The sequence below is a fragment of the Monodelphis domestica genome, chromosome 5 (genome assembly GCF_027887165.1).
Source record: "Monodelphis domestica isolate mMonDom1 chromosome 5, mMonDom1.pri, whole genome shotgun sequence".
Lineage (NCBI taxonomy): Eukaryota > Metazoa > Chordata > Mammalia > Didelphimorphia > Didelphidae > Monodelphis > Monodelphis domestica.
The window spans coordinates 117,382,791-117,585,500 of record NC_077231.1 but is presented as its reverse complement, the minus strand read 5'-3'; the positions used below and the strand labels follow the sequence as shown (position 1 = coordinate 117,585,500).

Genomic DNA, 202,710 nt, shown 5'->3' with positions numbered 1-202,710 from the left:
GAAAAGATAAAAAATAACCTGACAGCTATCAGAGGATATATGAGAATGCATTTTACCCACCTTCTGAATGAGTAGTATTCAATCCAATCTCTAAAAAAAAAGCCATATACTTAATTTTTTTTCCCCATGGTTACATGATTCTTGTTATCTCCCTCCTTTCTTCCCTCCCCCCTCCCAGAGTTGACAAGCAATTTTACTTGGTTATACATATATTATCGCTATTTATATATTATTCATGAGCCATATACTTTTAAACATAGCCACCTTATGGATTTATTTTGTTTGTCAATGCTTATTTGATTCAATGGGTCCCCCACCACCACCCTTTTTAATTGGCCAGGAAGGACTTTAGGGGAAGGAATCTAACCATCCTAGTGTCAAAAATAAAAAAGAACCACCAAAACATTTCAAAAACCAAACAGAAAAGAATGGAAGAAATTTCAGAGAAGCACAGACAAACAGGTCAGTTTTGAAAATAACATGAAATGCTGAATTTATTCATATTTTTTAAAAGCAAGCTATATTGAATAGTTAGTTAGTAGTAGTCTCTCGGTGACCGAGAATGACTATTGTCTTTGTGCAGTTTCATCTACAGTGTACCTTCCTGTGGCTTTGGAGTCCAAAGGCTGAGGCGCAGAGTTTGTGGCATGTGGGGCATGGGACGCCAGTTGTTACAGGAGGTGCAGTTGTGGCCTGGTGTCGGCGTTCACGCGCAGCGGCAAGACGTTGACGTCGTTCATCTTCAAAGGTGGCGGCGGCATGGTGAATGTGGGTTTGTAGAACAGTAAGTAGCTTGAACTTATAATAATAAATAAATCAAGTAAGTAGCAGAACCTGAGTCTATACATTGTCTTCATAGACCTGACAAAGGCATTAGACACAGTGAACAGGGACGCATTGTGGGTGATCCTTAGCAAGCTCGGTTGCCCAGCAAAATTTGTCAAACTGATCCAGCTCTTTCATGTAGACATGACAGGGGAAGTCCTATGTGGTGGAGAGACTTCCGATCGCTTCAACATCTCCAATATATTGAATAGAGATTTGTGATTTCACATGTAATCCTCATATTCTAATATATATATATATATATATATATATATATATATAATATGTATATATATGTTTTTAAAAAAGAAATGGGTTTGTAGAACAGTAAGTAGCTTGGGAACATCAGTCTCTTTCTTGTGTCCTTTTATCTTTTTACCCTCTTTCTTTCAGGATTCTCAACTTGCTTCTAGAGATTTACTTATTATCCCTATGCAGATAATACCCCAATCTACATATCTAGATCTCATCTCTCTCTTAACTCCAGGTTCACACTTCCAACTGTCTGCTTTCCATTTTCACATGGATGTTTCATCAGCATCTCAATATTCAGAATTCATCATCTTTCTCCTTAATACTGTCCCCTCTCTAAATGTACTTATTTCTATTGATGGCTCCAATATAATCCATCTTTCTCACCCACATATTCATTCAGTTGCTCTGCCCTTTCAGTTCTATTTCCACAATTCTTACTTCTGCTTCCTTTTCAGTCATACAGATAAATATAAAGAAAAAAAAACCCCACATATGAATACTAGATCAGGCCCACACCACCTCTCACCTAGATGCAGTAGTAACTTCTAAACCGGTCTCTCCTCTCCTCTCTTCATTCCATACTCCACAAACCTGCCAAAATATTCTTCTTTAGGAACAGGATTAATCAAGTCATTTCCTGCTCAAAAATCTTAAGGAACTCCCTATTGATACTAAGATTAAAACAACAACAACAACAAAAACTCCTCGGCTTATATTTTAAGGCCTTCCACAACCTGACTTGTATCTGTTGTTCCAGTCTTATGTCATACTTCTCACTGTCTGGCTCACTGTATTTGCTATATTCTGGTCTTGAGCCCCAAGAGTCTGGTTAGGCTACATGTAATTAGTGATTTAAAACACAAGTATACTCCTGAGTCTTGGATACCTGAACTGGGATAGGCTAAATGCACAAACCCACTTAGGGCAATGGTAGGGATGAAGATCTTATATTAAAAACTCTTTGAACTTGACAATTTTTATTTTTCATAAAATTTATTGTTGTTATTGACTTGGGTTCATCTGGATAGGAGAGAGATCTGAAAATCCAAACCTATATATTCTTGCTGGATGTATGTTTATGTATCTTTGTTGGGTGTTTATTTCTACATTTAGCAAAAGGTTGCTGTTTTTTATTTTGTTTTTTTTATTTGCCTCCTTGATTCAAATGCTTCAGGTTGAGAACTTATATTTGAGATCAACCTGTACCTATCCCAAGATATTCTCCTTCATGCAAGTACAAGATCTAATATTGTTGGCATTCTTTCATGGACATTTGCTTCTCTTATATGAATTTTTTAAACATCATCAATTTGGAAAATTTGAGTTTTGCTAATAGTACATCTTGGCAGATTTTCTCCAATAACTTACTCTAATAATTCTCATTTATTAAATGTCTACTATGTACTAGGAACTATGTAACATGTTGGAGATAAAAGCATATATCTTGAAACAATCTCTATTTGCAAGAAGCTTACATTCTAAAAGGAAAGACAACAAATACCCACATGATTATCTATAGATTAAATATGAAGAGAAAAAACACAAATAAATACAAAATAGTTAGATACAAGGAAATGTAGGAGAGAGGATATTAGCTGTTGAGGTTGTCAGGAAAGGCTTCATTCATGGAGAAAGTAGTGCTTGAGCTGGGTCTTGAAGGACAAGAAGAATTCACTGAGGTCAGGAGGGAACACAAAGGTCCAGAGACAGGAGTAGAAGTGTCTCCAATCACCATCAGCAACAACAATCATTTATTAAGTGCTTTCTCTGTTGATTATTTACTGTTTATATTGTATGTAGCATATTTGTACATAATTACTTGAATTTTCTCTACCTTGTTAGATTGAGTACTTTGAAATCAGAGACTTTTACCTCTCTTTGTGTCCCCAGTGCTTAGCACAGTGCATGACACATAGTAGGTGCTTAATAAATGTCTTTTGAGACCTTCATGAACTGATGCAGAGTGAAATTGCAGAACCAGAAAAACATTGCACACAGTAACAACAATATTGTGGGATGATCAACTGTGAAAGACTTAGCTACTCTCAGCAATACAACGATCCAAGACAATTCTGAGGGACTTATGACAAAGAATGCTATCCACGTCCAGAGAAAGAACTGTTAGAGTCGGAATGCAGATGAAAACTACAATTTTTCAATGATTTATTTCGGTTTATGTTTTGTGGTTTTAGTTTTATAAGATTACTCTTTTACAAAAATGAAAAATATGGAAATATGTTTTGCACAATTATACATATATAACCCAGAGCAAATCACCTGCTAACACTGGGAGGGGGAATGGAAGGGAAGGAGGGACACGAGTTCAATCCTATAATTTGGGAAAATTTATGTGGACATTTGTTATTACATGTAGTTGATAAAAAATTTTAATTAAAAAAAATTTTAATAAATGTTGATACTTGCTTACTGTCTATAATACCTGTAAAACTGGCTTGTGAGTACCCATTCTCATGAGGATGAAGTAAAAGAGCCTTTGTCACATTAATGCCAAGTTTAATATTCTTTTGAGTTGTTCCTTGCAGTGTAAGTTCTAACATGAGTTTATTAGATTTACCAGTACTTTATCTATTTTGTTTGTTTTTTCAAAGTACAAACTCCTGTTCTTATTTATTAGTTCAATAGTTCTTTTACTTTCAATTTTATTGATTTCTCCTTTAACTTTTAGGATTTCCAATTTAGTTTTTATCTGTGGATTTTTAGTTTGTTGTTTTTTTCTAATTTTTTAAGTTGCAAGACCAATTCATTGATCTCCTCCCTCTCAATTTTGTTGATATAGACATTCAGAGATATACATTTTCTCCAGAGTACTGCTTTGGCTGTATCCCATGGATTTTGATATGTTGCCCTCATTGTCATTCTCTTCAATGAAGTCAGTAATTGTTTCTATGATATCTATCCAATCTATATTTTTCTTTTGGACTTTGCATGTGCTTGCTTTGCTTTCACTGTCCCCTTCTCTGTCTGTACCTTGCTCTTTGTCTCCATAAAAATTCTTTAGAATTAGGTGCTTTTTTGGTCATCTGTTCATTTTTCCTACATAATTATAGGTAGGCTCTGTTTTCTGGAAGGTACCCTCTTAAACTTCAGTCCTTCCTTAATGCTATTCTCAGTTTATTTTCTAGATTTTTGTTGGTTTCAGTTCTTTGAAGATGGTGTGATGGCCTAAGGGTTGAGAGCTCTAAGAGTTCCCTCCCCCTGATGATTCAATGAACTCTTGAGATCCTGATAGCTCAAAGACTTCCCTTGGACTTAGTTGTAAGCTTTTGGTCTTACTTTCATCTTGATCAGGTCAGGAACTACTTAAATTGTAGTCTGAGGCTTAGGTGTAAGTTTTTGGTCTTACTGTATGCTTGTTCTAATTAGGCACACCCTTGATTGCCCTGTCCTAGAACTCTGTCCTGAGCTTTAGGCAAAAAGATCCAGGGCTCCCCTTAGTACTATCAGCTACTCCAAAGTATGATCTATGTCCTCATCCTAAGCTAAAACTGGGACTCCTGGCTTCTCTCTGGGACCACAGAGATCACAATTTGGAGATCAGCCCATTTTTGCACAGACAGCCCTGGGCTGGGACTCTGGACTTCTCCACAGGTTTTAAATGTCAAAGGGTATGAGTTGGCTTGCAGGATCTCAGGATCTGAATGTTGGCTTGATCTTAGGTTCAGAACCTGAGACAGCAGATGTGGGGTGGAGATGTATGGTTTGCTCTTCACTCCTTGCTATAGTCTTGATGACTCTACTCCCCTCTCACCCCAGTGCCCCAGATGTTCTCTGCCTACCTTTTGGGTTTTTCTTTTCTTGAAAGTTGTTTTACTCTGTCTCCTTGTTGGTTCTTTCACTCCTGTATTTGTATTGATTGGAGAGGATTCTCATGGTGACTCAGAGATTCTCTGTTCTGCTCCACCAACTTTAACATGAGTATGATTAAAAAGAAGAGAAGAAAACTAAATGAAATCTCTTGAATGCAGTAGAAACATCTATGAAATCTCTACAAGTAAGTTGGAACCAAAGAAGCAATCTATTAGAAAGGAAACCTATCCTAAGATGGCCAAAGAGAAGAGGTTTTTTTTTTGTTTTGTTTTGTTTTCTTAAGATAATACAGTCAAATAGGACATTTGAGACCCAAAATTTCTGGATATTGAGAATGGGCTACTTAAATGCTAAAAGATTTGATGTTGGTTTGTGTTGATATTCATTTTTGTATTGCTTTGGTCTTTTGTTTTACTGTATTTTATGAGTTCTTTTTCTTAATTTTTTTAGACATTATGTCAAGAAACTCACTATGAATTGGGACCAAAAATTATGTCCCACTAAATTTTTTCTTCTTTTTTTGGCCATTGGGCAAATAGCCCTTTCAATGTTTCCTGAAGAGTCCATGGTTTCCCTTTGTCTGATCTGAGCCCCATCCTGATGTACATTCCAGAAGATTGAAAGTATATTCCTTGTGCTGGGTAGAAATTTCTCACATTAACTAATCCTAAAAGTTTCCCCTCTCCCTTTTCTTGAAACACTTTATAAGCCTGGACCTTCCTCCAATCTCTTTGGGAAAAGAGGTTGGGTCTATCTAACCCTCCCCACATATGTGTGTTTTTTAATTCTCTCGGTGAAAATAAATATCTGTTAAATTTTTTAAAATGTCTTTCTGTATTAACTGAAGATTCAATCAATAAACATTTATCAAGAACCTACTATGTGACAATCATTCTGCTACATGCTGGGGGAGCACAGCCACATAAATACTCTGCCCTCAAAGAGTTCACATTCTAATGGAAGAGACAGCATAAAAACACCTGTGTAAATAGTACAGATATAGTATAAATGGCAAACTTAGAGGAAAGGGCTCTTGCAATGGAAGGTTTGAACTGTCTTGAAGGGAATTAAGGAAAACAGGCTGTGGAGATGCAGAGGAAGAGCATTCCTGGGTTGGGGGGGCAACCATCAAAAAGGCACAGTAAGAAGGGTGGCATTGTCACTTTGTAAGATTAGTTTGGCAACTGAGTGGAGAGATGGAGTGGAATAGAGAAGACATTTGAGGCAGGAAGACCAAGCAGAAGCCTTTTGCAATAATACAGTCTTTGGATTATGCAGGTCTACACCAGAATGAAAGGAGAGAAGATGAATAGGGGAAATTTGAAGGTAAACTAGAGAAGAATTGGCAAATATGTGCAAGTGAAAGGGAAGAGTGAAGATGGCACTGAGGTTGCTAGCTTGGTTACCAGGAGGGTTGGAATGCCCTCAACAGTAATACTAAAGTTGAAAAAAGAAGAGAACTGGGGGAAAGGATGATCTGCATTGGAAGAAAATTTTTAATTAGATGAACTTTACAGCAGGAGATCTAATATTCTCTCTTCCAAATTCCCTGGTAACTATTTTGTATTTATTTGTGATTTTTTTCTTTTCACATTTATTCTATAGATAATTATATAGGTATTCATTGTCTTTCTTGTTAGAATGTAAGCAAAGTGATTGGGATAAAGGGAATGTGGCAGGAAGTAACAATATTCCCATTCCCTCTCCAGAACCAGTATGTCAGGGGAATGTGAGTGCTGAAGAGTATACCTATTGATGATGCAGTTTCATCAGGTGGGAAATGGGTCTTATTGAAAGCTAGTAGATGAAAGAACTATGAGAAAAAGAGGTTAAGGACTTTGTTTACTATGCAACAGGGTTTCCAGGCTATGGTAGGAGGAGTGGATTGGACTAAGATATTTTGCAGACGGATTAATAAGGAAGGGGATGAGAGAATAGGAGTAGGGGACTAAAAATAATTTGCTTTTACACATCTTTTTGTTGTTCAGTGGTTTCAGTCACATTTGTCTTCTTTGTGACCCCCATTTGTGGTTTTCTTGACAAAAAAAAAAACAACTTAGTTTGTCATTTCCTTCTCCTCCTCATTTTATACACAAGGAACTGAGACAAACAGAGGTAAATGACTTGCCCAGAGTCACAAAGTAAGGGTCTGAATCCAGAAGATAAGTCTTCCTTACTCCAAGCCTGATGTTCTATCCATCTCTACCTAGCTACCCCTCTTATGTGTCCAGCCAATAATACAGAATTGGGTTAGAAATAAGTAATGGAAATGTGTTTGCTATAAGGTAGAGAAGTAAGCAGCAGATGAATAATAAATCAAGTTCCTAAGAAATTAAAAAAAGGAGTCTAAGAGTAAGAGCTATGGTGAACCAAGTTGGAAAACATCCTTTCCAAGAGATCTCCAGAAAAATCTTGTCATTGCTCCAAGCCTTCCACATTCAATATTTAGTTATGCCACTCATAGTCATGATGAGATCTTTGCTGAGTCCTTCGGTAAGTAACCTGCTAGCAAAGTTCCAGGTGAACTAGCCTCTCCTCCAACTGAGCATTCTGCCTTCTATCTCTGCAATTGCCCAGACCTGGGATTTACTCTCCAGATGTTTCCAACATTCAGGATCTTTATTTTAATTGCAGTGCCACCTCCTGTCTGTGAAGAAGGGCAGAGAGAATTCTGGTCCTTTGGGGGCATATGAATGAGTGTGGAGCATTGTATATACTGTCAGTGGTTTGATGCGTTGTTTAGTTTTGCTAAACTGCTTTTCCTCCCTGTTTTGTTCTCTGTTACAAAGGATAGGTTGGCTGAGCAGAATTGGAGAGAGATATTCAGAAATAAGGATGATGTAAAAACAAATAAATAAATAAAACTAATTTTTTAAAATGAAATAGTTGGAGTACAAGATTTCTAAAATCTCTTCCATCTCTAAATCCTAAATCCATGATTGGGAGAGGGAAACTGGAGGAGTGGAATTATATAATCACATTAAAAAAAAAAAAGACTTTTCATTGCTTCCAGATTGGCTGGAAATCACTGGAACTCAAACCTTCAGCACCAGCTGGGAGGTGAAAGGGACAGAAGGGAAATTACACTTGCTGTCGCAGGAGCCTGAGGCTGAACAAAAGGGAAATCCGACATCCCGCCCATTCTCTGAATACCACCTTTCTGCCTCCATGATTCCAGGACGGTGATTAACAGCCCGCAGTCTCCGGGAGGGGGCGGGGGGGCGGTGGTGGTACCTAAACATCTGTCTTGGCTCTCGCCCAACATCTCCCCATCTTCTCCGGGCTCCCGAGTAACAGATGTAAGGCAAGTGACCCTTTTCGCGAGGACTCTAAGGGCTGAGTTCAGGCTGCCGGACCAAGTTCTAGAGTCAGCTTCGGGGCGGGTAGGTAGGAGGGGGCTAGATTTTGCAGAGAAGCAGCTCCGGGTTGCAGGGCTAATCTTCCAGTTTTCGCCCTTCCCCCATGCAAACTTTCGACGGTTGTGACGGAAGCAGGAACTTACTAACCGCAGAATCCTCCCAGAGCAATTACGTAGGATACAGGACCCCCCACCCTCTTCTCACCCCACTGACCCCAGACTTTGCAGACAATCTTCCGCAGGGAAATGCTTTGGGGACTTTGCCACTCTTCTCAGTGACCGTGGGTATCCCTGCAACTAAGTTCTTCCTGCCCCGGACTGCGGGCAGCACCAGCCTTTTCTCTGGAATCCTTGAGCAAAGGTAATCGCGTTTCCATTCCTCCGCTTTATAAAACCGCGCCTGCCCCCACCCTACCTTCCAATTCCCCATGACACCCCTGGGATCTGTGAAAGAAGAACCGCTCTCCTCTTATACTTCCTTCCTAGAACAGGTACTCTCATTTCCAGGGGATCTACCACCCCCCTCTGTTAATTATTGATATTCTCAAGTTTTCATGTGGGGTCAGATGAAGGTGTTGTAAGTGCTTGTGTGGAGGGGCAGATTGCGAGTTTGTTCTAGATGGGGTCTGTTTGCCCCCAGAGGGCAGAACTGGGAGTGGAAGTTGTTCAAAGGTTGATTCCTGCTCCATGTAAGGAAAAAAAAAAACTTCTAAAAATTAAATGTCAGATAGAGGCTTGGAAGATGTGAATTCCCAATCACTGGCAGGCTGCCAGCAGAAGTTGGAGATCACTTGTTGGGGATGTTGTAGGGAGGATTCTGGCTCCAATCTTGATTTGTACTAGAAAGTCTCTGATGTCCTTCCAATTCTGAGATGCTGGGATCTGCAGGCTACTCCAGTGAGCAACTTCAGGAGCAGCAGGAGGAGGGCCAGGATCAGGGGTCAAACCCTATTATCTGGAAGAGACACCTGATCCAATGTCCAGAATAGAATGGTTGTGACCTTCTTAAGGTCATACAGGTTGCAGCCTGTCAATGTGCATTTATTAAGCACCTGCTGTGTGCTAGTCTCTGTGCTATGCAATGGGGATGTAAAGAAAAGTAAAAGAGAGTTCCTACTCTCAAGGAGCCCCCCAGTCTCATGGGGGAAGCAACATGCAAATAAAGATAGCCAATTAAAATACACCTAGGATAGACTGGAGCTAAGTCAGGAGAAGGAAGGTAGAAGAATTAAGGGGGATAGGATATGTTTCTTGTAGAAGGTGGGCTTTAAAGAAGTGAGAAGATGGAGAGGAGAGAAAGAATTCCAGGTATGGGGATAATCATGAAAATTGGATGGAGTCTGGAAATAGGATGACTTGTTTGAGATCCAACAAAGAGGCCAGTGTCCCTGAACTGATCAGCATGGTTGGATGGGAGGAATAAGATCTAAGGAGACTGCAAAGGTAGGAGACTGTCAGCCTGTGAAGGACTTCAAATGCCACTTTTATATTTTACTCTATGGGTAATGGAGAAGCACTGGAATTTACTGATAGAGGGAAGGGTAACATGGTGAGACTCATGCTTTAGGAAGATCAGTTTGACAGCTAAGAGGAAGAATGATTAATGTGTAGAGAGGCAATGCCGGAGACCAACCAACAGGCTATTGCAGTAGTCTAGGCATGAGATGATGAGGGCCTGCCCCAGGACAGAAGGACATACATCAGAGGACAGAAGGAGACATACATCTAGCAAAGAAAATGGACCCACTTATAAAAAGAGTAAGGCCCATAGTGTGGCTAGAAGGGAGGAAAAATAGGCATCTCTAGCCTCTTCTTCCACTGCCTTTCTCCAAAGGAAACTTTCATTCTTTCCAGGAAGGGAAGCAGGAGGCTGAGACTGAAGGTCATTCCACACTCCTCAGAGCGAAGTGAATACCAGACAAAAATTATATCTATTTACTCCCTTAAATATTGTTTTTCTAGGGAATATAATCAGGTCCTATCTGCCTTCTGATCATGTTGTCATTTTGGGGAGAAGAAGGGCCCCAAGCTCTATATCCAAAGTTTGGTCCTTTTCCTACCTAATACTAGTTCCATAATGAACATTCACAGTGAATAGCATAGAAGCCCATTTATACAAATTGTAGTAAAACAAAATCAGAGACAGTGTACGTAGGAGAATATATACCAGGTGATGAGTAAAGGAATTCTTCCACTGGGAACAAGATAACTCAACTCAGTCAAGAGAAAGAATAATGGTTCTTCCTCAAGGGGAAAATTCCCTAAAGTCTCTAGTGTAGCAAGCTGGGAATAAGGATATAATGGAGACTGCTACCTCCTTTTACATCTTCCCAGAGTTCTTTTCCTTAAGCAACCTGAAGTGGGGTTGGTTTCTTCCATCTACTCTTTTAAGACCAGAAATGCCTGAAGTGACTGGACTCTCAAAGAAGGCTTGAAGCTTGACCAGTCGCCAAAGGGCCTGGCTACTTGAAGAGTCCTAAAGAGGGACTAGTAAAAGCTGAAGTTCTTTGCCTCTCATCAACTCTACTCTCCCTGCCCCCCCCCCCCTCCCACACATACAGGGCAGGGCATTCATTTCTATCAATAAGGGGAGTCCCATACATATGGACCTAGAGACAGAGGATACATTCAGAAGAGATGTTATGAAAAAAAATTCAACCATACTTGGCAACAGATTTGATATGGGAAAGTGGGGGAAGAATATGAGAGAGAATGAAGAATTGAGTATGACATTTGCCTAGGATTTAAACCCGGTTCCTCTAAATTCACTCCATTTTGCATTCCGCTTCCTTCCTTCAGGGATTTTTCTTAAACATTATAGTGTTTCATTGGTGCCTGTCTTTTCCCCAATAAGCTATACAAGGAGATACATAAAGAGACTTTCTGGCTCCTCTTGGTGCCTTGTCATCAAAGAGTAAAAAGGCTAAATGAGGGCCTGAGGTTAACAGGAAAATTTTAATAACCATGTTTTTTTTTCCTTATCTAATTTTTAGCCTACTCTATACATATAGAAGCTAATAACTGGGTTATTGTCTATAAAATGCTTATTAAAAACATTTTTATATACCATGAATTCTTATACTGTGGGTCCAGTCATACATCTCACACCCTATTATATTGTAGTGCATAATGCATTCAAACTTAAATAGCCAAACATTTATTAAGCACATTTTGCACAAGATCCCGTTTACAATCCAATGGGAAAGAGAACAAATACACCAATATCTATGAACTACTACAACCTTCCTTTTGGCTTGATTTTTTTTTAGACACCTACCTTCCCTCTTAGAATCAAAACTGTGTAATGGTTCCAAGAAAGAAGAGTGTTAAGGGCTAGGCAATGGGGGTTATGTGACTTTTGGCTTGAGTTTTAACCTGCTAGTAAAAGGCGAAGATTATTTGGAAGAAAAAATAACTAACCTATTCTAAGGTATAAATAAAGATTCTTAGACCTTTTGTGACTATAATTCTGATGGAGATATCAAAGAGGAAGATATTAAGGAAGACACTATGGTAGTCAGATTATCAATCTGATTTGAATCCTTATTCTGTTGCCTATATGACCTTGGACTAGTTACCTAACCTCTTAAGGTTTCAATTTCCTGAAATGGAAAATGGATCTCTAAGGTCCCATTCCAAGAGAAACTCTATGATCTGTGAAGAGGACATAGAAATCAGAGCTTGGGGCACCCAAAACTGGTGATTTTTCCCCTACCCCAAAGCTTTCTTCAGGTCAGTTCCTACCTCTTAGTTCACTAATGCTTGCTTTATGATAAAATAATAACCAAGTATTATCACTGGCAAAAAGGAAAGAAAGGAGACAAAAAAAAGGTTCAGACCCCTGTTAGAAAGAGGGGAATAAGTTAATATAATATTCTTATATCATAAGAAAAATTAATAATTTCCTCCAAGAAATTATCAACATACTAAAACTTTTGAGATGCAACCAAAGAATTCCTTAAGGAGAAAATCCATCTCCTGTTATAAGTTAGCACAAGGAATATGTAGCATAGTCTTGATAAAGGAGAATGGCCAAAATGAAAACTTTACCTCCTCATCTCTAGAATGCAATCATCATCATCATCATCGTCATCATCGTCATCATCATCATCTCTCTTATATAGCACTTGCTATATGCCAAGTAGTATGCTTTTTAGCACTTGAATAAAGACAGATATTCTAATCTTCTCTCTCCTCTGGTGAGGTGGTAGTAGACACCAGAAAGAAGAGCTCCCCAAAATCAGAGTAAATAAATATCTTTTCTAATGCCTTTCTGCAGTGTCTTTGTTTGGTTTAAGTATTAGTGAGATGTTACTATGTATTATGAGAGGCAGTATAGCATAAAGAATAGAAAGTCAACCTTGGCAGTCAAAAAGATATGCATTCAAGCTACCCAATCATAGAATAACATACTTATCTCTCAGTGCCCCCAGGCTACTTCCCTTACAGAAGTTATAGCAAGTTGCCAGTTTATAAGGGTAAAGGAAGTTTTCCCACTGGAAGTTCTCCCTCTCTTAAAAAAAAAAAATATATATATATATATATACATATATGTATATATATATTTACCAATTACATGTAATAACAATTTTCCACATAAGTTTTCTGAAGACATGTGATCCAAATTGTCTCCATCCTTCACTTCCCACCCCCTTCCTGGAGATGGTAAACAATTTGTTTTACATTATACATATTTCCATATTGTTCATCTTTGTAAGAGAATAATCATATAAAGCCAAATCCCCGAAATAAAAATCCAAATGAACTAAAGTAAAAAAAAATAGTATGCTTTAATCTGCATTCTGAATGCAATAGTTCTTATTTTGGATGTGGATGTGACAAAGATATTTCCCCTGCCCTCCCCCCTTTGGGAATTCCTTTGTGGTATATTCAATTTCTTTTTTGAGGTTGGGTTATTTAAATTCTTTCTCTTTTGTTTTATAAATCTAGGTATTTTACATTTAAAAAAATATTCATTCTTTTGCATTATTAGCTTTATTAGTATATTATTACAAAATAATTTCTAATAATTTTCTTTCTTTCCTTTTCACTTGTCATTTTTTTATTTTTAAACTGGTAACTTGGTTTTCTTCTTTTTAAAACTAAATCAGCTAGCAATTTATTGAAGCTTAGTAGCTTCTAGTTTGATTTGCTAATTCAATATTTTCACTTTCTTAATTTTATCTCTTCTTATAGTTTCAGAATTTATAGTTTTATATTTAATTGAGCTTCTTAATTTGTTGATTTGTTTAGTTTTTAAAGTTACAAACCCAATTCATTGATGAGATGGATTTTCTCCTTAAGGAATTCTTTGGTTGCATCTCAAAAGTTTTAGTATGTTGATAATTTCTTGGATGAAATTATTAATTTTTCTTATGATATATTATTTGACCTACCATCACATTTTAATCTTTTCTCCAAGTGCCCTTTATTATTATTTTCATTTTGGTCAGTAATGTAAAAATTAAATTAATTTCTCTACTAAAAGTATTATATTTTTAGAGGTTTATTAAAGATTATTAGAAATCAAGCATAAAGAAAATATAAAATAAGAAAGCACATGCCTAGGGCACATAGCCCATTCATAGCCTCTTACATCTCACCTGTGTGTGCTTAGAAGCAGAAGAAGAGAGAGAGAGAGACCAAGTAGGCAGTACAGTTGGTTTAAATACAAATTCTGATCTCGCACTCAGGTGAGGTCTCAGGTGAGATTATAGGGCATTCTGGGAAGTGCCAAGGACTTCTGAGGATTGAAGTTTGGGGTTCAAATCTCCATTTTTACAGTAAATGATTTATTCAATATCTTTGTTTTTCTGCATCTATTTATGAGGTTTTTATGCCCAAGGTTAGTTTTTTAAATGTGTCATATAGAACATGTATGTGTGTGTTCATATTACTTTGTTTTTAATTCCATAATCACTAGAGATCTATTTACCAAATCTATTTTTTTCTGAAATTCTATTCAAGTTCTTAATTCCTTTCATGTTTATCTTTTTGTTAGATTTGTTAAGGCATACTGAGATAGCCAACTATTTTAGTTTTGCTGTCTATTTCTCCCGGTAATGTAATTAATTATTTTCCTTTAAGTGTTCAGATGTTGTGCCATTCAGTGCACATATGGTATCATTGTTGTTCAGTTGTCCAGCTGTGTCAGAGTTGTTGTGACCTCATATAGGATATTCTTGACAAAGATGTTAGAATGGTTTGCCATTTTCTTCTCCAGTGGCTTAAGGTAAACAGAGGTTAGGTGACTTGCCCAGGGTCATACAGCTAGTGTCTGAGGCCAGCCAAGTTTGAATGCAGATCTTTCTGACTTTCTGATGCCATCACTTTATCCAGTGAGCCACCTACCTGGCTTCCTTCTGTGTGTGTAAAGTATTTATTTATATTATTTCATTATCTATGGTGCCTTCATGTATAATGTAGTTTTCTGGCTAATCTTTAAAAAAAAAAAAACCTTAGCAGCTTTTTACTACTACTTTGTCTGAGATCATGATGGTCACATCTGCTCTTTCGAATTTGCCTAAGGCATAAATTCTGTCCCTCATTTTAATTGTATGAATCTTTATATTTCCTGTATATGTCTTACTAACAACATCTCAGTGGAGTCAGTTTTCTAATCCATTCTCTTTCCCTCAGTTTTATGGGTGTGTTCATCTCATTCAAGTTCACATTTATAACTACTTATTACGAATATTTGCTGCCATCGCATTCTCTTTTACTTTACTCTCTTTGTTTCTCACTCCATTCTTTACAATGAAGAAGGTGGTAAAAGAAGAGGAATGCAATGGACACTAGTGATCTCTGATTGAAGTGGTCTGCTCCTACTCCTCTGACCTTCCTTTCTTCTTAGTCAAAACTATTGTGAAAGACTCTTGTACCTTTTCTAATTTTAATCCTCCCTTTGAAGTTGAAGTTTGTTTTCCTGTGACTCTTCCCTCCCTCCCTCCCTCTGCCTTCGCTCTCTTGTTGAGGGCAAGCCCTTTCTGGTTCTGTCCCCTCTATAGTCTGGTTGTCTCTGATGCTACGCTACCATAATTCCAGAGGAGGTGACTGTGATCAGATCTGGCTATCTGTTGCAATTCCTGTCTTTTGACAGCTCAATACAGATATTTGACCCAAGCCCTTCTCTATATCCTTCTCCTTGCATAATTTCCAATTGGAAGTTGTTTTCATCCTCAACAAGTCCTACTTGGATGTTGATCTCAGACCTCCTATGAGGCCCTGGACAGTATGCCTAGTTAAGTTGGCATTTTCTCCTAAAATACTCCTAAGGCTGAGGCTCTAACTCCTAGGGCAGTGACGTGTAAAGCCTGGATCTGCCTCACCCTGCATCTCCAACTTCCTAGGACTGAGGCCTCATTAGTTTTAAGCTCTAGTTACTGGAGCTCCCACTGACTTCCTTCTCTCTTGGAGTAGTGCCAGGATCAGGACATTTCAGGCCCTGTGAGATTGGGCTAGATAGATTCTGATCCCCTGAAAGTTTCTTACATAGAGTGCCTGCAGGTTTCCTGACACTTACCAAAACTGTCTTCTGCCTCTTTTATGCAACCTTTGGTCATCTTGTGAGGGTCCTGGACTGGATAGAGGGGTTTACTTTTTTTTCTTCCTAGTCTTTTTGATCATTGATATTTCTGGTGCCCTTTGTTGGAGTACATGTGGCTGGGCTCCTCTGTTACCATAGTAACCAAAAGTTCTCTTAATAATCATATGTTGCATCCTGCTCATTCCCACCATTGAATTGCCCTCTATGTGATATTAATGTCCTATCTTGAATTCATTGTTTCATAGCCTTGAAGCCATGAAGAAACACTGGTAGAATGTTGATATTCAAAAGATGGACCTTATAGACCAACATCTCATACCATATATCAGGATAAAGTCAAAATGGATATTTTATCTAGAAATCAAAGGTGACACCATAAACATATTAGGGGAAGATGAAAAAGTTTACCTTTTAGAATTGTGGAGATGGGAAGAATTTATGATTTCAATACAACATAGAGAGCATTACAAAAAATGAAATGGATAATTTTGATTACAATAAATTAATTATATGTACAAAACCAATACAATCAAGATTAGAAGGGAACAACAAATTGGGGGAGGGATTTTATAGCAGGTTTCTTTGAGAAAGGCCTAATATCTCAAATATATAGAGAACTGACTCAAATTTCAAAGAATACAGAATATTCCACATTTCAGTGGAAAAAATGGTCAAAGGATATGAAGAGAGCATTCTCATAGTAAAAAAAATTAAATGATCTGTAGTCATGTGAAAAAATGCTCTAAATCAAAGAACTCTGAGACATGACTGAAAATGGTTAGAGGGAATGTGGGAAAATTGGGACACTAATACACTGTTGACAGAACTGAGAATTGATATAACCAAATGGAACCATATTCGAAGAGCTATAAAATTATGTATACCTTTTGACTCAGCAATACCACTACTAGTCTGTATCCCAAAGAGATCAGAGATAAGGGAGAAGGATCTACCTGTACCAAAATATTGTTAGCTGCTCTTTTTATAGGGTCAAAGCTTAGAACCTGGGAGGATATCCCTCAATTGGGAAATGGCTGAACAAGATGTGGTATGTGGTTGTATTGGAACACTATAGTGCCATAAGAAATGATGGAGAGGATCAGTTCAGAAAAACCTGGAAAGACTTATGTGAGCTGATGCAAAGTGAAATGAGCAGAACCAGGAAAACAATATATAGACAAATAGAAATATATTGTACAATGACCATATGTGAAAGACTAAATTATTATCAGCAAAACATGTTTCCATTTTATCCACAAGGGAGCCATGTCAAAAAAAAAAATGCTATCCCCAGCTAAAAAAGAAACTGTTGGAGTCTGACTACAGATCAAAACATACCATCTTCCATTTTATTTTTTTGTGTATTTTTTATTATATGTGTGATATGTGTGTTCTGTCAAGGCATGAACAAGATGGAAATATATATTGCATGAAAGCACTGGTATCATGTATATCGGACTATTTACCATTACCACATTGGGGAGAAGAAGAAGGGATGGAGGGAGAAAATCTGAAATCGAAAATGTCAAAATTTGTTTCTACATGTAACTGACAACATAAAAAAAAAGACAAACCTGAATTTCCAGGAGAATCTTGGGGTCATTAAATTTCCAATTTTTTGAAGGTAATCCACCCCTTTCTTCTTTCTTAATTTGTGATTTTTACTGATTCCAAATATACATGAAACCAGAAGAAGAGGGGGTTTGCATGTCAGTAGGGTCAAACTCAAATAAGAAATGGATCCCTGTTACTCCATATTGACTTAGAAAATTACAAATTAACATTATTATATTATATCTTGAATTTATTTTGTTAAACATTTCTCAACTATGTTTTAATCTGATTAGGACAGCACTTGAGAGTTTTGTAGAGGCATGCAGCCTCAGCCAAGGGTTGGACCCTTCTACTTTACAATGATGAAATGCTAGATCTAAAACAAGAATAATATCATCTTCTTGTGGTAAACCTCTGTTAGGTTTTATGATTAGTTTTTTGTTTCAAATACATTTCTCACCAGCTAATAATCAAAATAGATGAACTTACTATTTTGTGTGTTTTATATTCTATATTTATATACTTTCTGTATCATATATTATTATGACCACTAATAAACTGATAATTTTATCAGGTCTTAATTAAATGGAATTTTTCTTAGCTATATAAGCTGAAGGAAGCCCTTTCTTATTCTTTTTTTTTACATTTATTCCAGAACAACAGAGTTTGATGAGTTCTATTGCATGGAAATTACTTCTGAAGCAATAAAAGAAATAGAGAGAATCACTTTTGAATTTTGAAAACTGAGCCCTTGTTAAAATCATAAATGTCCTTCAGAGTAAAGTTGGGCCTGACTTATGCTTTTGCAATGATTTGTGCTCTGATGCCAGCACAATCAATCAGTCTGAGTTGCCCTACTGAGAACCTGGAAGATGTGGTGATTGACATCCAGTCATCTCTTGCTAATGGAATTAGAGGCATCGAGCCCATACATACAAAAACTCAAGAAGACTGTATTAATTCTGGCTGTCTGACCAAAAACATAACAGGTAAAAAAGGTTTTCTTTGTTTTTGTTTCTTTTTTCCCCTTGGGTTTTGTCTCTACCATATATTGTTTGATATAAATAAATATTTGGAATGATGAGAACTAAATTCTCTATTACCCTGGATGGGCAATTTTCAATAGAGAATTTTTAAGCAGTTCATTGGATCACAAAGAAAAGTCTAATGTGATACAAAAAACAAAATTCAGAACAGTATCCTCAACTGGGGAAAAAATATCTCTGAGTTTCAAGTTTAAAAAGAAGAGGCATTATTTCTTAAGGAGGTACTTGATGAAGTAATAATACAAAGCAAAGTCAATAACACCTTTACTACAACTATTTAAATCAAAATAAAGCCAAAGGTTATGGAACTTTAGAGAGACTTAGAAGACAAAAGGAAAAAAAAAACATTTAAAAAATATCCTTGTGGTGTCCCAAGTTGTACAATGTGCACAATGTGGACTAGTGATCCTAGCAATTTAAGATTTGGAGAAGTCTCAATTTACTTACCAAAAACAGAAGAGATTTGCAGAATTTTCAATCTGTTGAGAAGGAAATAAGATTATTATCTTGCATTTGTTTGAATGAGGAATGGGGAGATGTAGAATCATGTGAAATAAGACAATAAACCTCATGTTTGTTAAGGGAGGGTTGAGCACTAAGCAATGACTGATAAGTGGAAACCTGACTGCCTATGTAATATCCCACATATTCGTTCTGTAAACATTTAGTCAATTCAAGATGTATTTATATATGTATACTTTGTAGAAAACACAGGTTAAAAAGTCTAAAATGTAGCAACCTCTACTATGGAGTTGCATTTTGCTGGGGTGTAAAGGAGGGGTATCCAAAGAGATAAAAAGCAACCTGAGGAAAAGAGGTAAATCCACTCCAGTACCACAGTAACAATTAGGGGTGTCACAGAAGGCTTTGCATAGAGGAGCTAGCTTAATGGTAGGGATGAGGTTGCGGTGCATTTAAGACACTGCGGACAGTTTAAACAAGGGCTTGGAGAATGGAGGTGGAATATTGAGTTTGGTGTAAAAAGCTGGCAGATTAGTTTGGCTGAACTCTAGGATACAAAAAACAGAGATATAAAGTTGGAAAGTTAAATGGTAGAAATGCAGGTGGAAGAGCTTCTATTTTATCTTAATGATGATAGGGAGTCACTAGAGTAGAGAAATAACATGGTCAGGGTAAGAACCGATGAACAAATTCTTGGTCTCTCCACCTTTTCCTCCAGTCTGGTTGGAAATATTACAGCAAAGCAAATGACCAGAAGATGGCAATGACCAGATTATCCCCACCTGTTCTTCCAGCCTTTGTAGATGGGACCAGAGTGAGTGGTATTATATTTAAGGTCCAGCCAGCACAGGGCACTTTATGGAATTCAGGAGGTGAGGAAGAGAAATGAGTGGAGAATGATTCAAAGTTACAGGTTTGAGTGGGGGTAGGACTTTTATTTCAATTGAGATAATTTCTCATTAAGGGGAAAGGGAGGCTTCCCTTGGCATTTGTTTGGTCCAGGAAACCTGAGTGTTAATTATTGGTTTGGCTTCTTTGCCCTTTTATGAAGCATAAAAACTCCAGCCTATGGATAATTGGGGCTCCAGAGATTTTAGTAGAATTACCAGTGATTGGGATGTTCTCAAAAGAAATAGGAAAGTTTTGACATGTTGGGTTTGAGAGGTTGATAGAACAAACAGGTGGAGATGTGCAGCAGGCAATAGGTGACACAATTTCACAAGCATGAAATTTAAGAGACAGATTAGGGAATAAAATTTTGGAATAATTTGTGTAGAAATAATAATGAATGAAATCCATGGGAGCTGATAAGACAGCTTAGAGAAGAAGAGAACTCTGGACAAAGCCTGGGGGAGGTCCTCTGTAGAACATTTATAGAATGCCATGAACAAGGTGAGAAAGTTTAAATGCAATATGAACTTCAGGGAGTGCCCATATGTACAAGATCCCAGATTCTCACTATGAGGAATGAGATGTTTTATTGTGTATTCCTTAGAACCATCAATGTTTGCTTTTTCAACCATTCAGGCTGGTTTCCATTCATAGATAATTAAATTTACATTATTTATAGTCATTGTATATATTCTTTGTTTGGTTGAATATATTTCAATTTGTTTCAGTTCTTGAAAAATCTTTCCATGTTACCTCCATATATAGTAACACAGTTTGTTCAGTCACTTGCCATTCATTAAGTACTCACTTTGTTTACAATTTTTTGTAGCCACAAGTGAATAAAGCATATTAGCATAATCCCATATCATAAATCAATTAAGATAGGTTAGTGTAAGAAGAATAACCAAATATAGAAGATCATTAAGAATCAGTACAAAGGGCGGCAGCTGGTGGCTCAGTGGTTTGAGAGTCAGGCCCAGAGACGGGACGTCCTAGATTCAAATCTGGCCTCAGACACTTCATAGGTATGTGACCCTGGGCAAGTCACTTAACCCCCATTTCCTAGCCCTTACCACTCTTCTGGCTTAGAACCAATACATAGTATTGATTCTAAGATAGAAGGTAAGGGTTTAAAAAAAAAAGAATCAGTACAAAGAAAAAATATTTCATAAGAACAGAGTACACACAAATTATAGCCATATAAAAGGACCGAGAGTGAATAGATGAGCAAAGTTGATGGAGATAGCGGAAATTACTTATGATTATGAACATTTTATGTGTTGAAATTAGTTACAAAGGTTAAGTTTTGAGGAGGCGGAGTCAAGATGGTGGCATAGAGGCAGAGAAAGTTCAGACCTCTGAAAACCCTTCCTTACCAATTACAAACTAAACACTCCTAGGGGACTGAAAATTAAACCTAACAACAAGACAGAGCCAAGGGACCCTCCTGCTGGACTCAACTTAAAAGATACGCCCCAGAAAAGCCTGAATTCAAGAAAACTCACATTTAAGGGGAGGAAGAAGGAAGGTCCCAGGACCCCTTCCCCACTTAGAGCTCTAAGCCTCCAATGGTAGCTGGAACCTCTGATCGGGCAAGGGTGCTGATCTGGAGGGAGTACCTTGTGGGCAAAGCTGTGCCAGGCTCAGAGCATCGAACACAGGTGATGGGGAAGCAGCTGGAGAAGAAGCTCAAAGCAGACACAGCCCTAGTTGCAGCAACTGAGACACTCTATATTGCCCCACCCCCCAGGTTTTGGCCTCAGGGCACATCCAGCTCAAAGGCACTGGACTTAATCCCATCAAAGCCTTCAGGGGGCAGGGAAGCTCAAGCTCCAACACCCTTTCCCCACAGACTGCACTGAGAGATTTGCTGACTAAGCTCCAAGGCTGAAGGCTGACAGAAAAGCCCAAAACCACAGATCCAACAAAAAAAAAATGAAAGGAGCAAAAGAGCAGGCAACTTCAGGGAGTAAAAAAGAGGGTAAATATACAGGCAATGAACAAAGAGCAAATGAAACAGAGAAGGATGAGGGAACACCAAGCAAAAAAACAGAAACCCTAGCAAATTGGATACAGGCTTTGGAAGAACTCAAAATAATTCAAAACACAATTAAGAGAGACTCAAGACAAGTGGGAGAAGAACTTAAAAAATAAGATAGGCCATCTGGAAACAGGAAACAATGTCTTGAAAGCGAAAATTAATCAGCTTGAAAATGAGGCAAAGGAGATGAAAGATGAGGCAGAAAAGATGAAAGATGATCTCCAAAGAAAATCAGACCAGAAGGAGAAGGATGACGAAAAAGCCAGGGATTAAATCCAGTCTTTAAAAACCAGAATACAACAACTTGAAGCAAGCGACTTCACAAGGCGGCAGGACACTATAAAACAAAAACAAAAGAATGAAAAAAATGAGGAAAATATGAAGCACCTCATTCACAAAACAGAAGATTTAGAATATTGTTCCAGGAGAGACAACTTAAGAATCATTTGTCTATCAGAAGACCATGACAAAAGAAAAAGCCTGGACATCATATTACAGAAAATTATCCAAGAAAACAGCCCTGATATTCTAGAACAAGAGGGAAAAGTGGAGATTAAAAGAATCCACAGATCACCTCCTGTACTTAATCCCCAACTGACAACACCCAGGAATGTTATAGCCAAATTCAAGAACTATTAGACCAAGGAAAAAATATTACAAGCTGCTAAGAAGTCATTCATATACCATGGAACCACAGTGAAGATAACACAGGATCTGGCTGTATCTACACCGAAGAACCGAAAGGCATGGAATATGATATTCTGGAAAGCAAGGAAACTAGGTCTACAACCAAGAATCAATTACCCAGCAAAACTGACCATATTATTACAGGGGAAAATATGGACATTTAACAAAATAGAAGAATTCCAAACATTTGTAAAGAAAAGACCAGACCTGAACAGAAAATGTGATGCCCAAACACAGAACTCAAGAGAATCATCAAAAGGTAATTGAGAAAGAGAAAAAAGAAAACCCAAACCAAAACACCTGTTTTCTTAAGAGACCCAATAAGTTAAAATGATATGTATCCCTATAAGAAAAGAGGTCATTGGTAACTCTTAAAAATTGTTATGTAACCGCCAAAACGTGGTTGCCAAAACTGTGAATGTTAAAAACTGTAAAATGCCAAACTCTAAAGGGTTTGGCCAAATTGGTAAAGATAATTTTTAGTGTTTTGACTTAAAATCTAAAATAAATGGTCACCATGGGAAATTCCTAAATATGAAAATACCCAAGTCATCTGGGGATTTATGGAGATTTTAATTAATATAAATGAAGGAATTAAGGGAAGGGGAGAGAGAGAGAGAGAGAGAGAGAGAGAGAGAGAGAGAGAGAGAGAGAGAGAGAGAGAGAGAGAGAGAGAGAGAGAGAGAGAAGAGAGAGAGAGAGAGAGAATAGGCAAGCAGTAGAAAAGGGCCTAGGCCATTTTGGCCTGAGCGAAAAGGAGAGCAAGTCAGTCTTTATCACTCACCACAAGATCATCTCCAAGCAAGCTCTTTCCCTCCAAACTGAAATCCTCTCCAAACTGAATTCAATTGCGAACTCAATTCAAAATGTCCCTTACTTCAACTCTGAACTCCAACCAACTCCAACTCCAACTCACTGACTTCCAATCAAAAAAACTCCAACTGACTCAAATTCGATAAGTCCCTTCCTTTTAAAGAAATTTTCTCTTATGTCACCTCCCCTAAATTTTCACGTCTACCAATCACAGTAGACGCTTTTTCCCAGGACTGCCCATTCTTAGTTCTCATCTTCTTTGGTTTTCACCTTCTCTGGTTAGATTAAAACCTCTGAGTACTTCATACCTCTTTTGTTAAGCTTGCCTTTTGTAAGTTGCTTGACCTTTTAGGTACTAATTTAACCTTTATAGGTACTTGGCACTCTTTTGTATTAGATCTAAAAATAGACCTAGCTTAAGTTTCTAGCTATACTGTAAGTATGAGGTAGGGATTTTTCATTGTTCAATCAGGAGTTTGCAACTTTATCTTCCCCTAAGGCACTGTCTGAGTACGGTGGAGTAATTTTAAAAGTTCTCAATACATTCCTGATCAAGTATCTCCATTGTTAAAAACGAGGAATATATAGACAAAATCTTCTAAGCTACAGTCTGAGTAGTTTTAAGATTCACAGTTATTATCACCTGGGCAGCTAGAAGAATTACACTTAGAGGGAACAGTGACAAACTGTATAGGATGAAATTCTAAGACATAAATATGTAAATAGATATATGTATGCATAAATACATACATATGTATGTATATATATACAACTAGAGCTAAAAAGAGGTTAATACTAAAAGAAATGGGAAAAGAAACAAAAGGGATACATTTGTATGTCACAAATAAGTATATGGTGGGAGCGGGGAGAACATCAAAATGCAGGAAGGGTAAAGAGGTTGGAGATAGGAAATACTCAATTCTTATGTTCATTGAAATTGACTCAAATACATTTGGGGAAGAGAATTGATTTGCACGCTATAGGGAAGTAGAAGGGTAACAAATGGACTGGAGGGGAGGGAAGCAATACAAGGGAGGAAGAGGGTGGGGGATAGTTTAAAAAGACTATAAAGAAAATAAGAGGGGAATAAGAAGAGAGTGGGGTAGAAAGGGAAGTAAAATAAGGGTGGGAATTAGGGGGACTGATTAAAAACAAACCATTGGTGTAGAAGGAAATAGTGAAGGAAGAAAAGGCAGGACTAGGAGTGGAAATCAAAATGCTGGGAAATACACAGCTGGTAATCATAACTTTGAATGTGAATGGAATGAATTCACCCATAAAACGCAAGCAAATAGAGTGGATTAGAAACCAAAACCCTACCATATGCTATCTACAAGAAACACACATGAGGAAGTTAGACACACATAGGGTAAAATTAAGAGGATGGAACAAAATCTATTGGACATCAACTGATAAAAAGAAGGCAGGAGTCACAATCATGATACGTGACAAAGCCAAGGTAAAAATAGGTCTTGTTTAAAGAGAAAGGGAAGGTAATTACATCCTGATAAAAGGCAGTATAGACAATGAGAAAATATCAAAACTCAACATGTATGCACCAAATGGCATAGCATCCAAATGTCTAAAGGAGAAACTAGTGGAGCTAAGGATGAAATAGATAGAAAAATTATACTAGTAAGGGACCTGAACCTTCCTCTATCAAAACTAGATAAATCAAACCAAAAAATAAATAAGAAAGAGGTAAGAGAAGTGAATTAAATCTTGGAAAAATTAGTTAGTAGATATGTGGAGAAAAATAAATAGGGATGAAAAGGAAAACACTTTCTTTTCAGCAACTCATGGTGTACTCACAAAGATTGACCTTGTACTAGGGCATAAAAACATTGTGAACAAGTGCAAAAAAGCATAAATGATGAACTCAACCTTCTCAGATCACAATGCAATGAAAATAATAATTAGTAAGGGTACATGGAGAGACAAAACAAAAATTAATTGGAAATTAAATAATACAATTCTCCAAAATTGGTTAGTTAAAGAACAAATCATAGAAACAATTAACAATTTCATTGAAGAAAATGACAATGATGAGACATCCTTTCAAATGCTATGGTTTACAGCCAAAGCAGTACTCAGGGGAAAATTTAAATCCTTGAGTTCATATATTAACAAATTAGAGAGGGCAGAGGTCAATGAATTGGGCATACAAATTAAAAAACTAGAAAGTGAACAAATTAAAAATCCTCAGATGAAGACTAAATTAGAGATCCTAAAAATTAAAGAAGTTAATAAAATTGAAAGTCAAAGAACTATTGATTTAATAAGACTAGAAGCTGGTATTTTGAAAAAACAAGTAAAATAGACAAAGTACTAGTCAATCTAATTTAAAAAAGGAAAGAAGCAAACCACATTGACAGTATCCAAGATGAAAAGGGAGACCTCATCTCTAATGAAGAGGAAATTAAGGCAATTATTTAAAACAATTATGTCCAATTATATGGCAATAAATATGGCAATATAGGTGATATGAATGAATATTTACAAAAATATAAATTGCCTAGACTAACAGAGGAAGAAATAGACTACCTAAACAATCCCATATCGGAAAAAGAAATTGAACAAATCCCCAGGTCCAGATGGATTCACAAATGAATTCTATCAAACATTTAAAGAACAACTAATCCCAATATTATACAAACTATTTGACAGAGTAAGCAAAGAAGGAGTCCTAACGAATTCATTTTATGACACAAATATGGTACTGATTCCAAAGCCAGGCAGGTCAAAAACAGAGAAAGAAAACTACAGACCAATCGCTTTAATGAATATAAATGCAAAAAAATTTTAAATAGAATACTAGCAAAAAACTCCAACAAATGATCACGAGGGTTATTCACTATGACCAGGTATGATTCATACTAGGAATGCAAGGATGGTTCAATATTAGGAAAACCATCCATATAATTTACCATATTAACAAGCAAACTGACAAAAATCACATGATTATCTCAATAGATGCAGAAAAAACCTTTAACAAAATACAACACTCATTCCTATTGAAAACACTAGACGGGCCTTTCCTAAAAATAATAAACAGTATATATCTAAAACCATCAGCAAACATCATCTGCAATGGGGATAAACTAGAAGCCTTCCCAATAAGATCAGGAGTGAAACAAGGATGCCCATTATCACCTCTATTATTTAACATTGTACTAGAAACACTAGCAGTAGCAATTAGAGAAGAAAAAGAAATTGGAGGTATTAAAATAGGCAAAGAGGAGACCAAGCTATCATTCTTTGCAGATGATATGATGGTCTACTTAAAGAATCCGAGAGAATCAACCAAAAAGCTAGTGGAAATAATCAACAACTTTAGCAAAGTTGCAGGATAGAAAATAAACCCACATAAGTCATCAGCATTTCTATATATTTCCAACACATCTCATCAGCAAGAATTAGAAAGAGAAATTCCATTTAAAATCACCCTAGACAATATAAAATACTTAGGAATCTATCTGCCCAGACAAACACAGGAACTATATAAACACATTTATAAAACACTTTCCACACAATTAAAACTAGATCTAAACAATTGGAAAAGCATTTATTTCTCATGGGTAGAACAAGCTAACATAATAAAAATGACAATCTTACCCAAATTAATTTACTTATTTTAGTGCCATACCCATTGAACTACCAAAAACTTTTTTACTGAATTAGAAAAAATCATAACAAAGTTATTTGGAAGAACAAAAGATCAAGGCAATCCAGGGAAATCATGATAAAAAAAAAAGCGAAGGAAGGAGGCCCTGCAGTCCCAGATCTCAAACTATACTATAAAGTAGTAGTCATCAAAACAATTTAGTACTGGCCAAGAGACAGAAAGGAGGATCAGTGGAATAGAATTGGGATAAGTGACCTCAGCAAGACAGTCTATGATAAGCCTAAAGATCCCAGCTTTGGGGACCAAAATCCACTATTTAGTAAAAACTGCTGGGAAAATTGGAAGACAGTATGGGAGAGATTAGGTTTGGATCAACATCTCACAACCTACACCAAGATAAACTCAGAATGGGTGAATGGCTTGAATATAAAGAAGGAAACTATAAGCAAATTAGGCAAACACAGAATAGTATACATGTCAGATCTTTGGGAAAGGAAAGACTTTAAAACCAAGGAAGAGCTAGAAAAAAATCACAAAATTTAAAATCAATAATTTTGATTACATCAAATTAAAAAGTTCTTGTACAAACAAAACCAATGCAACCAAAATTAGAAGGGAAACAACCAATTGGGAAACAATCTTCATAACAAAAACCTCTGACAAAGGTCTAATTACTCAAATTTATAAAGAGCTAAATCAATTGTACAAAAAATCAGGCCATTCTCCACTTGATAAATGGACAAGGGACATGAAGAGGCAATTTTCAGTTAAAGAAATGAAAACTATTAATAAGCACATGAAAAAGTGTTCTAAAATCTCTGAGATATCACCTCACACCTAGCTGATTAGCTAACATGACAACAAAGGAAATTAATGAATACTGGAGGAGATGTGGCAAAGTTGGGACATTAATGCACTGCTGGTGCAGTTGTGAATTGATCCAACCATGCTGGAGGGCAATTTAGAACTATACCCAAAGGGCCATAAAAGACTGTCTGCCATTTGATCCAGCCATAGCACTGCTGGGTTTGTACCCCAACGAGATAATAAGGAAAAAGACTTGTATAAGAATATTCATAGCTGTGCTCTTTGTGGTGGCAAAATTGGAAAATATGGGAATGCCCTTCAATTGGGGAATGGCTGAACAAATTGTGGTACATGTTGGTGATGGAATACTTTTGTGCTCAAAGGAATAATGTGAAATTCCATGTGAACTGGAACAACCTCCAGGAATTGATGCAGAGTGAGAGGAGCAGAACCAGGAAAACATTGTACACAGAGACTGATACACTGTAGTATAATCAAATGTAATGGACTTCTTCATTAGTGGCAATGCAGTGATCCTGAACAACCTGGAGGGATCTATGAGAAAAACCACTATCCACATCTAGAGGAAAAATTGTTGGAGTAAAAACACAGAAGAAACACAACTGCTTGATCACATGGGTCGAGGGGATATGGTTGGGGATGTAGACTCTAAATGAACATCCTAATGCAAACATCCACAACATGGAAATAGATTGTGATCAAGGACACGTGTAATACCCAGTGAAATTGCACGTCAGTTAGGGGAAGGGTGGGGGAGGGAAGGGAGGGAAATAATATGATTCTTGTAACCAAAGAATAATGTTCTAAATTGACTAAATAAATTAATAAAAAAGGTTAAGTTTTATGTATATTTAGTTATAAATTTACAATAAATAAACTATGATACAAATAAACAATAAAATTCACTTTACTTTTATAAAAGGAAAGGAAATGATTTAACTATTTTGTTTGCAAAGTTGTATATTGTAAACAAAGATGATTTTGTATGATGAAAAGATATAAAATACATTTGTTTCTTGGTGTTTAGACTGCCCTAGTAACACATAGGACATTGCATGGTTCTTTTGACTTTGTAAAATGTCTAATTTGAAGCATTTCTTTGTAGGGAGAAAAGAATGTAATTTAATCATCTTTGATACTCGGAAGGCAACAAAACAACCAAATTGCTACTTGTTCTATTGCCCCAGTGAAGAAGCTTGTCCTCTGAAACCAGCAAAGGGAGTTATGACTTTTAGGATACTGAAAGGTAATATAACTTTAAAAAAATGTAAATAATTAGTTCATGTCTATTATTTCTTTACTATTTACCTTTTTTATTTTACTTCCATATTTTGATGATAGAGTGTTTAAATTCCTACATGAATTTAACTGTCAAGTTACTTGATTCTTATAAGATGTGGTACATATTTATTGTTTATTTTTACCCATTTATCAGTATGAAGTATTCTCTTTCTCTTTCAATGTTTTCTAGTTTGAATTGTACTTTATAGGATACTATTAGTCACATTTGTCCTTTTTTTGAACTTGCATTTATATATTCTATTTTAGATCAAACTTCTAAGTTTCAATTTAGCTATATCCTTCCTATAAGTTTTTCTTTTAAAGGGATTATTCAGAACAGTCACATTTATTTCTATCAGCAATACCAGTTTGTCTTCTGGTATTATTTTATTGTTCTTGATATTTTATGTATATATTAAAATCTATCTTAATGGCCTATGTTTCAAATATTACTAATTAATGAAACATTTTATTTATTTAATTTAAAAATTCTTTAATTATTTATTTAATTAATTTCTAGTATTTTCTCTTAGTTAAATGATTCATGTTCTTTCCTTCCCCTCCTCCTTTTCTGCTCCCATAAAACTACTGGGTTTTACATGTATCATTGTATTTGATTTGTTTTGATAATTATTATAATTCCCTGAAATTTGACCTCCCCTTTTTATTATACATAGGAGTTCAGTCTTTGAGAGATTTAGCATTCTCTTTTTCCACTTCTTTTTTGTTATTTTTCTCATTTGTGTTAAGTTCCTTTTAGTAAATATAAATATATTTTAGTGTCCTTTACATTTTTGTGCTAATCATAATTCTTAATTTGATTATTTCCATTATAATTAAAAGTTTATTTTCCTTATTTTATATGTAGATGTAATTTATATGATATGCACATATAAAATATTAACTATCTGTAGAAAAATCTTAGATAATTTTATTATTTCATAGAAATATCTGGAACTCTTCATTTATAGCTTTTGAAGATAAGTTGTAGATTTTTGTTGGTAAATTCTTCTAAGTCTTATTTTTCTATAAAATATATTCTTTTTTTCACAAGATACCATAATACTTGTAGGCTATATATTTTAATGACTAAATCCTATTTTTAATATGATTTCAGTATATTTTACTCAAGATTAATAACTTTAATTATTTATTTTTAATAACACAGGTAAATTTTATGTATTTATTTAATTTTTGACTTCTAGATTAAATAATTAATTAACTATAAAATATATTTTCTTTTTTGATACTTGGTTTTTTTCGTTACTTTGTAATTCTGAAATCTAGCAATTATATATCATTATGTATATATATTCTAATTGTGGTGTTCTCTGGTCTTGTCTACCTTTCTCTAATTAATGATAGTATTTATATAGTCCTTTTTTAAAAAATTAAATTCAAATTTTTAAGCTCTTACCTTTTGTCTGAAAATCAATACAGTGTTGTTCCAAGTATTGGCTCCAAAGTAGAAGAGTGGCAGGAGTAGACAAATGGAGATAAGTGGTTTTCCCAGGGTCACACAGCTAGAAAATGTCTGAGGTCATATTTGAACTCAAGTCCTCTTGACTCCAGGCATGACACTCCATCCTCTAAACCATGTAATTGCTCCTTTTAATACTATTTTAAAATTTTCAATTCCTAAATCTCTATTTTTCCTCTTTCCCTTTCTCTACTCATTGGAAAATCAAGAATTGTGATATCAGTTATGCATATGAAGACATGCAGTATATATTTCCATATTAGTTAAGTTTTAAAAAAGGAAAAGAAATGAAAAAGAATGTCAGCCTTCAAAAGAATGTTCAATGTATACTTAATTTATTAGTTCTCTATCTGTAAGTGGAAAGCATTATGAATCCTCCAGAATTATGGAGGACCACTGTATTGTTCAAAGTTACTAAGTCTTTCACAGTTGACTATTATACTGTTACTATGTAAATTGTTCTCCTGGTTCTGATCACCTCACTCTGCATCAGTTCTTAGAGGTTCTCTCAGGTTTTCATCATTTCATATCATTCCCCTCAGTTTCAAATTCTTTGCTGCCACAAAAGGAGCTGCTGTACTTGTACTGAAACATTTCCCTTTCCCTTTGGTTTCTTTTGTGTACAGACCTAGAAGAGGTATGCACAGTTTTATGGCCCTTTGGGCATAGTTCCAAATTGTTCTCCAGAATGGTTAAACTAGCTCAGAGTTCTACCAATAGTTCATTTAATGTACCTATTTTTCCAGTTCTCTTCCATTGTTTGTCATCTTCCTTTTATGTCCTGTTAGTCCAAGTACTAATGTGAAGTGGCACTTCCAAGTTTGCATTTCTCTAAGTATTAGTCATTTGAAACATTTTTCATATGATTATTTATAGCTTTGGTTTTTTTCCTTTGAAAACTGCCTTTTCATATCTCTGACAATTTATAAATTGGAGCATCTATAACTCTATAAAGTTTGCCAAGCACTTTACATGTATTATCTCATTCAGTCTTCACAACAACCCTGAGAGGTAGGTGCTATTTTTATCATATAAGGAAACCAAGGCAGATGTTAAATACCTTGCCCATGATCACACAGCTAGTAAATGTCCGAGATTGCATTTGAACTCTGATCTTTTTGGTTCTAGGCCTACCTAGCTACCCATTAGATAAGAAATAGAATGTCTAGTTACTTTTTCTTTGTTATTGTATTTTGACTTTCCAACTAATTTGATATTTGCATTTTTCTCAAATCAATTATATTATTCTCCATATTGTAAAAGGGAATTCTTTGTTTTCTCTGATTTTACCCTTGTGAAAGGGAATCCTTTATTCCCTTTTGTCTATTTTGAGTTAAAGCTTGGTTAACAATAATTTAAGTATCCCTACTTAGTATCTCACCAGATTGTGAAGACAGGATTAACTCTCCTTTGTCTACTTTTCAATTGAATCAACAAAAGCTTGAACATCTTAATTTGCATTAGGTAGAGGAGCTCTCCACCTTTTCAACTCAATCAGTCAGGAAATGAGAATTCACACATCAATCAGCCAGGAATCTATGAACCCTTTTGATGAGTATTCACTTCTCCAGAAGGTGAGAAGTGGTTCCCACAAACACTGCCGTCAGGACAGTGCTGGGCAATCTGGTGCTGTGATTGGCCCTTGTGAAAAGGGGAAGGGACAAGAAGTCAATATAAAAGGTCTTGAATTTCTAGGGTGAAGGGAGTGAACTCCAAGAAGGAAGTAGGCTTAAAGAAGGAATTGGACTTCAAGAAGGAAGTCAGCTTCAAGAAGAAGGTCGGCTCAAGGAAGAAAGTGGTCCTCAGGAATCACCTTCAGCTCTTTTGAGTCTTAGTCTTGACCTGCCTCTTGGAGGGAATTTGGGTGAGTGGGTAGCTGGCATTCTCTTCCTGAAAAGGTGGAGAGCCCCTCCACCTAATGCAAATTAGAGTCAAGCTTTTGTTGATTCAATTCAAAAGTAGACAAAGGAGAGTTAATCCTGTCTTCACCATCTGGTGAGGTACTAAGTAGGGATACTCAAGTTACTGTTAACCAAGCCTTAACTCAAAATAGACAAAAGGAATAAAGGATTCCCTTTCACAAGTGTAAACTCAGAGAGAACAAAGAATTCCCTTTTACAATATCTATACTTAATTTTTTGGTATTATTACATCTAAATTTATTCTTAAGTTTATTTTTGTTACCTATTATTCTTTGCCTGGTTTTATTTATTCTGTTATTTTTCACATACATTGATGTTTTTTAGTTCTTAGATGTCATTTTATAGTTTCTTTTATTATTCTTTCATTTCTTTTACTGTTTTATTGAATTATAGTCCTCCTTTAATTTATTCTATACCTGTGATCCAGTTTGCTGAATTATATGGCATTTCTTCCATCTTTCCACCGAAGGTCTGGAAATTTTATCCCTAGGATCTTTTATTTCATAGAATATATTTGTTGTGTTGTGTGTGTTGCGATTTAAAATTTTACTATTAAATCTTTCTGTTCAGTCAAAAAGGGAAGAAGGGGTAGAATATGACTTAGGGTAGGGAGCAGGGAATCCTCTCATCATTAATAGTGTAGGATATACCTTATGTTTTACAATAGGATAGGAAAATTATAACAGGAAATCTACCATTGCCCCTTTCCCCCTGTTGGACAGGGAATCCTTTCAGCATTAGGAGAGGACAGAAATTGTCTTCAATTTATGGAGTGGCAACAAGATAAAGAGAAGGAAGTTGCATGCTGGGAGCCATGATGGTGGAGAAAAGAATGCTCCACTCCTCCATCCCTCCACACTCACACACACAAAGGAAATAAATCACCTCAAAACAAGGGAAAACTAGAGGAGCATATCTCATTGGGTTAAGAAGAGGATGGGTAAGGCAGCTAAGCATCTGTGAGAACCAGAAGAACTTGGAGCAACCCAATAAGCCACAACTCCATCAAAGGCAATGAAGCTACAGGACAGGTAGTTGCCCAGCCCCAGCCACCCTATATAGGTAGCGAAGGAAGAGAAGGCAGGAAACTCTACACTTCCAAATGGCAGCAAAACCCTAAGGCCACAAGGGAACAGAGAGAGAAACCAGCTGAACCACAGGAAACCTCTCATTCCCACTAAATTTCCCACTTCCACATGGCAATGGAGCTCTGAGGTCACAAGGAGCAGAGACAGGGTCAGAATAAATTGCAGAAAATCCAGACTCCCACATGGCAGCAGAGGGCCTGAGGCAGCAGAGCTCAAAGTAGGGTACCTGCCACTTCCAAGCCACTTGGTAAGGGAAGGGAAGCAGCATAGTGGGGGACCAGGGGAGCCCATGAACAAACAGCTAATACAGGGTGCTGAACATAGCTAGACAAAACAGCTACAAACCTCCTTGACAGATACACCATGGGATACAAAGGCAGTTGGATCTACCCCAATAAGCAGAGGAGAGTACTCTGTAAGCTTAGAGCAGTGCACCCTCTATACCAGGAACAGAGGAGTACCTCAATAGATAGAAAAGGTAACAGGAAAAAATAGAAAAATGAGCAAAAGACAATAAAAGATTAGAGAATTAGTCTGCTTGATTCATAAAGAGTGGAAGCATATTTGAACTGTGCAGGAGTATAATATAGTTCCAAAAGATGAAGCTATCTTCCAGAATCTAGGTGGCACAGTGTATAGAATATGGAACTCACAGTTAGAAAGACCTAAATTCAAATCTAACCCCAGACTCTTTATAGTTGGGTGAGCCTTAGTTTCTTTTTTCCTCCATTTTCCCATCTATAAAATGGGTATAAATATTACATCTATCCATCAGGGTTGTTTTGAGGGGAAAATGAAATAATATTTGTAAAGCATTTTAAAAACCATAAAACTATAAAAGAACTAGCTATTATAATTGGGATATTCCTCCTCTAGGCAATTTTTACTTTTTTTCTTTTTTACTTTCTCTTTTCTTCTCTATTTTTGTCTATATTCCTCCTTCCCTCTTTCTTCTCCCCTCTATATTATAGGGATGTAGTTAGTTGATACATCTATTCCCTTGATATGAATATATTTATCTTATTATTATCCAACCATCTTACAGGAATTTTTCTCAGGTTACTTTTTTGTATGCATTTAAAATATATTTTCATAAGATTAAGTTTTGTAAAGATTTCTATAAAATCCAGAAAAGTAGAGAATAGAATAATCCTGTTTGTTGAAATTCAAGTAAATTGAGAAGCCATAGAAAATAATTTTCTCTCATAAGTTCTTTGAATGATGTTTTATTTTAACTTTCCAAAAATGTGTATACAAATACACACACAGACACCTACTCCTTGTGGAAATTCTTTAATGTAAACATTTTTAAAAGTTCTTCTTAAAAAGTAGAATTTTATTTTTTCCTCAGTTACATGTAAAAATGTTTTTAACATTCTTTTTTTAAATTTTGATTCTCAAAATTTTTCTCTATTTCTCTTATTCCTTTCCCCTCCTTGAGATAATAAACAATCTGATATAGATTTTACAAGTATAATCGTATAAAACCTTTTGCAATCTTAGTCATTTTGTGCAAGAAAACAAAAAAATGAAGAAAGGGGAATATAGTGTGCTTTCGTCTGTATTCATACCCCATCAATTCTTTCTTTGAAGGTTAATGGCATTTTATTTTATCATGAGTCAGTCCTTTGGGATTATCTTGGGTCACTTTATTACTGAGAATAACTAAGTTATTCATGGTTGTTCATCATATAATATTGCTATTACTCTATACAATATTCTCCTGGTTCTGCTCACTTCACTGCATCAGTTCATGTAAGTCTTCCCAGATTTTTCTGAAATCATCCTGCTCATAATTTCTTATAACACATTAATATTCCATTATAATCATATGCCACAACTTGTTCAGCTATTCCTATTCCCCAGTTGATGAGTAGCCCCTCAACTTCCAATTCCAATTTCCAATTCTCAAATTTCAATTCCACCACAAAAAGAACTTCTGTAAATATTTTTGTACAAATAAGTCCTTTCTCCTTTTCTTTTCTCTTGTTGGTATAAAGGCCTAGTAGTAGAAGTAGTAGTAGTATTGGATCAATCATAATCATAATTTTAAAATCCTTTGGGCATGGAACTACTTTTTTTGAACAATAACATAATAATTGTAATTATTCTACACAAGGTAGAAGGATGGCAGGGAAGTCTTGCCTTTTTCAGAACATACCTTGATTACTGTATTCAGTTCTGGATGATACATTTTAGGAAGGAGAAAAGCTGGAGAGCACCCAGAGGAAGATGACTAAGATGGTAAAGGGCCTCAAGTACATGGGAATAATTTGAAGGAATATTTAACCTGAAGGACTGGAGACTTAGAGGGGTTATGAGATCTGCCTTTAGGACTATCTAGAACTGGAATATGCTGCTTTAAGTATAGTGACTTTTTCTTCAGTAATGGTCTTCAAAGAATTCTTGTTTACATATGGGTTGTACTAGCTGGCCTCTGATTCCCATTCTAATTCCAATATTTAACAGGAACTGTTTTTGCTTTCTCTTTGTATGTCTAGCACTTAGCAGTTTCCGGCATATGTTAAGCACTTAACAAATGATTGATTATTTGGTGAAAGAAATGTGCCACAAATTGGTTGTATCTACAGGCTATTTGCAAATCAATTATAAAAAGAATATTGGGAAATCATATCCCTGATTAAAGGAAGGGGGCCTGAATATGCATAACTTATTTAGGATTGATTACTCTTCTCTTCATGACCCATCCATATCTACCATACAAACATTCAATAACTTTTTTAAAATTTGAAACATTTTAAAAATAAATTTAATTAATTAATTAATTTAGAATATTTTCCCATGGTTACATGATTCATGTTCTTTCCCTCCCTTCCCCTCTCCCTCTTCCTGGAGACAATGAGCAGTTCCACTGGGTTCAACTTAAAACATTTTTTTTTAATTTTTATTTAGTTAATTTAAAACATTATTCCTTGGTTACAAGAATCATATTCTTTCCCTCCTTCCCTCCCCTCCCCCCACTCCTTCCTGTAGCTGATGCTCAATTCCTCTGGGTTTTACATGTGTCCTTGATGAGAACCTATTTCCATGTTGTTGATGTTTGCACTAGGATGATCATTTAGAGCAGTGGTTCTCAAACTTTCTAATGCCATGACCCTGCAATACGGTTCCTCATGTTGCAGTGACTCCAAACCAAAAAATTATTTTGGTGGCTACTTCAAAACTGTAATTTTGCTACAGTTATGATTCAGAATGTAAATACCTGATATGCATTATTTATTCTCATTGCTACAAATTGAGAGGTTGAGAACCGCTGATTTAGAGTCTACATCCCCAGCCATATCCCCTCAACCCATGTGATCAAGCAGTTGTTTTTCTTCTGTGTTTCTACTCCCACAGTTTTTCCTCTGAATGTGGATAGTGTTCTTTCTCATAGATCCCTCCAAGTTGTTCAGGATCACTGCATTGCCACTAATGAAGAAGTCCATTACATTTGATTATACTACAGTGTATCAGTCTCTATGTACATTGTTCTCCTGGTTCTGCTCCTCTCACTCTGCATCACTTTCTGGAGGTTGTTCCGTCTCCATGGAATTCCGCCACTTTATTATTCTTTTGAGCACAATAGTGTTCTATCACCAACATATACCACAATTTGTTCAGCCATTCCCCAATTGAAGGGCATCCCCTCATTTTCCAATTTTTGCCACCACAAAGAGCTCAGCTATGAATATTCTTGTACAAGTCTTTTTCCTTATTATCTCTTTGGAGTACAAACCCAGCAGTGCTATAGCTGGATCAAAGGGCAGACAGTCTTTTATCGCCCTTTGGGCATAGTTCCAAATTGCCCTCCAGAATGGTTGGATCAATTCACAACTGCACCAGCAATGAATTAATGTCCCTACTTTGCCACATCCCCTCCAGCATTCATTACTTTCCTTTGCTGTCATGTTAGCCAATCTGCTAGGTGTTGATTTGATTTACATCTCTGATTGTAAGAGATTTAGAACACTTTTTCATGTGCTTATTAATAGTTTTGATTTCTTTGGCTGAAAACTGCCTATTCATGTCCCTTGCCCATTTATCAATTGGAGAATGGCCTGAATTTTTGTACAATTGATTTAGCTCTTTATAAATTTGAGTAATTAGACCTTTGTCAGAGGTTTTTGTTATGAAGATTGTTTCCCAATTTGTTGTTTCCCTTCTAATTTTGGTTGCATTGGTTTTGTTTGTACAAAAACTTTTTAATTTGATGTAATCAAAATTATTGATTTTACATTTTGTGATTTTTTTCTAGCTCTTTCTTGGTTTTAAAGTCTTTCCTTTCCCAAAGATCTGACATGTATACTATTCTGGGTTTGCCTAATTTGCTTATAGTTTCCTTCTTTATATTCAAGCCATTTTTTATATTCAAACCATTCTGAGTTTATCTTGGTGTAGGTTGTGAGATGTTGATCCAAACCTAATCTCTCCCATACTGTCTTCCAATTTTCCCAGCAGTTTTTTTTTTTTTATCAAATAGTGGATTCTGGTCCCAAAAGCTGGGATCTTTGGGCTTATTATAGACTGCCTGGCTGAGGTCACTTACCCCAAGACTATTCCACTGATCCTCCTTTTTGTCTCTTAGCCAGTTTGTTTTGATTGTCTCTTAGCCAGATTGATTTGAACCAAATTGTTTTGATGACTACTGCTTTATAGTATAGTTTGAGATCTAATACTGCAAGGCCACCTTCCTTCACATTTTTTTTTCATGATTTCCCTGGATATCCTTGATCTTTTGTTCTTCCAAATGAACTTTGTTATGGTTTTTTTTCTAATTCAGTAAAAAAAGTTTTTTGGTAGTTCAATGGTTATGGCACTAAATAAGTAAATTAATTGGGGTAGGATTGTCATTTTTATTAGGTTAGCTCATCCTACCCATGAACAATTGATGTTTTTCCAATTGTTTAGATCTAGTTTTAATTGTGTGAAGAGTTTTTTGTAGTTGTTAAACTTAAAACATTTTGATGAAGTTAAAAAGTTGATTCATAGCCAAAGTGTCATCAAATTTTAAAGACTCTCCTGTCATTTAACAATGGATTTTAATCACATATTGGGTCACTAATTCCTCTTGCTGACATTAGTGAAACATTTCCTTATCCTTTCTTGCAGTACCTTAGCTACTCAGGCTTGCTCTACAGCACTGTAATTTACCACCTGTGAATGTCTCATAGACTGATAAATGGTTAACTTGTTAAACATTCTTAAATATTCTTTTATTTTCTGTATATTTTCAGGTTTTTCTCCTTTGAACAAAGCTGATTCACCACATCCAGATGCACCCCCAAAAAGTTACTACTTAACTGGAAAATCTTCACAAGCAGTCATGGACCCTGTACATCTGACAGCTCAATTGAACCAGACTAATGTTTTGCGGAAAGCTGCAGTAAATAAGAGTGATGAACTGAGTACCCAGCTTCCCGTGTACAAAAGTAATGGCCATCTTCAGAGCTCAGAGCTTCCCCTGAAACAGAAAGAAGCTGATGTGTTGTCTGAAAACATAATTGTATTTCAGTCTAAGGCAGAGGCTACATCTCAATCCACTGTCTCCACTACTCCTGTACCTGCTGCTTTGCAGTCTACAATCCCTCCTCTGATACAGCAATTAATTGTTCCTTTAAAAGTTACCACTGAGCCTCATCCTACAGTATTCACTATTTCTCAATCTATTTCTACTACTACTACTACTACTACTACCACCCCGCAGCCTCCCACTCCCACAATTTCTACAGCCTTTACAACTACTATAAACCAGCCTACCATAACTACAAAAACAGCTTCAGCTACAATGTCCAGTGCAACTACAAGTGTGGAAGTCACCTTAGAAACAGGGCAGTTTAAAGAAACTACCATTTCCCCAATTTCTAATAATGGTGATGTTAAGTATCCTTCAACATTTCCATCATCAACTGTGGATTCCTTTGCTATAAAGAAAATTGCTTCCCAAGAAATTGGGAGGCTTGGTTTAAGCAATTCCCCTCTTGATAATATTCCAAGAAATAGATTCCACCTTCAGTTTGAAAAGTGGACACTCATAGGCACATTGTTCTGTGGATTATTGTTTTTGGTAATAGGTCTAATACTGCTGGGCAGAAAGCTTTCTGAGTCCCTTCAGAGAAAAAAGTATTCCAGACTAGATTATTTGATTAATGGAATCTATGTTGATATTTAAAGAGAAAGAGAGATGCCTTTGATTCTTAGCAATTAGAAAACCCAAATTATTCCTTATTTATTAGCTTATAGGAAATTATATTGTAGAGACTAGTCCTTAGTTGTGCCATTAAAAAAATAGAAATTAAAACAAGTGACTCCAGAAATTTGACTAAAATATTAAATAGATATAAAGTTCCTCTAAAGTATCACAGAATAATTAGTACATTAAAAAAAACAAATGAGGTTATAGTAGAAAAAAGTTACTTTGGGGGTCCTAATTAAACTATATTTCTGATTCTAGATAAAATCAACTTTGTCCTGAAATGCTCTTTGAATATAATTTTTTGTATTAGCTTTTAAACACTATGTAAACATATTTAAACATTATACCACGTAGGTTTGTATCTAATCAGGAACTGAATAAATCTGTTGGCCCTGAGAAATGTAACATTGTTTACTGTCCTATAGCTTTAAAATTATCCCTATCAGTAAAGTTTTTAATTGATAAAAACTTGTATTATATTTTAATGACAAATATATCTAATTATACAGTGTGGTATACAGTTTGCAGGCTAGCTCAGCTTTATTACTTGCTAGAAGAACTTTTGGGGACACTTTAATGTATAATAGTCAATGGATTATATAAATTACTTCTATCCTATTTGGACATATTATTTCATTGGGAAAATAAATTTATTTCCACACTTGTATAAAATCTAAAATGAAATGTGTTCACTTTGATGTTAATTTTTTAATGTAATCTTCATTAGTTGTCATAAAATGATAGACTCTGACCTGAAAATGGCTTTATAAATCTGATCCAAACCCCTAAATTTATAGATGAGGAAGAAATAGATGTGGAGACCTTAACTGACTTGGCCAAAGTAACATAGCTAGTAAGTAGCAGAGCTATTATTAAAAGAGACCTGACTCCAAATCCATTTCTCTTTAACTTTTACCATTTCTCCTCCATGCTGACTCTCAATTTAAGCTTATAGAGAACTATTTATCAATAGTTAACTGTGTGATCTCAGAGATGTAACTTCATTTCTCTAGATCTCTTTTGTAGAGTAGGCCAGTTGGACTATACAAGGGGTTTCAAATTCACAATAGTAGTCCTCAATTCATATCATAGCTCTTTATTGAAAGAAAATTTGATCAACAAATCTTTGGAAAAACAAAGGTTTACATAAAAATACTTAAAATAGTCTGGTGAAATAAATATGAAGTAAACATGGAATTTGAGATTGGTAGACTAGACTAGATAACTTCCAAGTTCTTTTCTAGCTCTTATTTCAAATTAGAAATAATGCTTATTATTTGTTGGCTTGCTTTGATTCTTACAAATAAAATAGCATATATTGCTGAAATACTTTATCAAAAAGATTTTCCATGTATCTTAGTTAATTGTTTTGCCTGTTTTTAAAAAAAATGTAAATATAGATTTAAATTTTCAACTATGAACACTAGAGGACAGTAGTATAGTAAGTACCGTTAAGAACACAAGGAGGAAATCACTCAAATGATTCCTCTTCCTTTTCTTCTGTATATGGAACTCATACAGTCTCTTGGAAGGAAAGCTTGTTTATAGCTAGGACCCAATTTCTGTGAATAATGAATCCCATGAAGTGGTTACATTATTTGCATTCATACTATATTTTAAACAAAACTTTCAGACTATTTTTCAGCTTGAAGGCTTGACACAAATATTCACTGGCTTTTTTGTAAACTGAAAGCAATTTCATGAAATAAAAAGTTGAGTAAGAACAAAATAACATTAAAATTTTAAGTCTCTTTTGTGATTTGTTTCTGGATTTGAAGAATGTAATAAATACATAATAAGTCCTGGTGATGGCATGAATGAAAATTTTCCCCACTGTTTCTTGCAACATGCTGGCCATCCTGATCAGTTCTGTACCAGTGAAAGAAAGGGCAACATAATAGCTCTTATGATTTTCTCTCCTTGTCATCACCACTATAGAGGCTGAGGTAGTAGTTCTCACTATTCCTATGGGCAGGAGTTCCGGAGATTTTGTAAACTAGATAGGGGAAAAACACTTCTTTATTCAATTTGGTTGTTTTTCTTTGTAATTCTGTGTGGTTAGAGTGCTAGATCTGTAATCTGGGAAGACGGAATTTCAGATGCTGCCTCAGACATTTACTAGCTGTATGTCCTTGGGCAAGTCACTTAATCTCTCTTTTCCTCAACTATAAAATGGAGATATTATCTCCTAACTTCCAGGATTGTTGTAAGGATAAAATAAAATAATATTTATAGAGTACTTAACACAATGCCTGGCACATAGAAAATGCTATATATAAAAATGCTGGATATTATTAAAAATTATTCTGACAAATCCTGTTTCATCAGACTGCGTAAGGGGTCAATGATGCATTCAAAAATATTAAGAATTCCTGCTTTAGAGATTGGTGAAATAGGGAGTTGCTTGTACTTTAAAAAAATGCACTGGGACTACATCCCCTTATATTTTCAATGTGATTTGATTTATATAACAAAAAAATTTTACAGGATTGCAATTATTAAAACAAATGAAAACAAATTTTTCTGCAACTTTTATCTATACTGGAGAGCAGTGGAAAGGATTTGGAGACAAAAGACCTTGGGTTCACATGCTAACTCTGCTATTTATTACCTATGCAGACTATGTGAAATTGTTTCATTTTTCTAAGTGTCAATTTTCTTATATGTAAAATGAGAGGGTTTTAGGACTTCCAGTAAAAGGAAGAGGGAAGTTATGAGCATGACTCCCCAACATCTCCAAAATAGGAACAGAAAAAAAAAGATTAACAAAAAAAAAATCTTTCTAAGAAATTGTGTCACAGTAAACAAAATAGATTTCAAGGAAATGGATGAGCAAGATAAATACACAAATAAAAACTTTTTTCTGTATATTACATATTAAAGAAACCCAGGTGAAAACATCAAAGAAAAATAGTTGAACACCAATAAAAGCTCTAGAAATAAAACTGGATCTACCTCATGCCAATTCAACATAGATAAAACTTAGAAAAATTTGACATTGGCAAAGACAAAATTTTAATAGATGAGCAATTTAATAAATGTTTACTATATTCTAGATAGTGTGCTACATGCTGAGAATATAAATATAAGCAAAAAGGAATATAATCCCTGATTTCAAGGAGCTTACATTCTACAGGGGTATGACAACACATAAAAAGGGAGCCAAAAAGCAAAAAGCATAGTAGAAGATCTAGAAATAGTTTGGAGAGTCTTGGACTGAGGCAGGGCTAAAGAGATTCTAGAGGTCACCACCATGAGAAATCAAGAAAGAAGTAAGCAAAAATATAGTAATGAAACTTAATAACTTCAAAACATCAGTGGAGAGTATTAATTGAATTGTGAATCACTGAGAAATAGAGTCATTATGATAGAGGACAAAAGTACTCATGAGAAAGAATACTGTCCACATCCAGAGAAAGAACTGTGGGAATAGAAACAGAAGAAAAACATTTCCTTGATCACAAGGTTCAATGGGGATATGATTGGGGATGTAGACCCTAAATGATCACTCTATTGCAAATATTAAGAAGATGGAAATAGGTCTTGATCAAAGTCACATGTAAAACCCATTTGAATTGCTTGTTGGCTATGGGAGGGGGAAGGAAGGAGGAGAGGGAAAGAACATGAATCGTAACCACTGAAAAAATATCCTTAATTAATTAAATTTAAAAAAGAAAAGTGTAATTTGTGAAAAATTTTGACAAAAAAAGCAACAGAGTAAATAGCAAACCAAATTCAGCAATTAACATAACTAAAAAAATTGATAATTCTATGAGTAAAAGTAAAAGAATGATAGAGTAAAACTTGAAGAAATAACTTATGAGTTATTTGACTCCCTATCCTACCTCAATCCCTGCAAGAAGTGGAAAAAAAAGAGAAAAATAATTTCAGCATTTCAGGAAATACTTTAAGAAAATTTCCAGAATTTTTTAAATCAAAGACCATGGACTAGATTGACAAAAGCTACAGAACACCAGTAGATATGAATCTTAGTTTCAACTTATCCAGACATGTCATCAAACTCTAAAATTAAAGTAAAAGAAGAATGATTAAGCAAGCAAAGAGGAAAAGAAACATCACCTCAAAACAAACAACAACAAAAAACCCATTGATGGAAATTGCATAGCATCATTCAAAGTGAAAAACAACTGAAAGAGTTCAGGGAAATTGTATTTCTTTTTCAAATATCTTAACCTAGCAAAAAAAAAAAAAAGAGTATATATTTTTGACAGAAAAGGGTTTTTTTGACATCTCAATAAAAATAAGTTCCAGGGAGTTCTACCCAAGAAAGAGAGCCTATCTAGCAAATCAACCATGAAGTAAAATTGTAATAGGGTAAAACAATTTCACTAAAAATGTAATAAGAATTGACTGAAAGTCAATGTCATCCAAGTAAAATAGGAGTAATCAAGGGATCTCTCCCTATTTCCTGTCCTGGAGCATTTCCTATGGACCTCTCTGTGCCCAGACCTCTTTGGGTGAGGCTACATTTCAGTGGCATGTGTGCTTGCTTAAAAGATATGCACAAACAGAGGTTCTTGGTTTTTTGGTCCCCATGGATGCAAGGGGTGAGTTTGTGTTAAAGAGGATTACTGAGCCAGAAAGAATTGGTCAGTCAGTGAAATTTAAAAGGAGAAGCAACTTCTCTCACTCTCTTTTCCCATCTAGCCATGTGTTTCACCGGGATCCTGCCATTTCTCATTTAGTCTTCCAGTGAGGTGGGGGAGAAGGGTATCTTTTCCTCCTCCTCCCTAAAAGCATCGATGGTAGCGATAAGCACATATCAGTAAAGAACAGGTACATATCTAGATGAGCCTGAGACTGAAGCTCAAGTTCCTCTTTTCCTCTTCTGCTTTGTGTTTCTTTCCCTAACCAAACAGCAACTCTAAGATGAAAGCTCCCAGTTTGATAGCTACTTCTTGATCTCAAAAGTTGTGTGGTCGTTGAGAGGACCAAGTGTTGGTTGCTCAGTACTTCCTACAGCTAAACCCTTCTCAGAGGAGGTCACCCTGGTTAGGAAAATGATCCATGCATGTTGTTGCTAGATAAGGAGATATGGACACTGGGTGAACTATTGCTCAGATAGGGCAGACTGAAACAAAAGAGAAATCTGTCCAGCAGTCACAATCATTACTTCTCAGGAAAGTATTACTGAAGCAGTATGCCTCTTTTCTTTTCTGACTCTCTTCATTAACCTTTACATTTCCTTTGTTATGGGGTCCTGATTCATGTTTTAAATAGCTATCAATGTGTACTTATTACTCCTTTGTGTTTTAAATATTTCTTTCGTAGTGTAATAAATAGCTGCCCTATGCTTGATATCTACTGCTTAGTGTATTAAGTAACTTTTCCAAAAGGGATTCTGTTAATATATCTTAGGGAAACCCTCAGTTAGCCAAACCCAAGTTGTGTCTAAAGAGCTTTTTCTAAAGTAATCCCAAGTGGGTTCAAAATGACCCAGAAAGTGTAAACACCTCACAGGGTAAGGGAAGGGGGACGTCATTCTCCTCCAGGACCAAAGTTGGCCTGTTTGAGTTGAAAGCTGGTAACAAAGAGATTAAAAAACCCAAAGCAGTGGAAATATAATTGACAGAATAAAGAAAAAAGTTGAACTGAATGAACGTATTCATATTTCAATCAACAAAAGTGCAACATAACGGTAACAGAAATTGGATTGTAGTTATTATCAGGAGATACTCCATCTACCAGGCATTTTCAATGATTATCCCTCATACCCCAATCCTGCCCTTTCTCATTTCTAGTCTTGGCTTCCCTGGCTTCCCAGCTAAAATTCAACTTTCTATAGGAAGCATTTCTTGACCTCTCTTAAGGTTAGTGCTTTTCTTTTGTTGATTATCATACATTTATGTTATGTTATGTTCATAACAAATATACATAGTCATTTCCATGTTGTCTCCCCCATTATTAGGATGTGACCTCCTTGAGGACAAAATGTTTTTATTTTCTTTTTATCCCCAATTCTTAGCACAGTGCCTAGAATAGTGATGGCAACCCTTTAAGAAATCATGTGCTATACTCCCACAAACACACACAGAGCCTATATATGACCCTTATCCCACATAGGGGAGGGAGAAAGTGTTCCCATTGGGCTTCTGAGTGGAGAAGTGGGTGAAGTAAGGAATGTTCTCAACCAGTGTAGAGAAGGGGAGGGGAATGGCCTGAGCACTCTGCTCCCCTCCAGCTCTGCCACCTGTGAGCCACCTACCTTACCCCCTGTGCACTCCCATTGGACTACTGGGCAGAGTGGGGAGGTGATGTGAAAAAAGATCATCAGGCATGGTGGAGAAGGGGGAAGGAAGTAGTTCCACCTGTCCTCCTGCCTTCCTAGTAATAAACTGGGGGGGGGGGGGAATGCATGTGCCCACAAAGAGTGCTCTGTATACCATCTTTGGCACCCATATCATAGGTACAAAATATGTGACCTTTCTTCAATCCTCTTTTACCTCAGTTTCAATCCCAGTAACAATCTTCTGGTCTGCTTTAAGAAAAACAAGTGCTAAGGGTTGGTAATACACACTTAAAATGTTAAATTACATTTTTAATTGGAAAAGAAAATGCCATCAAAATATTACTGCATTGTAAAGTTAATAGGGTCCATATGTTGTCTACTAAAACTTGCAAAACAGTCAAAACAATGCATTAGTGCCTGCCAGTCTGAAATGTGATCTATTCCTTAATATTCCCTCAGGAGATGAAAAAAATGCTTGAGAATGGTAACAAGTCTAAAATGCAGCTGGCTCACTGGATGAACCACAGATCCCCAACCCTGGGGACTTAATGATCTAATCCTAACTCCAGGCAAGTCACTTAACCTCTTCCTACTTTCTCAGATTTTCTTAGCTCTCTACAAAGTGCTTATGAGATATAACAAAAAAGATTGCATGCCTTCTGTACCCTCCCTTCCCAAAATGTAGCATGAGGTCCACCCAAGGGCAGTATGGGAGACCTGAGGTGAGGGGATTAAGGAAGAAGCTTGAAGCTGAAGTCCTGCCAGGTAATTTGCGCAAATGGGCAGAGACCTCACTGGTTTGGGACTGCCTGGGTATCTGGGTGTGGGTAACGTGGTGACCAGTTTATAGAACTCTTTCTTCTCTCATCCCACAGACAAGGGTTGGGGATGCTAACGTTTTTTTCAGTTTAAAGTGTCAGTCTGTCTCAACAGTGGCAGCACCAGTTTCCCAGCTCTCTCCCTGCATGAGGCTTATTCTCTCCTCAGTAATTTGCTAGGACAATGATTGATTGTGATTTGAATGCCCTCTTTGTTTCCTTAGGAAAAAAAAAGGCAGAAACTTTGACTAAGTCTCCTGCTCAGTTCTTGCCAAGGGGAGACAAAGGTTTCTGTTTCTTAAAGTGCAAAGAGCGCCTTAGCCCAAATCTTACTTGGCTGGCATCATTAATCATACCAGACAAGGATTTGGTGGCTGTTTGAATTTTCCATTTGTATTAAAGGGGAATGGATTTGTAAGTAACGACAATAATGCTAAGTAATTGAACAAATCATTTGTAAGGAAACAGGGAAAAAGCTGTGCAAGCTACACGTGATGAGGAATAGAATTGGCTCCTTCTCCAGGAGGAGAGAATAGGAATTGGATAGGTTTGACAGTTAATGGAGTTCTGCTTTCCAGCCAGGGAATGGAGGAGGGGAAAATGAAATTGTTAGGGGCTCAGCGCATGTGTCATTCTCACCAGCCCACATGCTGAGCTTTTTGCAAAACTTTTTGGCTCCCCAGTTAGCTCCAGTTGCCACCAACCTTTAGCATCAGCCCACAAAAATCCCAAGACAAGGGCCCCAAAATGTGCTTTCCAACTGAAAGATTGTTCAGACGACTTCCAGTCTATCCCTCCTTTATTTGCATGGGTTTGTAAGATGAAAGAAATTTCCTCTTTCCTTCCCAGAAGTCTCTTCCAAAACCGAAAAATATCAGAGTGAAGTCTGATATTTTTGAAGTGTTTAAAAGTAAGTTCCTTTTTTAAAAATCATTTTGGCTTAATAGTCTTTTTTTTAATTCAGGGGAAATTATGGCCTTTATGTCAGTGAAATATGCAAAAGGTCAAACCACCAGGAATCAATAAGATATCTACCTCTCAAAAGATATGAACAGATAGTTTTTAGAGGAAGACATAAAAACTATTATGTAACTATATCAAAACACTTTAAATCATTATTGATTAGAAAAATGCAAATCAAAACACTTTTGAGATATCATCTTCTACCCATCAGATAAAATGATAGAAGGGCAAAATGACAAATGTTGGAAGGGATGTGGAAAAGTGAGGACTCTTAATACATCGGTGGTGGAACTGTGAACTGATGCAACCATTTTGGAGAGCAATCTGAAATTATGTTCAAAGAGTTATAAAACTGTGTATTCCTTTTGACCCAACAATACTACTATTAGATTTATTTACTAAGGTGATCATGAAAAAGAAAATGAACCAATATGTTCTAAGATATTTATAGCAGCTTTCTTTGTGTTGGCAAAGAATTGGAAATTGAAGGGATACCTATCAGTTGGGATGGCTAAACAAGTTGTGGCATATAATTATGATGGAATACTACTTTGCCATAAGATATGAAAAACATGTTTATTTTCAAAAAATATGGAAAGACTTACATGAAATTATAAAGAGTGAAATGTACAGAACCAATAATGTTTTCATTATCTACAGCAACAGAAATATTATTTGAAGAATGATTAGTTTATGTTAATCTCCAGGAAAAGAACTGATATGTAGAAATGAGTAAGATGTAGTTTTATATAGACATACATCTTTTTTGTAAAATGATGCCTCCTCTAATGGAAAGAAGTGAGGGAATGAAGGAGTTAACTGGATATTTTATAGTAACAGACAAACAAATGAATAAATAATTAAAGATATATCTACCTACTGATCTATGAGGTAACTGAAACTTTTTCTTGTTCCTATTGGAGTCACAGATGGAAGGTAACTCAGTTAAGGAGACAGTAAAAGTATTCTTTTCCTTTAGGAACCCCAAGACCAAATTCTTCTCTAATATCTGGTCTGGACTTGCCAAGATGAGAGGAAAGGACAGAGTCAACCAATAGCTATTGACTGTACATGAAAGAAGAGATTGGATCAAGGTTAGCACCTATGCTGAGCCACTAGAAATTAGAAGCAAAAGCTAAGGGAGGGTCCTGATCCCAACCCTCCACCTCCCCAAATTAAAACTATAGCAAGGTAGCTAAAGTATTATCCAGACATGAGCACAGACAGAAGGGGAAGGATCAGGCAGTGTCTGCAAAACACATTTAAGAGTGTGGGAGGGATTAAAGTCTGGCCTAGGCATAAAATTCCAGTGCAGGAAAAAAGCCTAGAAACTTAAGTGAACAGATTAAAGCTCTGAACACAATGGAGAAATACTGTATATTTAAAGGAAACTCAAGAAATTAACCTAGTACTCCACAAGTACCAACAGAACCTCAGAAGAAAAATAAAAAGGATGGCTTGGCTATTAGGTTTCCAAGAGTGGATGGGAGCATGAAGCAAGAGATAAAAACTGAAATGAGAGCTCTTGAGTAAATAATTGGAAAGAAAACAAATAGTTTAAAACAGAAGTTGGACTACATATAATTTCACACTTTTTAACATGCTAACTAGTGTTGTGGCACTTTTTCTTCTTTTTTTCTTTTTTACTAGTAAGGGTGTCATTATAGGAGAAGCTCAATGAGAAATGCAGTAGGAAATGTAGATGTAAAAATAAAATCTATCAATAATATTTTATGTAAAAAATAAATATAAAAAAGAAAAGAAAACTCAAAAGTTCTCTTTGGTAGAGAACTTCCTGAAAAACAGAATGAAGCAAACATAACCTAATGATGCTGTAAGAGAATAAGAAATATTAGCATAAATTCAAAAGATTGAAAAAAATTATAACATTCATCCTATTCAAATAGAAATCAATTTGTCTGGAAAACAAATTAAGGAGAGATCACTTAAGATATATCAGATTTCTTGAAAATCATAACCAAAGTATCCAGGAATCATAGTTAAGATTATATGTAACTATGACATAGCTATGAAAGAAGATGAATTTCAGGATATAATATTTCAAATTCTGGAAACAAAAAGCTTAAAAGCAAGACTTATTTATCCTGAAACTGAATATAATCACATATGAGAAAAAAATTTAGTCTTTAATAAAATTTGGAGGGGAGAGGTCAAGGGAATAAGCATGATATAGTGTCTACTATGATGAGAAAAAAGGGAAGAGGGTATGATCAATTCCCTGTTCCCCCTCCTTAGGCATCACACTTTACAGAATGTTCTGGGTCTAGACCAGTTCAAGCTGCTTGACTGCCAACTATTGTCAGGATTGATTATGTAAGGCATGGCCAATTTTCAGCCCCATTTCTTCTTCTAAACAGTTTCTATGTTATTATCTTGTAGATTTTACCTTAGCCCTCTTTTTTTCTGTTCACTCTTAAAATATCACTTCCAAGAGAAAAGATAGTGATGGGAATTTCCCCATGTCCACAATTGTGCAGTTTATTGTTGACCTTTGCTTTTCTTGTGGACATTTTCCCTATTTTCCATGAAATTTCCCTGGCTCCGTGCCCTCCTATTGGCAGGGCACCCCCAAGAGTTCTGATTTCCCTTCTCTTGAGGCAACATTAATGGTAACTTTAAGCACCAACTGCTTGCAGATATATGTTATATTTTTATTATACTGATTTTAAGGTTTCCATCTCACCTTATATAATATCTCTGCTTTGCCATGGTAGAATTCTCATCACTATTAATCAGAGTGAAAATGAAAGGAGTACTGACTATAATTAGCAGATGGATTTGCTCAAGCTTCCATTATTTCTAGGGGTCTCTGATCCTCTGGAATTTTGCCATAAGAATGAACAATGATTTGATTAAGGTATATTACATATTTCCCTCTATCTTTTCCCTTTTGTATCTCCTTTGATTTACCCTTCCATGCTTTATTGTAATCTCACAATAATGATGCCCCTGTAGGGATGTTTTTTGAGATGTAGTCCATGACATTTAAGTCCTGTTTCTCCACTATTAGTTTTATTGAACTCTGCTTTCACGTTTGTGTCTTTGGGTGTATTTAGAAAGAAATCTCTTACTGGTCATTCCTTTGTTGTTTTGTTGGTGTTGTCCATGGTAACCATTTTTCTTTATGCTGCTTATACTTCCATTTTCTGAAGCATTGGAGAAGCAAATAATTTTTTCAGGTATGATTTTCTTTCTTAGAATGTTTCAAATGCCTCTTTTTAACTGAATATTCATTTTTTTCTTTTTTCCCCTTTTTTTAAGCCCTTGCTTTTTATCTTAGAATCCATACTAAGTATCACTTCCAATAATTTGGGTTAAGGGACTTGCTCAGGATCACCTGGTGACGAAGTACCTGAGGTCAAATTTGAATCCAGGACCTCCTATCCTCTTGCCTGGCTCTCTCTTCACTGAACCACCTAGTTTCCTTCATCCATCTTTTCTTCATTAATAGTTAGGTTATCTTGGGCAGCAGGAGTTTTCTCTTTGGAGCATTCTAGTCCTTCTAACAGTTTCTGGTAATAGTCTTAATTATTCAAATTTCTTTTTATCTATTTTTAAGGTCTTCCTCCTGATCACTTGCAGAATTTGTTTTTTGAGGGACTGCTAGGTGGCCCAGCGGATAGAGAACCAAGTCTGATAATGGGAGGTCCTGGGTTCAAATATGACCTCAGATACTTCCTAGATCTGTGACCCTGGGCAAACCCCAATTGTGTAGCCCTTACTGATCTTCTGTCTTTGAAATGATATTTAGTATCAATTTTAAAACTGTAAGTAAGGGTGCAAAAAAAAGGAAATTGTTATTTGTCATTGGTACATTAAATTTAACCACTATATATCTTGGAGTTTGCAGCATAGGGCATTTTTTCCTTAAGACAATCTGTGGATTCTTTTGATTGATACTGTTTTCTCTATTTAGAAGTTCTGAGCAGTTTTATTGCACTATGTCTTACAGTATGGTGTTTATGGTTTGTTTTTGTTTTTGCTACTGTTTTTTTTTCCTGAGAAAGAGGAAGGGAAGGAGGATGGGTTAAGTATTCATATAACATCTACTAATTTTCCAGGTACTGTGTTAAATGATTATTAATCCCTATGTTGCCTCCACACATCCTATCTTCAGATTAACATGTTTAGTGTCTGTCAAGATCATGCTTTCTTTTAATAGGTTTTTGCTTCTCTTCTTCCAGATTATCTTTTACTTCTTTGTTTTTGCATTTTTAGTTATTCCTTCTTTTGTCTTAGGTGAAATGCCATTGTGGATTAAATTTTTTCTATTCTGTCAATTATTTTGCTTTGTAGGCCACAAATTCTACTTTCACTTTTAAACTATTCAGGGGAATTCTATAGTACCATACTCTCTTGAGTATCCACAAGGTATTCAGCATCACCATGTAGCAATACATTCCTCTTTGTCTTTAAATATTTATTCATATATCCTTGGATTCTTTTACCTAATCTGAAAGGTCTTCTGTTAGTAATATCTTTCCCTTTGATTTAACTGGTTAGATTCAAGGTCTTTAATTTTATTTTTTTATTCCTGAGATCTCTGGTAATTTTAGTGGGGGGGAGGTTCTCTTCTTCTTAAATATCCCTTTTGCTCACTTTTTGACTCCTTACCCTTTGATGTTGGTTTTCCTGGAGGTTGAAATTCAAAGTCATCTTAGTCTCTTCCCACACTAGAAAAATTCATATTTCATAGGCCTTGTGGCCCAAGTAACTTCTAAGAGTACAGAACTGACTCCAGATAGACAGTTGGTTCTTCCTTCGGATTTAGTGATTCTGCCATATTATCTGCCAAACATATTCTGCCAAAGTTCCCTATGTTTGCAAATTCTCTGACTGATCTCTTGAATGACATAGAGAGTTGTGTGCTTCTGTCCCAGCCCAGGCAAGCTTCTGTCACTTGGATTTCCATAGCATTTTACCAGGAGTTGAATTTTGTTGTAAGCTTGTGGATCCATTTGTGCAGCACTGCTGGCGCATGTGGAGCAGTGAGAAAAGTAGTGTGTTGAGTATAGAGAATGGTGGATTATTAGGCTTTTGTGTTCTTAGTTCAGTTTTTTACTTTGTTTGGTTTCCTAGTAGTGTCCAGCACCACAGAGACAGAAGGAATTGCTTTATTTCTTGCACCTAATTCTTATTTTGAAGATGATTAACAGGTTATGAGGATTAGAAAAAAAAAGTCTAGCTTTAAATTATTTATCAATCAATATGTCTTATAAAACTTTCTTGGGAGAGCAGTCTTTTTTTTTGGAAGCAATAGAATAAAAGCTTCTTATTAATACCTAGGTGATCATAGACAAGTCACAACACTCCTGTGCCTCAGTTCTCTTGCCTATAAAATAAAGGATTTAGACTAGAGGGTCTTTAAAGTTATTTTTGGCTTTATGATTTGGCAATGGCTTTTTTCTTGTCCAACCACAATCTCTATTCCATTCCTCCTACCCAAGGTTTGTTCATCTGTATCCCCACTACTGACTCTTTTTTTAAATCCCTACCTTTTGCCTAAGTAACAATTTTAAGACATAAGGACAAGGATTAGGAAATGGGGTTGAGTGACTTCCAGAGTCACACAGCTAGGAAGCATCTGAAGTTGGATTTGAACCTAGATGCTTCCAATTCAAGGTCTTGTGCTCTCCCCACTGTGCCAACTAGCTGTACCCTCATCATCTATTCTCAAAACTCCTTTAATGGGATATAAAGCCTTTCATTTCACAATTATAAAATGTAAACAATCTTGGGAGATGAGAAAGAAGAGTACAGAAAAGATAAGTTAGGGTCAATATAAATATAATTTATCCTTATTTTATAATATTGCCTATGACCTACTCTCTTTAAAGCACTGAAAAATACCTAGGAATTCCAGTGGGTCATCCATCTGGGAATTCCAAGAAATATATTAAAATGGAGGCTGATATTGGCTCAATAGAAGGAAAAACTTCCTAAAAATAGAACTATTCGTGATTGAAATGATTTACCTCTGGGGATAGTAAGATTTCCATCACAGGAAGCTTTTCCTAAGAGTTTAAATAACCATTTGATGGTGGTATTTTAGATATGATTTATAATCTAGGTATGAGTTGAATTATATGATCTGTGAGGTCCCTTCCAATTTTTAAATTTAATGTTCTATAATATAGTATATATAGCTGGGACCCCCAAAGTCAGCTGTAGTAAAGATTTTGAGAGGGTTTGGGGAGCAAACTTTTTAAACTTATGACATCAGAGCACAGAAGAAAAAATCAGGTTTCTTATGACTGTCCAGTGATTACTCCCTAGTAGCTAAAGTTAACCTTTTTTCAACTCTACTAAATTTATTATATTTATATAAATCAAGTTTGATTATTAATGTAGATTGGAGAAGCTAGTTAGAAAAGTTGGAAATAAAATTAATTTCTTCCATCTATTCACCAACCAACATTTAGTTTTTCTTTTTAAAAAATTTAATTTTTACCAAATTGACAAACAATTCTCTCTCATACCTTTCCCCCTATTGAAAAAAGAAAAGAAAATCAGAATCCTCAAAACAAGCATGCCTTATATTGCATCTTGACTTTATTACCTCTCTGTCAGGAAGTGGGTTGCATGTTTCATTATCCATCTGTCCTCTGAAATAGGAAAAATAATGACAAATAATTAGTCATGGCATTGATCAGAGTTTCTATGTCTTTCATAGTTATTTCTAAAACATTGTTGTCATTGTATAAATTGTACACCTGATTTAGCTCTCTTTACTTTGCATCAGTTCAAACAATTCTTTCCAGATTTTTAAACCATTACTTTTATAATTTATCACATAAAAGAATTCCAGTACATTTATGTGCCATAATTTGTTCAACCATTCCTCATGTGATAGGCATTCCTTTAGTTTCCAGCTCCTTGCCACTACAAAAAGAGTTCCTATGAATATTTTTGTACATTTCTTTACCTCTTTCTTTGATCTCTTTGGGGTCAGTAAAGATAGCACTGGGCAAAAGAATATGCTCAAGTTAGCAACTTCCTGGACAGTTCTAAGTTGCTTTCTTGAACGATTGTACCAATTTGCAGATTCACCAATAGTAATTAATGTGCAAAACAGGCACTCAATGCTCCTCCAACAATTGTAATTTTTACTCTTTTTTTTTGCCAACTTTGCCAAACTAATGATGAGGTAAAGCCTCAGAGTTGCTTTCATTTGCATTTCTCCAATTAGTAGTATTTTTGAGAATGTTTTTGTGACCTACTATCTATGTGATGGTTGGTGTTACTAGAAAAGCTTGAAGAGGAAACATGCAGTTCTGAATTCTAGATTGATACTAGGAAGGAGAAAAAGGCAGACATGTAATAGAAGTCATCATTCATCAGTTAATAAACATTTACTAAGCTCTTACTATGTGTCAAGCATTGTGCTATATAAGGAAAGGCAAGACAGTCCTTACTCCCAAGGAACACATAGTCTTCAGATTACAATGGAGATAATCTCAGAGGGAAGGCACTAAGGAAGAATCAGGAGAGACTTACAAGATAGTATTGTAGCTAGGTCCTGAAGGATGTCAAGGAAGCAAGGAGGCAGAGATGGGGAGGAAGTGTTCCAGGCTAGGGGAAAAAAGTAGAAAAAGTGCTCTGGAGACTAGAGCTGGAGGATTCCTTGTTACAAGAATAGCAAGGAGGCTCCAGTGTCTCTGGATCACTGAGTATATGGGGAAATTACTCCTTGAGTAAAATTGCTGCTTTTCTCTTGGTTGAGAGAGATTTCAGCTTGTTGCTTTCTAATATATTCATTCACTCCTGTGTATTTTCTGGCATATTCTAATATGAAAACTCTAATATCTTCTTGATTTTTGATTGGACAAATGGACTATTTGCTATTCACTATTTTGGTGATCTGTCATATAACTGGTATTTTGTGGGAAGAAGTCAAGCCTGTGGGTATGTTTGGATTACTCTCCTTTAAGAGGTAATTGCCAGGGGGCAGCTGGGTGGCTCAATGGATTGAGAGCCAGGCCTAGAGACAGGAGGTCCTAGGTTCAAATGTGGCCTTCCCAGCTGTGTGACCCTGGGCAAGTCACTTGACCCTCATTGCCTAGCCCTTACCACTCTTCTGCCTTGGAGCCAATACACAGTATTGACTCCAAGATGGAAGGTAAGGTTTAAAAAAAAAAGAGGTAATTGCCAAGGAAGGAGCTTGAACCTAAAAATGGTTTCTCTAGACCATTAATATTTGGAGGAGCATGGAAGGCAATTTAGAACTATGTCCAAAGGGTGATAAAAGACTGCCTGCCCTTTGATCCAGCCATACCACTGCTGGGTTTATACCCCCAAAGAGATAATAAGGAAAAATACTTATACAAAAATGTTTATAGCCACACTCTTTGTGGTGGCAAAAAATTGGGAAATGAGGGGATGCTCTTCGATTGGAGAATGGCTGAACAAATTGTGGTATATGTTGGTGATGGAATACTATTGTGCTCAAAGGAATAATGAACTGTAATGACCTCCAGGAATTGATGCAGAGTGAAAGGAGCAGAACCAGGAGAACATTGTACACAGAGACTGATACACTGTGGCACAATCAAATGTAATGAACTTCTCTACAAGCAGCAATGCAATGATCCAGGACAATTCTGAGGGATGTATGAGAAAGAACACCATCCACATTCAGAGGAAGAACTGTGGGAGTAGAAACACAGAAGAAAAACATCTCCTTGATCATCTGGTTTGATGGGGATATGATTGGGGATGTAGACTCTAAATGATCACTATTGCAAGAAATAGGTCTTGATTAATGGTACATGTAAAACCCAGTTGAATTGCTCATTGGTTACAGGAGGGGGAAGGGAGAAGGAGAGTGAAAGAATATGAATTATGTAACCATGGAAAAACATTCTAAATAAATAAATTAAATAAATACATTTTTAAAAAGAAAAAAATTTGGAGGAGAAAATTATATAATTCTAAACTTTTTTCTCTCAAAGGTTAGAAGAATTGTGTGAAAATAGGATTAACTCTCACCTTGTCTATTTTTAGCTAATCAAATCTAGAACTTAAAGTACCCCTACTTACCATGAAATATGAGAGTTCACAAGTCACTTACTAGAATAAGCTCACACCTCCAAAAACCACTGCCCTTGCCTTAGGCAGTGCTAGGCAAATTGAAAGACTGCCCTTGGTTTCTATGAAGAAGGGGGAATGACAGGAAGTGACAGGAAGTGATGTGGAAAAGAGGAACATAAAAGAAGAGACCAGCGTGGTCTAGGGTGCATTCCTTTCCTTGCATTTGGAGCAATTGGTTCCAGAGATTCCTTCCTAGAGTTTGGAGTGAGTGGCTGAGATCCCTGCCTTGGCTTTGGAAAATGCTGCATTGGTGGAACTCTGGCTGAAAACACCTGGGGACTTCTGGCTGAGGATTACAGGGAAATCCACATGGAGACAAGGGACTTGAGGAAGCCCCTTCTGGGATTGAGTCTGACTTCACCAGAGAAGGGCTGGCAGGCTTATTAAAATTGTCTCTTTATCCACATTTTCTCACTTTCACTCTTTCTACCTCTTTGTAAGTAAAATTGCTAAAAGTCATTTTGACTTAAGCTATAGTATTTTAAAATTGGCGACCACAATGTTACTTTGTAACTCTCATATTTAGTATAAAGCCTAAATTTAAATCTTACAGTAGTTAGCCTTGTAGTCCCTTCACTTGCTTCCCTCTAGGTGGAAAACCAAGTATTCCTTGGAAGGAAATGGACAGGCTCTCAGAGACAATTTTTCTGTGATTCCTTTTGAGATATCTGTTTAGAAATCACAATTTAAATCAATTATATATCTTTGAAATAGGACCTTTCCCAATAAAACTTCCTATAAAGATATTTCCTCAGTTAACTATCACTTCTAATTTTAGTTAATTTGGCATTCAGCTAATCTTAGCATTGATTTTATTTCTGCAAAAACTTTCAAATTTTATATAAACAAAATTGTTACTTTTGTCTCCTGAGATCCTCTTCATCTTTTGTTTGGTGATAAAATATTTTCCTGCCCATAATCCAAAAAGAAATTTATCTTTCCCATAATTTGTTAATGATGTGACCTTTTATATCTGTCATGTTTTATTTGGAATTTATCTTTGTATATGGTATAATTTACTCATCTAAATCTAATTTCTGCCAAACTGCTTTTAAGTATTCACAACTGCTTTGGCCAAATATTGACTTTTACTTTACTTTTAAAAGTAGAGATTCTTTATTTTTTCAGTTGAATTTCATTCCTTTTTAAAAAAATTTCTATAAAGTAATCCTTTGGTAGTTTGGTTTGTATGGCACTAAATAAATAAATTAATTTGTGTAGCATGGTCATTTTTTCATACAGGCTTAGCTTACCCAGGAACACACCATTCCTTCTATTGTTTATGTCTGTTTTTATTTGTCTTAAGAAATATTTTGCAATTGTATTGATATAGATTATATATGTCTCTATCATCCACTAATGTTTAACAACAAATATTCTCCAAATGGGTAGTTATGTGTTAAGTATTATTCACTGTGCCATTAAAAGGTAAAAGAAAAACTCAAAGCATGACTTACATATGATAGAGAAGGATTTACTGAATAGTATACTACAGCACTCATGACATATTCTCTTGTTGTTGGACATCTCTATCTAGGAACTTCATAGTAGGAGCGCCTCCCTCAGGGTATGTAGCACTAACAGAGAAACTCCTGATCTTCCTGGGTAGCAAATTCCTTTCCCAGGTTTGCTATTTGGTCCTTGTGCTTATAGAGAGAAAAACAAAGCAGAGACCTTTAAAGCCAATCTTAGTCTCACATAGATGAACAAATACAGTTATTGTTTTGTGTGATCAGTTGCCATTTGATGCTGGAGGAGGAGAAGAGAATTCACCTCTCCATCCTTCCAAAAGAAGACTGTTGGAGTTCCAAGTTACATGTTTAGACAAGATTGGGAGTGGAAGTTGTCTTTCCCTTTAAAATCTACTGAATTGTCAGTTCTTGGTGCTTAGAAGCCTACCCTCTTTCATGTAGCATTCCAATATGATATAGGAAGATGTAGTGTAAGGGGACCAACAAGGACTCTCTTTTGTGCATTCCATTTATTAAAGGGCTTGTCTCCCAGAAGGGCTATGGTTCAGAACTATCCCCAGATTTTCTCCATAGGATGAGCACTATTAAAAAAAAAGAAAAGTAAAAGAAAATAATTAATGTTAATGTTTCATTTAGCATACACAGTAACATTTTATACCATTTTAACCAAATATTAATTTAGGTAACAGATGGTGATTCAGATTGTAGGACAGATAGCTTTCACTCCCAGTTTCTTGGTATTTTCATCTACAATTTACAATTATTCCTTTAGGAAATTGCATAGCAGGCAAGAAGAAATTGCCCCCCCCCCAAAAAAAAAAAGAGAGAGAGAGAGAGAGAGAGAGAGAGAGAGAGAGAGAGAGAGAGAGAAAGAGAAAGCTTTATAGCCAGAATCTTGCCTAGTCTTATAGTTCAGTACACTATGATAAGTTCCCAATGAATATGTAATCTACACATAAAAACTCAGATGAAAATAGTAGAGGCAGTTTGGTGGCACAGTGTATAGAGTGCTAGATCTGGAAGATCTAAGTTCAAATCTAGTCTCAGAAACTTCCTAGTTACATGACCCTGGGCAAGTCATAAATCATTCTCAGTCCCAGTTACCTCATTTGTAAAAGAGAGATAATAATAGCACTTACCCTCTGGGATTACTGTAGAAATAAAATGTGTGTATGTGCATATGTGCATATAGAAAGCGCTTTGTAAATCTTAAAGTGATTGTCCTTGTTTTTGTTGTCTAATAATCAGACATGTCTGACTTTGGGATTATATTTGGGGTTTTCTTGACAGAGATATTAATGTGGTATACCATTTCTTTCTCCAGTTCATTTTACAGATGAGGAAACTGAGGCAAACAGGGTTAAGTGACCTGCCCAGGGTCACATAGCTAGTAAGAATGTGGGACTGGATTTGAACTCAAGAAGATGAGTCTTCCTAACTCCAGACCTTTATCTACTGTACCACTTAGTTGTCTATATAAATGCCATCATTATCATCATCATGGAAGATGTAAGGAGGTACCTTAGCCTATAACTAAATCGAGGGGAGGAATTCTTAACTAAATATGGGAAAAGATCATAATAAATGATAAACCTGATTTTTTCAATTATACAAAATTGCCTAGCATTTGCCTGAATGTCAGTACTGCTATAATAAGAAGAGAAGCTTTGCCAGGTAAAAAAAAAATCTTCATATTTAATATCTCTGATTAATGTCTATTGTCCAAGAACATAGAGAACTGGCATAAATATATAGAACCAAGGGCCATTTTCCAATGGATAAAATTTTCTAAGGATATGAATAATTTTCAAAAGGGGAAATACAAATTATCAACTAAATTTAAAAAAACCAAATCATTAATAATAAGAAAACTACAAATTAAAATAATATTAATTAATATATACATATAAACATTCATACATACAGAGTCAATTCTGGAGGGCCCATAGGAAAACAGATATATTAATGTAGCTATCAACAGGTCCAATTTGGGAAACTATTTGATATTGTTTAAGAAAACTTATCAAATTATTCATTTTCTTTTATCTAGAAATGCCAATTGTCCATATGTACTAAAATATTAATAGAAGCTTTTTGTGATTAATTTTTTATTAGTATTACTTTGTGATAGCATAAAATATGTTTAAATTTATGCAATATTGTTTTCCCAAAGATTCCTATTACTTTGTTATTATATTTCATTATATATTCTCTAGAAATAAGTTTGGATAATACTTCAGTTATTTGGCTGTCTTTTGGTGTTGTTTTTATTTACATTTTGTAGTTACATATATTGTTCTCAATTTGCTTATTTTAATCTGCATCAGATCTTACAAGTCTTTCTATATATCCCTTAATTCCTATATTCATCATTTCTTATGGTGCGGTAGTATGTTATTAAATTCATATATCATATTTTGCTCAAATTCCTCAGTTGATGGATCATTATTAGGGGGAAAGTCCCAAGGTCTCTATCCAAGGCTTGACCCCTTTCCATTAAAAACCAGTTTCATACTTAGTGAATAACAAAGAAACCCATTTTTCCAAATCGCTGTAAAACAAAAATTAGAGAAGGTATATATATGAGGATTCATGCCAGGCAAGAGAGAGTGAAGAAGGTCTCTCATTGAGAGTGAGGTAATTCAGCCCAACTGTGATCTCATCCAAGAACAGCAATCCAGGGACAGGGACATGATGGAGACTTCTAACTCCCCTAATATATCCCCACAATCTTTTCCTTCAGTGATCTGAAATGGGGTTGGTCTCTTCCATCTTTCTTCTCAAAGCTGGAAGCCAGAAGCACTTGAAGTGCTTGAAATTTGAAGAGTCCTGAAGAGGAAACTCTTCAGGCTCACCAACTCTACTCCATTCCTCAAACAGATCAGAGTACGCAACTCTACAGATGAGGAGAGTCCCATACCAACCAATGGAAATGGGGACAAGGGTTATAGACAAGTTTAAAAAAGTCATCATTAAATCTTGAAAATAGAAGCAATAAATAAGAATATGGAGAAACATGAAAACAAGAAAAAAACAACAACTATGTACTAAAGCAAAGAAAGCAGAATCCCTAAATATTCTGAGCAGGCACTTGATCTATAGTAACAGCTATTTATTCTTGAGGAACACACAAAAGGTAGAGTGAGATTGTGGGATAAGGTAATGGGAAAGTGGGAAATGGGAAGTCCCCAAAGATCAACAATTGAACCCCTTCTCTCCAAATCCTGCAGGGTCAGTCTTTGCTGCCTGACCCTCTGGGTTCAATTGTGAGAGCTGTCCTGACTTCCAACTGTCCTAATTATAATATGAAGTTCAAGGACTACTTTAGAGGGTTCTGGGGATGGATAGCTTTATATCACAGTGCTATCCATTCCTGTTGTTTTCCACTGGATTCAGGAGGTCTGGCTTCACAGAAGGATGGTCAAGATTCAGAGGTTCTCTCAGACCAACCTCTCTGGAGGGCTCCCCAAAGAGAAGTGAGTTAACTGCTTGGATTCTCTCAGCTCTTCAGTTCCTTTACTGGAATTCTCCATCCTTCCTGCCTTCCCCCCCACCCCACCCCCATGTTGGTCTTCCAGCATGATGAATCCCCTTTTCTCTCTTACACTAATATGTGCCAGGCACTGTGCTAAGTTCTAGGTATATAAAAAGAGACAAAATATAGTTTCTGCTCTCAAGGAGAGCAGATATTGCCCTCCTTATATATATAAGGGAGAGATATATATATAATGGGAGAGACAACAAGCAAATATGTACAAATTAGTTATATGATATAAATAGGAAATAACTAAGTAAATGAAGATACTAGAAATAGGAGATTGGGAAAGGATTTTTTTTAACCCTTACCTTCTGTTTTAGAATCAATATTGATTCCAAGGCAGAAGAGTGGTAAGGCAAGGGGGGTTAAACGACTTGCCCAGGGTCACACAGCTGGGAAGTGTTGGGAAAGGTTTTTTGCAGCCTTTTTTTCCCTAGAAGATGGGATTTTAGTTGGGACTTGAAGAAAGTCAGAGAAGTCAAGTGGGTAGAGATGAGAAGGGAAAACATTCCAGGCATGAGGGAGAGCCAATGCTTAATTCAGTTTAGGATATTTAAATTTAAAATTTAATTCAGTTCAAGATATTTAAAAGTCAGTTGGAGATGTTAGATTGGAAATCAGCAGAAAGGCTAGGGCAGAATAGACAGTCTTGATAATCATAGAGATACTCATTAAATCTATGGGAGCTACTAAGATTATCAAGAGAATTGGTATAGAAGGAGAAGAAAAGAAGACCCAGGACAGAACCCTATAGGACACTTCCAGACTGTGATCTGGATGAAGACCTAGTAAAGGAGATTGGGAAGGAGCTGTGTGATAGGTTGGGGAAAACTAGGCGGAGTGGTGTTTCCAAAACTTAGAGAGGAGTGTCAAGAAAAATAAAGGACAATCAAGTGTAAAAGGCTACAGAGAGAGATTTTTTTAAAAAAGGGTATTGAGACCACCTCAGACTACCACTTCTACTTTGCCAAGACCTGAGATAGCGCTGCATTTAATTACTGGAAAGGATGGGAAGGACAACTCTCCTGTGGCTAGTAAACTCTTTTCTCAGAATTCTTGATACAGACCATCATCATCCATCTCCTAGACTATGGCAATAGACTCCTAATTGGTCTTTCTGACTCAAATCTCTTCCCACTCTAATCCATTCTCTACATAGAGCCAAAGAAGTAAGTCACAGAGGCAGCTGAGTGGCTCAGTGGATAGAGAGCCAGGACTAGAGATGGAAGGTCCTGTGTTAAAATTTGACCTCAGACCCTTCCTAACTGTGGGACCCTGGGCAAGTCACTTAACCCTCATTGTCCAGCCATTACCACTCTTCTGCCTTCAAACTGATACTTGGTATTCTAAATTAGAATTCGAAGATAAAATGTAAGACTTTTAAAAAACAAATGAAGGCACAGCAGTTGTCATAGAGCCCGAGAGAAGTCTTGGAAAGTATGAAAGAGTGCTCCCTCACACATGACAGAGGAGTTAGCATTTTCATCATAGCCATCTTTGTAATAACTTCTTTTAGACATACACAATAATCAGTTGTGTGCATCTGAATTGAACCTCTATATCCTTATCTTACCAGGAGAAGTCTCTAATGACTTCCATATATTATAACAATACATTTATATTTAAACCCTTACCTCTCTCTTAGAATCAGTACTATGCATTGGTTTCAAGGTAAAAAAACAGAAAAGGGGGTTAAGTGACTTGCCCAGGCTCACACAGCTAGGAAATGTCTGAAGCCGAATTTGAACCTAGGACCTCTCATCTTTAGACCTGGCTCTCAATCCACTGAATCACCTTGCTTTCCCCCTATATATTTTGATAAAGCAATTACAAATTTTAAATTCATACAGCATTTAAGTATCCAATCTTTTATCTAAGATAAAATATTCTTTATGTGTCATGATCAGGGTTCAAGCAAAAGCAGGATGACTAGACTGTTTAAGGATGAGATTGTCAATCTAGGGAGACCTGTTGAATCAGTCAGGGAAATCTATTCTAGACACAGATCTGTGGTCATTAGAATCTAGGGAGAGTCACACAAAAACATGAGGCCAGAAAATGTCACCTGGAGATCAGTCTGAGGGACAAGCACAAGTAGAGGATGTTAGGGAATTTCTCAACCCAGAGGTTAAAGAATTATTCCCAGGAGGAGGATTAATTCTCTCACCAGGGGAGTAATTCCTTTCACCTTGGTCAATAAAACTAAACAGGAGGCAAAGCTAAAAGATAATAGAAAGTTGTTTTTTTAATAATCATCAGCTGAATAGCAATAGCTTAAAAAAAAACAATTTTTAGATAGTTACATAGTCCAAATACAGACAGAGGTATAGGTAAAAGAGTACAAAAAAGGATAAGTTCAAATTAGCCTCTCACATGACTAAGTTCTGGCATTTCCCTTGGTTGGAAGATTGAGTAATAGGAACCAGACACAAGATGATTTTTTTTGGGGGGGGGAGAATATCTTGTCTTTGGAACAGCTTATTAGCCCTGTGGTCTCATGACTACAAGGTCCTACAGTTGTCTCATTACTACCCTAAACTTTTTTTTTTTCTGGTAGAAATGTTCTCTTTGTAGTTAATCACATCATACCATCTTGGTGAGACAGAAAATGTCTAGGTGGGACCAGCTTTTTTAAATAATGGAGGCTTCTCTTTGAGATGGAATCAGCATAGCTCTGTAGGCTCCCTACTGCTGTCCCACAAAGTTATTGTTAAGTGTTGCAAGTGGGGAGAAAATAATTTCCCAGTGGCATGGGCATTGTACCCCCAGAAACTCAGGCAAACTATTATCAAGGAAATTCCTCTGCTCCCTTAGGCCCTCATGACTCCCAATCAAAACACCTGACCTTGGAGATTACCCTCCTTTGATTGCCCTACGTTGGGTGCCAGATGTTGTGGGGTATAGAGGTGTACCGCTGGGGTTTGGGAAGGATACCTTTTTTAACTCATGCTGTCTTGCTGGCCAAAGATTTAACATTACTAATAAATCTCTCTCTTTACTTTTAAGCTAAGTTTCAGAATCTTGGAGTCTTGTGAAAGGTATCCTTCCAGAACCCCAGGGGTACACCTCTATACCCCACAACATAAGTATATAGGTTCATCTATTTCTTCTACAAAGGCAGATACTCTAAAGCAAAATTAAAACAGAATCCAAGATTGGGATATTAATTCAAGCTGGAATATGACAGGTGATCTCTGACATTTCAAACAAAAATGGTTATTACTTTCCAAAAGAAGGCAATTAGCTTTAAAGAAATTTGATATCCTATGTCTAAAATCCAAATCCAGTGAGCCAGGGTTCAAGGATAGGACTTCAGCCACTGGGAAATTGGTTGGGGGAAGTCACCAAGGTTATAATAATCAGTAATATGACTAATTTCTGAGGAAAAGAAATGCTACGTTAAGGCTAACTCTGGCCCCTGCCTAAGACCAGAATTGATTCAAATATTGAACAGGTCTGAGTTTTTAGGTATTAAGAAGAGAGGAATGCAGGGTTTGGCAGAAAAACAGTACATAATTAGTTGTGTGTGAGTGTATATATCTGTGAAGTGGAGAGAAAATAAAAGAGAAGAAATGTACTTCTTGATGGCAAAAATATAAAATTAAGAAAAGAAGAGAATATCTAGTAGTTATAATATTCCTATGCCTAATTTTCCTACTGGATTAGTTCCATTAAAGGGACACCAAACTGAATTAGAGCTGTTTCTTTAAGTTCTTAATTTTTTTTCTTAAAACGAAAAGAACTGCTCAAATTTTCCCATCTATTTTAATTTCTTCATTTGGCAGAAAATTCCTTTCTATATCAGTAATAATGTGGTAAACAACATCCAGATTAGGAAAGAAAAAACAAAACACACCCATAAAATTTACATATCCAAATGAGATTTTAAAAAAACTGTATACTATATAGACAAGAGACCTCAAGAGAGCAGAAATGTGTATATGTGTATGGGGGTGGGAGGTGTGCAATGTGATGCTGGGAATTCCCAAGTCTGTGCCATGTGCAATAAGTGTGAGTGACGATTGGGATCATGGGATGGTCACCCATGACCCCAATCAACTCCTGGAATGTGGGAGGTGAAGGCTAGACCAATATACACTAAAAGGAAGGGAGCAGCTCTAATGGGACTGTTAGAATTTCAAGGCAGGAGTCCCTAAGTTATGGAGCAGATAAAATTTCAATTTACCAGGGAAGCAAGGAATACTGCTAAAGAATAGGCTTTGCCCACAGGCAGCTAGAGAACAAACATTTCTTTCTTTGTATTGTTCATAGCACCTGGTAGTGTCCCAGACCTTTTAAAGCACCCACCTTGGTAGGGGTGGGGGGTGATGGAGAACTCTTAACCTCCTCCTAATTGATGGGATCCTCAGTTCACATGGGCTGCACTTGTCCCTGGGAAGGAGACAATGGCAGATCAGCAATCGCCAAGATTATTAGCAAGCATTCTATATCTACTATTATATACTTTGCCTCTCTCAGAGCAGTTATTTATTTATTGATATTTGCAGTTACGGTGGCTGGTGATAACCTCTCTCAACATTTTCATTATAGTAAACTCTTTAGTGAGAATGAATCCCTGATTTAAGCAAGGACTGATAGAAGGTAAGGACTTGGTTCCCCATCTTCTGGGATGGCCTGATAGTTGCCCATGGCATCTGATGCCACAAGAATGGTGGGAAATTTTGTAGAAATCCCACCAGTAGGAAATGATTGAACTTTCAATGAATGGTATAGTAGGTGGTGATGAAAAAAAAGGAGAAGGACTTCAGATCAACAAGCAGGATTTTCAGGATTGAGAAAAGCCTTTTAAGGCAAACTGAAACTTGACCCTTCAGCTTCACATTATTATTCAATTATTATTTTCTCTTTTATTATTATTATTATTAAATTTTATTCTCAGAGCAGCCTCAGAAGATAAAAGTGCTATTATTATCCTCATTTTATATATGAAGAAACTGAGGCAAATATAGTTTAACTGATTTGTCCAGGGTCACCAGAGATATGTGAGACAGAAGAGCTATTTTCTTCTATCTGTAGAGATTTATGGCATCAAAAATAAAAAAAAGTAATCTATAATCAGGACTCGAGATAAGTCAAGTAAAATTCCAACTTGTGATATAGTTAACTTAGAGATTTTGTTAAATTGCATCAAAAAGTCCTTGGATACTAAAAGAAGAGTATACAAACATGAAGGAAGAAATGATAGGAAGGAAGATGAATCTCTTATTTGATACAGGTAAGAAAGGTTTGAATTCACAAAGTTTAGTGCAGAAATATGTCCAATTCAACAGGGAAATGATTAGAGATACAGGGAGAGGGATAACATCAGAAAAGGAATAGTCACAAGCAAAACAAAATTTCCAAATTTGAATGGAGAATTAAAAAGGGAGGAAAAGCCCAAAAAACTAGAACTAGATCTTAACTATGTGCCCATTAATTGAGGAATGGCTAAAAAATATGTGGTATATGAATGTTGTGGAATATTGTTGCATAATAAGAAAAAACAAAGACAGTTTTAGAGTTTAATAGGTAGTATGAATTGGCATAGAATGAAGAGAACCTGGAGAACAAATTTCGGGCAACAATATTGGAAGGAAAGACAATTCTGAAATGCTTAAGAACTAATCAATGTAATGTTTCCCAACTCTCAATAGGTGTTAGACAAGAAGTCCAGAAGCAAATGGGTATTTTGGACATAGATATTTTATGTAGCTATTCTTATTTATTATGGATGTGTTTTTCTCTCTTTCTTTTTTTTTTCTTCCAGTTTTTAATGAATGGGGCAAGGAGGAAGAGAGTCAGTAATAGTGATAAGAAAAAAAAAAGAGCCAATGAAGTGCCTTTAAAAACATACACATGAGACTAGAGAAAAGTTTAGAAAGAAGCATAGAAGAACATGATGGTTTTGAAAGTAATATGAAGAATTATTATATATGTTTCTTCTTTCTTTTTACATTTAAATCCTTCCCTTCTGTCTTAGAATCCATACTAAGTATCCATTCTAAGGCAGAAGAGTAGTGATGGGGAGGCAATTGGGGTTTTAAGTGACTTGACCAGTGACACATAACTATGAAGTATCCATACTTCTCTGTCCATCTGTCACCTTAGTGCTCCTCTTCTTTCCCTTTCAAAGGTTTCAAGACCTTTTCAACAATTATTTCAACAATCAACAATTAAACTTCCATAGAAATATTTGTGAGTAACACTGACAACACTGGCATGTGGCTACATACCACTTGCTCATTAAATGCTAGTTCTAAGCCCAAATCATTGGGATGGCCTGAGGTAGGCCTGGCTAGAATAATTAGTGTTAGCAAATTTGGATTACAATGATTTACTAGTTCTGAAGGTTGAAGTAGGGGTAAAAATGCAAAAAATCTTAAGAATATATCATATCAGGATTGGCTGAAGAAGCTAGAAACATTCTTCATATTGAAGACTGGTGGGGAAGGGGGGATGTGATAGCTGCCTTCAAGTATTTCAGAGGCTATCTAGTGGAGGAGGGATTATACTTGTTTTCTTTGGTTTTAGGAGCAACAGGGAAAACAACACAACAAAAACACAACTCCACTTATTCATTATGGATTTGGGGCAAGCACCCAATGGTGCAAGTTTAAAATTTGGTCCCCTTAGCAAAAACTTCTCAAGGGATCTCATAAATTCTTTTATTGAATAAAAAAAAAAAACATTCCAGTATTGAAGCCCCTTTCCTTTATTAAATCTACTTTAAAGATATAAGGGCTATTTAGATAGCATTTGCAATTGTATCTGCATAATTTTGATACAGTAGTGTTTGGCTAGCCTTTGTATATCTGTGGAGTCACTGATTCTTTGCCAGAGATCAGGAAACAGAAGATAATAGGCATACTAAATTCCATATGGGTGAGAAAACATTTCGGTTTGTACTAACTTACATTTGGTCCATTTACAGTTTAACTAAGGTAGTTCAAGTCCACAACAAAGAAAATCTAGGGAATTCCCTTTGATGTTCCTATCCAAAGAAATTTTTGGGAAGGTTTGAGTCATCTTTTATCTTCCTGCCCCCAAAATTAGGGTAGCTAGGTGACACAGTGGATAGAGCACTGGACTTTGAATCAGGATTCATGAATTCAAATACATGCCTCAGACACTTATTAATTGTGTGACTCTGGGCAAATCACTTATCCTTTTTAGCCTTAATTTCTTTATTTCTAAAATGAATTGGAGAAGGAAATGGTAAATCACTCCAGTATCTTTTCAAGAAAACTCCAAATGAGGTAGACACACTTGAATAACAACGAACTGAAATTGTTATCATCTTATAATGGGGGAAAAGAGGTAATTGTATTTTCATGGTCAGTATATATTGCATGGGTCAATATATATTATTTTTATAGTGAAGGATTCCAGAATAAGTCAGTATATCAAAGCCAAGTGAACAGTCAGGAAAAGATATCAAGCACTGGGTTGAAGAGAGATGAATGGAGAAGTCAAACCAAAAACGGTAATAACCAGGATTGGAGCCAATAGTCAGAAAAGTAAGAGACAGTCAGAAGTGCATGACATTCAGGAAAGGATTATATAGGCTCATAGATTTAAATTTGAAAGGGATTGCAGAAACTATTTCATCTAATAATATAATTTTAAATATAAGGAAAATGAGGCACAGAGAAATTAAATTATTTGCTCAAGGTCATACAAACAGAAAATGGTAAAATCAGGTTTGAAACCTGTGTCCTCCTCTGACTTTGAATTATGTGCTCTTTCTACTGTACTCATGACTTTGCATACTAACTTTTTGATGTAAAGTTGGGGTATATAGTTTTCTGAGCGTAAAGAAAAAGACTGGGAGAACAAAACTTTTGAGTACATTGGCTTTAATATGAGTACAAATCATACAAAGTCAACGGGTTTGCAGGCATACCCAATTTGGTTTAAGAACCCAGCACAGGATCAAGAGATTTTAAGGGGGGAAAGAGAACAAGTGGGGGATTATATTAAAGAATGCAAAAACAAACAGAGGAATGGACATTAAGGAGAGTTTTCCAATACAGGCGATCTGTAATTTTTCATGTAGGAGCACATCAAGGTGTGTCTAAGGTAGGGTTATTGACAATTCTAACACTGGATTGGATTGGAGCACATGTCCATCATGTGGATATCTTGTTTTGAAAGGGCATTTTTAATCGTTCCATAGAATAGAAGATCTAAAGTCTTGGTGAAGCAGAGAATCTCCATTCCCTGGGTGGTTTGGGGTTGGTTTGTAAAGAAATCAGACAAGGAAGGTTATTTTGGAAAGGGATGGGGTTTGAAACTTCAAACAACAATTTGCAAGTTATTGACAGCAAGAGATTTTGACATACAGCCACTTTAATATCTAATTGATCAATCTTCTTACATTTGCATATTATACCTAAATGATTGGCTTACTATTAATCTCAAGTTTTAAAGTTGGCAACTCAGCTTTTAAGTCTATTAATAGCTGGGACCATTGCTTACTGTGAAATCAGATTAGTCAAAAACAGTATCATCTTAATAATTGTGCTTACTCAGCAAAAATTCCTAATCAATAATCAAACTTATCATGAGTCTGAGGACTTTTTTTTTTTTTATCCTGGTAAGATCTGTATCTAGACTCATATTTTTGGAATGATATATTTAGGATCTTGGTTTCATGCTAGGATATAGGAACATAGCTACTGATTGGTCTTCTGGACACATCCAATTAGGAACATGTTCTATTGGGTCAATGGGCTTTCTAGTTTAAGAGGCTTCTCCTAATTCCACCAGTGTAGATACCGACAGCTGGATGGAGGTCCATAAAGAAAGCAGCAGTTCAAAGATGGGAGTTTCCTTATCTATCAAAGAAATCTCAATTCCTCACTTGGGTTTTCTTCATGTTTTCATCCACCTGTATCCTTTCCATCATTTATACTAGAAGAGAGATATGGCATCTCTTGCCTCTATTCTGAAACTCTTGTTTTAGGATATTTAAGCATGAGGATTGATTGAAGGAACAAAGGAGAGAAATGAGAAAGAGATTGGAAATTTTGCTTACAATATGTCTGGTCTTGCAAATTTAACATTTTGCATATAGTGTTGGGAGCCTGTTTTCATAGCTTTGGTGTGGGGTTTGTGAGACATTTTTATCTGTATACTCCTAGAGTCAATGATAACAAGTAGGAAAAAAGAAAAAAAGAAGTAATTAAGTTTTGTTTTTTTTTAAATCTGAATACATGACAACTCTTAACTGCTTAGTTTGTTGCCAAAATTTAAAGCATGTTCTATTGGTGTAGTAAATAGGTTAATATTTATTCAGGGATTTTGTTTAGTACTTCATATATACTAGGTCTCATGTCTATTAAATTGAGTTGCAGGGAAATAGGAGATACTAGAAAATGTTTCCATTACTCTTGCTTAAAAGGAATTGGGGTTTAGGATTTGGAGTCTGAGCAAAGCCTAGTTTCTTTGGTACTCAAGGATTTCTCTCATCAAGGTAGAATATATATTGAGAAAATGAGGGATGTAGAAATGAGTCAAGTTGCCCCTTCTCTTTGAATTCTTTCACATTATAACTTTGTAAAAATAATACAGAATAAATTGATTTTGGGTTATAAACTGATTAGGTACTCTGCTTGTGCTTACAAAGTATCTTCAGTTTATATAAGTAAAGTGAAGCTCATAAATGAACTTCTCTTCAGGCCAGGTGCAAGGACACTAAGGAGACTCTTGTTATACAAAAATAAATTATTTATTGAGAATATAAGGATATAAAAGGATTTCTAACCCTAAGGGATTCTAACTCCACCCAAATAAAACTCCCTGGTTCCACAAGGAACTGCTTCTCCCATTTCCACAGGTTACACTGATCCTTCCTGATCTGACAAACCCAAATTTTACCTATTTTTCAATAAACTAACACTATTGTCCTTATAAGAAGTATGTAATTCTTAACTTTGTCCCCAAGTTATAAAAATAACAAAGGCTAACTGGCTGAGCCTCAGCAAGAACCAAGTTAGGACTCTGAGCCTTAGCAGATTCATAGTCCAAACCAAAGATGAGGTCTTTCTTTGGTCTTCTCAGAGATAAAACAATTTATGAAATAGCAATAGACTAGTGTTTTCCAACTTGGCAAAGGAAATCACTTAGCTCCTTCAGGTTTTTCCCTCCTTTCCTTCTACCTCAGACAGTGAGGAGAGAGGGAAAAGAAAATGTCCCCTGCTCCCAGTACTCCGAAAGAGAGCAACAACCACCCCTCAGAGCAACTGTCAACTCCCAGAGAAACTGCCACAGAAAAACCATTACACTGTCAATATTTGAAACTGACACTGTCTCAGATCTGTTTCAAACTCCAATTCTTTCTCAAGCCAGCTTCTCTACTTCTTATCTCTAAATGAATATAATAAGACTTTATTTCTAATATCATCCATATAACTTCCAAAGGAATTTGGTGCAGACAGAGAGGTTTTCTTGCTCCAATTTAAAAAGACAATTAGAGGTAGAGGTAGAGCTGGGGTTCAAATTCAGGTCCTATGACTCCAAGTTCATTGATCTTTCCATTTTACCACAATGCCTATCTTCTTCAGTCTCCTCTAGGCTAAACATGCCCAGTTCCTTCAAACTATCTTCATGTAAGGTGGTCTCAAAACTTTTTAGTTCTCTGGTTGACTTTGTATGGATATTCTTCAGTCCTTCATAAACTGTGGTGCACATAACTGAACACAATATTTAAGATGAGAACAGAGAACATTCGACTTATGGCCTCCTTATTCTTAGAAGCTATGCCCCAAATCACTCTAGTTCCTTTTTTTTTTGGACTGCTCTATTCTTGACTTAAATCAAGCTTGCAGTTCACTAATACCCCTATATCTCTTTCATAACAATGGCTATCTACATTTGCCAACCCCATTTTGTGCTCATAAAGGTGCTTTTTTTGTGCCCATGTAAGACAATTTTATTTATTCCTACTGAATTTCATTTTATTAGATTTAGCTCACTATCATCCAGTGTTAGCTGTCCTCATAGCCTTTGAACTGGCGTGCAATTGATACCTTTATCAAAGTCATTCATAAAAATATAAACATCACAGGGCCAAACATAGCTCTGATTGATTTCAATCAATGGCAAAAGCTCTATAATCCTAACATGTTGATTGAAGAGTTTCTTCAACTTGATACAGGACCAGCAATGGTTCATATTCTACTATGTAAGTAGGTACTTTAGGAAAACTCTTGAGTTTGATGGGTTTCCTTATCTATTTCCTTTACACCCTAATTCTGTAAAAGCACTTCTTGCTGATCATCTAAAAAAGTTGTCTCTCTGCCATTAAAGACCTTCAGAATTGTTAAATATAAATTAATGAATATGCATGAAGCATTATTGAGATCCTATAAGAACTTTCTGATTCCTTATAGACCTCTGGACATTAATCTATCAAACTATTAAAATTGTCAGGGGAGAGCTAAAGTCTAAGGTAAATTTAAACTTTAACTGGGCTCCATAAACTTTTTCCCCTCAATTTTTAAAATAACGATATCAATAAAATGTATTTCTTTTATAATCCTATGTATTTTATTTAATGTATTTAAAGACATTATTCTGAGGAATCCATAGACCTCATTAAGCAAAGGTCCTAGAGACTCCTTTCTCAGATTGTATTTTTCTACGGGGGTGGAACCAATAACCATATTTACAAAATTATAACTCCGAAGAGTGCAAATTCCAATATGAATTTGAATATATACGTTCTGAAGAGAAATCTCTCTTGAGAAAGTGCCAGTGAAAACCCCCATATTGGAAGGATGAAGTATCCTGTGGGAGGAACTGAGTCTAAGAGTAGATAGGAGGTAATGGAAAGAGCTAAGATCTAAAAAAGACTGGTATAAAGTAGCAGAAGGTCAGGTTATGAAGAGTTTTGAACACCAAACAGCAAGATAAACCTAAGTGGGTAAATAAAAAGGTTAAGGACTCAAGTTAAAGGAACTGAAAAAAAAAATTCTTGCTCTGCAGTTTACTCTCCTGGTGGCCTCCGGCAAGTCATTTGTTGTCTTGGCACCTTGATTTCCTCCTCTGTAAATGGAAGACTAGGTAGCCTCTAAGGTTCCCTTTCAACTTTGAGCCTATGATCATTTTCGATACCTTAGCAACTTTGTTCTTGGAATCCTTCTCAGGCAGTTCCCCTTTCTTTGGTGTGAAGTTGAACTTTAGGGGCATCATGAATTTCTGGGAGCCCGGGACAACAAAATCCAGTAATTTCCCTTGCCTCCGGTCCCAGGCTGGGCTTGAGTAGTTTCGATGAGACTAGTCTTTCAATCCTTCCTTCCTTTCGGAAAATGCTGAAGCTAGCTCTCAGCTGACCAGCCCCTCTGGAGTGGCTGTGGAAGCTTTTGGCATGGGCTGTTAGTTGAAGGCGGCGAAAGCAGGACTGGATACCCCAAGGGATGTCAGTTTATAAATATTTGTTGCACGACTACTTTGTGCCAGGCACTGAGATAAGTGTGCACCGGAGTGCAAGACCCTGCTCTCAAGGAGCACACAGTCTAAATGGGGGTGGGGGAACAACAAGCAAACCAATCATGTACAAAGAAGGGATAGGCTGGAGAAACTACATGTAATCTCAGAAAGCAGTCATTAGGTTGCGTCACCCGACGAGCTCCGTTTTTCTGTCCAGTCCAGATCCCGCACCCCATGCTGGCGCCCTGACCCCTCCGTTCCAGATGGTTCACCTGCAAGGAGACGCAGCAGCACAAAGGATCGCGGTGCTCACCCTCCGCCGGGCGCGGAGCCCGGAGAAAGTAGTCCCGACTACGCCAGCGCCAAGGTTGATCCGAGGGTCGCTTCACACTCTCTTTCCCAAGAGCGCCGAGCCCGAGAGGGAGCAAGAAAAAGAATCCCATCGGAATGCGACAATGGCTCGTCCTTAATTTTTTTTCCTCTTCTCTACCTACACCGTCTCCACCCCCACCCCCCATCTCCTCTGGAAGCAGAATTAAAAAATGAACGATAAAACAAAAGTCTCTCTTTTTCCACGAGGTGGGCTTTCTGCCTAGAGAGAGACCTGAAGAGATCTCTAGTGGTCCCAAACCTCGCCAGCTGATCCCTCCCGCCCCCTCGTTTGCATAGCTGCATAGGAATCGATGTCAGCAGAGGGGAGGCTCCCAGGGAGCTTGGGGAGAGGGGAGGAGAGGGAGACTGACTTGGGAGCGTGGGGAGAAAGGGAGGAGAGCCCAGAGGAGAGAAGGGAAAGGGGGAGGAGGCGGCTTGACTGGCAGAATTGAGAAAGAAGGAGGAGGAGGAGGCTGACTGGGAGAGTTGGAGAAGAGAGAGGAGGGGGGGGCGGGGCGAGAAAGAGAAAGGCCGAGGAGGGGGAGCGGAGGAGGAGCGCGAGGGTGCGTTGAGGAGAGAGAGAGCGCGGCCAGACCGGGCGCGGGGCTCGTTCTGCCTGTGTATCCTTGCGCCGCCTCCGCCGCCGCGCTGGGAGGAGGCGGAGGCTGAATGAGGAGCTGCGTGGAGCCCGCGGAGGAGCCGCCGCCACCGCCACCGCCACCGCAAAGGAGAATGGAACGAGGCGCTGGTCGCCGACGCCGCCAAGGCACCCCGGAGGGAGAAGTAGCTCTATAGTGCGGACAGCAAAGGCGGCGCCAGGGAGCGGGGTGGGAGAGAGAGAACTAAGAGAAAGAAGGAAGGAGGGAGGAGGGCCGGCCACCGATTCTTTCTTCTGTTTCTGCAAAGCCCGAGCAGCATGACCGTACGGGGCGGCCGCGGCGGCCCCGGCTCCTCTCCGCCTCCTCCCCCTCCTCTGGCTGCTTCGAGCCGGTGAGAGGAGAAAGAGAGAAAGCGAGGAGGAGGAGGAGGGGAAGATGGGGGCCGTCCTGAGGAGCCTCTTGGCCTGCAGCTTCTGCGTCCTCCTGAGAGGTGAGCAAACCGCGGAGGGGGAGGAAAGGGGGGAGGGAGAGGACCGCGACGCCCAAGTTAATGAGATTTATGGTTTTTTGTTTGTGTCTCTTGTGTGTTGGGGGCTGGAGGGAGGGGGAGGGGAGGGAAAGGGGAGGCGAAAAAGGGGGTGAGGAGGCGAGAGGCCGGGCCTGGCTTCGGGAGAAGGAGGAGAGAGAAGGGGCCCAGGAGAAGGGGCTGCGTTCTGTGCAGGAGTGACACAATGCAGGCTAACCCTTTGGGGGCTTTATCCACCCCCAGTCCACGGGTCGGGGTCCCTCATTTGGGGGAATCCCTGAGATCCTTGTCACTTTCTCCCTGCCCCTGATCTATTATTGCAGTTTGACCATCTGTGTTTGTGAACATGTGTACGTATGTATTGGGGCAAGAGGTCGAAGGGGAAATAATCATCAAAGAAAAAGATTTCTTTGTGCTCATGTGTTTACTTTTTGAAAGTTTGCATCCAAGGTGCAGGGACTTCAGAGCTTCCCTCACAGTCTCCCCCCGCCTTGTATTTTAGGGGAGCTTCTGCAAAGCTCCCATAACTATTTTTCACGACCTTTGTTACAATTGATGTCTGACTCCTGTTTGGGATATAGCAATCGTGTTTCTCAGGCCCTGGAAATTTTCTAATCTTTGGTTGGGAATCCATTGGATAGGTTTCCTATTTAGCCTTTGGCTAGTTCAGAGCATGCAAGTATACGAGTTGGCATGAAGTGGGAAAGTCGTCTTTATGGGAAGGGAGACTTGAGCTAAAATTTCATAGGCTCGGATTTGTTAAGCACCCATTGAGTGCTTGGTGTGTTGTTGGATGTCATGAACTGTCTTAGGTTCTTTGCCCTTAAAATAAATAATATTCCACGATTCTTTGGTATTTTTAACTGTTCTCTGAAGCTGACACATAACTTTGTGGTCTTTATCAGTCCTCAGACATCTTTTGTAAAATATTCACTCTCCTTTTTGAAAGTTAGCCATGAAACAGTGAGGATATAGCTGATGTCAGCTGCCATTTGTTGGCTGAAGAAGTAAAGTACTGATAGTTTGAATTTATCTTCAGTTTTTGTTATTATTCCTGTTTGCACGACTCATTTTTTTTTCAGGCTTGAGGCCTTTGATCCAATGCAAATTTGCAGAAGAAAAATGACAACATAAAGTTTAAATATAAGTGAAATAAGTTTACTCTAAGTTTATTGAATTTTCTGGGAACAAAGATAATGTGTTATGAATTTAACTGGGAATTTCTATTTGTAAAAATATTTTAGAAAGATAGTGATAATATTCTCTTGGGTAGATAAACATACTTTGTTTATCTTTGTGCAGTACTACTATTATTTAACTTAATAATTATGACTCATTAGACACATTTGCTTCTTCAAATGTAAGTTGTAGGAGGGCAGGGACCAATTAACAGGATGGACATAGTACTCGGTGAGGTGCTGAGTACAAGAAGATGTTTACTTAGGTAGACATTAAATTTTTTTTCTTTTATTAAAACAGAAGAATTTTGGTGCATCTGGGAGAAGTATTATCTTTTTTGGCTTCAGTCTCTATTCCATTTGAACAGAGGTTAATAGTTTAAGTCCCATTTGGGATTTCATTGGGTTTAGGGAACTTCTGGTTTGGAAACTTCACTAGTGCTGATTTGCAACTTCTGTCAAATGACTGTCCGTGGTCACCTGCTGTTATATTTTGGACATTACTTTTATGAAGACTTCCCTAATTCTATGGCCCTTTTAGAATTCCATGGTCCTCTATCTACTAGGCCAGGTTGTATCTCTGTGTGTTCACTTTAGGTTTAGTTTGATCAGTGTAGCATAATACTGATTTTTGATTTTTTTAATACCAAAATTGTGTTTTGATAAATCTATATCTCTCTCTCTATAAATCTATTTACTTATTTACTCATCCTTATTCTAGTGTTTAAACTCTCTTGTGCCAAGACTGATATCTTGATCTTCTCTGACATAGTAACTTTTTCACAGACTTGGACTCCAGTTGGAAAAAGTTTGATCAATTTGTTTACCTGTTTTTGTTTAAGGTGCTGTCATCCTAGTGACCCTGATTCTTAGTCAGGTTTTATTTGTAGCTCTCTTTGCTGAGAAGGAACTGGAGAGAAAATGTGAATGGATCTTTGCTGCCCCAAAACCATGTTATGGGAATTTTTTGGTGTGACATTTTTCATTGTAAGTGTTAATGCTTTCCTTCATGGGTGGAGAGAATTAGAGATGGAAGATGTTATTTTTTTCCCCAAAAACCTTGTTTTGCAACTGAGGAAACAGTCTTAGAGAGATTAAGTGCCTCTTAAAGGCCAATAGCTAGTAACTGGGCCCTTAATAGGACAGAAGTTTCTTGGTTCCCTGTCCAATGAATTATGACTGTAGCTGGAAGATTACTTTTAGTTCCTTATTAATGTCATATTTCATGAAGATTAGAGATGACCTTTATGCAAAAACATTTCTGATCAGAGTATTAAATCCTCTTTAATTTGGTTAATGTATACTTTTTATTAATGGCAGCTAACTAAAGCAAATTCTTTACTTATAATAAATAAGGTTGTTAAAAGTCAGCCAAGTAATCTATGCTTAAATAAGAATGATTTTTAGGTGGAAAGATAGTGATAAAATAAGACCAAGTTGATCTCAACAGAAGAAACTGCTAGTTTGGTTCATGAATTATAGAAGTGACTCAATTGTTCTTTAAAATTAAGTATTAATTTGAATTGGGAATAAAATTATGGACCAAGTGTTTCCTTTCACATTAGTATCCAGACAAGTTGTAAAACTAAGTTTATTTTTATCAAATTGCTTACCTTCTCAATGAGGGAGGGGAGAGAGAGAGAGAGAGAGAGAGAGAGAGAGAGAGAGAGAGAGAGAGAGAGAGAGAGAGAGAGAGAGAGAGAGAGAGAGAGAGAGAGAGAGAGAGAGAGAGAGAGAGAGAGAGAGAGAGAGAGAGAGAGAGAGAGAGAGAGAATATTTGGAACTCAACTTTTTTTAATGCTAAAAATTGTTTTTACATGTAATTTGAAAAAATAAAATATTTTTTAAACTATTAAAAAGTAAAAAACATCCTTTGTTTTTAGCCTGTTTTTTTCTTTTTTTTGAGGAGGGAGTGAGATAAAAAAGTTTTATTGAAGTTTTTTGTTTTTAGGTCAGTATGGAATGTAGTTGTTTTGCCACCATTGGGTCCTTTCTTGCAACCAAGAAAAACAGTTAAACCAAAAACTAGGGGGTGGATATGTTTTATCTGTTCTTTAGGACCAAGCTTGCTTATTAAGTTGATCCTAGCATCTTGTTAGTTTGAATATAACTGCAGATTGCTATTGGTCAAGTTTTCAAAGTTGATTCCCCCCTTAACCCCTATAGTTAGAGTAAAGAACTATGATTTACTGCCTAATTTTTTCAATTAACAAGCATTTATTTTCTTTTCCCCACCCCACCCCCAGTTAAAAAAAAGAAAAGAAAAAATCCTTGTAACAAATAGGGTTAGTTAAGCAAAATCAATTCCCTCCACCTTTTATTAGTGTTTGTATAAATTTGTTTTTGCAGGTGCCAAGGTGTAGACTGTATGCTATAAAAACATCAGTTATTTTCATGACAATAACCTTTCTTTGATACTATTGTATCAATGTTGAAAGTTATCTTTAAAAATATTTTGGAATAAACCCTCTGAAGGCAAGACCAAGAGAGTAAAATGAGAAGACTTTTAAGTTAGAAACTTAGAAGACAGTTATAATTTCAAAAACATTGATAAACTAATAAGTAGAGTATATAATTGAATTTGAACAGTGATTTTATTTAAGTTTTTTGAGGAAGTTGTGTTGCTTACAACCAGCTTGTATAGGTAGAAAGAAATGTTGACCTGAACCTTGCCTAATGATCACATTGTACACATACAAAAAGTTAATATAAATGTATTTGTCTTTGTGATTTCATCATGATAGGGAATGTCTAATAAGAAAATTTTTTTTTTACCCTTGATCTATAATTATTCAATAATTCAATCTTAGCAATTTGGCTAGGACATTGAGAGGTTAAGTTTGAGAGGTAGATCTGGAATCCTGACTGATGTTCTGGCACTATCTGCTATCTTAACCTCAACTCATATATATATCTGTGACCATTTTTTATCCTATGATATTTAGTGTGCTGCTATGATATTTAGTATAGGGTAGTATAAACAATTTTGAAGAGCTGTCATATCAGTGGAAGGAATGGGAATAGGGCATTTTCTTCCTTGCAAAATTAATACACCTTTAGAACTAACTACTTTGTGAGTTCTTTTTGAAATACTTAAAAAGAGAAAAACTTATTTTTAGCCTAGCATTCTTTTGTTTCTTGCTTGGCTTATTTTTTTGGAGGGGGCATGCTCTCAATCATCACCCCTCCCCCCAGTTACTTCAGTGTTTTCATTCCAATCAAAGGTATAAGGAATAAGAATGAAAAGTAATAGTAGGAACAGCTAGATGGTTCTGTGGATGGAGAGCCAGGCTTGGAAATAGGTCTGGAGTTCAGATGTGGCTTCAGATACTTCCTAGCTATGTGACCCTGGGCAAGTCACTTAACCCCAGTCATCTAGCCCATACTGATTTTATGCATTGGAACCTAGTGTCCACTAAGACAGTAGGTAATGGTTTAAGAAAAGCATCTTCATGAATTATTTTTGGTCTGAAGTAATAGTACTGGTAAAAGTAATATGATTCTCCTGGCTGTAGTGCAGTCTGCTTTTTTGATGAGTGCAATACATTGCTTATAAGGGTCATGAATGGTCATAGACATATCATATAATATATATCAAGTAATTATGATAGACTCATAAATCTAGCAATCAAGCAATTATTTATTAAGTGCTTACTACATACCAAGCACTGTGCTAAGCATTGGATATAAAAAAGATACAAAGGACAACCTCTGTCCTCAAGGAGCTTATAATCTAATGACTGGAAAGGACATGAAGTCTTCTTATAGATGAAGAGACTAAGTCTCAGAGAAGGGAAATGATTTTGCCCAAGGTTACACTAGTAAGTTAGTTGTGTAGATAGAACCCACTCCCCAGGTTCTCCTAAACCGCATCCCATTTTGCATCCCATTTTGTGTGCTTACCTTGTAGGTCAAGAGCTGAGTGCTCTCTCCTTTGGTGTTGGTGCTGGGGTGGAACACAGGCTTGAGCCAGAGCTCTGGTGCCTGCTATGCCCTTTGATTGAGGGCTTTTGCGAGCTTTGGTGGCTTGGTAGGCTGTGGATTTTGGCTTCCTGATTCAGCTTAGGGTATTTTAGCTAGGTGATATTTTGTCTCCTTCCTACATTTCCCTCTTTTTACTTTATCTCCATTTTGATTAAAACTTAATTGTTAAGAGCTACTAACAAATTTGTGACTTGAGAGTTAATTTTATAGGTGAGAATTAGAATCTTTTTAAAATTAATATTACATTTAATATTTTACTTTCATTATTACATTGTGCAGCTGGGATTTGAACTGTGATTATAAATTCAGTACTATATAGAATTAATTTTGGGAAGAGATTTGGATTGAGAGGAGAAGCTAATAGTCAAATGTTATCTTATAAACTGTAAAAGAGATGTGAATTCACATGACATGTTAACAAGAAATATGCAGCTTGGTGTTTTCGTGTTCTGGTAATGGTGCCATCACTGATAATAGGTGAATACGTCATTAATTTGTAAATTTTATTGAACATTTTCTTAATTTCTCAAATTAGGGTTTAGAAAATAGGGGGGCAACTGGGTGACTCAGTGGATTGAGAGCCAGGCCTAGAAACCAGAGGTCCTAGGTTCAAATGTGGCCTCAGATACTTACTAGTTGTTTGACCCTGAGCAAGTCACTTAACCCCCTTTGCCTAACCCTTATAATTCTTCTGCCTTAGAACCAACACAGTATTGGTTCTAAGGCAGAAGGTAAGGGTTTAAAAAAAAATAGGCCCATTTCAGTGATTTTATTACCTAATTGACAGATATTCTCTCAAATTGTAGTATAGCCTCTTCATATATTCTCTTCTTTTGCCATTCTTATCCAGGAATTCCCAGAGATTCTTCACAGGGAATCTGTCCAGTGTGCCTAGAGGTTTCATGGTAGGCTCTTGGTATTGGGTGGATCCCAGGGGACACTGCAGCTTTTTCCTTAGTGTTATTTCAAGACCTTCTTTTATGCTCATGTTATCTTTCTGGTGATAAACTTTTTTTGCTGCTGCTTCTGGGTAACTTTTCCTTATTGACATCTTGCTGCCGACTCATGCTCACCTCTCCATTGCCTTTTGGGCTACCTGCAACTTGGAAGACTGTAGTATTCCATGACCAGAAGAATGTTGATGTTAACAAAATGAACCTTTATTTTGGGTGAAATTTTAGGTGTAAAAGCCCTGTATAGTTTATAAAATGTTATCCAGTCTGATCTTTTCTTCCTCTTTAATTCTGGGTCCAGTTCATTACCCATTTACAATGACTGGTCAAGACATATATGTACTAGTAAAGTAACTTTATGGGTTGTCTGACTTTCTGGACAATAGGCATTCTTTATCCATTTATTTCTGTGCAGATGGGCAAAACTCCCATGGTGATAAATATTATTTAGGAGAGTTTGTAGTCTTCCAGGACTTGAGGAATGGTAATCCACAAACAGGAGTATTTGGAGAATATTACTTAATATCCAAAGAGAATCCTTTGTTTTGGATTTTGTGCTGGACCTTATTCAGAATAGTGACAGACACTTCAAGTAAGTATGCTTTTCTGTTTTATCCTCACTTAATATTAATCACAGGAAATAGAAAAACAAAGTTGCCATTATTTAAGGAATCCTAAAGCATAGTTTAAAACATGTATGGGAAGATATACTTAGATGGAGGAAAGCCCAAGGTGGTTTATCAGCTTTACTGAATCAAATGGTTTTTTGTAGTCAACAAATAATATACATGGTGGAATCTTGTATTCTGTGCCTCTTTAGTCAGTTATGATTGTAAAAATGTGGTTTGCTGTAGAATATTTTTCTAAAACCCAGCCTGTTCTATTCTTTTATCTTTGTCAGACAGCAAGCATTTTAGTACATCTATAGCACGCACTTAATAAATACTCTGTTGATGGACAGGAAGATAGGTATATAGGCTAGAAATGTTTTTATCAATTGGTCTTTTTTTTTTTGGTAATAAAGGAAGGTCTGATTTTTTTCTCAGCATCTTTATGTCCTCCCTTTTCAAATTTTTATTTTTATTTAATTTAACCCCTAAAGGAGACTATCCATACATAGCAGAAAAGCAAAAGAGGATGCTGCATTAAACTGTCAATCTTCCTTTCATACTACTTGCTTTTTTAAAAAGTATATAAAAATGGACAATGATTTAGTAAATTATGGTTTGCATTTCAGAGTTTCTACCGAGAAAGAGACTTTTCATCAGAAATGCTTGCAATTGCAAGCCTTTCATTTCATTAAAGGTCTACTTTTCCTCTAGAGGATCATGCTTAGCTTTGAAGACTAAGTTCTTAATTGTATTTCATGATTTTTTTAAAATAGAGGATTTTATGTGATCCTGACTAGTTTCTTGGGGCTTGAACCATTTCTTTCTGGATTTCTGAAGAATTTTTTTTTTTAACTGGAAGGTCTGGATTTTACTCTGACAATTCCTGTGGCCTCTCCTTTCGAGATTTTGTTCAGGAGATGATTACTGTTTTTATTGCCACAGTATTTTTGGATATTAGTTAATGTCTACTTATTTTTCCATCTTTAATTATTGAATTGGCTTTTTTGCCACACCTGGACCATCTATTCCTCTTGCTCAACTTTGGGTAGAGTGGCTGGCCCAGCTTGGTCTTGTTTTGGGTCCCTTAGGTACTGACCTTCCCCTCTTGGACTTAGGATATTTGAGGTCCAGAATGATGTTATCTTTAGGGTCCTTATTCATATCTAGAGATGGGGAGTGTTAGAAATTTCAGAGCCTGTGGGCCTGGGATGTCCCTATATGAATATTGAAGCACTTAGCTGGTCATTGTCCAATGCTGCTCACTGGGACTTCCACCCACTCTACTGCTTTTGGATCCCCCAGTCTTCATGCGCTCCTCTGTTCTTGCTGCTTCCAAATAGTACTGAGCTTGTAGGCAATAAGTGTCTCTGGTCTTCATGTAGGGAGGCTACCCTGTGCTGGCTTTGCTACTAACCCCTATAGCCCCCTTTCATCTTGTCCTACTGTTTCTGGCTGACCAGTGCAGTTTGAGGGTCTGAGAAGTCACTGTAGTTTCTCATTGCATTTCTTTTTAAATTTTATTTCTTTATTTTTATTAAAACCCTTACCTTCTGTCTTGGAATCAATACTGTGTATTGGCTCCAAGGCAGAAGAGTAGTAAGGGCTTGGCAATGGGGGTCAAGTGACTTGCCCAGGGTCACACAGCTAGGAAGTGTCTGAGGCCACATTTGAACCTAGGACCTCCCGTGTCTAGGCCTGGCTCTCAATCCACTGAGCCACCCAGCTGCCCCCTGACAATTACCTCTTAAAGAAGGAGAGTAATCCAAACATACCCATAGGCTTGACTTCTTCCCACAAAATGCCAGTTATATAACAGATCACCAAAATAGTGAATAGCAAATAGTCCATTTGTCCAATCAAAAATCAAGAAGATATTAGAGTTTTCATATTAGAATATGCCGTCATTGCATTTCTTAATTATTATTCAGTTTGAGAACTTCAGGGTTTTGCTAGAGTAGATATGTGAGAGATGGGCAGTCTGAGTCCTCTCCCAAAGTACCCTCAAAATTGTATTGTCCACTTTTATGCTCTCTTCCTGTGTACTAGGTCAACTGCCATAAGCTTCCTTAGTGTAGCATACCTATAGCAAGACTATAGTGCTGGAGTTCAAATGCAGTAGCTCCATTGCAATTAATGTAGAAAATATTTTATGGTAGAGATTCTGATGCATTTTTTCTTCTAGACAGCTTTGTAGTTTTATCCTTAAATAGGATGTTTTGGCTAAATTGATTTTCTTCCTAATAAGCTTATTGTCAATTTATTTTTCCCATTGTAGATTCTTGTTTTTATGAGGTGATATTACTCATAATCTTTGGAACATTTTACAAACGAGTTTATTTTCCAAACTGGTGTTTCCTTTGACAACAGTATCTTTCTGTTTGGCAAAAAGATAAAAAAAAATTTGTTAGCTATAGTGGCTTTTAATCCTTAAATTTAATTAATAATATTTTTCCATGGTTATATGATTCATATTTTTTCCTTCCCCTCCTCCCTTCCTCCCATAGCCAACAAGCAATTCAACTGGGTTTACATATTTCATTGATGAAGACGTATTCCCGTATTATTAATATTTGCAATAGAGTGATCATTTAGAGTCTAGATCCCCAATCATATTCCCATTAAACCATGTGATCAAGGAGATGTTTTTCTTCTGCATTTCTACTCCCACAATTCTTCCTCTGGATATGGATAGTTTTCTTATGAGTCCCTCAGAATTGTCCTGGGTCATTGCATTGCTGCTAGTAGAGAAGTCCATTACATTTGATTGTACCACAGTGTATCAGTCTCTGTGTACAATGTTCTCCTGGTTCTTCTCTTTTTGCTCTGCATCAATTCCTGGAGGTCTTTCCAGTTCACATGGAATTCCTCCAGTTCATTATTGCTTTCAGCACAATAAGTATTCCATCACCAACAGATACCACAGTTTGTTCAGTCAGTCCCCAATAGAAGGGTATCCCCTCATTTTCCATTTTTTTTTGCCACCATAAAGAACAAGTTTAGCTTCTTTTGATGACTTATTTACCATCATTAAATTTGCTTAGGAAATGGTGATACTGTGTTGATCTGTTTTGTTTCTTTCCTATTTTTTTCAATGTTAGCAGTTTAGTATTTAAATGATATTATATTTTTACTTTTCTAATTTAATATTTTGAGACAGTTTTCTTCACAAATTGAGAATCTGATTTCATTGAAGATGCATAAATAACTCACATAAGTAACCATTCATTCCCCAGCTTCAAAATTAAACTCTTACCTTCTGTCTTAGAATTGCTACTAAAGTATTAGATTCAAGGCAGCAGAGTGGTAAAAAAACTAGGCAGTTGGGGTTAAGTGACTTGCCCAGTGTCTGAGGCCACATTTGAACCCAGGACTTCTGGTTTCCAGGCCTGGTTCTCTATCCACTGAGATACCTTGCTGCCCCTGATTTTGTTTTTAATGAGGATAATTGGTACTTTTCATTTCAAATGTCTCATGAGTTTCTGAATGAAAATATTTATGATATAGGCATAGAGATTTCTTATAGTTTGTGAACCTTTGGCCTCTTGTTTTTTGTTTCTGTTAATTCTGCCTCCACTATGTCTTGTTATATTTATTCCATCATCTCTATTTCTGTTAGCATCACAATAGTATACAGCTTTATTACTACTTTTCTTGAACTATTTTGAGAACCTCTTAATAGGTCTTTTTCCATTTTAGTTAGCTTTCCTAACCATCTTTCACATCTTATTCTATTTAGGTGTGGTCATATCATACCCCTGGTTAAAATTTTTTAGTTTTTTCTGATTGCCTCCTGAGTAAACTTCAGGTGCCTTTGGACCATAGAATAATAAATATACCTACTGATAAAAAGGCCCTACTTTGCATCTGGTCCAATCCCCTTATGTTATGAATGACAAAACTGAGGCCCATGGAGGTGTGAGTTACTCACTACTTGGTCTGGGTAAGTGGCTGATGGCAGAGTCTTTGTTCTCCACTGTGCTGTGCTGCTTCTCTTTACATTTTTGCAGACATTCTTCTGAAATTTAGTGCTGTTTTATTTCCAACTTCATCATATTTTCCAGCCTTTCAGTACTCCTTTCATTAGTAAACGACACTCGGCTTCTTCCCATACATATCCTGTGCTTTCCTTTCTGATGCCTGGAGTGTCTACTTCTTTGTTCCTCCCTACCATTGGAATTCCTCTCCATCTTCAGATCCTACCTCCTCTATGTCTACTCTAAACTCTAATCCTCCTGGTGGTAATGAGCTTTTCACCTTCCAACCTCATTCAATCCTCTCCTTGTTGCCTCTTATACACTTCTCATGTGTTATTCTGAATCTCAATCATGAAAGTGCTGTATTTATGGACAGTTCTGCAGATTCCATGAGTGCAGAGAGTTCATAGCAAAGGTTCTTTGTGTCTCCCAATCCTAGCATAGAGCTTTTGTGTTCAGGAGGGTCTACTTCTTTTTAACCTAATGTGGAATGAGAAGTTAGCAGATCAGTAATGTTATTTCTAATCTTGATTAGTCAACTGCTTGATAATTTAGAAGAATAGATTGATTCATTTTCAATTAATTATAATAAAACATTGGAAATAACAGTAGTTTATTCTGCTATATTATGACAGTATTTTAAAATTGAATGATTACCAATATTTTTTGATTGCCATTCTGGATGTGTGGAGTAGATTATGAAGGGATTTGAATTCCAAACAGAGGTTTTATATTTCATATAAGTTTATTGAGTAGGAGTTGAGGATGTATGACATGCTCAGATGTGTACTTAAGGAAGTTTATTTGACAGCTTGCTGGGGAATAGACTGGAGTGGGAAAAGATAAGAAAAGACCAAAAATCCATAGGCTTTGATAACAGATATAGGGGGTGAGAGATGACATGCAGATTGTAAGTTGGGGTGACTGGGAGGTTGGTGGTACCCTCAACAGTAATGGAGAGGTTATAGGAAGAGAGAAGAATAGGAAGAGAGAAGAATTTTAGGGAAAAGATAAATTCAGTTTAAGATGTCTACTAGACATCCAATTAGAGATGCCTAATATTTGGAAATATAGTACTGGAAGTCAGCAAAGAAATTAAGACCAGACTTTTTATTTTTGGAATCATCAGCATAGAGAAGATAACTGAATCCACGGGAACCAATGATATCAAGTAAAATAATATAGGGACAGAAAAAAATAGGGCCCAGGACAAGTCCTAAGGAACATCCATGATTAGGTACAACTTGGATGAAGATATAGCTCAGGAGTTTGTGGAGGAGCAATTAGGTGGGAGAAAAGCCAGGAGAAAGAAAGGTGCTCCCAAAACCTAGAGAACATAGAGAGTGCCACAGGCCAGAAAAAGATCAAGAAGGATAAGGTTTGAGAAAAGACCATTAGATTTGGCTATGAAGAGAACATTGGCAATTTGGAGAGAGCTGTTTGGTTGAATGAGTTTGGAGGAGAAGACTATAAAGAGTTAAGAGAGTGAGAGCAAAGGAAGTGGAGATAATCTACTGGAGAAGACTGCAGGGTTTTTCTTGGCAAGAAGGGGCCACCTCATTATGAGGCAGCTAGTTAGTTGGCACAGTGGAGAGTGAATTGGCCCTGGAGTCAGGAAGACCTGAATTTAAGTCTGACTTCAGATACTTGTTCTCTATGTGACTCTGGGTAAGCACTTATAACTCTTTATGTCTGAGTTTCCTCAATTGTAAAATGGGGATAATAATAGAACCTACCTCCCAATGTTGTTGGGAAGATAAAATTGAAATAATATTTGTAAAGCACTTAGCTGCTTGATTCTGGTTCTGTTCACTCATTACCAATTTATAAAAGTATTATCTGATACATTGTCCTTTTTGTCATTTCTTATAGAATAATACTAATCTATTATAGTCATATGCTTTAATTTGTTCAATCTATTCCCAATTTATGATCAATCACTTTGTTTTCAGTTATTTTCTATAATAAAAATGTTGCCATAAATATTTTTGTGCTTATGGTTTCCTTCACTTTTCTTTTGACCTCTTTGGGATATGTGTATAGGAGAAATATTACTCAAAGGGTACAATGTTTTGACTTTTGGTATACTTGCAAATTGCTTTTCAGAATGATTAGAATTGATAACTCCTTTAACTAAATTGATAGATTCAGAATTGATAGCTCAACTGTACATTGATGGATCTCTTCTCCAGTACTGCTAGCAATTGCCATTTCTTTTTTTTTTGGTCATATTTGCTGGTCTGATTGCTAGAAGTTTAACCAGAGCTCTGATTTCCATCCATTCCACTCATTATTAGTGATTTAGGGTATTTTTCATATGGATATTGATAGCTTGAATTTCTTCCTGTGAGAACTTTCTGTTCACATTTTTTTGATTTTTGATACCTATTGGAGAATGCTTTCATTTTTATTTATAGCAATCCCTCTATCAGATATCAGATTTTTATTGGAGAACTTTTGAGGGGGAGGGCCCAGGATTTTTATTTTGCATATGCAAACACACTTTTCAGTATTAACCAGTCAATGTCCATTTTATTTCTTCTTTATCCTTTGTTTGATTAAGTGTTTTCTCTATTCATAGTTGAAAGATCTTTCATTTTTTCCTCAGGTCTGTTAGATATTTAATTTGAAGAAATAGATCAAATCCATGATTGACTTTTGTGAGTAATAAAAACCAGGAGAACAACTTTAGTAGTTACAGAAATATATTTATCTGACCTTATGATTATTAATATAAAGTAAAATCTAAGACAGAGAGATGTGTACTGACCAAAGCTGTTTACTTTTGTAATTGAATCTATGGAGTTGAAATTGAAGAAGTATTTACTGTAGAAGGTGAGAACCTTTGGATGATTGTGTGCCAAAATCTCTGAAGAAATTTTGTTCAGCTTCAGAACCTTGCAGATTCATAATTATTCAAAAGTTTGTCATAACTAAAAGTAAAAACAGTGTTAGTGAAAAAACAAACAAACATGTTTTAGTTGGTTAGGTGACCAGTAGAGCTGGGTCTATCAATACACATATCTTGGAATTCCACTGGAAATGGAGAGTTGTCTGGGTTCCAAATTGAACAATAAGAGGAAAGGAGGCAGAATTGCATTTAGTTCTTTTAATGTTGCCCTCAATTTTTTCCCTAAAACTTTGGCTCATATTGTCATACTTCAGTTGAGATGTTTCCCAGCCTTAAAATGCTACTCTGAAAGGAATTTAAATAGGTCATCCAAAGGGCAATGAAGAAGTGCACAATGGCTGTGAGCAGGCTGCAACATGCTACAAAAAAGGAATTATGTAGAAAAAATGGTGCAAAAGATAGGAATAAATGACCATATATTGAGAGTGAGAGAACTGATGGACAGCCTTCTTGTTCCATTAGTATCTATTCATTGTCATGAAAATGAGAAGTCGTCTTTCTAACACTTTGAGTGGATCCCCTGAAGCAGATTTCTGAGAGAACAGGGACAGATTTCACAAAGGATGAGCACACTTGAACAGGTTGTTATTTGTATTGTTTTGCATTGTTTTAAGGAACAGGGAAGCGAAGGGAATATTTATTAAGTGCCTGTGATTTAACTGGGCACTGTACTTAGAATTTTACAAACTATCTCATTTGATCTTCAAAACAGCCTTGTGAGGTAGGTGCTGTTGTTATCCCTATTTTACATTTGAAGAAACTGAGGCAGAAAGAAGTTAAGTGTTTTGTTCTAGGCGGATAGCTAGTAAATGTCCGAGTATCCACATACGCAGATAATTACCATCAGGCTTCAAACATGAAAGCTGTATTAAAAAATAAGGGTGTATTCCTACCTAGCCAGTTGAAAAACTTGTGTGCATGTATATTCAAGTATACATACTTTTGAACTTGTAAATACCCTTTCTCTTTGGCATATTCAAGATAGTAAACTAATTTCTACTCTAATAGCTATTCACATTTAATATTAGTTTGGGCTATTAGAAAACTTTAGTAATCTTGAGGTGGTAGAGTCTTCCCTTCAAGGATAAAGTTTTATGCTTTGATTTTGTAATAATCCTTTCAGCTAGTAGGAATGAAAATTTGATGGAGTTATTGCAACATAGTTTTGGTCTTATCTATAGTGTTGATACCCCTTAATTATATTCTCTAAGTTAATGTTCTTGCTAACCACAACTTTCAAATCAGTAAATGTCAGTGGTCTGGTAAGTAATATTTTTTTCAACCCAAAAAACGATTTAATGTACATTCTTTCAGTTTGATAAAGCATTTATGCAACTTAACATTTCTTTTTTTTTAGTTGCATCTTTTTTGAAGGATTTATTTTTTTTTTTCATTTTTTATTGTCATGAGAAACACAATTTCATATTGGCCAGTGTTGTAAGAGCAAACTCATACATAACAAAACCCCCAAAATAAAACCATAAATACACTGATGTGAAAGAGAATTCCCAACAGTTATTTTCTCTGGAGGTAGATAGCATTCACCATCATAAGTCTTTCAGGATTGTCCCAGATCATTGCATTGCTGAGAATAGCCAAGTTTTCACAGATAATAATTGTCCAATATTTCTGTTACTGTGTACATTATTCTCCCATTTCTGCTTATTTCTCTCTGCACTGGTTCCTGCAGATCTTTCCACTTTTTCCTAAAATCATCTGGCTTATCATTTCTTATAGCAAAATAGTATTCCTTTACTAACACATGCCACAATTTGTTTAGCCATTCCCCAGTTGATGGACATCCCTTTCGGTAGCCAATTTTTTGCCACCATAAAAAAGAGCAGCTATAAATATTTTTGTACAAGTAGATTCTTTCCCCTTTTTTATTATCTCTTTGGGATATAGACCCAGGACTGGATCAAAGGGCATACACAGTTTTATAGCGCCTTGGGTATATTTCCAAATTGTCCTCCAGAATGGTTGGATCAGTTCACAATTCCACCAGCAATGCATCATTGTCCCAATTTTGTCACATCCCTTCTAACATTTGCCACTTTTCTTTTCTACCATATTGGCCAAGCATTTGGTATTTGGTAGGTGTGAAGTGGTACTTCAGCATTGTTTGAATTTGCATTTCTCTGATCAAAATAGATTTAGAACATTTTTTTCATATGATTATTGATGGCTTTGATTTCTTCATCTGAAAATTTGCTTGTTCATATCTTTTGACCATTTGTCAATTGGGGAATGGAATGGCTTGTATCCTCGAAATTTGACTTAGTTCTTTATAAATTTGAGAAATTCGACCTTTATCAGAGACATTTGTTATAAAAAATTTCCCCCAGTTTTAACATTTCTTTTCAATACATTTTTATTTCTTTTTATTGGCTTTGATTACTTTTAGTAGACCCTGTGTAAAGGATAATGCAATAATAATATATGAGGTAGATAAAAAATGGAAAAATATGTGACCTTGTAGAAGAAATTTAATAGCAAAAGACAATCTTAGATGTATTCTCCCTCACATCAACTTCTGTACCTCTTCCTTTTCCTTCAAGTCTCTCATACACTGGAATGGTCCAAAATATATGCCTTGATATAGATTGTGAGTTTTTTTTAAGACTGGAGGTATATGTGCAAATAATGAAATAACCACTTTTTAGTGGCTTGGTTGTTGCAGACAAGATAGAGATTTCACTAGATAACCTCTAAGGTTGTGTGATTCACCACAATAAAATTTTAAAATTGCCAATTTCTGTTTTTAATCAGTGGGTTCTTAATAATATTAACTTATTATAGTGAATAAAAACTAAAAATATCTTAACTTTAGGTCTGAAATCTAATTCATCTAAGTTAAACTTTCTTATCTGTAAATTTCTTTTCTTTTATAGGGGCCCCCTTGTTGCTTTATGCAAATAGACGGGATTTACGACTGGTGGATGCCACCAATGGCAAAGAGAATGCTACAATTGTGGTTGGAGGTTTAGAGGATGCAGCTGCAGTGGACTTTGTTTTTGACCATGGCTTAATATACTGGAGTGATGTAAGTGAAGAAGCCATTAAACGAACAGAATTTAACAAAACCGAGAGTGTACAGAATGTAGTCGTTTCTGGATTATTATCCCCTGATGGACTGGCCTGTGATTGGTTGGGAGAAAAATTATACTGGACAGATTCTGAAACTAATCGGATTGAAGTTTCCAATTTAGATGGAACTTTAAGAAAAGTATTATTTTGGCAAGAGTTGGACCAGCCAAGAGCTATTGCTTTGGATCCTGCAAACGGGTAAGTTTTATTTACAAAATTAATTTAATCCCTTAAAAATATTTAATTTTAGTAACTTAGGAGTTCTTTGAATAGATTTGAACTAGCAAGTTAATAAATTCATAGGAAAAGCTTATTAATAAGAGTATTTCTGTAGTATGAAGAATGGAATATTTGGTTAGGACTATTTGTGTTTTGCTAGTTCTTTGTATGTGTATTATGTAAAGTGCTTCATGAGCCTGATGTCCAATGTAAATGCAGTCTAGTATAATTGATTTGTTTTTCTACCTTTTTTTAATAAAGAAGTTGATGGAGAAAGGGAAAGAATTAATAATTGGGAATATTTGAAGGCAGAGACTGTAAGAATAATCTTTGTATCCTATAAATTCGATTCTAGAACACATTGAATCTCTTTGCAATACTTGTGTATCTATTAGAAACTCTTAATGGCTATTTGATATGATAGAATCAGTATAGTAAATCAAAAGCCATTGTTTGAATAATTCTTTTTGAGTTACCTGCTAATATACTTAGAAACAAATTATGATCTTGGGATTTATTTCCTCTAGAATGTAATATGCCACTAATAATTAATTACTTGTTGATTGCTTTTCCTTTGAGTTTTGGTTATTACAAATGAGGGAATTTTATGTAGCTTTGGTTAGAGGACATCATGAAATTTGAAAGATACTCTCTTATACATGGGACTCTGTCTTCAGGTGCCTTAGCCAGTCCCTGGTAAACTTTTTTAAAATTGAGTTATTTAGTTCCCAGTCATGCTAAATCTTCTCAGGATGAAAGGAGGGAAATAAAGATAGACTTGAGGCTATTTGCTATTCCTGGGTTTGAATCTAGAGGTGTCTATCTGAATTCTGATTATTTGTTCTCTTTATTGGCTTTAATATATTTGAGAATTTTTGGAAGTCAGGGTTTACTAAGTTATAGACAAAATAAAAGTAACTTACATCTGTGAGTTGACTGTTTCCTTATATATGTTATTGAGATGGAATAATGGATCATCTGAAGAGTTTTTTTCAGGTAAACTGAAGCTGTTTAACATTTAAATAATAAGTGAGGGGGAAGTGGAGTAAGTTATAATCTATGTAATTTTTCTTTTGCACTGGAAACTTTTGAGAAAAGATTTAAGAAGGCCAAGAACATTGAGAGAATAGTTCTATTTTTTTCTGGGTAATGGTATTGAAGCTGGAAGAGATTTTGAAGTTAAAACCACAAATTTGTTGTGAAGAACACTTTGGAACCATTGAAGGACTATTAAAAAGTATCTTCATCCACTCAGTGAATTATTAATTGCTTACAAAGCATCTACTTGGTGCTGGGGACTTCTAGACATGTAGGTTACAAAGACAAACTAGAAACAATATTTAAACTAAAGGAACTTGTATTCTGTCAATGGAGAAAATAAACATACACAAGTGTATACAAAGTAAATGCAAAGTACAGTAAAATCTCAATTAGTGTGAATATTATATCCCTGGAAGTAGTTATGTTTATTGAATTTGCAGTATTTTAAAATGTAAATAATTTAAAATTTGATGTTCCTGCTCAAAGGAAAATATGCATGGCAAATTTGAATGATACAGCCATTTTAAGGAATTTATTATTTGTACCCATTGGGACCTAGGTAAAAAAATAGTATTGTTTTGAGGGAGATACATTAGAAGGTATTAGTAAAGGCCTCATGTAGGCCCTGGTGTTTGGGTAGTGTTGTGTTATGAACATAAGATTAGTTTGATTGAACCATAGAGTACATACAGTGGAGTATTGTGGCTGGAAGGATAGAATGGGGAAAGATTGTGAAGAGCTTTAAATGTTAAATAGAATAGTTTATCCAGCCCTAATGTCTAGTCTTGTAACTGCCTTTTAGACATCTTAAACTGGACATAGCCATGTCAAATTCAATTTATCCAAATCGGAACACATTCTTTTACCACAAACCTTTCCTTCTTCCCTATTACTGTCAAAGGTGATAGTTGTTGTCTTTCATACTCAAGGAGGACCAAAGTGACATCAATATGTTTGGGCAGTGTGTCTGATCAGGCCAATAACAAGCACTGGAAAGCTCTACCACAGGTTGGACAAATGACCTATATGAACTTTGGGGATGGAGATGTCTCTAAATTTGCAAACATCCTTTTGAGTTATTGTAGTTCTGCTTTGCTCACAGTGTGAAGATAATTTTAGGGTTTGACTTAAAATCTAGATTTAATTGGCCGCCAGGAGAAGTCCCAAATAAAATACCCAAGTCAGTCTGGAAATTTAATTAATATAGAGGGAAGGAATTTAAGGGGAAGGAGGGAAGAGGATATAGGATTTCTCCTGCCTGGCCTGTGCCAGGGGGAGTTTAAAATTCCCTCCTCTAGTTCTCTGAAGAAGATTAGAGGCTTCTAAGAGGATAAAGTTGGAAAAAGTAAAGGAGGGAAACTCAGCCAGAAACTTACCACTGAACCAGACAATAGCTTGTAGCCACCCTAAGATGCTGAAAGACCCAGCACACTGCTATCAGCCAACTCTGCCGTAAAAGGTACAGGAGAGAGGAAATGAGCCAATATATAGACCTTTCACTCTTGTGTCTCCTCCTCTAAATGCCCATTCTTTTTAGTTCTCATATTCTTTGATTAGATTATATCTTTAGAGTTACTTAATGCTTCTTTGTTAAGTTCACCTTTTGTGAGTTACTTAACCTTTTTGATTAATTTAACCTTTATAGTTACTTAACACCTTTTCGTATTAAAATCTTAAAATAGACTTAGCTTAAAGTTCTAGCTTCACTATAAGGTAAGAGTTAAGTACCTTCATTCTTCAATCAGGAGATTATAACTTTATCTTCCCCTAAAGTATGGTCTAAGTAGGGTGGAGTAATTTAGAGTTCCCAAGACATTCCTGATTTTGTTAAACTAAGTATCTTCATTGTTACAATCAGGAAATAGCTAAATCCAATCTTCACAAGAGGGCACAAGACTTGGGATACAGGTATGCCATGAGGGATGTCTGGTCCTGTGCCAGAATCTCTCATATCTTACAAACCATATCAGAGTTCTTTAGAGGGACCTTGAAAGTGTTCTTGTATTGCTTCTTCTGACTTCCCTGTGAGTGCTTTCCTTGTGTGAGTTCTCTGTACAATAGTCTTTTAGATAAGCATGCATTTGGAATTTGGGCTACTGTGGCCAGCCCATTGAAGTTGTACTCTGAAGTAGAGTTTGAATGTTTGGCAGTTCAGCTCAACAGAGGACCTGAGTATCTTGTAGTTATCTTGCCAGATGACCTTCATTATCTTCCTAAGAGAATTCAAATGGAAGCAATTCAGGTCCTTGTCATGGTGCTGATATACTGTCCAGGTTTGATACCCATACAACAGTGAAATCTGCACAATGCTCTGTAGACCTTCAGTTTCTTAGGCAGCCTGCTTAATACCTTTTTTCTCTCACACTTTCTTTTGGAGCCTCCCCAAAACTGGGGTAGTTCTGGCAATGCATTCATCAACTCGCAAGATAAGGTACCAGCCTGTTACCAAGTCCTGTTACTTTTACTTTCCCAACATCTCTTCAATACACTCCCTTCTCTATGTTGCCACTCTGGACAGGCTCTCATTATCTCATGCTTGGACTATGGCAGTAGGCTTCTGTTTGGTCTTCCTCAAGTTCTCTCCCTACTTCAACCCATCCTCCACACAGCTCCCAAAGTGATTTCCCTAAAGTGAAGATCTGATCATGTCTTCCCCCTCTACTAGAGTAAATTCTAATGGCTTTCTGGTACTTTCAAGATAGAATGTAAAAATTGTTTGGCTCTTAATCTCTTTCATAACTTGGCTTCCTTTTTCCTTTCCAATTTTCTTACAATTTATTCCCCTCAATATACACTGAGATCCAGCGTGGGACTTCCTTGTTTTTTTTTTAAACTGTCTTTTTACAGGCTGTACCTCATCCTGGAATGCTCTGTCTCTTGGCTTCCTTTAAGAATGGGATCAAATTACCCCTTCTGCAAGAAGCCTTTCTCCTCAAACTAAAGTGTGTCTATGACCTGGGAAAAGGAGTCTTTATCTTTTTCCTTTTACACTTTCCCTTGGTGATCCAAATTTGCCTGTGGTTTGATTTGTTTAGTTTATGACATTCCTTCCTGAATTTACCTTGCCTCTTTATCCTTACCTCCTTGCTCTCTAGTGAGTTAAATTTATTTCTGCACTCAACTCTGTTGTATTGATGTAATCTACCCTCCATCTTACCCCTGACCATTTCAGATGAAAGTAAAGTTCAGATGTTGTATGTTTCTCCCATTCCATCCTCTGTAAACTTGCAGACTCTCAATTATGTGAGATATTTTTTTCCTTTCCCAACCAGTTTACCTCCTGTTCCCTTTTCTTTTAAGAGAATCAAAATAGCAGGAAGCACTTCCAGGTACCCCTGGGAGTGTCTTATTTAATTCCCTCTATAATCCCTGATACCCTGATATTCCCTGGTCTTGTATCATTTTGTTTGGTCCCTTGTGATTACTTCTTTTTATATTTTTGTGTTTCTTTTGACTACTGTGGTTTGTTTTTTAGAGTTTATTCTTAGCTCTAGTTTTTTCTTTAGGAAAGTTTGGAAATACTATACTTTATTTCATTAAATGTCTATCCTTGAGGGGCAGCTGGGTAGCTCAGTGGATTGAGAGCCAGGCCTAGAGATGGGACTGGCCTCAGACACTTCCTAGCTGTGTCACCCTGAGCAAGTCACTTAACACCCATTGCCCCCTTACCACTCTTGTGCCTCAGAACCAAGATGGAATGTAAGGGTTTTTTAAAAAAATGTCTATCCCTGAAAGCTGGCTCTATCCCAATTATTCCTGGGTAAGTTATTCTTGGTTGTAAGTCTTCATTTTTTGCCTTTGGAACATCATAGTGTTCTTTTCATAGTGTTGGCTGCTAAATCTTGTGTAATTCTGACTATGGCACTTTTGTATTTTCTGGTTGTTTGCATTATTATTACTTTGACCTAGAAATTTGGATTTTTGTCTCTGATGTTCTCAGTTTTCATTTTGGATTTTCATTAAGGAGATGGCCAGTTGATTCTTATACATTTGTAGTATCCTGATATAACCTCTACTGCTACCATCAGAATTCTTTTTAACTGGTACATATAATTTACTTTTTATAGCATATTACTGAAAAATTATGTCGTTATGGTCAAAGGGTATGAACAAGCAATTTTCAAATGAAGAAATCAAAGTTATCCATAATCATGTGACAAAATGTTCTGAATCACTCTTGATTAGAGAAGTGCAAATTAAAACAATGCTGAGATGCCACCTCATATCTATCAGATTGGCTAATATAACAGTAAAGTGGTAAATGTTGGAGGGGATGTGGTAGAATTGGGACACTAATGCATTTTGGGTGGAGTTGTGAACTGATCCAACCATTCTGGAGGGCAATTTGGAACTATGCCCAAAGGGCTATAAAACTGTGCATGCCCTTTGATCCTGTAATACCATTACTGGGTCTGGATCCCAAAGAGATAATAAAAAAGGGGAAGAGCCTACTTGTACAAAAAAAATTATAGCAGCTCTGTTTTGTAGAAATTGAGGGGAAATCCATCAATTAGGGAATGGCTGAATAGATTTCATACATGTTGGTGATGGAATACTATTGTGCCATAAGAAATGATAAGCAAGATGATTTCAGAAGAAGCTGGAAAGATCTATCTGCAGGAACTGATGCAGAGCGAAGCAAGCAGATCTATCTCCAGAGAAAGGACTTGAAGGATGTGGATCAAAGCCCACCGTCTTTCACATCAGTGTATTTATGGTTTTATTTTTAGGTTTTGGTTTTGTATGTGTACTCTCATAGCAATGACCAATGTGGAAATGTGTTTTGCATGATAATAAAAATTAAATTTAAAAAAGTCATGTTGTCATTTGAAAGTAGGATTTAATTATTTGTAGGATTTTTAATAACTTTGGGTTAATTGCAAGAAAAATTTAGCTTGCCTGCAAAATTTATTTGTCCTTTATTTTACATGGCATTATTCCCCACTCCTCCCTTTACTTTAAGGTTAAATGAAGGGATGTTGGAGAGACTAAGGTAAAAAGTATTTGTTTAACAATTGAAAATCTGCTCTGTTTGGCCTTGAATAGAACAGGGATTTCTGTCTGTCTTTTGTACTTAGGGTTAAAATTTCAGAAATTACATTAATTTTTAATTTTGCACTCATTGTATGCATAAACTTTGTTACAAAGATTACCTATTGTATATTGAGTTTATTTTGAAACTCTTCCTTGACTGCAGTATCCTTGTATTCTGATAGCATTATAGTATTTAGAACTTGAGAATTTGAGTGATTTACCCAGTTTTAGATTAGCAGTGTCTCCTGAGATTCAAACTTAGGTACTTACCTCCAAGTCCTTTGTCCTCTCTTATACATTTTGCCCCTTCCTATCCATTTGACCATTTCTCTTCATTCGGCCTAACTATATCTTCTAAAGTTTTTTTCTTTAGCTTTTTGTTTTTCCCCCTATATATTTTCTTCCTTATAGATAATATCTTGAACTTTGAAACTTTATAGAAAACTTCTTTTTGCTCCCTGGATCATAGCATTTAGAATTGGAAGGGATCATGGAGATCATCCAGTCTCAGTTCTTCATTTTACAGTTGGAGAAACTAAAGCACATTAAAGGGAAAGAAAGCCCAAGAACAAAAAAAGACTTAGTCAGTAGAGATAACTAGGTAATACTATGGATAGGGTACTACATAAAGAATCAGGAAGACCTGAATTCAGATGTGACTTCAGGCATTAGCCATGTGACCCCAGGGGCAAGTCATGTCATCTACTTCTGCCTCAGTTTCCTCATTTTAAAAATTGAGGTAATAGTAGCATCTACTTCCAAGGATCAGATGAGAGAATAATTGTAAAATGTTCTGCAAACCTTACATTGCTAAGTCATAGCTGGTTATTATCTGAATTCAGATTTTGTAGATATAAATATTGGGCTCTTTCCACCAGCTGTTTCTTTTTTAATTTTAAACCCTTATCTTTTGCCCATTGGTTCCAAGCAGAAGAGCTGTAAGGACTAGGCAATGGGGATTAAGTGACTTGCTCAGGGTGACACAGCTAGGAAGTGTCTGAGGTCAAAATTTGAACCCAGGACCTCCCATCTCTGGACCTGGCTCTCAATCCACTGAGCCACCCAGCTGCTCTCTCCATCACCTGTTTCTATTTCCCCAGTAATCCATGCTCAAATCCAGGGAATTGTCTAGTTAGAGAGATAGGTTGATATGTAGGTCATTCTAATGAACTGATGATCAGCTAGACTGTGTGCTCTCTGTGCTGAAGAAGGAAGGAGGCAAGGAAAGAAATTGAATAGGGGAAGGCAACACATAGAGGAGCAGGAAAATGGGGAGAGGACAGGGCAGTTGAGGTAGAAAAGGCGCTGCTGATCAGAGAGAGCCAGCAATGAAGTAAGCTGGCAGCATGGCTGGGGGCTCCTGAAGGTAAGGCAGTCTTGTGCATGTGATCTCATGTATAACACTTACCCTTTGGTTGCCAGGACCTGTCAATTTGACATTTTGCCAAGGTGACTTTTTCTTTTCATTACCATTGCTATCATGTAGCCATATCATTGCATACTTGGGCTTCTCTTCTTGACTAACTAATCTCATTGTCCAACCTTTTTTGTTTCTGTCCTGTATTCTGCATATTTTCAAAACCAAATTAACTTTTCTAAAAAATTGTCTTCACTACATTCTTTAAAAAGTTTTACTAATTGGAAACTAAAAGGATGTCCATCAATTGGGGAATGACTGAACAAATTGTGGTATATGATAGTGATGGAATATTGTTGTGCTATAAGGAATGATGAACAGGATGATTTCAGAAAGAGCTGGAAGGACCTACATGAACTAATGTGGAGTGAAATAAGCAGAACCAGGAAAACACTATACATAATAATGGCAATGTTGGGGAATGATCAAATGTGATAGACTTCGCTATTAACAGCAGTACAGTGATCCAGAACAATTCTAAGGGACTTATGAAAAAGAATGCAATCTACCTCCAGAGAAAGAACTATTGGAATAGGAATGCAGATGAAAGCATAATTTATCACTTGTTTATTTGGGTATATGATTTAGGGTTTTGGTCTTATAAGATTATTCACTTCCAAAAATGAATAATATGAAAATGTTTTGCATGATAATACATGTATTAACCAGATTGAATTGCTTGCCAGCTCTGGGAATGGGGGAGGGGGAGGGAGGGAAGAATGGAGGGAGACAATTTGGATCATATAAGTTTGGAAAACTTACGTAGAAATTTGTTATTAAAATAAAAATAATTAAAAAAAAGTTTCACTAACCAGAGTATAAAGTCCAAAGCATGGTTTTCAAGGGCTAAATTTATTTTTTTAGTTTTGTTTCATGTCAGTCTCCTCCCGAAAACTCCAGATAAGTGAAATTGTCTCTTTCCTGAGGGTACTTTGAGTATTCCTTTCTCCTTGGATTTATTCATATCCTCTCCTTGAAATTTTCTCTTTGCATATTTGTGTTGTATGGAGACAACATGTTGTAAGGTTGTAGTTGGTAAACTTTTTTGTAAAAAGCTGGATGGTAAATCTTTTAGGCTTTGTGGGTTAAGAGGAAAAATCAAAGGATATTATATGGGTACTTAAGTTACAAGAAAGAAAGCAAATTCTCATAATTTTTATTGACAAAATGCAAAATATAATAGAATACAATTTTTTATAGTATAGGTCTATGCTAATGAGAAGAATTTTTTGGAGGGGTGTAGTGACTTAATAGCAATTCATAGTGTTCCCTATCATCAAAATTGATTGGAAATGTTTGTTAATGCTGAACTCTAGTGATGTTTTACATATTTAGTTTTTGAAAGTGGTTTTTCACACAGATAGATACTGCCAAATACTGTTGTCAGTCTATGAGCTTATGATTTTAATTGAGCATATATTAATTAGTTGGAAGGCATTTGTAGAATGGTTAGATTCTTCTCTTGATATGTCTTTAATGTGTTTATACATTGTAGATTAATGACTTCTTTTTCATTATTTGGTGAAAGCTCTTCAGTGACAGTTAAAGGGATTTTGAAATATGGAAATTTCTTTTGCAGTTTCATCAAGGTCTGAAAAATGCCACTGGTACTGTAGTTTGCTTGGAAACTATACTTGAAATTTGTGTGGGAATGGAGCCTTATTTTAACTTTCGATGGCACTGGAAATGTGTAAAGTAGCATCACATTATTTGTGATTCAAACATTGTTAGTTGAATTGACTTTGCTGCAGTATGGTGGTAGTAGTCTCTCGGTAACTGAGGAAGACGATTGTCTTTGTGCGTTTTTGTGCACAAAGACACTTGTGCATGAAGATTTAAGTGGAAAAGTCGATGCACAGAGACAATCCCACTCTCTCGGCGTTGGAAGCCTGGGTCCATTGGCACGAAAAGTTGTTACACCTGGAGACTTCCTCAGCTGCATTGGATGGCCGTGTTGTCTTTTGTGCTCCAACACGCCCTGAGCACTCCACAGTGCTTTGCTGCCTCGCCATCTCAGCCGTTGAACCTTCTTGTTGGTTTCTTCCGTCTGTTCCGCCAAAACAGTCTTCACATGTTGGGTGAGCAAAGCCCAGGTTCACCAGGAGTCCACGACGACCTGATGGCTACCCTCACAAGGTTTAGCCGGCCTGTCGAAGCCGTTGCCCGGGGTATGGCCGCTGCCGCATGCTAGCAGCTACTGGGAGCCACAAGTGAGAGCTGGGTGTCAGGTGAGGGTCAGAGGCTGGAGAGCTGCCCTAGGAGGGCTCGACAAGCCCTCCATACCAGAGATACTACTCCTCCCTGAGCACCCCAGTATATTTCATATATAAACACTCTTTTGCCTTGAAGTTTTGTACTGAGTTTAGAAACATTAACAAGTCTGCAGCAAAAATTAATTTCCAAAGCCATTTAGTACTTGCTGATTCTATTTGAGGGAACAGTTCAAATTCAGAAAGAATGTTTATTTCTGCTCTGATGTAAAAAAAAATTACAATAAAGCTTTTTAATTCCTCCTTTTTCCTAGTTTTGATATGATGGTGATTTTTAAAAATGTGATTGGCATTAATACAACTCATGGCACTCAGAACACTTTAGTTGTACCTCTATCTCTGTGATTTGTGGATAACAGCCATGTGAAAAAACACTATGGACAGCCTCTAATTACTCAACCCTGCAGTTGTAGGTGAAAGCAGCCATAGACAATATACAAATAACAATGTGACTGTGCCATTTATTTTAAAATATAAAAACCATTTTCAGCTTGCAGACCATACAAAAACAGGTGGCGGGTTGGATTTGACCTGTGGACTATAGTCTACCCACTTAAGGAAAGAGTCTTACTTTTAGAGTTTAAACTATGTGACTTTAAATCCTGGCTCTTGTCCCTTAAAACATCCCTGTGTAATCTTGGATAAGTCATTTAACCTCTTCTTTGTTTATCGTTCTCCAAAGGAGAGATGATTTGTACTGTTTACCTGAGAGTTGTTATGAAATTAAAAATATATGTAAAGGAATTTTGTTTATCTTAAAGCTTTGTGTAAATATAAACTTAATGTCTTAAATTCTAGCACTCTTAAGATCCAAGTAAAATTTAACCTCTTACATGAAGCCTTTCTGAGAATTTCAGTTAGATATATATATAATCTCTTCTTGATATAATGGGCAGTATTCTTATTATCTTATCTCTTCATAGGTTGTAAACTACTAATGGCACCTACTATATATATATATATATATATATATATATATATATATATATATATATATATATATATATATCTGGGTTATATCCTAGGACTGTGATGGCAAACCAATGGAATGCATGCCAAAAGGGCATGCAGAGGCCTCTCTGTGGGCACTCCTGCAATTATCTGCCAGAGTTTGTTACTGGAAAGCCAGAGGGACTTAGGGCAGAGCTGCTTCCCTCTCCCCTTTCCATGTGCCTGAGGGCATTACTCACTTCCCCAGCCTAGCAGCCCAATGGGAGCACTTCCTCCCTCCCTTGTCTGGGAGGGGGGCAGGGCATAGCACTTGGGGAGGCAGTGTAGGCGGGTCGGGCATTCCATCTCTAAAAGGTTCTCCATCACTGTCCTAGGATACAAAGACAAAATAAAACCTGTTCTTGTTTGTTCTACTGAGCTGGGGCTGGTACTGTGTGCCTTGTGAAGAGATAGGTATATTACTGTGTAATTAGTTAAGGAAACAATGAAGAAACTAAACATATTCTATGAATATTTGAGAAGGGAGAGAGACAAGTGATTCCTGAGGAATTGAAGAAGGCTTAATAGAAGGGATGCGTCTCTTCAACTGAGCCTTTTATTAGTATTAGAAATCAGAGTTGAGTACATTCCAGATACAGAGAATGGACACACAAGTGCTTAGAAACCAGAGATAAGATGTTGAATTCCACCAACATCTAGTGGTATTGTTGAGTAAAAACGTAGTGTCCATAAGGAGAGTGAAGAAGCTAGAAATAATACAGTCAGAAAACAATTTTGATTGTAGATAGCCTTAAATTCCAGGTTTGTAATTTGCATTTTATTTTAGAGACATGACAGCTACTAAAGTTTGTTATTTTTTTAAAACAGAGTTGTGATCTAGTCAGACTTGCATCATAACTTGAGTTGGAATGGAACTTAGAAATCAACTAATCTAGTCCCCTTTCTTTAAAGGTGAGGAAACTAAGGTTTTTGGGAAAATAACTTCCCATTGGTAGTACTGTATCAAGGGAAATTACAGGGTGCAAAGAGTTTGAGTGACAAGCCCTCAAGACTCAGAATTCTCCCAGGGCTGTCAGAGTTCTAAGGAACAGTTTTGCCAACTACCACACTGGAGCTGAAGGTGAAGCCTGGAAGGTGAAGATCTGATCTCTCCTGGACTCCCCTGGACAGTTAGCAAGCAGCCTCTTTTAATTCCACCATACAAGGTTGAGAGGACATATCCATACACTTTGGTGGACAGAGTGAAACTTGGAGAAACCCTCTTTTCCCTGGGACAATTGAGGACTCAACTGGATCCCTGTACCTGAACCACCAAGGACTCTCTGTGTGAGAAATCTGGTTCTCTGTTGGACAACCCTTAGGAAACTTACATAGTGGGTTTAATAACTGGGTTAATTGTCAGATGCTAACCTTTCCCCCTCATTCCCAAACCTTACTCTTATTTGCTAATAAATTCTATATTTATATGTTTATCCCTCTGTATTACTTTCCTTCCACCAGTCCAAATTATATTTACTTATAACAGTTTGGTGAGCCAGCTAGGAGTCGAACCTAGAATCTTTTTTTTTTCCTTTCCTTAATAAAATCCCTAGAATAGGATAGTATTAGATAGGTTAAGATAGTTGAGTACATATAGCAGAAATTTGAACCCAGGTTTTTTGACTACAAATTCTGCTCTTTCAACTTATGTCACAGTCTTGGATAGAGGCATTTATGGCATGCTTGTCAAATTTGTAGAAGCTGGTAGATACTGTAGACTTCATCATCAGTTCCCTAGAATTGTGGTTGATCTCTGCCAAAAGATGTCCAAAGTTATTGTGCTTTATTTTTTAACTCCAATTTAGTCAGTATCATTCCTAATTTATAGTCTATTTCTAATCATTCTATAATATATCCTTATTGACTCTATAAACTTAGCCATTCTTCTCTGCTGACATTTCTATTTAGAATAATTCCAAATGCCACGTCCTTAGCTACCTTGTTCCTTTTCATTTCCCTTTTTGACTTTCTATATTCCAAGATAAGCTTCTAACTTCAGCTTCATGTGACTAACAAGACAGAGGACTGAACATTTCTCTGATCCTTACGATATTTCAGAACCTCTCCAAAACAGGATTTTTGTGTAAGAGATAAAACAAAAGTATTCATAGGAGCTCTTTTTGTGAATTGAAAACTGAGGAGATGCCCATTAATTGGGGAATGCCTGAACAAATTGTGATATATTATTATAATGGAATACTATTGTTCTATAAGAAAGATGAACAGGAGGATTTCAGAAAAACCTAGAAGGTTCTCATGAATTGATGCAGAGTGAAGTGAGCGGAATACACAGCAACAGTAATACTGGACAATGAACAATTGTGAATGATTTAGCTTTTCTCAGTAAAATAGTGATCCAAGACAATCCCAAAGGATTTTCGATGAAAAATACTATCCACATCCAGAGAAAGAACTGATCGAGTCTGGATGCAGATTGAAGCAGAGCATTCTTTATTTTCTTCATATTTTTTTAAATGTGTTTTCCCCAACAGGATGAAAATGGAAATATATTTCATGTAATAGCACAAATATAATTAATATCAAATTGCTCACTGTCTTAGAGTGGGGAGAGGATAGAGGGAGGGAAAGGAATGTGGAATTCAAAATTTTAAAAATGAATGCCAAAAATGATTAATATGTAATTGAGGGTGGGAGGAAAGCATTACTGAAGGGAAAAAACTGACAAGAATATTCTGCAGCAGAAACTGCAGGAAGTAATAGAATAATGTTTTACAAAGAAGCTCAGTATGCTACCTAAGGTGATTTGTCCAGCAAAAATGACCTAATCAATAATAAACCTAATCCTTAATGAAAAAAGATGGACATTCAATAAGAAAGAGGTATTTAAAACATTGAGAAAGAAAACTGGACTTTTTGCTTTTAAAACACTCTAGGCAAAAGAAATACAAGAAATTAACCAAGGATAATGTAATTCAAATGGAATAACAATATAAAATATCTGAAGCTAGCTATCATGTTCTCTATGTGATATGATCTTAAACCTACTCAATATTTTGGTCTCACTCATATAATCATAGATTTAGAGTTGAACAGGACCTCATAGACAATTCAGTTAAATGCTTTTATTGATGAGAAAACTGAAGTCTAGGGATATTCAGTGATGATACAGGTGGAATTTGAACCCTAGTCCTTTCACACCTGAGACATTCTGATTAAATTTGGGAAATGCTGTTGTACATCCAACTTGAATAAAACAGGAAATTAAAAAAATACCATAGATTTTATGTATATTTACTTCTTTACATTTTTTTTTCCTTAAGAGAAGAACTCAATTTTTGTCTTTTTATCCCTACTCTTTAGCATTGTGCCTGACATATAGCTTAATAAATGATTGTTTATTGCTTTGTTGCTAGACTCTGAGAGGCTGAAACACTTTCCTTCTTTTCTAAGGGACTTCTCATTTACCTGAGGAAACAGGACCTGTAAAGAAGGGAGGCAGAATCTTTTGACTTGTATTTTTGGATTTTTATGCCTCCATCTAGAAGTCTTGGATAAAATTACTTAAAAACTTAAGTTTGGTTCATGTTTATAAGTTCATATAAGTTTAGTTCTTATATATATGTCTCCTTAAAAAGTGGGGGCCCCAGCATAGTAGAAAACTATTCAGTATACACTAGAAATCAGATATTTAAGACACACAAACCTATAATTTACTTCTTGACAGAAAAACTTTAGCAGTAACTTATAATAGTAAAAATAATAGCATTTATATAGTACTTTAAGGTTTGTAAAGTGCTTTTCAAATATTATCTCACTTTATCTAACTCATATAAACTTGAGCACATGAAGTTTTTCAGGACTGCTTAACTAGCATTTCACATTCTTCTTCAGCTCTGTACTATCCAGGTCCTTGTTGTCTGGCTAGCCATGTGAAGGATTCGGCTCATCCTCCTGTTGGTAGTCATCCTCTCCCTTGCCATAAAATCCTCTATCTCCCAGGGGCTAGAGAAACTGATTCTGAAAACCAATGGATTGAATTAACTATCATTCTCTTTCTCTGTTCCCTTTCATAACCAAACTCCTTGAGGTCATCTACAATTGATGCCTCTACTTCCTTTCCTCTCATTCTCTTAACTCTACAATCTAATTTCTACTTCTAGTCTAATTTCAACCTCATCCTTCCACAGAAACTGTTCTCTTCTAGTCCTGTATGACTCTTGGAAATGTACTTTCCATTTCTTAATTTTATTTACTTGTGCAACTGGCCACACAGTATTCTTTGTGGGTAAAAACACTCAATTAAACAAAAATTTATTAAGTTGCTTAACCTTACTTAGTTTTAGTATCTTAATTTGTAAAATGGGGATATAATACCATATTATGTTGTTGTAAGAATTAAATAGGATGCAATAGATGAAAGTGTTATGCCATCTTACAGGATCTTTTTCAACTATCTCTTCAATTTGTGGTCTGGAAATAACTGGAGCTTACTGAGCCAGGTTATAACAACAGAATGTTGTCTAGTAAGTAATTGTAGTCCTCTCTTCTACTTCCTCTATTTAAAAATTTGAGATCTATTTTAAAATTTGTGCAGTATCTGTTGCTATCTTTTTCCTCATCTGATGACTGCAGATCTAAAGATTTAAAAATTATTTTCTTAGTTGTCTTCTTCCTTCAGTTAGAGTGCATACAATTTTTATTAATTTTGGGAGAGACTAAATAGAAGCTCTCAAACCAAGATTCATTCATTCTTGCACCCCACTCCCACTCCTAGTAGGCCTATGTATAGATTTCAGGGGGTCTCTGAACTTGGATGGAACTCCATCTTTATTTTTACATACCTTGAATTGATATTTAATATTTTATTCAGCTATTAATGTACCAATAAACATTCTGAGAAAGAGTGTATAAACTTCAGTACACTACTTATGTGTTGCTATACTTTTTACACACACACAAAAAGGTAAAATCTGAGTAACAGATTACTTTAGAATAAATATCTGGGGGAGATGCAGTTTTAATCATTCAATCCAGTCCAACAAAAATTGTAGTTCCTCAGTCAAGAAACTCAACTACAGACATTTTCATTGGCTTTTCCCCATGCCTAGAATTATCTTCCTAATCTTGACCTTGTGGCTTCCTTTCAAGTCCCAAGTATAATTCCATCTTCAGGAAGCCTTTCCCTATTCTCCTTAATTCTGTTGCCTTCCTTTGTTGATTATTTAAAATTTATACTGTATATATCTTGTTTGTACATAGTAGTTTGCATTTTGTCTTCCCCATTAGCAAGGACTGTATTCCCTTTTTTGTTTCCAGTGCCTGGAAATGTTTATTGACTGATTTATTAAGCACTTTAGGAAGATAAAAGTAAAAACATTACCCACCTCCATCTTCTAAGACTAAATAAATCACTAAAGAGATAGATACAACATATAAATAGATAAGCATATGCCATATTTGAGGAGGGAGAGAACAATAGTAATAGTATGAGAAAGACAGGAATTTTAGTTGATTTCAATCGTATTGTGTTTTGGCAATTTGAAATAGCTGCACAAAAGTCTCATTTGACTGTAATTTACACTGGTATAAATGCATATGGTATACTGTAAGAAAGGGCACTAACAAACTTGGGTTGAAGTTTTAGCACAATTACTTTAGTAAGAGTAACTTTGGACAATAAATTGTTGTTTGTCTTCAAGGAAGACCAGTAACATCATGATGAGTGATGTCTTGGCTTGAGAGTGAATTGGATTTTAGTGAGACAGGATTTAGTGAGACAGTTACTTAAAATTGTCCACCTCATTTTTCTCTTTCAGAGTCATTAAAGTTCAGGGGTAAGACAAAAGTGAAAGACTGGTGACAGCTTGGAATGCAGTGTGGATGGCCTTGGAGTTTTTTGCTTTAAGCACTCTGCAATACTTCAGGCACCATCATGACTTTTGGAGCAAATTGTTCCCTCCACCCATTCTGCTAGGAGAATTCTTCCCATACTTGGGTAGATATCCCTCCAGATCACCAATAGGTTTAAAGCCTTCTTAGCTACGTTCAACTTGTGTTGTTCAGGAAGGACTAGCAACTTTGTTGAGAGGGCTTGCAGAGCCCTTTTCAGGATTGCTCACCCACCTTTGATGTCTGATGTCACCTAGCTCTTACCTGGGCTCCAAGAAGCTGTAACATGCATAAAGGTTACATATTTAATGAATTATAAGTCAAATGATTAGATTTTTTTCCTTTCTATTAAGCCTATATTTGCCTCTTTGTATCTTTCCCTTATGACTCCTAGTTCTGTCTTCTAAGACAAAATCAATCACGTTAGTTTTCTTGTTTTGGACATCCCCTGAAAATGGCTATCATATCTTCCAAGAATCTTCTTTTTCTCAGGTTAAACATTCTTCAAGTTATCCTTATATGATATAGAGTCAAACTCTTTTAACATTCTGTCTGAGAGTATCTGCTGGTTATTGGATTGGACTGTCCAGCTAGGATGCTGGATATTGTTAATATCCAAATGCCAAAATTATATTAGTTTTTTTGACTGCAGTATCACCGTATAGATTTATATTAAGCTGGCAGTGCACTAAAATCCCCAGATTTTGTTCAGATACACTATTGTCTATGCCTTCTCCAGTTTATACGTGTGAAGTTGTTTTTTGAGCCCAAGTGAAAGTACTTGCATTTGATCAATAAAAGTCTTTGATAAGAATGTTGAATAGCATAGATACTTCAAGATCTCCACTCTGACACCATTATGTCATTAATGTCTATTCTTTTGGTCTAGTCATTCAGTTTCTCTCTGGAGGTAGCATTTTTTCATCATGAATGCTTCAGAAATATCTTGGATCACTGAATTGATGACAGTGAACAAATCTTACATGATTAATCATCATTAAAGCATTGCTGTTATTATGCAGGATGATCTTCCATTTTTTCTCATTTTGCACCAGTTCATACAGGTCTTGCCATGTTTTTCTGAAATCACCTCTCATCATTTCCGATAGCACAGTAGTACTCCCATCACAATCACATGCCACACCTTGTTCAATCATTCCCTAATTGATGAGCACCCCTTGATTTCTGATTCTTTGCCATAACAAAAAGAATTGCTATAAATATTTTGTTACATATAGGGGGTCCTTTGCCTTTTTCTTTGATCTCTTTGGGATATAGACTAGTATGATATTTCTGGGTCAAAGGATATGTACAATTTTATAGCCATTTGGGCATAATTCCAAATTGTTCTTCAGAATGGTTGGACCAGTTTACTTCTTCACCAATAGTTCATTAGCATCCCTATTTTCCTCTCATCCTGCCAACCCTGCCAACATTTGTCATTTCTGATGGTTGTGAAGCAGTATCCAAGAGTTGTTTTAAATTGCATTTCTCTAATTAGTAATGATTTAGAGCATTTAAAAAAAAAATATGACTAGAAAGCTTTGATTTCTTCTTCTGAAAAGTGTTTATATCCTTTGACCATTTAGCAGTTGGGGAATGGTTCTTATTTTTTATAAATTTAACTTGGTTCTATATTGAGGCTTTTATCAGAAAAACTTTCTGTAAAATTTATTGATATTCATTGTCTATTGTACTTTTAAGCAAAATATAGTTTCCCTGATTTTCTCTTTTAATAAACTCATATTTGCCTTTGCTTTGTCTCTGAACATAACACCCGTTTTTTTTTTGTTTTTTTTGAGAAACAAATTTGATTCTGTTCTAGTTCTTTAACTGTATATCTTTTTGTTTAAAGTGTATCTTTAAAAAGACATTGTTGGCTTCTAGTTTCTAATACATTCTGCTCTCTGCTTCCATTTTATGGGTGAGCTCATTCCATTCATCTTCACAGTTATGATTATTAACTTTGTATTTCCCTCTATCTCATTTTCTTCTGTTTCTTCTCTTTTTTATCCTTCCCTTCCTCAAGTCTATTTTGCTTCTAACCACTGTCTCCCTTAATCTTTTCTCCTTTTTAACATCCCTCCCCTTTGATCCCCCTTTCTTCCTGTGAACCTATTGGGTAAGTTTTATTTCTATACTCAAGTAAATGTGTATATATTTTTCTCCTCTGAACCAATTCCAATGAGAATGAGGTTCAAACATTGTCTCCACCCTGACTTTCTCCTCCACTCTAAGAGCTCTTCTTTTCATGTGAGAAAAATTTCCCTATTTTACCTTTCCCTTTCTCCATCTTTCTCAGTGCATTCCTCTTTCCACATCCTTCATTATTTTTGAGATAATTTCAACATAATAAACTCATTCAGGCTATTAGTATATGTAGACTTTTAATTGCTCTAATAATGGTAAAGTTCTTATCAGTTATATGTATCATCTTCCCATATAGGAAAATAAGTAGTTTGAGTTTTTATAGAGAACATAGGTCCTTTGCCTTCCAGTATATCATATTCCAAACCTTCTGTTCCTGTAATGTAGAAATGTCAAATCTTGTGTGATTTTGACTGCGACTTCACAATATTTGGATTGTTTCTTTCTGGCTGTTTGAAGTATTTACTTTTTGATGTGGGAACTCTGGAATTTAGCTATAATATTCCTGAATATAGGTTGGAAAAAGCAGAATCACCAGAACAGAATACTTACTGACCATATAAAATGAAAAGTGAGCAAGTCTGGATGAATAAGGCCCAAAAGAATGTCTGAAAAGTTATCACATTTTTCATGTTAAATTTCATCTATTCAATTGTAAATAGTCACAAATAATTTAATTGACACTATTGATGTAGTAAGTTATTTGCCAATATTGAACTCATGCTTATTTTTCAAGAGAAAAAATTATATTAGAAACTTTGCTTGTTCATCTGAATTCCTCAATCATATTCATTGATGTTCCCTTGAACAGAGAGACCCATGGTATGTTTTGAGGGCCAGAATATATTGTTCTTAGCCTCCTATTCCCTAAAAATGAAAACTCATTATTTTATAGTTTCTAATAGGGTACACTTTTACTAAAACAATGGAGAAATGTTTATATGTAAATCGTGCCTGAATATTTCCAGTACTTCAGTTCTCCCATCTTTGACTGTGATGAAGCATTATTATGTTAGGTTAAATGAAAATTAACCTGACGTTTAAGATAACATTTAACATTCAAACTTGGGCTGTGTATCATATTTCATTTTAATTTAAAATGCATTTTCTGGTGGCAAGACTAAAAATTTTGATGAAAATTCTGGAAGCTCAGGTTTTATTTACTTTGTGAAATGTATACTTAGAGAATATAATGCTAGATAGAGTAGAACTTGTGGAAATATATGTATTGAACATTGAAATTGCTATTTGTCATCTCTCAGTGTTTTATTCTATATTTGATTTTAGGTTCATGTATTGGACTGACTGGGGAGAAGTTCCAAAGATAGAACGTGCTGGGATGGATGGATCGAGTCGTTACATTATAATAAACACAGACATTTACTGGCCAAATGGATTAACCTTGGATTATGAGGAAGAAAAACTTTATTGGGCAGATGCAAAACTTAATTTTATTCATAAATCAAATCTGGATGGAACTAATCGGTAAGAATGTTTTTTCAAACAGAATTATTTTTTAAAACTCTAAAATCAGTCACAGGAACAAGGATAGGAAATCTTGGTGGGGGTTGGGGTGGGGGTGGTGTATGCTTTCAGAAACCTTTAAAAAGAGGATTGACTTTTTGTTATTATTTGTTGGGTTGTGAAGGCCAGGGGTGGGAGATGTCTCCACAACAACAAAAACTAATAGTACTTGGAATCTCCAATGTATCTAGCTTTAGTTTCTGTGGCTTTAGTATCCTATTCTTCATCTATTTCTTTTTGTTACTTCATTTCCCCTTTGTCTTACACTTACATTGGTATTTGTAATAATTATATTTAAATAACATTGTAAAGTTTGTATTGCTTTGTACTTATTCTCTTATTTTAGCTCATAATAGCATTATGATAGGTACTGCAGAAATTATTTCCATTTTAAAGACAAGAAAACTAAAGTCATGGGAAATTAAGTTTCAGCTGTTATGTGTCAGAAGTGCTGGAGATAATGAAGGCTCACTATTGATAATAATTAACCTACAGACTTATAAATGGTTAGAAGTAGGGAACCAGAGGCTAATAACATTGAGGCAAGTATAGTGAATATACAAATTATGTTAAGTAGTAAGGTGGAGTGAAAAGACAGCTGGATTTGGAGTCAGAATACTTGTATTTAGTCACTTTAACCATTAGCCAAGTCATTTGACCTTTCAGGTCTTGATGGCCTCATCTGAAAATGAGAAGGATAGATTAAGTGATCTCTAAAGGCCCTTCTCTGGTCCTAAAATTTAGGACCCTGAGATTTTTGGTGATAATTATTTGCAGTGTTCTAGGCAATGTTTCAAGTATTCCTAATCTTATTTTTACCATATTGAAATACATAAAATTAAAAGAAATGTATAGATACAGAACAGAAACCTTAAATTTACTTCTCTTTTGACTGAGTTTATTGCCTGACTCTTTTCCCTACCCCAATCCTGCTCTTATACTACAGGACTTTAACATAAATATTGACATTCACTCAAATCCTTCAATCTTTTCAGCTTTCTGGATCTTATTGTTCTCTTCTACTTCAGTTACACTCAGGTGTGACTATACCCTTGATCATGCCACCATCTATAATTGGCAAGCATTTATTCAAGTTTAATTGTGTCATATACTGAGCCCTGGGAATACTAGGAAAAGCACAAACAAAAAGGACTAGTCCCTGCTCTCAAGGTGCTCACATTCTAATGGATAGTTTTATTAATAACTGCATAATGAGTAGATGGTGTAAGGGTTAAATTAAGGAGTTCAACAAAGTGAGAAGAGCAGTTTAACAGAAACTTTGTTTAATTTAAGAAAGAAGTACAGATAGAAAGATAGAAAAGAGGAAAGAGAGATTATTAATCTTATACCCAAATTTCCTAATAACTACCTAAAATTTCCTAAAAGTATCTCTTAACTGTCTTCTGCCTGGCACACCAGACCTATCTTAACCTACTCTTATCTATAAATTATTCACTAACTCCTTAGAATCCCTAAATAATAGTGTTAGATTTAAATTAGTTTTGAGCATTAAATAGTTGTAGACAAGAGAGTGGGAGCCATAAACTGTGATAATTAAAATGTTTGGGAGCAAGGGAAATATATAACAATTATCACCGCTGAAATATGTTTTCTACTGTGTCTTGGTTTTATATAAATATAAGATGGTCGCCAGGGAATATATTCCCAATTTATGAATATGCCCAAACTGGGTTTTATAGAGAAATTTAATTTATAATACACTGATTAATCAATAGAAAAAGAGAGAAAGTAAGAAAGGAATAAGAATGAAGGGCCTCAAGCCAATAAGGCCTAGACCTCAGTCCTAAGAGATAAATCAGTCAGTTGGTTTTATCACTCACCCAAGATCTCTCTAGGTAAGGCTTCTCATGCCAACCTCAGGCTCCACCTTCAAGAGAGCCTCCTTTCAAGAAATGTTTCCAGAGAATTCTCCTCCTGACTCCTCTTGAGTTCTCCTTCCACAGCCTCCTTCAAGACCTCTCCAGGAGCTCTCCCTCCAGGACCCCTCTCCTCTCAGACCTCCTCCAGAGCATCAACCTCCTCAGTCCTCAGACCCCGCTATCTTTAAGCCAAAAATCTAAGTTCCCTCACCTCAGTTCTCATATCTACCAATCACTGTCGATGTCTCCCCTGTGCCAATGGTGGCTCTAGCTTAACCCAGGACCGCCCAGAGGTCTGTTCCCTTTGCACATGTCTGTTGAAGGTCATATTCTCAAATAATTAAATCTTGATCTTTGCTGCAGCCCTTCCTAAATCCTGTTACTCTGAGTAGGGTGGAGATTGTATTTTCCAAGATCTGGTTCTGTCATTCCAAGTAGATCTCTATTGTATCAATTCTAAAATCAATCATGACTCAAAGAACTTCCTGTTCTATGCTTAAGCATAGTTCAAAGCCCTTTCCATTGTTTAGCAAAAGGTTTCTGTCCTAAAGTAGTCTTAAGTAGGGAGGAGAAGGATCCTCCCATGCCAAGGAGTTTCATATTCCAATAGAGTTCTTACTATCAGTAGGAAATTTTTTCACGTATGAAATTTCCCAATGGGGAAATTTCCAACATTCATAAGTCTAAGAAATTTTAAGGTTTATAATAGACAGCCACTCACTCCTCCTTCAATCAGCAGCCCAGCTGTCAGTAGCCAACTGACCACAGATCCTTGCCTCAGAGACTGTCCTCCTGCTCTCTAGAGATCCCAGAGGCAAAAGACCCTTAACTGTCAGTGGCTGCTTCCTTATCTTCTCACTGATCAACTGTCCTCCCTAACTTCCTGTCAGAGGGCCGGCTACTTCCTCTCCTCAATCCTGGTCTCCCTGGTAACAGAATCTTCAGCTCAGGTTCACTGACTCCTGTCAGTTCTGATCCACCTAGAAATGCTGCTCTCTAATCTCTTAAGGAGATAGAGGGAGAGATTAAGAAAATCCCTTTAACAATGGAATCCTTATTAACTAGAGGACTTCATTGTCTTTCCAGTCTCTCAGACTCATAATCTAGAAGTCATCCTCAATTTATTATTATTTCTCAGTCCCCTGTGTCCAGGCTGTTGCTAAGTCCTATCTGTTTCATCAAATATTCCTCCTTCTCTCCTCTGATGCTGCCATCCATCTGGCTTCAGGCCCTCCTTACCTCACAACTGGACCATTGCAACAACCTCCTGGTGGATCCACCTGCCTCAAATCTCTCCCCACTGCACACCATTCAGCCATTAAAGTGATTTTCCTAAAGTACAGGTCCAATCATATCCCTTCTCCCCCAATTCCAGTGGCTTCTATTGCTTCCAGGATCAAATAAAAAGATCCTCTTCTTGACCTTCAAAGATGTTCATAACTGAGCTCCCTCTTATCCTTCCAGACTTTCTTACACCTTCCTCACTACCAATGACTGCTATCCTGACCTTCTGGCTGTTCCATGAATAAGATGCTCCATGTCTCAGTTCTGGGTATCCTTCTGAGAGTCTCCCTAACTTGGAATGTTCTCCCTCCTCATCTTTGCTCCTGACTTCCCAGGCTTTCTTTAAGCCCCGACTAAAAACCATCTTCTACAGGAAGCTTTTTCATCTCATCTTAATGCTAGTTATTTTGCTCTATTAATTATTTCTTATTCATCCTTATGTAGCTTTTTATTTATTTGTTGTCTCCCTAATTAGATTGAGTTTCTTAAGGGCAGGAACTGTCTCTTTTTGTATCCCCTGAGCTTAATATAGTTCCTGGCACATAAGACAACAATGACTAAGTATTTATTGCTTGATTGGTTAATTGAAGGTAATCTCAGGAGGTACTAGAAGCAGTGGGGATTGGGAAAGACTTCCTGAAGAAAGTGAGATTTGGGGGGAGTCTTAGGGGGAATACAGGAGGCAGAGGTAAGGAAGGAGAGCATTCAAGACCTAGTGGGAAGGAAGATACAATATAAGGGTCAATACGTCATTGTGACTTAGATCATTGAATTTGTGGAGAGTAAAGCACAAGTGAAAGACTTGAAATGCCAACCGGCATGGTATATTTAACTTTGGAAGTAGTAGGGACGTCCTGGAGCTTATTGAGTCAAAGAGAGTGATATGATCAGACTCGTGTTTTAGGAAAATTACTTTGGCAACTAAAAGGAGGATGGATCAGAATGGGGAGAAACTTGACAGAGGAAGACCAATGAGAAGACTTGCCATGGTATGAGCAAAAGATGAAGACTTGTAGCATTTTAGTATCTGAGTTGAAAGGGATATATGCAGGAGATGCTGTGAAGACATTTTGTGAACAGAATGGATATGTGAAGTGAATTCAGGGTAATACTGTTGTCCATGTGACTTGAAGGTCCCAATAGCAACAGGAGAAAAGGGTCTTAGAGGCAGAACTGTCCACAGTAAAGGTAGGGTCCTAAGCCGCATCCAGGCTTCCTGGGCTTAAGCCACAGCAATAGCCAAGGCCAAGTAATTCTTACAGAAAGGTGGAAACTAAAGAGAATTTAAACCTCAGAACTTCTTGTTCAGTTCTGTCTTGACTCTTAGTGACCACATTTGGGGTTTGGAAAAGATACTGGAGTGGTTTGCTTTTTCCTAATCCAGGTCATTTTACAGATGAGGAAACTGAAACAGGATGACATGTTTTGCCCAGAGTCATCCAGTTAAAATAGGTATCTGAGACCAGATTTGAACTTAAGAAGATAAGTCTTTTTGACTTCAGGCCCAACATTGTACCATCTAGTTGCCCCATATTTTAGAGCAGACGGTGGTAATTCTTACCCAAATACTGTGAATTCTGGAAAAATTAAAAATGAACCAAGCAGAAAAAAACAGTTCAGTGAAACAACAACAACAAAAAAAGATTGGGGGAACTCAAAAGAACTTGTAAGGAATATTATATCAAAAAGCAGCTGATTTGGAAACTAGATTAGGGAGATCTAACAATTATTAGTTTATCTGAAAATTATGACCAGACAAACCCACCTCAATATGTTTAATGAAACTATAAAGGAAAACTGCCCAGAAATCAGAGAGCAAAGCAAAATGAAAAAGAGAAATGAAATTGGTGGTCAGCACTTGAAGGAAATCTCCAATTGATCACTTGGCCAAGGGAGAAAAGGATAGAGTCCAGATCCATGTAGTGATAATGGATTTGAGTTATCAAATACTAACTTTTTTTTTTTTAAACCCTTACGTTCCGTCTTGGCGTCAATACTGTGTATTGGCTCCAAAGCAGAAGAGTGGCAGTGGGGGTCGAGTGACTTGCCCAGGGTCACACAACTGGGAAGTGTCTGAGGTCAGATTTGAACCTAGGAACTTCCTTTTCTAGGCCTGGCTCTCAATCCACTGAGCCACCCAGCTGCCCCCCAAATACTAACTCTTGAATCTGTAATGTCCCAAGTTTCCTGTGTACTTTCAACCTATGGAAACTCCTTGTTTTTTTCCATCATAGGAAAAAACTCATTTTAATTCTTTTGTTATTAAGCATCAATTAGAGACTTATGTCCCCCACCATTTCCCCTTATTAGCTTTTTACATTTCTAAATTTGATATTACTATTCTTGAAGTAACTTTCTATATGTTGCTCTTATGAGTTAAAGGAAAAATTTTTTTCGATTTAGCTATACTGAACTAAAGTAATTTGAAGCAACTTTTATTGTTGAATTTAAATTTTTTTGTTAGGTTTTGTTTTAACTAAATTTATGTGTTCAAATAAGTATATGAATAAGAGTTTATGTATTTATGAAAATGTAATTCAAGAACAAATCCACAAACCATATTTTAAAAAATACTTCCCCCTCCTGTCAAACCTTTAAAATGTTGGTAAGCAAAATAAGAGCAAAAGTGAATTGTAAAAAAAGCAATAGGTTTTAACTTTAATAGTCTTACTCATATTATCCATTGTATTTTACATGAGTTTTGCTGTGCTTACTTTTGCCTTTGTTTACATGGTTTTAGTCAGTGTACATGTTGTTTTGTTATATTCACCTTTAATCACTTTATAAGTGTTCATATTTCCTTATATTCTTAATTTTTTATTCTTTACAATATGAAATAAACATCCATTCTTTAATTATTAGACAGTTAATTCCTTTCCTTTTTTTGCCTATTTTGTAAAGATAGACCATTTTTTTTTCATTCATGAATCTTCTTAAGATCTAAACTACTACCAGTGGAATTACTTGAGTTAAAGGGTATAAACTTAAAATTCTTAATGTATAGTTGGTTTTCTTTGTAGTCCTGTGTATTTTATTTTTCTACATTTTTGACCATTATTCTGAGGAGTCTTTAGGCTGCCAACAGCATTCATGCCACAAAAACCCTTGTCTTAGAAGCTAGAGAAGAGATCTATTACTGATCCAGCTGGTTTGTGGGGCCCACTGCAGTCAGTAATTCAATAGGCATTTATTAAGTATACCTGGCACTGAACAAGGCATCCTGCTAGAGAATATAAAAACAGAGAATTAAACAGTCCTTTCTGTCAAAGAACTGACCTTCTAATGGTGCTAACCAGTCATCTGTTTTCTTCTTCTGAAGGAGTTTGCTTCAGGTGAAAGAATGGATAGTAATAGGGAGAACTCTTTATTATACTGACTTCTAAATGAATATTGATTCAAAGTGATTCCCTGGGCCTCCCCCTGGATCCCTGAAATTGGTGAATCTGGTGCCTTTTACTCTACTGGTCTAGGAGTTCAGGCTTTTTAAAAGTCGGTGTGGAGCAGAACCAGACATATTTCCTAGGTTTTGAGTGAAATTCTATTTGAGTTGCTTCATTTTATAACTCTCATAAAGCTTGCCTTCATGAAAATATTTTATTTAACCTGTAGATTCAAAAGTATATGTAGTAGATTAAAGGTATTTATTTTTTAATATCAGATTCCTCTTAATGTTGCCATGGGAACCTAGAAAGTAATTTTACAGGTAAATAGTTGTATTGAAATAGTCAACTTTATGGTAAAGTAGGAAAATTAAATCATCATAATTTTTTTTTTTATATCTTAATAGACAGGCAGTGGTTAGAGGTTCTCTTCCGCATCCCTTTGCCTTGACGTTATTTGAAGATACACTGTACTGGACTGACTGGAATACACACTCCATCCTGGCCTGTAATAAGTACACTGGGGAGGGTTTGCGTGAAGTACATTCTAACATTTTCTCCCCCATGGATATACATGCTTTTAGCCAACAGAGGCAGCCAAATGGTAAGTGAACCATATTTTTAAACTGAAAGTTGGAATTGATACAATGTGTATTTGATACAATTTGTGAACAATTGATACAAGTTGTGAGAAGTAATAGAAGGCGTAGCAAAATATGCCTTAGATCATCACAGTGTCAAACTTATAGAAATGGGCCACTAAACACACTGATATAGAAACCACATATTAACATTATCTATGTTCTATTAGAATTTAATTTATTTTGTGATATAGTTCCTAATTATGTTTAGTATAGTTTCTGCAGCTCTCAAGAGCTTTGTGACCTAATGCTTAACACTTCTGCCTTAGACTGCTCATCAGAATATAACTACTATACAAATTATGCCTCATTCCTCCTCTCTCTTTTCTTTAGGGGAAAAAAAGGTGGGTGGAAATTGGGATGTCCATATATGAAATTTTTAGGTAGTGATTCTCTTATACTATTTCTATTTCTCCTCAGTGTGGAAATTAAAAAAAAATTAAGCCAATATTATGGATTGATGGAAATTTAGGCAATGGACTGAAGTTGAGTAGTTCATTGAGTTACATACCAGCTCTAACCCTTCCATGTTGTGGTTTAAAAAAAAAAATTCTTGCTTTAATTCAATTAACCTTCAGCTATGCTCAGTGACATGCCCCCCTCCCCTCCCCCAGCTGTGGCAGTACTGAGACATTTTGGGGGTTGGGGTCAGATCTGAAAGGCAAAAAAGAATATGAATGTCTAGCCATGTCCTTATAATATGTGCTTATATATACCTGGACATTGAGTCTGCCTGTGTTTCAAAGCCAAATAGGAAGAAATTTTAGATTTTATGTTGTTTTGTGTTAATGGCATCTTTTCTCTCTCTATTTAGAGGTTGTCAATTATTGATCATAGGATGTGTTGAATATCAGTACCTTTGGTATATGGAATGGCGACTGTGAAGCATAATAACTACTTTAAACCTAGGTTCCATTGTTTGCAGTTAAGGAATTACATATGGCTGCCACCATGAATTTTTAAGTTCTTACTATCATTTTACCTCCATGACTTACTCTCTTGTCTCTTAACAGAAACAGCAACAAAAACAACAAATTACTTATTCTTATTTCTGGGCTTATTGTTCTTTAATGACATCATCATTCTCCCTTTCTTCCTGCTTTGAGACTTTTGAATCTTCTTTAATTTATCCTCTGTCTCCTATGTCAGTCAGCAACCAAATCCTTTTGTTTTCTTTTAGAATTATCTCTTCTTCCATATTTTCACTAAAACTACATTAATCTAGCTTCTTATAACTTCACACCAGAATTTCTACAGCATCCTAGTTGGCCCCCCTGCCTCCAATCTTGTTTCCATTTTCATTTCATCTCACATATTATATAGTCTAACTGATCTGTCTGAAACATAATATCTGATTATTCCCATATTAGTGAAAAAGCAGTAATGCTTCCTTTTTGCCTATCTTATCAAGTGAAATTCCTATCCATCATCCTTTGATCTCTCTCTTTTATTAATGTGACATTATTTTCACTGTTCCTCAGTATATTTCAGCTTTAATATGGCTAATTTCCTTTCCCTACACCCAAACTACTACTTCCTTGCTTTTTCTCCCCCATGCTTCTTTTTTTCATCTGTCGTTTGTTCCTCTCTCCCATTGCTTCCTTTTCAACTATTAATATTCTGCTTGTCTTTTAGGACTCCATTATTTCACCTCTTCAGCGAAGCTCTTCATGATGATTTCCTCTATGCTATGCAATTTTGCCATTGTAGTTTGTCTTGTTTTGTGTAGTTTGTTCCTTAATTAGATTGTGAACTTCTTTGAGAGCAAGTACAGTGTCTTCTATTTTTTGTGTATCTTACCTTCATAGTGCTAAGCACAAAGTCTGTACAGAAGAAATATTTGATTAATTAATTCTTTTCCATGTAGATATCTCAATAGGTGGTCACGTAAGCTACATATTTGGTAATAATTTTTGTTGATTTGATGTTTATTAGAGTTTTTCATATAATGGTGTTATTGTCTCGATTATTATTTATTCTTGGTCATTAGTGTTTATCTGTATGGTTTATATCTGACAGCTACAAACCCATGTGGAATTGGTAATGGTGGTTGCTCCCACTTGTGTTTGATGTCTCCAGTCAAGCCTTTTTATCAATGTGCCTGCCCAACTGGAGTGAAACTACTTGAGAACGGGAAAACCTGCAAAGATGGTAAGGAAATGGCCTTCAAGAAGGAGAACTTTGAGTTAGTGATTGGAATTTCCCCTGTGTTTTTTTTCCCCCCTTTTATATTCCATGCCATACCTAGTCTCTTCTGGTGGTAATCCTTGTCTTTAGATAATGATATTGTCTTTTCGTAGCAGACCCATTTTTATTAATTTATGGCAGCATTTAAAGGTACTTAAGGTCTTTTTGAGATGGATTATCTGTAATTGCTGTTCTCTAATTAGCTATAATTTTATAGTAAATTAAAATGAAAATTACTTTTACTTCCAAGAAAAATACTCAAAATAGACAAATTCTTTAAGAATCTCTTTTCATGAAAAAAAATATTTTTTTTTTAATAAAGAATATAGCAGGGCCAATATAATTTTCAGTAAATTTCTTGAAGATTTCTTATAAATTTCTGTTATTTAGCTTTGTTGTCATGGATGCTTTTACATTCATTTAAAGACAGAATTTTAAGTTGATTATAAATGCTGCTTTAGTTAACTTTAACCTAAATCTTAAAAATTTTTTGAGATCTTTTGTTTTTATAATCATCTTTATATCTCAATACATTTTTCCTCCCTTTCCTCACTCATAGCTATTCTTATAAGAAAGGATAAACAGGGAAATATACTTAGTTACTTATTTTGGCCTTCTACCCGCATTCTTTACCGGTCCAAAAAAAAAAATTTCTTACTAGAAGATCAGATTATAGGCTTTTATATGGAGATTTGGGATATCTGACTTAGAAGATGAGTGAAATCAATACTATTCTTCCTCTATCCTTCTTAGTATTGTTCTCAATCCCTCACACTTATAGAAACCTATTTCAAGTCTTCTTGGTCCCTTTTAGGGCCTACTGGGGATTCCTTACCAGGCTATGTGAGTATTTTTTTTCCCCCCTCAACTTTAAAAAGCCCAGACCTTTATTGAAAAGTGCAGTAGTGGAGATTTTCTGGCGAGCAGCTCACAGAATTGGGATAGATAAAATTGTATTTACTTACAGGATGTTATTAATGATTTGGCATTGATAAGTAATTTTTGTAGCCAAAGGTAAAATTGGCTAAGTCTGGTCAAATAGTTTCCATGGTGAAAAATATTTTTCATTTCTGTTTGTAATGAAAGGTTTTTGTGGTGCTTTTTGTTTTTTTTTTAAATATAATGCAACTTTAGAAAAGAGAGGTTATCTTAATATTTGTAGTTTGAAATTTCACATACTTTAGTGTATTTGTTTTTGCTGTATTTCGTATATGTGATTTGACCTACCGTAGCATAATTTAAATGTTCTATTTTTCATTGCCTTTCCAAAGTCAACAGCCCTCTTCCCCCCTTTTCCTTCTTTGTCTAGAAAAAATTGAGCCTGGTTTATTTTGAAGTCGAATAGAGCTTTTAGTTAGAAATGGGGGTAGTAAAGAATTTCAAGGTCTCTTCTCCATTGCCACTTTCTGATACTTGATTTTGATATTTAAGCAATTACTTGGGCTTAATTATATTTTTTCCAGTTAAAATTAATGCTACTATACCAAACAGATATGGCACATCTTAACAAACCACTTCTTTTTTTTTCACTAGAGGTGAGTCTTAACTTAGCTATTACCAGGGGAATGGTTTTGTGTCTTAGTCCAGTTCCTTGTACTAATTAGAGATTCTCCTAGCTTTTCTATTTTGCATCCATTCCCATAATCAGAGACTGAACTTGAAAAAATTTACCTATTTAATGAAAAAATAAAACCCTCTTATTCTTTTTAAACTGATCCTCTTTCATATTCCTTGCAGTGATTGTCCCAAACCTTTTTTCTCCAAAAGCCTACCTGACCGTTCTTTTTCCCATCCCTCTTGACAGAGTTCTTTTTCATATTTCATAGAGAATTCATATCATTTTCTGGGAACTCTTTCTTCTCCCTCTGTTCAGGTCAAAGCCTCTTGTTATCATTCCTTGTTTTCTACTTCTGTACTTCAGTCTAAGATTAAGAGGTGGACCTTCTTGCCAAGACTAGCTTCTCCCATCCAAATCTAGGTATTGTTTAGTGACCTTGCTGGATCATCTTCCATGTGTCACTCCTTGACAATGACTCTATCTTAAGTTCTGTTGGGGGCAGGGGTGTCTCTTTTTCTCTGTAATCGTTTTTGGAGGATATTAGCATCCATGGGTTCAGCCATCATTTTTATACACATTGGTCCCAAAGATCCTTTGTTTCTTCTTCCTGAACTCAAATCTTTCATCACCTATTGCCTATTGGACATTGCCAACTAGACGTCTCAAATTCCATACTTTCAAAACAGAAGTCATTATCTTTTCCCCCAAAGACATTGTTCTTCCTAACTTGCCTATTATGTTGAGACTTGAATTTGCAATATTGGTGTTGTCCTCACCTTCTCCCTCTCTTTCCCCCACAAATATGGTTTGTTTCTGAGTGATGTCATTTCTACAGAATCACTTATATCTCTCTCTATTCACACAGCTACCACCTCTCTCGTCACTTCTTGACTATGTTGCAGTCCTTGTCATTGCTCTCCCTACCTATCTTCTCTCTTCTCTCTAAACCATCATCTACAAGGCTTTAAAATTGAGGCACGAGTCTGACCACGTCACTTCCTGCTCTAAAATTTTGAGTAGCTGTTGCCATTAAAATAATCCACAAAAGCTTCTAGTTGGCATTTAAAATCGTTTACACTTTGTAGTTATGATTACAATTTAAAGGCTTTTACCATTTCCAAGTTTTACTCCCCTTTATACATGCATGCTAAATTTCAGCCAAACTGGCCTGCTTATTGTTAGTCATGCGCAACATCCCCTATCTAGTCTCACTGACTCTGCACAAGTTGCCTAGCATGTTTGAAATCCTTTGGCTCCACTTCTTAGAATCCCTAGTTTCTTTCCAAGTCCAGCTCAAATGTCATTTAACATGAGAGGCATTTCCTGATCCCCTCAGCTTCTAGTTTGTCCTAAACTATACCTGAAATTACTTTGTCTTTACTTATGTTCACCTATTGTTGATACTGATAAAATGCAACCTCTTTGAGGGCAAGGTCTGGCCTGTTTTTGTATGCCCAACCTACTACTCTGTCTTTTAGAGACATTTAATAAAGATTGATTGTTTCATTTTCTCAATTCTTAATAAATCCTAATCTGGATTATTCATGGATTCATGAATTATTCTTAACAATTCATGGATTATTCTTATTTAAAATGTTATGAAATTAAACATTGAACTATCAAGTTTTCATACTTACCATTTTCCTTCCTATGATTACCAACTTTTCCCTTTCCATAGATTTCATATATCTCTAAATGTCTAATCTGTGCTCATAAAAGAAGCCATTTATTGATTTAACTAACTTTATCTACTCTTCTGTTTTACTTTTATTACTGTATTTCTTAGGCAACCTTTGCTTTACTACCAACTCTTACCTTAATATTTTACAAACTGGTTTCTGCCATCTCTAATAAATTGAAACTTTTGCCTCATGAAGAATAAGGGTTGCTAAGAGTTCCCTGGATCTAGTTTCTCTATGGCCTTTATTATTATCAATCCCTTTTAAAAACTTGGAATAGGGCAAAATAATCATGGTGGAATAAAATGTCAAAACTGCCAAAACTTCTAAAAATTTTCCTACACATTGACCACATAAAGTATCAAATAATTCTGAATAAGAAAGCTGAGAAAAAGTCACAGTGAGTCATTTTTCCAGTCTGAGGAACTTAGGAAGACAGAAAGAGAAGTGCATGGATACTAGGTAGGAACTTTTTGGAAGCAGTACCAACTGTGGGATGCAGAGCAAAACAACACCCAGGGATGGTCAAGGACTAAGCACCTGATCAGAAAGAGATCCTGTAGGACTCTATTGCTAGTAACAAGAGCAGGACTAGGTACCACTTGACATCTCTCTTTGTCACTTATTGGCCAGTTCTGGGTTGCAGTCCTAGGGTGAAGAGGAGTATTTGTAATCACAATGGAGCAGGGACTTTCTCTGAGTAAAGAGCAGACTGTAGACCTGGAAGGTAGTATAACCAGACCTCTCCCTGGTCTTTGGAAGTTTCAAAGAGCTATAGTCTCAGATTGAGTTATGAAAACAGAAGCTCATAAAAGACAGAAACTGAGGCTAATCATCCCTCTCAGAAGTGAGCAGAGCCCAACTTTAAAGTTCACAATCAAGAAAGAAATTGGAAAAATGAATGAATAACAACAAAAAAGTCATTTCCTATAAAAAGTTACTGTTGTAACAAGACAATGACTTGAAAACATTATAAGCAAAGCCTCCCCAAAATGCAGATTATTTTTTTAAAAGGAGGAAAACAAGATCAGCAAAGGAAATACTGGGAAAAGAAAATTATAAAGAGATTTAATAGCTTGGTTTAAAAAAAGGCATAAAGATTTCGGAATACTTAAATAATTATATTAACAGTACTGAATACTTAAAATTAAAAATTGGCCAAATGGTAAAAGAGTTACAAAACTTCACTAAAGAAAATAACTTTAAAAATTAGAATTGGTCAAGTGAAAGCTAATAACTCCCTGAGACATCAAGAAATGATCAGAATCAAAAGAATGAAAAAATAGAAGAAAATATGAACTATCTCATTGAAAAAATAACGTTCCTAGAAAGTAAATTGAGGAGAAAGCAAAACAGACTTTCAAGGAGAAAATAGGATGAAAAAGAGAAGTATGAAATAACAGTATGGAGGGAAATACACAGCAATCATAAATGAGAATATGAATGGGGATTGATTAGCACTTAAAATGGAAGGAAGTTACAGAGTAGATTAGAAACCAGAACCAACAATATGTTGTTTACAAGAAATACCCTTGAAACAGAAAGATCCACACAGAGTTAAAGTAAGGGGCTGGAGTAGAATCTATTTTGCTTCAGCTGAAGTAAAAAAGGCAGGGGCAGAATCTCGGTCAAAGTAAAGCAAAAATGGGTCGAATTAAAAGAGATATTTATGGAAAGTATTTTACCAAAAGGTACTATAGACAATGAATTAATATCTATAATGAACATGTTTGTACCAAATGGCAGAGCATTCAAATTCTTGAAGGAAAAGTTAAGTGCTTTATAGGAGGAAATAGTAAAACTATAATAATGGAGGAGCTCAATTTACCCATCTGAAAAGTAAATAAAACTCTAACCATAAAATAAGCATTAGAAGTTAAAGAGAAGAATGAAATTTTAGAAAAGTAAGATGTGATAGACCTCTGAATATTGAATGGGAAGAGAAAGGAGCATACCCTTTCTTCAGCTATACGTAGCACCTTCTCGAAAACTGACCCTATATTAGGTCATAAAAAACTCTCAAACAGATGCAGAAATATTAAAAGTACCCTTTTCAAACCATAATGCAATAAGAATTATATTCATTAGAGGGCCTCAGAAATTATTAAAAATTAATGGGAAATGAAATAATCTAATCCTAAAGAATGAGTCAGAAAACCAATCATAGAAACAATAATTTCATTAAAGTAAATGACAATAGTGAGACAACACCTCAAAATTGCAGGAAGGAGTTAAAGTTATACTTAGGGGAAATTATTTATCTTTATTTTTTATTCCTGTTTAGTTTCTGATACCCACTACCTTCAGTTTGCCCTCTTTTCTATCAACCCTAATCCCCTTTGCTCATACCCTTCCCCTCCTACTTTCCTGTAGGGCTAGGTAGCTTTCTGTACCCAGATGATTGTGTATGTTCTTACCTCATTGAGCCAGTTCTGATGAGAATAAGGTTCACACACTTTCTCTCCACCTCCCTCATTTTCCCCTCCATTGTGAATGCTTATAGGGGAAACTTTAAATCTCTAAACCTTTATGACAGTAAAATAGAAATAGAGAAAACAATGAGTTGGGCATGCAACTAAAAAAAAGTCCCCCAGAAATGAGAAATAAAAAATATACAACTAAGCACTAAAGTAGAAATCCTAAAAATCTAAGAAGAAATTAATAAAATTGAAAGTAAAAATCTTCTTGAATGAATAAATAAAACTGGTTTTATGGAGAAAAAGCAGTAAAATAGATTAACCATTGCCTAATTTAAATTTTAAAAAAGAAAACTACAGTACCAAATTAATAATATCAAAAATGAACTGTGAATGCACAACCAACATAAAATAGATTAAAGCAATTAAGAGCTATTTTGCCTAACTTCATTCCAGTAAAACTGGCAACCTAAATGAAATGGTTGTTTATTTCAAAAAATATAAGTTGTCTATTATTAATAGAAGAGGAAATTGGATACTTAAATTGTTGTTCTTTTGTTTTTGAAGAGGTCCCAAGACATCAGGGAATGATGTCTTAATTTGCACATGAATTGAATTTAAATGATGCAGAGTTGCACCAAGTTGTCAGCCTCACTTTTTCTTTGAGTTTTAGAAGTCCAGTGGCAAGACAAAATATGAGGTATTCAGAGTGGACTTTAATAACTAGTAACTATGAGCCTATGGGAGGGATTAATTTCTAGACTTTCTCCTTTTCTTTCTTTATAAACATACCTCATTAGGGAGCTAATTTATTTGCCTGCGGGATTATAGATCCCTCCTTTGTGTGAACATTAGTTTTTGTTGGACTGAATGTAAGGCATCAGATATTCTACCACCAACTTTGAGGGACAGGGGAGGGCTGGGAAGAGGAAGAGAGTACATGGATTGCAAAATGTCAGAAAACAATTGCTGAAAATTGTACCAATATGTAATCTGAAAAAGAAAAAAAAATTCTTAATTGAAAAAAAAACTGCTTCTCCAAGTAATTGGTGGGAAATGTTTTTGAGAAAAAAGAAAATAAAGCCAAATATGGACATTTAAAAAATTCTGAATTTTAAAATTCAATGAAAGAAATTTGTATTGGACACATAAAAAAGATGTTATTATTCTAACAGCAATTTGCATTTAACTAGAAGATCATATGTGACTTTAGGGAGAGGCAATTTCAATATAGTTGTAGGGAAGAAAGTCAAATTATAAAGTTTTTTAGGGATAAATGTTTGGGAATGAGTATAAAATACTCATTCAAGAAGTTTGCACAGAGTAAAAGAAGAAATGATTATTGTCAACAAGCATTCATCCATAGAGTAAAAGCCTTAGAACCTCATTCTAGGATACTTTTGTCACTTCTTCTGTTCACGAAATTACCCTTTCCTCTTCTTGTCATTGAAAGCAGCTAGAGTCTTCTAGAAGAAAGGTTGGCTTGTAGAAGGAGGCTATTCATCCTTGTCCTTTTCTATTTTTTTCCCTTCTATTTGGAATCTTAGAATTTTTAGTTGTTAAGCAGGCAACATTTTCCCCTTCTTGCTCTCAGGCTTGATAGCTCCTGACATGAACAAGTATTGCCTCTTTTTTGAGCCCATTTCCTGCTATTTGGACTGAGATGGAAGGGTCAGTTGTTCACTGGAGGATTCCCTCTATAACTACAATCTTTGAAGGAGGAATAATTATAACATAATGATATTTGTCTTTGTGGAATCAGTCTCATTCTTTCTTTTACTACTATTTCTAATTATATCTGTTTCTTTTCCCAAATAGTAGAAAAATGAATAGAATACTTCAAGCAGGAGTTCTGCTTCTAAAACAGTATATTGGTTTTCAGAAGTTTCTTTTAATATGCATAAAGCAAAGCAAAAATTAAAGCTAAATGCCAGACACAACATGGAAGAAGTTCTCAAATACTTTATTACATATAATTCTTTTGTAGTATATCAGACACTGAAACTTGAATAAACTGGTTGAAACATGTGAGAATCAACTGGTATAGTAATCTGTTGTTAAATTAAAATACAAATGCAACTTATATAAATATTAATTCATGAAAACTTAATTGTTTTCAGGAGCTTATAATATTAAATTGTTCTTTGGTAGAAAACTTGGGAAACTCAAACTTGTAAGTAGGCCTAGTTTTCCTTACTTCAAATCTATCTGTAGTCTATGAAACTGAAGTTGTTATAAGATGGGATCACTAGTTTTTTCTAGGGTGAAAGAAATGAGCAGAGATTTTAAATAGATGTTTAGAAGTTAATAATACTGTTTTTAGTGTATGATAAATTAACTTTTTCCTAATATTACTGCATGAATGAAGAATAAAAGATACCATTCTTTCCTAAGGTCTAAAAGGTCTTTTTATTAATAGTAATGTTAAGATAGCTCTAGCTAAAAATTGTGGTCACTAGCAACCTCTCTTTCTCACCCATTAATAAATTTTCCCATTCATATTCCAGGTTATCCAACCTGAATTGACTAATTTGAGAAAGGTCTATGCTTCTTCCTAAAGACTTGCATTTTTCCTTTAATGAGGTTGAAGTGGTATACTTCTATGCACTCAGGGTACAGTCAGTGGATTAGTTATTTCTGATTTTTCCCTCTATTCCATTATGTTTAGTTTCCTACCTTGTTAGTATCCATAGATAAGTAACAGGAATGGGGAGAAAAATAAAAGGGAGTTGTTATAGGTAAAGGGGGAATACAGAAGGAAAGTAAAATGTGACAAAAATATGAAGTTATTCTGAATTATAGGATGTATCTAATTTATCCCACTTTTCACAAAAATGGGAGATTCTTTTGTAGTTTCAACTGGATGAATTGAAATGGTAAGAAGATGTAGCTTTTGTTTTCCAAATTTACAGTGTTTCAGCTTCTATGGTCTCAATTCTTTTTAGTGAAAGCTGCTATATTATAAAACCTGTTGATTTCATGTTTTCAAGGTATGCTTTTTTTGTCTTTCTGAGTGGCAGCTCCCATTGGATTAGGTTGCTGCTCTTCATATCCCCTTCTCAAACCATTGCTAAGTACCCTTCAACCCCAACTTTTTTTCCTTCTCTTCCCAAAAAAGTTATGATGTCTGATGTTGTGATTTAAAATTTTCTTTTCAGAACTCTAGGTCCAGGATTGAAATTGCCTTTTAATTTTTTTTTCTAGGAGCAACTGAATTACTACTTTTAGCCCGAAGGACAGACTTAAGGCGAATTTCTTTGGATACACCAGACTTTACAGATATTGTTCTCCAGTTAGAAGACATTCGCCATGCAATTGCTATAGACTATGATCCTTTAGAAGGATACATCTACTGGACTGATGATGAAGTGAGGGCTATACGCCGCTCTTTCATAGATGGATCTGGCAGTCAATTTGTGGTGACAGCTCAGATTGCACACCCTGATGGCATTGCAGTGGATTGGGTTGCACGGAATCTTTACTGGACAGACACAGGCACTGACCGCATAGAGGTGACAAGGCTCAATGGAACCATGAGAAAGATTTTGATTTCAGAGGACTTGGAAGAACCCCGAGCTATAGTGCTGGATCCCATGGTTGGGTAAGAAGCGGTTCCTAGTCAATTTTTGTATATTTTTATTTATTTTCATTTATCCCCAAATTTGGTTAGGACATAGTGGAATAGGTTGGTAGCAAATGTGCAGTGGTGTTTTAATGAATTTTTATTGGTTATCCATTCTTCTGTTGTATTGATTAGAGTAGAATTCTTAGGTTAAATAGTTTCATTTCCCAGAATATATTGCATACCTTTCTTTCCTAAATTAAGTCCGTATTTCCTGGTTCCTAGTTTGTTAGTTTGAGATTTTTCTGAGGTTATATTACTATGACCATGAAAAATGTGGGATGGAATTTATTTTCTCCCCTCAAGATTTAATTTCTTTCTCAGCAGACCCAAAACCATATTTATGATAGTATGTGCTATAGCTTTTTTTTATTATCTAGTGAATGAATTATTTTTTCCTTGGTTAATATTGCCAATTTATTTGATGGTATTTTGGAGGATAAGATAGTTTCAAATAAATAGGTTAAACCAATATGATTTGCTTATTATTTTAGTCTGAGAAACAATTTTGAAAATTTTTCTAGCTTATGAAAATTTCCCCCATTTACTATACCTCCTCACTGATAATTATTTATCTAATCAACATGTCTGTTGAGTACCAACTGTACATTAAACTATACTGTGCACATAGTACATTTCCAAGAGTTTATAGTCTTATAGTACAATATGAGATAATGCACTGTTCTTACATTCATTCCCAGGAAATAAAATAAAACATTTTAATGCTTGTTTGAATATAAACATCTAAGAAATGAAAACTCCAAGTAGTTGCAAGAGGAAAGTAAGACTATAGGAAACACCTATTTTGTGAATTCACTTTGTTATCAGAATTCTTTGTGGAATGTTGATTTGGTAATGTCTAGAGAAAGCACTGAATATCTAGGAAAACAGAGCATTAAACAATGATGTACAAAAATATTTGGACAGTGTGATGATAATCAATAGTAGAATTATAGAATGGGAAGGAACTGCAGAAATGAGCCACTAGTAAATGCTGTTTGATTTAAATTTTTCTGCCAGTTCTTCTGCTAGTTACAATGTTCCTTTATTAAAAATTCTAGTCTATTTTATGATCCCTTTGTATATTTTCTTTCTTGACATTTTCTTATCATACCAGTGGTGTTTTGGAGGAAAATGTAAAGACTGGGATTTGTGAAGGAGTAATTAATTTTCAATTTGTGTTCTGTGTGTTTCTATAGGTATATGTATTGGACCGATTGGGGAGAAATCCCCAAAATTGAGCGAGCAGCTTTGGATGGGTCTGACCGAGTAGTTTTGGTGAATACATCTCTTGGGTGGCCAAATGGTTTAGCTCTGGATTATGATGAAGACAAAATCTACTGGGGAGATGCCAAGACAGATAAGATTGAAGTTTGTTTCCACTTTTTTTTTTCACTTTAAACCAGTTTTATAATAGTTTTAAAAGTAGATATTTATTAATTTAGTGAATTTATTCCTAGTTTTCTCAAGGTGTATAGTGATTATCTTGAAACTGTCTTTGAGGAAGCAACATTTTCAGGATAAGATTTTATATTTATCCCTTAAGTTCAAAAACATCAACTTTGCAAAGTCAGAATAGGGATAATGTTGCTAGAAATATGTTCATATGAATAATATATGGAAGTTTTAGTATGCTTAATATGAATCAGTAGAACAAAACAGATCCTGAGAACCAAAGAAGCTAATGTTTTTTCAAAGCTATATTAAATCTTATAGGATTCTAATACCTAGAATAATGGAAATAATAGTTCTCTTCTATTACTCTCCTTTTGTTAGATTACATTTGGAGTACTTCATAGAATTCTGTTAACCATGTTTTAACCAAGACAAGTTGGAGAATGTCCAAAGAAGATCATCAGTATAGTTAGAAGACCATAGAACATAAAAGGATCTGTTGAAGGAACTAGAGAAATTTAGCCAGGAAAAGCAGAGTTGGAAAGGACCAGAGAGTAGTGGGTGACAGGGAAGCTGCCTTGAACTACTTGATGGGTTATCATGTAAAAGGAGGATTAGACTTATAGTTGGACCCATATTATGTAACCAGAAGAAAAAGACATAAAAGGTTCAGAGACTGAGAGCTAGGCCTGGAGTTGGGAGGACCTGTGTTCAAATCCGTCCCTAAACACTTCCTAGTAGTGTAACCCTGGGCAATTCACTTAACCCCAATTCCATAGCTCTTGCTGCTCTTCTTTCTTAGAATTGATACTAAGACAAGGTAAGAGTTTAAAGAAGAAAAAAGATAGTTGCTTAGAAAAGTAAAATATGCAGTAGGTGTTATGTACCATAAATTTATAGTGAATGATATTCCATTTGGTATTGTTTTTTACAGTGATTTTTCTGCATTGTATATATGTTATTCTTTTCCCTCTCCAGTAGAATATATAAACTTCTTGAAGGCTAGGTTAACAGATCTAGACTGTTACATTGATGGGGTATGTTTGAGGTGAATGAGAATGAAGAAGAGTTTTATAAGGAAATCTTTTTTTGGGGCGGGATGGAAAGGAGTCACCTAATTCTCTACTGACTAGCACTAGTAGTGGCTTCTGAACTATGCATCTTTGCTTATATGGTTAAAAAATATTTGACTTTAACCTTTTTTTACAGTATTTGTAGTATTACATTTCATTTTTATCTTTACTTCTAGTGCCCCAAATCAGTAGTTGATATGTAGTGGGTACTTAATTAATGTTTGTTTATTGACTGATTATGTTGAATTTGATTGTATTTTTATAAGGGCTGAATTTTTAGGCTTTTTTTTTTTAAACTGTCCTCCCCCACCTTCAGCCAGAATATCTTTGATTTTTTTTACAATGTTTTGAAGCTTCATGATAATAAAAAGAATCAAAAAGAAGTTAATGGGGCATTATTGGAGCTATATCAGGAAGTTTTTGTTTTCCATTTTATGTGACAGACAGCAGCTGCCTGAATCAGTAGCTTCCTCTTTGATTTTGATTAGGTTTCACTGATGTTTCATTGATTCTTCTTTATTGAAATAGTTAGCTGTTACAATGGGAAGGGCTGCTTAATGACTTTTCAGAGGTTTATGGCATTTTTCTACCTTAGTTTAAGGTTTAAAAGGTATGATCCACTCTCTTTATTTGTTGGTACTTTTCTAATTTGCATACCACTTTCAGTTGATAATATTGGAAAAAGGAGTGTATTTGTGTGTTTCATCTTGAAAGAAATATAATTGTCTCAAATGTTTCCTTCACAATTTTCTTTCTTCATAAATTTTTTGCTTCAAGTTTCATTTATCTATTTCCTTTCTTTTTTGAGTTACTTCTACCAAACCCATATATATACCTAACCATATAAGAGGATTACAACCATTATTTTGAGCCTGGTTGTCTTCATTACTTAATCAAACCCCTTTTCTTTAAGGAAATCATTTATATATTGATTTCTTGAGTTTAAACTCATCTAATAAAACTTTGCTGGGAAATAGAAACAAGTAGTTGTTTAGTTTTTAAGAGTTTTGAAGGGGGATATTACTGAGTATTTTGAATACTAAAAGCTTGGCATCTAATAAATGTTCTGTTTCATAGGGAAATACTGAAATTATAGAATGCCCTCCCCTTTGCAGTATAATATTTATAGCATTTTATTTTATTTTTTAATTTCCATATTATTCTCGTAAGTAAACAATCCCATAAAACCAAAACCCCAAAACATTTACGCAGATAAACAAATTATAATCATATTTTCATCTGCATTTCTACTCCAACAGTTCTTTCTCTGGAGGTGGGTAGCATTCTTTTTCATAAATTAGGGCAACATTTTCTGATGATAGCTTTCCTCTAGTCTGTTAGTACCTTAGCAAGCTTGTTTTCCAAGAATTCTGTTTTTAAAAGAATAATTATTTGTTAGACTTTTTCCTATATTGTAAAAATCTGTTATACATATTGGCTCTTCCTAATTTTAGTGTAGTTTTAGATTTGGTTCTATAATAAAAGTACTGCTTCATAAATTGGTGCCAGATTTTCTCTAGTTCCTTGAAATGTTTTAAAGCGTTTGTGGCACTTGACAAATTGTTGAAATAGTTGACCTTGATGTTTCTAAATCTTTATTTTTGTGCTATCTACTCTGATACATATATTTTAAAAAATCTTAGCATATATCCTGTAGAGTCAATAAGTTTCATGGTTAAGCGGATGAAACAGCAGGATATTTGATTGATTGGTTAGAATTTTTTGAATTGCTAATGTAGCTCTGTCATACTACTTTTTAATAGAATTATTAAGTACAGCTTTATATTAATTGGGTTTATTCACTCACATTTGAAAGCTACCTTTGGTATGTAGTCTTAGCAATATTATTTTGCCTATTGTGACTCAGAATTATGAAACTTGAGAGTTGGAAATCGTAACCATGTTGTCCAACTCATACTAGTAATTCCTACTATAATATTTTTGACAAATTGTCATCCATCTGCACCAGTGATTGAGAACTCTCTATTGCTTAAAGTGACTTATTCCATTTTGGACAGCTCTTAATTGTAAGGAAAATTTTCCTGACATCAAACCAAAGCTGTAGTTTTTGAAACTTCTACCAATTACTACTGTGTCTGCTTTTTGAGACCAAAGAGTATAAGAAGAGAAATATTTGAAGAAATCCCTTTTGTCCCCGCGAGTCTTCTCTTTTCAGGCACGAATATCTTTATTTCATAGCATCATAGAACCAATAGGTCTTGGATCTAAAGCTGGAAGAGGCCTCAGAGACCATATCTTCCAACTGTTCCATTTTGTTGAGGAAACTGAGGCCCAAGGATGTTAAATGGCTTATACAAGGTTACACAAGTAATATGCTTTAGATGCAGGATGCAATCTACAACCAGTGCTCTTTCCACTCTGTTGTACTTTAGCTTATTGTCCTATGACATGAACTCAAGGCCTTTCACAATTCTGGATGTTCCTATCTCCTTGTTCTCCAGCTTACAATGCCTAGACCATGACAGAATACAGAGGGACTATTATTTACTTCTTCCTGGAAGATATAGCTCTCTTAATGAAGGTCAGGATTACATCACCATATTTGGCAGTTTCATCACAGTTTTGATTTCTATTGACTGTGAAGTTCTTTTGAGCCCCCCAGTTTTTTTCAGACAAAATTCTTCCTGAATCCTGTACTTAAAAAGTTGATTTTTAAAAAACCCTCAAATGTAACACTTTTAATTGAGCCGTAGTAGTAGTAGTAGTAATAATAATAATAATAATAATAATAATAGCTATCATTTATATAGCACCTATTATGTATGTGCCAGGCACTTTACAAATATCATCTCATTTGATTCTCATAGCAACCCTGAGAGATAGATGCTATTATTATATCCCATTTTACAATTGAAGCAATTAGTAAAGTGACTTGTCTAGGGTCCCTCAGGGACAAAGTGTCTGAGGCAGAATTTGAATTCAGGTTTCATGAGTATTGGCTGAACTTTATCCACTGTGTTTCCCTTAGTAAATTTCATCTTATGACTTTTAAACCCAGTGCTCTAAACTGCTGTGGTCTTTTAAGATCCCTACCCTGCAATCCAGAGTATTAGCTATTCCTCCCAGCTCATATCATTAGTCAATCTGATTAGTGTATCACCTCTGCCCTTATCCAAGTCACAGATTAATGCTAAACAGTACAGGTCAAGAATAGATAGATCCAGGGGCGGCTGGGTAGCTCAGTGGATGGAGAGCCAGGCCTAGAGATGGGAGGTCCTAGCTTCAAATTTGGCCTCAGACACTTCCCAGCTGTGTGACCCTGGGCAAGTCACTTAATCCCCCGTTGCCTAGCCCTTACCACTCTTCTGCCTTGGAATCAATACACAGTATTGATTCCAAGGCAGAAGGTAAGGGTTAAAAAAAAAAAAGAATAGATAGATCCTAGGAACACTGGCAGATCTTTCAAGGTAATATTGAATTGTTGATTTATTCTCTTTGGATCTATCCATTCATCCAATTCTCAGGCTACCTTATTATCATTGAGCCTTCAAAAGAAGAGTGTGAAGTGCTTTATCAAAAGCATCAATAAAATGTAGGCAAATTACATTCGTAGTGTTTCCTTGATGTAGTAGCTTGGTAGCCCTTTCACAAGAAGCTCCTCTGGCATGACCTGTTTTTTTTTTTTTTAAGCCAAATGGACTCTGTAATTAATACTTCTTTTCCAGATGTTCATTATCTCTTTAATGATATCTGTTCTAGAATTTTATCAGAAATAGTCAGACACTTTTGTCTGTAGTTTTTAGATGATTCTCTTTGGCTTCTTGTAAAATTTTCTCTTTAGCTTTGAAGCTCTTGAATTTGGCAGTTACATTCCTGGGGATTGTCTTTTGAGGATTTAGTGTAGAGGTTGTTCTTTGAATTCTTTCAATGTCTATTTTGCCTCCTTGTTCAAGAACATCAGGGCAGTTTTCTTGGATAATTTCTTGTAGTATGATGTCAAGATTTCTATTTATTTCTGGGTTTTCAGGTAGACCAATGATTCTCAAATTGTCTCTTTGAGACCGGTTTTCCTGATCTATCATCTTGTCAGTGAGATATTTTATGTTTTCTTCTATTTTGTCAATCTTTTGACTTTGCTTTATTAATTCCTGCTGTTTTGCAAAGTCATTGCCTTCCAATTGCCTTATTCTAGTCTTTAAGGACTGGTTTTCCACTATACTCTTTTGATTTTCCTTTTTGGTTTGGTCTATCCTGCTTTTTGTGACTTCCAGCTATTTCTCCAATTGGGAGTTCCTGTCCTTTAAACTTTTATTTTCTTTTTGAACCGTTTCCCACTTTTCTTGCCAAAATCCTTCCATCTTTTTGATAAGCTCCAATGTAAAATTTTCAAGAACTTGTGGCCAATTTCCATTTTTTCCCCAAAGGTTTGGATGCATTTATTTGTATGTCCTCTTCTGCTATTTCTTCTGTAGTCTGGATTTTTCCTCCATAAAAATTATCCGGGGTCAGTGCCTTCTTCTTGTTTTTCTTGGTGTTGGGAAATTGTTTTTTGTGGTGGTTTTTCCTTCCCTTTCCAGTCAGAAGTCTGAGTGAGGAGGGCAGGCTCTGTGTATGGAGCTAAGGAATGCAGTTTTTGCCTGAGGCCACCTCTCGAATCTGCTGCTTCTACTATTTACTGCCCTTCTCTGTACTATCTCCACTCGGGCACCCAATGTCTGCACTCTTCATCCTGCTGGAGTCTCAGGTCTAGCTGCTCTTAGGGTTAGGTCTTTGTCAGCTGCCAAGGACCTAGAGGTGCCCCTTGCTCACTCACTGATTCTAGTGCTCTGGCTCTGTAGATGGGGTGGGGGAGGGTTGATCAGCTCACGTTTTGGTGGAAGCTATTTAACTCCCTTATAATGTGGAAATGCCCAAATCTCACGTACCCTCAATGCTTCACCCTACTGTAGAGTCCCTTCCTTCATATGAATTTGGTTTTTTTTGGCCTTTGGAGGTAGTTTATATCAGTAGGTGAAGAGTAGAAGAAGAGTCCTGCATCTAGACTACAGCCATGTTAACCCAGAGATGACTCTCTTTGGAAAATCAGGACATTTACTCTTTTCCTATCTTCTACACCTACTATTTCTGAGTATTTTCAGATTTCTAATAGTGGTTTAACAGTCACATCTCTAAATTCTGTTTTGTACTCTGGGGGATAGACAGTTCATCTCACCCAGGTGACTTGCATATAGCTAGGATGTCTAGACTAGACATTCTCTTATTATCCTCATTAATTTTGGTTATTGACTCCCTGTCAGCCACTTTTCATTTTGTTATCTCCAGTGCAAAGGTTAACTTCTTTGGGAAAGAAAAGCAAAATGAAACTTGAGCAACTGTGCTTTTTGTTTTTTACCAGGTATTGTTAATGTATCTGTCCCAAGCAGTGTGTCTCTTTGTGGACTTTCCTCTTTTCTCTAATATGGCTCAAAGCTTTCCTCACTAGACTTGGCTTATTTTTAACTTTATTATTTAGAGTTTCTTTTCACAGGATTGTGTCAAATGCATATAATCATTCTCTGTTACTTGTCCTTGCTTCTCTTTTCTTTACATATCATTTAAAAATCCAAGTTGGTTGGTATATTCTGTTTATCTAACAAGTGTATCTTTGAAGCTTCAATTTTTCCTTCTCCTTAGAATTGTTTGGGCTTTTAGAGTCTAATTATTTAGAGTTCCTGTCCTTCCTGGGCCAACTTCCTCCAAAGATTTTTGGTCCATATCATTCCCATAGTAGTAGTAGTAGTCTCTCGGTAACCAAGGGTGACGATTGTCTTTGTGCGCTTTCATCTGTGATGTTGATGAGTGTGCACAAAAACACTTGTGCGTGAAGGAGATTTAAGTGGAAAAGTCGAGGCACAGAGACAGTCCCACTCTCTCGGCATTGGAAGCCTGGGTCCATTGGCACGAAAAATCGTTACACCTGGAGACTTCCTCAGCTGCATTGGATGGCCGTGTTGTCTTTTGTGCTCCAACATGCCCTAAGCACTCCACAGTGCTTTGCTGCGTCGCCCTCTCAGCCATTGAACCTTCTTATTGGAAATGTCAGACTGGTCTTGGCTTTTTTTTTCTTTTTCTATCATAAACTTTAGGAGGTCATGGTTACTTTTTCTCACAATATTTTTATTATTTCTATCATATTATCTAATTCTTTATTAATGAAAACCAAACCCAATGTAAAAAGATTCCCTCTGGTTCTTTGATGTTTTAAAAATTATTTAGATGAGTCAAGAAGTGATTGGCCGCAGTATTTCTTAGCATATGTCAAGATAACTGAAGTTTTCTAACACTATTATATCATGGCTTTATGCCAGGATTGTGATTTGTTTCTCAGATACCTGCTAATTTTCTTTCTTTCTAGGTGGTTTGTAGCATACTTTGATGAAAAAATTGTTTCTCTTTTCTCTGATCTTTACCCTGATGCTCTCCCATCTTGTTTCCCCAACCTTTGTTTACTGGATTTCCTCACAAGTATGCCTTAATATGCAAACTGTTGTCTTCTTCCCTCTCATCCCCATTTCTTGTCTATCCTATTTTTATAAATAGGATTTTTCAATCTAGAGACATTCTAATTACAGATTTCATACTATTAAGTCTCAGTGATGCTTAAAAGAGGGCATGGACATTTTAATCACACTCTTAGTCAGATTCCAAATTATCAGTATAATTGGACCATTTCAAAGCTCTACCACCAGTGTGTTAACATGTTGAGTTTTCGAAAATTTTGCCTATTTCCCCTTTTTACATTCTTTGCCAACTTGTTAGGCATGATTGGCACTTTGATTTTAATTTCATTTTAGATAATTTTTTCATTTAGTAGTTAATAGTTTGCTTTTCTTCTGCATATCATTTGACTACATGTATTAGGGAGTGCCTTTTAATCTATAATATAGTTGTATTAGTTCCCTATATATATATATCCTGAATATTGGACCCATATCAGATATCTATCTATCTATCTATCTATCTATCTATCTATCTATCTATCTATCTATCTATCTATCCATCTATCTATAAACAAACATTTTGAGTCCCCCTAGTTTTCCTACTGATTGTTTCTTGGATTCTGCTTTGTATGAATGTTAGTTGTCTCAACTTTTTGCTGTAGCTGCTCACTATCTAGATTGGTGAATCTATACAGGCATTTATGGTTTGAACACTTTGGATTATTAGGTTTACAAGACATTCTGCAAAAGCCAGTAGGCTCTTTCCAGCCTTAATTAGATATGCTTCAGTTTGTTCTTGGTCTGTCATCCCAATATTTTAAGCTATAGAAATATAAATCCAGTTCTCAGATAACCTCTTCATTACCAGCTGTTCACTTTCCAAATTAATTTTTCTCCTTTTTTATCTCTTGCTCAATCTACACCTATGGTCTTCAGATCCTTGCCCAAGAACTTGTAATCTTTGGCAATGTTTTTTGAGACACTCTCTTTGGTAATATCACTTGTGTCTACATAATTCACCAGAAGTGGGTATATCATTTTAATAAATTTGCTAATTCATTTTAGTAAGTTCTTCATTATGTTCTTTTTACACTATAAGCTTCTGTTATCATCAGGCTGACAGAGACTTGAATAAGGAGTCACTACCCACCACTACTTTTTACTCTTCCTCAAGACTTTTTGCAGGCTAATGTTCTGATTGGCTTCTATAGTTTTAATATATCATTTTGTGGAAGATAAGCATTTGCTTCCTTCCCAGGGCATTCAGTTCCCTTCTCTTCAGTAAGAACCTGTAATTTATTTTTTAGCTCTAGGTTTCCCTTTCCTTCTCTGTGATATTCGCTATCCAACTTTCAGACAAGGATCAGGTTTCAATTGCCACTTGAGATGATGATTCTTTTACCCTTCCCCTCAGTTGAAGCCATGGCTTGCTATTCTTTTAGGAACATTTCACTGTTTCTGTTGTTGTGGAGTGTGGAAAGGAGTTCTTCAACTTATCTTCTGGAATGAAGACACCACCTTACACTTAACAGTCATTTAGTATGGCAGAAATATAAGCATCACCTTTAGTAAAAGTCATTGTAAAAGTTTATCCTGCTTCACATACTGATTAAGTTTTCTTAGCTTTGTTTTTTTTTTTTAACTTCTTGTGGTTGTATAAATTTACATGTAAGGAATAAACCTTATCTGCAAGCACTTCGTTAAAACCAATGTAATCCTATGATCACTTAAAAAGCACCTTGCCTTCTATTTGAGAATCAGTACTCTGTATTGATTTCAAGGCAGAAGAATAGTACGATTTGGATAATGGGAGTTGAGTGACTTACCCAGGATCTCAGAGCCAAGATGTGTCTGAGATTAGATTTGAGCCCAGGACCTCTTCCCACTAGGCCTGGCTTTCATTCCACCAAGCCAACTGACTGCCTCCATCTAATCATCTTTTAATTATTTAAAAAAGGACCTATTAATAATTTGGCAGATACACACAGCTTTTTTCCCCCTAAACTCATTAACCCCACAGCCATAACCTATTCCCCATTCTCTTCTCTCTCTTTCTATGTTGTTTATTGTTCATAACCAATGTGTCCTACCTTTCAGTGCAGTCTACTAATTCATTTTATTCAAAATTTTTTTCTTTTCCCTTTCTTACTGTATTCTTCTTGAACCTTCCTTTAGATCTTAATCTTCAGTTCTCCTTAATCCTGCTCAACCTCACAGAAGCAAGAAATAGAATTACAAATTAATAGCAGTCTCATCAATTTAGGATATATTTTGGCTATAAATCCTAGTTCTGCCTGTATGATTTAGGATAATCTCATATAGGTATGAACTCTAGAGCTTTAAATTTTCCAAGTCTAAGCTTGTAGTTAGAATACTTATATAAATTTTCTTGGATTAAGCTTTCTTTGCCTTCCCATGTTTTGGTAGTATAAACCTAATCAGTTTTATCAAATGATGTATATAGATCACAGTCTAATTTACCTTGAAAAAGAACACTTGGTATTCCCTTAAGTTTTGCAGACTGGAAACAATTAGAATTGCTGATATTTATTAGTCTTCCCCTTTCTTGAGAAGTAGAGTAATCCTATCCATTTTTCATTGGTCCTTAGTTGTTACATGTAGATCTATATAACATTTTATAACACTTGCCCAATAGTCAGGTAGTAAATAGATAGACTTTAGTATTTGTATTCCCGTAGAATATATGTTCCTTGAGGATGGGGACAATTTAGTTTTTATCTATATAGCCTCAGTGCCTTATACATAGTTAATTATTACATGTGTTTTGTTCAGTTTACTATACATATTAACTTGGCCAGGCCACTTTTCTAAGCCTCAATTTCTTCACCAGTAAATGAGAATCTTCATTAGATGGCCTTTGGCATGCCTTTTAGCTCTAATTTTTTTTATTTTATTATTTTAATTTTATAGCTCTAATTAAAAAATTTTTTGTAAATGATTTGGAATTGAAAATATTTTTGCCTCAATATGATTGCCAGGAATAATTTTCAGCTTTTATTACAAGTGAATATTTGCGTATAGCCAGTGCCTCTTTCCTAAAAGAAACTTGGATATTTATAGTCTTTCTATGGAACTAAACATTTGGTACTTAAGTTACTTATATTCCCTTTTTGTATTGACATGCATTTAGCTCTCTTAAACTCCATTTGTGTAACTTCAAAAGTAATAAAATTGGACTTTTAGAGTTTTTTAAATAGATATGCTATAGCATTGTAAGGTAGTGTTTCTGCAATTGAGTCCTGTTTGCTTAGAGATAGCAGACAATTTCTTGGTTGGAGGAGGGAATGTCAAAATATAAGTATGTTTGCTGCTGGTGGCATTTCAACCTCACTTTTAAGGGGGGTGGGGATACATCTACCTCTCAGAATTGATTACTGACTACTAATATTGACCTAGAAGTTGTTATGGACCTTTAACCTCCCATTACAACCATCATGAATATATTTTAGTTTTTATTTTTCTGCAGTAGTTTCCTGGATTATATGCAAGATAGGTTGGTATCATTCATGATCTCCCTGCTGTTATTCTTTTTTTTTCTTTAAGTGTGGAAAAGGGTATGTGGAATGTAAACTCTTGGGAGAGTCCTTTTTGGGACTCTTAGGATGAAAGTTGCAGAACATTGCACATTATTCTTGTTAAAGGTACTAGTTCTGTTTAGGGTTTCTGTCTAGTGGATATACTACTACTTTTCTTCTCTGTATCATGAATTTCCTTTATTTAAAAAAAAATTAAAAGTACTTATTTTTTCACATTACCCTCTCCCATATAAAAAAAGAAAAGAAAGTCTCTTGTGTTAGGGACTGTTGTAATGCCCATCAACCTGTTAATTCAGGTTCAGTTTTGGAGTAAGTTGAATCAATAAAAGTTGAACAATTAACAAAAGCAGGGTTACAAGATAAGTTCAAAATAGATATATGATTAAGATATAAAGAATAAAATTATAAATAAATTAGGTGAATAGTTATAATAATATAATAATAAAAAGAATTATTTTAAATTAAAAAAGTTTTGTACAAATAAAACCGAAGCAACCAAAATTAGAAGGGAAGCAACAAACTGGGGGGAAATTTTTATAATGAAATTCTCTGACAAAGGAACAATTTCTCAAATATACAACAATTATAAGAAATTAAATCATTCCCCAATTGACAAATTGTCAAGGGATATGACTAGGCAGTTTTCAGATGAAGAAATAAAAACTATCAATAATCATATAAAAATATTCTAAATCCCTCCTGATTAGAGAAATGCAGATCAAAAGAACTTTGAGGTACCACAGAGAGACCAATATGACAGTAATAATAAATGTTGCAGGGGATGTAGCAAAGTTGGGACACTAACGGATTGCTGGTGGAGTTGTGTATTGATCTAACCATTCTAGAAGGCAATTTGGAAATATGCCCAAAGGGCTTTAAAAGATTGCATGTCCTTTGACCCAGGAAAACCACTGCTGGGTTTATATCCCAAAGAGATTTAAAACTGGGCAAGGACCTATTTGTACAAAAATATTTATATCTGTGCTTTTTGTGGTAGCAAAAAATTGGAAAATGGGGAGGGGGGTGTCCTGGGAATGGCTGAACAAATCGTGGTATCTGGTGGTGATGGATTATTATTGTGCTGAAAGGAATTGATGTATTTCTGTAAAAACTCGAAAGACTTCCATGAACTGATGCGCAGTGAAATAATTGCTGAACCAGGAGAACATTATACATAGAAACTGTAACATTGTGGGACAATCAAAGGTAATTGACTTTGCTACTAATAGCAATGCAGTGATCTGTGAGACCTATGAGAAAGAATACTATGCACGTCTAGAGAAAGAACTGTAGGAGTAGAAATCCAGAAGAAAACATGTAATTTACCACTTGTTTAAATGGGTATGTAATTTGGGGGTTTTGGTTTTAAAGGATTGCTCTTTTATAAAAATGAATAATATGGAAAAAATACATACACTACAAATATTGGTTAAATTGAATTCACTTAAATATTACTCATATTCTGATGACTGACTTTTAGTGGTAGATAGGCAGTGTTTTCTTTTATGTATAGTTTAAAGTTGTATTTCATTTCTCTTGCTCACCTGAAAGTTAGTCTGCCCAATTCAGTTTGTATCACTTGCTTGGCTGTCAAACTATCATCTGTGTCTTGCATATTATTTGGATTAAATTATACAGCAGTGAATTTTATTATGGTTCTGATGGGCCCCACTGCCTCATGAATAATTCAACTTTATCATGTAACGATGCTCAAGAAACCCAATGTAACATTTATGAGAGGTTTGCTATTGCCATAACAGATCTAGGTGTTATGTCAATTTCTTTGATTGCACAACCCACACCACAATATAGTTAAAATATGCAGAATTATTGCAGACATTAGCTCAAGTAGAGGGATCATCTTCTAAAGTAACAAATTTTAAGTTCCTTAAGTTTAATTAAATTACTCTGAGGTAATGTAAGAATTATTAACATATAGTAAATATTGTCCCAACACTTAAAGTGTTATGGTAATCTCTTGGAATCAGATCAGCCAAAATTCTAAATATTGAAAGACCTAGAGGAAAATGAACTTCTTTTCTTCACTTCCTTAAACAAAAGAGAATTTATGATAGGGCCTGACTAAAGATGGGTTGCAATCTGTACTATGGGTGAGAGAATAATCAAAGATTCATTGTGTCATCTGGATTTAGTAAAAAAAATCATCTATGTTCTGAGTAGCCATAAATTTAGGTCATTAAGTCCAGGTTAGATGTAAAAACTGTATAGAAACAAGTACATATTAACGTTCCTATGTAAACAAGCCTTAATGAGATATCAAAAGTGTTATTTAAGTATTTTCTTAAAATTTGGGGGCTGGAAGGTACTCTGGCCAAGTTTCATCTAATGTGGAAACCTCATTTTACAAAAGAGAATGCTAACTGAAAATAAATAACTTCCCAAAGTTTCACTGCTAGCCTGTGGCAGAATTAGGACTATAATTTAGACATCTGACTTGTGGTCCAATACCTTTTCTAGTCCAGTATGGTAAGTCTGAATTAAAATTAAAAGAAACTCTTGTCATAAGAGTGGGGTAGGGTCTTAGATTTATTAAAATAAAGCAAATTAATTTAATAGCAGTGCTGGAGCCAGCCATGATGGGTGATGGGGCATATCTCTAATCTCAATAGCCTGGAAGGCTAAAGCTGACAGATCTCTTAAACTCTAAATTTCTGAGCTTGTAGTGGGCTGATAAGGTGTTTGTACTAAGTACAGCATCAATATAGTGAGCCCCTGAAAGCTAGGAGTCACCTAGATTGATAGATAAGATAGATTAGAGAGAAAGGGAGAGGGAATGGAAAGAGCAAGGACAGATCACTGCTCTATTGGACTTTGAAAGTTCTAAATTCTGATTTGAGACTAGGCAATAGAACTTCAATAAAAAGCTCCAGTAGCCCACAGTTGGCACCAGCCCATCTGGTATCTGGAAGGTTCTATAGGTTCAAAAGGATAACACTGTCTCCTTATATCTTTTCTGTGGCTTTGTACTGAGGCCAAGTTTCTTCTCTAGAGGTCACATAGATAGGGCTGCCACCATAGGAATGTTCTATTTCTTAACTCTATGGTCTAAGTAATTTCTGTGGAAAACTAAGATAATAGTATTATTGAGATTTTGCTAGGATGTCACTATGTGTAGATTAGATTGATGAGAATGAATATGTTTTGCATTAATGTTAGTGATGCAGGAGTTCCATGAGGAGAGATCATTATTCTACCTGAAGTCCTAGTGCCTGTTCTGTGCTACTTTCACCCCCCCCCCCATTTTCTTGTAGTGTAGTTCTGTATAACCTGATTATGGGCCTGTATATTTTTACATCAGCAAAAAAGTTCATGTCCTCCCTGTTGTCTACAAGATAAAATCTATATTCTGTTAATAAAAGCATTACTGACCTCAACCTGCCACCAACTTACAGATTTGGCCAAGCCACCTTAACTTTTTTGTATCTCATTTTCCATATCTTTAAAATAAGAATATTATACTAGATAATTTATTATGTCCCTTGTAATGTTAAAGTACTGTGGTCATTTGTCTTTTTTAGTTTTGTGTTCTATTACTCTCCTAAGCAAACTTTCAGCAAGATCCAATTCATATTCTTCCTGTAGGAAGTCAGCCCTAATGATTAAACTCAAAGTAATGTCTCCTGCTTTTTAATCCTTATAGTACTAAAATTCTTCCTCTTTTCAGTCTTTCCTGTTAGGTGAAACTGGAAGTAATCTCTACTGCCTTGTTGGTCCCAAAGTGCTTATTATTTGACACTTAGCACGCACTGCTGTATGTCAGAAAATTCTTGTGTATTGGTGTGTTTGTCAGCATTCCAGCTAGATTTTAGCTACTTGAAGGTAGAATTCATGACGTGTTTAATTTCTTTCCCAGAACCTAGCAAAGTATTTTGGATGTACTGATTGAATTCACTTGAAATAAGTACCCCACAGTTGTCATCTCCCCCATAAAGCTCTCACAGCACTATCTATAGCTAAAAATGACCTATCCTTTATTGAACCAGTATTCATTGTTTTTACTTCTCTTACTCGCTTATTAGATTTTATTTTTGGATTACATAATTTTTTATGTCTTCCCTTCTCTATGTTGAATTGCAGGTATCATCTAACATATTATCACCTAGAGCAGTGTTTTGCCTATATCAGATGCTTATTAAGTGAATTTAATTCATTAGTGCTGAATTGATTATTGAATCAAATTTGTTGATTGGAGAATAAGATTTAAAACAATTTAAACTTATTACCTAGTAATTGGTTCTTTTAATTTAATATGAAAGCAATATTTAAGTCTTATGTTGGAGAGGATAATGCTACATATATCTACAATTTTCTAATTGCTACTACTATGTAAATAGCCTATTAAAAAAAAACTTCCTTCTTAAAATCAATACTGTGTATTGGTTCATCTAACTACACTTTATGATTTTTCATTTATTTTGTCCACAGAGTAGATACTTTTATTAATAAAATATGATTGAATTAAATATAATTTAGAGAAGTAAAGATAATTAGGCATCAATCTAGAGCATTTCAATAAGATGATGCTTTAACCTTTTTTCTATCTACGACAAGAGGCTACTTTCACTTCTGATTAAGTTTTAATTACTGTTTTTGAAAGAAGTAGTCAATATTGCTTAATAGAAAATGTAAGCATGGGATGATGGCAACAAGGTTGGATTGTCTGTTTTTCTGTAATCCTGCTACTGAGAAACTGAGGCTGGTAGATACTTGAGCTCTGGAATTCTAGGTTGTAATAGTTACAAAGCTTATTGGGTACCTGCATTAATATTGTGAACTCTGGGGATTATTGGAGGGAGCAGTTATTCTGTTGAAGATGAGGTGAAACAAGCAGCTCTCAAAGCTCAGAGGTGATCCAACAGTGGGATGAAGTCCATGAATAACTGCTGTACTTTTTTCTCCCAGCCTGCCTCAAAAAAAAAAAAAAGACAAGGACCCCATATTTCCCACCAGCAGCTCAGTAAAGCACTGAAAATAGACCAGAAAAAAGAAAAATAAACAATATCAGCTGTACATTTAGGTATGTAGCCCAACACTGCATTAAGAAACTGCCAGAATTCTGTGAAAACCAGGATTGGTAGAAGTTATGTAAAACAGCCCCAAATCACAAAGGAAAGACCTTGATTAGAGCCCCATGGATAGAAAAGGGAGAAAAATTCCCCAGGCAGATTCCGTCTAGGGGCTGGCCCTGGAATCCTGTAGACCCCCAGAGAAAAAAGCATCAGTAAGTAGAGTTGACCCACAGGTCTAGTCTTGATCAGTAATCAGGTCCTGAACCACAGGGCCACACAGTCTGAGGCAGATTTGAACTCTCATTCTCCTGATTCCAAATCCTGCACTCATCTTGCCCCCAGCTTCCTCAAGTCATTGGGAACTAAATCGTGGAAAGCTTTAAATGTGAGGATTTTGTGATTCATCCTAGAAACAATAGGGAGCCATTAAGAACTTTTTAGTAAGGGGGATTGGTCTAATCAGATCTGTTCATTTTAAGAATATTGATTTGGTATCTGTGTAAAGGATGAATTGACAAGGAAGTGAATTAAATGTTTTTTTAAGCACCTACTATGTATTAGACACTGTGCTAAGGATACAAGTAAGAAAAAAGAAAAATAATTCTTGCCCCTAAAGAGCATACAGTCTAATGAGGAAAGTTAACACACCCAAGGAAACTAAAAGGGAGGGGCACAGCAGGGTACCTGATGAGAGTATGATTACATGGAGTCAAAACCAAGCAGAGCTGCAGATGAAAAATGGAGCCATTAGACTGGAAGCAAGGAGATCAATTAAGAGGTTATTGTAAGAAGTATTTCAGTTTAGCAGAAGAGGGTACTGGATTTTGAATGTCAAATACCTGGTTTTGAGTCCTAATATAGGCACTTATTAGCTAGCATATAGTTTGCTTATCCTGGCAGATGACCTAACCTCTGAGTTTCAGTTTCTTCATCTATAAAAAAATATCACCCATCATATCTCATAGTGTTTTCCTAAGAATCTCTTTGGGGGGAGTATGGATGGGTTCCAAGAGCTGAGATTTTTTTGGTATAGAAAACTCCTGGTGATGAAACAACTTTTATTAATGCAGATAGGCAGCTGTTCTCTGACAGTGGTTTTAAAAAGTTGCCTGGGGCAGTGGAAGTTTTAAGTGCCTTTACTTGATTAAGTGAGATGATATGTAGTGCTAAAATAATATATAAAACAAAATATAAATGTCAGCTATTATTATTAGAGAGATGATGAGGACCTGAACAAAGATTGATCTTGTGATTTGTCCCTTGAGAAAGGGACAAATAGTTGTGGTTTTTTTTTTTTTTTAGATAGAAATTAATAAGATTTAGCAACTGATTGGGAATATGAAAGGTGAAGGAGAGATGTGGAAAAATGGGGATGCTATTAATACTATTGGTGGACCTGTGAACTGATTTAATCATTTTGTAGAGCAATCTAGAATTATGCCCAGCATTATAAAACTGTGTATACCCATAAACCCAGCAATACCACTGTTGGGTCTGTTTCCTAAGGTGATCAGGGAAAAAGGAAAAGAATTATATGCTCTAAAATATTTATAATCACTCTTTTTTGTGGTGGCAAAGGACTGGAATTGTTGGGGAGTGACTAAACACACTATGGCATGTGATTGTGATGGAATACTACTTTGCCATAAGAAATCACGAATAGGTATATTTTGGAAAAATGTGGAAAGGCCTACATGAATTTATGAAGAGGAAATTAGCAAAAACAAGAAAACATTATAGCTACAGGATGTTTAAAGAATAACTTGTGAATGTCCACTTTCAGAGAAATAATTGATGAATAGAAACACAAAATACATATTTTATACATATATATGTGTAATTTTTAATTTTTTTGTCAAGTGATGCCTTCTTTAGTGTGGAAAGGGGAAGAAGCGAGATACCTTGGAATTAAAAAAAAGAACAAAGAAAGGAGGAGATTGAAATCTATGATTTTTGAAGTTTTGAACCTAGATAATTTAAATGATAATGGTACTCTTTTTGGTACATATTTGAATGACTATATGAAAACATGTATGTATTTAGAAATACAGAGCAATATTATACAGAGCAGCATATGCAAAAGCCCAAGGTTGGGTACAATCTATCTTTTTTCGGATCCAAAGAGGAGGAGATTATCATTGACTTGTATGGTTGGTGAAGACTTTAAAAAACTTAGATGGTTGAAATAGGCTTAAAGGATTAACAGAAGAAAGGTAAAGGGCTTTGCTCAAGCATGAGCAAAGGAATGAAGACAAGAAAACATGAAATATTTGAAGGGGATTTCAGATATTTCAGTTTTGTTGGAGTAGAGGGTGTGTGTCTAGAGATAGAGGGAAAGGGGAGATTTTTTCAATCTATAGGAGGATCTTGAATGCTAAATGCTGTTTACCCTGTAGATTATTGTGAACCACTGAAAATTTTTAGACAAAGAATGTATGAGAAAGGGTGAATGTTTTATGTATGCTGTTCTTTGCATAAACATTAATTTCTCAACAGTATGAAGGATGGGAACTGTGCCCAAAGAGCTATAAAACTGTATATATTCTTTGATCCAATAATACTATTATTAAGTCTATACTCCAAAAAGTTTTTTAAAAAAAGGGAAAAAACCTTTTTGGAAAAACATTTATAGCAACTCCTTTTTCTTCTGGCAAAAAATTGGAAATTGAGGGTGTCCATTTTTTGGCAAATGGCTGAACAAGTTGTGTCAAAATGATTTTATGGAATACTATTCTCCTTCCCACTGCCACTGGAGTGGGATAAGTTAAATGAGTCACATGATCAGATCTTTATTTCAGGAAGAATGTTATATAGTTGAGAATAGGATGGACTAGAGTGGTTTTTGAAGCAAGGGAAAGCAATTATAATGTAGTTTCAGTAAGTTAGTTAACAAATTGTATTTTCACTATCATGGCAGGATATATTATCATTCATGGTAGGTGTTGTGGGTGATATGATTTACTCTAGTAATCCCTATCCTTGCATTTGGAAGAAAGAAAAGAAAAAGGAATGAAGAGAGGACCTGAGAAGTTTTATGGTTTGGATTGAGCCCCCTTCTAATGCTTTCTGTCTCATTCAAGTAATTGACTAGGGAGAAGAGGGAGTTGGGGATTTGAAGAAGGAAGAGAACAATAATAGTTGCTTTGGAAAATAAAAACAGTAAATCAAGTATGGATTAAAAATAAAAACCTGAACTAAATTATTTTGCTTATATTATCTTCATATAATAGGTTGTTTTTTCTTCCCTTTTTCTCCCTTCCTCCTGATACCAATCCTAAGGTTATGAATGCAGACGGTACTGGAAGAAGAGTGTTGGTAGAAGACAAGATTCCCCACATTTTTGGGTTCACCTTGCTTGGAGACTATGTCTATTGGACTGACTGGCAAAGACGTAGTATTGAACGGGTGCACAAACGAAGTGCTGAAAGGGAAATCATCATAGATCAGCTGCCTGATCTTATGGGCCTAAAAGCCACAAATGTTCATCGAATCATTGGTGAGTAGTTCAAAACTTAACAATTTTTGGAAAGAAAAGAAGGAAGAAGGGAAGAAATGAGTAACAGAAGTTTACGGAGCAGCTTTTTTAAAGATTGGCATTTTCCACATTTTCCCCAAGGACTAAACAGAAAAAAAAACAACAAAAAACTTAAGGAATTTGGTGTTATAGACATAACCTGATGACCCTTTTAATAGAGATTAATTCTCTGATTGCAAAATTTAAATCTGAGTGGCTTTGTTTTAGAGGGATACCCCTCTACTAAAAACATTCAATATAATGCAGAATATTTGGAACTTAAACATAGGTGAGAAGGAAAGAATTTGATAATGAAGTTTTATTTCTCTACTAGTCTATGAATACTGCTTGTCTGGGCATGGAAGAGAATACACATATGGCTTTGTGCACCAAAATATTTAGCAATCTTAAAATGACTGGTACCAAAAATGATGTTGCTTTGTGTCTGTGTTTTTTCCTGTCTTTAAATAATTTACTTTTAGGTTCTAACCCATGTGCTAATGAAAATGGAGGATGTAGCCATCTTTGCCTCTTTAGACCTCAGGGACTCCGCTGTGCCTGCCCCATTGGTTTTGAACTTATCAGTGACATGAAGACTTGCATAGTTCCAGAAGCTTTCCTCTTGTTTTCTCGGAGAGCAGACATAAGGCGCATCTCTTTAGAAACGAACAACAACAATGTAGCCATCCCACTCACTGGTGTGAAAGAAGCTTCTGCTTTAGATTTTGATGTAACAGATAATCGTATTTATTGGACTGATATTTCTCTGAAGGTAAAGGGGGTTAGAGCAATTAAAGCATGGAAACTAGAATAAAAGGAATGGGAAGGGTAGTTTTATATTTAATTGTAGGATTAAAAATGATCATATATATGTATAATTGGGAAAAATAAAATATTTCTAAATTTAAAAAGAAACAAAGGAAATAAATTATAGACCATTTGATTCAAAACAACTTTCAGAATTTTCTGTCTCTATAATATATTGTTCCTGCTATTTTTGACCCCAAAGTACTGATTTATTAGTGACTTTGTCTCCTGTTTGAGGAAGCTTCCTAGAAGTTGACTGTCCCAGTGTAAAGATGAAATGTAAAATTTTATAAAATTTGAAGACAATTAAAACACTATCTGTTCATCCTCTCTTGGAATGGTGAAGACACTGGTAGAAGAAGGAATTTGGAGAAGAAATGAAATTTTTAAAAAACCATTGGGGGTGGGGGCTACAGATTCATTGTTATTTTATTGGTCTAAGAATAAAAATATAGTCTATAAAACTAATTTTATTGACAAAAAATTTCAGTTGTTTAATTAGAGCTGTGAAAGGGAGTGAAAGCAAGAAAAATTATATATTTCCCCTTTCAGATTTTCACTAAACAAGGTGCTACAGCCCTTGGCTCTTCACACTTTTTACTGGTATATTTTTTTCCAGTGAACCCAAAGCTTCAGCCTTGGTTATGTTGTTGATGGAGTCTTTATTTACCATGATAGATGGTGGGCTGCCAACCATAAGATCCTAGAACAAGGGTAACTAATGAATAATACTGCCCTTCTAAAGATTCTTTTTTTCCTCTTCTCTTCTTAAGATTTCTTTTTTTCCCCCTTCTTTATCTTTCCCACTGGCCTAACTGTAGTGCCCATAGATATTAGGCCATGTGAAACAGTGGAAAAATTGACTGGTTTTGTATTTAGAATATATTGATTCAAATTCTGGCTATGTCACTTGACTATCTGTGTGACTGAGTCTTAATTCCTTGATCCTGAGCTCTCAATTAGTCTATGACCTCTGAAAGTTGTACTAAGGATTTTAAAAGGTTGCTGAACCCACATGGTTAGACTACTACTGGGTTGTGAGTGTAAGGTGTGGTCCATGCAGCGGTCTAAGATGCAGCTGTGATATTGTAGAAAGAATCACTGACACTCTGGGTTTGAAACCCACATCTGGTACTTAATACATTTATGACCAAATTATGGGCAAGTCACTTAACCTCTTTGGATTTCAACTGACTTTTATAAACTGAGAAGTTCAAGTGATTTTTAAGGTGCTTTCCAGCTTTTACATTCTGTGATGCTACATATTTTTTTGTCTCCAAAAATTCAAGTAAATTTTTTTTTAACCTTTCGATCTAGAGCTCTTCCAGACCTCTTATGGTTGCTGTGTAATTTACTAGCTTTTTCCTCTTTTCTAGCCACTATGAATATCCTATGGTCAGATTAATATTTTTAGCTTTACTCAGTTTTATTTTATGTGCTTGACTCTTCTTTCCTAAGAAAAGTCCAGTAACATTATAAACACTCTTCAATCTGAGCAGAAGTTTTAAGAACCGAGAGTTTAGTGTCTATTGTTGATGAGGAAATTTAAATAGTTTGTTATATAGTCTTTTAGATTCTGGGCCAGTAAATTATCATTATTATTTTTTAAACTCACAACTTCCATCTTAGAATCAATACTGTGCATTGGTTCTAAGGCAGAAGAGCAGTAAGGGCTAAACAATGGGGGATCAGTGACTTGCCCAGGGTCACACATTTAGGAAGTGTCTGAGGTCAGATTTGAACTTAGGACCTTCTGTCTCTAGGCCTGGCTCTCAATCCAGAGTCACCTTGCTGTCCCTACTAGTAACTTATTTTATTTAAAAAAAACATTTTTTAACATCCTACAATTACAGTTATTGGTTTTAAGAAAAGGAGTAGAAGGGCTTTAAAACTAATTGGATAGAAACATTCATACTTATTCTCAGAGAGTGGGGGGGAGAGAAGAGGGTAACATAGAAAAGGATTAGAAAATGGGTTAGAAAATTTGACGAAACTTTGCTTCTTTTTGCTAGATGTTTTTTGGCTTGTTTCATGAGGGCTTGTGTAAATTATATTGCATTCAGAATAGCTTGTACTGTTTCTGTTATGTGATGATAGTTTTCATCAGAGAAGGCATGATGGTATTTAAAACTATTAACTATATAGTGTTCATTATACACAACTCAGTTTCAGGTTAAGTAATTCACTGTAGTGATCTCTAAAACTGTTGAAATGCAACAGTTTAGTAGTGACAGAAAAATTCAAAACTGCAGTGAAACTATAAGGTAGTCTATACATACATAGACAAGGTAGGATTGAAGGAAGCAGGCCGCTATGTTTACAAATGTTAAAGGTATGTCCAACCAATATGTTTAGAGAGCTGAATCTTCCTTGTAACTATCCAAAAATTCTGATTATGTTTATCTACTTAATGAACAAGAATGTTTTTAAAATAAAGGTTATTTATTATATCAATCCAAGCATCTTCCATTTTGATTCTTAAGAATGCTGAAGTTCTTTTCCAAACTGACAGAAAATTCTGAAAGTCATTATTATATTTTTAGTATTTACAAGTTCCACATCAGAGTCACCTAAACTTATTTCTAAAATAGGGGTGCTATTATAAAAAGCCTTGAAACATTTTCACTGCTTTTGAACTGTATAGGATTTTTTTTTTTTGCTTTAAAAAAAAATACCCTTTCCCCCAAACCCCTATTTTGTTTGTAAATTTTATGTTATTATTTGCTTGTCTTATCTGTCTCTGTGTTTCTATAGACTATCAGCAGAGCATTTATGAATGGCAGTTCACTGGAGCATGTGGTGGAATTTGGCTTGGATTATCCAGAAGGCATGGCTGTAGACTGGCTAGGGAAGAATTTATACTGGGCAGACACTGGAACAAATCGTATTGAAGTATCAAAGTTGGATGGGCAGCATCGTCAGGTTCTGGTGTGGAAGGACCTAGATAGCCCCAGAGCTCTTGCATTAGACCCTGCTGAAGGGTAAACTTAATTTTACTGTTATAGTTTTTGTAGGTACATGGGATTGTTTGATTGAATTGATTGAAGGGCACATTTACATGGTACTGATCAGCCTTGAATGCATAATTTTGGAGGGGATATAGCTGAAGGACAGAATCTTGATATCCTGGTAATATTTGTTAAGGATGTTTTTCCTAAATTAAAATCTGGTGAAAGACTTTATTTTAAAACTATTATTTCAGTCATTTGGTGATTTAGAATTGATAATAATGGGCAGAGTGTACCTTTGCATTATGTTAGAGAAAAAGGAGAAAGAAGCTATTTAAGGAAATCAGTAAGTAAACAAGATTAATAGAATAATATTCCTAAAATGAATTATTTTAAATACACTGGAACCATATGCTTATGTACCAAAAATTTGTGCTCAGAAATTAACCTCATGTTAGACAACATTTATACTCAGAAGTAATCAAACTACATTAAAAAACAAACATGTTCTATGGTTTAGACTTTTGACTGATATAGGCCATATATTTAACTCATCAGTTAGATTTTACTGTTGTCACAAAATCAAAGAAATTTATATGTTACAGTGAAACCTGCTCATTAGCAAGGGTAGCTTTTGGTCTATAGTCTACAGCAGCAATTCTCAAAGTATGGTGCAGGGACCTGTAGGAGTCTGTGGGAACCTTTTAAGGGACTTAGTCTATGAGATCAAAACAGTTTTCATAACGATACTAAGATATTTACATTTCTAAAATGCTAAATGTTGATAGATATAACCCACATAAACTAAAGTTCTTAGAAGAGGTTCTCCAAAAGTTCTAGGAACATAAAGAAGGCTTGAAACCAAAATGTTTGAGAACTACTGAATTGCAGGTATTGTTCTTTAAAATCACCAGCTGGGAAAACTCAAAATTAGGGGTGAAAATGAATGATATTTAATAAAATTCAAATATTTAGATAACAAATATATCTACCACATTTGAAATTATAGTAGATGATTTTTTGTTATTTCCTCAACCTCCTCTCTGATTAGCTGTAATCAGGTTAGGCCACATTCAGAGTCAGCATTCCTGATGCTATCATGTAGCATTAAGGTGTAATGGTGATATTGCCTCCTAGCATTAACTGTCAGGCAAATTTAGGATTTATGACCAAGAACATTGGTATGACACTAGCAAGTGTCAGCTTTGGCTCACACACATTTTGGCTCCCAAAGGATGTGCTCATACCTATCACCTGACAAGTGCTACTTGCATAAAGTCTGAAATGAAAACACTGGCATTCATAGGATTTTATGGTCATGTCTTTAAAACTGGAAGGAACCTTAGTGACAATCTAGTTGAGTTCTCTAATTTTATAGATGAAGAAACTGAGGCCAGGGGACATTGAAATGATTTACCCAAGGTCTCACAGGTAGGTTCAGTGCCCACATTATATTCTATAGTTTGAAAGCTTGCTTTTATGTCACAGTTCTTCATATACATCAGCTATCAACTATTGTAGTGCTTATAGATGCATTTTAAGTCCCAGGTCATGGATAGAGATTTGCTGGTAGCTGGCATAGAAGAATTCTAACCTAATTCTGGTTTGTTGAATGCTTCTAGCTGGCATTGTACCGCTTTTGTTAAAAGAACAAATTTTGCCAGAGGTTAGGACACATTCTGATTACTTTCATTATCCTTATAACATTCAAATCTCTTAAACTTTGTGTCTTAGTTTTCTCATTTAAAAAATACTTTTCCTGCTTCTATCACAGGGTTGTTGTGAGAATAAAGTAATGGGGAATAATTTTGTGGAAAAAACTTTTTAAAAGTTATTCTATTATTAAAGATATAATTATGAGGCTGCCTACTTCTAACCAGTTAACATAAAGAAAAAGGGCATTTTATCTGTTTATATATGTAGGGAACAAGTGCCATTAAATTTTAATGGAAAATAACTGTAGAATGGCCAGGCATATTTTTGAAATCATAAAATAACAATTTGGAGGGAGCCTTTCAAAGGCCATAGTCCCAACTGTATCTGAACAAGAATTCTTTTCTACAAGATACCTGATAATTCAGTCCTTTGCTTGAAGGTTTCTGGTGAAGGAAAACCCATTTTCCCCATCCTACTTTTGAATCATTATAATTTTTTTGGGAAGTTTTAATTACATTAAGCTGAAATCTGCTTGTCTTTAACTTCATTTGCTCCTAATCTCATCCTTCTTCCTTTAGATATTTGAAGAGCACTGTCATGTCCCCCTTTTGTATTCTTTTCTCCAGGCTAAAAGTCTCCATTTCCTTCAAACTAAGCCTCATAGGGTCCTTGTCCAGGCCCTTCATTTCACTATTCCATTCTTGTTTCTCAGCATTATTCTGAGAAGACAATTCCAATATTAAGAAATAAAATAATATTTCTACCTTTGGCTCTGCATTTAAGTAGTAGTTTCTTGAATACTATTAAGCAAGATGCCTAGAGTTTTGTTTGTTACTGTAAATTTTGTCACAAAGATACTTGCCTAGTGAAACCAGACTAAGATCATTAGCTGTTTTAAGAAATTCTCAACTCAAATAATTTTCTTTTATTACTTTTTTAATCTAGGAATTAAGCAGTTTTTCCAGAAGGAAAACAACAACAACACATATTTCATTGATCTGTTTACATTGCTTTTGAACCAATGAATCACTGAATTTTCCTTTTATCATTTCCTAATGACAGCGTGTCAGAATCAGGAAATTAATAATTTTTCTGTGAGTTTCTTGAGATGATCAGAGAAGGAACATTATACTTTAGGTAGTGAGATGCAATAGCATAGCATTTCCTTTATTAGAAGTACAGGAAAAATAACATTTAAAAATATAAGAAAGATCTGGAACAAGTAGAATATTTTAATTTCTTAAAATTCTTCAGTGACCTTGCTCACTTTTTAACCTTTTATACTTGTTGGATCCTTTTTATGAATAAGGCTAGATTTTAATCCACTGCTATTAATTATAAGCTTTGAAAATAGAGATTCATTATATACCAAATACTGTAGTAGGAAATGTAAGTGTTGAGTTCTGAGGCTTTTGAAACAAATGCTATTAGAAATGTTATAAGAAAAGCTGACTTTCTTTCTAGAATTTAAGAAAATAGTATTTAGTTGAGGGTGCTATGAAGTAAATTGAGGATTTATTTGTAGCCATAATTTTTGCCTCCCCCCATATTGTCCTGTTCAGGTTTTTAAAGTTTGTATAATTATTTATAGGATATTTCCTGTTCTTTTCTTGACCAAAAATGAAAAATGTAAAATAATGAATATTTTTTGAATTTAGGTTTATGTACTGGACTGAATGGGGTGGGAAACCCAAGATAGATAGAGCTGCCATGGATGGAAGTGAACGAACTACCTTAGTTCCAAATGTAGGACGGGCAAATGGCTTAACTATTGATTATGCTAAAAGAAGACTCTACTGGACAGATCTGGATACCAACTTAATAGAATCTTCAAATATGCTAGGTAAAGTGTTAATTCAAATTGAGACATTTAAGGAATGGGCTATTATTGATGTTTTGGATATAAAGTTAGGTTGAGATGCCTTAAATTTTATTATCTATGATATATGTATGTCTGTATATGTGACATGTAGATTTGCTGCTACATATGAACAGTTGAAATTTGTACGTTTTCTTATCTCCTTAAACTGGACCAGGGTGAGGGTATATGCATTGAGTTCTTATTCTAGGTTTTCTCTTTGGATTCTTTTTCTTAGTCTCGTTTACTGTGTTCTTTTTATCTCAGAGAAGTATTTAAAAAAAACAAACCAGAAATGGGACAGGGTAATGAGAAAAGAAAAGCCTATGGTATAAGAGTAGAAACTCTCCCAGAATTATCCTTTGATGATAATAGTGATGATAGTGATAGTTATTATATAATGCTTAAGATTTGAAGTACACTTCACAAATATCTTATTTGAAGAAGATATGATGAAATATTGTTTGAATGTAGGGAAGCTGAGAATATACGTTTTCTGTTCTTCAGTGTAAACTACTTTGAAGTTAAATTTTCAAGTTTTGGTCCTTTACATAAAGCTCCATTATAGTCACTTATTATATATATTATATTTATTATATATATATTCAGATACCACTAAAAAAAATCCCATTGTACTGTCCACATTCTTTTGTTGTACTTAAGATTATTTGGAAAAAAGTTAACTAAATATTTGTCTGCACATCTTTTTGTAACTGTAATTTATTGTAATAAATGTAGATATTCCTAAAATTACCTCTTTTGTTACCTAGAACAATAACAATAAAAACACGGGTCTTTTTTATGCACAGAAAAAAAAGTAATAAAAATGACCAGAAAAGTAGCCTTTGTTTATTAGGAAGAATTAATAATACTACAAAAGTATGTTTCCAAAAGTTGAAACAAATTTGACTTGGCAGCAATGTTATTCTGAGACATAGGGCCAGAAAACACGAGTTGATTGTAGAGATTAGCCTGGTTTTAGGGTTTTTCCAAAATAGTTACAATCTTCTTAATTGCTTATAAATGTAATTTATTTATTTGTTACAAAATGCTTTTGTTCTGCCAGCAGGACGTTTTTATCCCCATCATACTTCATTTCCTTTATCCTTACCCCTCTACTGCATTTCTCAAAACAGGTCTGAATCGTGAAGTTATAGCAGATGATTTGCCTCATCCTTTTGGCTTGACACAGTACCAGGATTATATCTACTGGACAGACTGGAGCCGACGTAGCATTGAACGTGCCAACAAAACCAGTGGCCAAAACCGAACCATCATACAGGGTCATTTGGATTATGTGATGGACATCTTAGTCTTTCACTCCTCTAGGCAGGCAGGATGGAATGAATGTGCTTCCAGCAATGGACACTGCTCCCATCTCTGCTTGGCTGTGCCAGTTGGTGGTTTTGTTTGTGGATGTCCAGCCCACTACTCACTGAATAATGACAACAGGACTTGCAGTGGTAAGCTGTAATTCTCTAAGAACAAGTTAGAGTTTGAGGAAAAAGCAAGAGTTTGAAAACACTATGGATGACCTTCTTTCTGCAGTCAAAAATATGAAAGACCAAAGGTGATATTTACTGGAAAGAGAGAGGATTACTAAAACATTTTTTTGTTACTATTAGCTTGGTAGTAATAATATTTGATGATGTGGCAAAATACCCATTTCAATTTGCAATTGTGTTTAAATAACTAAAATGTACTAGATCCCAAATTGAGAGAAAATAAATATAGACAATTTTTGTTTTCTTCTAGATGGAAATGAAAAGAGGCACAGATAATACAAAATCAGTAGTCCTCAGGGCTTTCTATTTAAGTTATACATATAGAAATGTGCACCTGAATTTTCAGCTTCTCATGCATAGTGGTGAGGGTGCTAGTAATCAGATGTAGCAGGTAGTAAAAGGTAAGAATGGGAGAAAGTTAGCAGATTTACCAAAGAGAATAGAATCACAGAAATATTAAATAAGATCAATTCTTTGGAATGAAAATCTATCTCTTTGAAAGAATCCAAAGTCTTCGTTTTTTAACTATAAAAGAAATAGACATTTTCCCTCTAATTACAGTGGAACTATAGAACAGATAATCCAAAAGAAGAATGTACTTTTCACTTCCTTTGCCTACCATGGACTTGATTAAGGTAATGTCATGATGTAGAAATTACTTGTATGTACTGTAGTTAAATGAAATTTATCATAGGAGTCAGAGAGTCATAGAATCTTAGAGCAGAATGGACTTCAAAGGCTGTGTAGTTCAACCATAAGCCAGAATCTCTTCTATATTGTTCCCAAACAAGTGATTAGCCTTTGCTAGAAAAACTCAGATGACAGAAAACCCTTATATCTCAAACCTAAACCTATACCTGGTACACAGCAAGCACTTAATATGTGTTTTTTTTTTCAGTCATTTACTAATCTGTATGGTTCACTTATTTAACTAATTCTGCCTCTGATACTGTCAAAGACAGTAAAACTAGTCCTTCATCCAAAAGATGTAATTGTCTATTAGATACTTGAAAACAGCTCTCATCTCTCACTTTCTCCTTTTAGCACCCCTTCCCCCTCCCTTACCCCAGTCATTTCTTTTTTAAGTTAAATCATTATGGTTCCTTCAGTTGATTTTCATATTAGCAGGGTCTTAAGCCCCTTAGAATCTTAATTACCTTTCTCTAAAGACTTAACTTGTAAATGCCTTTCTTAAAACATGGTGTCCAGAAATAAATATGGTATACCATATGTAGTATGACTAGGAAAATGTAAAGTGGAACTGTCTCACCTTTCTCCTAGAATCTATACATCCCTTGATTTAATATAAAATTACAAGAGAAAGGAAAGGAATAAACATTTATATAGTGCTCACTATGTACCAGTGACTATGCTAAGTGCTTTATAAGCACTATCTCCTTTGATATCCAAACAGCCTTCTGATCTAGGTGCTAGTATTGACCCTATTTTATAGTTGAGACAACTGAAGCAAACAGAGGTTAAGTGACTTGCCCAGAGTCACACAAGTAGTAATTGTCTGTGGTCAGATTTTAACTCAGCTCTTAACTCCAACCCCATATTCCCATCAACTACCTACATCAGGTTTTTTTGGCTGCTATAGAACACTGTTGACTCATATTCAGCTTGCAGTCCAGTAAAACCTGTAGACATTTTAAAACAAACTGTTGTTTAACCATGCCTGAGAGAAAGAACAATAGAGATGTTGTCAGAGGACCTGATCTGCATCTGGATCTTGGCTCTAGCACTTACTTCTCATGTGAGCTTGGGCAAAATTGTTTGTTTTCATCAAGACTCAGTTCATATCCCACCTTATGCTGAAAGGCTTTCGTAGTCTCCCCACTTTTTCCCTTTTAGATTATCATCCATCTGCTTTGTACCTGCCTTGTATGTACCTGGTTATTTACATATTTTCTCCCTCATTAGAATTCAGGCTATTTGGAAGCTGTTTTTGCCTTTCCTTGTATATTTAGTCCTTAACACAGAACCTGACACGTGGTATGCTATCACTGCACACACATACCTTTGCGTGTGTGTGTGTCTTTATGACATTCAATTAGAAAAATCCAAGAGACTAAGATATAGCTTAGGAGAGAGACTAGGGCTAGATAGAGAGATCTTATCATCTTATCATATAGAGATGGTAGATTGAACCTCTGGGAGCTGATAAGAACCTCAAGTGAGATGGTATGGATCGAAGAGAAGACTGGACAGTTGGGGGTAGAGAGCCCCCATACTTAGTGGGTGTGACATGGATGTAAATCAAGAAGACTGAAGTGGTCAGACAGGAATCTGGAGAACATTGTCATGAAAACCTAAGAGAAGAGATCATCCAGAAGAAGGAGTTCAGTGCTACCAACATATCAAGAAGAACAAGGATTGAGAAAAGGCCATTTCAGCTGGCAGTTAAATGATTTTTGGTAGCTTTGGGGAGAACAGTTCTATTGAATATTAAAATCAGAAGCCAGATCGACTTTGGGGATGGGAAGAGGGAGAAGGGAGTTCAGAAGGGAGTATACATAACTTTCTCAAATTTAGCCACAAAGGGGTGCAGATGTCTAAGACAAGAGCTTACAAAGATGGTAACATAATGTAGGGCTTTTTAAAGACATTGGAAACATGAGCATGTTTTGAGGCAGCAGAGAAGGAGGCAGAAGAAAAAGAGGTTGAAGATGAGAATTTGAGGAATATAGTAGAGGCAATGCATTAGAGAAATTGAGGGGGAAGATGAAATCAAGGGTGAATGAGGAGTAAAGCTGAAGAAGGATAACTTCTCTGAAGTGAGTAAAGATTGAGACACTAGGTAAATGTCTGAGTGATGTGAAATGAGGAGGGAATAAAGGGGCCTCTTGGTGAGTGGCCTCAGTTTTTTCATTTAAGGATGAGATGATGTCTTTAGGCCATGGATACCACAACCCTACTGTAAACTCTTTCTACAGTGTTCCCCTGATCTACCAGTCTAGTAACTGTTTAAAAAAAAAGGAAATGAGGTCACTCTGGTATAATTTATTCATGATTTAAATCTTAGTAATTATTGTTTCCTTTTGCAGATATTCACAGATCATCCCTTTTAATAATGTGTTTTAGAATTTTGCCAGATTGGAATTGAGGCATCCTGGCCTGAACTTTGTAGACTATATATTCTGTCTCTCTACTTTTTGGGGGGAGAAGCAGGAAGAGATAAGAAGAGGAAATTGAAACATTTCCCCCTATCCAATCCTGTGGTATTTTTCTGTTCTTCATGATCTTTTGAACTTCATTGTCAGTGGTTTATCAGTCACTTCTGCCAGTTCTTTCGGTAACCTGGTTTGTGTGAGTCTGGTGACCTACACTGATTTAGGGTAGTTTTTTACTCTTTGCTAATTTCACATTTTGATTCCCTAGTGATCATTTTTATTCTGTTAAGATTAATTTTGCACAAAAATGAGAACTGAACTCATGGCAACTGATAAGGTCACTTGAAAACAAATTTATAGAGAAAAGAAGGCCAAGCACAAGAGCCTTGGAGAATAGCCACAATTAAAAGGTTAGGATATAAAGGATGAATCAGCAAAAAAGCCTAAGAAGGAGCAATCAGATAGGTAGGAGAAGAACCAAGGCAGCATTGTCCATAAAAACCTATATAGGATAGGATTGTCAGGTACAACAGGGTCATTTTGCAGAGAGGTCAAGAAGAGTAGGGATTGATAAACTTGTTTAGATTGTTTTTATCTGAGGCTCTTCCCAGGTCTCTGATTTTGGGTAAAGATATTCTGTGCCTATTTTTCATCTTATCAAATGAGTGAGTTGGATTAGGTGAGCTCTGAAGTTCATTATTTAGAAAATGCTTTTAGTCTTTGATTTGACAGAAAACTGTCAAAAACAGAAGCAGCAATGCAATTTAGATTCAGGATATCGAAGTTTAAATTCTAACGTACGCAATTACTGGCTATGTGATGATGGGCAAGTCATTTAACTCAGAGTCTGAATTTCCTCATCTGTAAAAGGATTATTTTATATGTACTCCCTACTGTAGGGGTATGGGTATAGAACTAGACCTGAAAAGGAGATTGGAAACCATAGTGTTGGACCCTTTCATTTTATAGGTAAGAAAGCAGATCCAGGGAGTTAAATGCCTTGCTGAAGTTCAAACAAGGTAATAAGCAGTAGAAAAAGGATTTGAATCCCCAAAGCTCTGACTCTAGGGTTAATGCTCACAGGGTTGTTGCGAATAGAATGTTTCATAAATCTTAAAGTACCATATAACCCTGAATAGAAATAATACCAACCACATTTGTTACTATCATTATTATAGCTAATATCTGTAGTGTAATTCAATACTTAATTGAAGGACTAAATAAGATTTTGAGTGGGAAAGACCTTAGACATTGCCAAGTTGAACCTATTTATTTTATAGATGAGGAATCTGAGGTTGTAACTTGCCCAAAGGATTTTAACCCATATCCTTTGACTCTTAAATTCAACATTAAAAAAAAAATACCACATTGCCTCTTCCCAATTAAATCATCATTTCTGCCTCCCACCCCATTTTACAAATGATAAAACTGAGGTGAAATTGAAAGGTTTTAGCATTATTGTAGAGTTTTGTAATAAGTTTCCTGGTGAATGGCTTTAAGATACTTATTCTGAAAAAATGAAACATCCCATGAATTTTGAACCCCTTAATGAAGGTGAAATCTTGTAATGGTGTACATTAACATTTTTAGTTGTCTGCAAAAAGAGGAATTGACATTGTACTTCTCCCATCTAAGCACCATGTCTCATGCTTTCTGTGTTCCTCATAGTACTTTATGCATAGTCGAATTTACTCCAAGGCTTGTTGTAAGGATCAAATGAGAAAATAATTGTAATACTCTTAGAATGTTGCCTGAGACATAGTGAGTGTGATATAAATGTTAATGATAAATATCAATGTATCTTCTTGTTTAGAAAGTATTGCATCTATTGTTCAAGAGACTAGGTAGCTTTCTCTAAGACTCACAGAATAGTTTATTAGTTCCATCTTATCACTGTCTCCTGATGTTTCCTCATTTGAAGACTTTCATTTCAAAACCCTTAGAATATAGTTGTAGGGTTGTTGAACCTTTGAATTCATTTAGGCTTATTGTTCTTTTTCTTGATTTCCTAAGAAAATCATACTCTCTGTAGAGACTTATTTCATTTTTCTAAAGATCTTTTAAAAAGGAAGTGGGAAACTTGTCAGTTGCTACAATTTTAGTCATTGATTTTACCTGCGTAGTATATGATTTTTAATAAAATTGTAAAAAGGAGTTAAATTGATATGTAGCAAATGCCAGATAAAGGAAAATTTACTTCATTTGTTTGTAGAATTCTGTGAAGATTCAGATAAACAATTAAGATATACAGCAGCTGAAGAAAAGAGCAGTGCAGTTAAGAAATCAGTATAAACAATTATTACTGTTTTCCTTTCAATATTGAAGAGGGAACCTGAACATAGATCTATTCTTAGAGAACATTCACTTCACCTAAATTCTAGATCAAGAAACTGAGGAGAGCAGGATAAATAACATGCTACACTGAGGTCATAAAATTTGTTAGTAGCAGAGTAACACTCCAAACTAGGGTCTAATCTGTGTGTTTACTTCAATTTAACTCAAATTAGTATTTTAAAAGTACTGCTACATACCAGGTAACTAGGGCTATGGAGATGAAAAATAGCTCATTCTCAAAGCAATCTAGTAGAGGGGATAAGATTCACATAAGTAAATATTATACAAATCCAAATGTGATAAGGGAAAACTATTTCCTTGCTGATTTCATTTGACTTCCCCTGTGGAAAAGACAGAGAAAGAGCAGAGCTAGAAAAAAGGATTATGTCATTATCTTGAAAAAGGATTTAATCCTTTTTAATCAGAGCCCAGATTATTCTGAGAGAGACAAGATGAAAGGCATTCATACTCTTCCAAGGAATAGACACTAAATCATGACATCAGATATTACTGTTAGGGAGGCAAAATATTAGAATGTTTAGGGACAAAATACAATTTTTATTAGGATTTTTTTATAATATGGAGTTAAGTGACTTGCTTAAGGTCACACATCTAGTTTGTGGCAGAGTCAGAAATAGAATTTAAGTTTTCTGTCAGTTTGATCATTTTGAAACTGTCTTTTAGTATTTATTAATGGATGACTCCTCCCATCCACTTAAAATGATCCTAGAATTCATAAAGAAGTAAAATTTTTGTAAATTTTATCAGAGATCCTTATGGACCTGCTTGAGTCCTGATCACACTAAGTGTTAACTCTTGAACACTTTGTCCTATCCTTCTCTTCCTATTCCAAAATTCACTTTTATCACCTCCCTGTTCTCCCCCCTCCCCCTTCTCTAGAGTTGGCCAAAATTTACACAATATGACATTCCTAATAGTACTTAGATTGACCTCATTCTTCTTGTGAAATATAGTTCTTTTTTATTCTTTTCTTTTTTTAAGCGCCTACCACTTTCCTGCTCTTCAGTCAAAAGAATGCCATCAACCGCATGGTGATTGATGAGCAACAGAGTCCTGATATCATCCTCCCTATCCACAGCCTGCGGAATGTTAGAGCCATTGACTATGACCCTTTGGACAAACAACTTTATTGGATTGACTCACGACAAAATATGATCCGAAAGGCACAGGAAGATGGTAGCCAGGTAATTAAAGAACTTGGCTCAAAATTTATAGCTTCCTGAAAGAGTGTTCCCCCTTTAACCATACCCGCTAACCATCCATACCATCTAGTGCATGAAGATGACTTTCTGTTCCCTCCCTTCTCCTGTCTTTGTATTTGTGTGCACACATATACTTACAGATATGTTCATTTCTCTATAGTTTTCTTAATTCTACTTATTTCATTACTTAACCCAGATAAAAGAAAGCTCTCTAGCTAAAACTATTAAAATGGAATACCAATGTAAGAACTTAAAGTTAAGATTTTTTTGCTAAATATGAAAATTCTAAAGTAATATCGTGGTCACCAATTTAAAAATTAACTCTTTAGTTATGAGTCTGTTTAATTTAACAGAGATATAATTAAAGAGAAAAATGTAGGAAGGAAGTAGAAAGTATTGCCTAGCTAGATACCCTATAATTTCTGTCCAGAGACATCTAACTCACCTCCCAGCAAAGGCTCTCAAGTACTAATATCCACATAGAGTTGAGGTAGTCTCTTCAGCCAGAAGTCCCATGGTATCTTCAGCAAGGGTTCTACATGCAGCCTCCTTCCGGAAAGGAAGGCCTCTCTGGAACCAATCTCTCCAGAAGCCAGGAGAGGAAGGCCAGCTACTCACCCAGCAATCTGAAGCAGGATCCAGAGAAAGAGTCTCCTTCTTTAGTCTAGCTCACCAATGCAAGTGTCCAAAGGAGAAGTTTAAAGGAGAAGACTAGTCGAAGGAGAAGTCTCTTGGACAGGATGTTCAAGACTTTTTGTATTCCTTTTTTCACATCACTTCCTGAACCTTCCCCACTTTATAGGAACCAATTGCAGTCTTTCAATTTGCCTAGCACTGCCCAGGGGCAGGGCAGTGGCCTCTGGAGTTGTCACCCACTCTAGCAAATGACTTGCAAACTCTCTTACTTAGTGTCAAGTAGGGGTACTTTAAGTTATTGATTTGATTAGCTAAAAATAGGCAAGGGGAGCATTAATCCTACCTTCACACATAATAGAGAGTCCTACAATCTGGTAAGCTTTTAGTAAATGTTTGTTGATGACAGTGATATGGGGGAAGATGTAATGATCGGGTATGCCATGCTTACACAGACCATTGCTTCATTTCCAAGGCTAAACCTATGTTTAGATCACCAGCCAAGATTATAGTGTTTTTATTGATGCTAACTAACCTTTATGGAACTTAGGTGACTATATTGTGCATTCATTTAGTCATAATTGACTAGGAACAGTGCTCTGATGGAGTTGGGCAAAGTTATTATGGAACTAATGCTAAAGAACCAGAAATTGGAATGTGTTTGGAAATGAGCAGTTTAGGACTGAGACTGTCAAAGCATTTAAACAAGCCTTAGTGCTTTTGGGAAAGCACTAATAGAAGGATAACCAGCTGTCAGTAATTAGAGCAGTATTACAACACCCCCAGTGTTATATTTCTATGGGGTTGTATTTTTAAAATCAATCTTGTGCAGGGCCACTTTAGCCCACTAGCAAAGAACAAGTGGAGATTCTTTCATGCAAGAAATTCTGTACTATTCACCTTTATTAATACTTCAGTTTTCTGACACTGACTTTTGTATGAGTAAATGTGATAGCCCTGAACTTGGGTTGACTGACAAATGATTGCTCAGCATTTGGAACATTCTACTGGGACTCCTTTAGAGAGTGGTGCTAAGGGCAAATCATACTATTATTGCTATATTCCCAACTATTGTAACCAACAGGGAATATTCAGGATTCCTTGAATTAGACAAAGAAGTAATACATATTGATCATTAAGAGAATTAGTTCTTATTTCGGTTCAGCTATTCATGTAGGTGTCAAGTATTGGATGACCCTGCCCCAGAGTTGTCCAATTTTCAACTTAATGTCATCTGTATATGTCTCTTACCCTTCTTTCCAAAGGGTCTTACTGTGGTTGTGAGCTCAGTTCCCAATCAGAATCTGGACATGCAGCCCTATGACCTCAGCATTGACATTTATAGCCGTTACATCTACTGGACTTGTGAGGCCACTAATGTCATTAATGTAACAAGACTGGATGGGAGACCTGTTGGAGTAGTACTCAAAGGAGATCAAGACCGACCTCGGGCCATCATGGTAAACCCAGAGAAAGGGTATGTTAAGCAAATGGCATATTGGAAATTGAGGTGGGATATTTTTGTGGCAATTTTCAAGGGAGAGTCAAAGAAGTATTAGGGATTTAAAGTAAGTAAATTTTAAAAAGATTATATTTAAATTATATACAGGTACTAAAACTTGGTGATGGAGGGGGAAGAATTTTAAACATGTGTCCAAATCCTTCTAGCACCACCTTCTTTTTGGGGGGATGGTATATGATCACAAGGTTTATGTTTTTCTGTATTTAAAGTTTGGTCTTAATAACCATGCCATAGGTCAGTATTCAATAAAGATTATTTCAGTCTTCAGAACTTGTGATTTTAGAGAGAAAATAGACCAAAGTTAACTTTGATCTACAAAAATTAAGACTGTCAAGCAAGGGAATCCTCTAATCACAGATGGAATTCCCCAATGTCATCCTCCTAGACTCTGGTTTTTGTCTATTTCCTCCCTCTTGTTATTGGTCTCAGTATCAAGAAGTTTATTTCTTTCCTCCTTCTGACCACTCTCCCATTCCCACTTGTTTTCCTGTTGTTTGACATATTTCTTTTCTGAACTCACTGTATGTGTGTATGTTTAGTCTTCTCTTGCCCATTTCAGATAAGAGTAATTGATCTTGATGCCACCTCTTCCTATTTTTTCTTCCATATTTGTACCCTCTCTTCCCACATACCTTTGCTATTCTGAGAAGTAGCAAGTTTTACTCTTTTTTTCTTCCTTTCCATGTAATGTTTTTCTTTTTGTCCTTCCTTCTTTCCTCTTTAAAGCTGCAAATCAGGAGGCAGCTAGGTAGCTCAGTGGATTGAGAGCCAGGCCTAGAAAGGGGAGGTCCTAGGTTCAAATCCGGCCTCAGACACTTCCCAGCTGTGTGACCCTGGGCAAGTCACTTAACCCCCATTGCTTATCCCTGACCACTCTTATGCCTTGGAACCAATACACAGTATCGATTCCAAGATGGAAGGTAAGGGTTAAAAAAAAATCCTCAGATCAAAATCAGTCCACCATCAGACCTCAATTTTTAAAAATGTTAACTCCCTTATTGCCCTTTGAAGACATTTAAGGTCCTAAAGGGACACTTTTCCCTTCTTCTGTTAGAATATGGTCACTGTGTTATAATATAGCTCCTTATAATTACTTAAATATATGAACCTTTCTAGGTTTCTTGAGACTCCAGTGTTTCTATTTTGGAGTTCTACTCAGTTTTGATCTCTTCATCAGAAATGCTTGCAGGAATTCCGTTTCATTAAGGACCCCCTCCCCAAAGGATTATATTCAGCTTTTCAAAATTATGTATTCTTGCTTTTGAGCCTACCCTTTTTGCTATCAGGAATATTGTATTTTAAGACTCCCTTTTGTTCCGCCAGGCCTCTGGTGATCCCGATAGCAGCCCCTTGGTATCTAAATTGCTTTAGATTTAGGGGGGTGGTATTTTTAGTTACTTTTAGGAGTTGATTAGTGGAATCCTTACTTTGTCTTCTGGCTCTAACAGATCTAGGCAATTTTCATTCATGGTTTCTTCAAATGTATTTTCTAGACTTTTTGAAAAATCATGGTTTTCAGATATTTTAGTGATTCTTAAATTATTTTTCTTTGATTTCATTTCTACATTGATTATTTTTTATTTCAGCTAGTTCCCATTTCCTTCTATTTTTTTTTAGTTTTTTATTTGATTCTAATATTTCTTAATCTTTTATGAAGTCACTGATTTCAGGGAATCTATTTTGGTGCATCTGATTTAACACAATCTTTTAAGCTATTTTCATTGCTTTTTCTTCTAGAGCCTTTATTTTTGTTACATATTCATGATTTTGGAAAATGCATTTTTCCTTTGAATCTCTGTAGTTATTACAGAGTTTATGTATTCTTTTTGAAGATCTCTAGATTGAGTATTTTTTTTATACTAATTGGTGTTTTTATTCTTTCTAGTATTAATTCCTAGTTAGGGATTTATGCTAGGGATCTGCAACACTTGTATTCTATCCTGTGTGGTATTACTTTTTGTTCTTGAATCAACTTCCACCTAGCAAGGTTGAGCTCCCTTGGATCTTCATGGTTCAGAGTACTAGACCTTCAGGATTCTTTGTGTAGTCCCAGAACTAAATATTAGGGACCCAAGGGTCCCTTGGTCTGAAATGTCCTGATGTAAGCATTTCAGCACCATGCTGTTTACAATTCTTTGCCCCTCCTTAAGACTTCCAAAGTTTCTTTGGACTTTTATAAGATTTCTTTCTGAGCACCAGGGGCTTTCAAGGGATCACTCTGTGCTCTTACTGCCTGCCTATGGACATAGAATTTTACAGACTAAACATGCCCTGTCTTGGGTCATATACCACAAGGCAACTTTTTGCTGCTGTGGGCTTTGTTGGAAGGAAAACAAAGGGAAGCACTTTTCTTAATGCCTGTGGTCTTCTGGATGAATTTTTGTGCATTTCTAAGATAGGAAATGTAACTTACTAGTTCCCTTTTTTCAATTTTTTAAATCATTCTTCAGATTTAGCAAAAAATAATCTTCAAATGTGTTGGATATATATTTCTTTACCTAAAACTGTGAGAAAGTTAATTTTAAATCCTTATCTGTTTAATAAAGCAGAATTCCTAAGGACATCTAGTAGTATATACTTTTTTTAATACTAATTTGGTGAACTCCATGAAAATAGTAAAAATAAGACTATGCTTATATCAATATAACTTCTTTTTTATAACTTTTCCCCCCCCTTTCTTCCTTTAGGTATATGTACTTTACCAATCTTCAAGAAAGGTCTCCAAAAATTGAGAGGGCTGCTTTGGATGGAACAGAAAGAGAAGTCCTCTTTTTCAGTGGCTTAAGTAAACCTATAGCTTTAGCCCTCGATAGCCGCTTGGGCAAACTGTTTTGGGCTGATTCAGATCTACGGCGAATTGAAAGTAGTGATCTCTCAGGTACCCAAGAATAGTATTTCCAGTTCACTTAATCTGGGGAATCTCTCCTCTTTTTTCTTTACATCCCCCTTATGCTTTTCTTAGTCAGTTCTGATTTGCAGAAACTTTTAAAACACAAACACTCCCAAGCTTTAATACATATATAAACAATTAAAAAAAATTAAATCCAGTGCTTTGCACATAATAAATTCTTTTTTCATTCAGAATAATTATGTACAGTTTGCTGGTCTTTTCTGGTATGTTTCCAATGATATCAGAAACACCTAAATCAGTCATAACCATGTTACAGCATTTTGCACATGCTATTCCCAATTCATTGTTATTGCTACTCTCATGATGTTTGTTAGTTTTGGCTAACATAACTTTCATTTCATTTCATTTCATTTCATTTCATTTCATTTCATTTCATTTCATTATTTCATTTCATTTCATTTCATTCTTTCATTTCCTTAAAGCTAGTTATTGTTAGGATGACTCGTACAGCTTTACTTTGCCTGATCATTTTTAGGACCTATTCATAATTTAGTGTGTATTTACTGCTTTTTAGCTGGAAACTTAGTTCATTGACTCCACCAACTTTTTCATCTGCTTTGTGGCTATTGCCTTCAGTATGGGAAAGAAAGCTCTTAACCAAAGATGTGCTAGTAAGATGGTATGGAATGGTATGAAAGAGATTATGTGATGGAATATTTGGAGAACCCTGAAGAGTCAACTAAAAATTAGTCAAAACTTTAGTAAAGCTGCAAAATGTAAAACACAAATTAACAGCATGTCTATATATTATCAATAAAACTCAGCAGCAAGAGAAGGAGAAATTCAATTTAAAATAACTGTAGACAACATAAAATACCTGGGAGTCTACCTGCCACAACACACACAGGAACTATACAAACACAATTACAAAGCACCTTTTCACATAAAGACATCTGAAAAATTGGAAAAATATTAATTATTCATGGGTAAGCTGAACCAATATAATAAAAATGACAATTCCACCTAAATTAATTTACTTGTTTCATGCCACACCAATCAAACTACCAAAGAATTATTTTAAAGGCTAGAAGAAATAATAATAAAATTGATCTGAAGGAAACAAAAGATAAAAGAAATCTGTGGGGTAAAAATGTGATTTGTAGTACCAGATCTTAAAGTATATTACAAAGCAGTAGTAATCCTCAAAACAGTATGGTACTGAATAAGAAATAGAGTGGATTGATTAATGGAACAGATTAGGCATATGATATATAAAAGTAAAAGACAACAATAAATAGGTATTTGATAAACCCAAAGTTCCAAGTTACTAGGGCAAGAACTTGGTGTATTTGACAAAAGATGCTGAGAAATTTGGAAAGGAGTCTGGCAGAAACTAGATTTACACTAGTATCTTCCACCATATTCCAACAAGATAAACTCAAAATTTGATATATGATTAGAACATAAGGAGTGATGTCATAAATATATTAGGGGAGCATGGAAAAAATTACCTGTTAAATCTGTGGGTAAAGGTTCATGACCAAACAAGAGAGTGAGAGGATCTTGGGAGACAAAAACGGATAATCTTGATTTCATGAAATCAAAAATGTTTTGCCCCAGAGGTTAAAGAACAAGGAAATAGACCTATGTGTACAAAATTATTTATAGCAGCTCTTTTTGTGGTGGCAAAGAACTGCAATGGAGATGATGCCCATCAATTGTGGAATGGCTGGGTGAGTTGTAAGAATACCATTGTGCTGTAAGAAATGATGAGCAGCAGAGGGATAGTAAGATAACACAATGGATAGAACTCCAGTCTTAGAGTTAGGAGGACCTGGTTCGAATTTGACTTCAGACATTTCTTAGCCATGTGACCCTGGGTAAATTCCTCAACTCCAATTGCCTAGTCCTTGCTGCTCTTTTGTTTTAAAATTTATATCAGGACTTGGGGCAGCTGCGTGGCTCAGTGGATTGAGAACCAGGCCTAGAGACAGGAGATCCTAGATTCACATCTCTCTTCAGACACTTCCTAGCAGTGTGACCCTGGGCAAGTCATTTAATCCCCATTGCCTAGCCCTTGCCACTCTTTTGCCTTGGAACACAGTACTGATTCTAAGATGGAAGGTATGGATTAAAAAGAAAATTGGTATCAGGACAGAAGCTAAGGGTTTTACAAAGGAGAACTGTGACTCCTTGTTGGGTTTGAATTTCTGACTTTTTTTTTTTTTTAAGATTGGTATGGAAGAATAGTCAGAGAGGTTTCAGCTTCTGCTGCTTCTAAGCTGCCATCTTGATTCCACTCCGGTTTTAAAAAAGAAATAAAAGAAGGAAGAGGGGGGGAAAAACTGATCAGCAGGATGGCTTCAGAAAAACCTGGAAAGACTTACATAGACTGATGCAAAGTGAAGTGAGCAGAACCAGGAGAATGTTGTACACAATTACAGAAATATTATAATGATAATAAATTGGGAACAATTTAACTAGTCTGATTTGTACAGTGATCTATGACAGTTCTCAAGAACCCATTATGCAAAATGCCATTCATCCTCAGAGAAAGAACTGATGAACTTTTAGTGCAGATAGAAATATTTTTTCATTTCAGTTTATTTTTTTACTTTCCCCCCCTCTTTTGCATTATATAGCTGATGTGGAGATGATTTATATGACTTCTTATGTATAATGAGCATTATTTCTTGACTTCTCAATGGGTGGGAGAGGGGCAAGAGGAAGAAAGATAGTTCAGAACTGAAAATGAAATGTTAAAATTTTAAATTTAAAAAGTATTTATTTTAAAAATATTTAATTAAAAAACTAAAAAAGAGAAAGAAAGAAAATGTAAAGTTGTTTAGGAAAAAAATCTTAACTACAGGTGGATTTTTGTCCAGTATAAAGAATTTCTTAGAGCTTTTTAGCAATGGAGTGCATTGCTTCATTCAATAGTGTTTAAGTTGAATGGTTATTTTTCTGGGATAATATAGAACACATTTCTGTATTTGGATAGGGAGTTTCTATAAGGTCCTTTACCACTTTGGGATGTGAAGAAAATATTAAGAAGTTCATATCACTGATTTTATATTTAATGTAATTACTAGCATTTAAAAAACTTTATTATTTATGTCATCTTTTAAAACAGATTTTTAACTTCCCGTAGTAACTACTTAGTACTTATATTCAACAGTAATAGGATTTCAGTACTTTATTTAGCTGAATTTAGCTAAATTTTTTCTGTTTGGATTATTTTACCAAGGTGCCAATCGAATAGTTTTAGAAGACTCAAATATATTGCAGCCTGTGGGACTGACTGTGTTTGAAAACTGGCTCTACTGGATTGATAGGCAACAGCAAATGATTGAAAAAATCGACATGACTGGTCGTGAAGGGCGGACCAAGGTCCAGGCTCGAATTGCCCAACTCAGTGACATTCATGCTGTGAAGGAGCTAAACATTCTGGAATATAGTAAGTAGCTGGCTGGATAGCTGACAGCATATTTGCAAATTAAGGTAGTATGTAGATCTCCTGCATACAGTCTTTTTAGCACAATTAATAGTTTTTCATCCCATATTTGAAAACAATGTTAATGTATTCATTATGGTATGTGCATGATACTCTTCTGGGTTTTCTACCTCATCCAGTCCAATATAGAAAACCAAATTGAGAACACCACAATATTGTACATTTGATTATGAAAATAAAAGGAAAAATAATGTAAGATCTTGTTTATATGACCAATGCAAAGTCCCTTTGCATAAATTGAAAATTGCACAGAAGAGCACAGCCCATTATTTAATAAGTATTATATAAACATAACTAGGCACTTTATACCTTTTCTTAGGCTTATCAGAGCTAACAACATAACACCAATCACTTGTCATGATTATTAATAACTAAATTCTGGGAGCTGCTGGGTGATTCAATGGATAGAAAAGGCCCAGGGACAGGGAGGTCCTGGGTTCAAATATGGTCTGACACTTCCTAGCTGTGTCACCTTGGGCAAATCATTTAACTATTGCCTAGTCCTTACCACTCTTTTGCCTTGAAACTAATACAAAGCATTGATTATAAGGGAAGGGAAGGGTTTCAAATTAAAAAATAATTAGCATTAATGAAACAGAGCTCTGTTCTGAGGAGTACATGACTTTTTACAAGTGAGGACTCTGCAGAGAATGATGGCAGAGCTAATTTTTGGTGTAAGACACGATCACTTCTCAGAACAAGAATACTTGTGATTGGGTAAATTTTATCTCACTTGGGAAAATGACACAGATTTGGCATGTAACTAAAAATTGTTATTTTGGTTATTTTTCTGGCTTTGTTTTTTTGATTGTCAATGCATATACTTGACTTGGTCTATGTTGAGGTCATGAAAAACGAGGTCCTACTTTTATAAATAGTTATATAAATTTTAAGAACCTCTACAAGACATCTTAAAGAGAAGCTCAGAAAGAAAAATTCTGGCTAAAAAGAATTGATTTATTTTAACCTCAATGACGTTTAACCCTCCCCCCAACCTCAGAAAAGAAACTTTTTTTTTTTTAGTTTCCCAGCATTTGTTACATCCATAATTGTACTCATCTGTACTGAACATTTCATTACTATAGCATTTGGTTTGTTACATAATTAACCTGAATTTATAAAATTAATAAATACATTAGACCATTTGAAGAAAATAAAATGTTCCACTAATTCCTTTTAATTCTCTAGATCTTTCCTATACTTTTTCTGTGTTGTTTATCTTGTATTTCTTTTTTTTTTAACTCTTACTTTCCATCTTAGAATCAATACTGTGTATTGGTTCCAAGATAGAAGAGTGGTAAGGGCTAGGCAATGGGGGTTAAGTGACTTTCCCAGGATCACACAGCTAGGAAGTGTCTGAGGCCAAATTTGAACCCAAGACCTCCTGTCTCTAGGTCTATCAACTCACTGAGCCACCCAACTGTGCCCCCTCTTGCATTTCTAATATAGATGTCCTATGATACTTTTTGCCCAACATATGCAAATTTTTCTTTGCTCTCTTTCCCCATTTTTGATAATTCAGTTATATGATAATCTGCTATTAAATAAGAAATGAAAATTTAGAAATTGGTTGCTTCAGGAGTGAGTTTGGTCAATGAAATACTGTATATTCTTTCCCTTCTTGGTTTTTGCTATATTATCCAATTTCAAAAGCATTTAAAGAGAATTCAGAGTTGACAGCAACTGAAGCTCATTCATCACTTTAGTGTTATCTATATTTATAGTCACAGATATTACTTAAGGCATCTTAATAGTACCAAAGAAACTAATGCTTTTGGAGCCAAATATAGAAAGGATTATTGTAGTTTTATATCTTTTTTGAATACTTAAAACAAGTTTTAAGAGGAAAATAATAGGATGGCAATAAATACCATCTATATTTTTATTTTACTTAAGCTGTAATATAACTGTATTGAAAGGTAGTATGACGTGATGGAAAGAATGCTGGACTAGGAGTTAGTAGACTTGAATTTGAATACTACCTCTAGATACTTGACTGCTGTGTGACTATGGGCAAGACATTTAAATCCCTCAGAGATTCAATTTTCTCATCTGTAAAAGGAGGATAATAATATTTGCACTTTCTGCCTCCTAAGGTGGTAAATAAAGCAAATTTTCCAATTTAAAGTGTTATTTAAATGTAAGTTGTTTTTATGTATTCAATAGGATATAATTTGCCAAGATTTAGCATTCAGATTTTATCTTCTAATGACATTTGCAATTAAGAGTTATTTGCAACAAAAAAATATATAGTTTTATCTTTTCTGAGAGATGATAAGAGCAGCCAGGTAGCTCAGTGGGTAGAGATCCAGTCCTGGAGTTTGTAGATCCTGGGTTCAAATCTGGCCTCACACATTTCCTAGATGTGTGACCCTAGGCAGGTCACTTTATTCCCATGGCTTAGCCCTTATTGCTCTTTTGTATTATATAGTATTGATTCTAAGACAGAAGGTGAAGACTTAAAAAAAAAGTGATAATGCCATATGAATAAGATTTTGGTAGTAGATAAAAGAGATGTCAGCAGAATCAGGAAGTCTCATGGTCATGCCCCACTATGGCGCCTTGGGCAGGCCACTTCATCTCTCTGGTCCCCTGTTTGGCAGCTCTTTATAGCTATTCATAGGAAGAGCTAATAGCAATAATAATGATCCCATGTATAGTGCTTTAATGTTTGCAAAGCACTGGCTGTGTATTGTGGCATGTGATCCTCACAACCACCTGGGAGAGAGGTACTGTGATTGTCCTTGTTGTACAGAGGCTGAGAGAGAAGTGACTTGCCCAGGGCCACACAGGGAATGGGTTCCTGATCATCCTGACTCCGAGTCTCACACTGTCATGTGAGTGTCCTTGGCCAGTTACTTAGCATCGTCTCACTTCAGTTTCCTCATTTGTCAAATGGAGGATTAATGGTGACCTACCTGTGAGGAACCTCTGCATTCCAATTTTTTGATCCTATGTATTCTGTCAATTGAGGAAACCACCCAGCTCAGTCTAGGCTCTAGTCCTAGAAAACCCTAGTTCTAATATGAGCTCAGGCTCTGACTGTGTGACTCTGGGCTAGCCATTTAATCTTTGTTTGCCTTAATCCACTGGAGAAGGAAATGGCAAACCACTCCAGTATCTCTGCCAAGAAAACTCTGTGGACAGCATTGGCATGCTATGATCCATGAGATCATGAAGAATTGGACACGACTGAACAACAAATTCTGTCTATTACATCTTTAAACATGTGTAACTATAATAATTATATATATACACATATATATATATATATATTTAAAGTATTTGTAACTTCCTGAAAAATTTGAGATGATAATATAGTTTGAGATGTCATTATTAATTACTCAAACTGTTTATTAATCAGTTAGCTCTGATTTCCTACTCCTGTTTTTTAAACAATAGAGAAATCTCTTTTTTCCATAAGCTTTTAATTTTTTCTCTATGTCAAACCCCTTTATCTCATAAGCTTAAATAAACATAAAGGTGACTTGATATATATTTATTAACAATGTAATTGTCAAAAAACAAAGACTTCTTATGAGTTACTATATGTCATCTGTGAAGATTATCCCAGCCAAAGTTATCTTTAACTGTTGCTGCAACTGCTGATTTCTCATTCATTATTCAGTCCCACCATTCATTTCTCTCATGACAAGAGTTAAAAGCCTCCACCCCCTCATATTCTCCTCGTTTTTCTTCACAAGATAAGGCTTAAATCCAGTTCTCTTTAGGAATTACTTTTTTCTAGCTTTTGTTTACTATTCTCTCTTCTGCTATCACAGTTCACATTTTCACATGAACGAGAATTAAACTCCGGTTTCCTCAAAGAAAGAGAATTAAACTGTAGAGATCAACATTCTAGCACTTAGTACAGATACTGTGACAGTATGTGTTGTTTCAGAGGAGTGACTGTTGAAGTTCATGTTATATTTGTGAGCACATTGTTTTCTTATGTAAAGTGTATGAATTTCCTGAAGTCAGAAACTATTTTACTTTCATCTTTGTATTCTTAGCACTTAGTACACTGCAAGGAATATAAATGCTTTATAAACTACCTCACTAATGTATGTGAAGAATTTATGTTGACACAGTATCTTAGAGTTTATATAATTTAAATCAAGGGAGAGAATATCTTAGCAAAGATTTCTGTCTAAACTATTTAGAAAATCACAATATACCCTTGATTTTTATTAGTAGTTAAAGAGGAATTGAAAGTTTCTTAGAAGGAGAGAACTGTGAGTTTCTTAGTATCTACTTGTGTTGATAAATTTGGACTTTTCTTTTTAATTTATAGGACAGCATCCATGTTCTCAGGATAATGGTGGTTGTTCACACATTTGTCTTGTGAAAGGAGATGGTACAACAAGGTGCTCTTGTCCAGTGCATCTGGTCCTACTTCAGGATGAACTGTCTTGTGGAGGTAGGTCTTTGGGTTACTATAGTTACTTGAATGAAAGTAGTAAATGTTTTTTGTATTCCCTTACTTCACTTTGAACATTGCCCTGGATTGTCTTGGAATCAAACCCTTGAATCATAAATTAGGTGGTTAGTTTTTGCAAATTCAATTTAATTAACTATGGTTAAGATGGATACTGGACCTGTGATTTCATTGCTATAGGGAACTCTCCTATGAAGAAACTCCACTCCATCATTGCCAATCATTTTCTCTTCAACTTATAGTGTTAGAGAGTTATTTAGAGAACTAAGAATTTAAGTGATTTGCTCAGGTTCATATATAACTAGTATAAAGCAGAAGCAAGATTTAAATTTAGATCTTCTTGGCACCAAGGCCAGCTCTCTATCCACTACACTTTATTACCTCTTTTGTGTACCAAAGTATATTGATATTCTACTGCTGGAGCCATAATCAGCATGAAAGATATAAGTCCAGTCCTGGGACAATATAATTTAAATATGTTAAAAAAGCTTATTTCTGGGTTCCTTGTAGAATAGAAAATAAATGCTGGGGATTGAAGTAGTGTCACAGACTCTAAATGTGTTTTTTTAAAAAGGTAGGTAACAAAAAATGAATTATTTCATCTCCAGCAGTCTCAGCCCACTGTTATCTAGAATGACTATTATATTTAGAAAAATATCCAAAGGAAGGAAACTTCTAGCAAAACTTGAAGGTTATCCAAACATACTCCTCACAGACCACAATATCAAATGTGTGTCTTCGAGAACTGAAAATGCTTCCTGCTTTAGTCTTTATGTTGCTATAATAGACTTGGGGATTGGTAGTGTGGTAGAGACATGGCAAGAGGACTTGTAAGCCAAGATGCAAGAACCAAGGCTGGGGACCTGCCTGTCAATCAAGAAGAAGGTTCCAAATGGAATGTTCTCAGGGGTGGCAGTTGGGGTTTTCTGGCTACACAGAGAAGAAGAAAAAAAATTTGACTTTGTCTCTGTCTCTCTAGCTCTGGGCAGTTGAAGCTGACCAGGGCAGAAACTTGGCTTTGGAGTTGGTGGTCTATTTAAGAGTTGAGCTGGCCAGGAGAAACTGAGAGACTTTGAACTTTGTTTTCTCTCTTGGGGAGTTGTCTCAGACTGAAAGACCCTGGGGGGGTGGGGGGGAGGCTTCAGAAATTAAGTTGAGAGACTTTGCTGACTTTGTGATGAAGAAGAAAGATCTTAAACAGCTGTTGTCCTCCATCTCTCTAAATGTCTTAGAGTCACAGTTTGTGACTGGATTACTTTCTCAAACCCTCAAATTCTTCCTCATTTTAGATTAGGGACATCCTCATCCCTCTTACCTCAGTTTCCCATCCTGTTATCCCAATAAACCCCTTGACTTGAAAGAGGAAAAGAAAAGAGTATCTCTATAATTCACTCAGTGGGGAGGGAAGAAGCCAAAGGCTTCAAGAAGAATTGGGAAGAGAGGGTGGCAGGAAGAAGAGGGTTGGAGAAGGGAGGGAGTGAAAGGGAGGAGGAGATTAGAAAGATATACTGGTCCATCAGCCTTCAGTAGGGATCAGTAGGCAAACCCCAGAGCATTTCCCCAAAGCAATTCCCCTGTGTACCAGCATCTCTGTATATCAGCATCCCTCAGCATCTCTCATTTCTACCTCCATTACAAATAAGCAGCTTCAGGTTCCCTTAGTAGCTCTCTCTAGTCATAAGCCAGAGGACAGCAATCATTTGCAAAAGAAACAGTTTCTCCTCAGTTTATCTTTTCTATTTCAGTAGTTAATAGCTGTTTCTTTTAAAAATACCTCTTAAGCAGCAGGTTTTTTTCCCTTCTAACTTTATGAATAGTATTAGATAAATGTTTCAAATATGGAAGTCTGAAATATAATTTCATCTTTTTGAGACTAGCCTTGAAAAACTGTAAAGAATGTTATTTACCAGACAAAAATAATTTTTTAGCCAACTCTGTAAGCATAAGTATGAAATGATATCCCAAAATAAATCTGATGAAAACAGTGTGTTGAGGTCTGAAACCAGTATTATAAGGATTATTCAGGGGAATGAGAAATGAAAAAGATTCCCTCTTTTTGTTCCATCTTTCCCTCCTTGTCCAAAGCAATCTCAGAAAGTCTTCCATTTATAGAAAACTGCGCATCTTTCTCATCTCCACTGGGACTGCCACTACAGAGAGTTATTTCCCTCAATGCTGGCTTAAATCCTTTTTACAGTATGTGTCCCTTCAAGTGTGGAGAGAACCTGAAACAAATTTAGCAAGGGTTAAATGTAGTTTCTGCAGTGACTTCTTTATCCTTCCTTGAATGACTTTGCTTCTACCTGACCACTGAGGGACTTTCTCAGATAGTGAAGTAGTTCACTGTCTATGTCCTTTGGCAGTTACAGCCTTTTGAAAAATGTCCTTTTTGTCAAGAACCAGCACATGTTTTTATCCTGAGTACAAGGAAGGGCTAGTGATATAAAGTGGAGAGACCACTCACTGACAGAAACATTTCTGACAAAGAATAAGACAAAGCAGCTAAAGGGTTGAGGACTAGAGTTTTCAAAAGTCAAGATGTGTGTGTTGTCTGGAGGCAGGACCAGGATTATGCAGTAGTAAGTACAAATCTGCTATTTTGAAATTCTTTTAATTCAATTATTGGGAAACAGACTTAGACAATTCTTAAGGACAGAAAACTTTTAGCTTCTTACCTCAGCTAATACAGTATATTTGCATAATTTCTGTTAGACTCTATGTACTAAGTGAAAAAACGAGGAGACAAAGTAACTTTAGTCTTGTTGCTTCCTACAGAATACTGTGATTTACTTTAAATAATATTGAAATAAAAATGAGATTGCTGTACTATTTATGATTCGTAAGTGGTCATTCTCAGATGCCTCATTGAAGCTATAGTTTTAAGGCTTTTGCAGAATTATGAAATAAGAAGCAGTAATAAAAAATCCCCAATCCCAAATAGTTGCTGTATAGGCTGTGTGGAGCAATTTTGTCAGTTACATTCATAATATTGCCTAACTTATAAATTTTGCTTTATATATAGCTCTCCAGGAACATATGCTGCATAAAGCAAGATCTATTTAAACTGCCTATAAAACTAACTGATTTGTTAACTCATGAGCCATAATTGTATTTTCCGATGCCTTAGACATCATTATTATATCTCTGTCATGTACATTCTACTTTAGGAAGAATATAAGCCAAGATTAGTGTTTTGTCATAGGGCTATGATGAGGAAAGTGTTCTGTAGTACAAATCTTAAAGCATTCTAAGGTGTTATTACTATTAATAAGCCTAACTATTCTTAAAAAGTTTGTCCTCATTGCATAAAGCAAATGAATGTTCTAATAATAATTTAGTGGTAAGGAACCAAACCAAGTGACTGAATGAAAGCAGCAAGAAGCATGGCATGGGGGAGAGGTGTGCAGGGTCAGCTTTAGATGCCAAAGACCTGTGATGTTTACTATTTTTATGACATTGAGGAAGTCACTTTACTTTCTAGGGCCTTGGTTTCCTTTAAAATGAGGGACTTAGTTTGGATGGCCTCTAGGGTCCCTTTTCCCTCTATATCTTTGATCTTATGTTTTTTCTATCTTTTTGTCCCCTCGCCTCCCCCCCCCCCCTCCTTCCCATTTTTTGTGGCATATATCTACACAGGGAGCCAGTAGTGGACTCAGAAATATACTTGAATTCAAGTCCTATGACACCTGGTGTAGCAAGTCACAACCTATCACTATGAGGCCCCAGGCCTCTTTCTACCCTCTCTTTAAGTTGTGCAGCCCTCACCAATCTAGATTGGTAGAAGGAGTTTCTGCACCAAGAATCACCTGCACATGTGACTTGACACTAAATTGGAAACCATACTTATGTAGATATTTGTTCATTTAAAGCTGTTGTTCAGGAGGATTGAGAAAGGAAAGTAAGTCCTCTTAGTATGTGAGGTACAAGAATGGGTTGTGGTAAAATAAAAATGATTTATGTTTCTTGATAAAGAATAAAAATTGTTAAAGAGGCCATTAAAATCAAGATGTTCCAGTCACAAAGTTAAGGATGTAAACCTTTTTAAAAAACATTTCGAGGGGGCAGCTGTAGCTCAGTGGCCAGGCCTAGAGACAAGAGGTCTTAGGTTCAATTCTGGCCTCAGACACTTTGCAGCTGTGTGATCCTGGGCAAGTCACTTAACCCCTATCACCTAGACCTTACCACTCTTCTGCCTAGGAACCAATACACAGTATTGATTCTAAGACAGAAGGTAAGGGCTTTGTTTTTTTTTTAAAAACACATTTAGAATGTAAAGATTTCTCTACCATAATGTTTGTGTAACTTATTGCAAATATTTGTTTCCTTCATTGTAAAATGATTTGTGTTTTGGCCTTCTAACAGTGAGTAATTCTCTCAAGCCCTTTGAATTTTTCACTACATTCTCTTTCTCAGAGAACTTATTCATTCATATGGCATCACCAGTGATAATCAGACCTACATATTTCTAATCTTTTATTTACAGCTGCCTTTCCATTTATATATTCTGCTGTCAACTAAAGCTTGGTATGTCCCATAGTGAGTTTATTTTCTTTCCCTACCCAAAACAACTCCCTCTAAACATCCCTTTCAGTAACCATACAATTAAAAAAAAAATTCTTTCATTCTGTCTTAGTATGAATTCTATGACAGAAAAGCAGCAAGGTCTAGGCAATTGGGGTCAAGTCATTTGCCCAGGGTCACATAGCTAGGAAGTGTCTGAGATCAGATTTGAACTCAGATCTTCCCAACTCCAGGTCTAGAGCTCTATTCACTGTGCTGCCTAGCTGTGCCATGCTATATAATTCTTAATCACACATGCTAAAAAACTTAGAGTCATTTTTGATTCATCTCTCTGACCTAATCACTCAAAACATTCTTTTGATTGCATTCCAAAATCTTTCTCCACCCATTTGTTCCCAGCTCCCATTTCTACCTCTTAACATTCTATTTACCTACCCTTTAAAGCCTAGGTCATCCACTACTTCTGTGAAGTTTTCCATGGTACTTTCAGTTAGAAATGATGGTTTTTCCTCATCTAAATTCACAGCACTTTGAGTCTGATTGAATTCTAATCTATAATTACTATTTTTTTTTCAGTCTGTATCTGGGAATCTCTATCAATTTTTTATCTTCCCCCAGAGAAAGAAGTTAAAAAGACTTGCCTTGTGGTCCTAATAAGTATTAAACATGTGAGCATGGACAAATCACTTTGCTTCTCCTAGGCAACTCTAAATCTTAGAGCCAGTAAAGAGACAAATGATAATAAGTTATAAGACAATAAATCAGAGACTGACCTGCATCAGTGAGAGTTTTCATACTGGTTTCTCTCTACATTGATGCATAGATCTGGACTAAAAAAAGGAATCTACTCCATTGTCTAGTATAATACTTACTATGTTCCACATTATAATTAACCCAATTAAATCTTTCAAATTCATCTCCTCTTTCCTATTTTTACTTACTACCTTTCTGGCCCCTCTAATTTAGTCTTTTTCTTCCATACTAGACAGATTTTCCTTAAGTGCTTTTCATGTCATTCTTATGTTCAGAAATCTTCAGTGGTTCCCTGATCATCTCCCTTTTCTCTCTTTCTGAACTTTCCTATTACTATTTCAACCTAATTACTTTATTGTCATCTTTAACTCCTTCCTTTCCCTTAACACACCTTTCCAGTTAAGTTGCCAAGTAATAATTTCTCTCTCAACCTTTTTTCATAATTTCCTTCTCACTATATACTGTCACCACACTAGTTCAGATCTTCATCTTTTTTCACCAAAACCTTCTAATTATTTCCTGCCTTAAGCTTCTACCCACTCCAATCTATCCTCCATATGAATGCCAAAATGATTTTCGTCAAGTTCAGGACTGACTGTCATCTCCCTACTCGGTAAATACCACTTCTGGACTTCACAATGGTCATTCCTACACTTCAAGTCTCCTTACACATCACTCCTTTCTATACTCTGAAATCCAGCCTTTCTGTCTTATTCTGTCCTATCTGCTATTCCACACACACACAGTACACCATCTGTCTTTAATCTTGCATTCGTTCTCCCCAGTACCTGGAAAACCCTCCCTTTCTTGTGCCTGCCTCCTGAAATTACTAGCCGTTTCAAGATACTGCTCTTGCCCCCTTTCTATTTGAAGCCTTTCTGGATGCCCCTAGCTGGCTAGTGTGCTCCCTTGCAAAGCATATATTATAAATATATTTCAGTGAGTCTGTCAGTAAGCATTTAGCATCATCTGTGTGTCAGATATTATGCTCCATGCTGGAGAGATACAGATACAGAAAATGAAAATTATCTCTACCCTCATCTAGCTTACATCCCATTGGAGGAGACAATGCGCATATGTATCCAGAATGCAAAATCAATGCAAGTACTGTATATATAGGAGGGAGGAAGGATACCTACAATTGAGATCAGAAAGCAAAGAGAAAGGGAGAAGAGATGACGTGTATACATGTTGGTTTTCTTGTTAGAATGAAAACCACATGAGGCCTTTCACTTTTCACTTTTATCTTTGTATACACAGTATTTAGCAGTGCCTGGCACAAGGTGGGTTTTGAATAAATGCTTTTTGATTGATTTGAGGCCCTCCAGAGTCTGATCCCATCACATTTATCATATATTCTTATTTCAAATTACTCTGTAAAATTTACTCTTTGTCTTTTAGGTGTCTTCACTATCTTGTCAACATACCATACTTATTACTGTTTCTACTAATCCAATTTTATTTTTTTTAACTTAAAAAAAAAGGAATATGTGAAAGTTTTTTATTTTATAAGATTATTTTTAACATTCTTTTTTAAAAAATGATTTCCAAATTCTTTCCTTCCCATTAGCCACTCTCATCTAGTGAGAAGGCAAGCAACACGATATCAATTATACATGTGAAATCATACAAAATATATTTTCATATTAGTCAAGTTTAGAAAAGAAAAAGCAAGAAAAATAAAGAGTGCAATCTGTACTCAGAGTTCATAAATTCTGTCTCTGGAGGTAGATAGCGTTTTTCATGTGAATCCTTTGTAGTTGTCATGGATTATTGTATTGAGCAGATATATAGAGTTGTAGAGTTGATTTCCTTAAAATATTGCAGTAATTGTGTACAATGTTCTCTTGGCTATGCTCACTTTGCTCTGCATCAGTTGATAAAAGCCTTTCCATGTTTTTCTTATATCATCCGGTTTATGATTTTTTAATTTAATTAAAAAAATTTTTCCCATGGTTACATGATTCGTATTGTCTCTCCCCTCTTCCCTCCTCCCTCCCAGGGTTAACAAGCAATTCTACTGGATTATACATATATTATCACTCAAAACCTATTTCCAAGACAAATCACTCTGTTTGTCTTAATCCACTAGAGAAGGAATGCAAACCCTATAGACAGTATTGACTTACTTTGGTCCATGGAGTAAATGAAATGTTGAACATGACTGAATGACTGAACATTTAATATATTAGGCTTTGTGAAGAGTAGAGGAAGCACTTAATGAGTTGTAGGCTGATTTTATTTAAAATATTTCTTATATTCTACACTTAAAATTTGCCCTTAGAACTCTTTTTCTTTGGAAATCTGGGATCATGTCCTTTATAATGATTTAAAAGTCTCTTTATGGCACACACACACACACATACACTCTAGAAAACGTGTAATAAAGATTTACTAAAAATGCAAAAAGAAGTCATTAAGTGAAAAACACTGAATTATGTTTGTCTTGGTTTCCCCAGTTATGATTTTTTGGATTATTAACAATTTTTTTAGTCTAATTGTAATCCTGGGCACATCATTTAAGTTCTGTTCCCTCAGTTTCCTTATCTGTAAAATGGGGATAATAACATCTATCTTCTCTGATTGTTGTGAGAATAAAATGACATAATATGCATAAGGGATTTTATAAACCCTGAAACTCAATACAGAACTAGTATTATTTTTGTTGTTATAAAACCCTCATTAAGTTGTATTTATAATTGTGTGCAACTAAGATGGTAATACATTTTTATTATTTTTCTTCTGTGTTTTTTTTTTTAAAGAACCTCCAACATGCTCTCCTCAGCAGTTTACCTGTTTCACAGGAGAGATTGACTGTATCCCTGTGGCTTGGCGATGTGATGGATTCACTGAATGTGAAGACCACAGTGATGAGCTAAATTGCCCTCTCTGCTCAGAGTCCCAATTTCAGTGTGCTAGTGGGCAGTGCATTGATGGTGTCCTTAGGTGCAATGGAGATGCAAATTGCCAAGACAAATCAGATGAGAAGAACTGTGAAGGTAAAATACCTTCAACTTTTTGGGGCATGTAAAAAGCATGCTTTTAAAAATTTGGAATCCTTTTCCTTTAGTTAATTATCTTGCTTCAGCTACAAATATTAGGTTTGTCAAGTGCCTTGTACTGAATTATTTCTGAACATGATACTCTATGAGAAGTTTTCTTTAATTTCTCAAGCATCAGAAATACTAAATGTACAATACAATTGTCATTAAAAAAGTAGAAATGGGACTAGAGCATAAAAGAGTGATGTATAATTAAGGTCTACATTTGAAAAGGAACTTAATTTTTTTATGGCACTTAGTCTCCTGAGAAGAATGAACATTCTACTTACTTCCCTCATCTCCTCTCTCCCTTTACCAGAACTAAAAGAACTAGGTCTCTTTAGTATAAAAAACATTGAAGATAGATGTTGAATAAGAACAAAATGGAAATTACTGATGGATTTGTTTTCATTCTGTTTATTCCATTATATACTTACTCCACCTATGAAAATACTATGGAGTATTTTCTCAGGTCACTTCTAGCAATATAATTTTATTGGCACCTCCCTGAATACTTGTTTCAGAGTTTTTACCAGATTCTGTTTTATATATTTGTGACAATGTTTTTGCATTTTGTCTAGTGCTTTGTTTAATTGATCAGTTCCGTTGTACCAATGGACAGTGCATTGGAAAGCACAAGAAATGTGATAATAATGTGGACTGCAGTGACAAGTCAGATGAGCTAGATTGTTGTAAGTGGGGGTACAATCCTTGAAATAACCATTAAATGGGGAGGGTAGAGGAGAAGGGGAATCATGTAATGTTTTTTTAATAGAATACTTTTTGCTCTTCCTCTTCTTGCCATGATATTCTGTCCCAATAATGTATTAATGCTAAGATAAACTCCAAGGAATACTATGTATGTTATGGGTGTTCAAATCCATTAATATTCTTTATTTTACTTTTTTCAATTTGCTGAGCAATTTTGCTCCCCAGTGTTTATTTCACTCATGCTTTTACTTATGGCTGATTAATGTTTTGTGTTACATTAAGAAAATATATTTGCTTTGAATCTGTATGCTTATATACATATGTGTGTGCATATTCTTAGAAAAAGGAAAAGTGTGTGAGGGGGCATTCTCATCAAGAATTTTTAAGTCAGCCTTTTAGTAAAACACTGGTGCATTCATTTTATTTAACATTTAAAATAATTTTTTAAATTAACAAGCATTTATTTTTACCCTTTTTCAAACCAAAAACTATCCCACGCCCTGATTTGGGAAGAGGAAGAAAAACCAGAATCCTTTAAAGAAGTATATATAATCAAAAAAGATTTCCACATCAGCCATGTCCAAAAATACATAACTTATTCTGCACCATGAATCTATCATCTCTCTGTCATGAAATGGGTAACATGTATCATGGTTAGTCTCCTGAGTCATGGTTTTGCCATTGCATTAACTAGAATTTTTAAGTGTTTTACAAGTTGTTTGTCTTCATAGAGATATTGTTATAGTTTGAATTTTGCTTCTAGTTCTGTTCTTTTTTTTTGCATCAGTTATAGATTTTCTCAGGTTTCTCGAATATAGTTCTTTTCTTCATTTCTTCTGGCACATAGTAGTATTCTATTACATTCATGTACCAAAATTTATTCAATTAATAGGCTTCAATTTCCAGTTCTTAGCCATCATAAAATGAGTTGTTATCTTGTTACATAGGAGTCTTTTCCATCTTTAATCTCTTTGGGATATAAGCATAGTAGTGATATTGCTGGATCAAAGGGTAGGCACAATTTAATAATTTGGGGGCATAGTTCTAAGCTAATTTGAAGAATGGCTAGATCAATTCACAACTTTGCCAATAGTTCATTAATATGACTGTTTTCCCCAGTTTCAGACCTTCCAACATTTTCTTGACACCTTACTAACTAATCCTTGAAACATCCTGCACATTGCCCTGCCAAGCTTCAGTTTTGGTTTATTCCTACCATTCCCGGTGTTTGTGGGTGCTGAACCCTCATGTGCTGTTGAAGAAACGAGAAAAATTACCAAATTGTGTTGACATTTTGTTGACTAGGACCTCACTAGGCCAAGGCAGTCCTTCTACATCTCCCTAAATCAGTTCCCTCATTTAATTCACTACAATAACTTTTTCAAAATGTTTCATCCCTCCTCCAACATCCCAGGGCTTCACTGCTCTCCATACTTTCAGCTAAGAAACTTGCCTCATATTAACTGAAAAAATTGAAGCCATTGGCCAAGAGCACCTCCTTATCCCCTGTCACTCCGAGGCCTTTCAAACCCTCCCTCCATCTCCCCAGTCTCACACAAAGAGAAGGGCCTTCTCTTTCGCATGGCAGACCTTTCTCAGAGTGCTTGTCTTACTGTCCCTTTTTGATGTCCCCCAGTGCTCAATCCTCTTCATGGCTCCTTTGGTACTGTCTCCCTTGATGATTACATTGCCTCCTCTCCAGGAATTCATGGATCATTTTTACCCTGATGATGCTAAGGTCTGCTTATCCAGACCTACCTAACTCCACTGCCTTGTTGACATTGGTATATAGACATCTTAAACTCAGCATGTTTTCAAAACCAAATTCATTCTTTTTCCTTGCAAATCTTTCCCCCTACCTTACTTTTCTTTTACCGTCAAGGGTACCACTAACCTCCTAGTCACTCAGGATCACAAAATAGGCCATCTTTGACCTCCATCTCACCCCTTATATCTGGTAAGTTGCCAAGTCCTATCTGTTCTACCATAACAACATCTGTTATAGGTGTCTCTTTCCTCTGACCTGGCCACTGTCCTGATCCAGGAGCTCATCACTACTCATTAGCCTTCTGATTGGTCTTCCTGCCTCAGGTCTCTTCTACTCCAGTCTATGTCAAATCGATCTTTTTAGAGTATAGTCTGACCATGTCACTTCCCCTATTTAGCAAACTCCATTGTAATCCATATTGCTTGCAGAATCAAACATATAACCTTCCATGAAGACCTTTAAAAGGTCTTCACAACCCAACTCTTTCTTCTCCAGTCTTCTTCCACTATCTTCTCCTTCTTATAGTCTTCAGTCTAGCGAAGCTGACTTCCTTGCTGTTCCTCTCATAAGATACTCCATCTCCAATTCAGTATGTTTTCAAGGCTGTTCCCCATGCCTGGAACTCTCTCTCTTAATCTACATTTCCATCAGATCCCAGCTAAAATCCTACCTTATGCAAAAAGCACTTCCCAGATGTCTTTAATCTTAGTGCCATTCCTCTTAAGATTATCTCTATTTTGTCCTGCAATATAGCGTGTTTGTACATAGTCGTTTACCTGTTGTCTAGCCTGACTTTAGATTATGAAATCCTTGGGGGAAGGAGCCAATGTTTGATTTTGATTCGTGCTCTTTCTGTTTCCCCAGCACTTGGTATAGTGCCTGGCCTAGAGTACGTACTTAATAAATGCTTGTTGACTTGACAGGATAAAATGTTGCTCTTTTTAAAGAATTCTTGTCTTCTCCATTTCAGATCCAACTGAGGAGCCAACTCCACAGGCAACCAATACAGTTGGCTCAGTGATTGGAGTGATCCTCACCATTTTTGTGTTTGGAGCCATGTATTTTATCTGTCAGAGGGTGTTGTGTCCACGAATGAAGGGAGATGGAGAAACAATGACTAACGACTATGTTGTTCATGGACCAGCATCTGTACCCCTTGGTTATGTGCCTCATCCTAGTTCTCTGTCAGGTTCTCTACCAGGTAAGTTAATGATGGGGGAACCACTGAGATGAAAATCAAATTCTGTTATAATATTGTGACTTAATAGTGGGCAAGAAATTAAAAAAAACACACACACAAACAGATTTTGTTGCCCCTCTCTCCTGTCCTTCACATAAGATATGCTTTTTGAAATTTTGAATATTTGAAAATTACTACTAATTATGAAATGGCAAATAAAAATGGAGAATTCTTTTGTTTGCTACCTGTAGAGTTCCCTTTCCTTAAAATGAGGGAAGCATATCCTTGCATTTGAGAAAGGTGAATAAATTGCAAAATATTATAGGCTTACTATTAAAGGGAATCCCAGGGATGCTGAAGCGAAAGAGAAAAAGGAGGCAAGAAAACAAGTCATTTGAGAAGTTTTTCTATTAAAATAGCACTACCTGAAATAATCAGGAAATATAAGAGAGAGAACCACTTTACATTTCTCTCTAACTAAATATAATAGGGCTCATATACAAGGATGAGGGGTTCCTTTCTTTTGGAACAACCTGAAATGTTAGAGAAGTTGACCAGGGATATGGAGGGAAGTATAACAATATGAAATTAGAATTTTCCTTTCCCAGGTAGCTCTTCATATTTCTTTTAAGACTAAAAAAGAAATGCCAGCAAAAAACTTTCTTAGAGTCTGACCTGCTCTGGACATTTCTTCCAAGCAAAGTTTCAGGTTTCATTAATTGTAATAATAGTGATCATTGTCAAGTTATTTAAAGAATTTGGAATATTGCCAGAAATATACATACACTTGTCTTTCCTCTCTATTGTATGATTCAAAATTCCATTCTACTCTTCAGCATAAGTATTTTCTTTCACATCGTGTCTTTTATACCTAAATTTTTTTTTCTTCAATAAAAATATTTTTTAAATAACTCTTAACCCCCAAGAGATGTTCAGGGCTATTTAAGTGGAGGAACTTTGATGTTCTTCCCCCCAATCCCCATTCTCTTATAGTGTAGCTGTTTTAGACCCACAGATTAATGACCGCCTCAGATTAAAACAGTATACAATTGTCAGTTGTAGATTCATGTTTCCTCTTTCCACTAAAAAATGTCAGAGTAAATCTGGAAAGAGAGAATTTAGATGATTATTTTTATATGTTATAATTTTAATTATAAGATGTTATTGATTTTTAAGTTAAAAATAAGATTGATTAATGTCATAGATTTTTTTTTTAAGTTTAAATGTCTGTTGATTCATTCATTATTTTCCCTCTTTTGTTTTAGGAATGTCTCGTGGTAAATCAATGATTAGTTCCCTCAGTATCATGGGTGGAAGCAGTGGACCACCTTATGACAGGGCTCATGTCACTGGAGCATCATCTAGTAGTTCTTCAAGTACAAAGGGGACCTACTTCCCTGGGGTAAATGTTCCCTTTAGCACATTTTCCCTCCTTTGTTTCTGTGATATACTCCTCTCAAAAAAAATGAGCCACAACTTTAAAATAAATATCTTCACATGAGGGGGGAAAAATAAGCTTTCACTGGAAAATTACATATAATTAAGAATTACTTATTGTGAAACCTTTTTACATTTCCATTAAATTTAGATATTTTATTCATTTTTATAAGTATTGATAATCGGTTTTTAATGAAGTATTATAATAGTCTTTGATTTCATTAATTCTAGAATGAAAATTATTGGTTTTAAAATTAAGTATCTATCAAACTATCAAAGGAACAAGCCTGACTTTTAAACTTAACTCTAAAATAAACAAGTCAATATGAACTGTCAAACTCCCCAAAGGATATTGAATAAAATTATTCTTTCAAAATTCAAGTAACGTTTGTATTGGATAAAGATATAGGATTGACCTGTAAGGTGACTTGAAGGAAGTGCTATAAGGATTTTTTTCTCTTTGAGTATATATTCTAATATCAGAAGCTCTGCCCCGAATAATTAAAACTTCTTAGAACCATTTAGACAAACATCTTACAGATGTGTTCCTGGCTCACTATTTTTGTTAAAATTCTGTCATATTAAATAAAATGTATACATGGATGAGGGAATTAACATTTTGTTCTACTTCATGGGTTTTTTTGACGAGCAAATTTTATTGAATGGATTTTATTTTTAATGAACAGGGGAATTGGGGGAGGGGGGAACAGTTATCCTTTTCTGGGTTATAATGCTTCTGTTCAATTATTTATGTCATTTTTCCTTTTAGATTTTGAACCCTCCACCATCACCAGCCACAGAGCGTTCACATTACACCATGGAATTTGGCTATTCTTCAAACAGTCCTTCTACTCATAGATCTTACAGGTAATACAACTCTTTTATTCCCTCACATCTAGACTCTTCCTTCCTTCATCATTAGTTCTTAGCACAAGTCAATGTGTTCTTTATGTAGCAGAGAATGCATCTTAGTTTGTGACTTGGAGTGGCAAGAAGCAGGGAATGATCACAGGACCAAGAGCAGGTAGCTTTCCCAGGTCGTAGTAACATAACAGATTCCTATTCTTTTAATGTACTGTAATTTTACCCTTAGAATCTCAGAATGCTAGCACCTGAGAGCTGTGGAATAGCAACAAGAGTAGTCAGAATCTATGAGAACCTGCCAGACAGGTTGTGTGCTGCTTTTTTTTTTTTTAACCCATACCTTCCATCTTGGAATCAATACTATGTATAAGGCAGAAGAGTGATAGGGGCTAGGCAATGGGGGTTAAGTGATTTGCCCAGGGTCACACAGCTAGGAAGTGTCTAAGGCCAGATTTGAACCCAGGACCTCCTGTCTCTAGGCCTGGCTCTCAATCTACTGAGCTACCCAACTGCCCCCTGGGCTGCTTTTTTCAGCTGCAATTTCTTTTGAAGCAAATGTGAAAGGAAATGGAATGGCTGGAGTCTTTAGACATTGCCATGTTAAGGGGGCCTCACAAATGATGACATACATTAATTTCCTTTGTTCTTCTAGCTCCCTTACTTCACTGACCACACACATGCCTACAGACACCTTCTCATCAGCCTTCATCCCACAGAAATTGTAGCTTGTATAGAATACCTTAATTGGAACCATTATGGGAAAGGACACGTGACGAATTGTTCAGGAGAATGAGATAATGGAATGTTGCACCCCCTGGCAACCTCACTCTTTTCTTACTGTCTCAGTGCAGATAGTCATCTGGCTCTACCACTGACTGGTTCTTCTTTGACAAGCAATTGATCTAACTTCTTCTAGTTTTCATATCCTATGAAGTATTAAATGAATAATTGTTGAGAGTTAGGTGATAAAGAAGTAAAAGCCCAGCCTGGTAATAAATAATTCTCTTCACTGTTCCAGACATGGATAATCAGATTTATTTTGGATGTACTCAAAAGAGTTCTTGTTTTAAAAAACTCAGTAATCTATTCTCCTGTATATAATAACAACAAAAAACAGTAGCAATAGCTAGCATTTATATTGTGCTTAAATGTTGGCAAAGTGCTTTACAAATATCTCATTTTATTTTCATGAAAACCCTATGGAAAGTAGGCCCATTTTACTGATGAAGAGTTTGAGGCAGAAAGAGGTTAAAAAACTTGCATAGGGTTACATAACTAGCAAGTGTCTGAGACAGAATTTGAATTTGGGTCTTGCTTCAAGCATAGGCACCACTTAGCAGCCTCCCAGCTAGGGAGTCCATTGGCCAATACATTTCCAAAGTTGCCTTTTTTCCATGCTGCACCATCCACAGTTCTACTCTGCTGATAAGTGGTGGGGTGCTTTATACTCTTTTAAAATATGTGTGTACACACACACACACACGTATGCGCCATTTCCCCTTTTTTTCTCCTGCGTCATTTCTGCCATCTTTGTCCTTTCTCACTGAAAGATAGTTGGACTGGCCCGGGCTGATGTGCGTGTTTGGGGTGATGGGACTTTTCCCTTCTGAAGTTTCTTTCCCCAGCAAAGTAATTCTAATACTTTTGTGATGAAGACCATCATTTGGCATCTTCTGTCCTCTCTTCTTTCCAGCTACAGACCTTACAGTTACCGCCATTTTGCACCACCCACCACCCCATGCAGCACCGACGTCTGTGACAGCGATTATGCCCCGAGCCGGAGAATCACCACAGCAGCCACAACCAAAGGCTACACCAGTGACTTAAATTACGACTCGGAACCCGTTCCCCCACCTCCCACCCCACGAAGCCAGTATCTGTCAGCTGAAGAAAACTACGAAAGCTGTCCCCCTTCCCCATACACAGAGAGGAGCTACTCTCATCACCTGTACCCCCCTCCGCCATCGCCCTGCACAGACTCCTCCTGAGAAGGGCCCCCCCCTCCTCTGACTGCCTCTAGTGTAAAAGTGTAAATACAAATGGTTGAGATCTGGAGGGGGGGGAGGGAGCTATCAGAAAGGTGAGGCAGACCATGTACAGATAAGAGTTTTAAATGGGGTGGGGAATACTGGAGATATTTGTACAGAAGAAAAGGATATTTATATATTTTCTTAACAGCAAAGTTGCTGCTTGTGCCATAAAAAATTTGTATAAAATAAATTTGTACTAAAAAATTTTTATTTTTACAAACTGAACACACAAAACATGCCTTAAATCCAGGGAAGTGACTGTGAATATACATAGGAAACAGAAAAACAAAGGTGAATTGCTGTCTAATAAGATGGAGACTTTGTCGATACCAAAAAAAAAAAAAGGAAAAATGGTCCATGACCATCTCAGAGCAGCAAACCATAGGTACTTTGAAGTTGCTAATTATCCTTCATGTTAATGATGGAGGGATCAGTAGCTAAAGTTTAAATTTGGGGTAGGAGAAAGAAAAATTACTAACATTTTAATGAAGGGCTTTGTTTTTGGTAGGTAGGAATACAGTGATTTTAGCAATGATACTATACACACACACACGCACACACACTTTTAAAATAATCCATTTTATGATGCTTTCTTTTGGGAAGAGTACATTAATTGTCCAGTATCATGTCACAAAGTTGTGTGTGTTCATTTATCACAGATATGCACACCCTTCTCTAGCCTGGAAACTCCACCTCTGTTGGAAACTAATCTTCAGCCATCTATGTTTCCTCTTTTCCCTAGCAGTCCTATGGATGCTTTAGCCAGGATACCATGACTTCTTTTTTTTTTTAATTTCTTAAACCTAATAATAGAGGAGTCTTTAATTGGAACATGTTTCATAATCTTTTCTATTTCCCAGTAGGCTCAGTTCTCCAAGTTGACTCTTCTGTGTAATGTTCACAAGTTAAACATTTTATTAGCCATTTCCCTTCCCCAGATATTCTCCCTTCAGTGCTCACAGATATGTCAATATTTTCTACAAGGTACAATAGACAATGTTTATGAATGATAGATTTACTCTATTGTAAATTAATCATATATCCTTGCAGTACTTTCAGTGTATAATAGCACAATATAAATCATTTTATATAAATATATATCTATTTTCTGAGTACAAAACATCAAAACCTATTGGAGACAATCTATGAAAACAGTGAACTCATTGGAATGATTTTCCCATCTGTATATTCACTCTGCTCTTTCATGTTCAGTAAGCCAGTTTTCTCAGCATGACTTCTACATCCCTCTTCTTGTGTGGTATGAATGTAATACTTTAGTGTTTTCCACTGTGAATAACAGGTTTTTTCAAATTATCGTTAACCAAATTATTCTTAATTCACTTCATGTTTATTTTTTAAATATGTTCTCTCTCCAAACCCATTTTAATTGAAATGGTTGGGTTAGTTATTTAAACAAGAAATCTGTTAGGACTGAATGGGAAGGTTGAACTACTTTATTGACTCCTTAGCTGCCAAAACTGAGGTGGAAGTGAAAAAGAAAAGCCCTTTTTATTCCATCTGCCAAGGTATCGAGGTTGCTGCTTCCTTAATCATCAGGGACAACTTGATCTTAGCACTGCCCCTTACATGTTTCCAGTTCTTTCCTGCTACAAATGAATAGACTTAAAAGTAACACATTTTCATTTTAACTCATTAAATTTTAAGATGGTATCTAATTTTGCCACTGTGACAGTGTAGCTCAAATCTCTGGATTCTGGTCCCCAAGAGAAAACAATGTAGGGTGTTCAGTATTTTTTAGCAGGAATGAAGTAATTTTTTAAAGTAATTGAAGATACTTAGGTAAGATCTTTAGATAACTTTTTTAAAAATGTGATTTCTAAATCATGCTCAGATTACTGAAAGCAGAGAACAGGTCCTAGTACTATATTTTGCAAAAGTGATAGCCCATCAGTTGTCTTACAGTTCATTCAGGCAGGTGATGACCCCTTCTTAGCAATGAAAAAAGCAGTTATGGTCTTACGGTAGGATGGACATTGAAGGTGTATTGTGTGATATTCAAGAGGAACTTGATCCTCATGAAAAGAATAAGGTGATCAATAGCTGGGTGTCAATCAGAATTTGAGAATTCTTCGTGTTTACATTTTTTTAATATGCAGCTTTATCATGTGGGGTTCATGTGTGAGAATTTGCACTATGTGAACTAAGAAGAATATTGCCTTGATATATCTCAGTTCAGGTACTTGTACTGCGATGGCAATGGTCTCTTCTTGCAAAATACTAATTTGTGTGCCAATTTTTATTTGAAAATCATTTTAAGGCTATTCAGCTTAGTTTCAGTATCCTCTTTCTTCCTTTAAAATTTTTGAAATCATTTTTTGGATAGGGCAGAATAGGTAAATTTGTATAGATATTGTTAGCTCTCAGCCTCGTTGAACAGTTAAACCTAAGTGAACTGCACATCAGTTATTGAAGTGGAGAGTTAGTTGGAAAGGAAGAGAAATGGGCACAGAAAAAGTCAAATTGGCCAAATCTGAGAAGGGTTTTGTTTTGAGTCAAATTCTACATTTTGAAATAGGATTTCTAAGTAGAACATGAATAAAATTCTTTTTGTTTTGCATTAACAGAGTAGTATTAAAGTATTTTGTTTTTTATATTGTAAAGTATGCCTGTCCTGAGTATTAGCAGCATAATGTGTTAGAAGTAGCATTGGACTGGGAATCATTAGACCAGGATTTTAGTTTTTGTTGTCACAGAAAATAGGCTGGACCAGATGACTTCTAATGGTGCCTTTTAAAGTCTAAGATTCTTTGATTTTAAGATTTATATAACACAGCTTTGTGCAAAAAGGCAGCCAAGATAAAATGGATGGAGAGCTGGTGTTGGAACCTGCCAGACATTGGCGCAAGGTTTATCTCTGACCCATGGGGGCCATATCATCTTGTGTGAGTCACCTGCCTGAGAGGCTCAGCACACCAGTGAAATCACAAATCTGGTTTCTATCCCTACCTTGTGTGAACAGGAAGCCATGATTGTATCCTTCATCAGCAGAATTTCTTTGCACAGGAAAATGACAATTAGAACATTTATTTACTTAGTTCAGACCAGTTTATAAAGGTTGTTGAGGATAATTGGGAGGAAATTTTAACAAGACTTAAGTTTGACTTCAATTTATCATTTTGCAATCCAAGGTTGGAGAATTAAATTCTAACTAAAGCCACTCATAGTGCCTAAAATACACAATATGCCCATCATCAATGTCAGATTCTGGATTCTCACATTTCTTTAGCACTTTATGATTAACAAAGTGCTTTTCTCACAGGGTCATCCCTTTGAAGTAGGCATTTTTTACAAATGAATAAACAAATATAGAGGCTTTAAGTAACTTGCCAAAGGAGACATAGTAACTCAAAAGCCAGGACTTCTGGCTCAAAATCCAGTGCACTTTCTACTATGTGACTTTTTTGTGGCATTTTTCTGTTTTCATTGTAATTGTTATGAAAAATTGAAAATCATGTCAGTTTTTAGTATTTATTCAGCCTTCTAATAAAACTTTAGTGGTTTGGCGCCGTTATTCATGGCACTGGAGGTTTGCCCTAAGAGATCCTGGATCTCACAGATGCCACTGACTTCTTGAAAATGGTTATATGCATTAATTGTCAAAGCATAGATTTGATGTTTTTAGTAAAGAATTTAAGATTTCTCATACCTTTAAGACATCCTTCCCAAATTGAAAAGGATCAATTGGTCTTGCTAGGGCCTTGAACGGAGTACAGGACTAATAAAACCAGGCAATAATTATCTGAGTATTCAAAAAGTGCCTGTATTAGGCATTTGAGGTATAGATATCCTCAGGGAGTTTATGGTCAAGGGGTTAAAAAACATTAATCTTGAGAAGAAATCTGTATTTCTTTCCAAGTCTAACCCCAAAGTAACCCTAGTCTTCCTTGTGTCCACTACTTTGATATATTGTTCATTGCTCCTACAAGGAATAATACTAGCTTGTATTGCATCAGTGACTTATGTGATAGTATTTTGTTAAATAATTATTCATGATTTATCATTTTCCATTTGAAATAAGCACAAAATGATAGTTAAATTAATGTTTGACTGAAAGCTTAATGAATTACCCTAGTGGGCATTATTAGGGAACTACATTTAGATAAATAGACTAACCTTAAATCATAATTAAACTAAGTTTAAAGCTGGAGGGAAGCTGAGGATTCCTGTGTTACCTAGAAAGAAAATGATTAACTGTGCTCTATATGCCCTTGACAAAATAGATCGTTTAAACACTTCTGAGTCTGTTACTCATTGGCATGTGAGGAAATGATCAAATAAGTACAAATTTAGGCCAATCTATTATGTAATTAATAATTTCCTTTTGCATCAGACAGAAAAGTGCTGTCAGGTGCCCAGAGTGATTGCTGACCATAGGAGATTATATTCTTGATATTTTCACAGCATAATTGTTTTTATGATGATACCAAAGAATTAGACAGTACATATTTGCTTAACTGGCCATGCTTCATTTTAGTCCAAAGGTTGGTTGTGATTTAAAATATAAAAAATTTAATTCTGGTATCCTAATAAGAAGTTACATATTGAAAACAAAATAAAACAATAAAGACTAATTCTTAAATCACTGGAAAATGGTTAAATTGTTTGGATTATTAGGGAAAATATAGATCTATTTTATAAAGAAGATACCAAGAAGCTTAAGCTGGACTAGCCTTGTTTGCAAATGAAGGATTTGGTGCTGCTTTCAGATGTTTATCTTTGTTTTTTTTTGTCTTCGTTTTTCATTTTTCTTGAGCTTTAATCTTTGTCATTGTCTTAAAGTCAGCTGGTGTTTCTTGTTCATCGACTTTGGTACGATGGTGCTTTGCAAGGATGTATTTATAATATAATGACCAACATTTGGTCAGCCTTTATCCACTTGTTCACTATTACACACACACACACACACACACACACACACACACACACACACACACACACTCTTTCTATCTCTCTCTCTCTTGTAAAATAAATGCTTTACTGTACACTGTATAAAAACACCTTGTATAAATCCCTTTTTTGATTATTACAATAAGCTGAGTTGTAACAAATGAAATGTTGATTTTTATAATAAAAGAGTGGAAAAATATTTGCTTGAAGAAAATAAAACTGTTGTCAGTTGTACTTTGCTAATGACCAAAATAAGACTGGATATCAAGGTTTTCAAACAAATATTACTTTAATTTTTACTGTGTTCTGCCACAATAGACAAGTTTGGGAAAACATTTTGCTTAGATATGATCTTTAAGTAGAGGGGAATCTCATTTTACAGATGAAGAAATTGAGGCTCAGAGATGAAGTAAAGCTGGGGTTAAAACCCATTTTCCATA

At 35.7% G+C, this 202,710-nt stretch overlaps 2 protein-coding genes and 1 long non-coding RNA gene across 6 annotated transcripts; 2 read left to right on the top strand and 1 right to left on the bottom strand.

Moving 5' to 3' along the window:
• Positions 1-7,924: 7,924 nt before the first annotated feature.
• MANSC1 (MANSC domain containing 1) lies at positions 7,925-41,466 on the top strand. The gene is made up of 4 exons (XM_007503715.3): positions 7,925-8,627; positions 18,022-18,355; positions 28,865-29,005; positions 38,768-41,466. Exons 2-4 carry the CDS (start codon positions 18,133-18,135, stop codon positions 39,700-39,702), a joined length of 1,299 nt encoding a protein of 432 aa, XP_007503777.2. The 5' UTR covers positions 7,925-8,627; positions 18,022-18,132; the 3' UTR covers positions 39,703-41,466.
• Positions 41,467-58,326: 16,860 nt separating this feature from the next.
• LOC103100813 (uncharacterized) lies at positions 58,327-75,131 on the bottom strand. The gene is made up of 2 exons (XR_472692.3): positions 73,996-75,131; positions 58,327-58,921 (listed from the first exon to the last, which is right to left on the bottom strand). It is a non-coding gene; the product is annotated as an uncharacterized LOC103100813 (long non-coding RNA).
• An 81-nt stretch (positions 75,132-75,212) lies between these two features.
• On the top strand, positions 75,213-202,489 carry LRP6 (LDL receptor related protein 6). 4 transcript variants are annotated; one of them, XM_007503716.2, is made up of 23 exons: positions 75,213-75,771; positions 92,310-92,703; positions 112,762-112,959; positions 119,950-120,146; positions 122,203-122,334; positions 131,229-131,625; positions 132,846-133,017; positions 152,421-152,637; positions 153,138-153,427; positions 156,217-156,443; positions 159,725-159,909; positions 161,061-161,387; positions 167,879-168,081; positions 169,998-170,209; positions 172,942-173,132; positions 176,353-176,562; positions 180,914-181,039; positions 189,094-189,330; positions 189,954-190,064; positions 192,822-193,052; positions 194,297-194,433; positions 195,238-195,335; positions 197,026-202,489. In XM_007503716.2, the coding sequence occupies exons 1-23, from the start codon at positions 75,717-75,719 to the stop codon at positions 197,318-197,320; spliced, it is 4,842 nt and encodes a 1,613-aa protein (XP_007503778.1). In that variant the 5' UTR covers positions 75,213-75,716; the 3' UTR covers positions 197,321-202,489. The 4 variants fall into 4 exon arrangements, with proteins under 4 accessions (XP_007503778.1, XP_056655137.1, XP_007503779.1 ...); XM_056799159.1 differs by lacking the exon at positions 122,203-122,334; XM_007503717.2 differs by lacking the exon at positions 189,954-190,064.
• Positions 202,490-202,710: the final 221 nt, after the last annotated feature.

Bases quoted from the DNA above. Each gene is read 5' to 3' on its own strand.
- MANSC1 (XM_007503715.3), top strand. From the start codon at position 18,133: ATGTCCTTCAGAGTAAAGTTGGGCCTGACTTATGCTTTTGCAATGATT. The intron at 18,356-28,864 runs GTAAAAAAGGTT...ATTTCTTTGTAG, and splicing joins TCTGACCAAAAACATAACAG to GGAGAAAAGAATGTAATTTA. The intron at 29,006-38,767 runs GTAATATAACTT...GTATATTTTCAG, and splicing joins GACTTTTAGGATACTGAAAG to GTTTTTCTCCTTTGAACAAA.
- LRP6 (XM_007503716.2), top strand. From the start codon at position 75,717: ATGGGGGCCGTCCTGAGGAGCCTCTTGGCCTGCAGCTTCTGCGTCCTC. The intron at 173,133-176,352 runs GTACCCAAGAAT...TATTTTACCAAG, and splicing joins TGAAAGTAGTGATCTCTCAG to GTGCCAATCGAATAGTTTTA. The intron at 176,563-180,913 runs GTAAGTAGCTGG...TTTAATTTATAG, and splicing joins GCTAAACATTCTGGAATATA to GACAGCATCCATGTTCTCAG.